The sequence below is a fragment of the Acomys minous genome (genome assembly GCF_964271855.1).
Source record: "Acomys minous genome assembly, chromosome: 18".
Classification (NCBI taxonomy): Eukaryota; Metazoa; Chordata; class Mammalia; order Rodentia; family Muridae; genus Acomys; species Acomys minous.
In genome coordinates this window covers 20,497,678-20,742,445 of record NC_140501.1, presented here as the reverse complement: position 1 = coordinate 20,742,445, position 244,768 = coordinate 20,497,678, and the positions used below count along the sequence as shown (strand labels likewise).

Below are 244,768 nucleotides of genomic sequence, written 5' to 3'. Positions count from 1 at the left end.
TCCTCCCTTATTGTCTGGCCACGGTCTGTCCAGACTCATCAGGATAGTGTGCATACTATCCCATCCCTCCGTGGGATAACAGGGCCACCCCACCAAGGGGAAGTGATTGGATCCTGGGCAACATAATGCATGTCAGAGGTTCATCAACAGTCCTCCCCGCACCCTCCTTCACCCACCCCACCCCACCCACTCCACCACCACCATCACTACCACTGTGTGTGCATAAAATTTATTCACATGACACCCAGATTATTATCCCCTCGCTCCTATCTTCCAGTTCCCACTCGCCCTCCTTCTTCTGTCCTATGCCCCTCCCCTAGACCTCTGATGATGATGATGATGATGATGATGATGATGATGATGAGGCCCTCCTCCATTGTTGTCTGGCCAAGCCTGTCAGGTCTCATTAGGATAGCCTGTCTGCATCCCCTTCCTCTGTGTGCCTACAAGGATGCCTCCCCAAGGGGAAGTGATCTGATCGTGGTGCAAGAGTGCATGTCAGAGGTGCAGCGACAGTGAACCCCCACTCCACCACCCCTGTGGAGAATTGGCCATCCTTCGGATACATCTGAACAGGGGTTCTAGGTTCTCCGCGTGCATTGTCCCCGTTTGGTGCATCAGTTTGTGCCAGCCCCCCTGTGTCCAGATACTCCAGCCTTGATGGTCTTTCTATGGGAGCTTCTGAACCCTCTGGGTCCTTCTAACCCTGCCACCCCCAGCCCCTCATTTCCCAGGGGACTCTCAGTGCTCTGCCCAGAGTCCTACTGAGAGTCCCAGTATCTGTCCCGATCTCCCAGTGGGTGGAGTCTCTCAGAGGACCTCTCAGTTGGGCTAATATCCACTTATGAATGGGTATATACCATGCATGTCTTTCTGGTTCTGGGTTACCTCACTCAGGATGATCCTCTCTAGTTCTATCCATTTGCCTGCAAAATTCAGAATTTCCTTGATTTTAATAGCTGAATCGTATATGTACCACAGTCTCTTTATCCTTTCTTAGGTTGAGGGCCATCTAGGCTGAGTCCAGATTCAAGCTATTACGAATAAACTGCTAAACATAGTTGAGCAGATGTCCTCCTTGTATGGTGGTGCATCTTTCAGGTATATGCGCAGGTGTGGTATAGCTGGGTCGTGGAGGAGTGTGCCCCTTTGTCCACACCCTCCCCAGTATGTGCTGTCACTTGAGCTTTTGACCTTAGCTATTTGGGTAAGTGTAAGGTGGAATCTCACAGTAGTTTTGACTTGCCTTTCCCTGGTGGCTAAGGATGTAGAGCATTTCTTTAAGTGTTTCTCGGCCATTCGATAGTGCTCTGTGGAGAACTCTCTGTTTAGTTCTATTAGCTTCTAATAATAGAAGGTGGTTTCTTTATTCATCTCTGAGTGTTGAGTTTGGAGTTGAGGCCAGAAGCTTGTTGAGTGTGAAAACTACCCTTGGGTGGTATTAGTGTTCTATCTGCTCATGGTCAACCTCAGATGCCGTCCCTCAGATGTCACTCACCTTGTTTCCCTAGAAACAAAGCTTTCTTACTGCCTCAGGCTCTTGTGCAGAGAGCTGGGATTACACCTTCATACCACCAACACTAGACTGTATTTAACAAAATAAAATATAATGAGATAAAACAGAGACTTCGGAATCAGAGACCTGCTCTTGCTCCCACTCAGGATTCCAAAACAAACAAACAAACAAACAACAAAAATTAAAACAGTCTCAGTGCTGTGATCTATGCAGTCACATTCCTTTCTTTTTTATTTAGCTATTATGTTTATTCACACAGCACTTGGGTCATTCACTCAAGGTGGGAGGAGCTTTGTATTTTCCCAGTGGAGAAACGCGACTCTGCATCATATCACTGACACTGGACCGTATTTAACAAAATAAAATATAATGAAATAAAACAGAGACTTGGCAATGAGACATCTGCTCATTTCCCCATTCAGGATTCTGTTAAAAAAAATACTAGGATACAATAAACCCTTCTGTAAAAACAAACAACCAAATTCTTAAGAGTCTAAGTGTTGCCAGGCATAGTTGTAGATGCCTTTATCTCAGCATTAGGGCTGCGTCAGCATTGGATCTGAGCTCTGTACCATCCTGGTCTCTAATGGAGTTCAGGGCATCAGGGCTAACCAAGGAAACCCTGTCTGGAAAAACCAAATAATATTATATATATATGTTATATGCCAGGTGTGGTGACACACACCTTTAATCCTACCACTCTGAGAGGCAGGCAGATTTCTGTGAGTTCAAGGCCAGCCTGGTCTACAAATTGAACCTCAGACAGGCAAGGCTCCACAGAGAAACACTGTATCCAAAGCGAAAACAAACAAACCATGATGGAGCCCAGAGTATTTACTTGGAACCTGGGGTCTGAAACACATCTCATCTCTGTTGTCAGCACAGCAAAATGGTTTAAGCACACAGCCACATTGCCAACCATGTCTATGTTTTTGTACAGTTAGGCAACTGTAGATATCTTATACAGAAAGATAATAAATGAATGATAAATTCCCACAGGCTAATTAACATTAATAGGTAAACATCACATTTTTTTTTTGGTAAATATAAATGTTTCGTTCATCTGAAAATCCCATTAAATGTGATATTATTGGTCATACAAAACCTGTTCCATTCTCTTTTATGGACTGTGCTTTTGAACTATGTTTATGTTTATAAGGCTCCAACTTAACAGGGTGAGAAAACAAAGTCTTAGTCTTTAAGTATTAAGATAAACTGTGATCAAAGTTTATCTATTTAAATATTAATATAGACAAACCTGTGGTCTCCTTGTCATTTTAATTAAAAGGCTGAGGATGTGTCCTGAGTCCTCCCCATATAGGAACTGGTAAAATCTTTAAAACCCAAGAGGCCTTCCAGACAGGCTCAGTTACAGCAAACTATACTCCAGGCCTTAGCCACTACTCCTGAGGAAAAATAGAGGCCCGCGGTACTACTTCCCGGTCCAGCCTGAGCTAGCTCTGCCAGGGACCTGTTTCAGATGCAGCCAAAAAGGAGACAGCTGCTGTCAGCTGCTATAGACAGAATGGGACACTGGTCCCACAGCCTAGCCTGTTGGAAATTTGGCCTATGGATGTCAGAATGCTCACACGCAGGCTTGTTCTCTGTGCCAAGCCACTGGAGGTTCAAGTAGCACAAGAGCTGTAGACATTTCCAGCCTTCAAGCTCCTTGACCTGGTGGAGTACAGATGGCTCTTAGATTCAGCAGCCTTGCCAAATCCAGGGTAATGCTACAGGTCTGTTTTAAATTCATACTCGGGTTACATAGTCACATTGCCAGCTTCTATCATGGGAGGCTTCAGGTACCTTCCCGCCCTCTTCATGTGCAGGAGACCAAACTGTAACTGTCGGGTCTAGATACGGTCTATCTTGTTACCATTCTTTTAGCTAAAGGCCAGTGACCCCTATGGCTTAAAGCGTCCAGAAAGGCATTTGATGAATGTTAGAAGGTTTAAGAATGTGTTTTCAGTTTGTAAATGCAAGTGATGAAGGTCAACGTGTCTAAAGGATGCTTTATTTCATCCTGTGGCTGTGCTCTTGTTGTATTAACTGTTTAGAGCGTTGACACTGACCAATGGAGCTGATTTATTAATCTAATTATAGAAAACATTCCACTATATGATCCTATTATGTTTCCAAGCTCAAGATTTTACATTTCCAGAGTACGTGTGAAAGTCATACCCCACTCTCCACTCAACTGTGGAGAATGTCCTGTCCATTGGCTAGATCTGGGTAGGGGTTTGAAGTTTATGGCCTGTATTGTCCTTGGCTGGTGCCTTAGTTTGAGCGGGACCCCTGGGCCCAAATCTGCCTATCATAATGTTCTTCTTGTAGGTTTCTAGGACGCTCTGGATCCTTTAACTTTCACACGTACTCTGGTGCCTCATATTTGACCACGTCCCCTGGAGGGGGAGACCTGGTGGCACTCAGAGGAAGGATAGCAGGCTACCAAGAAGAGACTTGATACCCTATGAGCATATAAAGGGGGAGGAAATCCCCCTCAGGAACAGTCATAGGGGAGGGGACTAAGGGGAAAATGGGAGGGAGGGAAGAATAGGAGGATACAAGGGATAGGATAACCATTGAGATGTAACAAGAATAAATTAATAAAAAATGTGAATATATAAAAAAAAGATTTTACATTTCCTTTGGTTTGTCTTTTTCTTAAAACGTCTCCCATTGTACTATTCCTGCTTTAACATAAAGCTCTTTTCCCAAGCCTCTACTATGCTACATGCCCATGCCTTTCCCTACAATGTGAGCATGTCTAACAATGTATGTTTCATGGCAGATTACAAACAGTAATGATGCTAAATTTATCTCTTTATGAACCTAAAAGGATTCTTGTATGGTACAAGAAATCCATCTCTCAGATCAAATGGAATCCAGATAAGGACTGTCAATCCACAGCCTAAGTTTCTCACCTATCGCCTATCTGTGAGGGTGGGATTCCTCCACCTTTTTCACTGGCTTTGGGACTCCCCCTCTCCCTAACTACCCAGTTGCCACCTTTCTGCACCCAACACCAGCTGACAACCCCGGTCTCCATGACTGGCTGTTTCTTCTTGCTAACCTACAACTAGGACTTTATTTTTACTGGGTGAAATCGTTGCTTCTGTTACTACTGTTTCTGCTTCTGCCGCCACCACCACTGCCCATGAAAAACAGTCCATTCACCATTTCTCCAGGTCCTCTGAGATGCCTTCTGAAAAATTCAAATCCCTACACCCATATTAGGGGCTTCTACACACCTCTGCAACCAAACTTGGACAGATCCAAAACTAAACTGTTTTAATTATTGTCAGCAATCGGGTAAAATGGGAGGAAGCTCCCTATGTCCAAAACTTTTTTTTTCCTCTCCCCAAATTTTCAGTATCAGCATTGTCTGAAGCATTTTCTCTTTGTTCTCCCAAGAGTTTCAAATGTATACCTAAAGGGAATTTTCTCCCTAACCTACAAACTTTGTCTTCTGCCCACATATATGTTCCAGGATCTTGCTAGACTTCTTACATCTAAGACATTATCAAAGCAGCTACCCACAAGTGCTCCTGTCCAACCTCAGAAATCATGCCAGCTCAACGTACATTGCCCTTCCCAGCTGCAGATGTTCTCAGACCCTGGACAGCAGCAAATACACCAGCCCCGTTCTTCCCGAACCTGGCCAACTTTTCAGCCTTTTAAACCCCCTACCGCTACCCTACTGTCAGCAGGAAGTAGTTAAGACGATTACTTTGCCCCTCATCCATTTGCAAAAGGCTGAAATGGTGTGCTCCAGGCATGGGACAAACAGCTCCAGGTTCCCCCAGCACTCCTCGGTCCCTATCTGCTGCAGGACATGGCTGACATAGCCTGTCGACTTTTCAGGGCAGAACTTTTCCTTCCCATTCACTATATAATGTGGACATTTTGTTGCTATTGCTTTTTTCTATCTCTTTTCTCCCTCGCCTACAGTTCTATACTTTAACTTACCTTACATAAAAACAACCCAACGTTCCTCATTTTTTAATTATAGGCATGTTAGCATTCTGCTTCAGTCCGCCTACCTGGGATGTCAAGTGCTTACCTGCCACGGGGGCGTGGCCCTGCCCAGGGCTATATAAAAAGATAGTCCTACCTTGCCCCTCCCCCTCCCCCTCCCTACCCCCTTCTCTCTCTGTCACCCCTCTGTACTCTCTATATATATACTTCCTCTACCCCCTCTCTTCTTCTTACTCTTCCTGTCTCTGTCTCTCTGAGGTACCCCCCTTCCCCCTTTCCTTCTCCTCCCATGCTCATTTAATAAACTCTACAACATAATATCTGCTGGCTGATACTTTATTATACCTTATATCTTACTGCCTTAATTATTAATCATAACACTTCCTACCTCTTCTTTTTACACTCTTTGTTTCTCTCTCTCTCTCTCTCTCCCTGGTCCCCTTCCTTCTCTCTCCATGCTCATATAATAAACTTCTCAATATGGTATCTTTTGTGTGGTGCATATTGCATACCTAATTAAAACTTAAAACAGGGTACTGGGAAGGTGTCTGCAGGAAAAAAGTGATCAGTTTAAGTTTTCCTTTCCAGCCACATTCTTGAGATGAAAACAAAAAGCTTCTTGTAATAGATGGTCTACTTATTTCGGAGTGAGGCCCACACCGGGGTTCCAAAACTACATCCAATCCCAGAAGACCTTACGGTGGGCCCTGCGCGTTTGTGACGTCACAGCTCCGAGTTGTTCCCTATCTACCTCCCTTACTGTTGAACCGTGATCACCGTTCGTTCCGGTGTGCCGTTTTTTTTTTTTTTTTTTTTTTTGGCATCACTGGTCCCACAGCGCGCGATCTCCCATCGCTCGTGGCCAGCGGAGATCCAGAGCTACACCCGATCCCGGCTTCCCCGCTAACGGAGCGCGCTTGTTTAAACACCACACGCCAGCGTCCCTCCCCCTTCCCGCGCCCACCGCTCGGCTCGACCCCCTGCTGGGGCCCGGGCGCCCCGCGTCGCCATCGCCCCGCGCCACGGCCTAGGCCCAAGCACAGACAGCATTTCCCCCCCAGTTCCCAGTTCCTGTAAACGTCGTGGCTCAGCGCCCCTCGCTGTCACTAGGATTACACGCGTCCCAGGCAGCACACACGGATAAGCACTGGACGATAGTTAACAAAATGTATGATTAAACAGACGCGGGAACCAGAAACCCGCTGGTCCCTGCACTCAGGAGTCCCTTAAAAACACCAGGCTCAACGCAGGGACGACATCCAGGCACGACCGCGGGGCTGGAGAGACGTCTTAGGGTTTAACGATGCCGGCTGCTCTGCTCTTCCAGAGGTGCGGAGTTCGGTCCCCAACAACCACAGGGTAGCGCACGGTCATCCGTAAAGGGACCTGGGCGTCCTCTGCTGGCGCGCATGTGTGCATGCACCTACATCTAATAAATAAATACAAACAGATGGGACAACCGGGAAGCCATTTCCGGTTGGATTTCTTGTTTCTTTTTTTCACAAATACGCCCCACGGATGGAACTTTCTTTGTGGAACCCCCGACTGAGAATATAAACACGACAGGTGCTAGGGAATTCGGGTCCTCAGTCATGTTTTCTCAATCACCTGCTGCTGCTCCAGTTTCTATGGATTTATTGACCAGACAGCCTGCTCATCAGTATTTGAGAAAACGTGTTTTGTAAATATAATATGGTACAATGTTATATTACAATTCATATATAATATATGTGATTGAATAATATATTTATTTTAATTTAATAATGTATTAGTTCAGTTAAATTAAATTAAATTATAAATTATAGATTATTATGGTTTATTATGATTATGTTAAATATAAATTAGAAAATATTTTAATTAATAATTTGCATTATTAATATGCAACAAGAGCCCGCGTGACCTGTATTCAGTCCAGCTCTTAACAAGCACGCCCTCTACCGACGGATGACTAAACTGCACGTGTAACTGTTTCCAGGTTAGACTATTAAAGTCGGTTTTATGCTAGAGAGTAATTGAATAGTCTTTAGATCTTATAGACAAGGAAGGCTTCACTGAAAAGCTGACTAAAGCTGAGACATGAGTGACAGAAAATTATAAAGTGTGGATGGGCAAGAACAGGAAGTAATCGTAGCAGCATCTCGAAGTTATGATAGGGCCCAATAGAGGGACCAACCAGTGACTGGCCCAATTTGAGACCCACCCCATGGGAGAGAGCCCACCCCTGCCACTACTAATGACTGCTGTGCTTGCAGACAGGAGCCTAGCATAACTGTTGTGTGAGAGGCTCCACCCAGCAGCTGATGGAAACAAATGCAGAGACCCACAGCCATACAATGAACTGAGCTTGGGGGAGTTCTGTGGAAGAGCGGGAGGGAGGATAGAAAGAGCTGGAGGGGACAAAGACACCACAAGAACCTACACAGTAAACTAACCCAGCCATATAGGGGCTCACAGAGACTGAACCAACCGACCAAAGAGCATGCATGGGCTGGACCTAGACCCCCTACACATATGTAGGAGATGTGCAGCTTGGTCATCATGTGGGTCCCCTAACTGCGGGAGTAGGGTTTATTGTCGCTGACTCTGTTGCCTGTCTTTGGATCCCTTTCCCCTAGCTGGGCTGCCTTGTCGGACCTCAGTGGGAGAGGATGCACTTAGTCTTGATGCGACTTGAGGTGCCTGGGTAGGTTGTTATCCCTGGGGAGCCTTCCCTTCCTGAGAAGAAAGGGAGGGGAAGAGGACAAGGGGCGTGAGGGTGGAACTGGGAGGAGAAGAGATAAGGGCTATAAAGTGATTAAATAAATAACTAAAAACGAAAACAAAAAGCCCTCAATGGCCATTCAGTGAGAGGTATGTGAGTGTATTGGGGGTGTGTTTTGAGCAAAGAAGTTTTTAAAGACAATTTTAAGGCTCCCAAAAGGGTGGAAGAACATGTATAGGGTTGGATTAAGGCCCAGGGTTACTGACATGGAATGTTTTAGATGGTTGTGGGGGAGGGGTCACTTGGGCATGTACATTTTTCAAAGCTCATTGAACCCCACATTTAGCAACCTATTTCACAGTATGTACATTTCATCTCAGATACAGGACAACGGAGGAAGATTTGGATTGGACTCAGCGTAACAGGAGCACAGCAAGCTTGTCCTACATGAAATTCTGGGCCAGTGATGGGCTGTAATTTAAAGATGACTTACTGTTGGGCCCTGGTGTCACATGCCTTTAATCTAGCACTCTGGGGGGTGGGGGGGAGGTGGGCAGAGGCAGGTGGATCTCTGTGAGTTCTAGGCCAACCTGGTCTACAAAGTGAGTTCCAGGACAGCCAGGGCTACAGAGAGAAACCCTCTCTTAAAAAGTCAAAATAAGGGCTTGAGAGATGGCTTAGAGGTTGAGAGCACTGAATGCTCACCCAGAGGTCCTGAGTTCAAATCCCAGCAACAACATGGTGGCTCACAACCATCTATAATGAGATCTGGTGTCCTCTTCTGGACTGCTGGCTCACATGCAGGCAAACTACTGAATAAATAATAAATCTTTAAATACATTGTGGGATAAATTAAGCTTTGTTGCAGGTGGAAGCAGTCTTGGCGGGCTTTACCCTTGGGGCACACCATGAATACCTTGTGAGAGACTGTTTGGAGCCTTCCTGGGCTTGGAATTCAGGAAGCCTACCTAGGAACCCCACCGTGGCTATTGTTTTCCTAATTGACCCTCGAAGGGAGAAGGGACCGCCCTTTGCATATGACTGGGAAGGTGGGGGAGAGAAAGAACAAGAGGTAGAAGGAGAGAAGAAGAAGGCGCGGAGAGAGAGGAAAGGACCGGACCAGCTCGTGGGACTGAGACACCTAAGGACCCGTCCTGCCGAACGGATTCCAGGAGGTTTTAATCTTCTGACCCTTTAACCTTTTTTTCCTTCTTGTATATGCTAGTTGGGTTGTATAATAAAGTTTAATTGTTAATAAACTGAGCCAACAATACATGTTTTTTTTAAAAAAGAAAAGTAGAAATAAATTAAGTAAATGAATAAATAAATAAATATGATTTACTGAATTACTGTTTATTCCTGAGGCAGTTATGTGACAAAAATACTCTTTTAGCAAAGTGTGTCATGGAGTTGGCTTGCAGAATGACAGGATCGCTATTATTAACATCTAGTTGCATTGGTGCCCAGAAGCTTATAAGTGATGACTTTCAGACTCTCTCACAACCCACATTTTAAATAAGGTCCCCAGTGACTCACATGAATATCTGGGGAATTGGCAAATTAGGAAAAAACAAGGTGTAATCAGGAAGCTACTTTGGAGGATATTTGAGTTTCCCATCATTGTAAAGAGGGCCTAAGTAAGCTGATGATAATTGGGATGAAATAATCTGAAATAAATTCTATACTGTGACTGCATACAAGCATGGTGCCTTTGTATAAGCATAATTTACATAGTTATATTATGCCCATAATAAGAGCCAAGCGTTCTGTTCTAGGAACATCATTTGTGTGTTTATGCACCTGTAATGCAGTCCAGTCTGGCCTCCCCACACTTCTTTTTAATTCTAAAGTAATGGGGCAGAATCCAGAACTGTTTTTTCTTCCGAGTTTGCTCTGAAGAACACTAGGAAAAAAACTAACTGGTTGACATGTTACTTTTCATTTGTTTGTCTAATGTATAAGGGCCAAAATAGAGGCTATTTGCTTACTGTGTTCACTCATGTTAAACAGGAACTGTCAGCTTTCTGGGAAAACTCATCTGTGTAAAAATGTATCTGCCTTTTTTGTTGTTGTTGTTTTTTGTTTGTTTGTCTGTTTTTGTTGTTGTTTGAGACAGGGTTTCTCCGTGTAGCCTTGTCTGTCTTGGAACTCACTCTGTAGACCAGGCTGGCCTCGAACTCACAGAGTTCTGCCTGTCTTTGCCTCTCAAGTGCTGGGAGTAAAGGCATGCACCACCATGCCTGGCTTTTGTTTTGATTTTTAGTTTCTGTTTGATTGTGTGAAATTTAGCATAAATGACTCGTTTTTGGCTCAGTCTGTTGGGGCTGATTGCAGGAGGAGCTTAGTCTAAACAATAAATAGCCTATAATGTTCAACAAGCCCTTATGAGCCAACTAGAAAATTTCAGTACTTGCCACATCTTCTGCTCTGTGCCCTTTAGTACTGTGTGTGTCACTTTCTCACGACTTGTGGCCTGTAGGGCAGACCAATAGTTTTCTGTAGAAATCTGAAGAGACCAAGACTGAGAGACTGTCAGCCCATTGTGGATGATGTGAATCACCATGAAAATTCTGGGAGGATCACACTGACACAGGGACCAAATATATTTGTTTGAAGGCCTTTGGGAGTTGACTAAGCATCTTTTTTTATCAATGGTAATTGTTTGCTTTTAACTCCCAACACTGCAAGAAAAAAAAATGATTTGAAGCACACAGGTGCCGTAGTAAACACCATCGTTAATCTTTTATACTTCCTATGTTTGTTTGTGCCTAAAATAGAAGTTCTACATAGTCCATGGCAAATCAAAGTTTAATCATATTTTAAAAAAACACCTGTAATTATTGATAACAATACTTGAATGAATTCATTTTCATTTCATTTTATATTTGTATACAGCATAGTAAGTAAGTCTTATCATTGGCTATGTGTAACATACAATTCACGTATTTACTGACAGTAATAAAATTTAAAGATATTTCTATCTGCTAATGCTTGTCTGCTTCCATGGCTTCCAAAACATCGGAAAGCTGTCCATTTTTCTACTGTTGTTTGTAAAAAAAATTAAAGAGAAACATATTTCTAGGACCTAAAGAAACCTTACTTGTAGAAATATATTCTAGATAAATCTTGCATAGATATGTATGCATATATGTATACTCATGTGTTTCTATATGTATGTATGCATGCATGCACACATCCTGTATAACCAGTCCCCTATATGTAAGTTTCAAAGGTATTCTCAGACCCACCAACTGTAAATTGAAGCATTTGGAACCATTACACTGTTATACAGATTTTTATCATTGCCCTTAGCTATATCTCTTATTTGTATTGCATTAGGTATTTCTGGTGATCTAAAGATTGCTTCAAGGATGCAGAGGAATGCATGTAAATGTGGGTGCCCTGGAGTTGGTGTCAGGTGGGGTTGGTATAAGGGCCAGAACCAATCCACAGATCGGATGCTTGCATGCCCTCACTTCACAGATGTTCACACCTGGAAAGGCCAATAACTTAGGTCTAAATTCCCTGTATCAATTAAATCTTTGACTGATGATCAAGAAAGCACTTGAAAAATTTGTAATCACTGTAAGATGTTTTGAGAGGCACTGTAGAGGGCTTTTTATATACACAGAGTTTGATGTTTTTATCTTTTAAGATTCTCTGGTAAGACAGTCAATCATTAGGTAGACCTGCAGAGAAGGGGAAGAAAGGGTGTAGGAGCCAGAGGGGTCAAGGACATCACAAGAAAACCCACAGAATCAACTAACTGGGCTCATAGGGTCTCACAGAGACAGAACCGCCAACCAGGGAGTCTGCGTAGGTCAGACCTAAGCACTTTGCATATATGTTATGGTTGTGTAGCTTGGTCTTATAGGACTCCTAATAGTCTGAGACTGGCTTGATGTTTACATTTCTCTTTTAGTAGTATGCAGAATACCTTCCTGTACCAGTAACTAGAACAGGGCTCTGTGTAGGCACCAGCTTGGCATCTCATGGTGGAAAGCATGGCGGGAAAACATGGTGCTGAGAAGGAGCAGAGAGTTCTACATCCAGATTGTCAGGTAGTGGTTTGTTTGTTTGTTTGGTTGGTTGGTTTTTTTTTTTTTCAAAACAGGGTTTCTCTGTGTTGCTTTGGCCGTCCTGGACCTGCTTTGCAGGCTAGGCTGGCCTCGAACTCCCAGCGATCCATCTGCCTCTGCCTCCCGAGTGCTGGGATTAAAGGCGTGCGCCATCATCGCCTGGCTGTAGAGTTATTTATTGTGTATACAGTGTTCTGCCTGCATGTACACCTGCACACCAGAAGAGGGCAGCAGATCTCATTATAGATGGTTGTGAGCCATCATGTGGTTGCTGGGAATTGAACTCTGGACCTCTGGCAGAGCAGTCAGCGCTCTTACCTTCTGAACCATCTCTCCAGCTCCTCCCCTCCACAACCCGGCCCCCCCCCCCCCCCGTAGTGGGAAGAGACACTGGGCCTATTTTGAACATTTGAAACCTCAGAAGCCCACCCCTAGTGACACCCTTCCTCCAACAAGGCCACACCTCCTAATAGTGCCACTCCCTGAGCCTATGAAGACCATTTTCATTCAAACCACCACAAAGGCTATTTAGGAATCTGTTCTTTCCTGATTTCTCTCAGGCCATTCATCATTTGTATATACTGACTTTTGGGAGTTAATTTTGCTTTACTGAAAGTGTTTATCAACTGTAGGAGTTTCTCGATGGAATTTTTAGCATCACTTATGTGTACTGTCATACCACATGCAAATAAAGATACATTGACTTTTTCCTTTTCAATTTGAATCCCTTTGATCTCCGTCAGCCGTCTTACTGGTCTAGATAAGACTTCAAGTCTTAGCTATATTAAATAGGTGTACAGAGTGCACAGCCTTGTCTAATTCCTGATTTTAGTGGAATTGCTTTGCATTTCCCTCCATCCAAGTTGGTGTGTTGTCTCTGGGCATGCTGTAAATTGCCTTTATTATGTTGAGGTATATCCCTTGTGTTCCTCATCTCGCTATTATCATGAAGAGGTCTTAAAACTTGTCAAAGGCGTTTTCTGCTTCTAATGAGATGATCATGTGTTTTTTTTCTTAACAGTTTGTTTATGTAGTAGATTGTATTTATTGATTTCCGTAGGTTGTACCCTCCCTGCATCTCTAGGATGAAGCCTTGCTTATAATGGATGACCTTTTGGATGTGTTCCTGGATTCAGTATTTGCAAGTACTTTATTGAGTAGTTTTGCATATATGTTCATAAGGGAAATTAATCTGTAATTTTCTTTCTTTGTTGGGTCTTTATGTGGTTTAGATATCAGGGTAACTATGACCTCAAAAAATGAATAGGGCTGGGGCTAGAGAGATGGCTCAGGGCTTAAGGGCACTGACTGATCTTCCAGATACCTGGGTTCAAATCCCAGCACCCACAAGGCAGCTCACAACTGTCTGTAACTCCAAGATATGATACTCTTACATAGACCTACATGCAGGCAAAACATCAATGCACATAAAATAAAGGTAAATGAATTTTTAAAAATGAATAGGGCAATGTTCTGTCTGTTTCTATATTGTGGAATAATTTGAGTCTATTAAAATTTCTTATCTCATCTTGATTTAACTTTGGTAAATGGTACATATTGGGAAAATTACCCATTTTGTTTCCATTTTGGTGGAAACTCGGTTTTTAAATCATGTCTTTATGATTATCTGTACTCTCTCCATATTGTTATGTCCCCCCTTTTCATTTCTAACTTTATTAATTTAATTATTCACTCTCTGCTTTTTTTTATTATTAATGTGGACAAAGGCTTGCCAATCATTGATTCTCAAAAAAACCAACTCTTTGTTTCATTGTATTTTTAGAACTGTTATTGCTGTTTCTGTCTTGTCTGGGTTTGGTGATTTCTTGCCATTTACCCCTCCTGGGTGTGCTTACTTCTTTTTGCTTTAGAGTTTTCTGGTGTGCTGTTGACTTGTTAGTATGAGATCTTTTCTTCTTCCTGGTTTTTTTTTTAAAATGTAGGCACTTAGTGTCATAACCTTCCTCTTAGCACAATAAAAGTATTGTGTCCAACAAGTTTATGTATGTTGTGTCTTCATTTTACATCAATTCTAGAAAGTCTTTAATTTCATTCTTAATTTCCATCAACCTATTTTTATTCAATAGTAAGGTGTTTGGTTTCCATGGATTTCTAAATTTTCTTTTGTTTCTGTTGTTGACATCCAGCTTTAATATGTGGTCGTCTGCTATAATGTGGGGAGTTAGTCCAATTTTCTGTTTCTGCTGAGACTTGCATTGTGTCTGAGTATGTGGTCAATTTTGGAGAACACTCCATGAGGTACAGAGAAGAAGGTATATTCTTTTATGTTTTGGTAAAATGTTCTATAAATATCTGTTAGGTCCATTTGGTTTATAACTTTTCCTATGACATGTCTATTGGTGATAATGAGGTATTGAAGTTTCCCACTATCTGTGTGTGAGGGTCAGTATTAGATTTAAGCTGTAATACTGTTTCAAACTTGGGTGATTTTGTGTTTGGTGCATACATGGTAAGAATTTAAATGTCATCTTGGTGGATTTTTTTTTCTCTGATAAGTATATAGTGTCCTTTCCTATCTCCTCTAATTAGTTTTGCTTTGAAATCTATTTTGTAAGATATTAAAATGGCTACACTAGCTTTTGTCTTAGACCCATTTGCTTAGAATATTTTTCAACCTTTTATCCTAAAGTGAGTCTAACCTTAATGTTGAAGTGTGGTTTTGGATACAGCAGAAGGATGGATCCTGTTTTCCCGTCCATTCTATTAGTCTGTGTCTTTTTATTGGGAATTGACACCATTGATACTGTGATACCAATGACCAGGTATCTCTGTGATACCAATGGCCCAGGCTCTCTGTCCTATCCACACACGGAAGTTGCCTGTCGGCACTTCCTTTACATAAATAGAATTTCCTTCTTGAGTCTTTGATGAGATTAAAGACTAGATAGCCACAATGTTACTAAAAGCTTTAGTGTAAAAATTAAAAACACATTTATAGATTGATAAGTAAAATTTCTAACAAAGAGACTTTAAAAAACTTTAGACAATAAAAAAAGTCTCTCTTTGACAGAAGAGTAAAATATTTTCTCCAAGGTTATCAAATACAAAATAACTGGGTTATATACCTGATGCTTCTCTATATATATATGTATATTAGCATATATAGTTCTTAATTATTTTTTAAAAGAAAAGGGGGATATGTGGGAAGGATTGTAGGCATTATCCCCAGTGAAGGCGCTTAGAAACACCACAGATACCCCACTGAGATTGACATTGTAATAAACTGAGTAGAGCCATCCTGGGCTTAGAATTCAGGAAAAAGACATGGGACTCCAGCCGGGCTATTGTGTTTCTAATCAAACATTGACAGGAGGAGGGATCCTGAGAGGAGACCACCTATTGCACATGAGACACACACACACACACACACACACACACACACACACACACACACACACAAACACATGCAGGTGGAGAGGAGAGGAAAAGGCTACAGATTTGGAACACGAATGCACCTGCATCAGAGAGACGACCCACGTAGAGGCCGGATCAGCATACAGGCCAGAGACACCTAGGGATCTGACCCATAAAAGAGATACCGAAAAGTTTACTCTTGTTTCCCCTTTAACCTTTCCCCCCCTCTTGTATAAGATAGTTGGGTTGTATAATAAAGTCTAATTGTTAAAAAACAAAGCCTACAAAATGATTCCAGGATAGCCATGTCTACGCAGAGAAACCCTGTCTGGGGGGGATGGGGTGGGGTGGGGGTGGGGAACTGCCCAGCTCAGGCCTGGCATGGGGGTGGGGTTATGACTAGACAGTGGGAACACCAGCAGGAGGCAGGGCCCAGAGGGACCACGTGGGCTCATGGCAATGCCTTTGTTCTGCCTCATGGCTGCTGTAAGCATTATAGGAGGCTACTTGAAGAACCCCAAGGACTCTGCCTCCCAGTTGACCATGACCATGCTGTGAATCTGTGGATGTGTTTTCTGAAATACCATATGTGCTTCCATATTCACTGCTGCAGCCCTGCCTATGTGCAACATAATTTCAGAGGCTCGCAGTGCTTTCCCCTTTGTCCCTTAGCATGCTGTGCTCTCCCTTTCCCTCCTACTCACTGTCAGCAATGGACACCAGAAGCTTCCAGGCAGTCCTCAAGCAGTCTAGTGTGACTTTATGACTACTTTATTTTCTTACTTTCTTTCTTCCCAAGCCAGCAGGTGTTTGGAACTGGGGGAAAACGAAATTGTCACTGACGGTCACTGTTGCAGTTAAATAAAGACCTTGACATTTTTCTTTTAAAGACAGGGTCTCTGTTTATAGTTCTGGCTAGCCTGAAACTCCCAATATGGACTTGGATGGCCTCAAACTCTGAGAGATCCATTTGTCTCTGCCTCCCGAGTGCTGTAATTAATGGTAGCTGCCACTACACATGGCTTTATCCATGCCATTTGTCTTAGTCACTGGTCTATTGCTGGGAACAGGTACCATGACCAAGGTGGCTCTCATAATAGAATTTCCTAGGGCTTGCTTACAGTTTCAGTGGCTTAGTTGATTGTGTCGTGGCACACAGGCAGACATGGTACTGGAGAAATAGCTGAGAGTTCTACATCCCGAGTTGCAGGCAGCAGGAAGAGACATACTGGGCCTGACATGGGCTTTTGAAACCTCAAAGCCCATCCCCAGAGTCACACCTCCTTCAGCAAGGCCACACCTTCTGAGCCTTCTCAAATTGTGTTACTCTTTGATGACTAAGCGATCAAACCTATGAGCCAAATAGGCCCCATTGTTTTTCTGGGACAGGGTTTCTCTGTGTAGCTTTGGCTGTCTTGGACTCACTTTGTAGGCCAGGCTGGCCTCGAACCGAGATCGACCTGCCTCAGCCTCCCAGAGTGCTGGGATTAAAAGGGTGTGCCACTACACCAGGCTTAGAATCTATTCTTATTCAACCCCCAATTCCATTTTTATATAAAAGTGATTTTCTTTTAAGAGAGTGGCATTATTTTCTACATATGCAAAATCTTTTTAATATCTCCCTTGAAGATGACAGGTATATTGTTCTATTTGATAATAAAATATATTAGAATTGGAAGTTTGGGGTGCCGTCATCACACTCTGGGAGACCCAGTTGCAGTGATCTTCAGAGTTTGGTGCTGTGCTTGACACTTAGTCACAGCCAGATCCTCCTCTCTACCTCGGACCGAGGAGGGAACAGGAGAAGATGTGTTCAGGTAGAACAGACTGAAACCTTCCAGGCACTTAACGGAGGAAGAAAGAGAAATGAAGTCAGAGCTGGGGTGATCGCCAGGGGACTTGAGGGTGTTTTAGGAAAGGGAGATTACTGAGAATCCCAGGGTGTGTGGAGCAGGATCTAGCTGAGCATTTCAAGCTTCCATGAGCACAGGAAATCCTGGATCTTGTTAAAACACACACACACACACACACACACACACACACACACACACACACACACACCAGGTAGATGCTGGAAACTGTGTGAGTTTCAGCCAGTATCCTGATGGTTCTTTTGCTGTAGGTCCTACAGCCATACTTTGGGTATTGATTTTTTTTTTCTGTAGTCCAGTTGAAAAGTTGAACCTTGAGCAGCAAGAAGAGATCTCCATAGACTTTGGAGATCCTAACTGATGGGCTTTCTAAGAAAGAAAAAGGGTTTTCCTAATACTCAGTAAGGACTATATCCCTGCTGTAGCAATCCATCTTATGGTGTCAATAACACACTGCCAGGGTATGCTTAAGCTTTAAGGAAAGGCCTTTCTTTTTGCTTCATGGGTCTGGAGTACAAGACTAAATAGTTAGTGATGGCCTTGCTGCCAGGGGCTATGGCCAGTACAGGAAATGGCATGGTGTATTAGTCAGTGTTCTCTAGAGTAGCAGAACTTATAGACTGAATCTCTTTACACACACACACACACACACACACACACACACACACATGAGCATGAAGAAGATTTATTAGAATCACTTAGAGGCTACAATCCAGCTAATGCAACAATGGTGGCCTATGAGCAGAAAGTCTAAGAATCCAGAAGCTGCTGAGTCCACAGGGCTGGGTATCTCAGCTGGGGTTCAATAGACGATGGGATGCTGAAGAAGTGGGCTCTAATGCCACAAAGGAACAGACTTGCTACCAAGGGGAGAGCAAGCAGGCAAACAGCAAAAGCCTCCTTTTTTCACGTTCTTATGTAGGCTTCTAGCAGAAGGTGTGGCCCAGATTAGAGGTGTGTCTTCCAGCCTCAGGATCTGGGTCAGCATTGTGTGTCTTCCCACCTCAAAGGTCTGGACCAGAAATGGATTCACCCAAGCAAAAATAATCCCTTACAGTTGTGCCTTCCTTTTCTTGATTGAAGTTCATTCCACATGTAGTCAAGATGACAACCAAGAACAGCCATCACATACGGCAAACAACACTGAAAGTCAATATGACAACCAACAACAGCCATCACGTACTGCAAACAACACTGAAGTCAGTGTGTCTAGTGTATCTTCTTCTCTCTCTCTTGCTTATAAAGATACCACTATGCAGTCATGGGGATGCCACCTTAACGATTTTAATTCTAGTCACCCCGTAAAGGCTGCACAGCTGGACAATATTTTCAGATCCTGCTTTACGTCTCACAATGGAGTTAAATTCCAACACAGGAAGCCTCGGGGGCTTTCAGGGCCCCAGCGCTGAGATTATATCCAAACTGTATCACCCGCTAAGTGGCTGCATTACGAGAACTGCTTCATTCTAAAACTTCTGACCTTCAGAAGCAGAATTCTAGCCCTCTCAGTGCTCGGCCAACTCGAAGCTAGGGTGCGGAATGGACTTCTGTGAGAAGAGCCTTTAGCATCCTCAGCAATGACTGGAAGTCATTGAGCTACAGTCACCCCATCACAAGCAGAACTCAAGCTTATTTTACCTTCCCCCTCCCCCCCCGCCCCTATTGCATTTATTTAATGGGATGAGGAGGCACGCATTGTCAGACAATGTGTGGGAATGTGTTGTCTTCTTCTACCACGTGGGCCCTGGGGACTTAAGGATTGGTAGGAAGGACTTTTACTCACCCAACTATCTCATGAGCCCAGGGCTCAGATTTTCAGCAAGAGACCTTGTCTCATTCGTGGCAGGGAGGAGTGTGGGTACAACCCCATACCTCACGCGGAAGCACTTCCCCACAGGTGTGCAGGAGAATTATAAATGAAGCATATAAAGGCTGGCTTTTATTGACTATTTATCATTCCTCCCCCCCCCACCACGTACAACAATAGGCTGCATTGAAGGTAGTTTTTAGAGTTTATCCCCTGAATCATCAGATTTACCTTTTAAAAGAGAATTTAATAAGGAGATGGAATGAACAGAGCACCTTTCATGCCCATGCACAAGGGCGCCCTTCACATTTCTTCTTATAAATGATTTAACTTAAAAAAAAAAACAACCCAAACAGCTGGAGCTAGCAGACATGCAATTTAGCAGAGATGATAGGAACTTTGATCTTTCTGGGAACAGTCCTATACCTAAGCACACTGCTCATTAGAAAAGCATTTTTATCTGAACCCTTCACTTTTGTGATCCAAGAATGCTAACACACACACACACACACACACACACACACACACACACACACACACGCTACATTTACAGGATTGAAATCACCCTGAGCCATTATTTTAGCATTTCAAGCTCTTGTTACCACTGATTTTCTCTTATGGGTATTTAAATTTAGGTGGATTTCCAGATGGTGTTCGAATGGCAGGACAAGGTCAAGTTAGCTAATACATGGGTGCAGGGTAAACCTATTTTAACTTTTATTATGAGTGCTTTGAAGACAAGTATACTGTAGGTTAGAATATTATTCTTCTACTGAGAGTAACATTCTGTGCCCTGGAAGTCTGGGGCCACTGTTTCTTTAGATGGTCCGTCTCTTCATAACAGGGAGGCTGAGACTAGATCTTTGCATATATTCTTGTTTTGAAAGAATGCAGGGAGTGTAGCTCCATTTGGCTTTTTTTTTTTTTTAGGAGCTCATGTAGATAGAAAAGAAGATGTTAATAGGGAAGCGAGAATTAAATTATGCAACCAAAATAAAGTCATGTCGACTCTGCAGACATCCTCAGCCTCGCTTCTGATTGTCTGTAAGCACAAGGCTGTCAAGTTTGAATGTTCTCTTATCGGTCTGTAATCACTCTTTGTCCCTGGTACTGGTAGATGACAGCATGAGGCAGACTGCGGTTTCTCTGGTGCTTTCCTGGTGGAAGGGCACGTGCTAATGTCACCCAACCCACAAAAAGCCATAGGAGCCCAGGTTTGTCTACCATAAGGATCTGGCTGGACAGCCTTTGAAAACTTTTTCTCATTTCTTCTCTAATTCTTATAATTATCTGTAAGTACACTTTAAAATTAAAATACTCCTAACTCGAGTCGTGCTTTTAAGAGCCCTGAGAAGTGTTAGCCTGGAGCTCCTTTCAAGGGATCAAGCCGGAAATGATGCTTAGGGCAGGGATCACACTGACTTACAACCGCTAACCGGGCATTAAGTCCATTCAACACAGCAATAAAGAGCTGTAAACCAAGAGAACACTGCGATCCGACTTAGAGTGATTTATCGCTGCACAAGGGCACAAGGAGAGTCTTTCCTTTCATGTCAGCTGAAGATGCTCTTAAATCTACCATCTCACAAGCTCCTTTCTAGGTACCAGAGCTTTACCGCTAGACGGTTTCTTTGGCAAATAATTTTGGTGACACCAGCTATTACTACCAATTATTTTTCTAAAAGCTGGATGTGGTGACACGGGCACAATGACTTCCCAGGAAGCCCAGATCGCACAGACATGGTCTCAGAAGACAAGTAAAAAGGCACAATGGTGATACAGTTTGGAGACTTAAAATATCATTTGAAAAATGTCATGTGAGGGACTGTGTAAGTGTGAGGCCCTGAGTTTGACCCCTAGCACTAACATCAAAGTCTGGGCACAGTGGTGCAATGCATGTAAGTGCAGTACTGGGGTGGGGGTGTCAGGTGGACACAGAGGCTCCCTAGGTTTTGTTGCTCAGTCTGTGTAATTAAATAGCCTTCCTCCAGGGTCTCAACAGTAAGGTAGAGAGGAGGAGGATGCCTGATGTTGACCTTTGGCCCTCCACATACACATACAAACAGGTACATAGGCACACTCCAACACTACCATACACACAAAACACAAAAGAAAACACAACTTATAATATGAAATTATTTCATTGTAATGTATGCAACAAATTATTGATCCTCTCCCTCCTTCCTTTCTTGCTTCCTTCCTTTATTTCTCTCTTGTTTCCCTTCCTTCTTTTCCTTCCTTCCTTCCCTCTCTCCTTCCCTACTTCCTTCCTTCCTTCCTTTGTCCCTTTCTTTCAATATCTTACATAGAGTTTAGGTTTGACTCAAACTCAGTCCTTCTTTGACCTCCCAAGGGCTGTGCTGGGGTTATGTACTGTACCACCACCCAGCCTTTGCCTAGTGACCACTGGTCTTCCTACAGCATCTCCAACCATTCAAGGGCATCTGCCTCTATTTATCTTGGTTCAGTTGTTTGCTTTCTGTTAGCTTCTCAGTTTTGGGTTCAGTCTCCCCATCTGTAACAGGCAGTCACCCTTCCCAGTGGTACTTTGTCTCATGTTAGATATTAGTCGCTCCTTAAGGAACTGCTACAGAAAAGCTAATGTGCATCCCTTACCAAAATCTTCTACAACTGGGAAGGGAGTTCATTTTGGATTTAGAATGGATTTTTACCTCATTTCTTTCCATGAGATAGTTTATAAATGTTTCAGAGGGCTTGTTTCCTTAGTTAGAAAACATTCTCCTTACTCCTTACAGGAGCTGGCTTTACTCTGGGACTCATTAGATGCGATTCGAAGGCTCTGTATAGGAGCATATACTCCAGAGTTTGAGCTGCGGTGGAAGTGGTAGAGACAGGGGATAGGCAGAGCTAAAGAGTGAAATGGTTGTTGGAATTAGAGCAAAGATTTTTTTCTGTCCAAGGTAAATGCAACAGAGCTTCAAGTTTCCCCCTTTCATTCTTCTGCTTATATTGGACATTTCCAAAAAATTATTATTCATGTTGTAAAGATCTAGCAGAAGATCACGTATGCATGTGTATGTATGTGTGCATGTGTGCTTGTGTGCGCGCACGTGTGTGTGTGTGTGTGTTTGTGACTTTGATCCATATCAAACTCTTAGAGATGGATTTCACCTCAGTTAATTGTTTCACTAACAGAAAAAAAAGCAGTAGATAGATGTCTTCTTTGTTTACAGAAAGCTGTTTTTCCATGGATTAAAAAAAAAAAACTTCAATTACAATGGACTGGACTAGTTGGCTTGACTGGCATTTTTTGTCAATAGGAACCAATGAGGTCTATAGGAAAGTCATAAATAGACCATTCCTAGTCCAAGAGTCCATGAAACACTAAATGGAGACCACACAATTTGGGTTCTGATCCTTTTGAGCATTCTAACTGATCCTTGATCTTCAGAAAAGCCCCTCCTCACCTTTCCTGGAGAGCCTTCTGACTGAGCTGGCTGTATGGCAAGCATATTCTAACTTTTGGAGAGGGGATAGATCCCTTTCCCTAGTGACAGCATTCCTCGTCATCCTGGAATGCTGAGCAAGGCCAGGAAGTCCTGCTCACAGTGTATGAAGGTTCTCACTGTGCAGAGGTGTTGGATTGCTCGATATCACTGTGATCAAATGTAAACATGGGTACAACCTGAGCCCCTTGTTTTGAGGAACAGTCATTTCTGTAGCTTAATCTTTTAGTTACATCTTTTACGTTTTTTGTTAGTTTTGATCTTTTGAACCAGGGTTTCAATATAGCTCAGGTTGACCTCAGGCCTCTAATCCTCCTGCCTCAGCCTCTTGAGCATCTGAGATTACAAGTATACACCCAACTACTTGGCAGCTTTCACAGTTCTAGAGTATAAAAATACTTAAGTCTCTCCCCATCTTTTTAGGAGAACAAATTAAGGCAATAGGAAGGTAATTTCTCCTATTGAATATAGTTAGTGGGAGATTAGGTAGAAATGCTCTGCCCAAGCAAAAAGACACAAAGAAAACCATAAATCTTGCTAGGCGTAGTAGTGTACACCTTTAATCTCAGCACTCAGGAGGCAGAGGCAGGCAGATCACTGTGAGTTCGAGGCTAGCCTGGTCTACAAAGTGAGTCCAGGACAGCCAAGGCTACACAGAGAAACCCTGTCTCAAAAAACCAAAAAAAAAAAAAAAAAAGAAGGAAAGAAAGAAAGAAAGAAAGACACACAGACAGACAGACAGAAAGAAAACCATAAATCTTTTGTAGGGAAAAGGAGACTTGGTTATTTTCAGCTTTGCTTTTTCTTACTAAAAATATCTTTCTATGGAAAATAGACTTTATTTTGTTTATCTCATTGAGCTTCAGGAAGAGAACTTCTGTAAACACATACTCATTCTTCCTTTCCCAGGAACCCCAATAGTTTTTTTAAAAGCTAATTCTAGGGTAAGTCCTTTTGATCTTATTGCTCTCACTCAGAGAATTACAATATGGTTGTCTAGTCCTGGCTGTAATGAGAGACCCTGAGAAAGGAAAAAAAAATGCCTTAAACTTCTGTTAATAATTTGATGGTGGAAAAAATTCTCCTTTATGTTAAAAAATAAAAAGAAAAAAAAAGAAGAAGAAAAGAGAAACTTAGAAACATTGCAAGCTCTTTACTGTTGGCAGAAAATAACCAACTGCTCTTTAAATTACTGGTTTGGCCCCATGTTTTGAAAGTTGCTATCTTAGTTGATCTCTTAATGACATGTCTGCACATCTAAGGGGAAGGTCGATAAGAAACAAGAGCTTCTCATCCTGTCTCTCCCGTCTTGGCCGGTTAACCATCCAACAGAATCAGAAGATAAATTTAGGAACCCAGCCCTAGTCCTCTGGGCCAAGCACTCCTCCTCTGGAGGCTGTCCTGAGAACTCCAGTCTGCTGCTGCTGGTGAGTGACACCACATGGGATGTGTCTTGCAGATTCTTCATGTGTTTCCTGGCACACTTACATCTCCCCCAATATGTTCATCTCCTAATCATTGTCTATAACATTCTGACTGTTCTCCTCTGTCTGGCTTTCATGTCCAAATACAGACTTCAGCCTTCCTGTCTGAGTACCATTATGTAAGTGGCATCCACATCATAATCCTCGCATCACCAACCCTGAAGGATGCATTTTTATGGGTCGACTTGGAATAATTAGAGATGGGATAATTATAATTATTGTTATGTATATTATAATTTTTATCTACTTTCTAGAAATGATTCTTCTTGTTAATTATGCTACTAGAAAGCACAAGAATTATTCATGTAATCCAGATGTTGGTTATCTGTGAATCCATAAAGGCAGACACTCTCATGAGCAATGACCAGGTGCAATATAAATTTGAGTGATTTTATTAGCATACTTCCCACTGTTATCTGCTGTTTTCAACTCTGCTTGGTACCAGATCCAGATCCTTCTTCTCTTTGCCCCATGATACACCATTCAGTTTCCTTCAGAGTTTTTCTATCTTATTCACCTTTCAATCATATTCAACTCATTTGCTGCACGAAACATGGGTCTAAGAGACACTTCTGATGTAGCCAAGCATTTCCTAACAGAGTCAATCTGTCTTTGAGGACCCAGAATAATAGTCCCTCAGTATGGGCAGTTTGCCTTGAAGGACATTCAGCAATGACTGTCTGAAGACTCTAGATCAGTACATCTACAGAGACAGCACTGGAAACTAGTAGGAATAGGAAACGGAAGCTACTACATAACCTACAGTATACAAGACTGACCCTCCTGTCAAAGAATTATCCAGTTCCAATCATTTTTGCTACTTCTATTGAGAACCTCTGCAATAAAGCAATTCTTGTACTGGCTGCAATAATAACTAATAGTTTTCTTTTTTCCCTTTTCCTGTTTCTTCTTATTTTTGTTTTGAGGGTCTGTGGTAGGCCAGGCTCATCTTGAACTTACTACATACCCAAATATAATCTTGGTCTGACCGACCTGCTACTACCTACTAAATGCTAGGACCACAGGCACGCACAACCATTCCTGGCTAATCAGTGACGGTTTTTGTTCTTACACTAGCAACACTTTGTTCTATATATTGAGTTATAAATCAGGAATTAACCAGACACCTGGTTCAATGAGGAAATCAACACTATGAAGCCTTGGGAAAGGGGTTTGTTTCATAAAGTAGATATAGCCAACTTAGCCATCATTTTGAAGGTTATTGTAAGGAAAGAAATGAAGAACACGCAGGAGAAAGGCAGGCAGATAAAGGGGAGATGCACAGTTCAAGAAAAGAGAAGAGCATGTTTGAATGAGAACTGTCTCTATGGACTTGTGTTTGAATACTTGGTCCCCAGTTGGCAGAACTGTTTGGGAAGGTTTAGGAGGTGTGGCCTTGTTGAAAGAGGTGTGTAAGTCAGGGACAGCTTTGATGTTTCAACAGCCTGGACCTATTCCCATTGTGCTCTCTGCCTGCTGCTCACCATTTGACATGTGAGCTCGCTGTTCCTCTCGCCATGCCTTTACCCTACCTTCATGGACTTAGTCCTCTGAAACTGTAAGCCCAATTAAATGCTTTCTTTTATAAGTTGTATTGTATTGGACAAAGCACTTTAGAAAAGTACCTAATATAGAAGTTGAAACCAGAAGTGAAGTACTGCTGTGACAGACTTTGACCATGAGTGGTTTCTCTGTCTCCGTCTCTGTCTGTCTGTCTGTCTGTCTGTCTGTCTGTCTGTCTGTCTGTCTCTGTCTGTCTCTCCCCCTCTCTCTCCCTAACACTAGATAGGAGGAAAAAGGAGATAGAGAGGAAAGGGGGTGATGATATTGTTAAACTGCTTCCCTCTGATTAGGGGCGTCGAGTTCCTTGGGGCAAGAAATGGTGAAAAAGACAGGGTCCCTCAGAAAAATAAGGAAAACAGACTCGATGAAGCTTGAATTGGGGTAGATGAAGTCCAGTCTGATTGTAAGCATTACCCTGTTTACCATCACAAGGAATAGTGAAGGGAATTCCAGCTTGTGACATGAGCTGCAAAGTCAAGTTTCGATGTAGCTTTGTGTCATACAAGTTTTCTCATTTATAAAAGTAATATATGAGAGAGAGAGAGAGAGAGAGAGAGAGAGAGAGAGAGAGAGAGAGACGGGTATAGTGGTGCACACCTTTAATCCCAGCACTTGAGAGGCAGAGGCAGATCTCTGAGTTTGAGGCCAGCATAATCTACAAAGTGAGTTCCAGGATATCCAGGGCTGCACATAAAAAAAAAAAGTTAATTTTTTTCCATTTAGTAATAACCACTGTTAAAATTTCCCAATTTGTACTATGTGGCAACTCTCATAAATTTAAAAATATTAGCTGAGTGAGCTGGGCATGATGGAACATAATTGTAACCCCACCACATGAGAAACTGAGGCAAAAATCAGGAGTTCAAGTCCGGCCTTTGCAAGTTTAAAGCTATTCTGGGCTACATGAGATAATGCCTCAAAAATGTATTCCTGTATACAATATTTTTTTCCTCCAGGAAATATATTTAGTCAATGTATGTATTTGTCCAGACTGGGCTGGAATTTTTGGGCTTGAGTAATCCTTCTGCTCCAGTCTCTCAAGTAAGTGAAACTCACTATTGTGCCGCCATGTCTGGTCCTTCGCTGTGTATCCTAAGTCCCTCCCTGTATCAATGGCTGACTACCCTTTCATGTTTTTAATGATGGCATGGTATCTCACTCCAGGGAGGAACTTCTCTTTATTCTACCTTCTCTATTAAGGGAGGTTTTGATTTCTTTGGGGTTCTGATTTTGTGACCAATCACACTGAGGGTCTCACAGTTTGCATCTTCTAGAGGATGGGGCAGTTTTTATGGTGCAGTTCAGGAACAGGGATCAGACCCCGTGAGGGGAAGAGTGATGATAAATGGATAGGGTGCATAGGGGAAGCTAAATAGAAGCATCAGTCAATACCCGGGTCCATTGGAGACCAGGTAGTTTGGTCACTCAGAAAATAGAAACAAACAGGGGAGGTTTTCTGTCTCGAGTAGTTCCGTCCCTATAGAAGACAGTTGCCCTGAAGAGGCGTGACCCCAGGTGAGGCTACATCTGCAGCAGAGGCCAAACAAGGAAGTGAGACAGCTGTGTCTGCTCACCACACTTCCCCGTAATGGGCTGCAAGCATTCCTTAAAAAGGCAGGCTCAGCTTTGACGGTTCTGCATCCGTTGCAGGTGTTCAGTCTGCATTTCCGTCTTTGCTTATATCTTTAGGATTTGTTCCCAGGAATAGAGTTGCTGGAACAGACCATAGGTGTTTTAGAATATTTGGTCTTTATTTGCAAACGAGCCTCCAGAAAGATTGTGACCCCCCCCCCCTTCCCACCAATGAAAGGAAGAGTGCATTTCATTGCTAATGCATAGGAAAAAAGAGCATCTATGTTGCTTACTTACTTATTTTTCTTTCCCCAAGACAGGGCGTTGAACTTCCTATATGCCTATATCGGCCTCCTGATGGCTGTGACTAAAGGGATGGGCCACATGCCCTCTTTGGTGTTTTCTAAATATTAAAAAGTGCCCTAACTTCTCTTGGACAGTACATTTTTTGATGCTTAATTGGAAAATTATGTGTGTTTATTTTATGTGTATGTGTGCTTGTATGTGTATACATGTTTTACACCACATGCACGAAAGTCAGAGGACAACTTGTCAGAACCTTTCCTCTCCTGCCACCATGTGAGCTTCGGGATCAAGTGCAGGTAGTTACCGAGCATCTTTATCTGCACTGGCCCTGGATGTTTAATTGTCATGAATTTTATATTGAACTCGTAAGGATCGTATCTCTCTCTATAAATCTGTATACGTCTTCCTGAGAGGTAAAATAGCCTAATATATTGAAATAGTGAAGCAGAGAATTGTGCTTATGCGTCCTGAGGTGTGAACCTGCAGCCCTAAGGAGGCTGAGCAATGGCTGGTGGCTGCACTGACTTGAAACAGTGCTCAGCATTCTCTATCCCCTGCAATATGTGGACTTGAGCACGTACCTGATGCCCTCATTGAGCAGGAAAATTCTGTATGAGAAAGACAAACACACGCAGAGGGAGAGAGCAGGTGCCCCAAAGGAAACAACGCTACCTCCTTTGTGGTAAGCATGCCCGTGGGCTTTTACATTCACCTTCATATTTAGTTATTATAAAATAATCCTTTTGAGATGCTACTGTCTTCACACTTTTCGGATGATGAAACTGAAGATCTGCTAACTGGTAACCTACAGTGTTCAGGTTCCCAGGCCTGTGGCCTTCACATCCTGGGCAGCTGGCTCTGAAGCAGGTTGCTCATGAACATGTATTAGTTACTTATTTTGTGGTGAGAAGACACCATGAGGAAGGCAACTCATGGAAGAGTTTATTTTGCCTGACAGTTCCAGGGGAGGAATGGCAGCAGGAAGCCGGAAGCTGAGAAAGCACATTTTCAAGCACACCCAGCAAACAGAGTGACGCTGTGAGCATGCAAAGCCAGCACAGTGACGCCCTTCCCCAGCAAGGCTGCACCTCCTAAAGGTTCTGGGGCCTCCCCAACAGCTGGGGACCAAGTGTTCAAATACTTGAGCCTATGAGGAGGCATTTTTCATTCAAACCATCACCACAGCAGATGCTTCAGATAGCATGAGCTCATATAATAACTTTAAGAACCTACTCTGATCTAGCCAATGGACAGTACATTCTCCACAGTTGTGTGGAGAGCGGGGGACGGACTCTGACATGAACTCTGGTGCCCTCTATTTGACCACTTCCCCTTGGTGGGGAGGCCTGGTGGCACTCAAGAGAAAGGATAAGCAGGCTACCAAGATGAGACTTGATAGGCTGTGACCATATGGTAGGGGAGGAGGTCCCCTCCTGTCACAGACCTAGGGGAGGGGAAATAGGGTCAAAGAGGGAGGGAGGGAGGGAGGAATAGGAGGATTACAAGTTAGGTGATAACAATTGAGTTGTAATCTGAACAAAAATTTTTAAATAGAACACAAACAAACAAACAAACAAAAACCAAGAAAAGGAAAGAATCCTGGCCCCACTGCAGCAGCCATATAGAACCTTTGCTGTTTCTGAGCATTTCAGTATGATGTTGAGTGTTTCTGTCAGGGTGGTCGCTCACACCTGTAATTTCAGCCCTGGAGTGGCTAAGGCAGGAGGACTTGCTTGAATTCCAGGCTACTCTAGGCTACATTAGTGAGGGCTTGTCTCAAAACAACAGCCCCTTCTGTTTCATTAAATCAAACCATTCAGCATTGTACTAAGTATTTACCTCATGTTTACTAAAGACAGAGCAGTTGCGGCATAGAGAAAAGCAGAGAAAAATCTTCCTGTTTTCTTTAATCATTCCATTCTCTTCGTGGGTTTGGCTTAATAAGTGTGTAGGCAGCAGGCAGCAGTGGTCCAGTCAGTGGTCTCCCACCGCAGCAGGAACAATCGTCCTCCCCGAAGCTTGTCAGGCAACTCTTCTAAACAGACCCACTGATTATAGCCAGTGCCAATTAAAAAAAAAAAAAAGGATTGAACAAAAATAAACCTGCGGAATAAACAGAAACCATCACCCCAATCCAGATGGTCTTCATTCAGAAGAGCAAATGGGTTCCAATTGAGCCTTTAGAACTAACTTCCAGGAGGCAGGAAATACTGAGAAAGAAAGAAGCCCTAAGACAAATCCCGAAGGCAGCCTGGTTTTTTTTCCAACATACTTCCATTCCAAAAAAGGAAGAAGGGGGGAGAAGGAGGATCTTTTAGAGTAAAAAAAACCTCTGCAACCAAGTGGAATGCAGATCCACTGATTGCCTCTTGGTCTAGGTAAGTCAGCTACAAAAGATGTTTTAGGATCAGACAGGGAAATCCGAGCCTGGGTAGGGTATGAATTAGCAATTTTATTGGCTTTTTTTTTTTTTTTTAAGTTACACGTGAAAATGGTATTACGATAATGCAGGACCGTATTCTTTAAAAGAGGTACTGTGTCTGACTTTTAATCTCACATAGTAGAGAAAACTAAGTGAGAAGTCCAGGTGCTAGCGATCATTAGGCACAAAAGCTAGGCTGTTTTGCTTAGACTAGTTTCTCTGCTATATGTTTGATTTTTTTTTTTAAATAACAAAAAATCAACAGCCAGTCAGGAAAATAAGAATGAATCGTCGTTGTTGCTTTCCGAGACAGGGTTTCTCTGTTTAGCCCTGGCTGTCCTGGAACTCATTCTGTAGACCAGGCTGGCATCAAACTCACAGCGATCCACCTGTATCTGTTTCCCTGAGTGTTGGGATTAGACAGGTGGTGGTGGTGATGGTGGTGATGGTGATGGTGGTGGTGGTGGTGGTGGTGGTGGTGGTGGTGGTGGTGGTGGTGGTGGGACGGGCTCAAATCTTGAATCCCAGCATTTGGGAGGCAGAGGCAGGCGGATCTACAAATCGACTCCAGGACAGCCAAGGCCACCACTGAGAAACCCTCTCTTGAAAAGCCAAAAGCCCCTGGGCACACTCTGAATAACCTGTCACCGGTGCCACAACCACTAAGGGTCGGTCGGAGTTTTGACTCTTCGGGTGAGGGCGGTCTAATGTCCAGAACTGGGCCAAACAGGCGGGTGAGGTGGGAGAAAAGCCAAGTTCCTTCGTTCCACCAAACCCCTGGAGGCAAAAGGAGAAATGAAGCTGCAGGTCTCTTCCACCTGCAACCCTGGCGGAACAACGCCAGCCCAAGGTAGAGGCCACTCCGCCAGTGCCCAGGTGCTCACCTGCGGCCGGAAGCCGGGGCGATCGCGGGGACCACGCAGCTCCTGGGACGAGTCGGCGGGCTCGGTGGAGCCTGAGGGCAGTGGCAGTGTGGCTAGGCGGCTCCGCGTCCCCGCGGGGGAAGTTTCTTGGCCCGGAAAGGTGTAATTGTGTGCAGCTATTCCTGGTATGTCGGGCCGCAGGCAGAAGGGGCGCCGCCTCCCGAGAGCCCCGGACAGGGAAGGCGGGCAGAGGCGGGAAGGATGCGGGCAGGGGCGCATCTTCTCCAGCCTCGCCGACAGTGCCATCTCTCCGCCCAGATAGTCTAACCAGAGCGGTGGCGGCAAGGACCCTGGCTAGGGGCAGGGACAGACGGAAGCAAGGACCGGCCTGTAGGGGATGGACCGGGGCGGGGCCACTGCAGAGGGCGGTGACTTCGCTTGCGACTTTTGAAGTTCCCAGGAGTCCTGGCTCCCGCTGCACACCGCTTCTAGTCAGCCACTTCATCTTCCTTTCCTGCTCCAGTCTCCTAGGATTTGAGGCGTTTTCAGGAGTTTCGAGAAATCAACGCCTGCAACTTCTGCTAGGTTCCTGAATTTAAACAGCACCTCGCTACGAAGGGAGGGGTCGTGTGGGAGCTCCAGGTCCCGGTGCACACCCCCTGAGCTGGTTTCTCGTTCTCTTGCTCTATCCATGGAAGGGATGGAGGACGCTGAGGCGGATTGCTCGGTTGCATTCGCAGAGGCACAGAGATGGGTGGAGGTGAGTGTCTTTTTACAACTCTGCTGATGAATTTGGGAGTCTTGGGTTCTCAGCCAATCCGAGCAGTTTGTGGTACTGTGCAATTTTTCCCTTTCCAGTTTCCTGATGGCCTAATCTTCCTAGAACTTTCTTGCAGCTCTCCTTGTGCTCGCCCACTAGGTTTGGGTAGCTCATGTCCCAGAGGCATCCAGTTTCCCCAGCTGTTGTGAGGGCACTTCCCAGAAACCGGGACATAGAGCTATGCTGGGGACCTTGGATTCCTTTCTTTAGGATGCTAATGTCTGTGGATAGCTAGTGTATTCAGTATCCAGTGTGAGTCTGGCAAGTTGGGTGCTGCCATCCATCCCTCTCCCCTCCCCCCTCTGGAGTTGAGAAACTAAAATATCCTAGGCTCGTTTACAGATGGTTTGTTATTCTTCCAGATGTGTCTCACTGACAAGATCTTCTGTTGCTTTTTCCTGTGAAGGAAAGACAGTCTCTGCATGGTTGCCTTAGGGCTAGGCTGTTTTATTCTGTTGTTGACAACCGGGGACACAGGGTACACGTTTGTGTGCTTGGCATTGGACTCAAGGCATCCCACACCTGTACTCTAGCCCTGAGTTACAACCCTTAAGTTACAACTTAACTTGTAACCCTGAGTTACAACCCTTAGGGTGACTTTTCGGAATGGGCCAAAAGAATCCTTCCAAACGAGGGGATCAGAAGAACTGCTTGTTATAAAATTGTGGCCCACGCCAGCATCGAGGTTATTTGGAGTTATTGGTGCCACATGCTGCTTTAGCCAACAGCTAGGGATTTAATTCACGCTAGAAGGGAGCAAACTACTCCTGAGTCACAGCTGCAGCCACTCAGTATAGTTAAGAATTCAAACTGGGGCTTAAAGACGCTGAGAAAAACAACAATACCAAGAATGTCAGAAACGGAAAAAAATTTTTTTAAAAGTCATTTTCTTTGAAGAAATACACGTGGGATTGGGGAGATGGCTTACTAGGTCTCATTAGCTTGAGGACCCGTGTTTGGGTCCACAGCACTCATATGAAAAAGCTACTGTAGCCCCAGGACAGGCAGGGCTGCTGAGGTGGAAGGAGCCACGTGACTAGCCCAAATGGTGGTACAAATAAATAAGGTCAAGAAGAGATTGAGGAAAAAGCCAAAGAGATTTTGACTTCTGAATATACAACCCCCCTCCGGTCCGAATCCACATCCACGCTGACTCACATACACACCTGCATACAGAAACGCCCCCCCCCCCCCCACACATTTCAAAACATCATGCCTGTATGAGGGAAAGTTAATAAATGCCAAATGTTATATTTCTACTAGTTAGTGAGAAGACATGAGATGGTAACATTGCTTTCTAGGTGGCAGGAATATCTCTGAAGTTAGCTTTTGGTGCCTTTATGGGCCAAAACTTTGAGCTGTCCCAAGGTGACTTAGAAAGATGTGAGGGAGGGCATGGGAGGCTGGGAGAAGTTATAAACACTGTTTTCAGAATTGAAATGAGGGTGGAAAAATCCCAGCAATGTAGTTAAGAGAAATAACTCCGCTCATTCATAAAGCTGGAAGAGTGAGGGCCTCACCTGTGATTTTCCATTAGTGGTGTTTGCTCTGCATAATTTCAGAAAGCAAGTTGAATGTGCCGTTCTCCTTTTCATTTGAGTATGAAGGGTGGAGGCAGGGGGAGTGGAAGGGAGGCGGCAACATTTTCATTCCTGCACGGCTTCTGTGTAGCACTGACACTTTTTGCTCACTCACAACTCCTAGGTGGTGTGGGTATTTGCAAGGCTTATACTTGCTTCAGGAACTGTGCATATAGATTGTTCGCCCCAGTGGCTACTATCTAGATCTTAGGAAAGGCACTATTATTTGTTTGTCTTAGCATCTGTGAACATTTGCATACTGTGAACTCCTGGAAAATGTTGTAAAAGACAATCATTGTGTATATTCATCTTCCCTCTCCATCTCAGTCTATGGAAAGGCTTAGCAGCAATAATTTGGCAACTTGGTATATTCCTTATTCATGAAGAGCACAGCGTTCCTAAAGCTACTGGCAGATCCCCTTAATATTGTTAGATAAATTAAAATTAATTGCTTTTTCCTCATACACCAGTTGGGCTACTGTTAAATGTTTTTAAAGATATTTGAATAATTTTGTAATCATGTTATCTATCTATCTATCTATCTATCTATCTATCTATCTATCTATCTATATTTTTTTGTGAGACAAGGTTTTATTATGTAGACCTAGATGGCCTGGAACTTGCTATGTAGGCCAGGCTGGCTTTGAACTTGTGGAGATGAGTTTTGCCTCCAGAGTGCTGGGGTTAGAGGCGTGCAACATTATGCCTGGCCTCATATTCCTATTTAAAAATTATACCAACTATTCTTTAGGAGAACTCTGGGCATTTGAAGTGATGCTAATTGGTTCTCGCAGTAGTGTTTTCTTTACAATTAAAGCACACACTTAAGGTATTCTTTTTGCCCAAAGAAGCAGAATGTCTGACTCTCTGCCACAGTCTGTTGCTCTCAAGAACCCTTAGTTTGAGGATAAAGTGTTGATTTCCAGTTATTTTCTAAAGCATTTTTGAACATGAACAAGAGAGTACCATGAAGTTCTCCTGTTTGTTAATATTCTCTTTCTCTCTTGTTCTTTCTGCCAGTATTATCTACATAAGCCTCTGATTCACTTATCTCATGTATACATGTATGTACATGTGCCATAACATGTAATATTGTATGGAATATAGCCTGCTGTCTTTATTGTCACCTAAAGTTTTATATGAAACTATACTTTCCTGCTCTGGTGGCGCTGAGGACAGGATGTGGCTGTCCCACTGGCCATGTGGGTGCTTGCCCGTTGAGCTACCAACCCCATTCCTTCAGCTGCAGTTCTGACTCTCCCAAGGTCAAGAGAGTCCAATAACCTTGTAAAAACTTTAAGTGATGACCAGACTCGATGTCAGTACATCCTTCCCTTTTCCATGTTCTATCTGTGACTACAAAAGTATAATGTGCTATTCTTATAACCCAAATTAAAGTTTAAAATTCACTTTGGGGAGACTTACAGGGCAAGTGAGATGTGAGCGTTTACGGTCATTTTTACTGATTTCTCTTTGACTTCATTTTAGATAATACTTAGGTTCTTAAGAAAAATGAGTATATTAAACAGATTTTCTCACTTGGGGCATTAATTTTGCAATGAAAACAAATATAGGACTGGTGCCCTTTAAGATAATGCAACAGAATGATATCAGATGATTATCTAGGTGGAAATGCTGTTTGGAATATTAATAATGTAGCAGGGCTAGTTTATGATTAAACATTGGTTAAAACCGAGGTAGGCAGTGGTTTGGAGGCAAAGCAACTCCTAGCAAGGTCACAGAGTAGGTGATGAAGTGGTAGAAAACACAGCCTAGACGCACTAATTTTGGTTTGCTTCTGTGGCACCTTTTAATTTCCTGTACCTAATAGTTCCTTCTGTCTGCTTAGGGACAAACCCTTAACTTAAAACAGATAAAATACTGATGAGATTAAAAACCAGAGCTGCTGTTCATAGCCTGGCGTGATCACTGGGTTCCTGTCTGTGAGTTCTTGGTGCTTGCTGTCTAAGTATGAGAATTAAACAGAGCTGTGTTTATGGCCAGCACAGAACAGGCTCACTTGACTCTCTGCTTTCCTTGTCCCCCCCCCCCACATGCCCCCCCCCCCCAGCCTTCCTGCTGTCTCCCAGTATCACTATCATCCTGTAAAAGGGCTGAAGGGTGCCAGCGTGAGTACATTGCCAAGTCTGGCACCAGAATAAGAGACCTGGGTCTGTGTTTACTTCCAATTGGTCTGGTCCTCCACCTGTCCCAAGTTTTACCCTTCAAAGATGTTCTATTACTATACTTATTTTCATTTTCCTTGGTGCTCAAGAATTTTAGAAATTTAAAGAACTCCTTGGTTTTTTTTTTTTTTTTTTTTTTTAAATGTGCTTTCTGGCTCTACCACTGGTGTAAGCAAAATTCTACCCGCTTTCTCTCTAAACTGTATCCTTTCTAACCATAGCTGCCGACCTCAGGTCTGTAAAATCCTGAATGCTCACTGCACACCATTGTTGTCTATAGGCCAATTGAAAGTCCCAGGAATGTGTACTGTTGCTTTTCAATTGCAGATAGAGTGACAGATATTCATTTAAACATGTTTCTAAATTCAGAGAAGCATATTGGTAATACATGTAACCTTCTTTTCTTGGTTCCTCCTTTTGTTGTTGTTGTTGCTTTTTTTGTTTGTTTTGATTTGTTTTGTTTTTTGAGACAGGGTTTCTCTGTATAGCCTTCGTGTCTTGGAACTCTTTTTGTAGACCAGGCTGGCCTCAAACTCACAGCTATCCACCTGCATTTGCCTCCCTGAGTTCTGGGATTAAAGGTGTGCACCACCACCGCCCTGAGGCTGCTGTTTTGCTGTCTTAGAACTCACTCTCTAGACCAGGCTGGCCTTTATCTCCCAAGTGCTGGGATTAAAGGTGTTCACTGCCACCACCCACCCAGCAATACACCCACCCCAGGTTGAATTGTAAAGTTTCTTGGTATAGTGAACTGAATGTGATACTTAAGTAGAGTGTAACCTATGCTTGTAGCAAATAGCTGCATCTTAGTCAATCAGGAGTCATGATCAAATAAGGCAAATGCCAGGTGTCCAGTGGGGCTCCAGCTGTACCTCACTTCCATTTCTTGTGTTATTTCCTTTTCACTGTCTACTACTATAACTGCCCATGGTGGTGGCCAAGGGAGGAAGGAGGGGGCCGTGGAGGGACAGAGGACACAACAATCTCTACTGTATATAGTTACTGTAAAAGCCACCTAACTGCAGCACCCCATTAGTCATTGCTCTTGCAGAGGACCTAAGTTTAGGCCCCAGATTGTATCCACCCATAACTCTAGCTCTAGGGCATCCGAAACCTTTCTTTGGCCTCTGTGGGCACCTGCGTGACAATGGATGTGACACGCATACACACATACATATATACATGTGCACACACACATATTAAAAAGAATAAAGAGTTATGTAGACAATTCTTATACTAGATGTTTTATAGAAACTTTCTCCAAGTATAAGCCTGATCTTGTTCATTCCTTATTTTTTTAGGGAATCATTTGAAAATTATTTATTTTCATTTTTATAAATGTGTTTAGTTAAAAAAAAAATTGTAATTCATTGTCCTTTGCAATCTGGTCCTGTCCTGTTTATTTATCTTATGTTTTGGTCATTTTCTTCGTAACTGCTTGTGCAGTTTTCTTCTATCAAACCCACCCCATTTATCAGTGTTTGTGCCGATAAATGAAATGTCAACTGAAAAACATTTATGCTCCATAAGAATTTCTTGTGTCTCCCTGTGCACACAGTACTGTTTTCTTTTTTTCCGTGTAGGCAGGTATGGACCACCCTGCTGATGAGGAAGTCTTTGCTTTTTCTTACTCAGGCTACCTAAATCACCCTTATGCAAAGTCTCTTCAGTTGGGCCTTCACTTGTGCCATTTCTTCATTTTTCTCAGAGAGATTGTGCCCTTTCTTACTATCTAGTACATCAGTACTTGTTTTTCCACCAGAGACAGGGAGCTGAGGGCACAAAAGTCTTCTTCTCTTGAGTATTTGGCACGCTGCCTGGCGATGCTTGCCAAGCACAGGCATACTCTTAAGGCTACAACTGTGGCAGATTTTAGGATCAGAACTCATTTCTTCTTCCAGCAGAGAGTTGTGCAGAATCTGTTGCCGTCATTTGGTGAGACCTCACTGTGGGCCTGGCCTTCATCCAAGTGTCTGTGTGGAAGCTGGGATTCATTCAGCATTTCTTCTTGGCCCCTCCTCTGCTCCTGTATCACGGTCACATTGGTGTGACCCCTGTCTTCTACTTGATAGTTCTCTCCTAGAGCCTTTCACTTAGCCATCCAAGACACATGTACTAGATGTCTACTGTATGCCAGACACTTGTCAATGTCCTTATTTCAGTTGATAAATCCCTAGGATCTTCTCTCACCTTTCTGAGAGAGGCATGCCACGTGAAGGATGGATGTGTGAGTTGATAGCACCTGCAGCTCCCTGCTGTAAAGGCCAGTTGCACAGAGATTAATGACACTGAGAGACATCCCAAGTGGGCCTACTACGTCTGTCAGGGCAGCCCTTGAGACACTAATACACTTGCTTGCCTATTGGGCTGGGGCCTGGCAGCTTTTAAACACATAAGCTTTGCATGCAATATAACTTCAAGGAGTGGCAGAATGTTCTGGGTGAACATTGTATATACAGTGAAACACACAGGATTTGAGTGCACACCTGTGGGAGCTGTATAATGAATCTGCAGCACATCAGTCAAGGAACAATATCTTACTCAAGAATGTTCCAAGTGCCATGCAATGGTGGCTACGGCCTTTAATCCCAGCACCTGGGAGGCAGAAGCAGGCAGATCTCTGTGAGTTTGAGTCCAGCTTGTTCTACAGAGCCAGTTCCAGGACAGCCATGGTTACACAGAGAAACCTTGTCTTGGGGAAAAAAACGAAAGTGGCACATGTCTATAATCCTAGCACTCAGGGAGGTAGAGGCAGGTGTATCTCTGTGAGTTCAAGGCCAGCCTGGTCTACAAAGTGAGTCCAGGACAGCCTAGACTACACAGAGAAGCCCTGTCTTGAAAAACCAGAAGAAGGAGAAGGAGAAGGAGAAGGAGAAGGAGAAGAAGAGATAAAAATAAAAAGGAGGCTCCTAGGAAAAGGGCAGTGGCAGGCCATGGAATTCCTGAAATCCACTGGGACGGAAGAGAACCAGGGAAGCAGTTACCAGAACAGCCTGACTCCAGGAAGCCTAAGCATCCAGCTCAAGGAATGTCCTGAGGAACTGGGAGGGTTCCAGCACATTTGCCCTTCTGGATTCTTCTCCTGGTGGACTAAAAACTAGAAATGGATGTGTGCATAAAGCAATGGAAAAGACAACTTACACCTTCAATGCAACAATATCCTTGAGTCGGCTAGAGAGAGGACCCCCTGGGGTCAAAGGTGGTGAGTGCCAGCTTGAAGTGAATTTGCTACCCAGAGCAGGATTCTGATAATTTGGCCAAGGTTAGAAGTCAGCGTTTGGCCTCTTTCCTCTAAGTAAGTAGTTGAGTGATGTCTTCTGCATCCTTTTCCTCAGAGTGTTGGTTATATGAACTGTAGTTTACATAGTTGCTGACTCCTTGGGTTTTCACAAGTGAGGAAGGTGAAGCTAGGATGAGGAAGGTTGCCTCATTGCAGTGACATCACAGAAGGCTAACCTGAGTCGCAGCTGATGGTGTTTCTTCAGCCATCAGTAAAGCACAGATGCCCTCGTGTCTGCTCCTAAGCCAAGTGAGGCAGCGTCCTTTGCAGTGTGTGTGACAGGGAGGGTGTGGCTCAGCTCAGTGAACTCTGGTCCTCCTTGCACACCCCTTTCTCCTGGATACCAAGAGCATGTTCAGACTCGAGATGTCAATGGTGTCGCCTCGCCTTACAAGTTCCGGATAGACAGACGTCAAATGTTTGATGAATGAATGAGTGAGTCCAGTCAGAAGGCTGGCTCATTTAAGTGTTGTTTTTAGATCTTAAGCCTGTTACCTATCAAGAGTGTGTCGGAGCCTGAGAAATGATAAAGTATGCCTAGCCGCGCTTACTCTTCAGTTTCTGAAGGTAATTATTGGGTGTGCTTCTTTAAAAGCATGTTTGATGTACCGAAGCTTAATAAGGATAATGGCAGTCGTATCTGCCCAGCACCGAGCCTGAGTTACTTAGCCAATCAGCTGCTCCTTTGCTAAAGAGATGAGGCGACTAGGAAGCCTAAGAGATGAGTCACAGCAGCCAGACCCACAGCCTTTCCAACGGTTGTCCAACGCCACAGACAGCATGCTGGAGGACTGCTTCTCATCCCTGGGCACAGGACGTTCAGCCCGGGGCTTAGGTGTCTCTGGATGCTGGTATATGGTGCCAGGACATTAGCTTCATCTCCAAGCACTGTAGGGAAGGGACGGAATGCAGAAGAGAGCTTAGGAAAGTCCTGTCTAGGATTTGTGGGCAGAAGTATGAAATCTTATTGATCACAGTGAGATAGTTTGAGTGAAATCACAGTATGCAGTGGTAATGGGTCTTGGCACGAGCACCTCCACTTACATTACAGACTAGTATGTGTTATGAATCGCAGTGTTCTTACTATGTACATGAATTTTTCTGACCGAAACATAACAGTTAATGGAAAAGAGGAGATTTTAAAAAATAACTTCCTATGGTTATTTCTCAGGACATTAAAAATATATTTTGGTTTTTGGGTTTTTGAGACAAGGTTTCTCTGTCCTGGACTCCCTTTACATACCAGGCTGGCCTCGAACTCACATTATAGGCATGCACCACTGCTCCTGGTTAAATATCAAGTTAATGTAGCTTTGAATTTAAATTGTGTTGGGATATTTGATTTCAAGAATTGCTGTTTAGATTGTGGACAACTATAACAAAAATCATTAAATGAACTTTGGCTTGTGATCAGAGCAGATTTCCAACAAGTCCTGAACTGGCCTAAAACATGCTTCTGCTATTTTGTGTGACCTGCTTATGTGGAGCAGTTTTCATAGCACTGATGATTCTAAAATCAAAATATCAGCTATTTAGCTCACATTTAATTCTTTCTATAAAGAAAAATCACACCCACCTCATTAGCGTGTCAATTTGCTTTCTGTAATAAATGACAGATCAAATGTATATCAAAGAAGTGTTTAGAAATAACTATGTATGCTTTTTTATCGGTATGCTTTTTTATCGGTATATATAACTGTATATATCTTTTAAAATATATTTTATTAATAACTGTGTATGTCTGTTTTATGTATGTGTATACACAAAGAGGCAGGATGAGAAGGCTCATGAATCTTAACTACACCAGAACACGCTGACTTAAATTGTTAGTGATGGTTTTGCCAAGAAGAGCAAATAACTAAAAATCAAAGCAGCCAGTATTTTTGAGTTTCTATGTCATACAAAATACCTGGCACATACACTACACCCACCTGCCTTTATATTGAGGAACTGCTGTTGCCCAAGCGTATTTTTCTTAGACAAGGAATGAAAGGGCGAGACCCTAGAACTAATGGTGGTAGGTGGACCTAGAACACAGGCAGTTAGAGTCACTGCTTGTCCTCTTCATGACTGGACTCTGAGAGCGTGTCACTGACCGGCTTTGATGGTGAAGAGGTGAGCAATCCAGAAGGGTGGGCTTTTGCTCATCACTGCAGTGGACACTGTAAGGTTTGCTCCTTTTTTGTTTACTCCATTTCCAGCATGTCTTCTGTCTGGTGATGGTAGTGCCCGGGAAAGCATGTGACCATCAAAAGCTCATCTTACAGAATTGACCAAAGACACTCGAGCGTTGCTGCCTTTAGTGCCACATAATCAAAAATAATATATTTACACAAACTATTTAGTGTTCAAGAAACCACAGAAAATATTACCAGCAGGAAACATTTAAAGATTGATTTTACTTTTAATTATGTGTGTGTGGATTGTGCACATGAGTGTAGAGTATAGTGGAAGGCCAGAAGAGGGCGCTAGGTCAGGAGTTACAGGAGTTGTGAGCAGACCACATGGGGGCTGGGAACTGAGCTTGGGTTTGTTGCAAGAGCAGGCCTCACTTTTAACCACTGACCCATCTCTTTAGTGTAAAGGGGAGGGGGTAATCTATCTATCTGTCCTATCTAATCTATCTATCTATCTATCTATCTTTGAATGTTTCATACATATGGATAATCCATTTTGGTCACTACCATTCCTACCCATTTAATTTTTTTTTTCTTTCATTGAAAATTTTCTTCCCAACAAGTATGCACCCATTCGATTGTCTTTTTTTTTTTAATCCTGTAATCACAGCACCTGGGAGGCAGAGGCAGGCAGAGCTCTGTATGTTTGAGGCCATGCCTGGTCTGCAAAGAGAGTTCCAGGACAGCCAGGGCTATTAACACAGAGAAACCCCGTCTTGAAAAACAAACAAATAAACAAACAGAACCTCAAACATTTGTTTATTGATTGATTGACTGATTGTGCTTGTGCGTGTGTGCACGTGTGTGCATATGTGCATGTGTCATGGTGTGCACGTGGAGTTGAGAGGGCCGCCTTCAGGAGTCACTTCTCTTCTTCAGCAGGGTGAGTTTGAGGGCTTGAGCTTGGGTTGTCAGGATTAGTGGCAGGCAGCTCTACCTGTTAGATAATCTTGTTCATCTGTGTGTGTGTGTGTGTGTGTGTGAGAGAGAGAGAGAGAGAGAGAGAGAGAGAGAGAGAGAGAGAGAGAGAAAGGGGAGGGGAGAGAGATGGGGAGAGGGAGGGAAGGAGGGGGAAAGGGAGGGAGGGAAAGGAAGAGAGGGAGAGGAAGGGGAGGGAGAGAGGGGGAGGGAGAGGGAGAGGAAGAGGGATATGAATGTACTGAGTTTAATTATGGTTTCTTGCATAGGCATGGAGGAGGATTGTTTACTAGTGCATGGGCAATTTATCAGTGGCAACACCACTGAAGACAGCGACATCTCATTTCTTGTCAACCACTAACTGTCTCAAAGGCCCCATGAACTTCTTATGAGGACCATCTTGAATCTCATGTATTCATGTGTCTCTGTGTGTGGGTTTCTGCAGATCAATCTGTGGTACCTGAGGAGGCCAGAAGAGTTTGTCAGGTATTTTTGAAATGCAGTTACAGGTGTTTTGGGGCTCCATGCTGTGGGTGCTGGGAACTGAACTTTGGCCCCCTGGAGAGCAGCAAGTAGTCTTTGTGGCTAAGCTATTCCTCCAGTCTTGGGAACATATGGTGACACTGGGTTCTCCTTTGAGTTAGAGCACAAGTCAGATTTAAGTAGTATTTTTGGTAAGACATCTCATGGAAGTGTTGGTATGTAATCTACACTTACATGTCTTATATGCCAGTTGTTGATCATGCTTCAAACAAATTGTACAGTTGTTGCCAACCTCATAGTAAACTTGATTTTGTAATTTTTTTTCCTCATGAGAGATTAAACTTTTTTTTCCATTAAAAAAAAAAAGTAAAAGGAAAAGCAAAGCAACAACAACAACAAAAAATGGCCAAGTGTGGTGGCACACAACTTTAATCCCAGCACTTGGGAGGCAGAGGCAGAGGCAGAGGCAGGCAGATCTCTGATTTCGAGGCCAGCCTGGTCGACAAAGAGAGTTCCAGGATAGCCAGGGCTACACAGAGAAACCATGTCTCAAAACAAAGCAAAACAAAAGAAAACAACAACAACAAAAACAAAGAAAACCAAGAAAAGAAAAAAAAAATAAAGCTGCCCTCTATTTTTTGACCGGTGTCTGGTTAATGGGGAGGAACTGTTGTCAATCTATGAAAAGCACCAGTCAGGCTTCGTTTATCCTGTCCTTGGTACATCCCAGCTCTAAGCTCAGACTTGAAAGCACAGCCGATATAGCTCCCCACGATCTAGTCACCTCTCCCTGTCCCATCCCTTCAGCCTCCTCCACAGTCACTTCCCACTCTTCTTGGCTTTTATTTTAGGGTCTGGTTCTTCTGGGGGACACCACCCTTTCTTGTTGAATGCTATGTCCTCACACTGTTTCTCCACTCTATGCTCTTGCATTCAGGACACTCACCATGCCTTGATGTGCACGTCATAGGCGTTTGTTTCTTAGTCTTACTAGAACATTAATGTTTAACGTGTAAGGACCCATGTTGTTTTTAAGCTCCAAATAGTGCTAGAGATTTCATGTGCACTCAATAAATATTTTCTGGGCAAGCAAATAGATTAAAGAGCTCATGTCTTTTAATGTTTAATACTTGAAATCTTTTCAGTCCGTGAAGTCAATGCCTTCCTGGCTCTGCTTCACTCACCAGGAGAAGTTAATTTTGTCATGTCGGGATTTTCCAGCTCAGGACTGAGCAAGTTCTAGACATGGCTTGTTAAAAAAGCAAGTTCAAGCCATGAGAAATTGACTCTGCTCAATCAATTCTAAACACACCCCCAAAGAAACAAGTAGTAAGGAAATCATGCAAGAAAATCTGAAGGGTGAAGGTGAGCCTCCATGGGAGACAGGACCTCACCATGAGAGTATGGAAGCCCATTTATGCAAAAAGATTTCACTGATTCCAGTCTGTGCTGCAGAAGAAAGAGTTTATTGGGGCTTACAGTTTAGAGGGTGAGTCCATGGTCAGGAGCACGGCAGCAGGCGGGCAGTCAATCCCGGTGCAGGAGCAGGAGCTGAAAGCTTACATCTTTTTCCACAAGCTGGAGGCAGAGCAGAGACAGCTGATTGGGAATGGTGTGGGCTTTTGAAACCTCAAAGCCTACCCTCAGTGACACACCTCTCCAACAACGCCACACCTCCTAATCCTTGCCAAATAGTTTCACCAGCTGTGGACCAAGTATTCAAATACATTAGCCTATGGGGACCTTTCTTATTCAAACTGCCACAGAGGAGCAGAATATATCTTTACTATGTCTAGAGGAAAAAAATAAAGAATATAATAGCCTGCCTTGGTGATACAGGCCTGTAATCCCAGTAATTGAGAAGTAGAAGCAGAAGGATTGCAAGTTCAGTGCTATCCTGGGCCATGTCTCAAGAGTTTATTTGAAAATAGAAGGAATAAAATAACGAAACATTTGACAACAGCAAACTTCCTCCCTGGCACCAGGCACCAGGCTCCTGTATTTCCATAGTGCTACACTTTGTATGCATTTGTAGAGGAATTATTCTGAAAGACTACATACAAGCAAGCATGGAAGCTTTCAAAGGAGCTTTGTTCGGGGATGAAGGGAACGGAAATCTGAATAAAGATCCTTGTCCCGAGTCTGTCTTGGTACACGCTGACTTTCTCTTGTCTCGCCTTTTTATTATTCTTCCCAACTGTCACATTAATGGGTGCTTGCTATTATTATAATTTCTTTTTAAATTGTGTGTGTGTGTGTGTGTGTGTGTGTGTGTGTGTGTGTGTGTGTGTGTGTGTGTGAGAGAGAGAGAGAGAGAGAGAGAGAGAGAGAGAGAGAGAGAGAGAGAGACAGAGACAGAGACAGAGACAGAGAGAGGGAGGGAGGGAGGGAGGGAGGGAGGGAGGGAGGGAGGCTCAGAGATGCTGAGTTTCTTTCTTTTTCTTTTTAATGGTTTTTCTAGACAGGGTTCTGTGTGTAACCTTGGCTAACCTGGACTCGCTTTGTAGACCAGGCTGGCCTCAAACTCTCAGCGATCCACCTGCCTCTGCCTCTCGAGTGCTTATGCTGAGTTTCTAACACCACACAGCCCATGCTGGCAGGACTGGTGTCTCAGCTGGTGGGAAGCGGCAGTGGACTGTAGCTTTGTGTCTCTTCCAGCCCACCTGCTGTGTGATCTCTTTGGTGGCAGCACCTGCTCTGTTGATGTGCCTACATCCTGCCACGTTATTGGCTGTTCCTATCTTGCTTCGTTTTCTTATTTTGCAACTGGAGCTAAAGTTAAAAAACTGAAAGACACCGCTTCAGTTGTGGCGGTGAAGATGGCAAATCCGCTGGGAGAACGCTGGCCTAGCACACAGGAGCCCCTGGGTTCGTTCCTCGGAGCGACATAAGCTGGGCTTGGTGGGTGTCGTGTACCTGTCATTTCAGCGCCTGCGGGGTAGAAGCAAAAGTATCGGAAGTTCCAGCTCATCCTTGGCTGTGGTGATGCTGGGCCAGTGGTGAGTTAGAGCATCATAGCAGAAAGTACGTAACAGCAAAAACAGCTCGCAAGGTGGACAGGAAGGGGGCGCCCGGAAGATACACATTTCAAGGGAACCTGCATCCCCCCCAACCTACCTCATCCAGCCAAGGCCCTAGGGTTTCCCAAACCTCTCCCAATAGTGCCTCCAGGTGGGCACCAAGCTGCCTTCAGTGAACCAATGCGACATTTCTCGACTCAGATAGTAAAGGCCCACAGTGCATAAGGACTGGGTTCTGAGCTTTGAGAAGTGCCCTCTGGCCCTCTACTGAGAAGATGGGGGAAGGGGAGCCGTGGCTACACAAGCTGGAGAGAAAAGCCCTGGCTGTGTTAGAGGGGCTATAGGGAACCCTAGCTTCGTGAAGTAGTTGTAGGACTTTCAACAGGGCTCAGGGGTCTGATCGATGCAGCAAATCAGAAACACTTTACTTGTTCTTCTATGGGAAGTGTTCAAGTACGCTACTGTAGTTTAGAGATGCCACTTTCATCTCTCTTGCTGTCCTTCCCTACACAGGAAAGACCAGCTTGCTCTCCCAGCTACTTTAGCTCAAAGTAACTTCGTGAAGAGACTGTTTAGAATCATCATGTGCAAACAGTTTTGGTTTAGTCACTCTAACAGCTTACAGTCATAATCAGGTTTAATGAAGGAGTAGAGCAACCTTTTCTAACGTACATAGAGATCCTTGGAACCGAGGGTGTATTCTTCTGGTGGTGGTGGTGGTGATGAGAACGGCAGGCTCTGGGCCACCAGGGTGGCCTCTAACTTACAGAGATCTGCTTGCCTCCAAAGGATGACAGGCATGTGACATCACACCCGGTTATGCAAATCTGAGTTGTGATTAAGAGTCTTATGCACTTGTGTGGGGTGTATGTGTGTATGTGTGTGTGTGTCTATGTGTCTATGCCTGTTTACATGTGTGCGCATGCCCATGCATAAATCTGTGCAGAGGGGCTAAGTTGATGTTGAATCTCTTCATCCCTCCCTCCCTCCCTCCCTCCCTCCCTCCCTCCCTCCCTCCCTCTCTCTCTCTCTCTCTCTCTCTCTCTCTCTCTCTCTCCCCACTTTATGAAGCTGAACCCAGAGCTAGCTCACTCAGGCTAGTTGAGCCAGCCAGCCAACCCTGTTGATCTGCCTCTCAAATGCTGGGATTATTATAGGTTGCTGCCATGCCGGCCTGACTTTGATGTGGGTTCTGGAAATATGAACTCAGAGCAAACATTTGATCTAGTGATGTCTCCTCAGCCCAGCTTTCTTAAGCTACAGTAAAATATCCATTTAGCCTTAAGTTTTGAGGTCAGAAAGGACAAACGCAGTAAAAGCGGTCATCTCGCTCACAGATGTTGCTTTCAACATCTTCCTCTTCCTCCCCTCCCTGGCTCCATGGTCACACAGTGTGCTGCTAGCTCATTCCCCTGTGTCAGTTGCTCCTCCTACTATTGTTACACTAGATGTGACAACAGCGACTTGAGGAATTGCTTGTTTTCTGGTACAGTGTGTCGCGGTGGGTGGGGAAAGCATGGTGGCAGAGATGGGAAGCCACTGGTGGCACTTCTACAACCAGGAAGTGAAGAAAGATGGAGCTGGATATGGTGGTGCATGCCTTTAATCCCAGCACTTGGGAAGCAGAGGCAGATGAATCCCTGTGAGTTTGAGGCCATTCTGGTCTATATAGTGAGCCCAGGACAGCCAGGGATACACACAGAGGAAGCCTGTTTCAAAAAAACAAAACAAAACAAAACCACAAAAAACAACAACAACAACAACAACAACAACAACAACAACAACAACAAAACCCAGAAAGAAAGAAAGATGAATGCTGGTGATCAGCTCCTGTTTTCCTTTCATAGAATCTTGAACCCCATGGAATAGTACTGCCTGCATTCAAGGCGCTGGTCCTCCTCTACTCCTCTTCCTCTTCCTCCTCCTCCTCTACCTCCTTTTTTCCAAGACAGGGTTTTTCTGGGTAGGCCTGACAGTCCTGTAGAACTCACTCTGTAGACCAGGCTGGCCTCGAACTTAGAGATCTGCCTTCGTGCCTCACCACACCTGACCTTTCTTCTTTATTTAAACCTTTCTGGATACCCTACCACATGTGTTTTCATGGTGATTTGAGTCCAGTCAAGTTGTCAGTGAAGATGATCCATAACAAGGTTGGGGAGGTGACTCAGAGGCTGGGAGCATTGGCTTCCCTTCCTGAAGACTAGGGCTTGATTTGAAGCCTAAATGGTGGCTCAGAACCACAGGAGACTCCAGTTCCAAGAGACCTCATGCCCTCTTCCAGCCTTCTTTCATACTATAGGCACATGGTGCACAGGCATACATGTAGCCAAAGTACCCATAAACACAAAATAGAAGTAAAGAATTCTGAAAAAAATTTAAAAAATGATCCGTAACACCCATTAACAGATTATAAGAAAAATGTAAGGCTAGTTAATGTATAGGAGACATTTTAACCTGAAGGAAATCAATTCCACATTCCTCTCTCTGGGAATGCTTTTATATGTTCTTATAGTCAGTGTTCCTTTCCTTTTAAGTGGCACCAAGTATGATGAACTGGGACTATAGACTCATGCATTAAGGTTTTTTTTTTTTCCAAATAAATTATTTCTAATGTCTATGTACTGGTATTTATATGTCTGCCTCAGCTCTTCTTTGCTTTTTATATGCATTTTTCTTCCTTTAAGTTACCTTTTATGTGTGTATGTGTGTTTGAGACACTTATTGTGCTAATTTACTTCATCTGCTGGTTTTAGTCTAGAAAAGACAATTGCCAGTTCTCTTCCAAGAGGGAAGCTTTATGATGTGCTCTGAAAAAAGGAGCTGGTTTGGAATTGAGACACTTTTATAGTTCATGAAAAAAAGAGAAATGCATTTTTTTTTCGGTATTGTATTCAAAGGATAAAGTTTATACAATAGCCCCCTTTAAAGTCAGTTTGCAAACATTTTTAGACTTGGAAAATCCTTGTCCGGACCCGAAAGGCACCAGCTGCCAAGGAGCTGATGCTTTTGAGATTTGGACTTAGGTCTGGTAGGAGAATGTGGCTGACAGCCGCACTGCAATTTACAGTAATCCTTTTTATGTAAGGAAATGACTCCTCTTGGCTTAATAATTTCCAGATGACTTTCTGGCTCCTTGATGATTGCTAAACCACTTAAAATTCAGGTTTCAATATCCAGTTTGCTAACGGCAGGCCTTGCTTCTTGGGATGTCCAGTGTGATGCTAGAATACTTTGTAAAACTAAGCGCTTTCTGGGGAAATTGCAACTTAGGTGGGCTGTTGGGGACACACACTTGAGATGTGGCCAGTGTCTCAGCTTTTGGTATGGCCTGTGACTAAAAGCTGTCAAGGATCTCTTGCTTGGGGCCTGTCAAGGCCTTAAAGGGCATTGACTTGAAGAACCATGAGGAAGTCTTTTCAATACCATAAAAAGTTTTCCCAGAAGCCCACGCGATTTGTGAGGGAATCAGGAGTGCTTCTTGTTGGATGCGTTATTGCTTTCCTTAAAAGGCTTCCATTGTTAGGGAACTGATGATATCAGGCAGACAATGCGCATCTCTCATGCTTATTTTCCAATGTTTTCATTATTATGATTGCCGTTCCTGCATTAGTTTCTAATGATCTTTATAACACATCCTCCCCCGCTGCCAAATGCCTGCGTTATCTGGTTTACTTCATTCTATTGCTTTAATTGTCCTTTCAACTTTTGTTTCCTTTAAGTTGCAAGCTTCTTTGAAGCTTCTGGTGATTTTTGTCGGCTGTCTTTTCTTCTAGTCCCCATGTGGCCAGCCACGCCTGTCACATGACATCACTCTAGAAGGACCCACTTGGTCTCTGCATTTGAGCCTTTTCTGGAAGCACTTGTATTCCCAGCTCCTGCAGGGTCCACTTGCATGCCCTAGCAGCCAGGCCTTCTGCTCTATCCACTGTCTACGTTCTAGAAGTTTTAGCACTATTTTCTCTCTTCTGAGTCTCTTTGTCCTTGGAGGTCAATGTCTTAAGTTCCTGTGCTGTTATTTTGATGTGGCTTGGAGGATTAATGAAGAGAAATGTGAGGTAGTTGAGAGATAATTTGAAAGCAGAAGCTGGTGTGTGCGTGTGTGTGTGTATGCATGTGTATGCCCATATGTGAACACATGTGCTGATGACTGAACTCAGCATATGCTGTCATGCTGAGCTATACCCTTAGCCCAGGCATTGGTTTTGCCAAACCGTTGGGTGTGTGTTTGTTGGGGGGGGGGAATAAAGTCTCCTTTAAGAAAAAGAACGTAATGGACATTTATTACGCATATTGAGCATTACTACGGGCTGCTTCAAACACTGTATTTTGCCACTAAGAAAACTGGCAGTCACATGGCCAAGAAACCCATCTCAGAAAGAAGCCTGGATGACAGCTGGGTTAAGGCCTGGTGCAGTTTCTGTAGCATCGTATGTGGTTTTTATGGTAACGCTCCTTAAATAAGAATGGTGTGGTCCTCCCCTTATGACCAACCAGTTCTTTTTGCCTCAAGCTTGATCAAAAGAGGAGCCAAGCCAGCCAGAGCCTTCGAGAGAGCAGATTACAGGAGCTCAGGGCTCTACAGGTCAGACTTTTACTCTTAGATTTTTCCCGAAGGGCACAAGGTTCAGTGTCTTAGATATGTTGCTTATAGATGGAAGAGATGCTGAGTAAGCGAAGGAACGCCACCTGTACAAGAGATGCAGTCAGTAAGGAATTTGACATTTTGGGGTTAAGCAGATTAACTCTATGTCTGTGTTCACAGTCCAATAATTGGTTTTTCTGTTATTCTGGTAAAATTAGACCTCAATTCTGGTACCACAACCCACAGATCAGGAATCTTAGAAGTGCTTGTATTAGTCAAAATCAACTTGGTTAAGATTCCTAATCAATGCATAAGTGATCTTAGAGTTCGAAAACACAACACACAATACATAGTGGCACACGCCTTTAGTTAGTCTGCCACTCGGGAAGAAGAGGCAGGCCTCTGTGAGTTCTAGGCCAGCCTGGTCCACAAAGAGAGTTCCAGGATAGCAAAGGAGTCAAAGTTACACAAAGAAACCCTGTCTTGAAAAACAAACAGAAAGGGATAGAGGGAGGGAGGGAGCTGGAGAGATGGCTTAGAGGTTAAGGGCACTGTCTGCTCTTCCAAAAGTCCTGAGTTCAATTCCCAGCAACCACATGGTGGCTCATAACCATCTATAATGCAGTCTGGTGCCCTTTTCTGGCAGGCAGGTATACTTGCAGGCAGAACATTGTATACATAATAAATAAATAAATCTTAAAACTAAGGAAAGAAAAGCAGAAATTAAATCACTAAATTTAATTTGTGTTTTTTTCTTTGTAGCAGTAGCAAGTTGTGTGTATGTGTATTTGTGTGTGTGTGTGTGTGTGTGTGTGTTTGTGTTTTGCTGGGGATAGAACAAATGTTTTACTGCTAAGCTACTCCTCATCCTGGAAGTTTACACTGAGCGTGCTATAATATCCTATTGTTCTGAAAACACTTGAGACCTTTTATAGGTGGGCTGTTTTGTCTGAGGACCAGAGAGATGGTTTAGCAGGTAAAGACACTTGCTGCTAAGCATGTTGACCTGAGTTCAATCCAAACCCCACATGGCAGAAGAAGATATCTCCTCCTATAAGCTGTCCTGTGACCTTCACATACGTCATGGTACATGTGCACGCAAATGAGTAAATGAAATGTAAAAAATGAAGAAATATATTATTTTACTTTTGGATGCTTTCTTTCCAACTATTAAGATGGGTAATTGCCTTCAAAATCATTTTTAAAATTAGCATATTTTTAGTATATACAGAGGGTCTTTTGTTTGTTTTAAATTTCACCATATTGGACTGTAACATTTCCTCTTGGGTGATGGCTTTGGGATGGATGCATGCCTGTCTTGTTGCTGAGGAGTTGTAGTGGTTGTGGTTTCTGAGATGCTGCATTTAGCCTGTGGTCAGTAGACTATAGAAGGTTTACAGTTAGAACTAGAGGCGAGAAATCCCAGCCAGGTTCCATTATCCTATAAAATATGAGTCCCTCAATCCTGCTGGGTATGAAAAGGTTTGTTTCAGAGACGGACACCAGCAGCTTCTGTTCCACAGCAGTGCCTGGCTTCCGGGTCCTTCATCTTCTCTCCCCTTGTAGAGTGAGTCAGCGCACCAGGAGAGAGTCCATCTCACGCTGTAATACTGTCACTTCTCTGTGTTCCTCTAAAATGATCTGTGGGACTTTTAGCTACCAATATTTCAGAATGCAAGGTTTGGAGATAGTCTTTTTTTTTTTTAAAGCAGGAATCAAGTGAAAATGAGACCTCTAGAGTGGATACTGATTGATTTCCTGATGCAGAGACTGACTTTGGTTCTAAAGATGGCCACCCAGAGAGAAGCTGGGTGTGTTGAGGTAACGAATTACGCTGGCCCATCTAGAAGCAATATTTGATAAGATTGCCGTTAACCCAGCAGAAGGCTGAAAAAAAAGGCACAAAGACTCTCCCTTTTCTTGTTTCAGAAAAGGGGAGGGGTAGAGGGAAAAGGAGGGGGGGGGAGAGAGAGAGAGAGAGAGAGAGAGAGAGAGAGAGAGAGAGAGAGAGAGAGAGAGAGAGAGAGAGAACACGCATGGTCTTGCAGACAGATGGAGTTTAGACTATTAGAGAAGGGCTACAAGTTTCAGTGGGCCTAAGCCACGCCCTTGTGCTGTTAGAACAGCCCTAGACTGCTAGCTAGTCACCCGTATTATCTGATCCGATTCTTTCCCTCGCTGATCCTGTGGGTCTCAAATAGTTTGTGCATGTGTGTGCAATGCGTATTCTCGTATGTTTGGGTGACACCAAGCACTTGATTTAGTGATTTGGCAAAGGAACACTTAAAGTGCTGGGTGCTCTAAAATCCCTATGGCTTTGAACCACAGCAACTGGGATTTTGTGGTCCATATCCCTGCCAGGCAGAAGACAGAAAGAGTACCAACCCACAGAGTGAGTCAGAGGCCTCCTAGGAGTCACGTAGCCTCTCCCTAACATGCTTCTTCAACAGGCACTTTTTTCCTAATTAAAGATGACGTTGAGATCTCTTTATGTACCTCTTTGTGTTTCTCCGTCCTCAAATCCTTTTCCCGCTGGCTACTAGATTTCTTTCATAGCATATAGTTGTCTAATGATTTATTTAACGTATGCAAGGGTTTTGCCTGTGTGTGTATGTGCAACGCACATATGAATGTTGCCAGAGGAGACCAAAAGGCAGGCTCAGATTCTCTGATACTGGAGTTAAGGATGGCTGTGGGTAGCCATGTGGATGCTGGAAGTCAACTCTGAGACTGCTGCAAAAGGATGCAGTGCTCTCAGCTGCTAGCCCGTATCTCAGTCCCTTCTGTAGTATACTTTTTGATACAATCTTTTGTTATATTTAGATGTTTTAAATATCTTCTGAAGACCTTCTATTTAGTTTATTTTTTTCATCCGTGATCCTTTACTCTGTCATATTCATCTGATCTTTGATGGTTACTAATGTCATGGTTCTTTAAACCATAAAGACATCTTTCCTTTTGATACCTTTATATTTAATATTCATATTAGCATGATGAAACTACATTTTAAGTTTGCATGTGATACAAAAGTCAGGTTAGTTCACTGGTTTCTCCAGTTTTCCTGGCCCCATTCACCAAATCTATCCTTTTCTTCTTTGCTACTTCCAAACCGTATATCCTGGTCCCTGTGTACATAGCGCTGCTTTTGTCTCTCTGTCGCTCACTTTCAGGCATATCAAATATTAGATACTATGAATATCTTAAGTTTTCAAAATGGATTTAGCTATTTTGCAAGTATGTTTTTTTTTTAAAACTTGCTTGTTTTAGTCTGTATGCCTTTTTAAAAAATACCATACTGCATTCTGAAATATGGGAAATTAAAAAGAAATATATTTAAGTTGGGTGGTGATGGTGCTGCATTCCTTTTAGCCCAGCACTTGGGAGGCAGAGGCAGAGGGGATTTTTGTGACTCTGAGGCCAGCTTGGTCTACAGAGTAAGTTCCAGGACAGTGAAGACTATACAGAGAAACCCTGCCTTGAAAAACCAAAACACACACACACACACACACACACACACACACAATTTTCATGTATGAGCATCTCGCCTGCATGTAAGTAAATGTGCACCTAACCCTAACCACTGAGCAATCTCTCTAGCACCATCTAGTAGGAATTTTTTAAATTAAATCTTGTTTAGGTTGTCATATAAAGTATTGAATTTCATTATGGGATTTTTCTTTTTTTTTTCTTTTTCTCTTTTCTTTTCGTTCTTTCTGCCTCCCTCCCTTCCTTCCTTTTTTGTTTTTTTGAGACAGGGTTTCTCTTGTAGTCCTGGCTGTCTTGGACTCCTTTTGTAGACCAGGCCAGCATTGAACTCACAGAGATTAAAGGCATGTGCCACCATGCTCGGCTTTTTAATACATGCTAGCATGCCATAATCCAGGCCCTGTTTTTTATTTTAACATTATATATATATTGCTCTGCCTGCATGTACACCCGCAGGGCAGAAGAGGGCACTAGATTATATTATAGATGGTTGTGAGTCACCATGTAGTTTCTGGGAATTGAACTCAGGACCTCTGGAAGTACAGTCAGTGCTCTTAACCTCTGAGCCATCTTTCCAGCCCCAGTCAGTCCTGTCAGTCTTAACTGTTGAGCCATGTCTCCAGCCTCTCTGAGGATGTCTTGTGATTCCACTTTAGAAATTAGCATTAGCTGGGCAGGAGAGATGGCTCAGTGTTTACAAGTTCTTCCTGCTCTTCCAGAGGACTGGAGTATGGTTCCCAGCAACCACATCTCATAGCTCACAACCGGTGGTAATTTCCAGGCACTCTGACACCCTCTTTGGCCTCTGTGTGCACCTACATGTACCTACATGTTCTCACATACAGATACACATACACACATAAATAAAAATAGCATATACAATAAATGTAAAGCCTTCCCTAACTCTGCATGGTACATTTGAGGCCAGTAAGGAGGGAATTCTAGCTTAGACAGCTTCTGATGCTCCAAGGGATACTTCTTGCACTTACAAGGCAGTAGCAATCTTGCTTAGGCTCCTATTCATATTTCAGCTTATCGTCTATTTGAAAAGTTTGTGCATTCTACTTGAGGTTGGCAGTGATAGAAATATTATTTTTAATTATAAAAAGAATGTATATCTTTGCCTTTAGTAATACAGTTGCCACTGATGCACATCTGAAGGTGATTTAATTCTCTAGTAGACACCTGTGAGCAGAAGCCCATCTGTTTCTGTTTTGAGGATAGCTTATCGATTGTGTGCTCTTGACCTTCCATCTGCTAGGCATGCCCTTGTTTGTATTTCGTCCTTTTGTCAATATTCTTTTTCTTTCTTTCTTTCTTTCTTTCTTTCTTTCTTTCTTTTTTTCTTTATTAATTTCCTTTGGATTGTGAGACAGGGCCTTATAGGATAGCCCAGGTTAGCCCAGAACTTGCTATGTAGCCCTGGCAGGCCCTGGGCTCACCATCCTCCTGCCTCAGCCTTATTAGCACTGGGCTTACAAGCGGATACAGGATTCCGTTGTCAATGGTGCCTTTTGTGATGTTTTCTCTGGGCCTTTCAGTGGTATGTCAAAGTTTCCTTAAAAATACTTTAAGTCTGTAATTGAAGCTTTAGGATAAAGGAAAGTCAAATTAAGAAGTAGGTGAAAAAATTGAGTAGCTTTTTAAATCTAAAAAGGTGCCAAAATTTAATTTTTTTTTTTATTCAGATGGGCTTAGGGAATCTTGTTCTGCGGTCTTTGAAAGGAAACCTCTGTGGAGAGCTAACCAAGCACCTGTAAGAGCTCTCTTAACCACCCTTCCAGAACAGCAGCCCAACGGCCATTCGCTTTCTATGATGGCTCTCTTCTTAAAGGGCCACTTTACTTCTGCCTCATGGCTGTAGGGAGAATCATATTTCCCAACACATGCAGCCTTAAATAATAACCAAAGTATATTATTAAGGCTTTCTACTCACGATTGGACTTCAGTTTTACCTCAAAATGTTTGACTGTTTTATGAAGATGTAGATTGTGTATCTTTTGACCTCTTCCCTTCCTTCTACGGAGTCTACCTAGTCTTTTAAAAGGAAGGTGCAGAGGGTGGGCAGCAATCCCTTAGCCTGAGGTTGCTGACTCCTCTGCAGAGAGAGAGAGAGAGAGAGAGAGAGGGGGGAGGGGGTGGGCTCCTGTGAAGAAGGGTTCATCCCGTGTTTGTTCACTAGGTACCTAAAGAGGCTTGTAGTCTACAAACGATTAGACATACAAAAAGTATCAATGGGTGGTTGAAAGACAATTTGAACCTGCAAATGAAGATTTCACTGCTGGCTGATCTGGGTGTTTGTGTGCGGAGGTGGAAGACGAAACGGAGTCCACTGAGGAGTAAATTGGAGATGCAGAGGTGAGGATAGGCAGGGTAGAGTTCTCTTTCTGGAAGTCTGGGTGATAAGGAGAAGGAGATTGCTTGATAGAAGGGAGTAAGATTAAGAGGAGCAAGGCAAAGCCCCACCTGGCCTCACCTGTGGCAGCCACTGCCATCCTATCCCCTTTGTGCTTAGGTACTTAGCTCTGCAGTCCATGAAAGCTGCTCTGTTGAAAAGCACTCTAGGGGCTTCCTGTGTGGGCCAGCAAACCTCCATCCAGGGGTTTTAATTGCAAAGTCGGTATGAGCGCGCGCCCTAAGAATGGGGCTTACTTTTCAGTGCATATTTGGTCTTCTCTCTTTGCGGCACTTTTTCACTGGCGCTGTCCTTTTGTAAAAAAAAAAAAAAAAAAAAAAAAAAAAGCTCGCTGCTGCGGCTCACTGGCACCAGCTGCAGGATACAGGATAGGACAGGATCTGGTTGGTGGAAACAGTGGTCCTGGTGCCAAGGGTGAGAACGTCTCTCTCTCGGGGCTCCAGGTTTCTCTTTCAGCTCAGCCTGAGCCGTTGGGTATCCCTGAGGGTTGGCAGTGGGATTGCAGCTTGTGTGCGCTGCAGGTTTGGCTTGCCCATCCTTGGCCCTTCCTACAGAGATAGGCCTTAAAGCCTTTGTTCAAGTGTAGCATGGAAGTATAAATTCCTCCTTCCCTTCTTTTCTTTTTTAAAAATATATTTTATTAATTTATTCATATTACATCTCAGTTGTCATCCCATCCCTTGTATCCTCCCATTCCTCCCTCCCTCCCATTTTCCCCTTATTCCCCTCCCCTATGACTGTGACTAAGAGGGACCTCCTCCCCCTGTATATGCTCATAGGGTATCAAGTCTCTTCTTGGTACCTCCTTCCCTTTTGGGACTTTCTTGTTAGGAAAGTGGTTTTATTAGATCATTTATCGCTCTATTGCTGTAACTGAATACTGTTGACTGAGAAACTTATAAAGAATGAAGGTTAATTCATTTTATTGTTCTAGAAGCTGGGGGTGGGGTCGGGGGCAAAGTTGAGAGGCTCATGGGTTTGGCTAGGATGGATGGCTAGCCAGTTCTGCTTCCCCAGGCCTGAGATTACTCTACTAACTGAACTACCCTCCAGTCTGCCCCTCATGCTTTTCAGCCTGGAGAGAGCATGTAAAACAAACAAACAAAACCAAAGCAAACAAATAAAAGTCCTGACTCCACAGCTAGTTGTGTTGGTGAGAAAGCTACTTTGGGTGTCTTCGCTAAAGGCCAAATAAGTAGTAAGGTCCCTTGCAGCCTGCTGTAGTGTGGCTCACCATGCCTGGCCTTGGTGTGATCTTTTATGCTTTGAAGTCAGAGATCTGCTTTACATTAGGTAGCAGGAGTGATCTAACTTCATCTCCCCCATATGGCTACCTAGCTTGGCACATGATTTACCTACGGCAGACGGCATGCAGTATTCATCCAATGCTGTGCTGGCGAAGAGGGACAGAATGCTGGCTTCCCCTTTGCTGTTACTCCACCTTTTAGAAATATTGACTGAGAACATAAGGGGGCAGATGTCCAGGGGCCACCTTATTATTCTGAGATACACAGTCAGGTGCTCACAGTCTCAAAGGCTGATGTGCTAAAGGTATCTGAGGCCCTTAGGGCATCTGGGGTTGTTTACAGCTGTGAAAGTCTAGCTCCTTGGAACAAAATAAATTGAGGTCTTTTAAGCTACATCTATTTCTCTTTTTCTTATTTCCCTATGTGTTTTATACATGATTTTATTATATACTAAGCTCTGTATAAGGTGTAATTTTGTTTTGTTGTTTCTCTGTGTAGCATTGGTTGTCCTGGACTTGCTTTGTAGACCAAGCTGGCCCTAGACTCACAGAGATTCACCTGCCTCTGCCTCCTGGTACTGGGATTAAAGGCATGTGTTGCCATCACCCATCTAAACTTTAATTTCGAAGACAATATTTTTATGATTAAATTATAAAGGAAATACATGTCCCTAGATCAAAACAGAAAATATTGAAAATGAAAATAAAAACCCATAATTACTCATACTTTTGTGACTTATAACACAATAGTGTAGTATATTTCTATTGATAAAATTTGAGACAGGGAGCTGGGCACAGTGGTGCATGGGTGTAGCCCCAGCACTCAGAGGCAGAGGCATGTGGATCTCTGTGTGTTCGAGGACAGCCTTGTCTACAAAGTTAGCTCAGGACAGCCAAGTCTACACAGAGAAACCTTGTCTCAAAACAAACAAACAAACAAACAAACAAATTTAAGACAGGGTTTTATGTGTCCCAGGTTAGCCTCAAACTCAGTATATATCTGAATATAACTGAGAATGACCTTCAACATGCTATCCTTCTGCCTCTTCCTCCCAAGTTTTAGGACCCTGGGGTACAGCACAAGCTTCAGTGTGAGTAGTGCTGGGGTTGAACCTGAACTCCATGCATGCTGGGTAAGCACTCTGTCAACTGAGCCTCAGCCACAACTTGTATGTGACTCTTAGTTTTAAAATTATTATTATTGTTATTGTTATTATTATTATTATTAGTGTATATATTTATAATGATGTATGTGTGCATGTGAGTGCACATACCAGGGCACATATGAAGCTAGAAGTTCTGTGGATCCAGCTAAAGTCAGGTGAACATTTTCAGGCAGCAGGCAAGCTCCTTTACCTACGCAGCCATCTTGCCAACCCATATGCGCCTTTTAATACTTGAATATCTATTTGACATTTGAGCTAACCAGTTTCTTAAATTCATTGTAAGTCAAAAGAAGCTCGGGAATCAGTTGTTTCCTCTTTGAGTTTTAATGGCTTTTAAACTTTGAGCTTGAATCAGAGACAGAGTTCCCTGTAAAATGCCCCTTCAGTCTCAAATGACAGTTTTCTAAATTTGAATGCATGACTTCCTTGTGTTTTTGCTTTATGAAATACTATTTAGAAAACTTTAATAAACAACAACAATAATAATACAAAAATAAACAATAGAAGGAAGTAGCCTTAACAAAAGTCACATTGTTATTTGTAACCATTAAAGTCTGAAATTAAGAATGCCTTGGGGGTAATGTAGGGTGTGTGTGTGTGTGTGTGTGTGTGTGTGTGTGTGTGTGTGTTTCTGTGTGTGCCTGTGTGTGTGTATTTCTGACTCCAACAATATGCTGACTGCTCTCATCCTGTAAAATACCTGCCAATCAACAGCATTAGGGACTTGCTTTGCCTTCATAATTTGCAAAACCGTTAGAAAGATTATCATCAAACCAGCATGGAGCACTGAAATCATATCCTAGAGTTTTGGGGCTGGTAGGAAACTGTGAATTACAGAGCCATGGGCACTACCATGAATGCTGTGCATTTTACTGGGGAATATAATTGAAGTCAAAACGAGAAAAGTTCCACTTTCTAGCAGCAGAGGTCAGAGTGCGTCTGTGTAGATGTTTGCTGGTAAAGTCCAAGCAGAAAATAAAATACACTAGAAGCATGCAACTGAAGGCAAGGGCTGAGTTTTTAGTGTGTTGGCCTTTTCCAAATTGCCTCAAGGGCTGGGGTAGCCACAAAATGACCTTGAAATGTGATGGCAACTTCCTGGTTTTTAAAAGGGCGAGCGAACTTTTAAGGAAATGGAACATAGTCCTGTGAACAATATTATGATCAAAGTTATTGAATAGTAGCATCCAACCTTTAAGTAATGAGACTGTTTTATATAGAAAATATGGGTGATCACTTACTGCAATGGTTGGGTCGAGTCTATGAGCAAAAGCAAGTAGTTTACAATGAGCATCTTAGTGTAGAATCCATTTAACTCCCTGTCCTGGTGGCTTATGTTTTTATCTTCATCTTAAATTATAATAGAAAAATATTCAATAGTTATATTCTATATTTTTATGAAGCTATAAAATCTTTTGTCATGCAAAGTATTATTATAAAAACAAATGTTTTCATGAAAAATATCCAAATAAACTTGCTTGGGAGACTGATCTTGTTTTTTAAAATAGGTACTGCCCCGCCCCTAATCTTTGTGCTGTGTTTTTAGTTTCAAAAGGAAATAAGACACACTGTTAGGGGGTGGGTATTCTCTCTCCAACAGTACTGGAAGAATTCTGAACCACAAAAGGAAACCTTAAGTTATCTTGTTGCTATAGACAAGCTCTGAGGTGGTGGATGACCTTTCCATGAAAGGGTCCTGTATTTAAATGTTGACAAGATTTTAGACAAAGAACACCATTACTTACTAAGTCAGGTGAAGAAGTCGGTCCATGAGGCATAGCACTTGTAGACATGAAGTTGAAGAACAGCTTGTGAAGTTGACATACTAAAGCTGGGCACCATGGTGCATGCCCGTAACCCCAGCAGGGAGGTGGATCTCTGAGTTCGAGGCCAGCCTGGTCTATGAAGTGAGTTCAGGACAGCCAGGGCTACACAGAGAAACCCTGTCTCGAGAAAGAACATAAAAGCAAAAACAACAACAAAAATCCGACATACTACTTGTAAATTTATCTCCCTCCAGATTAATTTAGAAGAAACCGAAAATAATTAAGACGTGTGGGGAAAATTTATGTTTCCACAGACTACGCACAACTGAAGAAGACTTTCTACAAAATCAAGTCACAAGCACAGTTATATTTGTGTATATGTGGGAGATCTAGATACCACTGTATTCCTCCTGAAGATGCCCTCAGCATCTTGCCTGGACCACAGTGGACACTGAGTAAATTCTCTCTACTGGCTCCTTTGCATGAATACGAATACTCTCTAACCATCTTCCTCTGCAGGGGAAGGCTCCTCTCTAAACAGAGTACCAGGTAACGTAACACCCCGCTGGGAGTCAGAGTTTTCTTAGGTGTTGATTCTCCCTTGAATTCTGTGAATGTCTGTCTCTTTGTATCAGTCCACACCTGAAGATTAGGGTTGTTCAGCTTCGGATAAAACATTCCTTACTTAATGCATTCCACAGCAGCTACCACTGAATGTGAGTGTGAAATCCAAGCTGCCTTTCACTGGCTAACAAAGATGAGAAGGCATTGCATTATTAACAGAGCTTTTAGCCACTAAGAGGGGTGCTAGGTAAATACGTTGAGAATAGCCTCCCACATTCCTTCTTTACACTGCTCCCCCCTTTAAAAAAAAAAAAAAGAAAAGAAAACCTTTTGTAATAAGAGGGTGATACTTTGATGCTTGTAAGCTGCCTTATGGGGCTTTTAACCTATCAAATGCTAGGGACTGTGACTCGGGAGTACAGCTCTAGGTCGGTCCTGGAAGCTTTTAATGTGAGTTGGGAAGCTTTGCTTTAGATCAGATACTGGTGCTGCAATGCCCGCTGCACCTGAGCGAAGAACAACTTGCCCATTCTTTTTAAAGAAAGGGCTTTGGAGACCTTACCTATGGTATGGCATGAGCCCGTCTGGTCATTTATTCCTCACCACTTTCTTTAGTTTAGAAAAGACGTGGCTCATTGTACTGACATGAAGCACTAATAAAACCCAGCAGATTTGGAGAGATGACATAGTTGTTTGCTGGAGACATGGACTGTGGACAGTCTTCTATGAAAATCTAACACTTTTAATTGTTTCCATCTATTTAATATTCTTTTAAAATTATAATTATTTTCTGGCAAACTTGGCCTTTGCCATTCAATTTGGCCAGAATTTGTAATTATATTTCATTCGCTCAATAAATACATGAGTTTATATTATGTGCTAGTGATTTTTCTGTGTGTTTGGATATGTTAGTGTAAAAAATCAGACACACATGCAGAATGACTAACGAGTGTTAAGATAATTTTGAGGGGATAAGGGAATATTGGAGTGTCTTTGAGAACAACTGAGCAGCTCTTGGAAGAGCTAAGGTCCTGGAGACTCGATGGCCACCAAAGCCTAGTACTACTACTACATTTAATTCTTTGTTTTATGTTATGCGTGTACCTCAGTGTTTGTATGTGCATCATGTGTGTGCCAATGTCTGCAGACGCCAGAAGAGGGAGCTCTCTGATGTGAGTACAGAGAACTAAACCCAGGTTCTTTGCTAGAACAACAGTGGTTTTTCTTAATGGCTTAATCTCTCTTGCTAAGCTTTTGGGGTTTCATCTAAAAATTTTGAATGATGAAATTCATGCACTATAGAGGGTGAGTTTCAGAAGACAGTTTATTATAGATGATTCATAGGTGGGAAAGAGAAGAGATGGTGTATGAGGGGGAGGGCATCAGGGGGAGAGGGGGAGAGAGAGCACGCGAGCCCTTACAAAGCTTCTGTATAGAAGAAGTGGTCCTAGGAAACTACTAAGTCTGGGGGCCTAATAAAGGTTTTATGATAGAATCTGAGGTGCATTATGAGGAAGGGATGATTGGTCAGTCCATTGGCCCAACCCAGATGTGCCCAAGTGCCTCTTAGCCTCAGTTCTGTAGTCATATCCTCTAGGCTGAGGCGTACATTTAAGGTGATAACAAGAAATGTGGACAGGAAGTCCCTCTGGTGCTTCTGGTCTCTTAGGAGGACATTCTTGGAACTGCTGCTTTGGGTCCCTGCTCTATTTAATCAGTGTCTATCTCTTCTTCTTCTATTATTATTATTATTGTTATTATTTTAGTTTTTCAAGACAGGGTTTCTCTGTGTAGCTTTGGCTGTCCTGGACTCACTTTGTAGACCAGGCTGGCGTTGAACTCACAGACATCTGCCTGCCTCTGCCTCCCGAGTGCTGGGATTATAGCCAAGTTGACTGAGGAGCTGAAAATCTTACAGGAGACTTGAGATAGATTTAATCTTGAAAGCTGTATGTTTATTCTTACAATGTTTCCCCTACAATTTAAGGATAGTTATCTTCATTATTTTTTTTAACTATATATATGCATCTGCATGTGTATGAGCACATAAGGCAGATGCCCACAGCAGCCGGGGGTATGGGATGCCTCTGGAGGTGGCGTTACAGGTGTTTGGCTGTGAACTGCCTGATGAGGGTGTAATATATATGCTTAGCTGAGCCATCACTCAAGCCCTGTAATGTAAGTTTTAAAAATGTAGAGACACTTCTCTAAAAAATATTTGTTTATTTGTTTGCTCATCTGTCTGTCTGTTTATCTATCTATCTATCTATCTATCTATCTATCTATCTATCTATTTATTTGAGACAGGATTTCTCTGTGTATAGCCAGGGCTGTCCTGGAACTTGCTCTGTCGACCACACTGGTCTTAAACTCACAGAGATCCACTTGACTCTGCCTCCTGAGTGTTGGATTAAAGATGTGTTCCCCCTCCCATCCCCATAATGTTATTCTTGAGACAGGGTTTCAGATGGAGTTGTATAGACTAGAGGTTTTCCTTGGGTATTGCTGGGAGATGGGGTAGGAAATGGTTTTTGTAGGATGCTAAGAACCTTATGCCTGTTTTCCCCTCTGTTCATCTGTAGTTAATTCATCTCTCCTTTCATTGTGAATTTGCCCGATCTCTCTCTCTTTCCCTTCCTTTCTTTCTTTTCTCTTCTTTCTTTCTCTTTCTTTCTTTCTTTCTTTCTTTCTTTTTTTTTTTTGAGACAAGGTCTTACCATGAGGTACCTGATGGCTGTCCTGGAATTCTCAAATATCTTCCCACCTCCCCCTGTTGCTGGGACTAAAGTTATGTGGCATCATGTTTGGCTTGCTGTAATAGTTCTTTAAAACCAAGTATGCTATTGGCCTGTTGCAGCGGATCAGCTAGTAAAGGCATTTCCCTCCAAGCCTGAGGACCTGAGTTCAATTCCTGGGACCCACATAGCAAAGGAAAGAACAGACTCCTGAACGTTGTCCTCTGAACTCCACATTGGAGCTTTTGCAGTTGCATGGGTACACACACACACACACACACACACACACACACACACACACACACAAACACACATAGAGATATGCACACAGACATATGCACATACATGCACACACACACATACACAGAGACATGCACACAGACACATGCACATGCGTGCGTGCACACAAACACACACACAGAGAGAGACATATGCACACAGACACATGCTCACACATGCATGCACACATACACACCCTGAATAATTAAACAAATATAATAAAAAGTTAAACCTGCTAAAGTAGGCTCTAAGTCGACTGATGGTCACTATTAGTCAGAACCTTGGAAGTTACTTTTTTTTTCCTGTTGGAAATTTGTTTTAAATTGTTTCAGTGTTCCATAATTTACCATTTGTTTTTAGGCTGATTTGTGTTTACCTGTTAATTTTTTGTTTGTTTGTTTTTTTTGAGACAGGGTCTCTTTGTGTAGCCTTGGCTGCCCTGGACTTACTTTGTAGACCAGGCTGGCCTTGAACTCACAGCGATCCTCCTGCCTCTGCCTCCCAAGTGCTGGGATTAAAGGCGTGCGCCACCACGCCCGGCATGTTAATTTATTTTTTATCTGTCTATCTTTGTAAAATTTTTTTCACAGCATGAAGCATGGTTATCTGAAATCTATAACTCTTAGAATTGAAAGCGTGGCTCGGCCATCTGATATTTTACCATGTTCCCTGTGAAGAGCCCCTTGGCTGAGAGCTCCATTACCCTCAGGCCCAGGACTGTGTGTCTCCAGGAACCAATATCCCTTGGGTTTGCCTTTTTTTTTTTTAAATCCCCTATCTTTTGGTAACAAACTACACATGAAATTTCACTCTGAAAGTATTCACAATGCTCCTTTTATATGAAGCATTGTTATAATAGAGAGAGGAAGAGAGATGTGATCCACCAAGCATCTTGTGCTGCACAGGAAAGAAGATAGAGTAGATTTGTGGTGCCCAATTAATTTTACAACCATGTCCATTTGTAAGTTTCTACAATACTGGTGTATTGTAGGTGCTTTGCTAGGACGATGGCCCCCAAGCTGACATGTTCCCTGTATCTCACTCACCCAGAGACATCAGGGTGAGTTCCAAAAATACACATACTACAGTACATATGCCTAGAGCCGCTAGCCATTGGGAAGGACTGGGAGAGATGGGTGCATGCTGGAGGATGTTTTCATCAGCGTTGCCATAGCAGCACTCAGAATGACCTCAGAGAACAGTCATTAAAGGTTCTGCACAGAGCCATCCACCAATTAAGCCACAGATCCCCAGCAACCTGGATTCCCTGAAAGAAGCCGAGATGGGGCACCATAAGTGTTTAAAGATAGTTCAGGTGCTGGGGTGTAGCTCAGCGGTCTATCTGGAGGCCGCCAGCACAGAATCCTCAAGAACAAGCTCTCTGCTGATTGGTGATGCTCAGGGATGCTGGAGCTGAAACTATGCTGAGCTTCTGAAAATGAGAAAGAAGTTGGGCCCTGGAGTGTGACAGAGGCGTTTTTACCTCAGGCGAACATAACTCTGAGGCTAGGGTCTTGAACAACTGCGGTCAGCCACTCAAAAAACTCTGGCTGGAAGATTCCAGGCCCTCTAAGAGTGAGTTTTAGGAGGGAGTTTTATTATTAAAGAATGCCTAAAAACAAGCAAGCAAGCAAGCAAGCAGGCAGAACTCCTATATGGCAGGTGTGGCTCCTAAGAAATGCTTCCCGCTTCCAGTATTTGTGTAGAATTTGTAACTTCCCAGGGTTGAGGCACGCTGTGTGGGTGGGTATGTCCATTTGGCTCAGCCATGAGGTGATCCTGCCTGTGCCTCCCCATCCTGATGATTAGACCAGGGCTGCTATATACACCTTTAAATGCCAAGGACGTATCTGGTTGCACTCGGCTTCCAGGCACCTGTGCTCATGAGGTTGCTATGGGAAAGCAGACGTGAGATAAAAGGGACCAGCTTTGAGCCAGCATGCCTAAGCATTTTTGGTTTTTCTTTGCTTCGGTCCAGCCAGAACCAAGCACATTAACAGCGTCTACCTACAGCAGGACTGCCTGTCAGGGGCCAGAGGCAGACACGCTTGTTTAGGAAGCTCCTGCTGCCATCGCTCGCTTTCATCAATTTTTCAAAGCTGCATTAGTGTGTGGTAGTAACAGTGGGTGGCGTTAACCTACATTTTCTTAATGATTGTTTGTTTTGAGCACCTTGCATTCTCTGCCGGACTCTAAGTAATAGCCCTTTCCTGTAGGAGGATGCAAGTTGGGACAAATGGCCAATAGGTCCTTATAGCTATGAAATAATGTTTACTGCATAGTAAATAGCAAAGAATTTACCCAGAGGGTTCAGCTTTTGCCTGAAATAAGAATGTGAAAAGCACAGGGTTGTTCAGGGTTTATTATCAGGTGAAGCTGACCACCTGAATTTGGTCCCTGGGAACTTCATGGTGGAGTGAGGAAAGCAACTCCTGAAAGTTGACCTCTGACCTCCGTACAGGCCTGGCGCCTGCTCTCCTTCCCTCCCCAAAAAGACTTGATGGCAGTCACTTTTCTGAGACAACTTAACTGGCCTTATATGCCCATCTTTTAAATTGGATTGCTTTTGAGAATTTTATGTTTGGATCAGTTCTTCATCAGATGTGTTTTTCAAATATTTCTCCCAGTGGTTCACTTTGCAATTTTTTCTTGATTTCTTTCAAAAAGAAATTTTCACCTGGAAAAAAATATGCATTTTTCTCTTTTCTGTATTGTGGCTTTAATACATATCTAATAATTTTTCTATAACAAAACCCCATAAAGATCTTTAGTGCTTAAAGAAAAATCTTTTGGCTCTTTGAAACAGTGTCCCCTGTACCCTACACTGTACTCAGATTTGCTCCATAGCTCAGATTTGCTCAGACTTCATCCATCTGTCCCCGCCCTTCCAGCGCTGGAATGAAAGGTGTGTACCACCATGCTCGGCTTCCCTAATGCTTCCTTTTGGAAGTTTCATAGATTCAAATTTAACAATGACGTTAAAGATTCCCTTGGCCTTGTGCTTGTGCAAGGTGCAAGTAGGGATTCATGTTTACATCTGTCTATTTTTCATACAGATGTCCACTTGTGTCCCCAAAACAATTATTGCTATTCTTTGTTATTTATTTTTTGAGACATGGTCTTGCTATATAGTCCTGGCCGGCTCGGTACATGCTATGTATCCAAGGCTGGCCCTGAATTCATGGTAATCCTTGTGTCATAGTCTCTATGTACTAAGATTACAGGCATGGGTCACTACACCCTGTATTACTATTCTTATTTAATAAAAGCTCATTTTTAAAAATATATTTTTCTCTTCCTCCTATTCCTTTTTTTTCCCTTCTGCTCTTCTCTTCTCTTCTTCTCTTCACTTTATACTGTTTAACTATGCAAGGTAGAAAGTCTTACTACAGAGGAAGAGGAATTGGTCAGCCTTGTTGTGAAAGTCAATGAGATAACAAGATGCTTAGCCTTTCTTTATGTAGCTGGCAAGGGGCAGAGCTAGGCCTGGAAAGCTGGAGTAAGCTGTGAGCTGTGACTTGAGCTGGAGTACGTTTTGAGTTACCTTAGATTGCTCACTGCTGTCCATCGCCTTCTGCCTCTGTAGTTGATGGGGCTTCCTGGTCTGTTGTTTTATAATGACTTACCCATTGTGAGGAGCTTTGCCTATCAGCAGTTAGATAATCTTAGAGGCCCATTCAAGGTTTATTCTTGGTTGACACTGGGAATTGTTGGGTTACTGTGGAGTGCCACTGACTTTGAGTAATTTGCTAAGTTACTGTGTGGAAGTAGTTATTCTGGACATTTAAACCATTTTCCTTAACTCATTGATCATGCCAGCGTGCCTGGGATTTCCCCAGAATTTGTTAGGTAACAAGGAAAAAAAAAAAAACTTTGCCTCTCAGTATCCTCTGATCTATATTTTTGTGGAATTTGCCTTTATTTAATTTTTGCTTCAAGATGACTCAGTAAACATCCTGTCAGCCACAGATGTGAACTTGCAGGAATGCAGATTGCAGTTTCTGTGTACCCTGCTGGCCTCGGGGAAGCAGGCTGCTAAGCCACAGGCTTGAGCAGTTCTCCCCTTCCAGCTAGAGTTGACTCAGGCTTGTGTACAGCGACACAAAAGTGAAGCCTCATCCCCTACTAGTGTCTTCCAGAAGAGTACAGCGGAAAGAGACCAATTAGAAGATGAAGACCTGGGAAAAGGCACTTTAATCTTCTCATCTGCCTGGCCCAGCAGCCTTCAGGCATCGTCAATAAGAGTTAGTAAAGCCCATGGCATATTTACTTGGATTTCCTCATAGATGCCTGGCCCGTATTCTTCTTGTCTTTGTTTCTATTAAAATTGAAACCTTGTTTTGGGAATTAATCTTGAACACATAGCTTGCAGAGGTTAGTTAGAGGTGTGGATCTCAGTAGAGGGGGGCACCTGCTGAGACTTCATAGTCGTATGTTCTGGAACAAGGAAATGGAGCAAGAACGTAAGAATGGCAGTAGAAATGGAAGCGGTTTATTAAGAAAGAGAAATGCACTACAGAGAATTAGAAACTGGTACAGGCCAAAGACTCAAAGGCCCCAGGACCCAGCAGCACGACTCTAGGTCGCAGGCTTAGCACCTATTTTTCTTGCACATTTGGATATCTTGGGCATGCTTAGTTTGTTATCGATAGTCCTGGGTGGGAGGGGTTTCTGGTCTTAATGACAGTTGTCTTCTGTCATGTGTTAATCTTTTGATAATTAAAGAATTTAGTGTGTGTGTGTGTGTGTGTGTGTGTGTGTGTGTGTGTTGTGTGTGTGTGTGTGTACCTTTGAAAGCCAGAAAAGGGCACCAATTCCTTGGAGCTGGAGTTGCTGGCATTGGGAGTTGTTCCATGTGGGCACTAGGAAACAAACTTGGCCTCTCTGCAAGAGCTGCAAGTACTTCACAAGTGCTTAGCCACTTCTCCAGCCCTGCATGTGCTAATCTGGATGCCTACTACTCTAATGCACAATGGCTGACAGACAGAAGAACAGAGAAAGCGGAAATGGTTTTCACATGCTGAGTATTGGGCTGGGTTGTGGTGGTTAGGGTGTTGCCTAGCCAGCACAAAGCCCTAATCAACCCCCATCACCCCAAACAAACAAACAAACAAACAACAGCTTCGAAGTATGGTGGAGGGGAGAACAGTTTTCTGCCTTCTGAAGAGTTCATCACTGAGTATGAAATAAACTGACAGCAAGTAGAAAGAGTAACAAGAGGCAATACACGCAGGGAAGTATCATGTAAAGGAAAAGTGGGTAATAAATACCCAGTGAGATCTGGATGACTGTATACATCCTAAGAGGACTGTAGGGTTGAAGGCAACTCAAGGGGCAGTACATGTCCTTTTGAAAAGATGAATGGGTCCTTATAGAATAAGGGAAAGCCTGTCACTTCTGTCTGCATATAGTATTGCTCTCACACACATGCCTTTCCTCCTATATAAATCTTCTGTAGTTGGTATCTAAGGGAAGGGACTTGTGTTAGCTCTCTGTTTTTGATACAGGATTCCTGGAGGACTTAGTAGGAGGACAGGCTTATTTTGGTTCCATCCATTGGAAGTTGGTTTGTAGCTTTGGAGGCTCTCGATTAATACTGAAAAAGTGGAGGATCACTTGGGGTGACAAGTGTTTCTCTCTGACCTCTAATGAGCTTAACACAGAGCACCAGGGTCTTAGATAAACCATAGCCACCAGGACAACCGCAAGCCAGGGGCTTCCAGGTGCATTGTCTTTCAAACTGGAAGAATGAATTTTATGGAAAATGGAGAGGGTGAATTTTAGAAAGGAATTTATCCTAGTGATGAGAACAGATGACAGAAACTGGCCAGAAAAGCAGTGACCCCAAAGCAGGATGTCCTTGCTGGAGGCCGGAAATGCTAGAAGAAGCTCAGGTTCACATTTCTTTGTTATCTCTTAAGGCATCACTTTTTGCCTGAAGGCAGAGACTGTGGCTTCAGATACCAACACAGACTGAAACAGAGAGGTGGCACATGGACATCTCATGGTTGGTCCAGATGGGACGGCCATCTTGTACCCCTCTACCAAACTCACTCCAGTTTCTTCCATATGTTATTTAAGAAGCCCCAGACTAACAACTTGACACCACCCTACCTTCTGGGACTCCCTCTGCTCTCTAGGAGCTTTGCGAGCCGTCCCCTAAGCTCCCACCTACACATCTACAATAAACTTGTCTAAAGCTGACTATCTGTATTCCATGAGTTTCACTCTTTACATTTTTTTTTTTTGAGACAAGAACTTGGAAGCTACTGGTTTTGGGGAGGTTCTGATGGCCAGCAGTTTTCAGGACCCAAACTCCCCAGAGCCAAGTTCACATTGATAAAGGCTCCATTGTTCTCAAAGACACTCCATATTCCCAGTATCAGAAGATTCATAGGTGAAAGCTTAGGGCTTGTAAGAAGGATGAGTTCTTATTTAGGAAGGGTGGGTCCTCCAAAGTGGGGTTCCATTAAGTTGGTAACCTAGGGACTTTTTATAGGTCTCATGGCAGAAAATGATGGGGTGTGGCACGAGGAGGTGAGTTGGTCAGCCTGGCTGATCTACCCATGAGGTGTCCAGATGCCTCTCAGTTTTGGAAATGTCCTTTTACATTCTTCATTCTGGCAGTGTTGCTTGTTTAAGGTGGTGCAAAAGAGGAAGAAAGGTATCAAGACTCCTGAGCAAGAACCAGAGCCCCCCCCCCCTTTTTTTTGGTCAAGGGCAAGACTCACAACTGCTACTTTCTAGGTTCCTGCCTTATATTGTATGGCCTCTCTCTCTCTCTCTCTCTCTCTCTCTCTCTCTCTCTCTCTCTCTCCCCATCTCTCTTTCTTTTTCATTTTAAGAATTATTTATTCATTTATTATGAATATGGTGTTTTGCCTGCATGTACACACCTGCACCCCAGAAGAGGGCATCAGATGGCATTAGGTCACGTTATAGATGGTTGTGAGCTGTGATGTAGTTGTTGAGAATTGAACTTAGGATCTCTGGGAGGGCAGTCAGTCAGTGCCCCTAACCTCTGAGCCATCTCTCCACCTCCGTGTGGTCACTTTCTATCTCATGAGCAACAGAGGAGCCCTCAGCTCAGGGCACAGAGAACCTGATGCCCATAATCCCCATGAAGCCAGTTCCCTGTCACCTAAGACTACCAAATAGGCCCCATCTTAGTGGTCAGCCAAAGACCATGGAGGACTTTAACATACTGCTGTAAAATATCCTTTATTTCCCTTAAGAAATTGTTGTCTTGGATGCTTATTGCCTCTGTCTGATAACCCAGGCCTAGCCCTGGAAGCTGCTTGCATCCATCCAATCTTATCTAGGCCTAGAATGTTTTCAGCCTCTGAGACTTACCATTTCTAGTTTTTTTTTTTTCTGAACTCTGGCTGGCTGGTTCAACTTAGCCGTTCTGGCTCAAACTCCTCTCCAAGCTGACTGATTCAAACTGGCTCCTCTCAGTTTCTCACTCAATTGCTCTGCTCTAATCTTCTGGCTCCTTCTCATTCTCTGGCTTGTTCTGTCTTCACTTGTGCCTAGCTTGTTTTCTCACAAAGCTCTCTCTGTCTCCCTGGAAAAACTCCCTCTGAATTCCGTGAACTGAACTGCCAGGAACTCAACTCCACTGCAGGGCCTCTCAACTCCCTGACTCAACTGAACTGCCTGAACAGAACTGACTAGGACTCAGAGATCTGAATGCCTCTGTCTCTTGAGTGCTGGATTAAAGGAGTGTACCACCACATGTAGACCTAAGCTTTTCTTTATCAGAAACTTGCTCTATACCAGGTTGGTCTTGAACTCAGAGGTCTGCTTGCCTGTGTCTCCTGAGGTTAAAGACTTATCTGTATTCCAGCTGTATCACATTTAGCAGATGTTCTAAATTCCTCTACATATTGGCCTTTTGAGGTTATCTAGATCCAAACTATGACAACTGAATTCCTCTTTGGAGTATCTCTCCTCAGGTCACTGGGAGAACTTCTCTTCATTTCTTTGTTATTAAATTCTTTGATGTATTTATTTTCTTTTATGTGTGTGAGTGATTGGCCATGTGCATGTGTGTGCCCCAGGTGCATGCCTGGTGTCCCTGGAGGTCAGAAGATGTAGTTACAGATGGTTGTGTGCCTATGTGGGTGCTGAGCTCTAAATTCAGGTACTCTACAAGATCATCAAATTCCTTAAAAAAGATTTATTCATTTATTATTTATACAGTATACTGCCTGCATGTGTGCCTGCACACCAAAAGAGGGCACCAAGTCTCATTATAGATGGTTGTAAGTCACCATACAGTTGCTGGGAATTGAACTCAGGACTTTTGGAGGAACAGACAGTGCTCTTAACCTCAGAGCCATCTCTCCAGCCCAAGCATCAAACTCTTAACCTTTGTTTCAGCCCCTATCTCTCTCCTTGTTATGGGAAAAGAGGGCAAGGCATAGAAGCTATTTCTGAACCCTTATTTTTAGTTTGGAGTACTCAGTCTACCTTGGTGTGTGCTTTTCTGAGCTCCAACATTAACACTCACCATCAGTTGTAATTATGTATATAAAACAAAGGGAGAACATATACATAAAACCCAGAAGAAGAATCATTGCTCCCTTATACCACCTCACTGGAAATAAAGGTTGGCGGGCCCAAATCTTTCCATTCTACCCTTAATATCTCCTAAAAGTGGCAAAATATGTTGAAATTCCAATTGAGGGAGTATATTCATAGCCTGTGCATGACAGCTTAAGGACATGGATACAGAGGGGTATAGGCAATACTTTGAGGATGACAGAAAGTCAGTCCTTGTAGTGAAAGAACTGGAGGAACTGGGGCAAAGGCATGCAAATTCCAAGCTCTTGTTTTAGTCAGCTGCGGCTGCTAAAACAGAGTGCCAGAGATTTGGATGTTTTAAACTAATTATTATTATTATTATTATTATTATTATTATTATTATTATTATTATTATTATATTATTGTTGTTGTTATAATACTAATTATTATTATTATTATTATTATTATTATTATTATTATTATTATTATTATTATTATTGTAGTTTGAAGGTTGGGAAGTCCAAGAGTAAGATACTGGAAGAGTTATTGTCTGGAAGAGTTAAGGGTCAGACCTGATTCACACGTGGTACCTTTTTGCTGTGTCCTTACATGGCAGACAGAAGGCAGAAGAGACTAGAGTGCATGAATGGTTTTTATTTTGCTTTGAATTAAGCATATTTAAAAGGATCAGGTGGCACTCAGAGGAAGGACAGCAGGCTACCAAGAAGAGACTTGATACCCTATGAGCATATACAGGGGGAGGAAATCCCCCTCAGGCACAGTCATAGGGGAGGGGAGTAAGGGGAAAATGGGAGGGAGGGAGGAATGGGAGGATACAAGGGATGGGATAACCACTGAGATGTAACAAGAATAAATTAATAAAAAAATTAAAAAAATAAAAGGATCACCCAATATATCTATAGTATTGTTAAGTTTCAGTATAATGTTTTGGAACACAATTTATTTTTATTGATTCTCCTCTTCCTCTTTTTTCCCATGCCTTGGTCCCACCCGTTCTCCTTACCCAGGAGTGAGTTTTGAAGGAAAAGAGTTGGGGAAAGTTATGGATGGTTTGGGAGAAGGCTCTGGGGGAGCAGACTTTCCCCACCTTCAGAGGGCAGTACTCATTCAGTTCTGTTCACTGTATTCTTTTGAAGAGTACCAATGAGTTTCGTGGGAAAGAAGAGCCACTTCCAGGGTCAAGAGGACGTTGCAAAGGATTTATGATCTTCCTTGTCCCCTGTTCTCCATTTGGTTAACTTTAGCAAAATGTGGTGTGTGTGTGTGTGTGTGTGTGTGTGTGTGTGTGTGTGTGTGTGTGTATGTGTGTGGTGTGGTATGTACGGTCTGTGAGTGTTTGGGGTATGTATGTGTGTGTATGTAGTGTGTGTGGGTATGTATTGTGTATATGTTGTGTGTTGTTTGTATGTTGTATTGTATATGTGTGTGGGGTGTAGTGTGTTGTGTGTGTGTGTGTCTACATGCATGTGTATTTTATTTTTTTCTCTCAATCCTATTCTCTTTAGCCAAGGAGAGTTGTAGAATCCAGTACATATCTCCTTACAACACTTGATATGTTTTATTTTTTGATTGAAACATTGTATTTGAAGGTATATAAAGAGTAATCAATGGCTTTCATGTTGTGTCTGCAGAATATAGACTCGACTGCTTCCCAGTAAAGATTTAGTAATTACTTTTATAACATTTGGTATAGTTGTTTGTAAAGAAAATATCATATGAGGGTCTGTTATCCATTTTAAGAGGAATCTAAAAACAAAAAACTCAGATACCATTCAACTAAGTTAAATTATGAAGTATGTGGCTGCCAATGATGAAAAATAGGAATTTTATACTTAGCGTTATATCACTTAAATACCCTGTCACTCCCTCATTTGTGTGTTTAGAAATCTTGCATAAATAGCAGAGAGTACTATTTATTTCATTCTCTTTACTAGGATAAGTTTCAAACTGAAAAGGTTGACGAAGCTCCAAGTTCTATGCTTTCTTTTTCTTACTTTTGCCAATCTTCTGACATATTTCACAAAAGCAGGAAAAAAAATTCAGTAAACTAAGCTTTTGGAAGCCACAGTTGTTGCTGAAGAATGCAGACCACGAGGAATGTAGTCCGTGTTTTGTTGTAGCTGTTGGATTTTTGGCTATTTTTTGCTTCAACCCCCCTTGAAATACTTCTTTTCTTTTTTCTTTTTCTTTTTTTTTTTGAGACTGAGTTTCTCTGTGTAGTCTTGACTATCCTAGACTTTCTTATAGAGCAGGCTCCCAACCAACCCCCCACCTCCCTGCCCCTGCCGCCACACACTTGTCTCTGCCTCCCAAGTGCTGGGATTAAAGGCTTGTACCACCAGTGCCCTTTGCATTTTCAGCTTTTTTCTGTCTGTGCAATGGAGAATCACATTGGAGCTTTTACCAGCTTTCTGGGAGCTAGCTGATGGCTCAGCACACTGCTTTGCCCTTGTTCATAGCCTGGTCTACAGTCTCAGCATCAATGTCTGACCTATCGTTTCCATTTTCCTCAGCCTGTCACTGGCTTCAGGAATTTGGATAAAGCTCTTTGTTCCAGGCATTGTATTCAGATATTTCTCCAGGAACTACCTCTTTATTCTTTAATGTATGCTTTCTTTCCCCAAAAGCTTGAGGTTGGAATTTTATTTTGGAATTTTTGTTTGTTTATTTTTCACTTCTTAAAATTCCCTCCATTCGTAGGGAAAATCATAAAGGAAAATTGGGTTAGTCACTTTTCATTGCTATGACAAAAGGCCTGAGTTAACATTGGTGGACAGTTTCGGAAGCTCCACTCTGAGTTCCTGGTTCCATTGTTTCTGTCCTGGTGGGAAGGCGGAGAAATCACAGTGGAAGGATGTGGGCAAAGGATGCTATTGCCTTCATGGTTGCTAAGAGAGCAACCATGCTTAGCAGAGAACAGTGAAGGGGAAGGGACCAGGACAGGGTATACCTTCAAAAATATCCTTTAGTGCCTAAGTTTGCCCAGCTAGGCTCAATTTCCTAGTAGCCCAGTCAGCCAAGAATTCCCAGTAGATTAAACTATGAGTGAGTTAAGCATCTTTAAGCTCCAATCACTTCTTAATGTCCCCACCACCTAGAGGTGAAGACTTGGATATGAGTTCTTAGCATTCTTTATATACATACATAGGCACTGGCTGCTGTTTCAGCTTTTGGTCCATTTGTAGAGAGATTTGAGATGATTAGATTTCTAATTAGTCAGCCTTTACCTTCCTATAAATAGCAGCTCCATTTTTTTTTCTTTTTTTCTTTTGGTTTTTCAAGGCAGGGTTTCTCTGTGTAGCCAAGGCTACACAGATCTGTAGAGCAGGCTTCCTTCAAACTTGCAGCCATCCACCTGCCTCTGCCTCCCAGAGAGCTGGGCTTACAGGTGTGTGCCATGGCGCCTGGCTAGCGACTCCATTTGTTCTATATAATATCGTTTCATTAGGCCAGGGGCAGCAGCAGAGGACATTTGTTAAGGTTCAAGAGGGCATTCTTAGGACGGTCCCCTTCACCTGGGGGCTCAGGCAGAGCTTCAGGACAGCTCTATTTTGTGAAGAAAGACCTCAGGGCACAGACCTAACCCCTCAGGTCTGGGTAGGTTCTGACTTACTGGCATTTCTGTGATGGACCATCCCTTGGCAGGAGGGCCTGCGCTGTGTAAGGAAGTCAGCTGAGCTTGGGCCCAGGAGCAGTACTGCGAGGTGAAATAAACCCTTCCCTCCCCAGGTTGCTCTGGGCTCTGATGTTTATTACAGCAACAGGGAAGCAAATTAGAACAGTGAGAAATGATTTATGCAATTTTATCGTATTTTATCGTATGACAGGTTCCTTCCATGGTGCTGCTGCCTTGACACACACCAAAGAATTGGGGCCCATTGGTCCTGAACTAGAGTCTTTAAAAATGAAAGCCAAAATGAACCTTTCTTCATTATAGGTTAACTTAGTATTTATACAGCATTCTGTCTGCACTCCAGAAGAGGGCACGGGGTCTAACTATGAGCCACCATGTGGTTGCAGGGAATTGAACTCGGGACCTTTGGAGGAGCAGCCAGTGATCTTAACCACTAAGCCATCTCTCCATCCCACTGTTACAGATTAATTTACATGGAGTATTTCACTATAGTGATGGAACACTGATGAACACGGGTCTTGTTTGGCTTATGCAGGTTACAGTCTCCAGGACCCTGCGTATGTTCTTGTACAAAGCAGTCATCAGCTTGTTATGTTGTTGTAACAGTGCTGGCTAATTCTTCACTTCCTGATGTCAAGCATTCGATGACTGTAGTTATAATCATGGATCAAGTGCATGGATAGCTTTATTGTCTTTGCTTTGTCTTTTTCGTAATGGAAATAATACAGTGTCCCAGAGTATCACCTTAGGGTCCGACAACATAATATTCATGTTCATTAAAGTATTATGATTCTCATCTCTTACAGATCTTTACTCAATAGCATTTCAGACTTGCCCATATTGTGCAAATACAGATGAGTAAATAATGAAGGGCCCTTTTAAGCCTTTTTGAAGTCCTGACATTTGTTCTATTTTTAGGCTATTTCTGGACGATGGGCTTTCATCATGTAGCTATTAGGGAATTCATCAAACTTTCATACTGCCTGTATGGGGCTCCATTGTCTGTGGCTGCCAGCTGCTCCACTTGGGGCAGGAGTGATGACTATTTCATGTTGCTCTCACATGCCTCTTGGCCTCGCGGACTCTGCTCTGTGGAGTCTCCAGCGTTTACATCTTTTGCCTCTGTTCCTAAGTGTAGGATAATTGTCATTGTTTTCTGAGGAGGAGCAAAACTTTAGTGACCTGTTGCTGTAGTCTCTGCTTCTGCTCAGGTCTTTTCCAGCTTTTGCCTTCCTGCTGGGAGCTCCCAGGGTGCTTTGCTTGTGTCCAGGGTAGGCAGCTCCCAGGGTGTTTTTGTCCAGGGTAGGCACTGTTTGACCAAAGCAGGACCCTTGTTCTGATGTATGGCCAGGTTCTCACTCTCAGTCTGCTTTTCTTTCCATGGCTTCTTTCTTCCTGTGGCGGGCAGGGAGCTTCATCCTCTGCCTCCGACGCCCTGAGCACCCCACGCACATGATTAAGGCTAAAATCCTTTTCTCGAATTATATTTTTGGTTTTGAAAAAATCAAAGCCTGGTTCCCTCAAGGACTGATTTTTCTCTGTCTCTGTCTGCCTGCCTGTCTAGCTCTGAAATGTGTCTGCCTGTGCCAAATTTTAAAAACCTTAAGATTTAAAAACGAATAGCAACTACTTGTTGCACATGTTCTGCACAGGGCAGGGTGATCACGTGACATCTGTTTGGTGATTCCTGGCTTCAGTAAATGTTTGGTCTAGGACAGAAAAGAATGGTCTCAAGTAATGGTGACTTAAAGCTGAATGGTATAATTGCTGACTTGGTGGTTTAGAAACACAGCATCACAGAAGGTGTTGGGGAGGAAGGAGTGACTCTGAGCACCAGGGTTTGGGAAAAGCAGTGGAGAGATGCCATCTGACTTGTGGAAACAGATGCAGGAATGCACTGGGTGTACTTAATTCTGGGCTTGGGTGGAACTGAGTCTTCCTGTGTGGGAATTGAGTGGTGCAAAGTCTGAGGGGAGGTCAGATTGTGTGGGTGGAAGAGACTTGGAAGGCTAAAGGAAGACGGCTGTTTTTAGGGAATACAAGGTAGATTTTTGAAATGTATCCCAGAGACAAAGGAGAAGAAGGCATATCCATCCACCCATCCATCCATCCATCCATCCATCCATCCACCCATCCATCCATCCATCCACCCATCCATCCATCCATCCACCCATCCATCCATCCATCCATCCACCCATCCGTCCATCCATCCATCCATCCACCCATCCGTCCATCCATCCATCCATCCACCCATCCATCCATCAGAGAAGACTGAGCTCATATCTGTGACAGGTGCAGCCTAACACCTGGGTGGGGAGGGTTATAAGGATTTGGAGGGATAAGGGAGGACTCCTCTGAGGCTTGAGTTTGGCCAGTGCAGACAATGTAAATTTCAGGATTTCAACAGCACCATGAGGTGTGCTTTGCTCCTTGAGGGCTGTTTACTCTGCTGGCTTGGAGGTGAAGGGTAAGGACAGATTGCCCCAGATGACATGGCTCAGCTGGGAGAGGAAAGATGGCCCCCAAGCAAGGACCAGAGCTGAGAGCCTAATGCTGCCTCCTGCAGTTTGTCCCTGTAGCAATCTTTGTAAGGCCAGAGGAAGGGCGCTGGCAGGCAAGTGTAAAGCAGGGTGAAGAACACCATCCTGCTGGAGCCTGCCGGATTAACCCATGCCTTCCCTCCCTCCCCCCACTTCCCACCTACCTAGCTGCTCCCTGCAACAGGCCCTGCCCAGTCTAGATACAGAGTCAAGCAAGGATCTGTACTGGGGAGGGCTGGTGGCCTGCCACATGGACTTCCTTCTGTAGTCCCTGTAGACCCCTGTGTCAGTCATGCTCAGGAGCCCAAGGAAAGCCACCTTCTGGAAGAGAGAAGTCATTAGGAGGACTGGGAAGCCTCTCAGGTGTCTTATGATGGAGTGTATGTTTGGCATCTGAACATTGTCTTTTTGTTTGTTTGTTTTTTGAGACAGGTGAAGCCTTGGCTATCCTGGACTCATTTTGTAGACCAGGCTGGCCTCGAAGTCACAGCGATCTGCCTGCCTCTGCCTCCCGAGTGCTGGGATTAAAGGCTGCGCCACCATGCCTGGCTCATCTGAACACTTCTTATGTCAGGATTTCTTTCTTTTCTTTTCTTTTTTTTTTCCTGTAAAAATGGACATCCATTTGTAGTGTTGAGAACTGAACCCGGGCCTTCCCCCGTGCTAGGCTAATGCTGTAGTGCTGAGCTGTGTCCAGCTCACTATTGAAGCTGTTCCATGGAGGCTCCCAAATCTACAATTAAAAAGACTATATACTTTAACATACAAACTTTACACATAGTGTCAAAATCTGTCCGACAGTGGTCCTGTGGGGACACGTTAGAAGCGCTCATATATTTAATAAAGGCTACAATTTTGTGGCATTATAAAAATATTTTCCACTTTGACCAAATGTAACCTTATGCTGTGTTTTAACAAAATGAGGTGTTTCGTTGAAAGACTTTTTGATATGACTGGATCTCCGCATTCGCAGTTTAGGCTCCTGCAGTACGAAAGATAGGTCAGAAGGTGGCAGCAGAGAACAGAAACGTATTTCGGACTCTGCCTCCTAAGGAAGAACCTGTGAGGCCAAGGTTTGGTGCACTTTTGTTTTCTCATAAGGAAGCCCCAGGTACCTGTTCAAAATCAAACACATACTGGCTGGATCCGGCTTTCACAGTCCTTCCCACCCAAACAGTTCTTCGCAGAGGCAGATCTCAGTCAGATCTGAGTCGGAGAGTTCTAGGTCAGCCCAAGTCTTCTGAATCAGCATCTTCCAGAGAAAGGCCTAGGAACTGGATTATATTCCATCAGCCCCACGCTTGACTAGTCCGTACTCTCAGCTTAGAGTTGACAGTGAGGCCTGTCCATGGATTGAGCATCCTGAGGCTGTGAGGGGGTGTGCGCAAGCCAGGCAAGGGGACAAAGGGGCCGTGAGAGCATCCTTCCACACTGTTGCTCATTACTCAGGACCAGTCCTCTTGGTTGGGGGATAATGCTGTCAGGCTATTGTTTTCTTTGCTCAAAGAGAAGTTGTATTTCTCAACATACTGCCAAACAAAACGTGGCTACGGGTTGGAGTCATCAGTAGCCTGCGCTATCTCTCTTAGCAGCCAGCATATATCTGTTGGGAGGGCATGTTTTTCCATGTAGTGAGAGAACAAGTCACGGGCAGACATGAGGAGAAGGTGAAAGGGGACATTGGTGACATTGGGACAAGGGGACAGAGGGACATCAGCACTCCTGACGGAGGCCATTGGGCTCTGAGAAGGGCTGCTCCTAAGGCCATGAGTATTTGGGAGAGGAAACCTAATTCATCAATTTCTTTGTGTTTATATGCGTATGGTGTGTTGTATGTCTTAAGCTCCAGAATGATGTTTAAAAAACGATTCATTAACTTTTAAATAAGTCACGCCAGTAAGTACAAGTAAAATTAGTTCTTGGTTAAGGATATTTTAAGCTAGTAAGTTAAACTTTGGAGGTGAGCTAGAAACATTATTGGGATCTCTTGAGGCCACAGGAAGAGTCTGAGGAAGCATACTGATCACACAAGTTGCTTGAGAAAGGGATTTCTTCATAGTTCTGTTATTGGGAGTGAGGCTAACTCCCAGGAAACAGCTAAGGGGAGTCTGTATACCCTTGAGCTGTGGCCCCATTTGTTAGACTTTTAGGTGTGTTTTCACACTGAAGACATATGAAGTAAGTTGTGAAAAAAAGATACTAAATGGAAGAGATCTTAATTCTGTGGCGTTGGTACACATTTGCAAAGCAGACTCACTGTGACCTTCTTTGGGTTGGTTTCTTTCCTCCTGGGCCTCTTTCCAAGAATCACCCATGTTGTATCATGTATCATTTCTTCATTTGAAAACCACTGAATGCTAATTCACTATGTGGTTTTAATTGTAGTCAATTTATTCATCCATCAGTTGATACACTTGGGTAATGCCCACATCTTTTGGTTAGGAGTAATGCAAAATGGATATGGACATTTGTGTCTGGGATCTCATGCGGAGAAAAGGTTGTCACTTTCCTTGGGTACCCATCCTTTCTCTTCCTAGGAACGCATTGTTGAGTTGATTAATGGAAGGTTGACAAATGGATTCCTTAAGAGCTGCATCATTGTTGATTAGCGCCACAGAAAAACTTAGGAATAGAAATCCATGAGGAATCTGGGGAGAATTTCTACGGAACAGACACATGAGCTTTGTCTCTCAGTGCTAACCTTACACCGAATAGTAAACTACATCATGGTGACCAAAAGGTAGGAGTCTCAACTTGAAGTTCATATAGAAATAAGTAGTGGCTCTCACCCATAACTGGAATGTAGACACACGATTTCTCAAAATGAATGTTTCCCACAGTGATGACTCTCACGGGAATTCACGGGGAGGTGAGCAGGTCGTTGTTGAGACTTGCTCATGTGCATGAGACATTTCTGCACGAAACAACAGCATCTTTGGACTCTTGAAAACCCATGATTATATTAAGCATTATAACTATACTTAAAAATATCCTGATAATGGCTGTTCGCATCACTTATGATTTGTATACCAGCTATTTAAAAACTCGTTGATCTGGAAAAAGTAATTCGTGCACTAGGTAAGGCTCCGAGGAGACTTTTTCTTTACTTTGAATATTTTCTCTACCACTTACAACAATTTAATTTCAGAGTGGGGAACCTGTATTTAGAGACACAGTTTATTCTCTAGAAGTAGTAGGTGCTAGCAAAATAGACCTGTAAAGAGCACATTTTGGGGGTTTGGTGTCTTCAGAGACCTTAACTGGTGGCTAAGAGGTCCCACGTGCTCTTGGAGTTTCATGTCACAAGAACATGTGTGCTGTTGTCAGCACTGGAAGAGCTCCTCCTTTCTTCTCTTAGTTTTACTTTGTGTTATTATTATTATTTAAAGATTTATTTATTTATTTTACATATGAGTTCTCTATCTGCATGTAGACCGGAAGCGAGGGCATCAGATCACATTAAGGATGGTTGGGAGCCACCATGTGATTGTGGGGAATTGAACTCAGGACCTCTGGAAGAGCAGACAGTGCTCTTAACCGCTGAGCCATCTCTCCAGCTCCTTTACTTTGTTGTAAACTCGTGTTTATCTTTCGGCTCCATTGCTAGGGTCACTTAGAGAGATTATTGTGTACTATAAGATTAAAGTGGACGACGGTGCTTGGGCTGTAGCTTTGCTCGCATCAGAAAGGATTATACTTCTTTTCTTTGCCCACGGAGTACAAGCCTTGCTGGCATTTGGCTTCATAATGACTGAAAGAGAACCTTAAGTGTTTGGACTCTTTATTTTTGAATTTTGCCATCTTTTCCCCTCTTCCCACTTGGCCGTGTGGAGACCTGTGGGCCTGAAGTGGTTGCACTGGGAGGTGTAATTACGCCACCCACTCTTAGATGAAGGTCTGGAAGAGGGCAGTAACCTAGGAAAGTTTTTTAGGCTTTGTGACCACCATGAAACTTCAGAGTCTGTTTAGAATTTGGTGATCTGTGCAATTCTGTTGACCACAAGTTTGGACGACTTGTGAGCTGGCTTTGGTCTTGCTATCAAATGATGTTAGTATTGGCAAAAATAGTTCTGGTGTATTCCAGAATATTATGTAGTACAATGCCAAAGCTTAATAAAGGCTAGTGATTGGGGAATTTTGTCCCTCAAAGCCATATTATTTGCTGAGTATACAATATCAGTTCACCAAGAACATGCTGCAATTCAGATTTAACCACACTTCAGAGAGATGCCTCGCCTTAAAAATTTCATTTGACCACACATTTCAAAACAGCCTTAGACTCTTAAAGGGGAAACGAAGACAGATAGTTTATTTTTTATTAACTTTTCAGTAAATGGGCAAGATAATTTGTTTATTTGGAAAACAGTTTAACTGGAAGGTAAATTCTCGTCTGAGCCCAGAAAAACTTTTAAATAGCAGGCCTACCAAGTGACAAGCTCTCATTTAAAGGTGGGTTCCCATCCATAGGGCTGTATCACTAGTGCATCCTAGCTCGGGTTTCTACAGCTGTGGTGACACACCATGGCCAAAAGCAAGTTATGGGGGAATGAATTTATTTTGCTTACACCTCAGGGTAAGTCCACCACTGAGAGAAGTCAGGGCAGGTGCTGAAACAGGAGAGGATTTGGAGGCAGGGACTGATGCAGAGGCCATGGAGGAGTGCTGTTCACAGACTTGCTCCCATGTCTTGCTCAGCCTGCTTTATTTCTCTCTGTCTCTGTCTCTGTCTCTGTCTCTGTCTCTGTCTCTGTCTCTGTCTCTCTGTTTCTCTGTCTCTCTGTCTCTCTGTCTCTCTCTCTCTCTCTCTGTCTCTTCCTCCCTTCCTTCCTCCCACTCCCAGTCCCTCCCCCACCTCTCTCTCTTTTCTTTTTTAAAAATATATTGTATTAATTTATTCATATTACATCTCAATTGTTATGCCATCCCTTGTATCCTCCCATTCCTCCCTCCCTCCCATTTTCCACTTACTCCCCTCCCTTATGCCTCTTTTCTTTTTCTTTTTTGAGACAAGGTTTCTCTCTGTAGCCCTGGCTGTCCTGTACTCACTCTGTAGACCAGGCTGGCCTGGAACTCACAGTGATCCTCCTGCCTCTGCCTCCCTAGAGCTGCCATTAAAGGTGTGCGCCACCACGCCTGGCTCTTATTTCTTATTTACTTATCTATCTATTTGTTTATTCGTTTATTTATTCACTTTACATCCCAATCATAGCCTCCTCCTCTCCTCCAGATCCTACCCTCTCTTCCCCCATTCCCATCCCCAATCTTCAGAAAAGGGGAGCCGCCCCCTACCAACCCACCCCAGCATATCAAGTCACATCGGGACTGAGCTCATCCTCTTCCACTGTGGCCAGGCAAGGCAGTCCAGCTAGGAGGAAGTGATATAAAAGCAGGCAACAGAGTCCATGGCAGAGACAGCCCCTGCTTCCCTTACTAGAGAAACCCACATGAAGAACAAGCTGCCCATTGGCTATTTATGTATAGGGAGCCACAGCCTGTTTTCTTATAGAACTCAAGACAGCCAGCCCAAGGGTGTCCCCACCTAGAATGGGCTGGATCCTCCCACATTGATTTAAAAAAAAGTTACCTAGGTTTGCCTACCTATTGCCTGATCTTCTGGAGGCATTTTTTTTTTTTTCCAGTTGAGGTCCCTTTCTCTCAGATGACTTTAGCTTGGGTCGAGTTGACCTAAAACTATACAGGGCACTAGACTTTTGTTTTCATTCTTGAGCAAATGGCAGAGCTAGGATTTGTTTCACACCTGTTTAGCAGGTGGCTGTGAGGAAATCGACTATAGAAATCAAGACTGTGTCTTTCTCCGAAATGCAAGTCACCTTCTTGCTCCTGGAGATGCACTTAATGTACCCCAAAAGCTTTATCTTCTCACTCGTATGTGTTCCCAGGAGGAGTAGCTGGAGCTCATGTGAGCAGTGAACATGCATGGGCCAGCTGCGCGTTAGCCGGTGACACAGAGCGTGGGGTTAGGGACTGAGATGCCTGAGGCAGAATGCAGAATAGAGAATTACTGTATTATAAACAATGATAGGCTTGATTCGTGGAATGAGATCATTCAGCGGTTGCGAGAGAGAGAGAGAGAGAGAGAGAGAGAGAGAGAGAGAGAGAGAGAGAGAGAGAGAAGAAGCTGGGCTCCCTTTGTGCCTAGCAGCCTGCAGCTTCTGCCTGTGGAAGGGCTCATCTCCTCAGGCAGCCATTCATCACATGCAGACGTTCAGTTATCACCCAGATAGAAAAGGAAGGCAGGCCCATTCCTCTGCCGACGTTTCACCCATGCAGGTCCTGTGTCTTCCACTGTCAAATGCTCTAAGGTATTGTGAGTACCTTAATCCAGTAGCTGCTAAGTCAATTGCGAGGTGACAATTTGGAATCAGCTGTTCAACTGAAACCTATAGCCTAGTGTTGGTCAGCAATGGACTCCCTCCTTCCCCTTTTTAAACAACTGCGCACACACCCTGTATTCTGTAACCTTGACTTGCACAAAAATATGATAGAGACAGTCTTTGGGATATTCTCTCTCTCTCTCTCTCTCTCTCTCTCTCTCTCTCTCTCTCTCTCTCTCTCAAGATTGATTATTTAAATAGTGTTCTGCCTCCATTTAACACCTACAGGCCAGAAGACGGCTCCAGATCTCATTATAGATGGTTGTGAACCATCATGTGGTTGCTGGGAATTGAACTCAGGACCTCTGGAAGAACAGCCAGTGCTCTTAACCTCTCAGCCATCTCTCCAGCCCCGTAGCCACCTTTCAATGGCTGCCTAAGATGATGTGAAAGGTTTTAAGATCAGAGCTTGATGATTGGCATTTAGTGGGTGTTTTGCTGATAACCAGACAGACATGAAATGGTCTTTGAGAAGTTTCTAGAACGTTTGGGTTTAAGTTATGTGGGTCATATGGTCTGATTGTAACTTAGCTATGGTGCTTTGGGGAAAGTTGTTGCTTGTATTGGTGGGAAATCTTATCCAGTGAAAGGATTAGACTAAAACCATTAGCCAAGCAAGGGAGGGTGAAAAGGGCACTTCCTGTTTATTTACTGAATTCAGACATTTCATAGAGAAAGAAATGGTGTTTTTGAATACGTGTGAACTTGACAGTTGCTGCCTGTGTCTTAGCTAATGTTTTCTTCCATGAGATCTGCCCTTTAAAAACTCCCTGTTAATGGCTTTGGAGGCCACAGGTAGCTAGACAGGTTTGGCAGCAGTGCTGTGTCGAGTGTGTCCTGGCGCCAGCCCTGTCCCTCCTCTCCTCCTATCCTCCAGGAGCTTAATTATGGCTTCCAGCAGGTATCTCACCCTGGAACCCCAGCTTGGGCCTGTCACTTCGTGGGCCAAGTGGTTTTCAAATGTCTGTTGTGTACTGTGAAGCAGAGAGGGCAAATATTTCTTTCCTTTTGACAATCGGGGGCTCCATTCTGTGACTCACTCAGGATGAGTGAGGAGAAAGGTCTGAGTTTAAATTCTATCTTTAATGAATATAGCCTCAAATTATTTAAGGTGATGTTCATTTTATTTAACTGGACCAAATGGGAAGAGGAGAGGTGGGGGGGGGAGGGCAGACAGAGACAGAGAGCTTGTGCAGAAAGGAAGGTGTGGCTGACTACAAACTGATCACGCCTGTTTGTTTTGACTTTTGATAACTTAAGTGGAAAGCCTGTGGTCTCTAATTACTTAATCCCGTGAGTCACAGCTTCATTACGTAAAAGTGTATCACACCTTAAATAGCTTTACTAACGAGTAAGGTTTACAATCGTTGAAGTCCCAAATGACTAAACTGCCAGACATACATTTTTTTTTCAAATCTGTGTAATTTCTTTCGGAACACTGATTTCTTTCAAATATTTACTCTTTCTAATGTAAGGATAGGATTTCAGTTTAAGGTATAATTTAGAATTTAAAAACAAACTGCCTTTACCATGTTATGAGGTGTTTTACAGGTTGTTATAATTTTTTTTACCTGGCTTTCAGACACAATTGACTTAGTAGCTTTTTATTATCTGGAGTTAGTTTCTTCAAGTGAAGAATATCATATCATGTTAACACATTGCAAATTAGACACCCATTTTCTATGACAAAGCCTTTTCTCTGCCGTGGAAGAGTGTCTGGCTGGAGAGTAGCAGCTGTACTAGCTATCTGGGACTGCCTGACCCAGGTCAGGGGGCCTCCTGTGTTGCAATTCTTACTGCAAATTCCATGCTTTCCTTTGTCTTAAGACTCTCATAGTTTTGTATCATTTTGCTTTAGTTCTTTAGGCAGAGTTATAGCTAACTTTTACTTTTATATGGAGGCAGAAATTTCTGCTTAAAAATTAACCAGTTTTTAGCTAGGTGTGGTGGCGCACATCTTTAATCCCAGCACTCAGGGAGGCGAGGCAAGTGGGTCTCTGTGGATTTGAGACCCGCCTGGTCTACAAAGCAAGTCCCGGACAGCCAAGGCTACACAGAGAAACCCTGTCTCAAAAAACCACACACACACACACACACACACACACACACACACACACACACACACACACACACCACTTTTTGGGTAACTGAAATGGGGTATCTGAGACATATAGTATGCATATGTCCTTTTCCTTCCTTAATTCTTCCTTCTTTCCTCTCCTTTTTTTCCCCTTATTTTTTGTTTTTTGAGACAGGTTTTCTCAGCAGACCAGGCTGTTTTGGAATTCTGCAGGCCAGGCTGGCCTTGAACTCAGAGATCCGATCCCCCTGCCTCTTCCTCCGGAGTACTGAGGTTAAAGACGTGTGCTACTGTTGCCCAGTTGCATGTTTTCTAATAGTCATAAAACATGTAGAGAAGCTTAAAGTATCCAAAAAGAATAAAATATTAGAGTGTCAAAGTTTTATTTTCACTCTTCTCTCTCACACACATGAACACATGTACATGCACACACACATACACACACACACACACACACACACACACTTAATTTGTCTTAGGCAATGTATCTCACTCAAGTCAGACAATTAAAGACAATGAATTTTTAAAAAATCTGGGTTGTTATTTATACTCTCAACACTTCAGAATTAATTTTTTTGTTAGTGTGTTTTTGGTTTTTCGAGACAGGGCTTCTCTGTTTTAGCCTTGGCTGTCCTGGACTCACTCTGTAGACCAGGCTGGCCTCGAACTCACAGAGATCCACCTGCCTCTGCCTCCCAAGTGCTGGGATTAAAGGCGTGTGGCACCACCGCCTGGCTCTTTAAGACTTAATTTTGAAGGTATAATGGTGAATTACATTAATTTAGATGTCTAAAATCTAAGTAGGTTGAACACGATGAACTTATTTACATGTTTCCCACCGCCTCACCATCTGATGTCACTGTCATCCTCTTACTAGGTGCCCGTGAGCTGCTGTTGGGTTTTAAAAAAAATATTTTATTAATTTATTCATATTACATCTAAATGGTTATCCCATCCCTTGTAACCTCCCATTTCTTCCTCCCTCCCATTTTCCCCTTACTCCTCTCCCCTATGACTGTGACTGAGGGGGACCTCCTCCCCCTGTATATGCTCATAGGGTATCAAGTCTCTTCTTGGTAGCCTGCTATCCTTCCTCTGTGCTGTTGGATTTTAAAGTCTGCTGTGTGGGATGATTTTCTGGAAAGTTCAGCTTCTGCACTTCGTGTTTCCTAGCAATGAAATAGAAATAATAACACGAACTGAGTGTAATGCTGTGTGAGCTGCAGGGATGATGAGAAAGTATCTAGCGTAACAACTGGTGCCTTCCTCTCTCTTCTTCTCTGTTACGTGTGGGAAACACAGGAATCTGCCTACGCCTGATGGAGTGTGGTTTCTTTTGACTATTGCTCTTGCAAAACCAGCCAGTACGTTGCACAAACACCTGTGATTGTTAAAGCACATAAAACCGAAAATAGTTCTACTTTGTATTTTGTATGATGCTTTGTTATAGAATTATAGAAAAACATTGTAAGGATTGTTTACAAGGATAAATCTACTTTCATTGTATGAGTTGAAATTTTGTGTGCTTTTCCAGGTGGATCATGTTCTAGCCAATTTCCTACTGCTGGGCAAAGTAAGGTGTTTAAAACTGTGATTTACTCTATGATGCTGTACAACTAATTTTGTATGTCCCTGTGTGGTTGTCTTGTCTTAGCGTAAATTCCTAGGTCTGCACATTCTGGCCTGAGGCTGTACAGACTTTAGAATTCTTTGTGTGTGTGTGTGTGTTTGTCTGTGTGTGTGTGTGTGTGTGTCTGTGTGTGTGTGTGTGTTTGTGTGTGTGTATTTATGTGTGTGTGTGTGTTTGTGTGTGTGTTTGTGTGTTTGTGTGTGTGTTTGTGTGTGTGTGTTTGTGTGTGTGTGTGTGTTGTGTGTGTGTGTTTGTGTGTGTTTGCGTGTGTGTGTGTGTGTGTGTGTGTGTGTGTGTGAGTGTGTGTGTGTTGCATATATACTATACCACAGCCTGCATGTAAAAGTTAGAAGACAGCTGTGGGAATAGTTTCTCTCTTTCTACCATGTCGGTTCTGGGCATCAAACTCAAGTCATCAAGCTTGGCCGCAATCACCTTTACCCACTGAGCTATCTGTCTGGTGCCACACTTAAGACTTCTGATAGATAGAAAAGATGGCTTTGGGGATGCTGGTCTTCTTTAGTTACTATAGTTACCGAGCCTGCCAGATTTTCATGTCCACAACATATAGAGCTTTATTAAAAATCTTTGTCTATAGGGGTTCAGGCAGGCTTACCAGTTGAGAGCCAAGTTATATTTACAGCACCCACATCAGTCAGCTCATAATTTCCTGAAATTCCAACTGTAGAGGATCTGACACACTCTTCAGGCCTGAGTGGGCAGGCAAACACACACACACAAACACACACACAGTTAAGTTTGTATACTCAATCTATATTTTTTATAAGTACAGTATAAATAAAATATGGTTTAATCATTATTTGAATTTAGGGATGACTGAGTACATTAGTATTTTGACATAGGAAAGGGGTCTGAAATCATGTTAGAATTTTACCTTTTTTGCTGGCTGTGGTGGCACACGCCTTTAATCTTATCACTCAGGAGGCAGAGGCAGGCAGATTGCTGCAAGTTTGACGCCAGCCTGGTCTACAAAGTGAGCTCAGGACAGCCAAGCTTATACAGAGAAACTCTGCCTTGAAAGACTCCTCCCTCCCCCCCTAAAAAGAAAGAAATTTTACCTTTTTGTAATTTTTTAATATTCATTAAAATTATGCATGCACGTTCATCCATCTTGTGTATACAGTGCCTGAAGAGGCCAGAAGATGGTACTGGACTCTCTGGGACTTGAGTTACAGATGTTTCTGAGGCACTATGCGGGTGGTGGGAATCGAACCCAGGTCCTCAGGAAGAACAGGCAGTGTTCTTAACCACTGAGCCAATTCTCTAGCTCCCTTTCTGTACTCTTTTAAAAATAAGCTCTTGTGGGTAGTTGGAGTTTCTGAACAGCTCTAACTCAGTATCTCTCGACTTCATTAAATAGTATTCTAGGTATAATTCAGCCTAGTTATGTCTTAAACTATGAGAATATTGACAAATAAATTCAGCATAGATTCAAGTCCTGGACTAGGTGCACACTCTCTGGCTACTCTCACTCAGTACTGTAAAATATGTCAGCCTTTACACGTGGCTGAGCATGTGGTTATTTTCCCTGTCTTAGATGAAAAGACTTGGGTGAGAAGTGATTTCCTGTTCAAGATGGCGTAGCTCTTAGGTAGGGAAAGTTGGGTTGAGTTGAGCTTTGTGTGACTCAAGCCCCTTCCTTCCTGTCATTGGCTACACTCTGCTCTCTGGACTGGCCCATGCATCATACTGACTGGCGCTTTTCATTGCTCTTTCCTTATATTTGCAAATCACAGCCTTTCTTTTCTTTTTTTAAAATGAGATCAAAGCATGTTAAATAAATACATCTACCAAAGAAAATTTTAGATGCGTGCAGAGAGAAGTGTTTTTAATATTGAATTACATGAAAGCATAAAATGATACATATTAATGGGGTATACTGTATGAACTTTACATATATATATTTGTATAAATCATATGAAAACACAAATAACCCTAAATAACCAAAGCAATCTGGGAAAAAGAAAAACTAGAAGTTGTAATACCTGAGTTCAAAGGCGGAGTGGTGAAACATAATGACATTGGCACAAAGAGGCACGCAGAGCAGTGACATAGTGCCGAATACCCTGAACTCACCCCACTCATGTGCAATCAACTGGCTTTCCTTTTTAAAATTTTCATTTATTATAATTTATTCAGATTACATCCCAATCGTATCCCTTTGCTTGTATCTTTCAGTTCCCACCCTTCCTCCCTCTCCACCCTATTCCCTTTCCCCTGCTCTCTGACAGAAGGGGACTTCCTCCCCACCATATGGCCACAGCCCATCGGGTCTCATCTGGATAGCCTGCTTCCCCTTCCTCTGTGTGCCCGCCAGCTCCCCACCAAGGGGGAAGTGCAGACCACAGGGTTTCTTTCTGCTAGACCACCGCTTTTCATTCATTGGATTGAGAATGTCATGGCCATCCTATACCAGTGCTTCTGAGGGCTTTGCTTGGAGTATAGGTAATGGCTTTGACTGTATTGGGCCTTTGTGGCCCTCACTCTTTGACTATGGGTAGGAGATTCCTGAAGAATGAGTTGTTGAGCAGTTTTCCATACTTGGGCCCACCCTCACTTTGAGAACGCTTCTGATCTATTTGTGGGGGAATTCTGGAATCGGGTGCACAGGTTATCTGAGCCATTCCTTGGGTGGCCACTCAAGGTAATTCCCAAAGGAGTACATCACTCTGTCTAGACAGACTGCTGCGCTTTTAAGTATTGCCTTTACATAGGTGACTGAGCTACTTGTTTTTTATTATTAATCTTTAGCCTAGTGTTTCCGGCAGGGACAGAAACTCGGGCTCATGCTTAATTTATGCAGCTGTGTGGTTCTACTATGGGTGATTGTTGTAGATAGGCAAGGAGCCTCTCCTTCCTGGGTTTAAGGATATCACAGCCTGGCAAGACTCTTATAAAACCAACTTATGAGAAACTAAGTCTCCTCTGTTTCTGTCTCTGTCTTTCTCTCTCTCTGTCTCTGTCTCTTTCTTATGGAATATAGGCACACAACCATGCTTTGCTCTGCTAACTTCAAGCAGAAAAGTGGCTATAATTTTGTTACCTGACAGACAGGCCTACTATCTGGCTGTTACAGTCTTGGGCATTAAGGAACAGCACAGGATTAAAAGTCCTAGGTAAATTGCAAAGACTTCAGCTGTGAGTGGGTGAGGTGGACTTTGGTGAACATTCTTGCATCCTGTGCCTGACCCATTTAGCTAACCTGGGATATAAAGTCATCACTTTCAAATTCATGCTTCCAAACAATTGCAATTTTCTCCCAGAGTGGCAGATAGGACAAGGATTCCTGCAGTCATGGAATACTTACCTGGCGTGTAGCTGCTATTTAGCTTTGTAATGAAAGGAAGAACTTAAAGGTAGGATTGAAATATATGAGGCACATATGTAAATGCTATTTCAAGTTTATATCTTAAATTGTGTGTATTTACTTTTAGTGGATCATCCATAGTTGCACTTTAAAAAAATACATTGGAAATTTAGTATAGTTTTTTTAAAAATTATTTTTTATATTTTTTGAGATCATGATGTAATTATATAATTTCTCCCTTCCTTTTCATCCCTTCAAATCCTCTTGTATACCCTTGCTCTTTTTCGGATTCACGGCCTCTGTAACTTTTGTTTATCATCCAGTAAAATGATTACACTACAGGAAACACTTGTTGAATTGTGTCTGGGTGTTTGTTTACACTAAACTGGTTGTGACACAGTTTATGAAGAATGGCTTTTGGTGATGCATGCAAATCACTCAGGTTGAATAGTAAATGCTTACTACTTAATAAAATTATGAAGTTACCTTGCTTCTTAGCTCTTTTTAATTAATACCCAAATCTGTCTTTCAGGCTGTAACTGAGAAGAATTTTGAAACAAAGGATTTCCGAGCCTCTCTAGAAAATGGTGTTCTGCTGTGTGAGTAAGTATTTAAGGCATGTCCCTTCTTGTCATAGGCTTGTGTCCTTGGTCCAAAGTGAGCTTTGATCCCTGCAAGCTAACACCTCCACGGTATGAACCAGTAGGGAAGAAGTTATATAGGCCTATGTATCTAAAGATAGTAAATTCATATTATTTTTAATTAGTAAATAAGCAAGAGTCTGTTATTAGTTTATGGGCAGAGAAGAGAGGAGGAAGCTGATTATCTGACTGGAACTTACACTGTGTGTAACTGCCTCGTTATAAAAGGTCCTTTTCATCAGTGAGAGTGATGATTGTAGTAGCAAATTCTTCTTTAAGGTTTAAGTGGAGTCATTACATTACCTAAATCAATTTGAATCGCTGACTATTTATTCAGTTAATAGATGCCATTGTGAGCAACATTCCGGGCTGTGATTACCGGCTGTTAAGCAGGCTGGTGCCCTGATTGATGGCGTAAGGTCTACGTTGTTGGCTTTGTGCAGTGTTTGGTTCTTTAGTGGCTGTATAGTACAGCTAACCAGCTATGTGACCTCTGTGGGTAAGGGGCAGGCCTGGGAGGGAGGAACTGAAATCCGGGAGGAAAGTATGGGTTGCAGGAGTGAGCAAATACATTATAAGAATGCACTTGAGCACCCACCCACATTTTTTGAAAGCACTTGATAATTCCAATCAAGACTCTTATCACGTAGATATTTATGGAATCTGTCCAGATGCCGACTCTGGGAGTGGACCACTGGAACCTAGATATTTCCCTTCTTTTTGGGGACAGGGTCCTTCTAGCCCATTATGTACCATGATGCTGGCCCACAAGCTGCCCTTAGAGACTTTTGACTCTCCCTTTGAAGGCTGCTCTTGCAATAAAGACTCCCAAGTGCAAGGGGTAGATATCTTTTCCCAATGCTTTTGTACGTTCACATGAGTAACATAACTTTGTTTACGTTTACAAGTGGTTTTCATGCTTGAGCCTTCTGTGAAGTGGAGATTATGGCCTTTGATCTGCCTGATTCCTGGAGCTGCTGTGCTCAGTGGTCTAGTTTAGGTCTGCATAAACTCCGGCACCTTGGCATAGGTACGAGTGGTCAGGAAGGTGGGCAAGGAAACCGTCCAGGTTTCCTCTGTTTGAGAATATCAGTAATTCGTTAATTCTCTCCATAAGACGTCACTGGCATTGAGCCAGTTGTGCTTCATAGAAATGTCAGCTTGATGTGGCTTCACCAAATGGACACCAGGACAAGCACCCACAGGGCCCCAGGCCCCTTTCAGCCCTGTGCTCACAGTCCTTGCTGAGCTGTATTTAAATTCAACTTGGTTGGGCTGTATGATCTTCTCAGTGGTTGGTAGAGGGGACATCATCTTGATTTGAAAACTGATGTGAGTGTTTTCTCATGTGTTCAGGAGATGCAGGAGAGCAAACGCCTTTATTGAGAAGCATGTGACCTGAAAACTGCCTTTGTTCTGAGTCTGTCTGCTTCAGGGTTTTCAGGATGGTAGCAGTCCATGGATGCCACGCTCCGGGGTCGTGGTCTTGCGAGGAATTAGATGGCATTGTGCAGAATATGGGGTTTTGCTTGGACTTATGAGAGCACATAGCCTAAGTAGATGCTCAATTTAAAGGAGTCTCGTGGGGTACGTACTTCTAATTCTGAGCTCAGAATAACTTAGGGATCTGCCTTGTGGAATAGCGCCTCCCTCAACATGTGACTAACCATGTTTAAGGGTGTCACCACTTAATTAAAAAAATTGTTTGAGGGTTTTCTACATGCATATGTGTTTTGATCAGTCTGCTCCCCCCATCTCTGACTCCTTTTCTTCTATTCTCACTATACTCTGCCAATTTCATGTTTGTTTGTTTTGGCTTTTGAATCCAGTTGTCTTTTAGTGCTGCCTGTAAGTGCATGCATGTATATAGGATTACAGGAGCATGGGTAACTTCTCAGGTCTTGTATCCCTGAAGAAAACTGACTCTGACTTTCTTTTTCATTAAAAAAAAAAAAGATTTATATTTATTATGTACATAGCATTCTGCACATATATACAGCAGCATGCCAGAAGAGGGCACCAGATCTCATTACAGATGGCTGTGAGCCACCACATGGTTTCTGGGAATTGAACTCATGACCTCTGGAAGAGCAGTCAGTGCTTTTAACGTCTCAGCCATCTCTCCAACCTGACTCTGCCTTTCTTAGTAGATTGCCAATAGGTCCTCAGCTAGGAGTGGGACTTCATGCCACCTCCCCACGGCATGCTGGGATTTGGTCTGGCTTGAGTTTGCACAGCATTTATGCGTGCTGTCATGGCTGCTGTAAGTTCACAGCTCTGTAGTATCCCCATTTCTGACTCTGGCAATGTATTTGCCTCTTCTTCTTTGATTCTCCCTGAGCCCTCGAGGGAGGAGCTATGAGGCAGAAGTGCCTTCAGGGCTAAGATTCGGTTGCAGTCCAGCTCCGGGTCTAAATGATTTGAAATGTTCAGGCTAAGAGATGACCATATTATTACAAGGAAGAAAATCCAGAATTAATTAAAAACACTGTTTTGACACAAATTAGAACAAATTAGAATAGAAATAATTTCTGAGTTGATCCAAATTAATATAAATTAAAAGTAAATGTAATTTCTACCCTAATAGTGACAACAAACATTTAACTACATATATATACATATATATACACATATATATATTATAGCTATAATCTGTTAATAAAAATATACCTATATTAATATATAGTCTATCTATCTATAATATAATATATAATCTATCAATCATCTAATTGCTGTTTTTAGCATCCTCATTAATTTATTTTTTACCATTAGTGAGTTTCTTACTGTTTTATATAATAATTTCATCAGCTTTTATCCTTCAATACCAATTTTCTTTTTTTTTTTTTAACTCGCATTCTGAAATATCCAAGTAAGAAGTTGAAGGAGTTTTTCAGCTTTTATTCAACTGATAATAGACTGGCATTTCAGACTCTAAATTAAAATCCACCTCTGCACTGAAGTTTCAGACAGGATGCACATCTGAGTCACAAGCCCCACCCTGTGCACTTATCGGCAGGCTGATGGACTATTGGAGTGAGCATGTTTGTGGTAATAATTTTGGTTCTAGCAAGTTTGACATTGGAATCTAGTGAGTTGAAAGTTATAGATTACTCCTGTGTGTGCGCGCGTGCAGCAAGTGCCAGCACACGCTTGTTTACGTGCATGTAGAAGAAGCCATGAACACTGGGTACCCTCTTCATGGCTCTCTGGTTTGTTTGAGATGGGATGTGGCACTGAATCTGGACTTGGTCCAGTTGGTGAGGCTGGTTGGATGATGGGATCTAGGAGTCCGTTGTCTTCTACTTCCCAGCGTGGGGATGATGATGCTGTCGTGCCTGGCTTTGTGCGCGCTGCTGAGGATCTGATCTCAGAGCCCTAGGCTTGCATGTAAGCAGGTGTCTTACCAACTGAACCAGCTCCTTGCTTGTGCTTATACTGTTCATTTTAGGCACACATGGCTTTATTAGTAGTGAGATGGGAACAAAACCACTCCACCACCCCCCCCCCCTTAAAATTATTTTTCCTGAATTAATGAAAAGATTGACGAGACTTTTTTTTTTTAGGTGATTCTAGCTCTCTGAGATTTATCGATGCTATCTTATGACTTGCCTCATTTCTTTAATGTTGGCTATTATTCATAAGGACTGCTGTACAACAGGTTTAAAAAAATGTAGAATAGTTGCATTACATATATATCCACAGCCCTGCTTTGCCATGGCTCTGGCACAATTCCTTCTGTGTTCTGAACATTCCGTCTAGCTACTGATATCAGTTAGCAATCTCCCAGTTACTCATCTTCTGATGGCAGTCTTGGAAGGCTTCTTATGAAAACATTCTTTATTCCTCTGTGAAGCAGGAAGGTTTGTTTGGAGATCGTCTCACTGGGCGTGTCCCTGCTTACTCACTCTGTATTTCCTCTCTCTGGAATGCTCCCAAGTTTCTGCTCTTGTCCCGGTTGTCGTCAGCCGTGCACAGAAACGTCTGAGTTTATGCCTTGGTGACCCCATCGTTCACTTCACCGAGACGCTTCTCACAGTGTTACCAGGTCAGCCCTCCACCCCCACTTTTGCTTGCTGCTTGGAAAACTGGAGCAAAATGTCCACCTGTTGCTGTGAGAATGCCCATTTGTATTCATATTTCCTTTGTGACTAGCTTACTGCCTGAAAGGTCCGGTCTTGAAAGAAAGACTCATTTAATAGAATAAGAAGAGAACAGGCAGTTATACAAATACGACTCTTTTCAGTAGGAGTGTCAAGGGATTTCTAATACAGTGGACAACATAGGGAACAGTGCTGCTTGCTCTTAATAACTAGAGAGTGCCATTGTTTTGTTAGAGTTGAGAACTTCTATAGAAAGGCCAGGCACTGGAGAATCCCTGAAACTTCTTTGCAGTGGGCCACAGGATTTAGTGGGTTGGGAAAGGTGGTTTCTTGCAGTTATTTCTGGTCTTGAGTTTCCTTTCTTTTCTTCTCTTTTTTCTTTCTTTTCCTTTTCTTTTCTTTCTTACTTTCTTTCTTTCTTTTTTTTTTTTTTAGTTTTTGTTGGTTTTTTTGAGACAGAGTTTCTTTGTGTAGCCTTGGCTGTCCTTGAACTAGCTCTGTACACCAGGTTGGCCTCGAACTCACAGAGATCCATTTGCCTCTGCCTCCAAAGTGCTGGGACTACAGGTGTGCGCCACCACTGCCTGGCAGTCTTGAATTTCTGGAGGAGGAAGATGGCTGACCTGTGACTCCACAGGCCAACACTACCTACTTTGAGGAACAACTTTCTATAGAGGCCAATATACTTCAATACATTTGTAGTTTTCAGCTTTTCATTGTTGTGACAGGGCCCCCGAGAAAAGCAACTGAAAAGGAAGACTGAGCTATTTTGGCTCACTGCTTCTGGGGTTTCTATCCGTGGCTGACTTGCTGGCCTGGGATAAGTTACAGTGTCATAGTTGTAAAAGGGAAGAGCTACTCCATTCATGGTGGTGGCCACAGTGCTACAGAGTAAAAGGAGCAGAGAACAAGATAACATAAGGCATATCACCTTGCATTAGACCACACATCCTATTCTTCATCACTTCCTGATAATGCCATCATGTTATGAGTCCTTTGAGAGATTAATTCATCGATCAAATCAAGCATTCAGGTTTGGAATTATTGGACTATATAGCTCATTACCAGGGCAGCAAGCCCAAAGGGAATACGTGTAGGAAAATAATTTCCGAGGCAAACTGTAACACTTTTAGAGAATCTAACCACACTTTTCCAAAACTTGTAATTACTTTAGCACTCACATAGAATAGTAAACAGGCAATAATAGGAAAATTCTATTAATAAAATTTACTGAAATTGCCTGTCCTAATGTTAGAACACATGACAAAACTGACAAATGCAATGTTTTAAAAGTGTGGCTTGCTTAAAAAAATATGCAGAGTAGATGAATAAAATACAACAAAACTTCAGCAATATATTTTCATGTGTAAGAATTTATTTTAAGAGCTGGGAGAAAATGAAGAAGAGATGAACTGTCAATTTGTAATATTTGGGTAAATAGTTGGCTGTGAACCATTTAAAAAGCTTACTGTATATTAGGATGCAGTCTGTAGCAAAATGATAAGAAAAAGCTAAAAAGAGGCTTTTGAGTAAAAAAGCCTCTTTTCCAGTAGTTTAAAACTTTAAACTTTGAAAGGAAAAACAAAAACAAAAACAAAAAGCATGTCAAAGATTATGTGCTGCTATAACTCTGGAATCAACTACACAGTTTAAAAATTTCAATAAACAAATGAGCCAAAAGAATCTGACCAAATTCATGACAATTGGGAAAATGTTATTTATAAGCAATAAAATCTCCACCTTCATTAGTAAGAATTAGAGTGCCATGTGACTTTGTTGTTGTTGTTGTTGTTGAAAGTAGTAAATAGGGCTGGAGAGATGTCTCAGAGGTTAAGAGCACTGGCTGTTCTTAAGGTCCTGAGTTCAATTCCCAGCAATCACATGGGGCTCACAACCATCTATAATGAGATTTGGTGCCTCTTCTTGCACACAGGTATACATGCAGGCAGAACATTCTGGTGCCTCTTCTCGCACATGCAGGCAGAACATTGTATACATAGTAAAAAAATAGATATTTAAAAAAGGAAGAAAGAAAGTAGTAAATAATATAAAATCTTTTTAGACCAGTTGGGTGTGGTGCCATTCAGGGAGGCAGAGGCAAGTGGATCTCTGTGAGTTTGAGGCCTGCCTGGTCCACGAAGTGAGCCTAGGACAGCCAAGGCTATACCGAGGAACCCTGTCTCAAACAAAACAAAACAGAACAAAACAAAAACATCTTTTCAGAATGATGTGTCTTGGAGGCACATCCCAGTGGTAAATTATGTGCTTAAATTTGAGTACACAGGCCATGGATCCAAGACCTAGCATCCAAGAGCAAGAAGATGTCTATATTGTGGCATCAAACTCTGAATCTGAAAATGTATACTTGACTATAAACTGACGCAAGTTTCAGAGAAAAAACTTTGCAACACTTGTCAAATAACCGTGTGTTATTTTATTAACACAATAAATACATTTATCACTTAGATAATATTGCCTAGTAACCCTTCTTTTGGGAGTGTGACTATAGGTAGAGGAAGAGAGACATTTTAAAGGCTTAGCATCATGGAAAATACTAAAAACAAACACTTGAAACATAAAATCGGTAAAAACTATTCTTATTTTTTCTTTTCAAATCAGGCCACCTTGAACTTGCTATGTGGCTGAGAATGACCCTCAGCTTCTGACTCTCCTGCCCTCTCTCTCCTCTGTGGCACTGGGATGACAGGCACGGGCCACCATATGTAGACAGTGCAATGGCTAGGATGGGACCCAGGGCATCCCACACGCAAGGCAAGCACGCTGTCAGCTGTCAGCGAGCCACATCCCTGGGCTCATTAATCTTTTTAATCTCCTGAAATGTTGAGGCACTGTGGAAGATTACACAATCCGTATCTGACATGCAAAGGCAGGATGCGTCCCTGCTGTTGAAAGTGCCAGGGAACTGAGAGGTAGGTACAGGGATGCTGCTGGCGACGTGAGCTGATGGGTGTTGCTAAATCCCTTTCCTGATATATATTAGCGTTTTACACTAATGCTTTCATTTTCTAAAGTACAAGGAGGTAAAAGGGGACTAGACGAATATGAATCACACCATGCTTATGGTGGCAAAAACGAGGGAGCACCTAATCACATGAGTGGGAGAACGGCACTATCGTATCATGGCGAGGAGTTTCAATGCCTTAAAAATCCTGTTCTCCGCCTTATCAGCCTTCTCTCCCCATACCCGGCAACCATAGATACCTTCTCCTAGTTCCACCTTTTCATGCCTGTTATATAATGCATTCTATTTCTATAATATAATATTTCTGTAATGCATCATATAACTAATACATTTTGTTATTATGTGGAAACATAATAATACAACAGATACTTTTTAGACTGACTTCTTTCAGTTAATAATATAAATTTAAATTGCTTCCATATCTCTACATTGCTTGGTAACTTAATTTGCTTTTGTACCAAATGATATCCCATTTTTTTGAGTGAGCCATTATTTACCCAATTTACCTAATGTGAGAGGCCATCATGATGGTTTTAAGTTGTTGCAATTATGAATAAGACTTCTCTTCAAGGCCATCCTGGACTACAGAGTGAGTTTCAGGACAGCAAGGGCTGTAGAGAGAAAACTTGTCTCAAACAACAACAACAACAACAACAACAACAACAACAACAACAAAGCTGTAAACATCCATGTGTAAGTGCTTGTGTGGCCATACATTTTTCAACTTATTTGATCAACACTGAGGAGTGTTACTGATGGCTCATGTGTTAAGAATATGTTTGGTTCTATTGGTATATGACACATTGTCTTCCAAAGTGTTACGTGGCTTCCTGCTACTCTCACCAGCCATGAATGGGCATTCCTGTGGCTCCATGTCCTTGCCAACATTTGGTATTGTCAAAGTTATTGATTTTTGCTTTTATTATAGGTTAATAAGTTTGTGGTGGTAATGAATTTTTTCTTCCAGCTTTCATTTCCCTGATGACATTATCATGAGGAGTTCTTTTTTCTTTTTTTTCCTTTTCTTTTCTCATATCTTATTTTCTCATCTGTGTATCTTATTTGGTGGAGCAAGTGTTAAGGTCTTTGTTTCCATTTTAAGACAGTGTTTTGTTTTCTTTAAACTTGATGAGTTTGAGAATTCTTTATTAATTTTGGCTAACAGTCAATCAGGTATGCCTCTTGAACATATTTTTTTCTCATTCTGTGGCTTGTTTTTCACTCTTGTCAGCATCTTTTGGAGAACAAACATTTTGAATTTTTATCATGAATTGTGCCTGTTGGTGTCATATCTAAAAGGTTGCCACTGGGCCCAAGGTTACCTAGACTTTTTTTTTTTCTGTGTTGTCTCTGATGAGTAAAAGTTCTGTGATCTATGAGTTTTAGTTGAAGTTATTATTTTTTTAATAAAACAATGTTTGTTTCTCTTAGCTTATTTCTTAACCTGGCTATCATAAATAATTGAGACTCTTTTGTAATACAAGGCTTCACAACACAGTCTTGAGCAGCTTAAGTCTGTTCTTATGCCTCTTTGCTATTGCTATTTTCTCTTATTTCCAGCAAATATCCTAAACTTGCATTGGTAGCTTTCCTTGGTTCCAGCTCCTTCCTCCTGAACTTCCTTTGACTTCTGTCAGTGGCTGAATCCCCTCCTATCTCCTTTAACTCCTCCCCTCCTCCTTCCCCATTTCCCCCCTCCCCGCCTCATCCGTCCCACCCTCCACCCCCCCTCAACTGGCAGGAAGGCCAGCCCCGTTCTCTCCCGTGTTCATTGACTGGCTGTAAGCTGCTTTATTGACATGCCAGGAAACAATTTACACCATCTAGACAGGAAATCAGATTTTAAACTACATAATAGCCTTATGCCTACAACTTTTCTCTATGAAGTGTGTGTCTAAATGCCATTTGTTCTGATCTGGTCATGGAAATTTCCTGGAGTTCAGTCCATTAGTTTGTAATTATTGAGATTAATCAGGATGGGGAGAGTCTGCTGCTAGGTCCGCAAGCTTTGCTGTATGCACTTTAAAAGCCTTGAAGTAGTATTACATCATTTCCTCCTTTTCCCTCTCCAGCCTCTCCCAGTTACTCCTTCTTGCTTGCTCTCTCTTAAATTCATGGCTTCTTTCTATTTAATTGTTGTTATATATACTCTTTACTATTCTTAAATAGATAAATATAACTTACTAGAGGAACAGGAAGTCTGCTGTGAGATTGCGTCTCCTGGAAATGTCAGGAAAGCTACACCCAGGAAGTCTCAACAACATGCCTGCTTAACCAAGATATAGACAAGGATGACACAAGAGACAGGCTAACATGGAAAGGGAAATCTCATAGGGCCTTGACCACAGACAAGCAACTACAGGCAATTAGGAAATCTGAGAGCATGAGAAACAGTCTTCTCTCCTCCACATTGGTTATCCCATACCAAATGATGAGCCCTGAAAACATACAAGTGTGTTTTGCACTTTAATGTGTCTCAAGCACACTGATGAGACTCAGTAAACGTGCCGTCATAGGAAACTGACAACAACTGCACTGGCTTTGACTTCCTGCTCTTCCACCTAGCTGCCCGCTTCAGCGTTTACTGTTAACTTTTATTTTTGTTAATAAATTGAATATGTCAATTTTTACCATTTATGCTTGAAAATACTAATGCAGTCACACGTTTTCATACCAAATGCTTTTGTACTTCAAAATTTTAGATGACAAATGCTGGTTATCTTACCCATGAAAATGTGGTAACTGTCTACTTCATGTGTTTTTATTTTAAAATATGATTGTAGACAGAAGCCACTGACTTAAAATATTGACACCTCCCAAAGATAGCCAGTCCAGATGACTGTGTCTGACAGCACTCTCTGGATAGGCTTTGACAATCAGGAGGGAACAATATAATTTGGTGTATCAGGAATGGAAAATATACAGAAGCAGTATTGCTAGTTAAAAAAAAAAAGTCATGGCATTTCACTGAAGCAAAGCAATTTTTATTTTTTTTTCTAAATTACTTCTTTAAAGAAGATAGAGATTTTGAAACGTTTACATGAACCAAAAATCAGGATGGATTTCATGGCTTCGCTTCAAGCACTTGTAATTACCTACTTGCTCTGTGGTGGGGCCCTGTGCAGGGCTGTCCTCAGTGAGCATTCAAAAGTCCAATGAGCAAAATTTCTGTTTAGAGTAAAAGTAAATGAATAAATTAATACCCTATAGTAAATGAATAAATTAATACCCTATAGGTGATAAACAAGCAATAAAAAGACATTAGTGTCTTCAATTTGCTAGGAAGATGTGATACTTTGTGTTTTTAAAACTCTATGGGATGGGGATGTAGCTCAATGGATAGAGGGCTCATCTTTTGTGCATGGACTTTTGAGTTCGGTCCCCTGCATGGAATAATCCAGGTGGGTTGACAAGTCAGGGGATAGACAGTGCAAGGTCACCCTTGGGTGCTGATAGTAAATTTGAGGCCAGTCTGAGTTACATGGAACCTTGTCTCAAAATAAACACAAAAATAAAAAAATAAAATGAATCATAAAATATTGACAATATGAAAGCTACACACTTGCAAAGTGTAACAGCTAACATTAGAAATGTACCTGAGCGGATGACTATAGGATAATCCACAGGCTACCAAATTCTCTCAGTGTGTCAGTACATTCTTCCATGTTTGTCTTTTGGGCACGGGAAGGAAAAAGTATCCTTGAATTTTGTACTTTTGCTGAAGAGCTTTCTGGTCAAGGGGAAATGTGAAGTTTGGCAGTTAGAACTATTTTTTTTTCCCGATTATCCAACAGTAGAATGTCAAATTCAAGTTCCTAAAACGTTTCCCGCCTGAGCCATGTAGAGCTTTTTAGATAGGTGGCTTCCCCTGAGTTGGGAAGTCAGGATATATCCAATGCTAGAAGGGTCTGTGAGTGGAGCCAATGTTCTGGCACACATCCACTCAACCCTTGTGTAGAGAATAGACAATGTCTTTGCGGGTGAGGAAGGAAGAAGGAAAAAGTAGACACCTTGAGATAGAGCATGGTTCACTTGGGCCACCATAACAACTACCGGAAAATGGATAGCTTGTCTACAGCGGGAAGTCATTTCTCACATGCTGGGGCCTAGGAAGTCAAAGATAAAGATGACTGCAGGTTGGGTGTCTTCCTACTTCCTTCATAAGTTCACACCTTCTCAGTACAAGTTTCTCACCACAACTGCCACAGTGGAAGGGCAAGGCCTATTGACTGAGGTCACTAATCTTACCCAGAAGATGCATGTCATGATCTTGGCATCTCCCAAAGGGCCCTGCCCTCTAATGACATAGCAGGGGAGGTTAGCACTTGAATATAGGAGTTTTAGGAAGGTCACAAACAGTCATACCATAGCAGTGGAGAAGCCAAGGAGGAGGTTACTGGGGTCACCGTGAGAGTACCCCAGGCTTTGTGTTCTAGTTTTAATCGCACCAAAACAGCAAACCTCTGCTGTGGTAAGCAAACAGCAACTAGGTTTGTTCCCTCACAGAAGGAAAGGCTTGAGAGAGATAAACGTATAACTCTACTTGGGGTGGAGGGAACAGAGGGTCGCAGGCCAAGAACACAGGGCAGGGGAACATCTGCAAGTTTATCCTGTAATCTGATTCTTGCTTCAGAGCCAACGACCCGAAGTCCGTGTCCCTTCGGAAAGTCCACATGCGAAATTCAAGAACACTTACTATGCAAAGCATTTGCTTTAAAAGAGAGTGTTTCCATACATGGTATTTCAACCTCCTTTATCTTGAGATTCTGTCTGTATTCCATTAAGTGTGCTTAAATTTCATCTAATTATTTTTAGATCTCATAAAACTTTAAAAAAAAAATCCTTGCAAGAAAGGATTCTTACTTGAGAATCACAATTCATAACTCATCAAGTGATTTGCATCCTCAGTGTTTGCCAAAACTATATGGTCATTTCCTCCTCAGCCCAGTGCTTATAGCTACAAGCCTTGTGATAGATTAAATAAAACAATTTTCTTCCAGTGACTCAGAGTTTTCGAGGGTGAGTTGTATACTCTCCAGAGGGTTGGTTTTTTTTTTTTTCCCTTGTGGTTACTTCCGTGTTTGCACACGTACGATGAGGTTGAGGAGCGGAAAGGGAGGGCTAATACAAAGTGTCTATGTTGCTTTGAAGTAATCTCTTAGGCCAAATGTGTCGATGAGGGAGGAGGTGGTTAACTCACCAGATGGTATCTGTCTGTCTGTCTGTGCTGTTTCCTTCCTCTGCCCCTTCTATTGACAGTAACCTGTTTTATTATTCACTGACTATAACATGCTCTTGAAATTACTGACACTATATGACAAAAGTGATAAGTCATGTCAACAGGTAAACGGAGTGACCCGGTCAGAGTCTCCAGTGAGTGACTCAGAGGGTGAGGCGGGAGTTTATGACCCTTTCCTCCCAAAGGACAACTATAATCGGACCTTTCGGGTTACTATGTTACTTCTGCTCATATCAGCTTCTAAGTTATGTCACTGAAAGGTTATATTCTAAGAAACATTACTTAAAAAAAAATACCACTGCCAAGACAGTGGCGAATAGCAGTGAATGAATTTTTGAAATACTATGTCAGAATTATGCTATTAAGCAATGCCTCATGTGTTAGTTCTCCTATGCAGAAAAACCAGAGTTATCGAAGCATTTAGTCAAAGGGGAAAAATAGAAGGAGGAATGTACAGTGGCCATTTGTTATTAATCTGCTTAATTATTTTCTAGATGCTCAGCTGTTGATTGAAAGAAAACAATGTGGAAAAGGGTTTCTTAAATGATTTGCAATGTACACATCAGAAATTAGGATTTGTGGAGTCACCAACTGAGGAGAAAACTTAAGGCTGAGGGGTTGGGGGTGCAGCTGCCCATCCTCCAAACCAAGGAAGGGGATGGGTCTGTTGTCTGCAATTGACTTGTCTAAAGATCTTTGTGTGAGCAAGCTCTGAAAACAAAAAAGCAACTTTTGTTTGCCAGGCTAAGCCTTCATAAGCTGCTGTTTTGTAATTTTGAACCCTGTTGAACAGCATTCTGAAGGCTATTACATTGAGACTTTTTGTCTTTTTTTTTTTTCTTAGCATACTCAAATGTATATAGAAATCTCTGGAATGAGGAAGAAGTGACATTCCATAGGACACCCCCCTCCCCTCCCATAGCAGGCGCCCATTGTAAGGGATAGACAAGTGAGTCAGGTGACTTTGTTTCTTCTTCCTTCTCAGCTTTCCTGCTGGACCTCATTACAGAGTCAAGAACCGCTCAATTGAGGGATGAATTTGTTAAATAGAAGAAAATTCCACTGTTTCAAGATACTGCTTTGTGACAGTGATTAATGATTAATTACCCAAACTCACATCAATGGGAAAGCATTGTAGAATTAAATTACTACAAGGTCTGAACACTGTAACAACCGATGGAAAGAAAGAATACATGCAGATCGAGGTTTTAGAAGCAGAATTGTTCTTTAAGTGTGGTCGTCAAAGATGAATTCATTCTCTAGTGCTTTGCTGGATAGAGACATAGATATCTTTGCGTTATGTGTCATATTAGCTGAAATGGGATCAGTGCTAGATTCCAGGGTAATTTGGAGGGGTTCTGGTACATTTAATTTTCAGCTCATCATCCCACTCTGGTAACAAAGCAATCAGTCATGGGCGTGAATGAGTTACAAGTAAGAAAGTCAATGATTTGGCTGAGTTCCTCTGCAGCCTTTGCATGGGAAACAATGTGGGTTGGAGGCTATCTTTCAAAACAAGGACCCAGATGAGAAAACAAAAAAAATCCCATTGAGAATAATTAATAGGGAAAAGTATTCTTGGGGCCAAGTGGAGGAAACTGATGAGACTATGTTAATGTGTGTTGAAATGGAACCAAAGTGTGCTTCTCTTTAACACATGTGCAACTACTTGTAAATATATGGGCTGTGGATCCGGGGAGGACCCTTCCACCCTTCTGTGCAGAGAAGTTCTTTGTTGTGTGTTTGTTTATTTATTTATTTTAATTGTTTGTGTTCTGGTAGGACTCTGGCTCAGAACAGCCCATCTGGGGCCAGAGCTATGCTACTCAGAGTCTCTGAGACTATTTCAATGAGCACTAAAATCACACTGACACTTCTGTAATTGCATGTGTTATTTGTTTATTTACTTTCAGTTTGATTAATAAGCTCAAACCTGGCATCGTTAAGAAGATCAATAGACTATCTACACCAATAGCAGGTTTGGTAAGTAATAAATTACCTTCAAAACTAGTTTTCTTCTTCTTTTTCATTTTTTAATCAACAAATAACAGTTGCACATATTTCTTGGTGTAATGCTGTGTCGCTCTGGTATTATCATGTAGTATGATGTGTTACATGTTTTCAACATCCAGAAGAGAGAACTTGGAGGGCTTTCTCTTTAAAACTATAGTTCTGTCTTTGAAATGTAAGGAAGTGGCCACAATTACTGCCACTTTAAAAAGAAAAGTGACAACCTTCGTTCTAATTGCCTCCCCACACTCCCTTCTTTGTTTAGAAGCCTCCGTTTTAACTTGCTTGGCTTTGTTTTGATTTTGAGGCTTCAAAGTCTGGGTACCCGTCTTTTGGCCTTCTTTCTCCCGCAAGTTGCACATGAGTTGCTTCCATTCTTTCTGCAGCTCTGCCCTGCGTGCACTGTTTCCCATTGGACTGCAGCAGTTCCCCCAGGGTATCGGCCATTCCCTGGTTGCTGTGCTTCTGCCCTTTCAGGCTCATGTACTGTGCTCACTTAGCACACAGATCATATGTATATCTGCAGAATAACCGGGGCCCATTAGCACTCATGGCGTGTCACACTTCCTGTTGATGTACTGTCCTGTTGATGTCTGCCTTCTTCTGGGTCATCCTGTAAGCACTGGCTATTCTTGGGTGCCTCTACTTTTACTACTACTGCTGCTGCTGCTGCTGCTGCTGCTGCTGCTGCTGCTGCCTTATGCTTTCTAGGCAAGGGCTCTGACATTGAGCTACATTCACAGCCCTCCTATATTTAAGTTGAAGAGTTTTTTTTTTTTTGGTTTTTCTTTTTAAGTATTAAGAAATACTACTACACACTTTCATTATGTGGTTATTTAGATCTTTTATTTTATTTATTTATTTATTTATTTAGAGACAGGGTTTCTCTGTTTAGCCCTGGCTGTCCTGGAATTCTCTCTGTAGACCAGGCTGGCTTGAACTCACAGAGATCCTCCTGCCTCTGCCTCCTGAGTGCTGGGATTAAAGCCGCTGTGGACACCAATGCTAATACAAAGCAATACTTCTGGACAAAATATAATGAAATCAAATTGAAGACTTTTCCAGAAGATTCAATAATAAGCTTTATCAACCAATACTGGTGGCATGGAGAGATGCCCCAGCAATTAAAGGCACAGGGTTGCTAAGGGTTAAGGGTTAATAGTCCTTTGTTCAGTTCCCAGTGCCCATATCAGGTGGTTCACGATCACCCCTAACTCCAGCTCTAAGGGATCTGAACCCTCATCTGGACCCAAAGAACACTTGTATTCCTGTACACCAACCCCTACCACTTAGTTAAATTAGAAGTCATAAAACTAAATCTTAAAAAAAAAAAAATCTATACTAGCCGGGCATGGTGGTGCATGCCCTTAATCCCAGCACTCAGGAGGCAGAGGCAGGTGGATCTCTGTGAGTTCAAGGCCAGCTTGATCTACAAAGCAAATCCAGGACAGCCAAAGCCACACAGAGAAACCCTGTCTCAAAAAAAAAAAAAAAAAAAGCAGAAAACAGCAACAACAACAACAACAAAATCTATACTGATGAAAGAAGTCAGTTAAAACGATTTCATAAAGCAATGCATAATTAATAATTGGGATGTAAAACCCAACTAATTTTCTGTGAGTTATTTAATGCTTTTATAATAATCTACTTAAAAGATTTCTTTTTGGCCTCTCATGAATTCTCAGCTGTGGCTAATGGTGTGAGTAATGACAGACTGCCACACCACGGTTCCTGGGTTTGTAGGAGGTATAAAAAGTTCATTAAAACTTCAACAGGGCTAAGTTTGGCCAAGTATTTATTATTGGAAAATGTCTTTCTGGGAGAGAAGGAATGAAGTTTTGAGGTTTCTTTGAAATTTAGAATGCATACACAGTTCTCAGAGCTCCTGGTTCCAGGCCTAAGCCTTTTCTTCTAATCAATTCGCCTCTATCCTAGATCTGTCATGAATAGGTAGCTGACCTGTAATTTGTACTGGTCTTAAATTTGGGTGGATAAAAATTCTACCATGTACATATGTTATATATAACATATAGTTACATATATTGTATAATTTCATTATCTATATTTCATATTTTTCTAGTTATTCAAAGAATAACATTAAAGGAATGCATTCCTGAAGTCTTTCCAGGAGGAAACATTCTGTTTAGTTAAAAAAAAAAAAAAAGAACAAGTTTTATATGAAAATGACTTATAAAGCAACTTCTACAAAAATGAATGTTTGAATTGTATTGAATTACACTATCTTTCCCAGTGGCCTGAGTTATTCTTAGGTAGTTTAATTTTTTGATTTTGAACTTTCATTTCTTGGATCAAATACCTGCATTTTAAATGAAATTAGCCTTTGATCTCCAACACACCCTAAGAATCTGGAATGCTTGAATTGTGGTGTTTGTTGCTGTTGGCTACTGTTGAGTTTATTCAACTTTATGATTGTATGATTAGATGCAAGCACAAATGCATTTTATTTTTAAGCCCCAAACCCTTTCCAACTATTTCTATTTCAAGCATCAGAAATTTTCTCCAGTTTAGATTTTATCTTTAGAAGCTGAAATGAAATGTATTTCCGGTATATTAAATAGAATGATTTCCTAAGTGCAAGGCAGTGAGCGTTTTCATTGGGGTGTGGGTGTGCAAGCAGGAGAGAGAGCTAAGGCCAATTGGTTTGAAGTGAGCATCGTGCCGCATCTGACTGCTGAGACTTGCCATAACGGCTGTAGCAAAACATGTGAGCTAGAGCCCCGCATTCACCTGGAAAGGCATTGGCACGAGGACCAAAAGAGACAACCGAGAGTTTGATAAGCAAATCTTCAATGCATGGGTGCTCTTTCCTCTAACAAATGATTGGGGGCCTGTTGGGTTGAGGCCTTTTCTAGCATGGAGGGCTACAAGGGCAAAAGGAGTGTGGGCTTTGACTTCAATGTCAGGGAGGAAGGACCACACACATCAATTAGCAAGTGGGCAGCTACAGAGCAAGTGGGCACCACAGAGCAAATGTACTACAGAGTGCTAAATTACATTGACATCCCAACAGAGTATGCCAGGACTGTGAAGACTGAGCGTCCTTCAGGAGTAGGGGAGAACCCTGAGTTTTTGACACTTGTCTAAGAATACTGAATAATTTAGGCCAGATGTTTCATAGCACTAACATTTATGTTCGCAGCACTCAACACAGTCACCGATGCATACAGGAGATAAAAGAGTTGTTAAGCAAGCAATGAACCAGGTTTTCATTGTCGGATTTCCTAAGTTCTAGAATTTAGCCCTTGGTGGAATAAACCTATAGGTTGAAAGGGTGTTCCCCTTTTCCGAAGACGTATGGAGGTTCTAATCCCCAGTACCTCAGAATGTATCTTTATTTTAGAATTCGATTTTTACAGACATGATTGGTTCAGATGAGAGGGTCCTGAGGGTAGAGTGGGTCCCTAATCTGAGTAGTGTCCCCCCCCCCCACACACACATAAAAAAGAGACTGTGAGAAGACATATATAGAGGTAGCATCATATGAAGGTGAGATTGAGGTGGAGAAGCCAGAAGCCAAAGGCCACCAAAGATCGCTAATGAAGCTGCAACATCTGGCAGGAGTCCAGGATGATTCCCATAGGCTTTACAGGAAGCATGGCCCTGCTAACACACCCATCGTGGATTCCTGCAGCAGAACCGGGAGACGATAAATAAACCAATCTCTGCTGGCTTAAGCCCGAGGCATTCTCAGGTTGTTACAGTAGCCCTGGGGAACTCACGCACATAGGTAAACGGTTTTAGTTAATAATTGTTTCTTAACTTCACTATACTTTGAAATAAATATAGGTTTACGGAAGGAATAAAGAGGCCCTCTGTATTAGCCTCCTAATTTTCCTCATTGAGCCACCTTACACACAATGTCTAGACTAGGAAACTGACGTTGATACAGTCCAAAAGCTTTATTTAGACTTTGCCTGGTTTGTGTGTGTGTCTGCATGTGTGTGTGTGAGTGTGTGTGTGTGTGTGTGTGTGTGTGTGTGAGAGAGAGAGAGAGAGAGAGAGAGAGAGAGAGAGAGAGAGAGAGAGACAGAGACAGACACAGACACAGACACAGACACAGACACAGACACAGAGACAGAGAGACACAGAGAGACAGAGACAGAGAGACAGAGAGACAGAGACAGAGAGTGGCAGAGACACACAGAGAGGGAGACAGAGACAGAGAGACACACAGAGAGGTCACCCTCAGGTGTCTTCTTCTGTAGCTTTTACCTGAATTTCATCAGCTGTCTACACAATGCTTCCCTGAGTATCAAAGCCTAGAGATGTTTTCAAGCCAAATCAGGTGAAGATAGTTTTATTTTATTTTATTTATTCTTTATTTTTTGGTTTTTCAAGACAGGGTTTTTCTGTGTAGCTTTGGTTATCCTGGAACTCACTCTGTAGAACAGGCTCACCTTGAACTCAGAGATCCACCTGCCTTTGCCTCCTGAGTGCTGGGATTAAAGGTGCGTGCCACCACTGCCCAGCTGAAGATAGTTTATTTTGAAGCTATATCAGATACCTCTTGTGGTAAGTCAGTGTTTAACTATAAACATGCCAGCTCACTATACTCATTCCCGTGCCATTCCCCACAAGAATCTTTTTCTGGCATCTTTTATTTTAGGTTGGAAAGAGGATTCTGAATGGATGAGCCTCCCCCATCCCCCCTATTCTACCCTCCTTCTGCCCCCCCCCCCCCCCCACCGCCCTTTTCCAGGCATCAGCAAGCCTTAGAATGAGTTCCTTGGAGAGGTAGTTGTTTGGGTGGATGGGCTTGCTCAGGAGCATTGCTCCTGTTGGCTCATTTACAGGGTTTGTAGGTCAGAGTTGTGACGGGGTAGATGCACCAAGTTGTCAAATCTGAGAGGACTTCTGTGTGAGACTGTGGGCTGAGTGGCTATGGTATTTCATGTCCTTGCCTCCACGGCTCCTTCCTAGGACTTTTCAGCTTTTAGTTTTTAAACCAAAAGCAATGGATTTTACCTTGTAGATGGGCCTGCGAGGAAATCACAGAGTACATTCTGAGGAGTGGAAGGTGGCAAGAGGGATTTCTATTACATTTTCTCTAGATGGTCAGAGAATTTGTTCTCAGTTGTCTCTCTTGTCAAAGTTTTAAATGTTTTTTACTTTAATTTTTTTGGTGTGTGTGTATATGTGTGTTAGGTATGTACACTCCATGATTTGAGTGTGCCCTTCAAAGGGAAACTTGTACTAGTTGCTTCTTTCCCACCATGTAGGTCTCTGGGATCAAACTCAGGTCACTAGTTTTGGGGGCGAATGCAATTCCCTACCGAGTCATCTTAGTGACCCTTAGTTGATCAAGTCTTATTTAGTTATTAAGTATATTCCTCCTGCTTCTTCTAGGCTTGCTATTCGTCACAAAACTGTCTTAAAAAAGAAAAACAAACTAACCCACGAAACCAGGAGTTAGTTTATATCTTCCAAAATATTATCTGGTGCTAAATGTGGGTACGTTCGCCAGACCGAAACTCAAAACTAACAACGTGGCAATAAAAAAATGTCCAACAACAAAGTAAAACCCCAAGGAACAGCAAGCTATCCTGCTGGTGAAAAGAGCTGTTGAGGCAAAATAATGTTCACCATCGGACACCTTAGCCTACATGAAATACAATATGTGTAGAACAGCAAGGAAGTTATTAACCATAACAACTTCAGCCATCTTGGACACCTAACAATGTATTTGCCTATATATCAAGTTGTAAGTAAATCAAGCTTTCTCACCCTCATCACCACTGACACCAGGGGCAGATAATTCTTTACTGAGATGTCTGCCCTGGGCATTGTAGATCCTGTAGTGGCAACTTCAGCCTCAGAGCCTCACTAGAGGACAAAAGCACGTCCCTGTCCCTGTCCCTGTCCTATCATTTGTGATCACTAAACATGTCCTCTGCTGCTGCCACTGACCACTGTGGGATAGGACCATCCCCGAAGGAGAGCCACTTAGCTGAATAAGCGAGGCAGTAAGCCCCAGGCCTTTCTGTAAGCATCCTTAGGCCCATGGCCTGTAGACTTCATCCCCTCCTGTCTTCCATTTCAGTTGTGAGTTCCCTTTGGAAAGCAGTGGTGTTTCATTAAATGTAAAGGAGCTGAGTTGGACATGTTTGATGTCAAGAATTATTTTGTCCTCATGACTGGCATGGGGGTGCATATGCACAATCTCAGTACTCAGGAAGTGAGGCAGGAGGATCATAAGTTCAGCCGGGGCCTGCTTAGGTTCCGCAGTGAGTTTGAGGCTAGCCTCAGCTATCCAGTGTCTGCAGAAAAAAAAAAGTTAGCTCTTAGTGGTAGAATGGGAGAGGTGGAGCCCAGAGGCTCATTGGAGGAAGTGGGCAGAGATCCTAAGCTTACACTGTTGGGTATGCTCATTTCTCTTGCCTCTGTGATGGCTGCTCCAGGAATGAAGTGTGCCCCGGTCCTTTCTGACTGCTGTTTTCCAGGTGGGTTAGTCTGTGCTTGTGTGATGCTGTCCACTCTTTTTTTCTTTTTTAACCATTTATTTATTTTTTTTTTTACTTTTTATTTTTTTATTTTATTAATTTATTCTTGTTACATCTCAATGGTTATCCCATCCCTTGTATCCTCCCATTCTTCCCTCCCTCCCATCAGGAACAGTCATAGGGGAGGGGACGCTGTCCACTCTTTAACCTTCACTCTCCTCTGCACTGGGCATTGTCATCACAGGATGGTGCAACCAAGTGGAGTCTTGTTCTACTTCTGCTTGTTCCTTCCCAGAAGCTGTGGAAACTTGAGCTGGGAAACTGCTGTCCAGTGGACAAAGCTACCTTGCTGTTGTTATGCATGGATTGACTCTATGTGCCACTGCTTCGCCTCTTCTTCTTCTCCTCTTCCTCCTCCTCCTTCTTTTTTTACCTTTCAGAGAAGAGTGAAAATTTGTAGGCAATGGTGCTTTTGTTCTGTTACCACAAATACATTGAAACTCTGTGTGTGTGTGTGTGTGTGTGTGTGTGTGTGTGTGAGAGAGAGAGAGAGAGAGAGAGAGAGAGAGAGAGAGAGAGAGAGAAGGGGAGAAGGAGAGAGAGAGAGAAGGGGAGGGGGGAGAGGGAGAGGAGAGAGAGAGAGACAGAGAGAGAGAGAGAGAGAGAGAGAGAGAGACAGAGACAGAGACAGAGACAGAGACAGAGAGACAGAGAGACACAGACAGAGACAGAGAGACAGAGAGACACAGACAGAGAGAGACAGACAGAGAGAGACAGAGAGAGACAAAGAGACAGAGAGACAGAGACAGAGAATGAGAATTTTTTAGGGAAAAAAACAGCCATTTTTTTCTTCTTTTCTTCTTTTATTGTCTTCTAGAATGAGACAATTTAAGAAGTATAGATGTAATGAGCCAAAGGAAACTAGTGCCCACCACCATGGCCCACTCACCCAGACAACCGTCGTCTTAAGGAACTGCTGCCTGGCTCACCACTGACCTGTGTGGCTCTCAGAGGGGTTATCTCCTTAGCTATAATGAACACATGCATTTATGGACATAGTAGGGCGGGGAAGAATAGAAAACACTGAAATGGGAAGTGTAAGAATGTTTCCCTGGCATACCTACTTTACTTTGTTTACTTTGTGCCTCAGAACATCCAAGGGGGACAAACAGAATGCCGAAAACAAACGGGGGGGGGTGCCCCTGGAGCCTCTGCAGCAGGATGAAAGAGCTGTGTGTGTTAGAGGGACCTGTCCTGCCTTTTGGCAGGGGTTTTATTTTTGTGTTTCTGCTGATCTTCTTTGAGGAGTTCTCAATACTATCTTAGAACAGCTGGAAATGCTTCCAATTGTGCATCCTTGCCTGTTTGGTTGCTGTCAGTACAACTAGCTGATTCTGACAGCTGTATTCCCCATCTCCAGAGGGGTGGAAATCAACCTTCATAAGCTAGGGAAGGTGTGGACTGGGAGACAGCAAGCCCCTCCCATGACGAGCTATCTACTCAAGCTCAATCCTCCTTCCATTGTCAGGTGTTTTATTTCACCCCACTTGATGATTAGTGACAGATCTATGCTTTCATGAGTTTTCATGCTCTTTAGGTTTTCTTTTTCTCAAATCACCACCTTAGATCAATTTGTATACCTACTGTATCAGACCTTGATGTTCCATTGAGGTAAAAAGATGACTTTCTCTATTTCTACTCCCAATTCCAAATATAGATGATGAATTAGAAGATATTAATACACTTGATAAAAATTACTTAAATTTGCTTCATCCGCCTCCTCTTCTTCCTCATCCTCATCCTTATCATCAATGCTATTTTGGTTTTTCAAGACAGAATTTCCTGGCTGTCCTAGAACTTGCTCTGCAGACTAGGGTGGCCTTGAACTCATAGCTCTGCCTGCCTCTGCCTCCCAAGTGCTGGATTTAAAGGTTTGGGCCACCGCTGCCTGTTAAATTGCACCAGCATTAAATTACATCGAAGCAGTGTTTCTTAATGGAGAAATCATATTTACAAGTTGTATAACGTTGACTTAAATGCTAAAAAGTTTCTGTTGTCAGTCTCATTAAAAAAAGATATTATTTATTTATTTATTATTTATTTTCTTTTCAGATAGTATCATATTGTAGCCAAGTCTGGTCTCAGATTCCCAATCATTAGCCTCTCATATACTGAGAGTTATTGTTTCTTCATAAACCAAGCAGCCCTAACAGAAGCTCTGAGTACTACATCTTCTAAGTAAAGAATAGACAATCAGTATTATAGTATTACTATTATCCCATTGCTTACTTATATAAGAAACTCATCGTAAAAGCTAAGCATCTACTGAAAATAAGACTATATTATGAATCAAAAAGCTTTTCCATGGTTTTATGTTAACTCGCTTATTAATTTTGGTACTGTATGTTCCTCTGGGATTGCTGTGGATCACCATCTATGCTTCGAAATAGTCCCAGGATTATCCAGCATCAGATCTGTTGACCAGACCAGGGATGTGTGGGGGACATCTTGTTGGTAAGAAGTGTTAGATACAAACGCCAGAGAGCCTAAGCCCTTCCCTATAAGTGAAGTGGCATACAGAGAAGGCAATGATGGGTGAGCTATTCAAAAGCACCTCGAGGAGACATCAAGCCTTCTTACCCACTTGCTTCTCTTTCCTTTCAATATGAAACTAAGTGCCATCAAGACTTGGAATTTAAAACGTATAGACAACCCCAAGTTGTTTAAATTTTACATGTGTGTGTGTGTGATGTGTGCATGTGTGGGTACACATGTTGGGACACATGTATGGAGGTCAAAAGACAGACAACTGTGGAGTTGGCTGTCTCCTTCCACTTCTATGTGGGCTCTGGGCATTGAAGTTGGTTTGCCAGGCTTGCAGGGCCATCACCTTTACCCTCTGAGTCATCTCACTGGTCCCTTGAGTTGTTGTTGATACCCAGTGATGATGCAGTGTAGCAAAGCAGGAAACTCCTGTTTTATTTCTAGCCACAACCTCTTGATCACTGTGCTGGCACAGGTTCAGGAGTGCCTCCCTACAGTTCCCAAACCTGCTTGTTTTTAAGTCTGAGATCAACATTTATATGCCAAGTTTCTGCCTTGGGGGCAGCTTCTTCTTTTTCTTTTATAACATTAGTGAATTAGAATTGCTAAAGCATTACTTTAACTTGTAGAGTTAAAATATAATTAATCCAAAACATTTGATTCTGTATTTGAGTAGGATTATCTCATAGTTTCATTCAAGTAAACTTGGAACAGCTCCTTCTAAGGTAATTTTTGTTAATGTAGAAATTGCCAATTGGGGACCAAATGAGGTTGATAAGAAACAGAATGGAAGGTTTGAAACTGATGTGAGGCACTGGTCCCTTGATAAGTCTCAGGAAGGCCCTCCCTTTCCTGGAAACATGTATTGAACGCCTACTATGAGGTCACACCACTTTCTCACACTTGGGACAAGGCTACAGAGAAGGCAGAGAAGCTCCTCTCTCTGGAGCTGACATTCCCTTCAGTGAGGTGAGAGCATGGCCGGGGTCCTGTAAATGAACATTGCTTTGCTAGGTGCCAGTGACTCCAGTGAAGAAGATACAATACTGCCTTAGTTGGCCAACAATTATATGGGGGAAGGAATGTGAGTGGATACGGATTCTGATGAGGGGCCTGATCTTCGGAAGGTGGGAGCCAGTGGGGGTTTTCCAGACTCAAGGAAGGGGGTGGTGGTTTATAAAAGACGAGGTCTGATTGGGACGAGGAGAGGTGGGTAAGCCAGATTGCAGGAAGCCTAGTTAGCTTTGGTGTGCAAAGCATAGTTAGGAGTCTCAGGGGGGATATTCTGAGAGCAATGTAATTTGTTGTGTTAAGTTAGTGGACCCTGTGGTTGTGGGAGCACATTATCTGTTGAGTACAGAGAAGAAGCAGTGTAGTGTGTATTTTAAGTGGGTGGATTATATGGCGTGTGTGTTATGTCTGAATAAAACTACATTGCTAAAAGCATGATCAGTGTTGCTACCTGAAGAGTCTACTGCAAGAAACCAGGAAGAGGAAATATTTTTCTCCCTCCCTCCCCTCCTTCCTTCCTTCCTTCTTCCTTCTTTCCTTCTCTTTCTTTCAAGACAGGGCTTCTAGACTGTGCAGCCTTGGGTGCCCTGGACTCACTTTTGTAGACCAGGCTGGCCTTGAACTCTGCCTGCCTCTGCCTCCTTGAGTGCTGGGATTACCGGTGTGCACTACTGTCTTAGTCACTGTTCTATACCTGTGAAGAGACACCATGACCAAGGCAACTCTTATGAAAGAAAGCGTTTAATTGAAGGATTGTTCACAGTATTAGATGCTTATTTCATGATCACCATGGCAGGAAGGAGACCGACGTCCCTTGGGTAGACATAAAGCACTCAGACTCCAGCATATTCAAGCGCATAGTATTCTTGCTAAGCACAGGGAAAGATCTGGTTCTATAACTAGACAGTGAAATGCGGGAGGTGGCAGGAACGCAACGGGCCAAAGAACTCGAGCACTGTGACTTAGGGTTCATCACCTGAATATCCAGACCTCCATTGTAAATTGCAGCCTGAGGTGCTTGGCCACATCTGGAAACTATCTCATGGGGACAGAGCTATGTGTGACAACTAGACCTGGAACAACCCAAGTTAGAGCAACCAGCAGCACAGCAAACATTCCCAGGATCCCTCAGGTGTGGATGGCACAGTCTTGGATCAACATGGCCAAGAAAGTCTATTCCATCACTAGGGTGTAAGGACTTTCTGCAGCTCATATGCAGCTCTCTGCCTGTGATTTTGGGGGCAGCCCTGGCTAGTTTTGTCCTAACTTGACACGAACTAGAGTCATTCCCCTCTGAAAGGAGGGAATCTCAATCAAGAAAGTGCCTCCTTGAAATCCAGCTGTAAGGCAGTTTCTCAATTAGTGATCAATGCAGGAGGGCCCAGCCTGTGGTGGGTGAGGCCATCTCTGGGCTGGTGGTCTTGGATTCTTTAAGAAAGCCATGGAAACAAGCCATGGAAGAGGTCTCTCCATGACCTCTGCCTCAGCCTCTAGGATCCTTCCCTGTTTGAGTTCCTGTCCTAACTTCCTTCAGTGATGGACAGTGCTGTGGAAGTGTAAGCCCAATAAGCCCATTCCTCTCCGAGTTTCTTTGGTCATGGTGTTTCATCACAGCAATAGAAACCTTAACTAGCTGGGTGTGGTGGCGCACGGCTGTAATCCCAACACTCTGGGAGGCAGAGGCAGGGGGACCTCTGTGAGTTCAAGGCCAGCCTGGTCTACAAAGTGAGTTCCAGGACAGCCAAGGCTACACAGAGAAAATCTGCCTCAAAAATCCAAAAACCAAAAACCAAAATCAAAACAAATAAAAAGAAGAAACCCCTAACTAAGACAGACCATCTTGGAAGGCAATTAGCATTTTTGTGCTCTGATGACTTAGTGTTTTACAACGCCATGAACAATTCATCATGGGGAAGAAAGGTTTGCCTTACAATTCCATAGTGCTGCTCATCATCAAAGAAGTCAGGACAGAAACCTGGAGGCAGGAGCTGAGGCCATGGAGGGGTGCTATTTATTGGCTATCTGCCCATTGCTTACTCAGCCTGCTTTCTTTTTCCTTTATAATATAAATAAATAAATAAATAAATTAATTAATTTATTCACTTTACATCCCAGTTGTAGTCTCTTTCCTCATCTCCTCCCACTCCTACCCTCTCTCCCTGTTTCTGACCCCCTCCCAGAGTTCTTAGAAGGCGGGGAGCCCTCCTCCCCTATCATCTGACCTCAGCCTGCTTTCTTATAGAGCACAGGATAACTAGCCTTGGGGTGGCTCCACCCACAATGGACTGGGTCCTTCCTCATCAATCACTAAGAAAATACCCTACAGGCTTGCCTACGGCCTGATCTTACGGAGGCATTTTCTCAGTCGTGGTTTCCTCTTAGATGACGATTGCTTGCGTCATATTGACATAAAACTAGCCAGCACACGCAAGTCCGCAACTACCACGAAGCCTGAAGGTGTGGCCAGGGGTCCGTTATGGATTTATGTATGTGTGAGCTTTGGCTGAGTCCCTCCCTCCCTCCCTCCCTCCCTCCCTCCCTCCTTCCCTTCTTCCCTCCCTCCCTCCCTCCCTCCCTCCCTCCCTCTGTTTCTCCTTTCTTCCATCTTGTTATGCTGTTTTGTATAATGATGTGTCTTTGCCTAGTGTCCTGGTTTGCACTGGGTTTCAGCAGCCTTGTTTTCTATAGCCAGGATGTCTCTGGCTGTAGGTAAGTGGATGTCATAGTGGTTTGATATCTTGAGGCTGTAGATTCTACCTTAAGAATTGGAGGTAAAAAACACAAAGATATATGATAAAGATTGTTCTTGTCTGAAATTGGAGACTCTACCTATTAAGGGTCAACTATTTGGATGAGACGTTAAGTTATAAAGTGCTTCATCAGTGATGGTTTCCATGCCTTTGCCCTGTCAACTACTATGACCCTTAGTTTTTCATCAATTTCTGGAAAAAATGTTTTATATTTGGCTGAATCATGATAACCTAGTTTGCTTAAGTACAGCTTAAATGCAAATTAATAAAATAAAGATTTACAAAAATAATCTAGATGGGCCCAACTCCAAAAGGACATGTATCTGGAATAGATGCCAACTATATTTTAGTTGGAAAAAAGGTCATGGGAACGGAGAATGATTTTATGTGGTCTATGAGCTTAATTTATATTTTAACTCTTTATCTATGACAATGTCAGATTTATAATTTAGATTTTTTCCTATATCCACTTTATTTTTGTTCTAAATTTAACCAGCTGTATTTTACATATCTTCCTGTGAAATATGAATGAGGTACACTTGGGTATTGCTAGAGCTTATGTATCAACTGGCTGGGTAATTTCAGTGCCTACAAGAAAAAATACCAAGCCTGTAGCGGGTGATGTTCAGTGACATCCTCCACTCACTGCCCACTTATCATGTGCCACAGATTATAGAACACATTCTAACCTCTCCCTTGCAGCTCTCACTAACAGCCCACCACCCTCCTTTTATGAGGTAAGCATTATTAATAAGTCTTTGGCAGTGATTTAGTGTCGTGAATTCCAGCTTTGGGTTATAGAGGCTTTTCACTACAAGGCAGGACCTTAGCACATAGGGCTTGCTTTAAAGGAGGCTTGGACATCACTGTAGGTTGAAATGGCTTGCGTTAGAAACCATGGAAACTGGGAACATTTCACGAGCCAAGTTAGCATGGGAGTGAGGTTGCTGATGTACTGATTTAAGATTGGTGGTCCAGGTGGGCCCAATGCAGTCACTAGCCTGTGTATGTGGAGACGGGGGTTGAGAAAACACTGATGGACTGAACCTGAAGCAACTCGCTTTGAAGATGGAATGACAGGAGAGTGAGTCAAGGTGTCCATTAGAAGGTGGGAAAGTAAAGTTTCTCTTTAAATGCAAGGATTTAACTGGCGGACACCTAGATTTCAGCCCAGTGATTGAACTGAGTCATGACCCTTCTCTTGGGTTGAATGATGCTTTCACAGGGGTCACTTAAGACTATCAGAAAACATAAGTATTTACATTATGGTTCATAGCAGTAACACTGTTACAGTTATGAAGGAACAATGGAAATAATTTTATGGTTAGGGGTCACCACAACTTGAAGAACTCTGTATTAAGGGGTCACAGCGATAGGAAGGTTGAGAGCTCCTGATTTGGATGGGTGACTTCTAGACCTCTGAGATAATAAAGTACGGTGTGTTGTAGGAACCTTATTGCAGTATTAGGAAACTAACACACTTGGGTGTCCATCTGAGTTACACTGTCTTACTTGGGTACCAGCCTCACAGGATAATGTACGGCTTTGGATGGGACTGATGATCATGGATGCTTACTTATCCTGTGTATAAAATATAGACAATGACATTTTTTTTGTTTTTGTTTTTTGAGGCAGTGTTCCTCTGTATAACAAATCCTTGCTGTCATGGACTTGCTTTGTAGACCAGGCTGGCCTCGAACTCACAGACATCTGCCTGCTTTGGCTTTTTCCTGAGTGCTGAGATTAAAGGCGTGTACTACCACGACTGGCTGTGTAGTTTTTTTTTTTTTTTAATGAGCATTTGAATAAGATAATATGTGTAAAGTGCTTCAATATGCACCTGACAAAAAATAAAACTCAGTACTAGGAAAAAGTGTCCAGTGGAAGACCAGTTAGATAATAAAAGAACTGAAAATGGCCATGCAGGCAGGGGACAGGGGACATTTAAAGAGATAATGCGACCTTGGGAGAGCCTGTGGGGTCTTGTGGGGAGGGTGGGTTGCTGTTCAGTTAGCTAATGCTTACGTTGGGGGTGGGAGGAGTCACAGAGCACTAAGTGCATGGCTTTTGGAGGACTGGTTTACCATTACCAGGACCGAGATTGTAGCATGACTGAAGTGAGTCAGCTCAGGGAAACAGCAAGTCCCGGGGCTGGAGACATTTGAATTCAGGGCTGCAGATCTCACACACATGAGTGTGCTGGATGGAGGTGGGCAGTGGCCTTGCTGAAGAAATGCTCACTCCCAATTGGCTCTCAAGTGCTGCCAGGTAATCTCCCCTCCTTAAGTTTAATGCACACAAGCTCTTTTTTTTGCTTCGTTGAGATGTCCTTTTAAAAGCAGCTGCATGCTCCACTCTGGGTCACAGAACCCCTTTAGCAAGCGTTTCAGCGTTAAAAGAAAAAGCAGGTGAGTTTTAGAATGACTTGACTTTTGATGTAAAGTACGGTTTAAATCTGTAAAACTCTCTTCTAGTTCATGCTGCCATTGGGCAACCTGTTACCGCTTCTGTGCAGGCCGCTGTATCCCAGGTTAATTAAGCATGTGGGCTAACAGCCTTTGCCAGAGCACCCGGCCCTTTCTCCCTTGGCTTGCTGCTCCTGCCCTGCCTTGTCAGCTCTCTGCTCTGCCTCACTCACTGTGGTGGCTTTTGCTCTTGCTCCACCAACCAGTGCTGGCAGAAAATCAGTTGCCACGCTGCTGGCATCACAGGCGTGGATAATCTCCTGGCCCCGCCGCGTCTCTTGGCAGTTCCTCTGCTTTCTTGTTGGTTCCTATTCCCGTTCTCGTGTGTTACAAGGCTTAACCGCTGCCCTTGGCCTCAGCTCCGAGGCAGGAGAATCTTGAATTTGAGGCCTGGCTGTCTGGCCTATATAGTGAGATTCTGTTTCCAACATATCAGCAGAAAAAGGACAAGACTACCTGCTTTCTTTCCTCAGAAATAAAAATGTAAAATTGGATTTCTGATGAATGTCTACATATATGTAGATTATTATATATTATCTCTTATTATGTGAGCAACTGAAGGTTATAAGATTTAGGATAGTTGTACAATAAGTTAAAAGTTGAGGATGAGCTGAATATGGTTCAATTACAAGGCTGAGGCAGGAGAATTGAGTTCAAGGCCAGTCTGAACTATCTCGTAATCCTCTCTCAAAACACCTTAGCACGCAGCAGGACTAGCTGATCAAACTGTGAACTACCGCCTTTGTTAGTGGGAACTTTACAGTTAAAATGCAAATTTAGACACATTTTTGTCACCCTGATATATGCTGCTTTTTGTAAAAAGATTTTTGGATCACTGTTTATATATCATGAAAGTTGAATTCAAGTTACCTCTGGGGATGGAATATGTGCTCTCCTGCATCTCTCTCTAGGGATTTCACTGCACAGTGAAGAACATTGAGTTCTATTTGATAACGTGTTTACCCATTCACCTCTCAAGACTCAGGCTTTTTGGCTTTTTCTCTAACATGGGCTGTGCTTGAGAAGGTCTCAGATGCAACTGGGTTTCCAGGTTTCTATTCGGCTCCTAGGCATGGGCAGTGACACCATTTTGTGACCTTGCTTTATGAGAGGCTGCTAGGTTCCTCTGTGTATCATGGTCACCTGCATGGCTCCTCTGTGTTCGCCTGGCAGTGACTGGCGACTGGTGTCTGCAAACCATTGGTCAACAGATGGATCAGCTGGGTGCCTCTGCCGCCAAGGATGCCCACCTCTGCCTCACTGATGGATACCTCTGAGCATGTTGAGATTCAATGCTGCTTCAAAATTGGAAAAGAGTCAGGGTTTCCAGGTCTCTCTGGGCCTAAGGTGATGTACATCATATACTCCTGTGTATTTGAAAAGTTTGGTTTCCAGTAGGTTTGCCCCCCTTCTGCTACTTCCGAAGCCACAGGGAGACTCTTGGGTTGACTGCATAGTAGGACTACCAGGAGGGATCCTCTGTGAGCTTTGGATTAATCTTTGCTGGGCTCTCAAAGAAGATCCCCAAGTACCGCTCCACTCTCATAACTGCTTAGGACTTCGAGTTTGGTCATCTGTGATGAACCTCTGTATGAGCCTTGCCTCTATAAAACTCTTATTTCAGACAGACATTTCTTGACTGTGTCTACTCAGGAAGTACTGGCAGAAAGAGGTCCAGCTGGCTGAATATAACGACGGGACATTAGGAACTGTGACGTGGTTGGTGTATAGGCTCTGCCCTTTGGAAGTCAGCATGCTTACGGAAGTCACTGAAGATTTTTCTTGTTGTTGTTTATTTTTGATCCCTTAGGATAAGAGCCTAAATAGCGTAGTTTTCTTTAATTAGGATATAAATTTTTTGTTATGAGCAATTTGATGTGTAACAGAAAACAAATCTGGAACATAGTATCATTTGAGTAAATTAGTTGATTCACAACTTTTAAAATGTGTAAACAGTTTGCATGCATGTGCACACATGCATGTGCATGTCGGAGGTCAATTGTGACTGTTCTGCAGGATCCACTCACCTTTAAAACACTATTATTAGTTGTACGTGTAGGGTGTGTGCTTGTGGTCATGCACAAGCCATGGCATGCATGAGGAGGTCAGTTCTCTCCTACTTTCTTAAGTGGGTTCCAGGGATCGAACTCCGGCCACCAGGCTTGCATGGCAAGTGCTCGTATCCACCAAAGCAGCTCACAGCCTCCATCCACCTTGTTTTAAGAGACAGGCCTTCTCATTGGCTTCTCTTCACTGATTGTGTAAGTAGGTCAGTTATCAAGGTCCGTACTCTGTAGTGGTGGGTGGGGGTGGGGGTCATGGTGATGGATGACTACAAGTTGCAGCACCAAGTCCACCTTTTTAAAGTGGGCTCTTGGGATCAGACTCTGGTCCCCTACTTGCATGGTGAACACATTCTCAGTGGAGTACTCTCCCCCAGACACAGAACACTTTAAAAGAACATTACATTTTAAAGTGCATTGGAGAGGAAACCTCTTAGAAACAATTTGTCATGAAGAAGTTCTCATAACGCCAGTTTCAAAGTTAATCATTTTTAGTGGCGTTTATAGCAACATGATCACTGCGCATGTGAGGACTCTAAAGTTAAACTTCTTGATCGTCAAGTAGTTTCTCCCTGTTTTTTGACTTCCTCCAGCCCCTGGCAACCATCAGGCTGCCTTGTGTTTCTAGGGGCATCCATTTTGACTGTTTCGTTCAAATGGCGCATGTGACCTTTGAAGGCTGGCCTCTTTCACTTAGCACAGTGCTTTGGGTATTCGCCTAACCTGTAGAACGTGTTCATATTTTGTGGGTTTTTATGAGTGAACATCAATCTTGAGTGCTGACATTGCAGCTTGTGCAACTGTTGGTCTGTTAATGGACATGTGGCTTGTCTCTGTGTCTGTGTGCTGTGAATAGTGTGGCTATCAGTGTGTGTGTGTATGGGACCTTGGCTGAGCATCTCTGATTCTTTGGGATGTACTCCAAACAGAAAGGCATAGAAGTGAGTGTGGGATTGGCCTAAGAAAGAATATAGTAAAATCACAAAACAGTAAACATGACAGACTGATAGATAGCTTAGTGAAACGGGTATGACTGTTTAACATTCAGATCCCAACAGTCTCTATCCCTGGGAAAAGAACAGTAAAATGTTTTAAAGTAACAAGAGTAACTGGCTAAGTGCTTCTGGAAGGCAACTGACTTGAAAGGCTCAAAAGGAGAGATCTAGCTGGTCATGCACATGCCTTTAATCCTAGCACTCAGGGAGGCAGAGGCAGGTGGATCACTGTGAGTTCGAGGTCACTCTGGTCTACAAAGCAAGTTCAGGATATTTGAGGCTACACAGAGAAAATCATGTCTCAAAAAACCAAACCAACAAAAACAACAACCCCACCCCCCCAAAAAAAACCCACCCCCAAACCAGACCAAACCAACCAACCAAATAAACAAAGTGAGAGACCTTATCGAAGACCTGCCTTACCTCTGGCCTAGGCTTTGGATGCTTGCCAGCTTCATGTTGTCCTCACACCCTGTTTTCATGATTTATTATGAAGACAGGACCCAGACAGTTGAGATATATACTTGTGCTTCTTAAAAGCTGGACAGTAATGGGACAAGAGGTGACAGCTTATATTTGGGACTAGCTGGATGTGAGAGTTATCTCTTGCCCACCTCCCAACCCTCCCCCCTAGATAGAGAGCACCCTATGTGTACAGCAGTAACTCCAGGAGGAGGGGCAGTTGGGTTGACCAGTCAGCTGTCTGTCAGTGGGATTGAAAGGTCTTCTGGATTTGGAAAATCTTTGCCAGGTGCCAGTTTCTTTGTCATTTATTTACTTCTTAGTCCCCTGGACTTTCTGGTCACCAAAGGCGCGGCATATCATTGTCAAATTCTTTGAGTAGTTTTCATTCCTCATGATTGCAGCTCATTGTAGCCTCCCACACTCTCTTTTGGAAACTTCTTCTCTTTCCTCATGTTTAATAATACTTTCTTTTAGTCTTATTTTTCAGAGTGTTAGATTGTCTTTCTTGCTTCTTTTAAACAGCACTTTACTTCCTGTAGCTGATTGGGAATCCGCCCTACCCCATGTCTGTCTGTCTTCTGGAAATCCAACCCAGAGCCTTGTGCTGCTAGTTAAGTGCTCTACTACTGAGATAGACCCTAGTGTTTTCTTTTCTTTCCCTCCTCTCGCATTTTTCTTTTGGGGACAGGGCATCACTATGTAGCCCTCAGGAACCAAACCGAGGTCCTCTCAAAGATCAGCCAGGACTCTTTACCTCTGAGCCATCCCTTCAGCTCTTCTTAAGTTACATTTTAAGATCAGATATTTCTCATGGGCTCTGAAATTGAATTATTGCCAGCTGGATACCCTGACCAGGGCATCTGAATTTCAGTATCTCTATACATTTTAGTGTTCCAAGTTCATGATATTCTATGTTCCTTATGTACAATTATCATGATAGCCAGCTTCCAAGGTGTTTCTCCCCTTCTGATAGGTCACTTCTGTGTGCCTTGGAATTGTATATACCCAGTAAACTAGGTGGCCTACTACAGAGTTTTCACTTTTATAGTGAGAATTCCAGAATGCTAAAGTCCAGTCTACATTTTGCTTTTTGACTATAGCAAAACCCCAGGAGAGAGAGAGAGAGAGAAACGGAATGAATAACATGAGGCATATTGGCATCACTGGTATTGACAACTATCCAGAATTTTGAGCCAGTAAATGTTGCTAGAATTGAGAAATAGTTTTCAGGCCTAGATTAAATTCAGAACATTGGCAGGAAAGCAAGGTTGATGATGAAGTTCAGGGTGTGGTTATAAAATCCTGTGTTCCTAGAAAGATGTAAGGTAGTGCCTAGCACTGTCCAAGCAGCAGTGGTGTTTCTAAGATGTTGCACAGTGTTGTCCCTCAGTCTTCCTGGAAGCCCAGAGTAGAGAGGGTTTCTCTTGAGGCTCATGGGCATAGCTTTTTGAGAGGACAGTAGAGCCCAGACATATATATTTGCAAGGGAACTGTCATTCCTTTTAAAGGACAGGAGCAGTGGAAGCTCCTGCCAGCCTATGCCAGGAGTCCCAGAATCTTTAGTTGCCCCAAATGTCCATAGGCAAGATATCAAGCCAAGTGACAAGGCTGCTCACACAGGCTACTTTGCAAGGCAAAAGGGCGATGACGTTTAAGGTGAAATGAAGATCCTTGGCCTTGGGTCCTAATGGAGAAACTTCCAGCATTTCTAGGGACAGGTGGCTCCTGTATGCCTTTTGTTTCTCCACACCTTGACCTGGTGTGAGGAGAGTCTCATAGCTCATGTGTTCCCGCACTGACTCAAGCCTCCTCCTACTGTTGTGTTTGTCTTCGTTTATCTCCATAGCAACACCATAAACAAAAAGGAGCTATTTAGATGTCATTATGTTTCATAATGTTTACTTTTTTTTTTTTCCAGTATGTTTTTGAGATGTTACCTTTGGCCCTGAAAGTGTAGGCATTACACACATTTAAAGCAGGCTGTCAGACAAGAGGAGAGATAGCTTCTTTTTCATTCATAGGCAGTCGGGGTTGAGAGGCGCTATACTCAACAGCTCTACTCCAGGCTCCACACCTGCAACTACCTCTTTCACATTCGGAGCTGACTTTGATAATATTCTAGATTTTAATCTCACCTTGATAAGAGATGAGAATTTGGAGGTTATGCTCCCGTGAGATGACTCACTGGGTGTGCTGGCTAGTTTTATGTTAACTAGATACAAGCCAAAGTCATCGGAGAGAGGAAGGAATCTCAATTAAGAAAATGCTTTCTTAAGATTGGGTTGTAGGCAAGCCTGTAAAAGGCATTTTCTTAGTGACTGATGATGGTGGTGCTAGGACAGCCCACTGTAGGTGGGGCCATCCCTGGGCTGGTGGTCATGGGTTCAATAAGAAAGCAGGATGAGAAAGCTATGAGGAGCCATGCAGGAAGCAGTACCCTTCCATGGCCTCTGCTTCTAATGTTGCCTTCAGTTTCCCACCCTGTTTGAGTTCCTGTCCTGACTTCCTTCAGCGATGGACTGCACATGTGGAGGCACAAGCCAAATAAAGGATTTCCTCCCCAACTTGGTTTTGCACATGGTGTTTCATCATGGCAGTAGTAAGACAGTGGGTAAAGGCACTGGCCACACAGGGCAGGAGACCCGAGCTCGATCCTAGAATCCGTGTTGGAAAGAGAACTGACTCCTGCAAGGTGTTCTCTGGCCTCTGCCTGTGTACTACAGCAGCCATGTATCAATACTAGCATAGACACACATCACACACATACACACCAACACACATACACACACATACACACCAACACACATACACACCAACACACATACACACCAACACACATACACACCAACACACACACACACACACACCAAATACACATATGAAACAAAGACGCTAATAAATCAAATTTCAGAGGCTTTGGAAGAGAGTGTGAATTTTTTATATGATGTGTGACTCACTGCTGTACAGACAATGAAATATGGGAGCCAATCCCAGGGTGGCCTGAGTAGTTCTCACTGAACTGGACTGGTCTCTGTAACGGTAGAGTTCCACAGTAATGATGAACCGAGATTTTAAATGCCAGGAAGTACGGCGTTCCCTGTGTTCTTAGGTCACTGGCTCTCTGAGGTAGCCCTACGGAAACATCCCTTTGTCCTGATTTGCCAGCCGCATGAGTGAGTCACCTCGGGAACAGCCACAAACCAGGAAAGCCTTTTGGTGACTGCAGGCTGGGCTGGTGTCACAGTGATAGCTGGACAAGGGAGTCCTCCAAGTCAGAACCACCTAGTCAAGGCCATCCCCAAATTCCAAACCTCCAGAATTACTGGAAACCATTGTCTCTTGTCTTATGCAGTTATTTCGGGGTCATTTGTTTTGAAGTAATAATACAGGTCCAGCAGAGCCAGTAGTAGCTGGAGACTTTTCGTAGATCTTTCTGGCATTTTCATCCTATTCTCTTAGTAAGCATGACTATTACTGATGACTGATCAGGGATCAAGAGGAGGATGGAGAAAGCATGAAAATCTCAAGTCTTCTACTTCTTCTGTAGTGTTTCCCTTTCTTCATCCCCATGGGAACAGAGTAAATGGGAAGGGGCTATATAGGTACCTTCGAGTTGTTTATCATCATCATCATCATCTTCGTCATCATCATCATCATCATCATTATTATTATTGCAAAGTTCCCTTTGGTAGTGAATGTGTAGGGATCATGTGTGTTTAAAGCATGCTATTTTTGACAGGAAGTCTTTTATGAAGATTGGACCATAGAATATCTGTGTGACGGACTTGGGGTTCGGGCACCCCTCTCCTTGCAGAAAGAACTGCTTGCCCTTTGTAGTGGGCTACAGATCTGAATGCCCCTCACTGCATGGATAAGGAAATGGGCCCAGAAAGCATAACTAATTATTCTAAAGCTAGTCCTGGCTCCCAGACCAATTAGATGAGGCTGATTCTCATTTGAGCTTTTCTGTTGTTGTTGTTATTTTATTTTATTATTTTATTTTATTATTTTTTTTTTGTAGTTTCAAGTGGAAATGTTTCCACCCAGTCAGGACTAAATGCTTTCTTTTTATTATGATGAGCTGGGTGTGGCTGCTTGATGCTGGAACAGACATGAAAATTTTATTTTGTAATTTCGTATATCCCCTGAGGCAGTGTTCTGTTTGGATCCTTTGAAATCGCAGGAAATAAATTCCCAGTGGGCTTCCGTCCAGGGTACACGAGACGGAGGCTGCGATTCTGACTGGAGTGGGAACCCATTCCCAGTGCACAGTTCATGGTTGAGTTTATATAGGACGCTTCTCTGCTTTAGAACTGAGGACCACTCAGCTGTTAAAACAACGTCCTGCTTTGTGGCTGATAAAAAGGCTTTGCCTAAGACTAAGATGTCATCACGTCACTTGTGTTTTTCCTCGAACTTTGTTCCCGATGGAGCACAATCACTTTCCATGTGAAGTGGCTTCTCTCTAAATACTTTGATGGGCTTTGTGGAATGTGCGGCTTTTCCCTTATCGACTTGTACATTTTGTTCACCAGGTGAGTGCTATGATGTTTTTGTAAAATATGTGAGTTGTTTATGCTCTCATTTTTTATCTTATTTTATTTTTTTTTCCAAGACAGTTTTTCTCTGTGTAGCCTAGGGGGGCCCTGGACTTGCTTTGTAGCCTTGTTCACAGTGAGCCACTTGCCTCTGCCTCCAGAGTGCTGGGATTACAGGCCCAGCTTACTCTTACTTTCTTAAGATTAGTCCACATTTGATTTTGTTTTATTTATTTGTTTGTTTATTGCTTGAGGCTGTGTGCTTGCTAGGCAAGCATTCTTTCACTGTGCTGTGTTCTCACCTGATAACTTCATATGACTTTATGCATTCAGAGCCGCATTAGACAGATATGAAAATGCTTAATAGTTAATTTTCCCTTTTAATATCAGATTTGCTTTCTGTCATCTATGGGATATTGGCCCAGTGAAACATTTTTGTTGTCTGTTCTTCTGAGAGTGGGCATTAAAATTGTTAATTTGTGTTTTTCAAATAATTACAGGCAATATAGTATTTAGTAATGGTAAACTTAGCAGTGAGGCTACCATTGTGTTTCTACTGGAATTTTGCCAATAAATTACCTCTACCCTCCTCCCCCGTGTGTGTGTGTGTGTGTGTGTGCGCGCGCGCGCGCATGTTCATTTTTCATGGATGTGTATTCAGGTCAGGGGTCAGTTTTGCGTGTCTTCCTCAGTCTCTGTCTACTCTGTTTATCCTCCCGCCTCTTGTACATAAAGTCAATTTAAAATTAAATGATCCTACTTAGGCTGCTCAGCTTTTTGCTTAGAAAATTCTGTCATCTTTGGGGCCACCTTACTTAAAATGATCCCAGCGTTTCCGTTCCTAGCTGGGCACTTCCCATGTCTTTTGCTGAGAGCATCCCGGAACGACCTCCCACTCCCACCAGTAGCTGTTGTCCTTGCTGACTTTCCGTTTCCCCATGTCCCTGGCTCCTGTGGCAATCTGTGTTGCTTTTCTCCGGTCTCGCTTTCTCTTGCGTTTCCCTCAAGGCCCCTTACACTGGGAGGAAGCTAAGCTGCCAAGTTGGTCTCTTCCACTCTGTTCTTTCTGGTAGTCCCTCTTTGCTTGCGTGCCTTCCTGGCTTTGCTGCCTGTGCATAGAAAGTACTGCCTCCTCCAAGTCGTCTGGTCTGCGGAGGACGGGACCTCAGCTTGGGCGGGAGGGGAGGTGGGGGCGTGCCTCTAGGGAGGCCCACACCGCAGAGGCTGTGTTGCCAGCCAACCTAAGTGGACAAGCGTGTGCTAGCATGCAAGCAAGACATTCCCCTACCCAGAACCCCAGCAAAGCAAAAGAGTCCACGTGGAGTCAACCAGGAACTCAGCCACATAAAGCGCTTTGCTTTTTCAAGAGAGCTGTGAGGGGTGATGCCAAAGCTAATCCTGGTAACCGTGTGTGTGGTTGTAACGCAGCACGCTGAAAATAGAATGCATCGTGGTCTCTTGAAACAGCTTAACACAATGGCAAGCATTGGTTTGTGAAGGGAGGATTGGGGTTTGGAAATTAGATAGGAGGTCAGGATTGGAAGTGGGGGATAGGTTTTCAGGGTTTTGGAGGCAGCTCTTCAGACAGGTGCAGGAAAATGAGTAATATGCCACGCCCTGATTGTACGGCTGAGCCAATAGGCGCCAGGCTTCTCCTTGGTTCCATGGCATGGTCTCTGTGCCTGTCACGAGAGGGATCAGCAACCAAACCCAGATTCCAGGTGTGGTATTCCACAGCCGTTCTGTAATTTGTAATCATAGAAACAGAATGTTCCTCCTCTTATTTCTCCCCTGCCAACAGTTTCTGGGTGGGTGAATGTCAGTAGCCGGAGTTATTTTTAAAAGAGGTGAAGCTTGTCGTGCGAAGCTGGGAAGAGGGCGTTTGTTTGCAGAGCGGAGCTGACATCAAAGTGTAGATGACTGCTCACTGGCTGGGCGCTTGTCCTATAACAGGTAATGTTTAACGTGCCAGTCACAAAGATCACAGAAACAGTGTATGCAGAGCATACGACAGCTACCACCTTTTACGCTCTGGACGACTGAAAGGCTATACGTGCCCACGGACTTTTTTTTTTCTTTCCTTCCCTTCTGCTTTAAAATACACTTATGCGTTGTTCTTGCCACCGCCTCTTTTGCTGACTATAATTGGACTTTGAAGCGGGGAAGTTGTATCATAAAAATTGGTAACCTTTGCCTGAGAGCCAGCTCAGCTAAGCAGTCACTTTCCAATTCTCTTCACAGGATAATATAAACGTTTTTTTGAAAGCTTGTGAACAGATTGGATTGAAAGAAGCCCAGCTTTTTCATCCCGGGGATCTACAGGATTTATCAAATCGAGTTACTGTCAAGTAAGTTTTCACTGGTGTATTTTTTTTTACATGTATAGTAAAAATGCCGTATAGAAATGTAATAAATAGGTATGTACTTTTAAACTGAAGGCTTACAGCTTAAGTGAAAATAATGGCTGTGATTACGGAACGAGCTTCCCTTTCTGTGTCTTATGTCTCATTCCAAAATAGACTCTGTAAAAAAAAAAAATGGCTTGGGGACTGAGAATGTGAAGCCATCTGTAACTGATGCCTTGTCACGGTCTTGTTGTAAATCTCTATAGTGACCAGAGTGGTGGCTTATGTTTTAATGTTGTCCAGCATGGTAGTGTTTGCTTACTAATGGTGAGGATATTCAATATAGCTATGAAGTGAATTTAGAGGCTTTTACTATAAATTTAAAGGTAAAACTAATCAGTTTAAAGTAGCTTTTAGGTAGTTGGAAGTAGAAAATGGGAGGGAACAACTGGCCAAAGCCACTGCATTTCTATCTGGAGAGACCATCTGCCTAGGTCCAACAACCTTGTCTGTTGGCGTTTAGGTGGCCAGCACTGTTCACGTGTGAGCGCATGGCTTCAGGAAAATGCTCTTGAGCTGCCGTGAGCGTTCTCTTTCTACACATGTAATCTGCACCCAGGAAATCAGTAATAAAATTGTGTTGCCAGGTAAATGTGACATGGAAGTTATATAATTTTGAAATAATGCTTACCTCCTTATCTGGGCTCTTGAACCTAATTAACATGGTTCCAAGTGAGGAGACGTGCTTTGTTCTACTTGTGGGAGTAGTGAAAATGGGAAACCCTGTCTGTGCCTTAGATAAAGCTTTGTGGACTTAACGTCCCCACAGTGTGGCTTCAGTCATTTTTTAAAACCAACTAGCTGATATTAAACAGGGTCATTGTTTCATGAAGAAAGATAAAGGCACAAATATTTTTGATAGTCTTTACTGTCTCCTAACAGTCTAACCTAGAAGTCTCAGGCAGCACTAGTCGCTTTAAAATCTAACAGTAAGTATTTCAAGTGAACAGTCAGTCCCACTTTTGGTGATCTGTTTCCCCAACTCCACACAGTGGTATGTGCCTGGAAGAGGAGTCTGCCCGCGTTTCTGATAAATTCACATTTTTGATAAGTTCAAACCTGAAGTTTTGTTGCTGAAAATACTTCTGCCATATGCAAAGTCCTTTTAACTTTCATTAAAAATGAAAAGCTAAGTACACTTGCTTAGTGTTTTTCCTACTCAGCATGTCCTTGCCTAAGACTCATCTGGGCAAAGATACTTTAGCCCTTAGAATATTCTTTGCCTTTTAACCTGGTGATGTGTATTAAGGCTGAGCGTTACCCTCTGCAATCATCGCTTTGAACCTCAGCAGCCTATACTTGCGGAGGCTTATAGACTAGGCGAAACATGTTTGTTGGCCCCTAATTTCAAAGGTGTTGCATATAGGGCTTGCCTGGGGCCGCTTTCAGGAGTGGTTGGGTCTACAATGTTGACAAGAAATCAGGTTCTGGGCTTAGCCTTCAGTGAAATTAAATTACTGACAAAGTGAAACCGGGATTGTGCGAAGCCGGCAGAACAACTTGTTTGAGTAGAAACCACAAGCCTGTCACAGCAAGGTGTGCCTCAGTCACGGTGAACGGTGAGCCTGAGGAAGAAGCTCTCAGTCGGCTTGAGAACTTTTGATACTTGCATCTTGCTGGACCATAAAGGGTGAGCTCTGGGTCTACTGTGGGGAAAGGCTCCGTGCCTCTCAGAGAAGATGGAAGATCATTGGCAAATGACTTCCCTTGTGTTTTGAGGAAGCACTTTTCATTAAAAAGAAATAGGTTTAAAGGAAGGCAAATAATTATTTAGTAGAGAGAAGTGTGGTTGTTAGTTTTAGCTTAGGTCGTTATGTAATATGCAGACTCCTGTAGGTCAAGTCTTGTTCTATCATTGTAGATTAAAGGACTGAGTTAGCATTCTCTTGTGGGAGGTAGGTTTGTCTGTTTGTTTTTTCTCCCTGCGGACATTTGGCAATGTACGGAGATTTTTTTTTTTCCATTGTCATGGTTGGTGTGGGGTGCCTACCAAGTGGGTCAGGGTGACACTAAGTACCCTATAGCCCCTAGGATAGACTTCTACAAGGGAGGATTTTCCTATTCTAGGTGAGAATAATGCTAGGTTTCAGAAATGCCAATGTAGACATAGAAGTCCCTCTTTGCCAGCAAAATAGCCACGGGGCGATGTGACTCTGACTGGACAGACTGTGACACTGCTATGATGTCACTTCACGCTGTCATCTAATAACTACATTTCTGTCTTCGTGTGCTTATCTCAATGGTGGGCTCGTTGTGATTTGTCTGAGAGAGTGAAGGCATACAGTCCTCCAAGATAGTTTTATTCATCTATAAACATTCAATTTGGCAAAGATGTAGTAAGCCATTTGATTATTTTAAGTGTGCCCATCTCAGCGCACATAGACCCATGCTGGCCTTGTTGCACATGCAAGGCAGCCATGGTGTACCAAGAGAAAACAGCAGTAGTTAATACATGCCGTGTTGGGGAACAGAAGGTGTTTTTGTCGGTGGGGGGCGGGGGAGACATGCATGGGTACACTGAGTGATTATAGGAATCCTGTTTCTAGTACATTGTTTTAGTAGTTTGTGACTTAAAATTTAATTTGCAATGAATTTCCACCAGTGAAACAGACCGAGAATACTCCTATGCTTCTGTGTTTGTATACACTCATATAGGGTCTAGTTTCCTAAGGTATTTTGCTTTGCTGAAAGTAGTAGTTTGAAGTTTTTCAAGTACATTTGATTGATTCTATGCATTTTGGTATTGGGTCTTATTCATTGGATCCATTTATATTTATTTTTTTGTCCCAATGGGTTACTAAATAAACTTAGGGTTCGGTCTCCATGAATGGCAGACGGAGAGTTAACCCGATGTGTGGCCATGAAACTTACCTTGCATGATTATAACCATTTTACTGAATATCCACACTGAATTGAACACACATAATCCACGGGGAATGAGTGACAAGGCACCCCCTCCCCAGTGACCACAGAGGCATGCCACAGCACACCAGGGGCACCCCACGGTGAGTGTTATGGCCTTTGTGATGGTATCTGGTCAGAGAGAGAGAGGTATAGAGTGACTGACTATTGTAGAAACTTAGTGGAGAAGCCCTAGATCCTGTCTCACAGGACTTGGAGTTGGTGGCAAGGTCAGGCTCCACATTAAAGGTTTTACCTTTGTATGTTTAATAACTTTTGATTTAGAAACTAAAATTTACTTTAAAAACATTGCTTTAAAACAATTTCTTTTTCTGTGTGTGTGTGTGTGTGTGTGTGTGTGTGTGTGTGTGTGTAGTATATGCCTGTGTGTGTATGTGTGTGTGTGTAGTATATGCCTCTGTGTGTGTGTGTGTGTGTGTGTGTGTGTGTGTGTGTGTGTGTGTGCGAGCACATGTGGCGCCCAGAGGTTGGTGTTGCTATCTTCTATCAGTTTCCACTTGAGTTGTTGAGACAGGGTCTCTTTCTGTCCTGAAAGTTGCCCAGTAGTCAAGTCTGGATGGCCAGCGAGGTCCCAGCAGCTGCCTGCCTCTACCCTCAGTGCTTGGGGTTACAGATTTGCCGCCCTGTGCCTGCCTTCTATGTCCTCACACTTTGCCCAGGAAGTGCTTTGCCTACCAGTGAGCTGTCTCCCCAGCTCCTCAAAACAATCCCTATCAAGCATTTTAAGTTGTAGATTTGAACAGACTGTAAGCATGTTTGTTCTCTCCTCCCCCTCAGCATTCCAGCTGAGATTTTAGCACTTCTTCAGATGCATTCTGTTCATAACATAATTACAGACTGGCAGTGCTTTTCAACACAGTATTTCAGCAATGAAAAGAAATTATTTTCTAGTATGGGCTTACTGCTGCATTTATTTAGGTTAGGAAAACTTTTAAGTATAAAATGTAACTTTAAACAGTGCTGCTTTCTGGGTTTTTCTTCTTATGTATTACCTTAAAGGAACAGAAATCAAGATTTCCGCCCCCCGCTGGTCTTAAACACCTGCTAGTTGCCAAGGGAACAGTGATTAGAAGTGACACTAGTGTTAATATCATTCCATCATGAAAATTATGGAAATCCCAAAATGACATTTCAGGGGTTCAAGTCTCTGTGGCTTCAGAAGCCAGCTTGACTTCTGTCACAGCCCTGTGAAGTCATTCACGTGCCCAGACAGCACTCTGGAGCCCCAGTGTGTGTGTGTGTGTGTGTGTGTGTGTGTGTGTGTGTGTGTGTGTGTGTGTGTGTGTGTGTGTGTGTGTGTCTGTGTGTGTGTGTGTGTGTTTGTAGTTTTTTTCAGGTAGATAAAAATAATTTATTTGAGTACTTTCTGTATTGTGAATCTTATTATGTTTTTGTAAGTGTATGTGTGTGTAAGTGTCCCTGTGACTATTTGCCATGTGTGTGGGTGCTCTCCTGGGTTAGAAGAGGGTGTTGGATCCCCGGGATCTGGAGTTACAGACAGCTGCTTGTGAGCCCCCTCATGTGAGCGCTGGGTGCTCTCAATGGTGAAACCACCTCCCCACCCCCCATCAATTTTTAAAATTTAAGCCTGGTCCTAGATTTTTTTTTTTGTTGCAAGTTTATCTTTTAAGTGAGTCTTTCACCATCTCCATCTTTATTTATTTAAAGCTAGCTTAGTAGTACCCACAGTTGGATCTGTCACTTGAGCATGGTGACTTCCACCTGTCGCTGTCTGCTGCTATTTTAAGTGGTCCCCTTCAGATCAGCTCTCAGAAGAGACTGCAGAGAGGACGCGCACTGTGCTGTGTACAGCTGCACCTCCTTGCACCATCCTCGTGGGGGAGGGGCAGCAACTTACCTGGTGGGGGACAGTAACTCCTCTGAGAGGTCTGAGGCCCTGTTCTTCAGATAAAGTTCTTCATATGCAAAGTTGGAGCTCCTAAGAGCTTGCCTCTGAAAACGGTTAGGGACTATGAGGCAGGTCTGATGTTCAGTCTGAGCTGAATGGAGCTTTTATTTATCTCCGTGTTTTTGCTGTTTTGTTTTTGTTTTTATTTTTATTTTATTTTATTTTATTTTATTATTATTATTTTTTTGACATTTCTAGTCTTAATCTATTTCTCAGAATCAAAATCTTCTAGGTGGTGGTTCTTCCTTCACTTTCTCCACTTAAAATCTAAAAGAATAAAATAAAATAAAAATAAAAATAAAAAATGCCATTGGGCCTGACTGTGCTTGGCCTGCTGGCCTCGGCTTCACATGCTGGTCTGGCCAGGGTCTTTATCTTCCCAGGCAACCTCACCTGTATCCATGCTTTCTCTCAGTCTCACTCTGTGGCTGATCTCATTAGCAGCTGACATAAGTCAGCACATGGGAGTTTGACAGTTCATCGCTTCCCCATCAGATAGCATTTGCTTCATAACAAAGCCCAAGGAGACGGGCACTTTTCTAAAGACGTTCATCTGTCTTTTAAATCATTGTCTGCCGGGCCACCTGTGCTCAATGAGTCCTGCTTTAAAAATTAACATGCCCAGGCACATCTGTAAGTCTCCCCAGCTGCTTTTTTATTTATTCATTTCTTTTAGATTTACGTTATGTGAATGAATGTTTTCTTTGCGTGTATATCTGTGACTCACGTTGCTGGTATCCATGGAGTTCAGAAGAGGGGGTACTGGATCCCCTGAAACTGGAATTATAGGTGCCTGTGAATTTATCATGTGAGTGCTGGCAGCTGAGCCCAGGTTATCTGCAAAAGCAACAAGTGCTGAGCCTTCTCTCCAGCTCCTCCCAGCTGGTGGGAGCTACCAGCATCAAGTGTTGTTTTTCTGAGTTTCTAATCTGTGCTTTGTTTCTTGCTATGTTCTGGCCTGTTTCAACTGACCATCTGTGTAGAGGGCAAAAATATGTATGCCTGAACTTATCTCAGGGTAAAAAGGACACTTCACTGAGGAGGAGGAGATTTTGTTTTAGAGAGGGAATTAACTTGTTTATCACATTGAAACATTGATACAGAATTTTCCGACAGGTACCTACAACCCACAAACAAGATGCTTGACAATTTGACAGACAGTCCTAAGAGTTCATGACTGGAATATAGTGTGTCAAGATAAACCCACAGGCGGTTGGGGGTGCGAGCCACTGGGTAGAGCGTGCATTCAGCATGCATTAAATTCTAGGTTCACAGCCCCATCAGCTGGGCATGGTGATGTATATCTATAACCCCAGAGAGGTGAAGACAGGAGATGTGCCAGTGTATGGCTGCAATCCCAATATGAGGAAAGTGGAGATAGAAGGATCAGAAACACAAGACCATCGTCAGCTACACACTGAGAGGGATAGCCTGAGCTACACAGTGAGAAGAAAGATAGCCTGAACTACATGGTGAGAAGAAGAATAGCCTGAGCTACCTGAGGCCCTTTCCTCCTGACATCCAGCAAAGGGAGGCAAGATAAGCACACTGTGTTCTTTGATAAAATAAAACTATGCAATCATTTGGAATTTTTAATAAAAGAACTCTTCTAGATGGAGGGGCACAGATTTTTCCATTTGGGCTTTCTAAGTTCTTATTCACCTAAGGTAAACTTTCCCCAAATCACAGAACTATTTAAAAACAAGGAGCGTATATTATTCCTTTTATTTTCTGGTACCTAGTGTTGATCTGAAAATTGGATTTTAATTTTAGTCACTTCTGGGGTACTTCAAGATGACACCCCAAAGGTGGGGAGACGCTGACTCTTCCATTGTCTAGTCTTCCTCTGTTCCAATCATCAGACTCAAAGCTGACCCGGCAAAGCAGTTATTGAACTTCTAGTTTCGATTGCCTTTGACTTATCATCACAGAATAATGATATGGCATCTTACAACATATTCTGAAACCTGCACAGCATCCAAAAGAGGCAAGCTTATCACTCACTCACAGCAACGTGGGGACTTTGAACTATGATGAGTCTTTCAAAGTAGTTGGTGGAGGTAAAATGCTTGATATTTGTATAAATGATACATGTTTACATCTGGTGTGTATATAATTACATATTTACATGTGTGTATTTACATGAAGTATTAGAAACATTTCTATGTGCTTATATTATGATTATGTGCCCTTCTCTATCTTGTGAAATAGAAAAGATACATTTAAGATTTTCAGGGTGGAAAATAGGGTGCCTATGTAGGGTGTGAAATTTTCTGTAAAACTTAAGGTCAAGGCATAGTTTTGGAAGTAATTGCTTATGATAAGCCACTACTGTTACTTTAATAAGACATCTTACCAACAACTACAGTAAAGATTTCTCTCGAAGCTGGTAGCACACTGGTAAACTTCCTCTCTGGGTCCACCAACCAGCACGCAGCATTTAAGAGCAGGGTGCTCCCCTCCCAACCATATTGACTGTGATATAATTAATAGCCATTTGGAAGCTGTATAGACTAAGAAAGTAGGCCATTCTCTAATGGTTTGCTGGAACTGTTTCCATGAAACCTCAGGTTGAGTTTCCACCACTTTTCTCTGGGATCCAGCAAGAAAAATCAAGTGAGGATGCTGTAGACAAAAGCATCTTTCATGATTTTGCTCTCTTCTGAGTTGAGTTAACTTGTTTGTTTGTTTGTTGTTTTTGGTTTTTGTGTTTGGAGACAGGGTTTCTCCTGTATAGCCTTGGCTGTCCTGGACTTACTTTGTAGACCAGGCTGGCCTCGATCTCACAGCAATTCAGCTGCCCCCCCCCCATCTTCCCGAGTGCTGGGATTACAGGTGTGTGCCACCTCCCTCATCTTTGAGCTAACTCTTGCTCTTGGCCTTTCTGGCGGCAAATGGCCTTAGCCAGGTAACTTCTCCTTGTGGTGGATCCGCTTCTGTAAGCTTAACATCATCACAAATGGTGATTCCTTGCTTGCTCTGCATCATGCTGTGTGCTACACTCTGTAACTAGATCACTGGAAATGACAGAGGTAATTGCTGTTTGCCTGAAATCTAGAAGGTGCTACAGCTAAGGTAGCACTCTACCACCTGAGAGTATTGGATTGGGTAAAGTGTCTAGTGCCCAGCATATAGCAAGTGTCCAATAAATGCTAATGTGTTGTTGAGAACATTTGCATAATCTAGCTGCCTTTTTTGACTCTGTGAAAATGCATGTGCTTTAGAGGGAGAAAGTCACCTTCGGCTATTAAAATTGTCATGATCAGTTATAGGTTTTTATCTTTCTGAATTTAGGCTATCTGTGACTCATACTTTTTTTTTTTTTAAACTGGGAATAGATGCTTGGCTAGATGGGGTTTAAAAATATTCTATGTTTAATTCTGAGTATCAGTGTAGGTATGTACACATGAGTGTGGGTACCCGTGGAAGCCAGAAGGGATGCTGAGAACCAGGTTCTGATGCATTACAAGAACAGTGAATATTCTCCTTAGCCCCTTCAGATAAATGTTTATGTTCAATCACCTTGATATAATGAGTTTTGTTAAGAAAGCTAGAGTGAGAGGACTGCTGTCTGCTTCTGCCATCTTACATGTGGGACCAAGTGATTGTTTTAGTCAACTTTCTAAAAATTCATTTTTTCACTGTGATTCTTGCAAATGTCAAGATTTTAATTCGATTTCTCTAAACAGCTTAACTTCCCTATTTTAAGAAAGAGCAAACCAGAAATACTGCACAAATTCAGATGATGCCATTCATAGCACATTCACACACACCCTTTTGCATTATTTATTGACTTAATTTTAATGTTGCCCTCTTTTTCTCCCACTTCTGTGAAGTGTCATTTTGATCACAGAGAGGTGATTTAGATGGAGGAGATGTCATAAGAAAGGATTCAGGAGGATCCTGACTAAGCTCAAATGTGCTTTGCAAGCCACATTGTCCACTGAGAACAGACGTAACTGCTCCTCTGGGTTATGCCACCTCTTCCATCAAAGGGCTAAAAAGCCATGATTATATGATTGGAAGTGGTTTATTCATATGCGTAATAATTTAAGTTGTAATAGGGTTAAAGGTGAACAAGTGTGGACACTTTCCACTTTTACTTACATACAGTGAGAAAGTAAAAAAAAAGATAGGGAGTGTGTGTGTGTGTGTGTGTGTGTGTGTGTGTGTTTATTGATGTGTTTTAAAATGCATTACATTGGATAGGTTTTTTTATTTTTTAAAAGAAAAAGTATTAAGTAGAACAGACGTAGTTGTTGTTTATTGGCTATTGTGTGTTTGCTTCTCAAGAGTTTAGATTAAGCATTAGAGTAAGCATTCAGGGGAAATTTCCTAGTTTAATCTCTGATAGTCTGAGCCCAAATTCTGAGGGAGATTGGTGGTTGAAGGCTTTTTCCTTCATCTTCACACTTCTCCTAAACTGGGTGGAAGATATATCAGTCATTGCTTTATCTTCCAAGAAGCTTAGTGTTGTTGCCTCAGAAACCGCCGAGCGAACGTGCACAGCACCGCGTGCAAATAGAGCCAGTGTTCCTGGAGACACTGTGGGTATGAAGAAAAAAGTCAACTTGCCATATAAATCTAAGTGACACGAGCTAATGTTGTCAAATGTGATCAGTATGATTTTTATAATGTTATCATCCAAAACGCAGATTAAAAACATACTTTGACTAACACAGCTCAGAGTAGCTTTTTCTTGATTTAAGCTTTAAAGGAAAGAAAGTAGGACTTAGTGAGCCTGAGAGAAGCACCCTCTTTGAATTAAGCGCTATTTGGGTGAACACCTCTTAAGTGGTTAGTTTACCTGGAGTTTGCTCTGTGGGCTCAGGACAGTTTGAGGGCACATCCCTAAACAAACTGTGAAAGATCAGACTCCCTGCTGTTCCTTCATTACAACAGTATCAACAGTTGCCTGCCTCAGTTCCCAGAGATGTGGAAATTGTTCTGTGAGGACTGCTGTTTCATGAATGTGGTTAAGCAGTTTGCCTGACCTGCTGCTAGACTTCTTTTGCTTTGTGTTGGAGAGAAAATTGCTAAAAAAGTGTCTTTACCTCTAAAATGCTGCCAAATAGCTCACAGCACAGGAGAGGAGCCTTCTATACTGCTGGTGAATTTACTTTTCCAAGGGGGCGTGGTCTGTGTCTGGGAGGAGACACCATGACTACGGCAACTCTTAATAGAAGAAAGCCTTTAATTGGGGGCTGGCTTACTGGTTCAGAAGTTTATTCCATTATCCGCTTGGAGGGGAGCATGAAGGGGGAAGTAGCTGAGAGTTCTAAACCCAGATCTGTAGGCCGCAGGACGTCACTGGACCTGGTTGGGTTTCTGTAAACCTTAAAGCCAGTCTCCAGTGACTCCCTTCCTTCCAACATGACCACACCTCCTAGTCCTTTCAGATAGTGCCACACTCTGGTGACCAAGCATTCAAGTAGGTGACCTTATGGTGGCCATTCTCACTGAAGCCGCCACAGACAGTGTGAGTGACATCATCGTTTCCTGTAGGCAGCCATAGCATGCGGTATCCCAGATTGCTGAGAAATAAATTCAATGTCCTCTCCTCGTTGTGTGTGTGTGTGTGTGTGTGTGTGTGTGTGTGTGTGTGTGTGTGTGTGTGTGTGAGAGAGAGAGAGAGAGAGAGAGAGAGAGAGAGAGAGAGAGAGAGAGAGAGAGAGAGACTAACAGGAAATGGTGGCGAGGCATATGTTTTATTGAAGACTCTGACACCATTGGTTTAAGCTGTAGGCCGTCGGGTTTGGATGTGACTTTTTCCAGTGTAGACAGAAGTAGTGGCTTGGCTGGGCTGCTGGGCCAGGGTGCTGCTGTGGTACTAAGGCATAGGTGGGGGTACTCACTGAGCCTTCCTCACCTGTGGACCTTTTCTCTGGCACCTTTTAAACAGCTTCCAATGAATACTTAACATTCTTCACATGATGACTCCTAACCTATGGGTAGAAAAGAGAACCAGCTTAGCTTTTAACTTGAGCAAAGGAGAGGAAAAGTTAAATTAAGTTTTGGTTTGGGGTGTTAGGGAGCATTGTGATGACCCGTAGTTGTTGACTCTAAGGAAACGCCGGATTGGAATGAGGTGTAGCAGCGAGATTAGGAAATCACTGTGGTAGAGGGTCCAGAGTGCCTCAGAAGCATTCCTGTCACCCAGTGAAGTTTAGGTTATCAGACTCTGTCAAGTGTCTTACTGCCTACTTCTAAATTAGAAACAGCCCGGCCAGGCATTTCCCCCTTAGCTTCAGATGCCTGAAGTGAAATGAAGCAGAGAGAAGGCAAACTTCCTTAGCGCCCTGACCTTGGGCAAATAAGCAAAGCTCAGGCTTTTCCGTCAAGGGCCGTCTCCTTTCGGCCTGTTGCCTAAACAGACTTCACTGGCTTTGGAAATTGGACTTCTGTGTCTTGTGCTGTGTGCCTAACATTGTCAAGCGTCTATTTCTAACCACTCTAGCTTTACCCGACTAGAAATTGATCTACATGACTTACTCTACCACTGTTGATGCCTGCCAGATACCTGTGTGCTCTGAGCTTTATATTCTCTTCCCGTTTTGACCTTACTTCGAGTGGCTATGTTAAAATATGCCGTCAAATCCAAGGTCATCGCTCTTTATGATTTTCTAGTTGTACAAATGCTAAATGACAACTGGGTGACATATACTCGAGGGGGGAAAAATGAGCATTTGAGTTTTATTGATAGATGTGTATGAATGCCTTTATAGGTTTATGGATTTTAAGCAGCTATTTATGGTTGTTCAATCATGTTTGTCATGATAATGGAGCAGACCTGCTAAAAGGTAAGGGCTATAAAACTTTACTAATCAAAATTGCTAGGGATCGTACTGTCACACTTTGACCTTCGTAGACTGGCATGGAACTTGTCTAAAAATAGATACTAATAAATGCCTCCTATTTAGCTAGTTCCCTGTTTATCAGTTTCTCACACTCTATTTTGCTTAGTTTTGAAAAAAAAAAAAAAAAAGAAACCAAACAACAACTTGCAATTGCTTTTATCATTAGCTTCAGGCTAAGTGGTCTCTAAGTAAAGAAATATAAAACAATATATTATTTTTTGGCATCACCTTATGAAATTTTATACAAAGCTTTAATGATTACTAAATTGAAACTACTCTAAAGCCCACATCCCAAGGAAAAGATGTTAATTATATTACCTAGTTTACTGGATTAAAGAAGAAAAAAACTGCTACAATATGCTGCCTCCAAGCCCCGCTAACCCTGGAGCCACTAGAGTTTGAAACAGGTGGTCAGCACAGAGCATCAAGTGGAACAATAAATAGCACAGTCTAATTCCAGTAATATGAAACTCTTCTGTGGTTGCAAGGGGTGGCATGGGGGATCGGGGTGAAGGGAGGGTAGGGTAGTGCAGGGGTGAGGGGGGGATGGGAGTAGGGCGGAGGTGGGATCAGGCAGTGACTCAAAGAGCAAAGTCCAAGGAGTGAGTCAAGTTCTGACTTCCTTGCAGGGAGCTCCCGTTTACTCACAAGCCCCTAGAAACTATTTCTAAGCTCTCTGTGAATGACACCCACTAACAGGAAGAAACCTTTATGGAACTTTTCCTTTTGTCAGTGTCATATTTTAAATTACTAAAGTCACACAAAGCTAATAGTTGCCCAAGGTAAGAATATAGCAGGAAAATAAAAATAAAAATAGTTCTTTCAATAACTACTTGGATGGGTGGGACTTGATAATAAAATTATCTGAGCTTTATGGATATTATACTGATACATATAATATAGGTAGTATGTTAATACATATAAGAAGGAAGGAAAAATCCTGTGCGCGGGTGCGGTGGCTGGAAATAGTGACACTTTGCTTTATGATGTGTGTGACCTCAGACCTGATTGGTTGCTTGAGTTGACAGATAGGACACTGCTGAGGGGACAATATAAGGTGCTAAAGGCCACATGCTTGGTAAATGGTACAGCTGGAAGCTCTCACACTGACTGCACACGCAGGGGCACTTTGTGTTATAAAATTCTGCTTCTCCAAGTGTTCACATGAGGATGACTGGATGAAGGAAATTTCTAGCCTGTTAATGTGTGTGTGTGTGTGTGTGTGTGTGTGTGTGTGTGTGTGTGTGTGATGAGCTCCCAGAAGCTGGTTGGGTGGAGTGACTGTTCTGGAGATAATGGAGGCATTTGTATGTTTTGGTAGCTACAGATAAGAAATTATGGACCTAACTTTACCTAGAGGTCAGTCCTTTGAGCAAGCTCTGCCCAGACTTCAATGTGTGTATGTGGGATGGGAGGGTGTTACAGTGCAGGCCGTGGTAGGATAGGTGGGGCCTGAAACTGTATTTATAGTAGGACCCTGCAATGGCAACCAGACTCTCAGTAGAAAGGATGGACCACACACTAAAGTGAGGCTTAAGAAAGGTGTTGGGGAGACACACTCCTTCACTCCTGTTAGACAAGGGCCTCCATGTAATATTTTCTTTTTATGCCTAGACTTTCTTGTTTGTTCAAATGCAGCCTATAACTTCAAAGCCAAGCTGTAGCTCTGGGCTGTGTTCTTTTCCAGGAGGCTCTTCTTAGTCATCATCTCATGTCTGAATTTTCCAGTTTTATTGTGGTATGATTTACTTATAATGAAATTCATCTAGTTTGTATATACAGTGTTAACTTTGGAAATTGAATACGATTGTATTATAATGACCGTGATCCAGATGTAAGATCCTGAGGAATTATCACATGCCTCTTAGTGGTTGGATCCAGCCCTTGATGAATGGTGGCCATGCTTTTGACCGTAGTGGATGACCTTAGTACCTCATACTCATAGTACATAGGTCATAGGTCATAGAAGCTCACTATATAGCCATGGTTGGTCTAGAATGCACTCTGTAGACCAAGCTGACCCAAACTCACAGAGATCTGCTTGTCTCTGGCTCCTTAACCCTAGGATTAAAAGAGTGTGCCACTCTGCACAGAAGGGTATACTTATTTTGCCTTTCTTTGGGGGTGTACTGTTGAAATGTGAGTGTAAGTTGGCTTCATCCCTTCTCCTTCCTTCAAAACATAGGAATTCACTGCTCAGAATGTTTTCTAGAAATAGTCTGATATCCTATCTTAGGAATTATTTTACTCTGGAACAATTGGCCGTAGGAACATTACCCTTCCGAGGACAATGCATGCCTTGCTTTCTTTCTGGATCCAGTTGCATAACAAAGGCAGTTAGGAGAATATAATGCTACTGCATGTTGTAGCCTTGGGAAGTTTGCATTATGACTGCAACTGTTTGTGTGACATCTAAGATTTCCTCATGCCTTAGGGAAAGGTACAAGTCAGATGGGAGGAGTGGACAGCCATTTGGGATTCACCTTCACTTGGCCTCACTCACAAAGTATCTAGCAGAGGAAGCCATATACCGGTCATGAGTTCTGCCTCATTCACAAAGCTGGCAGAGGAAGCCATATACCAGTCATGGGTCCAGCTCAGCCATTATCACATGTGGAGTCTAGGAGCTTCTTTCCACCAGTGATGGCTGTTCTTGGATTTCAATCTGACTACCTTTGGAATTAACTAGAACCCCCAAAATGGAGGGCACCCCTGTGAAGGTATTTTGCTTAACTTGAAGTGGGAACATCTACTGCTAATCTAGATCTTTGAGGTAGGAAGGCATACCATTAACCCAGATTATTTGAGCTGGGAAAACTCACCTCTAATCTGGACTATATCTACTCCTGGAAGCCTATAGAAGGAGATGAAGGAAGGAAGGTTTTTTTCTCTTTGCCTGCTTGTCCTCGCTTTGCTAGCAGGTCCATTCTTTTACTGGCATTAGAGCTCACTTCTTCAGAATTCATCATCCACGGAAGGCCTGTGGAAGCATCCAGTGACGTGCACTGAACAAAGACTGGATTCTTGGATTTTCTGTTCATAGCCATCCATTGTTGGATTAGCTGGACCATAGCGTGTAAGTCATTCTAATAATAATATGTATACATATATTATGTATGCATGTATGTACATATACACACACACACACACTCATTCTACAGGTTTTGATCCTATAGACAACTATGACTGACATAACACCTGTCTATCCTCATTCTTATAAAACACACCAAAGGAAACACTGGACCCTCTTCTAGAGGGACCACTGTGAAGATTAAATGAGTTACTACGAGCAAAGAGCCTCAGTGTTAGACAAGACACAAACATTGAGAAGATACCAGGGGTTTTACAAATAGGTTTTATAAAAGTTTCTTCTGTTCTCTTCCCAGAACTCCAGCAGTATGTACAACCTGCATGGCAGTTTTCTAGGAAGAAAAACTAATGGCTTTGTGGGTGGCAATGTGGTGCTCTTAAGAGGATTGAAGGAGGGCACATCACTTAGATGATGGTTTAATTTTCTCCTTGGAGAGGAGTAGTTCTGAGGGAAAGGAAGGAGCTGTCACTAGGGGATAATGTTTCTGGGGAGAGTGTGGAGGAAGGAGACAAGGCAGCCATTGGACTCAACTTGGACACACTCTTTGTCAGGGAAGATGGCAAAACCAGGTGACCAGCCTATAGCGTCTACCTGTCAAATAGAGAAGACTGTGAAGGACATCTGAATACTGTCAGGAGAGTTTTCTTTCTCCTTATTTGCTAACAAAAATCCTGTACCAATAAATCTACTCTACAAGAAAAAAATCACATTTTCTCCTTAACCTTTGGCTACTTTGATACTATAAGCAATTGTAAGCATTTTCATTTATTCTATAGGAAGCAGTATTTAACAATCTTCTTAGGATGGAATGTGAAAGTGAAATGATTTCATTTCTTCATGCTAAATCCACCCCCAAATAAAATTAATAGTAAAGTAAAATGGTAGAACACTTGCTTAGGATGCTTGACGTCCTGGGTTCTGTCTCTAGTGGCATAAAATTAGAAAGAAGATAAAATTATAGAATAGAACATAACAATTCTCACTTAGCTCATTATTTTGGGATGACTGCTTTTACTATTTCCTCAAAGACTTGTTTACATGTGGGTGATGTGCTCTCTAATTTTAGATAATAAACATAGAAAGGGTATTATTAAGAAGTTAGAAGTAAGTAATTATGGCTAAACGTTAATTCCTTTTGAAATAAGTTCAAGAGGGGTGGAGATGACAGAAGCAGCAAGGCCTTTCTTATGTATGTAGGGTTGGTTCCCCCTGGTCTTTCCTTTGTTGCAGGGGCCGAGTTCAGGGTCTTGTGAATACAAGGTGAGAGCTCTTCTACTGAGCTCTGTCTATTGCCTTGGCAAACTTTAAGTTCTATTTTTAAAATTAAAATTTTAAGAGGTTTCAATATACATGTACTATATTTACATTATTTTTTCCTCCTGTTTTTTCCCTCCAAACCTTCTAACCCCCTCAAATTTATGATCTTTTTGTCTTTAATTAGTAATGTTACACAACACACACACACACACACACACACACACACACACACACACACACACACACAGCCTTCTGTGTTGCTCATATGTCCATGTTTTTAGGGATGACTGCTTGATCATTCCTGGGGAAGAGTAATTCTCCATCTTTGCAGCTTTTTACAGTCCCTGTAGCTCCTTCATCTAGGGTTTGGACCTCATGAGAGTTCTCCAGTCCATGTTGGTATACCAACTGGAATTGTCATTTTTCATATCTTTTTAAGAAACCATATGTTGAGTTTCATGGGCACAATATATATATGCACATACACTATATATTACATATACTGTATATATAGTATACTACATATAGAGTATATATAGTATGTATATATTTTATATACACACACACATAATATATATGTATATATGATACATAGTATACATACATATATAGTATATACTATATATACTATGTATATACACATACATGCATATATGACAAAACCTTGTAGCAGATGTCCTGATCCTCTGGATCTTACAACCTTTCCTCAACCTCTTCTGAGATGTTCCTTGAGCCTTAGGTACAGGGATGTGATGTAGATGTTTCCATTGGAAATAGGCACCTCATAGTCTGTCTCTATGTTCTACCACTTGTGGCTTTCTGTAGTAGTTTCTGTCTGCTCTAAACAGAAGCTTCTCTGATGAAGAGTGAGAGCTACCCTTATTTGTAGGTTTAAATAGGATGCAATAGGACTACAGTGGTTTAGACACACGCCACGGGTAGGTTTTTCTCTAAGGTCCATGGCCTCACTAGCCCTGGGTAGTTGGTTATGGTTACAGTTGTCTTCATCACTGTTCTATTGCTGTGAAGAGATACTATAACCAAGGCAACTCTTATTAAAGAAAACATTTAATTGGAGCTTGCTTACATGGGGGCAGTATGTGGCATGCAGGCGGGTGCTGCAGCGGTAGCTGAGAGCTACCTTCTGTTCTGCAGGCTGAGAGAAAAAGCGAACCTGGGCGTTGTGTGGGCTTTTGACACCTCAAAGCCTATCCCCCAGTGACACACTTCAACCAACAAGGCCACACCCACTCCAATAAGGCCACACCTCTAATCCTTTCATACAGCTCCAATCTCTGGTGAGTAAACACTAAAATGTATGATCCTGTGGGCCCATTTTCATTCAAGCCAGCACAAGAGTATTAGGTATGATTTCCCTTCTGGTGAGTGGCTAATTAGACAGATACTGACTAGCATCAAGTTGTAAGTGCCACTATTGTAGCTTTAGGAGTGTCTTGCCATAGTGGTATAAGTATTATACTATTTGTAGTACTTCCTACCCACTCTGAAATAATCTCACAATCTGAAATTTTGTTCCTTTCTTATGATCTGTTGGAAGATTAAGGGTAAATTTGGGATCATATTATTTAAAAGTTTACTTACATTATTTATTTTTATTTTATGTGTATGGTTGCTTTTGTCTGCATGTGTGTTTATACTGTGTGTGTGTGTGTGTGTGTGTGGTGCTTGTAGAGGCAAGAAGATGGTATTGGATCCCTTCGAACTAGAGATGCAGATAGTTGTGAGCCACCATTTTGGTGCCAGGGACTGAACTCTGGTCCTCTGTAAGAGTACTTAGTGCTCTTAGCCTTTGAGCCATCATTCTAGCTACCCTGAAAGCTTACTTAAAAAAATATATATTAGAATTACTGTTAAGGAATAACTTATTAATCACTTATTAGTTTTATGCTATCAGTGACGATAACATTGGTTATAATTTGAAAACAATTTAAAAACAATTGTTTTGTTTTCAATTATGTGTGTATATGTGTGTCTTGTGTAGGTTTCTGCATGTGAATTTAGTGCTCATGGCCTCCAGGGTGGGGTGTCATTAGCCATCTGATGTGAGTCCTGGCCACTAAATTTGAGTCCTCGAGCAAAGCAATATGTGCTCCTAACCTCTGAGCTATCTCGCCAGCCCCTAAATGCATTTTAATTTATGACTTCTTAAGGTTGACTTTCTCTCCTCTGCCTCTCTCTTCTTTGGAGATATTTGGAGGTATTCAAATCTCTCCATCTTGCTTACATTTAGGAAAAGATACAGAATTTTTAATATAAAGAACACATATCTACCCTTCCATGATGGAACTTTAATTCTCTGTGCAGCCACTGTACGTTTCTTTATTAATTTTTTGTTTTGGTTTTTTCTTTTTTTCTTTTTTTTGAGACAGGGTTTCTCTGTGTAGCCTTGGCTGTCCTGGACTCGCTTTGTAGACCAGGCTGGCCTCGAACTCACAGCGATCCGCCTGCCTCTGCCTCCCGAGTGCTGGGATTAAAGGCATGCGCCACCACGCCGGGCTTCTTTATTAATTTTTAAATGTTTGTTTTTATTTCTGTTGTGTGCCTTCTGACTCCATTTATAAGTAATAATGTTTATGCAAAGCATGTGGCTATTGTAATTGTGCAGAATTTCCAGCAAAGCGGCCTCGTGTTTGTGCTTATTTTATTTGTCATCACGTTAGAGGTATTATTCTGGCATTTAGTCCAGAGTCTTGTAAATGAAGTTTAGCGGACGGAGAAGCTCTGTCTAGTGCTTCTCACTGGTCTTCAGGGATGTACCGTAGGAGCGCAAGGCGCTGGAAGTTAGGACGCGTCACTGCCGTGTCTTATCCTGAGCAGCGCTGTTAAAGCTGGCGTGGACTGGAAGTTAGGACATGTCACTGCAGCGTCTTATCTTTCTGAGCAGCGCTGTTAAATCTGGTGTGCACTGGTGTTTCGGAAGTCTTATGGTGGAAATTTCCTTAGTGCTGCTTGAAGCATTTTGTTCTGTGGAATTGAAGACAGGCTTTTCTTCTTTTTCTGCTTAGGTGTTCTCCCCTAGAAACCATGGGGTACTGCTGATTATGGAGTGTTAAATAATCAACTCAGTGACCTTCCTTGACTTTCATATCCCTGGTCCAGAGCACCCCAAGAGCCAGCTCTCTGTGTAGTGCTTTCTGAGGCATGCCTAAACACACTGAACCCTTCTGAGTGTTCTTTTATTTCTTAGTCAACACTTGAAAATCCTTGGCAGTAGCTCCAGGCTTTGCACTACCTTTGAGGTTCTTTGTGCTTTTTCTTGTTTATTTTTAAACTGGGATTGGGTAAGGCTAGATGAGCCATGTTTCAGTTTAATTTTCTTTTTTGGAAAAGTAGCCAAATTTGGTGAAGCTGCTGTTTGAGTTTAGGTGGAACTTTCACTGTGTTTCAAGGGTGGTAGCTTTCAGTGTTTTACAATACTCATTATTAAGTGTGTATATGATGTGTGTGTGTGTGTGTGTGTGTGTGTGTGTGTGTGTGTGTGTGTGTGTGCGCCAGCCCATTGCGGCACGTGGATGGAGCTCAGAAGACAGAGAACTTCATGGAGTTGGTTTTCTCCTTCCATTTTTACACAGGTTCTGGGCTATCAAGCTTTTGTAGCAAGCAGCTTTAGCTAGCCACTGAGCCATGTTGTCAGCCCAGCTGTCAATGTTTCCATCTTTCTAGCCTGCATCAAAATTAACCCAGACAACTCATCAAATTATGTTGCTGGGCCCTCTAATCCCTGAGAGGATTGGCTTAGAAAGGACCTTGGGGTCAGGGGAGGCCGTCTAGGCAGACATTGTGTTGCATCCGTGAAAGAGCATCGGTAGTCATGAGATATTTAGGAGTTAGAATGGACGAGCATCTGTGCTGGGGATTTGAAGTGGAAAGAAACCGAGTTGTTTGTATTGGGCCCTGCCTTTTGGCTCTGATGCTAGAATCGGGGCTCCTCAGCAGCTGAAGGTGCTGAAGATGAAGACTCTTGGGGAGTAGATGATGCAGGCCACGTAAGAATTTAAGTTCTAAATTGCAGGCAGGGATAATGGCGGCGAGGCTATAAAGTAAAACCCAGAAAACCCTCTTGGGAAGCACTAGTAGAATTGGATCACAACAGAAGTGAGAGGGCGGGGGAAGTAATTTTATTCATCATCCTGGTTGGAAAAGTTATTCATAAATACTGTGAGAGTTGGTGCAATCCCAGCACCTCAAGTTGTTAATGCATAAGACTCATGTAAAAAACAAACAAAGCCAACAGCCCCTAAACCCAAACCACAAGAATAGAGAAAGTCAAAATTTATTACAGAAAACATAAGTCAATGCAAAAGGCATCTAACTCAATTCATATTGAATTTGAAAGCTGATTGACCTGCAGGGTTATATTAACCTGCACTGAAAGCCAGTTATGGTATTAAAACCAAGCATATTCAGTCATTTTCAGTGGCATACATAGGAGAATATTCTCTGAATATTCTGAAATTCCTAATGTTAGATGAAAACGCAGTAGGAAATAGAAGGTTCATGCTTGCACACATGCAAAGTTAAAGGTGGTATGTACTTAAGTTATCATATTGGTATTTAAAGAAAATTGCTTTATAAGACTTATCAGAAACAAAGTAATAAATTAAAATATTATGGTATTTTTTTCTTGGACAGCTACTTAATTACTTCACATCATTTATTTCTATTTCTGAGACAGGTTAGATTTGGGAAATTTAAAGTTATCTTTATGAAAGATACATTTCTCATTCCCTTTTCCAAAGTATTATATATGTTTGGAAAGTATACACACACAATTTGCTATGGGAAATATTGTCTTCAATTAAGGAAATTCTTAATCTAGTTATGATAATTTTAGGTGAAAGTGTAGTAACAATATATAGTTTTGAGTTGAGTTTCACTGGAATAAATACAGATGTTGCTGCTGGCCGTGGTTGGCTTTGGATGAGAGTGAAAAAGGAGAATGAGGAGAGAGTGTCTCCATTTTCCACTGTTCCCATATGCTGTGAGGTAGTGTCTAATAGTCTAATTTGCCCACTAACTTAACCTTTTTAAACAAAGGTATAATGAAAAAGGTGAGTTTATATTATTATTATTATTATTATTATTATTATTATTATTATTATTATTATTGTTATTATTATTATTATTATTAATTAATTAATTTATTTTTTTCAAAACAGGGTGTTTCTCTTGTCCTGGCTGTCCTGGACTTGCATTTATAGACCAGATCCGCCTGCCTCTGCCTCCCAAGTGCTGAGATTAAAGGTGTGCACCACCATGCCCAGCACAGAAGGTGAATTTACACCCAGTGAAAACAGTCCCTGTGCAAGTACTAGTATCTCAAAAATTATCAAATGAAAGCAGTAACAGTTGTTCACTACTTCCATCTTACCAGTCTCCACTTTACTCAGCAAATGACCCTGCCAGCTGAGCCATCTCCCACACCTCAGGTCTTGTTTTGTTTTGTTTTGTTTGTTGACAATAGCTCCCTCTAGCCCAGGCTGCCTCAGCTTTCTGCTTCGCTGCTATTATGCTCATGAGCTCACCAAGACTGGCTTCAGTCTCTGTTTTAAAGGTGGAGATAGAGCTCAGTATAAGACCCAGCACTGAAAAAGAGATTCAGTATTTGTAATGAAGGAAAGGTGAAAAGTGGGTTGTCTCTGCATATTTGAAGAGTATACTTGATTATATCACTTTTTTTCCTGGCCTATTCTGTTTGTTTTGAACTGCCTGTTTCCCTAGTGCAGGGAACTAGGTCAGATAAGTTTTTCCTATGTGAGACAGTGCTACAGAACTCTATTCCTGAGAGTGAGAGCTGTCATCTTTACTAGGACAGCTGTGACCATTTGAAAGAGACCCCTTGAGATCAGGCATGCTGATTGTTGCTTTTCCCACAGAAGGAGGCGTGGGGAGGGCTGTCGGCCCCTCACTTGAAGTTCCATTCCCGCTCTCTTTCCTGCACTTTCCAGACATTTGTATACAACTCTATCCTAATTCTTCACGCACCTCATGGTTTTAGGAGCTGCTTAAGTATACAGACTGTGAAGGGTTAAGTGTGTTGGGGAGGTCCCCATCAGTGCCAGGGTGAGATAAGGTGACTGCAGCATTTGGTTATCCCACCTGTGCTTTGTAAGTGAGCCTCATAAACTCACTGGTTAAGTTGGACTTTGGTGGAATGGGTAGAGATTTATTTAAGTTTCCCGTGGGGAAAGGGTTCTTATGACACTTGGCAAGAGATGACAAAGCCATTGATGAGCTTAGGGAGAACAGTGACATTGTTCCTGTTATGCGTAATGAGTCTCAAAGGGGAAGCTGAGCTGAGGCTGTAGTGTCTGGACAGGGGCTCCTGACATGACTGTCTTTCTCTCTCTGTGTGTGTGAAATGTTAAGCCTCCTCACTGCAGAAGCATATACGGTGTCCCTGCCTTGTGCAATACAACATGAAATGAAGAAGAGATGCTTTCCCATCTGGAGCTTGCTTGTGTTGAGGAGGAGTGTCAGAGGAAAGGGCATGTAGATATTCCTGTGATTAGGAAAGGAAATGGTGTTTGTGTGACTGGGGGTGGGGCAGCAGTGGGCTGGGATGGAGATGGGGGCTTGTTGCTGTTTATAGTCAGTGCGCAAGAGGGCGAGTCAAAAACAAATCAGAACATAAGAGCTTGCTTAGTCCATGGGAAGCACTGATAATAAACTGGGAGAGGTTCCGTTACTTACTCAAACACCTTACTCTACCAGTTATCAAATTTTTAATTGAGGACGAGGAACAAATAGTTATAATGGAGTCTCTTCCTCAAGAAGGAACTATCTGTGGTGATGTGGTATGGATTATTCAGATGTAGTATATATTTTACATACAGTCATTTGACAGTAAATATACAACCATCGTGGAGCACATGCAAAATAGGATCTAGGATATGTGTATCAGGGACTAATTGGAAGTGTATGTAGGTTGGTTAGACTTTGTTTTTCTAGGAATGTATCACCCTATCACTGTAATTGAGAAATGGAAGACCAAATACTAATTTTCCTATGCCTTTAAATGTGAGTCAAGAAAGCTTTAATGAAGTTTCCAGTGTCGAGTGCCCAGCTCTCCTGACCTATAATTCAGCTTTAGTGCATAATATATTTAGGAGTATCTGTTGAGATCTAGGCACAAAACTGGTTCTTATATCTATCCCCTTAAAAATTTATTTCCGTTTATATGTGTGTATGTGAGCATGGTTGAGTTTATGTGCACCACATGCATGCAGGTGTCTACAGAAGCCAGAAGAAGCCATTGGAACCCAAGAATGGAGGATAGTGAGCTGCTCAGTATGGGTGTTGGGAACTGAACCCTGGTCCTCCTGCCAGAATAGTAAGCGCTCGTAACCACTGTGCCATCTCTCTCGCCCCTGGGTCTTGTCCTTCGATCTGACAGCATGTTTTCCATTAAGGTGTCTCATGTATATTCCTACCCGGCTATTTGCCTTGCTCATGCATTTAATATTTTTCAAGTTTCAGTAATTAAATGAGCCTTTAGTTAACTTCAGTCCCTAGGAAGCCCCACCCCTATGCCTAGGATATTGTTTTTGATTAGAGAAATTAGTTGAGTTCTTCAATTCTGTAAATCAAAAATCCACAGATAACTTTGCCCCCAGGGAACTTTTGATACCGTCTGGACATATTTCTGATGGTCTAGAAATGAGGGACGTTTAGCTAAGGGATGGAGGTAAGAATGATGCTTCATATCCTACATAGCACAGGATATTTTCTGTATCATAAAGAATCATGAGATTCATAATATTGGTACCACTGAGGCTGTGAAACCCGCATTGGTCTAAAATAATTATGCTGATTAATCTGAAGCACAAGTAAAATCGTGGGAAATATAGTTTCTGCTAATTCCTGTAGGCACTAAAAAGAAGCTTGCAAACAATAGGCACATAGCACAGAGGTGACTTATTACATAAAACTTCAAGACTGGTGATATTTTAAGGGAGGCTTGCAATTTTTGTTTATATATTTGTTGGGGTCAGAGGTCAGTTCTTGCCCCCCAACTGTGTCGTGTCTGGGGCTTCTATTCTACAGCTGTGCTGTGCACTCTAGGCTGGATGCTGGCAAGCTTCTGTCCAGGCCTCCTGATACACAACAGCAGTGTAGAAACTATAGATGAATGCCACTGCATTCTGCTTTTTTTTTTTTTGCGGGGAGGGGACAGGGCCCAGGTCATCAGTCTTGCATGGCAAGCACATTGGCCTACTGAGCCATCTCCTTGGCTGAGATGCCAAACTTTTCAAACAAGTCTTGCTTGTAGGCAAGGAAGACTAGTTTATTGAATAATAAAAACAGTTAAGAACATGTTACAGGAATGGTTTGGGATGTGTTATTTTGATTATACAAGGTTTATGTCCCATAGAACATAGTCAACACATATAAAATTACAACTAAGGAATTGGTGTAATGGTATAATAGCTTATAGAAAATGATTTATATCATCTTAATGCTTTATAGAGAGCTTTTGTGTACATCAGCTAGGAAATCCTCATTCATACAGCAAACACTTCAAATAACTGTTTACTTTTCACAACCTAAATGTATTAGCTTCTCTCCCTCTCTCCTTTTTTTCCCTCCTCTGGCCCTGTGTGTGTCTCTCCTTCCTTCCTTCCTTCCTTCCTTCCTTCCTTCCTTCCTTCCTTCCTTTCTTCCCTCCCTCTCTTCTTCTTTTTCCACCTAAGCTCTTCCTCATGATAACAATTGCTCCCTACCATTTCTTCAGACTGAAAAGAAGTATCTTTTTTTGTTAAAGATTACATATTATACTATATATAATATACCACATATATATTAGTTATATATTAAAATTTTATAAAATATAAAATTAAAATTATCTTTAAGAAGCTAAGTGGTGTCTCCATGTACCCATGTACACTTTTATAACCGTTCTTATTCTCTGTGATGCTGAGGATGGATTGCCGCATACCTACTAGCCAAGCACTTTTGCATAGAGCTACATCCCAATTTCTCTTTCCTTTTTACAGTTGTCCACTCTCCTCCTGAGAGTCCGCACTTAGGGCCTGGCAGCACTAAGAGGCAGGAAATGCTTCAAAGTTACATTTTCTCTTGGATGATTATTAATCATGCTATTTTATTTACTTAAGAGTCTTGAGAAGACCTTTGGGAACTTTCCATCAGTGGAAACTTCAGCTAGCATAATGGAAAGTGTCTTTTAGGGGGCTTCTATCTTTTATGGTTTTTTTTTAATTTTTTAAATAATTTATTCAGATTACATCCCACTTGATATCCCCTCACATGTATCTTCCTGTTCCCCCCTCCTTCCCTCTTTCACTCTATTCCACTCCCCTAGTCTTGTGACAGAACGGGACCTCCTCCCCTACCATATAATCACAGTCTATCAGGTCTCATCTGGTAGCCTGCTTCCCCTTCCTCTGAGTGCCACCAAATCTCCCTACAAAGGGGAAGTGGTCAAACAGGGGGCACAAGAGTTCATGTCAGAGTCAATGTCCACTCTCCACTCAACTGTGGAGAATGCACTCTCCTTTGGCTAGATCTGAATAGCGGGTCTAGGTTTACTGCCTGCATTGTCCTGGGTTACAGTAGTTTGTGCAGGTCCCTCTGGGTCCAGATCCTCCAGCATTGATGGTCTTCTTGGAGGGTGCCTGGACCCTCTGGGTCCTTCTATTTCCCCATTCTCCCATACCACTCTCACCTGGAGTCCCAATAGCAAGTCTTAGCATCCGTCCTGATCCCCTGCTGAGGGAAGACTATCAGAGGCCATCCATGTTGGGCTAGTGTCCAATTATCTGTTTTGAAGATAGATTCAGGAAGGAAATTGTTGTTGACCTCAATGGGCTCTGAACACATTATTTTGATAAAGTATAGATAGCAATATTTTAGTATATGGTAAAGAGAGTTACCCCCCCCCACCCCAGGATTAAGAAGTAAATGCTTTTTATTATTATTTTAAAAGGCTACAGTTAACGGCATTTGCAACAACCGAGGGAGGGTCTTGAGGCTGTCTGGGATTCTCATCACGATTTAATAGTTGTTCAAACTTGGAAAAGTTTCTTTAACTTTTAGAGTCTGGGTGTTAATTTCTAAATCATCAGCTTGAAGTAGGTTAAATGAGATAGTAATACGGAACAATATAAAAATGCTTAGTAAGGATGTGGTTCCAATTCCGTGTCAAAAGATCATAGCTGGAAAATGGCTCAGTAATAGCAACAGCCTTAAAGATGCCAAAAAGTTTAAACAGTGAAAAATTCAAACTATAAGGGAAATACCTCACTTGGTTCATAGTTTCTTAAAATTTTAATTTTGTACATACTCATGAAGACAACAAAGTACATAGTACATTTCTAATTTCCTTTTTTTCCTTTCCTTTTTTTTCTTTTTTGCCCTGAAGTCTTGTTATGATGATGCTAGTTACTTTTTCCATGACACAATCATTGAGCGAAAGTGTGTCAGTTGGCACATGACTGCTGTCCAATTAGCATAAGCCTCCCGATTAGACGACTTGTATTGGTTGTATTATGGTAGACTTCCAACCATATTCTAGATTTGGCTTTGAGCATGGGTTCAAGTCTAGAGAGATGCACACCCTACAGAGCTGTGGTCCAGCATTCTAGCACGATGCATTTTGTAACAATGAATGGTTTGATAAGGTTTCCATTGCTGTGAGTATTTGGCCCCTGACATTTCCCTTGGCTGGGGAAGTGCTATTGGGGATTTAGTAACTGTTTGGGAGCTGTGGGTAAGATACGATGGATGGATACGAATGCACCCAGTTACTACTCAGGCCTCTCATCTAGCTCTCTCAGGAACATCATGGAGAGAGTCTGTAACTCCTTGTTAGCTTTTGCTGCAGGAACCACCACTCACTCTGGGTAGTCATTCCTAGGTTACCTGGCCTGTTTTCCCGCTTCTTAACCCTTAGTTAGTCCTTGGTTCTCTCCTCTGCGAATACTTGTTTTTCAGGTGATGCCATTCAGTCATAGAACTTACTATTTTGCTCTATTCTGGCAACTGTATGAAGCCCCCACTGTAGAGCTCTCTCTTTTAGTATCTTACTCAACTGTTACCTGTGTTTTGGCTTTACCTTACAAATGCCGTGACCATCACATCTAACCGCAAACCCTCTCTCTCTCTCTGCTGCTGTAGCTACCTTGCATTGTTGGGTACAGGAGAAAAGATGGTGGGTGGGTGAGTTTCTTTGGGTGACAGCCCTTCTGTTTTCTCTGAGCCGTTTATACAATTGAGTGTCCTAACTGTGTTTAATAAACAGATCATACACAATTGTTCTCAGTCTCTGCTCAGTAGTTATACTGCCTTCTACTGCTGTTTGTCATTTGATGGTATTCAGTCTCAACTGTGAACATGGCTTTATATCGTCAAAAGCTTATAATGTAGAAAAATTAACCTGATCTTTGGTTCAGAGAATTTGGACCAAACCCACCTCTTAGCTCCTGAAATGGCATTCTTCATTTGTGTTAAGTGACACTGTGTGTTAGGGTCCTTTGAATGCTTGCTTTTTTTTTCCTTCCCCTTTAAATAGAACTGTTTTATACGATGTGGGAGGGATGTGAAATTTAATAAGCTATTTTAAAATGAAGGTACTTAGTCACCCATGATTGGAATTAGCATTATGTTGCTAGGGCAAAAACTGTTGAATTTCCAAGAGTTTTCCCCCCTCACATAGGTGAGTGTAGATATTAGGCTATGTATTCATGCTCGCTGATTTTCTCCAGGGGTGGGGGTATGTTCCTGGTGTTGCTCCTGTGGTTCCACACTAAGCAGATAGAGCTGTGTTCTGTGGAGATGGCAGAACTAAGCCCCTGAGTCCCAGACCTCCCGCATCACTGGAAGCTGTCAGCGGGGAGGCAGCTTCATTTATAGCTGGAAGGTGGGAGGGAAGAAAGGAGGTTCGAGCTGCTTTCCTGCAGTGCTGTTTTGAGAGAGGGAAAGAAGGAGTGGAGTGTTCTAAGAATTCATCTCCATCGTCTTTTGTTCTCACTTCCATTTGACGCAGGGGAAGGTGCCAGTGTTTGTTCTATTTTAAATGATGGGATGGATGGATGGGCTTCCATTAGTAGAGCTTCTATTAATAGAAATGGAGCTGCAAACCCATAGATTCCTAGGTGCCTGATTGGGTTCTGGCATTTGGAATGGAAAGGGCCCCTTTCTTTGGAGACAGTAGTGTTGGGGATTTTCTTACCACTGTTTCTTAGTCCTTTAGTGTTCCAGCATTGATCAGAACCCCTAGGTTTCCCTCCCCTGTGTAGACAGGCTGCCTTGTGGCAGATGCAGCACTGATGTTGGGAAGGGGATATTGATCACGTGGTGTCCAAGCGTGAGGATCTGAGTGTGAAGCTCTAGCACCCAGGTGAAAAGCTAGGCATGGCTGCACATTCTCTAACCCAAATAGTGAGGGGCAGAGACAAGCCGATCCTGGAAGAAAAGCTCAGCTTTGGGCAGTGAGAGACCTTATCTCACGGTAGTAAGGCAGAGCTATTGAAGAAGGCACTTAGCGTCTTGCTCTGGACTCTACATGTTCCTGCACTTATAAGCATGTACCATTTACACATACCATGCACATGCATACATAAAACATATACATGTTCATGCAAGCATACATTTTAATACACACATACAACCCATATATATATATATATATAGTACATATAACATACACAGCCCACATAAGCATACATGTATACACAAAATATATATACAAACACATATATAGCATAGATATATTGCACTCATATAAACAAAAGCAATACATATATAATGAGTACACACATATGCACATACATGCATACACACATACACACATTTATATACATGTTATGTAAATCCACTTGTGTGTGTATGACACCCCCATATATTACACACATACATATGTGTATATACACATAGATAGACACATATATCGTGTCTCTCATACTACACAAATACACATACACACCACTCATACATGTGCACATTCACACACACAACACATACACTTATACACTTACACACACACACACACACACACACACACACACACACAGAGCAAAAATGATGTTATTTACCATGGTTTGAATGTGTCCCCCCCAAATGTTAGAACGTATCCTCAGTGCAGTAGTTTTGGGGGTAGGATGCTTAAGGTGACACGGCCTCACTCTGCTGAATGACTGGGTTAATGCAGTCACTGATGGGTGGGTGAGAAAAGTGGTTCCCAATGGAAGAATTTGTTTGGTCCTTTTCTTTTTCTCTACCCTTTCTTCCTTACTTTCTGTATCCAGATGTGGATCTCCTTACCTTGGACTTCCAAGCCTCCAGAACTGTGAGACATGTACTTATAAATGAGTGAGTCTGGGTTGGGTCCTATCAACAGCAGATGAAGGCACAGCTGTCCTTCCATTAGAAGGACATCTGCTTTGTGTTGTCCCTGCTGTCTCCCCACCCCCACTTTCCTCCACTCTCACGCCACATATATCTAGCAGACTTAAATCAGATACTGTCCGTACCCTTTTTCTTCTTTTGGCCTCACATGAAAATCAGCATTCAGGACCTCATTTCTGGTTTCCTTTTTACTAATTTCTTTTTTTTTAAAAGAGTTGTGAACAGGTGTCCACTGGTGGAAGCAACAGTTGGAAAGTAAAGATTGTTTGGTGGTTTGGAGAAGGACCAAGCATCTAGGGAGGTCTGTTTCTCTGATATCAGCATAGTTTCCCAAAAGGCAACGCCCAGGTCAGCTGGTGGCACCCAGGGCAGGGCCAGGCTGGGCTGGGTCTCCAGGAAGCTTCCTGGCTTTGCTGTGGGAAGTACCCTGGGGACATAGTCATTTGATCTGCTCCAGTTGTCCTGTGAGCAGAGGGAGCCAAGGAAACTTATTCTGGTAGCAGGGAGGAGACTGACCCGGTGTGTGACTGTGCTTGAATTCCTAGGGGAATTTCAAGAATTCAGAGGTACTTTGTGTTTTCACAGAGGAGGCCTGGATTTGAGGTGGGGCCAGAATTCTAAAAATTATCCTCTCTCTCTCTCTCTCTCTCTCTCTCTCTCTCTCTCTCTCTCTGTGTTTCTCTCTGTCTCTCTCTCTTTCTGTTTCTCTCTCATCTATCTGTCTATCATCTATCTATCTATCTATCTATCTATCTATCATCTTCCATCTATTTATTAGGTGGGGAAGGGCCTTTGTATACCATATTGAAGTTACGGAGGTTGGAAGAAAACTGATGGGAGCTGGTCCTCTTCTTCCACCATGTGGGCTCCAGGGATGGAAGTCAGTATGGGCAATAAGTCCGCCTACCTGCTGAGCTGTCTTATTGGCCCTAGGCCAGACTTTTCATTGTGTTAAGCTTCTGCGTTGGGATACCTGAGGTGAATTTTTCCAGCATGATTCTTTGGCTGCAAATTTTCCTCTGGAATGGTACAGTCCGAGCTACATTTGGTTGTAACTGAGATTGGCTTTGATAACGGAGGATGAGAACTTGGGGAGAAGAGATGGTATTGGAGGATGGAAGAGTCATGTCTTAGGGAGTTATGATGTTGGGTCAAAACAAGGGGAGATCAGGGACTGGGTAGTGTCTGGAGGGAAAACTGAGTTCTGAGTCATGGAGGAAATCAGAACAAGTGGGAAGTGCTGTGCGGCCTGACTAGTGAGGAAAATTCCCTCCAGTCTCTTGGCCCTTGATCAGCTGGGCTGGCTCTGTGAGCGGAGGTAACACACACACACACACACACACACACACACACACACACACACACACACACACACACACACACGATGCCTTTGCCAGCCCTGTGAGTAATTCTCTGTTAAACCACGTGCTGGTGTGGCTCCAGTTTTCCCCAGTCCCTGAAGCGAGCAGGTGAGGCGAGGTGGTGGGTGCAGCGAGTGGGCCCAGAGTTAACTCCTTGATTTTCAGAGCCTCATTGGATGGAGCAGCGGAGCGCTACTGGCTGACACACACTGGCAAATCACCGTCCCTGCCTTTAACATTTTCTTCCCAAACTGCTATCAGCTATGATGAAAGTGGTTTGTTTTTTGGTTGTGTTTTGGCTGTATAGACATTTCCACCACCCAATGATGAGGATATTAGAAAATTTAAAGGACATTTGGCCCTGACAGGCTCTGGTAGTCCAAGGATGAGTGGAGAGGGCTGCCTTGGTACCAGTGACTACATGTGGATGATGACTATACTGGGTGCCTCAGCTTTGTTCTGACCTTCTTCTACAAGTAATTTCTGATCTCACTTGAAGTTATCCATATTAAGAGGTCAGAAAAAGTATAATGTGAAAGCGTAATGTGAAAGAGTGTTGGAAGTTATGTTTCATTCAAATGTTTCTGCTCATGGGACAGAGAGAGGAGAACATTTATGTAAGGGAAAATGGTGACTAGCTTCTAGCTACTACCCCTAGCTCAATAGTTGAGTTGATTAGATAAAGATAATGATAATTAGGGACCATCACGAAGAGTTTCATTTCCTTGCTTGGCCTGGGTTAAACAGTTTTAATCTCACTGACACCCAGGGAGGCTAGGCTCTTGTTTTACAGGCCAGGATTTGAGGCAGTGAGTTCATAAGACCAATTTCTTGCAGATGATTAAGGGGAAGTCAAGACATACACAGACTGGACCCAAGAAGTGTCTTATGGGCCAAGCTGGCTCCTCATGGAAGGACCCCACGTCACAGTTGTCCAGCAGAGTTAGAGATCTGGGGGAACTTTTACTTTCCTGGTTCTCTGATTAAAATCTACTTTGTGATTAAGACCAGTGCTTTAAAAATTTTTTTTAAATAGTAAAGAAAGGACCAAGTTTTATAGTTCCCAAGTTCTGCATATACTACAGAGCTGTTAGGGTCTGCTGATGACCACACTGTAAGCCCACAGATGGCACAGTTTGAAGGTTTGCAATGGGCCTAATTCTTTGTCAGGCAGCAAAGGAATTGCCAGAGCTATTAAATTAACACAATGGATTAGTTAGCTCTACTTGCTATTTTGTGAATATTAAATGTGGTATCTAAAGTTAGGGCATGGTCTACAGGCTATCCATATACTCAAGATAGCCATTTTTATATATTATCTGAATATAATCACTTTATCCTATTTGCAGTACATTTGGTTTTTTGTTTTGTTTTGGTTGTTGTTGTTGTTTTACATAAGTATGAAGTCTTTGAGTTGTTTTTGTTTTGTTTTGTTTTCAAATACCACCATGCATAAGTTGGCCTGTTTTTATCTGTCTCTTTTTTGACCCATGGTTTTACAAATTTGTATTTTACTGTAGTGTTAGAGAAAATCTGGAGGTTGGGGATATGGTTTAGGTTGCTCTGTTGAGAACAGGGAGCCAAGTTTGAAATCCCTGCACCCAAGAGAAAGGCTGAGCATGGCTGCTTGTGCCTGTAACCCCAGCATTGGAGTAGGGAGGTGTGGCCCAACAGTGAGATTTTGTTCAGTTAGAGACCCAGTCTCCAGACGAGGAGGTGGAGAATCATAGAGAAAGACACCCAATGTCCTCCTGTGGCCTCAGAATTGGTATATGTACCCCCAATTCCTAACTGTGAGTAGCTGTGGAATTTGAGTCAAATTGGATAGATGTTAAAAGTAAGCTAATGTAATTTAATTCTTTTTCAACAGCATATGAATATTAAGAGTCTTCGAGGTGTTTGTTTTAGGTCTCTTCTTGCCAACTTGCCTTTTCAAAGTCAGATAAATGCATTAATAAATGAGAGCATTTGTGTATCTTGCATTATGCTGATCATATAAAATATTTTAATGCACTTCCAAAGTAAGCAGACCCTTTATTTGTGTACTCGAGACAGCAGTGAGCAACAGTACCTAGAACTATTCATATACTTAGGGCAGGGCTAGAGGATGGAGCTCACTGGTAGAGTACTTGCCTACCATGAAGCTCTCGGTTTGGTTCTCAGCACCACAAAAACAAACAAATCCAGGCTGAAGATCTATAAGACATGATTGTAAATACAAGATAAGTATAAGATATACATCATAAATATAAGATAAGGAGGGGCCAAGATGAAGCTAGGGAGTGTTGTGTTAAGCTACTTGTAACGTAAATGTCAGAGTCCAACACACAACTTCACTAGGAGACTTTCATGGGAAAAGTAGAGTGAAGAAGGCCTTCCCTCCCTGGGCCCCAGTTTGAGGACTGGCCCTCTGATCAACGTAGAGTTCATATTTTGCATATTTGCTCTCATCTGTTAAAATAGGGGACATTGTCTCTAGTTTATCAATAGAAAAACCCTGAAAGTAAATGGTCCAAATAAACAGAGCCCACAGGACCCCACGTCCATTTCTAAAATGCTCCCTCTCTCAACGTGGCATCACGCCATGTTAACTTTGGACACACTTGCCTGGTGGTGGAGTCCCTCATCTCAAGCCAACTTTACTTTCAGTTCTGGCTTGTGTGGTCACTCGGCTTGGTAGCCTGAACTTCCTCCCTCCACTTGTTCATTTAAAAGGTCTTAGGGGTGTGCCTTGTGGCCACCCAAGCCCAGGAGCTGTCTGCTTCCTGACTTCACACACTGGGGTGTGTGTGTTCAGCGTGAACTCTACTCCAGCAATCTTTGGCCATGTGAATTCCTGGCATTACGTGTGTCGGTGATAGGAAACTAATTTGGCTGGCCTGTGTGTCTTTGTGTTCCGGAGCGCGTTGTAAATGCTCATACTTAGAAAGGAATGTAAAGTGAAGGGCAAACATGCGAGGTCACTGCTGTTGGATCTGTCCCAGAATAGCCTTGCCTTGTATTTCCAAAGATTACTTATCGTTATAAAAAGTCCGAGGCAGATGGACTGGAAATCTTTATTGCAAGCTATTGAAAGGAGGCAGGGCTTCAAGAGGCCTCTATGATTCCTGGTGCTCAAGTTTGCTTATGATAAAGTGGGGTAACTTTGAGACCCATACATCTGTGAGACCAATCATTTATGGACTTTTGGACTTTGCATAATTTACTACTTGAAGCAGTATGCTGGTCATCATTAAAACAATGAGCTGTGAGTTCACAACAGCTTCTAATGATATTCCCCACTTACAATTTCCAAAACAGAATTCTATTCATTTTTATAGGACAGTTTTCTCTTAATCTAAGAGATACGTTGTAATATGGGCACTGCAGCTGTGAAATTTCTCCATATTAGTTTTCTGAAGTATAGTACACAAACAGAAAGATATATGTATTGCATAACTCAAAGACCAACTCCCAAGGGCTCACTTGACACAGTGCTTGCCCTGCAAGCATGGGAACTTGATCCCAGAACCCACGTTAAAAAGAAAAAAAGAAAGACCCATAAAGTGGTTAATTTGCAGGTCAAAGATTCCTTGGAAAGTAAACACAGTTAGGTAGACAGTTTCTGGATCAAAATTCAAACTCTCAGCATTGAAGAAGCCTTGCTCTCTGCCACTGTCTCTCTCATTCTCTGTTCCAAGGGTACCAATCATGGTCTTCAGTCTGGAAGCAGATGTTTTTTTTTTTTTTTTGCATGTTTGACTACCATTATATTAACATATCCATACTATCTGTACTCTTCTTCTTCCATTGCTTGTGAGACTGATCCATACCATAGAATAAAGTTGCAGGCTGTTCAATCGCATTGGCATCTAGGGCTTCACCGTGTACGTATTCCATAAGGACACTAGACAGTCTGCTGTGTATGATGTCTGCAAAACAGATTGAAAATACTGTTCTTAAGCATACACCTGGAAATGGAGTTACTGGGTTGTGGACTCTGGGTATATATAGTTTGTGTATACGCAACCAAGCAGGATCAGAGTGTAACTGTACCAAATGTTTCTACCAGCATGTGAGGGCTGGCGGATTTTCCTATTAATGTTTTTTCTTGGTTGGAGCTGCATATTTAGTTCGTGTTGTGTTGTGTTTGCTCCGTGCAAAGGAATAGTTGTAGGGACTTGCAAAGCTGAATTCACCCCTCATCTCTGTATTCACTCTCACCTCAGTTTTCTTTTTCTCTGTATGAATTAGTGCTTGCTACAGACAGAGCCTGCTCGATAAATGGGATATATTCCATGTACATGTTGACAGCAAATGCATGTGCATATATTTTTTTTCTGTGCTGATAGGCTATGTTAGATGCATCCTAGCTCAGGCCTCTGCAGAGTGGTTCTCCCTGATGTCCTGTGTTGTTAATGATGGAAAATATGTACTTTGGTACTTGAGGGAGCCCCCCCCATTTCTGTTATACATCATTAAGTCTATTCAACACAGATGTGGTATCTGTTTTCTTTTGGCTTTCTCATAAACATCACAATCTTTAACAGGCCAACAAAAATGTCCTGCATCCCTCTAATAGAATTCCGACTGTTCAGGTCACAGTTCATGGCTTTTTTTTTTTTTTTTTTTTTTTTTTTTTTTTTTTTGAGACAGGGTATCACTAGATAGTCTTGGCCAGAACTCGTTAGACCTGCAGCTCTGCCTCTCTGATGATGGTGTTAAAAGCATCAGATTCCACACCTGGTTCACGGCCCATTTTAAAAAACTGGAATATGGAGGCCCAGGATTTTAGCTACTTTGCTGAAGATTTTCTTGGGTGATGAACCTATGGACAGTGGAGGCAAACCTTGATACAAAGCTGATTGCTTGGATTTCACCCTTGGTTGTATGGGTCTCCCAGTTTTCCTGTTACACGCACATGTTGATTTCTGCTTTAAAGCCCTCAGATTGCGTTTAAACACTATTTAATGAAAATTGAATAACTCCACAGACTGTCATGGATAAGACAAGAAAAAGAGCAAATGATTTCTTTTCATAGGAAATTTACTGTAATATTTAAATAAATGTCTGTGGGAAAATTTTTGTGCTATGTGCTCTAAGATTTCTGAACAGACAAGGTGATTCTAACACTGCTTGAACTTTATAATGGAAGTGAATTTTAGTTATAGTTAATAATTTAAGGTTCATGGATAGTATTTAATCGGTATGTTCTTTTTCTTTACAGACAAGAAGAGACTGACAGGAGACTGAAAAATGTAAGCTGTATTTAATGGGGTGCTATAAATAGCTTTTTCTTTATGTTCTGTAAAATCATAATGGATCTAAGATTACACAGTGCCATCTTTTCTAATTAAATTTTCCCTAGAATCCAACTAGTTCTAGTCTAAGTGTTTGTAGTATAATGCATCGTTAGACTTTGCACAGAGCTGACACTGGCATAAGAGGGAAGATTAGGTTTCAGGGGCTAGTTGTTATATTCTAACCTGGCAACACCAAACTCAGTTCAAAAGTTTTAGGAGAGCAAGCCAGAGATGATCAAATTACCCATTAAAGGAAGATACTGTTGTAAATGTACCATAGTTTCTTTATCCATTCTTCAACTGAGGCACATCTAGGTTGTTTCTAGATTCTGGCTATTACAAATAAGGCTGCTATGAACATAGTTGAGCAAATGTTCTTGTTGTGTGATGGAGCATCTTTCAGGTATATGCCAAGGAGTGGAATAGCTGGGTCTTGAGGCAGTAAACCTAGACCCCCCTATTCAGATCTAGTCAATGGACAGTTGTCGGGGAGAGCAGGGACTGGCTCTGACATTAACTCTGGTGCCCCCTATTGGACCAGTTCCCCGTGGTTGGGAGGCCTGATGGCACTCAGAGGAAGGGGAAGCAGGCTGTCAGGATGGGACCTGATAGGCTGTGATCATATCGTGAGGGAGGAGGTCCCCTTCTGTCACAGGTCTGGGGAGCGGGGAATAGAGTCAAAAAGGGAGGAGGGGGAAGGGAAGATACAAATGAGGGGATAACAATCGTGATGTAATCTGAAAAAATTATAAGAAAAAAAAACCACTGACTGCTTAAGAACTCTATGTAAGTATTCAGTATAGGCTGGCACCATGCCCTTAATATTCTATAATTATAGAATATCCTAATATTCTATAATTATAATATCTTAAAGCAATGACTTTATTTAAAAATACGCTCATCAATTACTGACTTTAGGTGTTCATTTAGGTGTAGTTTTATTGAAAAAATATTGACATAAACAGTTTCAGTTGTGAGCCAGGAAGGTGTCTCAGTGGGTATAAGAGTTTGTTGTGCAAGCCTGGTAGCCTGAGTTTGGATCGCAGAACCTGTGTAAAAAAGATGGATACAGTGGTGTGCAAATATTCATAGTACTCATAAGGTGAGACGGGAGTCAGAGACAGGAGAATCACCCAGAAACTCATGTTCGGACAGGGAGTGGAGCAGCAAGCTACCAGAAAGGCCCTGCCTCAAAACAAAAACGTCTGCAAGTTCTCCTGTATTTTTTTCACATCTGTGAGCATGTGTTCTCTCTGTATTTCTGTTTTGTCTGTCTGTCTTGTTTGCCTGTCTGTCTGTCTATATGTCCGTCCGTCTGTCTGTCCATCCATCCGTCCATCTCTGTCTCTGTCTCTGTGTCTCTTTTTCTCTGTCTCTCTCTGTCTCTGTCTCTCTGTCTCTTTCTCTCTGTCTCTTTCTGTCTCTCTGTCTCTCTCTCTCTCTCTGTTTCTGTCTGTGTCCCCCCCCCCGCACCGCCCGTCCCCCAAATACCCTGCCTCACCACTCCACAGTTTTACTTGTAGGTTATGCTGCCCTGTCTTTTTGAGACAGCTTCTCATGGTGTCCACTCTGTTCTCATAGTTTCCCATGTACACATATGACCTTTGACCTTCTGATCCCCTTGCCTCCATCTTCTAAGTGAATGGGGGTGGGGCGGGGGTACGGATGTGCACCACCAGGCCCAGTTACATGCAATGCTGGGGACGAAACCTGGGGCTCCATGCATGCTGAGAAAGCCCTCCCCTGATTGAGTTCCACCCTTGTACTTTCCTCTTCCCACTTTCCTCCTCTTCAAAGGTAGAGCACATGATTGCCTCTTAACTGAGAACCCATCTTGGAATAATAAAACATATCAAGAAGTATTATATTTCTAATGCCCACATTCCTTGCCATGCATTTAAGAGCCTTCTTTTCAACTGTAAAGCACTATGATCTGCAATTTATCTACCTGCATTTGACCCGGCACCTGGGTACCAATCCACTGATCTTGTTCTTTCCATTTAGGTTTTGATAACTTTGTACTGGCTGGGAAGAAAAGCACAAAATAGCCCCTACTATAATGGTCCGTACCTCAATCTGAAAGCCTTTGAGACTCTTTTAGGCCAAGCTTTGACTAAGGTAAGAAGACAAACTCCATTTGGCTGAAATAACTAGTTACTTTATCCTGCTCTTCCCGTCTGCTTGGCATCCTCCTCTGCAGCAGACGTGGCCGATTTGTCTGTCCTCCTTTCTTGACAGGGCTAGGTAGGCAGTGTGGTTGCTTGCTTTCTGGCTTCATGTGCTTCCTCCAAGAACTGAGTTATCTATTCCAGAGCAGGTTCCGAGGTACAGAGCTTTATGTCGTTAATTTTAGGTAATCTGATGACACATGCATTCTTTTTTATACACTATATAACCTAACTGTTTCTATACTCATTATGAACCCAACCTGCAGTAAGAAGGCATTTTTAGGGCTGTTAACATTTATGGGAGTTACTCAGTTAGTTACTTTATATTAATCTGTTCTTGTGGTGGGTAATTACCTCTAGGGACTACATTGCAATATCACGGTGCTGCCAGTGTTCACTGAGGAGGAATGCATATTAAGAGAAACTTGATAAAGTTTTGCTTGTTTTAAGGCACAATCTCAAGTAGTCTATGCTATCCCAAAGTTGCCATGTCACCAAGGATGATCTCGAGCTCCTGATATCTCTGCCTCTCCCTCCCAACTGTCTGGATTGTAGGCATGCTTATGATTGACTACTGAGAAGGTTTTAAAGTTAGAATCCTTGTTTTTATTTTTATTTGTGTATGTGTGTATAAATAAACATATGTACAAATACACACACATATTTATCTGTTTGTTTATTTGTGGGATGGATACAGGTGAGAATGGGAGAGTGCTGGTGTCCTTGTTGAGCAGACGAGAGCATCAGATACTCTGGATGTTGGAGACCAAAATATACTGATTTATTATTCAAAAATCTTTGTTTATAGTGCCCTAGCTGAAAACAAATTCTCTGTAGAACTATTAATTGAGGGCATTTATAAGAACTGGAAGAAAATGCATGCTCAAAATGATATAATATCATCTACTTAACACTTGCTTCATGAGATTTTTCTGATGATTAAACAAAAAGATAACTAGTATTTGTTTCTTACACATTGTAAGAATGAAATGAATGTTACTGATGTTTGGAACAGAGTAATATTTGGTTCTGATGGAGACAATTGCCTTCCCCATGACCATTATTTTTTAAAAATGGAATTATAATGGTTTGTTGTTGGTTTTGTTTATTTGTTGTTAAATTGTAAGATATTGATAGCCCCTTAGGTTTGGGGCGATAGCTCAGTTGGTAAAATGCTTGTTATGCAAACATGAGGAGAGGAGCCTAATCCTTTGAATTCATGCCATAATGTGGAGTGTGCTGACGCACACTCATCATCCCAACCCTGGGTAGGCTAAGACAGTAGGATTCCTTGGGCTTTCTGGCCAGCCTGTATAACCTGCTGGGCAAACTCCAGACTCATAAGACACCCTGTTTAGATCTCAAGAACTATAAACCAACAAAACAAACACAAGGTAGATGTCTCTTGAAAAACAAGACTGGAGATTGACCTCTGGCCTCTGTACACATATCCCTACATGGGCATGAAAACTCACACATACATGGACATCTCCACATGTGCAGTGTATGTGTACATGAACGCTCAGAGGACAGTTAGGAGTTCTGTATTCGCACATTTTGGATGAGATAGTAGTTGAGCTTGTGCCACATATACATATCGTGTTAGATGTTGGAGAGTGACTCGCCTACCAGAGAGCATAATTGCCTGAGAATGGAATGCAGATCAGTCCCTGCTGTGGAAGAAGGCAAGGCTCTGGTGAGGGCAATTGTGGGGAGTTTTGGGTACAGGGACACCTGGGCTTCACAGTCCTTGGAACTAAGGGGGTATGCAGTTAGAAGCTACAGGGGACATGGGCCTGTGGGCTAGTGCTCTTTATAGCCATTCTAGGTTTTTATGGTAATGAGTTCAGGATGAGTAATCTCAGGGCAGAGTTTGCATGAGGATTGCCTCTTTAAAGGGTGTTTGCACTCATCAATGTCAGAGTCAGGGTGCTCAAAAGACTTTTTTTTTTTTGTAGCTGAGACTGTGGTTGTGGTCCTATTATTCCACCACTTGGTAAGAATAGACACGAGACACATACGAATATGTCATTTATTTCTTACCAGTTCTTTTAAAATGGAAGGCATTGTGTCCAGTGTGCTTTCCCAGGGCACCGACAATGCCAATTAGAAACAGCAACGAAGCAATACTCAGTGGAAGCTGTGGTAGTACAGTCAGATTATAAGTTGGGGATGACTCACTTTGGGGGACTTGTCAGGGTGAGGTCCTCAGGCTGCAGGGCTAGACTTGGGTTATTTATAACAGACCACGTGGTTCCTTGTCAGTCACTTTAACATTTATGATATCAGAAGTCATGCTGTGTTAACTCTGAGGTTTCAGAAACTATGAAGGCGTGTGTTCAAGAAACCTGATGGAGCTAAAGATTTACTTAACCATGTTCATCTCCTGTCTTGAGACATAGCCTCTTGGCACTAAGCTTGGCTTCCCCAGCTGCTTGGAAATGGCAGGTGAAAGGCGGATCCTGGCGTATTCACGCCCAGATGTCAAGTTTAATGCCAGCATGAAATCTCTGTACTAGCCATTTTTAGCATTTCAAACACTTGTCAGACAATTGACTCATGAACTGATGATCTGACTTAGGCAGAAATCTGCTTGGAACAGCTGTTAATGATTTGTTCCCAGCTCTTGCCAGCCTTTCTTCCTGTGTTGAAAGTATTCATGATAAACGTTAACACAAAAATACTTGCAAACCTCACATCATTGTTATCCGACACAGTGTTTCCATTTTGGCTTTATCTAATGGTGACTGTGCATCTATCTAGGTTTTTACTTAACCATCTGAAGATGGATTCAGATATCATACCTCACTCCATCCCATATTCACAGAGTCCATCTCTTAAGAGCAAGAATAATATACACTTTTAAAAAATCTCAGTAGTCATCATCATTAAGTATTGAGTCTATTTCCTTATGGTCTCTAAGGCATGATTTAATCAAAGTTTGCATGTTATATGTTGTTATTAATTCTTATGTTCTTTCTCTTGTCACCTGAGTTTAACCTCGCTGATTTTATGTCCTAAGTTTTAAAGGGCCAGTCAGGCCTTTGCCATTAAGTTTCATAGATGTGTTAGTTAAAAAGGCTTATGTTGGGAAAGTTCTATATAAGTTCTAAACCTAGATGTATTATCTTTGACCTATTCCCATGTATCTGTTCATATAAGAGCCAAATAACTACTTTATTTCTATGCGAGGATATGTCCTACATACCAGAAACCATGTGTGCTCACTTTGACTCAGTAAGAAAGGAGGTTGGGCTGACAGCATTGCACAATGGGTTGTGTAATTAATGAAAGTAAACAAATTCCATGATGGGCATACTGACTGCTCTTTAAAATAATAGTTTTTTTTTTTTTTGAGGGTAGGTAGGGTAATAGAACATCACCCTGGTCTGATGTTTAACATAAGCTACCTAGATATTTCCTGGAGAGAGAACAAGACATTGTAAAAATGTGCCTCCCTTTTAGGTGTCAAAGTTAAGATTTTTTTTTCTTTTATATCTTTCATCTTTTCTACCAGAGAAAAATATAAATCATTGACCAGCACTTCAAGGCTACTCTAATTTTGAACTTAGCATTTTCATCTTATGTATTGATCATATAACTTTATTAAATAATTTCAGGAATCTTATTGTGATGTGGAATTTTGAATTCCTCTCTATCATACAATTTGCTGCTTTTAGCAGTCTTTTCTTCTTTTGTTGAACAGAGAAGCCCTGGCAACTCACCTGCCTAATTATTCAGAGCCTTTGCCCCTCTGCAAGTTCTTGTTCGCTCACTGATCTTTGAACAACGTTTCCCTCAGGCCCTTGAAGACTCTAGCTGCCTGAAGAGAAGTGGCCGTGACAGTGGCTACGGTGACATCTGGTGTCCTGACAGAGGAGAGTTTCCTGCTCCTCCAGGGAACCATAGGAGGGAAGACTCCTTTGAAAGCTTGGACTCCTTAGGGTCTAGATCACTGACCAGCTGGTCCTCCGATCTCACTCTTAGAGGTGGGAAGGAAGGTGAGTTGTGTCTTTGGCTGTAGGTTTATTTTTATTTTTTGTACATGAAGGAAGAGAGAAGGCAGAGAATGAAAATTATTCAAAGATTCTACCAATATATAGATTTTAATAAAAACCATGTTGTTATCTATTTGGTTTTTCCTTTTTCCACACTCATAGTGGTGTCAGCCCCCAGACCCTGCCCCCTCTGTTTTTTTCCCTTTTTTTATGTGTATTTGGACAGGACTTAGGAGGAGATGACTCACTGGCTTTCATGACTAGATTTTGTCAGTGAAAATCTCTTGAGATAGAGGCTTACCAACACGTATCTAATAAGGCCTGTTAACCCAACATATAAGTACAAAGTGCATAAGAATCTGTAAGGCATCTGTTCTAGTTCCCAAATATTTTTCTTTCCTGTCTTAATTTTACCGGAAAGACTTAAGAAATACTAAAGAGAAGCAGGATGTGGTGGCACAGACACACACCTTTAATCCCAGCACTTGGAGGTAGGGGCAGGTGGATCTCTTTGAGTTCGAGGCCAGCCTAGTGGCAAAGTGAGTCCAAAACAGGTAAGGCTACACAGAGGCACCCTCTCTTGAAGACAAAAAACAGAACAACAATAACAACAACAACAACAACAACAACAACAACAACAACAACAACAAAGCAAGCAAGCAAGAAAGAAAAGAAATAGTAAAGAGGAATAGTATTTAGTAGTTCTTTCTAAGCTCCGATTGCGTGAGTAACATGGAGGGCGGGAGGAAGCATCTTCCAGCAGCGGTCTATGCTAATTCAGGACAGAACAGGTGAGCGAGGATGAGTTCATGCCATCCCTGTTGTGGAAAAAAAATTATTTCTTTCAAACATGAAAGCTTGGGATCAAAACCATTATTGAAATGCATGTCTTCAAGGCTTGCAAGATGGTGCAGTGGCTAGAGGTGCCTGCTGCCATGCTGAGTTCCTTCTGTGGGACCCACAGAGTGGGCAGAGGGAAACGATCAATCCCGGCAAGCTGTCCTCTTACTTTATATGCGCACTGTGGCCAAGAACGAGCACACACTTTCAAAAAGGAATGCATGCCTTAATTCTATGCCTATTGGGCAGAATGAAGAGCTTCTGGCTAAATATCTAGGTTGTCTGAGTTTAGTCTAAGTAGAAACCACAGATAATAGTTCGTCAAATACTGAGGCTATTTGATAGTCTCAGTGATGGAGCATGTGGCCAACATCCAGGAGACTTGAGTTTAAGCCCCAGCACTTCCAAGACCAACGGTTTTTTTCTTTTGAAGTATTTCTGTGCTTCAAGCATCATCATTATCAGAAAAGAAATGGGAGTTCTGATTGAGAAGTTTCGGTTTCTTTATTATAGATATCAATATTTTACCCAAGACTTTTATGATGCAAAGTCTCAAAGTTCACAAATAATACGTTTGTTTTTCTAAAAGTTAGTAAGGCATGAAGATGAGCCTAATGCTTTTACATTTAGGCTAGTGAGAGTTGACTGTGGAAGGCCTAGTGTTAGCCTTTGTAACTGCCACTGCTTTTGAGGTGTGAGTTTGTCCAAGCTCAGATGTAAATGATCATAGCTAAGGAAATAAAGGAAATACTTCTAAGTTTATAATTCATCTGAGTAATTAAACTTGTAAACTAAGACGGAAAATTTCACTCTACTCTGTTACTTTGTCCTGACTGCCTGAGGAACCTATGGCACAATGCACTTGAATTTATATCTGCCTGTCAAAGAATAACAGCGGGCAAGGTTGTGGGTTTGTGGCATGTGCAGATTTGTCCTCAAAACAGAGATTCTGTGCTGCAAGAGCTGAGCCTCCTTAATAGGGGGGCCCATGCCTGGTGTGTGTGATGCAAAGCAGAGGGCCCCACAGTCACATTGCAAAGGAACCCTGTTTATGGACTGTTGAGGTTGGCATTTATAAGTATGGTAGTTGGAGGGAGGGAGGATCCAGGAGAATGAAGATTTTTCTGTGATTGCTGTATTAAAATTCTGCTACCCACACATTACAGTGGGTGGTAACCACAGTTAGGATACTATTTTTAGGATTAGAAAATTGTGCATTTAATGAGTTTTGCATGAAAACATATCAGGAGTGATATTTGTACAAATAAAAGTTCCATATTGGCTTATTATTATCATTATCATTATTATTATTATTATTATTATTATTATTATTATTATTATTATTAATTTTAAATTTAAAACTTAAGAGCCAAATAGTCGGTGATTCCAAATTTCATGGTTTTGGTAAGGAAAGGGTCTTAAATTTTTTTCTTTTTAAAAGAAAGTGCTAAAAACAAAACAAAACAAAAAAAGCAAGAAAAAAAAAAAGAAAAGAAAAAAAAAACTCCAATAAAACAAAATCCACTAGCTTAATGATTCTGGTTTTCCTGGTCACGGCGACCTAGCTAGCCCCCTTTCCTCCCAGACCCCCCTTTCACTGTGCTCTTGTGACATAGCTGTGTCAGTCCACTTCCCTCAAACCAGAACCATGTTGGCATTGTTCACTGTACATTCCTGCGTGGCAGAGGCAAGCTGCCTTTAGGTCAAGGTAACCTAGTAGGTGTCCTGAGAGTCCGTGGCTGTGAGGGGATGTGCCTTCTGAGGAAGTACACAGCACTTAGCAACTACCCATGTGTTACAAAGGCAGCAAAGAAAGGCAGGAAAGAGGTCACTTCATTTGAACTTGTACGGTTACTCTCTCTTGTCTTACTGTGCTTTTAAAAGCAGCTGCTTTTTTTGTTTTGGGTTTTTTTTTTTTTTCCTATTAGAAACCATATTATTATTATTTGTTTCTGTCTGATATTGGGATCTATCAAAAAGGATTTTTTCCTTCTATTTTCTTCCCTTTTCCCTCTTCTTGTCATCATTATCTTCATCTGTTTTTTGTTGTTTGTTTTTTGTTCTTTCAAGACATGGTTTCTCTGTGTAGCCTTGGCTTTCCTGGAACTCATTCTGCTGGCCTCGAACTCAGAGATTAACCTGCCTTTGCCTCCCAAGCACTAGGAGTAAAGGCCTGTGCCACCATACCCGGCTCCTTCTTCATCTGTTAAATCTGCTTTTAAGTGACATTTTTTTTTGGTGGTGGTGGGCAGTTCAGGACAGGGTTTCTCTATAATAGCCTTAGGTGTCCTGGACTTGCTTTGCAGGGCAGGCTGGTCTCGAGCTCATAGCAATCCACCTGCCTGTACCTCCTCAGTGATGGGATTACAGCCGTGCACCACTGTGCCTAGCTTTTTAAGTAAGCTTTTAACTACACTTCCTATTTTCCTTTATAGTTCCTGTGCTTATCAGAGGGAGCTTTAGTTCTGTGATATCACACAGGCATAAACTTTAATTTGTCAGGGATTCGGATGCTACTTGTTGGCCTTCTCTGGACTAGGATCCTTGTCCATATGAGTGGCCTTAACAGAGGTCTGTCTGTCACTGTTGAATCTTGTACAGTCTTCCTTGGGTTCCCATGCTTGCTTGTCAATTCCTGGAAATCTGGTTACTCCCTGCCTTTTCTTGCGTTACTGAGCTCTTATAGAGTTGCGCTATCTCACTTGATTTGCTAGATTTTTATCACATGGGTTATACCTCAGCGAAGGTGTGAAGCATCCTGGTGCAAAGACGGTTGGGAAGGGGAAGGAGCTGTGCAGGGGGCTGGAGATTTACCTGCTGATCATTCACAGCAGCAGAAGAATGCACTACGCGAGCCTCCAGTATGGAAAGCAGGTCCCTCCTCATGGGTCTTATCACAACTGCTTGACAAAGTTCTAAAAATACCAATGCCTCTCAGCAGCAGCAGTGCTGGGTTTCCAGGGGAGAGGAGAGAGTGTGCTGGTGGGGGGGGCGGGGGCTCGGCGGGGTTAGCCGGAGAGTAAAGGAAGTTCTTATGCCTCTACAGGTTGCGAAAGTGACACAGACTGGGAATTTACATTCAAGATGCAGGACTGTAACAAAGATGATATGTCCTACCGAAGGATTTCAGCGATTGAGCCCAAGTCGGCTCTACCGTTCAATCGATTCTTGCCTAACAAAAGTAAACAGCCATCCTATGTGCCGGCGCCTTTGAGGAAGAAAAGGCCAGACAAACATGAGGATAACAGGAGAAGCTGGGCAAGCCCTGTCTACACAGAAGCAGATGGAACATTCTCAAGGTAATGTCATGGCACGTGGCATGGAGTTCTGTATGCTTTCTGAATTGGTGGGACTAGTTTAACGAGGTTAAGCAACTGGCTGTTAAAGTGTAGTTACCACATGCCATTAATGAGTGTTTCTTTTCCTTCCTCTCTTCTCAGTTGTAAGCTGAAGACAGCTGTTCTGTTTCAGAATGCCGGCATCTGATGATCAGGCCTTCTTTTTGATGCATGCCCTCAGTTTATTGGTCTGTTTTCAGCATACTGGATGGCTAATGTGGTCCATCACAAGCCTTTCCATTGTTTTTCTTTTTCTGTTAATAGCAGTGGACATGAAAAGAAACTCTTAATGTCCCATCAAATTACCAGAGCAAAGGATGGTTTTTCCAATCCTGCTTTCCGTGTGGAGATGTGTGGGTCTGAAAGCGGTTCTGATGATGAGTGAAGGTTGCCTAGTGGGATTTTGGAGGACTTAGCCAAACATAGATTCCATGTGAAAAGAGCCCTGGGGGTTTTATCTCACAAACCACCGCTTGGCCTCAAGTATTTTCTCCTGATATGGAAGCCCCTGGGCTCCACACACCGATGAGGTCAGAAATATATTTGTCACTGGTCTGGGTACTTATGGCGCTGCTAATTGAATTAAAAAAGCAACACCCAGTCTGCTTGGAATTTGTCTTTCTCTTAACACCCTGTGTATCTGGCTTTTCTCTAAGTAAAGTGAGGGTGCTGCTGTCCTGTCTTACTTTGGTCCTAGGCGCTGTGGTGTTGAGACACGGAGTTAATTTACTTTGTTCACAGGGATGCAATGTGAGGCAGAATGCATGCCTTTCAGGCCCTGTGCCGTAAGCTGCTCACATAGTGTCTCCTTAACCTGGTTGGATATTTTGAACAGTAACCAGAGGAGAACCTGGGGTCCCAAGATGGAGAAGTGGCACACAGTCCAAGGAACTTCCACCTCCTCTTGGTATTTAGAAGAGGAAGAAGAAAAAATAACGCGCATGCCCAACATTGTGAAGGATGACCTGTACGTGCGGAAGCTAAGTCCAGTCATGCCGAGCCCAGGGAGTTCTTTCGATCAGTTTCTTCCCAAATGTTGGACCCCAGAAGATCTGAACTGGAAAAAAGTAAAAAGAGAGACTTATAAGCCATGGTATAAGGAATTTCAGGGCTTCAGGTTTGTCTTTGTGCATGCCCCTGGTCCCCAGTGTTTGTACTCTACCCTAGTCTGGTGCATTTGACGTCTTTTTTTTTTTTTTTTTCAGTTAGGGAGAGAGAAAGGCTTATTTGCCCTATAGCATCTGTTGAACTTTTAATAATTACACAAACAATGTTTACATTTAAACCTGAGCCTAGACATGGGGCCACGTGCCTCGGATCATCCTGGCACTCTGGAGGCTAGCTTGAAAGAAGCCTAGGCTTTCAAAATGGGACGCTGTCTCTAAAACCAACAACAAGAAGAGTCTTTTTTACCTACCTTCTAAGATGCTCCCTTCTACCTCTGAGGGCACTCTGCCCCCCAATGCCCGATAATAAACTGTCCATGGCCCATGTTTCTATTACTAAAACAACAATAACAACGGCATGGTAAAACCTTCAGATTGTAGATGTAAAAGGCCCCCTTTTGTATCTAGCTCAGTGTTGACTCTGGAACTTACGTTCTTCTCCATTTCTCTGTCTGCTTCTCTTCCCTCCCTTTGCCCTATGTCACTTCACGGCAGCTGGAATTCTGACCCTGAGGATGAGGACTCAGGCTCTCTCAGGAGCTCTACCATTTTCAGTAGACTAGATATGGCAGAGCATAGGTTAGCCAGCAACTACCAAAGACCTTCCCTCTTGCTGGAGCTAGCTACCCAGTATGCCATGAGGTCACAGGACAGCCATGCAGCCAAGAGGAGCAGCGGTGCTTTGGAGGAGTCCAGGTGCACCTGTCTGCATGAGCTTCCTGCTTGTGGCTGACCACAGACGCCTCATTTCACGGCTTCCGCTGCTACCTTAACCTAAGGCACTGAATACTGAGTCATGGGAACTTAATGACCCAGGGTAAACGCACAGTGCGTAACGCATTGCCTTCTGCATGAATGATGGCACGAGGGCTATAGAAATCAACGTGCTATTAATACAATAATGTGCACAGTACTTACTATGCAAGAAATCTTTTGGGAAGCCATCCCCAAAGTGCTTTTTAAAATACTATCCAAAATTTACTGTTGTGCTGTGTATGGAGATGTGGAAAAAAGAAATAGTTTTAGAAAGACACTGGGAAGGCCGAGTCTAGAGAATATAAGCCAAGCCCCCGCCCCCCCTCGGTCTTTTATAAGACTATAAATCACTTTATTATTTCTACTTACTAGGATGTACACAATGGCATAAAGAATTTGATGGCCAACTCTTTGCATGTTCTAAGATCACACACATCCTTCTCTAGGGGAGGGGATGAGGCCACTGTGGAAAACAGAATTAGGAAGTTGGTACAAGGAATGGTACCCAGTATGCCAGGCAGGTACACTTGACCTGAGTTTGTACATCTTGATAATATTTACGTTCCCTGGCAAGTATAGCCTGTTGTCTCTGCAGATGCCACCCAGGAAAGTCACAGAGAACAGCAATGAGCATTTGTCTCATTTGTAATGCTCCCTCCTGTGGCTCCTAAAATCATTCCCTCCTGATAAACCCTGCTTGGTCTGCTGCCTAATTACCATTCTCCTCATACTTAAATGATTCTTCCTTCTTCTTTTCTGTGCTTCAGTCAGTTTTTATTGCTTCAGGCCCTCCAAACATACTCTGATGACATCTTGTCTTCGGAAACAAATGTCAAAATTGATCCCACCTCTGGCCCAAGGCTCATAACTCGCAGAAAGAATCTCTCTCAGGCACCAGGCTATGGAGCCCACGACCTTGAGCTGCCAGCCCTGGATCCTGACTTAGAAAATGATGATTTCTTTGTCAGAAAAACAGGGGCTTTCCACGCAAATCCATGTGTTCTTCGAGCCTTTGAAGACTTGAGAAGGTTCTCTGAGCCGGACGATGCTGTTGAACGTGATATAATTTTGCAATGTCGGGAAGGTGAACTTGTCCTTCCAGATTTAGAAAAGGATGATATGATTGTTCGCCGGATCCCAGCACAGAAGAAAGAAGTGCCCCTGTCTGGTGCCCCAGATAGATACCAGCCTGTCCCTTTCCCTGAACCCTGGACCCTGCCTCCGGAAATCCAAGCAAAATTTCTCTGTGCGCTCGAAAGGACGTGCCCACCCAAAGAGAAAAGCAGTAGCTGTAGAGTGTTAGTTCCGTCCTATCGACAGAAGAAGGATGACATGTTGACTCGCAAGATCCAGTCTTGGAAGCTGGGCACGGCTATGCCTCCCCTCAGCTTCAAGCCCGGCCCCTGCAGCGAGGCCGACCTGCAGAAGTGGAGGGCCATCCGGGAGGCCAGCAGACTTAGGCACAGGAAGCGGCTGATGGTTGAGAGGTCAGAGCGTGTTTCTGCAAGGATTTGCCTTGTGATGGATGGTCTTGTGTAACTTTCCTTTTTGGAATAGTGAAAAAGCCGCATCAGTTTTCAGCTCTGCATGTTGTGTGCTGTTTTGAAGCATCTTGTAAAAAAAAAAATGATTTGGCTTTGAGAAACTTTTAGTCATTTCATGGAAGAAGTGCAGTTCAGTATTTATACGTCTTAGGATGATTTGAGAAGGTGTATGCAAAGCTTGCCTTTGGCCTGGAAGTGTCCACCATTATATTCCAATGTGAAATTGGATAAATATATTTTCTAATTGTGCTTGTGGGCTTTTCTCCTTGTGTCTATCATTTTTGTAATAGTCTAGCTGTGTCTTTTTTATTGAGTTAAATATTTTCCTAGAAATCCGTCATTGCTGACTGCATTTTACCTGATTTTTTGCTGTCAACCTGGGTATCTTGAACGATCAGTTTGTAGCAGTTTTATTTACAAGGTTCAATGCAAATTCCATTAAAATGCATGAGTCTGTCAAACTCCTTGTGTTTGTGGTTGTGGCCATTTCTGTAACATGAGCCATGCAACTTCCTGACAGCTGTTCAGTTCACTTTAGGTTGGAAATGGGCAAACTTAACCAGGCTGAATACTGCGAGCGGCCCTAAGTCTAACTTACTTCCTGGCAAGGGGAGGCCTTTTCTTATGAATTTCTTGGCTCTGACTAAATTGAGAAAATGTTGACATTATTTTACCTGAGTTCCTTGACATAAGAGACTGACTCTAACTGGAAATATTATGAGGCCGCTAAGGGGCAGCCTGTTCAGATTTGCCTATTTCCAGTGTGACTCAAGTGACAGACTCTGGGTTCCTAGAAAGTAGCACAACTGGAGAGAGACCCTTTTTTAACTCTTGGTTTTTTGGTTTCTTAGACTCTTTCAAAAGATTTATGGTGAGAATGGGTAAGTTTTTTATGGTTCCCATTAAAAGTAAATTCACATGTGTGTTTGTCTTCTCTGTAACGTATTGCACCTCTTTCTGTCCTGGCATGTTACTAAATGGGGTGCTGTGTCCACTGCATGGGATTTTTACTTACTTTTTATTAACATTGCAACCTCATAGCAATATTTTTGTATCTAAATGGCCAATGCATGAACTGTTGTGTAAAGCAACAGTCTTTGCTGTATTACACTTTAACTCAATCCTTTTTTCTTTTTTCTTTTAATTTAATGATTGAAAGTAACGAACGTATTGACTTAAGACGATGTTCATTTTTGTCTTTAAATCTTAAATTACACTAAGCTTCTAATTTCTGGTTGTTGTAGGTCTTCTCCACAAACTGTGTTTTAGAAAGCCTGTGATAGGGAAAGACAATACTGCTTGGTTTACGTGAGAACTCACGTAGCTGGCATAATTCACATCCTTAGCTCCTGAGGAGCTTTATTGGTGAGGATGGTTAATAGTTTTGAAAAACATTTTCAAGATTCTTGATCAGGGTAGAAATGATTGTAACATGGTTCCCTATAAGGAACAAACTAGACTTTCCATAATTGTAAGAAAATAATCTTGATATTTTAAGCTATTACTCCTTCTCAGTGCGTTATTACCAGGCTTTCTAGAGCTGGAACCAGCTGGTTCTGAGGAAGAGAGTTGAAGGGCGCTCAGTATCCTCGTCAGCCTCAGGAGTTGAGTGTCTTCCTCTTACTACGGCGCATCTCACCTCTCAGAATCTCTGATTTTGATAGTTCTTTTAGTAACTTTGCTAGCTTAGAAATTTAAGAAGCTACTAAGATCACGGCAAAATTCACTCTAACAACTCTAGACATTGGAGACATGATTGAGTGATGAGCCATGAGTGCAACTAGTCTTTCCAGTGTGGCCCGTGAAAACACACTGTCCTTGTCCGCAGCCTTGTGCACTCACAAGGGTTCTCACGTGTGAGGGTGAAGAAGTTAGTCTTGGGCATAGCACTTCAATATCTGTTTTAACTGGATTTAAAATCCTCTCAACTCTTCAAACATTCTGAATAACCCTCATGAAAGATTTTCATTTATAGCCACATTTGACTTTGTAGCATAAGCACAGCTCTGTTTCTGGAACAGTTTTCCTAAAGGGGGCACAAGTACCGAGAGAGTCTAAGTACTTGGGGCATGAAAACTGCCTCTCTGACTTGACTCTACCTGTTTTTCCTTAGTGCAGGATTGTTATGTGACTTGAATAACCCAGGGCAAGAATAGACTCGATGGGAGAATTCATGCCTAGCTTGCCTGTGGCTGTGGCTTCAATCCCCAGAACTGTGCACCCATCCTTACCACAAATACTCATAAAAAGGAAAACTTAAATATTCACCCTCAAAATGCAGATGGTTTTTTTTTTCAGAAGCATAACAGTCAGCAGCAAGTGGTACCAGCAGGCAATTCCAAGTAGTTGTTTGGTTATATCCCTCGTACAAACTACGTGCTATGGTTTTACGAAGTTTGGGTTCTGTCCTGTGTGATGATAGAAGCTTGGTCCTGACAACAGTTTACAAATGTTTCCTTTACAAGGCTATTTAAAGAATCCTCATGGCGTGCAGTGCTAAGGTAACTACACGAATACAGCAAGATCATCTGTTAATTGAGACTAATGAATAATACATGACTTGTCAGATAATGGGACCTACTGTGTCTTAGAAAATACAGCTCTGTTTAGGAGCAGTTGTAGGTTTATTTGATTTTCCTCCTATGCTTTTAAAATAATTTCCTTCCTTTAATTTTATGCAGTGGAAGTAAAATATAAATTAAAATTTAGGTACCTGTAGGAGTTTAAGTATTACCCATTTCACATTTATGCTGGGTGAACATTCTCTAAATACAATATAGTGGAAAAGCAGTACTTTTTCATACCTTGTAATTAAAAACTAACTGCCTGCTACCGGAATACTTTCTCTGTGGTACAGACCAATTCAAAGAGAAATGTATAGTATTTTTTTTTTGAGCCCTTTGCCTATTAAACACTAGCTTGCATTCCATGTAGTTTTTGCCGCTTGTGCATGCTATGTAAGTGTCTTTCTAACCTTTGGTCGGCATGCAACATGTTACATTTATTAAGATGATTTGCCTGTTAGTTCTCATGTATATGTCTTCATGTTGCATGAATTTACATCTGTGTGGTTTTATGAAGTTTGGGATATGGTCGTATATGGCAACGGTACTGACGATGGTTTATAAGAATCTGTATAAACAATCTTATAATCTGATAACCACCAAATCTGCTATTAGTATCACAAGGAAATAGATACCAATTGCATGTGAGTTGGCAGCCAGAGACAACTAAGGCAGGTATATTTTTCTTACAGAGGTTGGCCAAATGACTTTGCAGGATTATCAAGGCCTATCAATCAGGGCATATCATCAAAGCAGGCCGAAAGGGAGGGAAGCAAGTTGACCTGGGTTATTTTTTCTGGGGACTTTCTTTTCTACTCCAGGTGAAATCTAGTTATATCAAGAAATATTTCTCATATTACAGCCAAGTGTGTGAGTGCAAATTACATTTAGTACTTGGTGTATGTTCTATAATATTTGGGGTAGCTCTCTACAGCAAATGATTTTCTGACTGGAAAGCCAATAGTATTGGTGCTGAGAAACCCAAATAAGTTGATAAATCTATAAATGAAAATTTCTTCTTGTGCTCTTTTATTCTACTTGATGGTAATTTCCATGTTTCACACAAGTTTGAACTCTGATTAGTCTTCACAAAATCCTATAGTGTCTCATAAAAAATATATCTACAGATAGATAAATTAGCATACTTATATTGCTTTCAAAGCTAGAGATCTCCAACTTGCTGTTTTTTGAATTTCTATTTGCCACCTAAGGCTATGAGTAAATTTATGTCTATGAAAAAGTATCTTATATTAGCTCTTTTGGACTCTTTATTCTATAGACATTCATCTGTAAGTTTACTGAAGTTGGATTTTAGGATAAAATTCTTTATTTCCAGCAGAAAGTGTGAGGAGCATAATAGAAAAGCAGAGGAGAACAAGGAATATATATATTTGTGATTTATAAGAGACACCTTAAACATCTTCCTGTCCTCCCTAATACTATTCAATTAATTGGAAAGGCAAGATGCTGTGATACCTGCATTTTCAGGGGGGCAAATAAAAATGAAGTTGTAAATTGGAGCCTTATTAGGGGAAGAAGGAAATACAACCAATTGTAGCAGGTAATCCTGAGAGAAGTACGTGACTTACCTGTGCATTGTCTATGCTGGGCATGTCCTTCACAGTTTCTCTGATGCTTTCTTCAGTGCTTATCTCGGTTCTGGGCGGCAGACAGGGAGGTATTACCCGCATTCCACAGACAGGGAGAAAGAGACAGAGAGTGCAGCTTTCCCAAGGATGGAGGCTCTCAAGTGGTAGAACCGGCCCAGGGCTGTGCCTCATGAGGTAACTCAGGGAGACTGCTTGGCAGTGCTGTTGACACTCAAGGAACTCCTGGGACTTTGATGTCATGTGGTTAATGCTGATAAAGAAAGAAAGCCTTCATCATCTTTGTACTCAAAGAAGTTCTAGATTTTTATCTCCGGGGTCTGGGGCAACCTCTCTGACTTGAAGCAGTTTACCATGCTGGTATCTACAAGGTTACATTCAGTCATTATCTGCCTTAATAAGAATTAGTACACAGCACCAGATTTTAAGGACGTATGCCAGCACAGCCTTACCTAGTTATCCTAACTTAGTGGATGAGGAGCTAAGGTTCTGAGAAGGGAACTGATGTGTGTGTAGGGCGTGCAAGGCCATCTGGTGGCTGGGCCTGGAGCCCTCCCTTTTTGTCTCTCTCTGGAGCCTACGCAGACTGTTGTGGCATGTGCTCCTGCTTTAATGGGGCTAACTTTATACACCCCAGGAAGGAAATGTGCTCACATGCTTGCCTACACAAAGACTTGTCTACTGTAGCTCACGCTGGCTGCGTGCCTCTGGGCTGCTAGGCTTAGCTCAGTGCTCAGGCACTCAGGGGACAGAGGCAGTCTTACCTTTGACTGGAACACTGCATGGGAAAGTGTACAGCAGTGCTTCCCAGGCTGGGAGGAGGAAAGCAAGGAAAGATGCCTTGGAAGGTTCTGGATTAGGACAAGTGACTCAACTTTCTCCCCACAAAGATTAGTGGCATATCCATTAGTATTTTACTTTTCTTTTGCAGCTTACACAGTGCCATGTGTTGTATGTCCAGTCCTTTCTCATGCTGTGGACCTGCCCATTCCCTTCCCATTTCTTACTGACTATTTTTGTTTTAACCCAAAAAGCCTCTTTCCATGTGGGCACAACTTCAGTGAGTTTATAGTCTCAAATTAACACAATCCACCTTGGTATGTAGTTATGCCTAGTGAGAGGTATATTATACGTGCATACGTTCATATATTTTTGAATACTTATATTCTATATGTTATGGATTCCCTACTAAATTCATATAATGTTATCAAATTTTGGAGAGAAGTTATGCTTTCCCACAGAGTCAGTTTGGATTTTCCATGCTTGACTAACTACGATCTGACTTATTTAATTCTTAGCACAGATACTAAATGTATCTGCATACATGGTACTGTGCTGATGTTTTCTTTCCAAGTAGCATATGGCTTGTGAGGGAGATGCTCTAGGCATGCTTGTGCATGCTATATAAGATGAAGCCAATAATTAGTAAACATGAAAAACTACTATAGCTAAAGAACTAGAGCAGGCATGAGAAGGGGCAGTCCACTCTTCACAAGGAAGAGTCACGCAGGCTGTACGTTTGCATGGTAGAACACTCTAGATTGTTGATCGGATATGTTTATGGAATACATACTATGGGTTGGCCTTTGGTTTTAAGCCTAGTGATATATCATCAAACAGTCAGATGTAATTCTTGATAACCTTACAGGACTTAGCAGGTATTAGAGAATGTGCTTTAGGAGAGAGGGCTGGGGTCCAGGCAGTCCAGAGAGACATTTACAGACTCTTGGACCATGGGAAGAGAAGGAAATACTGAATAACACTGAAGCAGATACTAGGAAGTGAAGAGAAGTCATGCGGTTGTCTGGCCAGATTGAAGAGTAAGGGGAGAAGCAAGAGGTGTGAGCAGGAGTAAGAAAGCCACTTGGCAGGAGGAGAGTGAGAGAGGAGACTACGACAGAGGGTTAGAAATGAGTGTGGAGAGGCAGGAAGGGACCAGATCATTTAAGACCACACAGGTCTGTGAAGAATCTACTTAGCCCTTCGATGGGAAGAAGCTTAAGTCTGGGATTGGGTGCCCCATGACCTGACTGTGACTTAGCTCTAGCTGCTGTGTTGGGCTGGATGATGGTGGAAGCAGAGAGATCTTTGGGATCCTTCAAGTGGAGGATGTGATGGAGCAGATCACTAGGATGATGGGAAGGAGGTTAGATGTCATTGGATTCCAGGACAAGAAAGCAGAGGACTTACGAATGAAATGAGCGTTATGAGAGATGAGAGTTAAAGAGGAACCTGGGTGACCCCAGCACTTTTGACTCTTAACTGGGGAAGGATGGACTTGACCTTCACTGCCGACAGTGAGGCACGTGAGGAAGGCAGACAGTGGGCACGTGACTGTGGAGAGAGCCTAGCTGTGACTTTGAGTGGTATTTTGAAAGAGGCACCAGTAAAGGGCTTTTGAGTTGGAGGGGGCATTTGAGGAAAGCCTCCTCTGATGATAATTTAAGCAGTTCTTTTGGAAATCCAGGGGAGGGTTGCTTGTGCCTTGACCTGCACTGCTGGCAATCGAAATGGAAAGAAAGCGCCATTAAAGGAGAAGATAACTAATTGAAAGTAAGGAGAAGAGGGAAACAAAAGTGAAAAGTGGTTCTTCGGTTTCAAATGTAGATGATTGAGGGCGGGTACCACTTTAACTACCACAGAGGAAAAGCAGGATTGAGATTGGCTGCACCAACAATAGCAACGTGTTTAGTGAGGTGCAGTTAAAAAGAAATCCTTTCCAGATAGCATTTCAGCAGGTCCCTTTACAGTTGAGGTACCTAAATGCCTATTCACAAGTAATTGGAAAAGAGTCAAAGGGGGCAGATCCTAGGCTGTAGCCTCCAGAGTTATTTGCATAGGAGTTCCAAGTGCATTCCTGAACCAACTAAGAGTGATGAAAAATATGTGGTAGCAGAACTTGGGAGAATACAAAACTATGGTGCCCCAAGATGTACTAATATAATGAAACACATGGTTAATTACAACATAATTAGCTCAGAAGTAGAAAAGGAATGAGCATTTTGGCTACCCACCTCTAAAATGCTCTGTCTGCTCTCACTGCTGACCTGGGGGTGGGGGAGAGTCTTTTTCATGTGTGCAGTCTGCATAGGAGTAGTAAACATATTCTCCAACGCAGTCAGTAACCCAGGTGAACAAGTCTCTTTACTGGTAGGAAGCAATTTTACGCTCTCTGAGGGTTCGAAACGTGTTAGAAGATAGTTTTTTTTACAATGGCCTTTAGAATATGTAACAGTAATGGGGAGAAAGGCTTTGAAACCCCCCATTCTGGCATTATTTTCTGATTGTACATATCCATATACAGGGGCTGCAGGCTAAGTTGTGTGCTCTGCCCTCCTGAAGGAGAAGGGTAACCAAGGTGATTGGGAAAGGCTGTGGGAGACTACCTGTGGGCTTCTGAGAACGGGTTCAGCCGCACAGTGGTGCAGTAGGTCTTAGAGGATTGTTGAGAAGACACAGCACATCTTTTCATGGTGTTGAACTTGAGGAGAAAATATCAGGTAGTCACTAAATTATTTAGCAAGTCTAGCAAAAACAGCCAAACTTTTTTTTTTTTTTAACTAGATTATCTTTGAGGGAACATAGACAAACTCACGCAGGGTAATGTTAGTGACTGGTATTTATTCCCCCCAAGATAATCTTAGAGTTGACTCCTCTAAATATAACCCCTGGATTACTGTTTTTACAACTGTTTAAGATTATTTTGACCATTTTGTGGAAAAGAAAGAAAGCATCTCACACCTGAGTTGAACACCAGGCTCTCATTTCTGCGCTTTGGAAAAACACCATTTATCAGTGTTGTGCTATTTCAGGGACGCTATCACTAAAGCATCTGGGTAGGGCAGGAGACATTTAGGTGGAATTTCTCAATAGAAGCCCAGTCTTCATGTGAACCCTCGGGCCAGCCACAAGAACCGCTGTGACTGTGGGTGTTTTTTTTTGTGACAGGAGCAAGTCTATGAGCGATGTAAGTGCAGAGGATGTGCAGAACGTGCGTCAGCTGCGGTACGAGGAAATGCAGAAAATGAAATCCCAGTTGAGAGAACAAGATCAGAAATGGCAGGATGTGAGTACTCTAGAACTGGGGGTGCGGGTATAGGGAGGGCACGGGATGCCTCTTGCTTCTCTTAAAAGAAAGTCAATGTGCTTAAGAGATAATTTCTTTACTATTATAGCTTCCAGCACTACAGAAAATATGACCAAAGTAGTGTTATGCATCTTGAAGACCATTGGAAAAAATATAGATGTGTTTATCTTCTAAGAGATTGTGAGTTCTCAATGTCTTCATAGGAGGACAGTGAAGTGTTTATTTGGGGGAGTGGCTGAGTTGGGGTACGGCTGCTAGTTATACCTCTGCTAGAAAAAGAGCACTGACAAGATTGGGGCTGAGGAGGAACAGGTTGTAGCCCAGATCTTGGCATTGGTTGGGAGACATGAAGAGTTCTCAAAGTCACTTGGAGAGTAATGTTTTGGTTGAAGTCAGTATCTAAGTCACAATGGGCTGTGTCAGCAGTGCTGGCATGTACAAGTGTTTGTCTGGATATAGCCTTAAACTTTAATCTTGACTTTTAAAGAAGAAAGCATAACCCTTTCATTTAGATATAGTAGTTATTGTAAGATGTAGGAAATAAGGAACTATAGTGGGTAAGCCATACCCCCAAGCCCAGATAAGACAGTGGTAAGCCGGTGAAGGGACAGGATGAACGAAAGCAAGAGAGCAAGTCAACCTTAACATACAAAACGTACTACTTTGCTAAACTTTAGTGCCCTCTTGTTTGAAAGTTGACTTAGTGAACAAAAAAAACAGCACACAAGGGAGGGAGGGAGGAATGGGAGAATGCATGGGATGGGATAGCAAATGAGATGTAATATGAATTATTTTATTTTTCAATTAAAAAATGTGGAGAAAAAAAAACAGCACACAGGACCCAGGCTGTAGCTTGAGGTAGACTACTTTCCTACTGTGCGTGCTGCTATAATTCAGGGCCTGTACAACCCAGCAAAGAATTAAGTATCATTTTGCCAAAACATGCAGTGAAATTTTGATAAAACAATTATCAAGGTGGGCTATAGATTAGGTGAGGGCAGATGAATATTTGGGTTACTTCACTTCTTTTGGGAAGACAGTTCACTTCGATGTCAGGTTGTTGCAAAGCAGGGGTGGCCCTGTGCGTTCCCAAAGTTTAGTAGGTAAACTTGTTTTCCAAGGCCTGGGGGTGGGGTCTGGTTTGGTCTGAGACCTTGAATATACTTTCCTTTGGACTGGAATTCCTCTTGGAATCCTTGGTATTGTTATTTCTCTGATTTGGAAATGAAGAAATATTTGTAGTATTCAAAATGCCTCAATCCCCTTGTGTCACAATTGGCTTATGTAACTAGGGATAATTGAAAACCTGCCCTGGGTACGTGGCCCTGGCTGCTTTAGAACACGTTTCTAGAGATGTGGGAAGCAAGTGTGGGCTTGTACCTAAATGATGTTCCCAGTTGTTCCCTCCCAGGTGGACTTTCACCTCTGAATTAATGGGCAGTCCAGTGTACTCTCCGATTTCTCCTTCTATGGGTGCAACTGGCCTCTTCCTGTAGGGCCCCTGTTCTCTTTGGTAGACCCAGCATACTAGGCATTTCCCTTTATAGATAGTTTACCTTGTTGAGGGGAGCTATGTCTTCGGCATCTGTGCACTTCTGTGTATTGAAGTAGATATTTCAGCTAGACTGTTACGGGGGATGTTTCTGTCCCTGATCAATGTCATTTAGTATGTAATTACAAACATTCAGCATTCTTTGATAACTAGACATTAATGTAAACACTTTCTCGGATAACAAAAGTGGGATCCATCTTACTAGGTCAGGTTTTTCCAGCGGATACATGAGATAAAGGCTTCGTACAGAAACCCCAGCTATAAAAAGCAAAATTAGGGCACCTTGGCCCAAGTGGGAGTGGACGGTTTCAGCGTTGTAACAGGATACTCCAGTAGATTCTTGCTGCAAGGAAAAGGTGTGTAGAAATTCAGGTATGACCGGGCTGATGTGATTTCTTGTCAGGACCTTGCAAAATGGAAAGATCGTCGGAAGAGTTACACCTCAGATCTGCAGAAAAAAAAGGAAGAGAGGGAAGAAATTGAAAAGCAGGCTCTTGAGAAGTCCGACCGAAGCTCCAAGACCTTTAGGGAAATGCTTCAGGACAGGTAAAAGGCTGGGCACCCCTTGTGTTGGGAGAGTGTCAGAAATGGAGGCTTTGCATGTGGTGGGGCATCTGGTCACCACATGGGTGGGGCTGGGTATCACAGCATCCCAGATTTTGGTCTTCAGCATTAAAGTAATATTACTGAACTTGTGACCTAAGCTAACAAAAGAAAATACCACTTAGCCTCAATGAGGACAATTCTTTGTCTCACACTCTTGTATAGAAGGAGGTATTGGCTGTATTTGATGTCACAAAAACAGCCCACTGGATTTTCTGTTTTTAATGTGACTTTAAGGATGGGATAGTCAAATAAAACAAACTTTTCCTTCTAAGCGAATCTTATGAAGTGTAGCAATACTTTGCTGGGTTTCAGTGGTAGAGGGCAAGTTTCATTTTTAAGGAAATGGGCATAAGCGTGGTTGTGTAGGTTTGTTTATTTTCCGAGTAGGAATAGCAGGATAAAAATGAAGTTCAAACATTCACATGAGTGCTTCACTGTGTGGATCTGGAGGAAATTGGTAGACCAGAGGGAAAGCAAATAATGCTTTAAAAATAATATCACAAAGGAAATATGCCGGCAGGTGAAATTAAACAAAGCTCCTTTGTTTCTGAAATGCCAACGATCAGGAGCTTCATACGGTTAAGTAGCAGTTAGTCTGGGAGGCAGCGACTCCCTGCCAGCTGCAGGCTGAAGCTGTCTCATCAGGTCTATAAGTATGGGTAATAACCTGGAATCTGTTCTAACTGCCCATGAGGATTCTGCCAAGCTCCATGAACTGGCCTGATCTCCATGAAAGCCCGAGTCTTTCATGCTATTATCTTTATCAATACATTATAAATTTTACGTGGCAAAACTTGGCAGATTCCGATTGGCTGCCAGCCATTTAAAGCACTTGATTTTGGAAGCCATAAATTTGTAGGCAAAAACCTGTGAGGAATCAAGTGTTAAACCTTCCCTATTTTGTTATTAAAATCATTTATGATTACGAGTGTCCACTTGAGACCCCCCTCCTTAATAAACAGTCAGGTCAATCTCTGAGCTGATCCTTAAAAGTTATGCATAATCACATGCTAGTGTTGTGCTGGTCATTGAGCTTGCTGAACCACCACTTACATATTAGTTATTTTCTTGCCCCATCTGGGCCAAAGTCATGGTTATGTCATAATGGTGCATCTCTCCTTTCTAAGGGAATCTCAGAATCAGAGTTCTACAATCACATCTCGGAGGAGGATCTATTCCTCCGATGACGTCCTGGATGGTGACGTGCTCCCTCCTACAGTGACTCTGTCAGAAACCCGTTACCAGATTGAGAGGTTGGAAGACCCAGCAACAGCTTATCCTGCCGAGATGCCCAAGGAAGATTCTACAACATTTGCAAATAGACAGGACAGTGTGGCAGCTGAGATTCAGCTCCTTTCTTCTGTTCCTCAAGAGCAGTGGCTGGACCCTTCGACTTCTGCAGAAGTGCCCCAGGCTTCTTTGCCTTCTGTAGAAGCGCCCCAGGCCACTTTGCCTTCTGCAGAACTGCCCCAGGCCACTTTGCCTTCTGCAGAACTGCCCCAGGCCACTTTGCCTTCTGCAGAACTGCCCCAGGCCACTTTGCCTTCTGCAGAACTGCCCCAGGCCACTTTGCCTTCTGCAGAACCGCCCCAGGTGTCTTTGCCTTCTGCACAACTATCCCAGGCCTCTTTATCTTCTGCAGCCCAGCGCCCAGCCTCTCTTTCTTTTCAGCCGTCGCTGAGCACGAGAGTAGAGGCGACTCGGATTTCAGCCTCTCTCCCTAGAAGTTACCAGAAAACCGATACAGCCAGGTTAACATCTGTGGTCACAGCGAGACCATTTGGCTCATCGTCAAGGGGAATCTCATCACTGCCCAGATCCTACACGGTAAAAACGCCCCAGGTTCATTTCATCTGTTCCCAAGGGCAGTGAGTTGGGGGAGCTTGAGTAGAGGCTGAACTGGACACAGATACTGGGTGCATGAAGTGTAGATGACGTGTACAAATGATTTTTATGACAGTATAGATCTAGTAGAAACAGGGGCAATCAGACTTTAAAGAACAGATAAGGTTGATCTCGAGGCAGAACGTTTGTATTTTCTTGTCATATTCTTTTGCCTGTAGCTCTTCTGAAGTATTAGGTAGAATGCTCTGACGTTGCCAGCACTCAGCTCTATTTGACCTACAGTACAGATGTTATACATGGATTGCCTCACATGATTTTAGAATTGTGTATGTCAGGTTTTGCCTTTTCTTTCCTTCCGACCTTAGAACTTGGTGCTTGAGTATGCTTTTGTTTAAATTTGTCCATTTGTGTCTCTAATGGGATTCGGCACAGGTGGGAACATGTTAGAGTGAATTACGCAGATGAAACAATGTGGTCTGAATATTAAAGTTCATGTTCTGGTTGCTTCTGTCCATCTAGACATAAGGTCTTAAAATCTCGACATAAAGATGAGAATTATGGCTTCAAAAATTAGTGTAGATAAAGGGGTGGCAACACTAAAATGTAAAGCATTTCTATAATTTGATAAGATTGATAAGCACTAGGAATGAGTGTAGAAAATGAGCTGGACAATGCAATGCAAAGGAATCCAGTGAAGCAAAGGCAGCAGGTTTGGCCTCTTGTGTAACATGAACATGATGTAAATAGGGTTTTTTTTTTCTCATCAGATGTACGAATATTTTAAATGTTGAAACTATTTAGTGTGGAGGAGGCTGAAATGCAAGTGTCCTACTCACGGCTCCAGTGCTTCTGTTTTCCCTTGTAGAAATGACAGACAGACAGTACACATATAAAAGTTTTGACCCAGTGAGTTTTGGGGACATCTGGGCTATAAAGTAAAAGCTCCATTTAAAAAAGGATGCTCTGATTGGTTGCAGTGTCTTGGGGAGTGATGGATAGCTTGGGCCAATAAATGTGTACACACACACACACACACACACACACACACACACACACACACACACACACATATATATCAAATGAGTAAATGACTGATATCCACACTCTGAGATTTCCAACAATTGAAAAACTTAGTTTGGAGTTGTATCTGTTGACCTGGAGTGAGATGAACAAATAAAACACATTTTAGAAATCTGTATATAATAATGCCTTTATTAGAACTTAGTGTTTCTATGCTGGTGCATATTTGGTAGTGTGAAGAAGTATACCCCCAAGCTTTTGACAATAGTTACTTTGCCATGGCAGGGATATGTTACTTTAGCGGCTTTCAAATATGGATGTTTGTAAAACTGACCCCAAGGCTAGCAGAACGTTGAGCTTAAAGTGATGTGTCCTATTTAGATGGATGCTGGCTGGAAGCCTAACGGAGATGTTGATGTCGTCAAGAGAGAGCAGCACAATTTGGTCAGAGCCGCTGGCCCGAAGCTTGAGTCCAGCCACTCTGTTTTGGGCTCGTCCAGTGAAAAGGATGTAGCCACAGGAGAAGATGTGGCCAGCGTGTCCTCGCCCACACTCCCTTCCTCATCTCTCTCCCAAGACCAGGCGGCCTCTTCGAAAGCCATCTTCTCCTCCATGTCTGGCCTGGATTCAGTATCTGACTCTGGAGAAGGGAGCCGCTCACCGCTGAGGGAGGTGTCAAGGTCTCAGGTAAGTTTAGGAGGGTTTTTAATTATATGGCTCAGATATTTCAAGATTTCAATCTAGAAACAGTTGGCCTAGCCTCTAAATGGGTTGCTATTTATCTTACACAAAACTATATCATGGTCTGTTTTTAACAGATTGTGGAGGACGTAGGACTTTCCAACTCTTAGATTGTAGATGCCTGCCACCCGTCTTGAGCTGGGGCTCTAGAGATGTGGTTGACCAGTCCCCTGGAGGGTTTGCTACATTCTTTATTATCCCACGTTTCCCTAGTGTCTGCTGTAGATCTGACGTGAGTAAGCAAAGCCTTTCTTGTGAAAATTCACCAGCCGCAAAGAGAAGTTGTCCCATTTGGTGAATGTTCATCTCTAGGGTTACAGCATTTTGTTATGTCTTCATCATGTTGTGGCTTCTCGTACTAATTGGTACTTCAGAATGGCCACATGTGCTGTTTGTCCTTGTCCCTTACTGGGAACCATGAGGCTTAGTTACAGTTTGACAGCTGTGATTCTTAACACGTGGACTCCAAATAAAATACACCAGCAGATTAAAAATGAATGGGATGTTTGCAATTTTTCCTGTCTAAAACCCAACAGATAGCTTTCAATAGAATTACTAGGTGATACGTGTTTTCTTTTTCAGTCTACATGAAAAGCCCACTAAAAGTTGTTGTCAAGCAAACAAAGCTTAACAAAACAAACCAAACCAAACAAACAAACAATCCCCCCAAAACTAACAACACTTTTGTGAGTCAGCTTGCTAGTTGTATAAACCCCTTCACATGCAGGCAATTTTAGTCTTTAGCTTGGCCAGTAAATCTTGTTGACTTACTAGAGCATAGTTTGTTTTTCAAGGCCAAAGACAAAATGTCACTTGAATATGTGAATAAAATAGACTTATGTGAAATAGTCTGACAGCATATTTAGGTTTATTAGATTTTTAATTGTATAGAAATTAAAAAAAAAACCTAACTTCACTTCCCCCAGCTCTGCTTCTGGGCTATAATAGACTTTGTATCTAGTTCTTGTTGTTTCGTTGGTTTTGAAATGGTTTTTCTGTACATATTTACAAATTTATCTCTAAAACAATTTTTCTGGCTTGCAAAAATAATGAGTTATAAATTATTGATACATTTTTAAAGAATTAGGAGTACATGGTCAGCGTTAAAGGTCTCAGTGGATACGAACAGTGCCTCTGTGTGCTATTTTGGGGGATCATAAGGCATCAGTAGGCGAATAATAAAAGCAGAGGCAATGTGTCTTCTGTTCTGTGGATTTGTATGTTGCCTTTTGGCTTTCAAAGAGCAAATTCAACAAAAGAGCTTGATGAATGTGCTGCCTGCTAGATGAGGGGACCTCCTTCAGGGTGGCAGCTGGCAAACTGCAGCCATGGATTAAGAAAAAGAGGCCGTGTGTGGAGCGTGGGTGCGTCCTGTACTCTGGAAATTGCAAGAAGCCCAAATTAACCTGGCTTTGTTTCAGGTTTCATCATAGTGGATTTATGCTGTTTTCATCAGGTTTGAAGCGGCATTCTGCCACAAAATACTTGCCTGCATTTAGCCATTGGAGCTAGTGGAAGTCTTGAGCGCTTTTGTATTTCACATGGTGACTTGCCTGTCTCTATTTGGACTATCCATTTCTATGCTATTAGGAGAGCATCTTATGGAGCTGACTGACTCCATTCACAGAGAGGCTCTCAATGCATAAGAGCTGATGAGTGAGACACACAGGGTCCTTGTACGTTACACTTTCAAATTTGTGCTCAAACTCTAGATGTCCATAGGAAACAAACAGTGAGTGGCTGAACATCTTGATGCTTCTGTGGCTTTGTAGAAGGATGCTCTCTGGTCCTTCTCTTTACTTCCCTGTGCTTTTGCTGCTAATAGCATTACATTTGTTCCTTCAGGGTCTCTCATACTGTTAGCATCTTTAATCTCAGTTGTCCCTATGAGAATCCAGGTCATTTTCTTGCCAATGCAGTTGGCTATGAACAGCCTCAGGTGTGTTTGTTGTATAGAAGACTTATTAATGTCTCTGTTCTAGAGTATCTTGAAGCATTTTGTCCTCTGAGTGGAGTTCAAGACACTCTGTGGAGTGCTGGTATTCCTTAGGAATGAGCTCAGATACCCTTTACCATTCCTCACATGTTGAATGACTGCATGCCATGGGATAGACAAACTTCCGAGGAGTCTATATGAGAAAACATTTACCTCAGCCCTGTGATGTCACCACAGCCCTGTGATGTCACCACAGCCTTGTGATGTCACCACAGCCTTGTGATGTCACCATAGCCCTGTGATGTCATAGCCCTGTGGTGTCATCATCATTGTTTTTATTCTTACACACAGAAAACTGAAAACATCGATGACCACACTACTTTTCCAAGACCACCCAGGGCACTAAGTGGTAGACTTCGGATCGAATTTCAGGAAATTTTACACAGGATTTTGCCTCTTCCTACATCAAGGGAAAGAAGTGTACCTGAGCTTACTAAGAAAGCTGGTTTTATTTGGTCACATTACATACGTTAGCCATTATTACTTTCCCATTTGAAGATGTTTACTCTGCTTATCTCCCTGCATAATGCCTTTCAAGTCCTTCAAAGCCAGGCAAAACTACCTCTTTCATGATCCATGTATTTTATCTTCCTGGTTGGAATTGACCCAACCACCCCGGAAGTTACACTCACTAACTTCTTCCTTATTGCAAATATCCGTGTCTTCCTCTTTCATTGATATTCTTTGTACCTTTCAGTCAACATGCAGTTGTCAACTAATGTTGACTTGACCTACATCAATGCTAGTTGAGCTGCATTCAAGGCCTTGTTTACCAGCCTTAAGGTTGACTCTGATCTGGGAGGCAATTTCAAATTCTTTTTGGTTCTTGAGTGCGAGAACTTTAAGGTTGAAGTGTGGTTTTGGGATGCAATGCGATGTTACATAGAAGTATTTTAAGAAAGTGAGTCAGCCAACAGAGGATAGGAGCCCATCTCAGAACTATGCTAACAGGGTGGCTTGTGTCATAGGCAGGGAACCCACAGGAAAGGAAAGAAATTAACATGAATGTATTCACCTGTTCCCCCCTCCCCACCGGGAGCTTCCTGTTCCTCCCCATTGCTGAACAGGTGGTTTCTCACCACCTTTCCTTCCTCTCCCTCTTCTCTCAGGGATTTCACCATTTTCCCTGCCTCCCTGGTCAACTTAGGTTGCCAGGAGACCAAAGAAAATAGAAAGAGATTAGACTCAGAGGCCATCTCACTCTTCAGTTGCCTTGCAGTGCAGAAATGGCGTTCAAGCTTTCCCGTCCAAGCTTGTTTTACATACAAGTTTCTGTTTCTTACCCTTTCCTAGCTTCCTGTTCTCAAATGCCACACAAATCTATGTCCCAGAATCTCTGCTCTAGCCTTTAAAAACAATTCACAGAAGGCGAATAATAATACATTGAAAGCAGGGAACTTTTTAACATAACTTTGATTCTGTTCCTGAACAGGAGATGCCTCAGTCATAGAGCACTTGTTTATTATAAAGTTCTAAGTTCAGTTCCCCAGTGCTGACAAAGAACACCTTTAATTATGTGGGGTGCTCCTTATTCTAGTTCAATAGCATGCCTTTTAGGTTATATCTTTGACTAGAGCCAGCTCACTGTGCAGGGAGGAAGCGAATGTGACCCTGCCCCATTGGCTTCCAAAATAAGTTTTTGAGTTAAATATGGTTTTATTGAATTCATCTGGAAAGTGCTTAATCAGCATGTATATCATGTTTAATGTGTTTCCAAGGGAAACAAAGTAAGTCTTCAGCATCAGCCATGGGCATTGGCACCTTTTAAATGTTTCATTAAATCTGCTCAGTAACCTTCAGAGCAGATGCTAATATGTTCAGTTTTTCTGGTGAAACACTTGAACGTTCTCTTGTATGACTTGCCCAAGGATGGTGAAATACATGGACCTCACTCCATCTTCTCATGCCCTGAGCACTAATCCTGATCAATTGCTCCTCCTTTTCTTACTCCTCCCCCTCTTCTTCCTTCTCCTCCAACAGGCATATTCAACATCAAGGATTGACTTATATAATTAGGACAGTGGTGTTGACTTTAAAAAAATTATTTGTGTGCACATGTCTGTCTTTGTGTGCACATGTGTCTTTATGTGTGCATGCCATATGTGTACAGGTGTCCACAGAGGCCAGAAGTGGGTGTTGGATCCATCAGAGCTGAGTTATAGGTGCTTGTGAAATCCCTGATATAGGTGCTGGGAACTGAACTTGGGTCGCCTAGAACAGTAGGCGCTCTTTACCCCTGAACAATCTCAGCCACTGTTGACTTATTTTTACCATTACTGTGCTTTTAGAATTTTATAACTAATAAAGATCGAAGTATTTCCTCTATCTCCTGGCCTGTACAGATAAATGTATCTCAAAATGACCTCAAACTCAACTCTCTTACCGCAGCCTCCTAGGCATTGGAGTTACAACATCACCCCTAGGCCTGACAATGAAATTATTCCTAACGTCATGGTGAGAAAAGGCGGCATATATTTACTGAACCTCACCCAAACAGAACTTATTTCAGAAATGTAGAATTTTCATTTTACTAAGCTGGTACTGGGGAGCTACTGGGAATGTAAAAATGGGGTGTGACATAATCAGTATGTTCTATAAGTAGAGTCTGGCAGCTGTGGGGAAGGAGGGCCAGAGATACAAGACACACAGGAGGTGATAAGGGGAGAGAAGAAGAATATGCCTCTAAAGTATTATGAGGACTTGTAGAAGGATGGAGATGATGGGTTCATTCAAGGTCATAGTCTGTGAACTTGAGAGAGAACATTATTAAAAGTGTAAGTAGGGCAGCAGAAGGAGTAAGGTTGGGAACAGAAGGGAAAGAAAGCAGAGAGAGGCATTTCTAACTCTCACAGTAGTTGGATGGTGGAGGAAGTAGGGCATGTCTTGGAGAAGACGCTTTAATTATGAAACTGTTGGACCTAGTAGGTGAAAGCATGTTGGCGAGAGCAAGTTACTTAGGGAAGTTATGGTCAGGAAGGTTGGAAATGACAAGATGGAGTAGAAAGGGAAGAAGACACTGATCAGACGATGATGGGACTAGAGAGACTTGGGAGATGGGGATGGTGGAGGGGACAATAGGTGACTTAGAAGAGTGTTTCCCAGTTTGGGGAATCATTGGTAGTGCCTGGAAGGATCCATGTACTCTTGTTGGATTTTGTAGATAGATGAGAGGTTTGGAAAGCTTGTATAAGGCAGCAGGGGTAGGAAGGGTATCTGCTTCCCTTGAGTGGTAAAGCAACCGAGGGTGGACAAAGATTTAGGTATATCTTTAGTGAGGAAAGAAGGCTCCAGTGTTAGAGCAGGGCTGGGATTGGAAGGCCACTTCCTTGCTATTCTCATTTCAAGGAGAACCTGGAATGCACTAAGGAGCCACAGGGACAGAACTGAAGGATTATTTCCATCCTTATTCTGGATTATATCACCCAAACCTGCATTGAGTGTTTTTTTTTTTGTTTTGTTTTGTTTTGTTTTTTTGTTTTAATCAAATGAGTAAGCTTTTCTTAAGTCAATGCGTTTATCTAGTTGGAAACACTGGAAGATAATAATTTTCTTAGTGCATATGATTGACTCTAGTTTTCATTAACTCCCGTTAATGGTGACATGGAAATTATAATTCAGCAATTCTATGAGAAATAATTCACACTCTTGAGATTCCAGGTCACCTTTGTCTGTTTTTAGACAATTAGTCTGCTTCTGGCTGATCAGTCAGACAGCATGTGGAACAATCTCACTTTCAGTGGGTCCTTCTGATCAAATTGCAGCCAATCTGAGGGAGATGCTTTTAGCTGTAATGCTGACTTGTTGATGGATAACTACTATTTTCTCTTTTCTGCCACAGACAATGGAAACTACTTGGGTCATTCATTTCTTAGTCATCAGAAAAAAAAATCTAGGTTTCCCTTGATAAGTTATATTTTTGTTCCATCTAGTTCAAAAATGTAATTCCTCAATTTTATTCTGTAGCTCGGGTCCTTTGTACCATACTCACTTGGACTAATTTTGTAGAGAAAGTTAAGAAATTAGAGATTCTCCCTGAAATCCTTGTTGAGTAGCTCACACACGTTTATATGTAACAAATTGTAAAGGTGATTTCTATTCACCTGATTTAATTGTTGTCTCTGAGGCTTTCTGCCCCCAACTGCTAACCTAGGCCTAGTCTAGGAAGCTTCTAGCCTCCAAACAATCTTATCTATGCCTAGAATTCTTTCAGCCTCTAAGACTTACTGATGAATAAACACACCCTTTTCTAGCTCATTCTGAACTCTTGATGCTTGGTTCAACTCTACTGTTCTGGCTCAAACTCCTCTCCCCTTAGCTGACTGATTCAATCTGGCTTCTCTGTCAGCCTCTGACTGAATTGCTTTGCTTGACTTCATTTAACTTTGGCAATCTGTTTTAATCTTCTGGTTCTTTCTCATTTTCTGGCTTGTTCTGTCTTCACCTGTGTCTGGCTTTTTCTCTCTTCAACCCGTCTCTGTAAAACTGCCTCTGAATTCCACAAACTGAACTGGCACAAACTTAACTTCAGTGCACTGCCTCTCAGCTCCCTGACTCAACTGAATTGCCTGAATGGAACTGACTAGAATTCAGAGATCAGCATGCTTCTGTCTCCTGAGTGCTGGGATGAAAGGCATATGCCACCATGCCTGGACCTAAGCTTTTCTTAACCTGAAACTTGTTCTATACCAGGCTGGCCTTGAACTCAGGTATCTGTTGCCTCTGTCTCCTGGGATGAAAGGCGTGTCTGTATTTCAGCCAGAGAAGCCATGTTGCTGGGTTAAAATTCCTTTATAAGAAGTCTTAGGCATAATTGAGTAATTCAGGAACCCAACACTCCACAGCAATGTCCTAAAAATGGGATCCTGTGACCTACAATCTTTATCCTCAAACCATCACCTACTTTAATATTGTGTTTGTGTGTGTGTGCGTGTGTGTGTGTACGCGTGCGTGCGCATGTGGGCACACTCACCATGTATACATATATATAGGTTTTGGGAAGGATGCTGTACACATAAGATTGTCATTTGAAAGTAGGGCTTCAACCCTGAAAAACTTGAAAACTAATGTCAGAGAGAGAAAGCTCTGTTACACTCAATGCCATGCACAAGATAACATGGGTACCCACAGAGATTCACCTGTAATTATCCTTGCATTGCCCTTTTTCTTGTCTGTGTGTTGTCCTGAGTATGGACATGACAGTCTGCCAGCATGTAGCCACAGCGAAGCCATCTTCCCTGTTAGCAAATTCTGAGAGGTGGGTATCTGGTCTTTTATTTACCATGCTCAGAGTTGTCTTCATTTTCAAGCTGAGGACAGCCTTTTGTCGACCATTTTTCTGCTTCACTGTAACCGAGAAGCTCTTCTCTCTGTGGCTAAAGCTCATTCTCCCTCATCCTTTATTTGGGAGAAAAAGACAATGCTCAATTGCAGTCTCCCAGAGAGCACTTTTAAAATGTAGTTTGAGACCATTTACTAAAACACCATCTCATCTTTTCTTCAACTAATCTTCAACTAATAAAACCCCAACAAGGGGACTGACTGTGTAACCCAGTATTTGTCTCTCTGTCTTTGAAAGACAATAAATTTTGTGCTGCTATTAGCTTTCAGTCAGACCTTTGTGTGTATGGTAAAGATGACCACTTATTTCCACTGAGTCCCCTCTAATTTAAGTGTGTGGTGATCTTGGCTCAGGAGTAGAACCAAGCTGTACCTTTCTCCTGTCTATTCTCAGCCAAGTTTTATCACCTTCAGATTGATGTTCAGCAAGCTCATTAATAAGGCCTGTCACAACAACATCTGGATGCTTCTATTCAGGCTGTCTTTCAAAAGGCTTCCTGGTGGAAACTTCATGCTATTAGCTACATTTTTTTTTCTTGTTTTAGAAATCTCCATAGCCACTTTTGAAAGGTTACAGTTATTAAAAACAGGAATCTAGCCTCATTCATCTTTGTTCTCAGTATCACGCCTTCCGCCGAGGCCGTGCCCAAGGAGTGTATGCTGCACAGTGAATAACTGAGCCATACTATGGTGCTTCCATGTGTTTATAAGGCTTAGCACGTGCGTATATCTGCCTTCCTTCCCTTTCTTGTAATTCTTATACATTATACAGCTTTTCTCAGAGTTTTGCCACTTGAATCTTAAATTTATTTTATGGCTCGAAAAAAAAGGCAGGAAGCTTACTACTACTTTGGTTAGCCCTAGGTTTGAGTTTAATTGCCAGATTAAAATGAAGAATTGGCAGTCTGTGGTCTGGAAAGTAAAGTAGCTTTGGGAGTTTTTTTTTTTTTTTTAAATATATGTGAGCTTAAGTTGCTTATGTATAGAAAGCAAAGAACTAAGACACTAATTCGATAAATACATTGTGGTTTATATCTGTTGTTTACCACAAATAAGGTATATGTTAAAAAAGATGTCAAAAATTTTGAGTGTGTGTGTGTGTGTGTCTCACAGCATGCATATGGGGGGCAGAGGGCACCTTGCAAGAGTTGGTTCTCTTCTATCGTATGAGGCCTGGTGACTGACCTCAGGTCCTCAGGCTGACTGGTAAGTGCTTTTACGTGCTGAGCCATCTTGCTGGTTAATGAAAGGTGATTTAACAATGGTAGCTTACTGTGAAACTGAAATTTGGTTTAGAAGGTAATTTAAGAAAGTCTTGGGGGCTGGAAAGATGGTGCAGCAGTTAAGAGCACTGCCTGCTCTTTCAGAGGACCCAGGTTCAGTTCCCAGAAGCCGTATAGTGGCTCAGAGCTGTCTCTAACTCTGCACCCATGAGGCGCACACACATACATGAAGATAAAACATCCATCCACATACAATAAAAATAAAAATATCTAGAGAAAGAAAGAAGGGGAGAGGAGAGGAGAGGAGAAAGAAAAGAAATATATTCTGGGCAGTTTAGGATTTGTTTTTATGTAGTATAGTAAGGGGCATGGAAGTAGAGTTCTACTTTCCCAAGATGCTATTGTTCTTGGGCTCTGGTGGGTACTAATGATGCTTCAAAGGAGCCATGATCTAGATGTGTTTGTGTGCAATTTCTCTAAGATGAGAGGGAAGAGTTTTGTATTTTGTAGCATGGGCATCAGCAATGACTTTGCCTCTGTATCCCATTAAACCAGTTGAGCCAAAAAATATGCCCAGTGCGCCAGGCCTGGTCAATTCCAGGTGGATTACTCCTACTGACCGCTGAGGCTGCATCTATGGGGCATTTGCCTGCTTCAGCTACAAATGCTTACTAGTGGAGGCGGATTGTGTTCAGCATACTGTCTGTCATTTTAAAAGCAGATAATTTACCCTTTTTTTTGTTCTTGGTGGTGAATAAGTGGTTTGCAAATTAGACACTTGCTTTTATGGTGAAAAAAAAAAAGGCCTAGACTTTATTAATGGCCAACCTGTTTGTAGGATTATATTAAAATGAAAGAAAACATTGGTTGATGAAAGATTTGCCCTTACCTCATTTTAACATAAAAGACTACTCCATGATATACATATAAATGAAACTTTTATCAAACCCAAGGAAGAAGGTGGGAAGCTGCTGTTTTGTAATGAACTAACGCAGGTGTGCCTTGGTGCAGCGTCCCGTCTCTCATGGATAGGTTTTCCTCCATGTGCGTGCCAGGGACACCTGATACGAGCGTTTCATGTTTTACTTTCAGGATCAGTTCAGCGATATGAGAATCAGCATAAACCAGACGCCTGGGAGCAAACCTGTCTTTGGGTTTACAGTAAAATTTGATTTTTCTGGGATCTTCGTAGCGTCAGTGGAAAAAGGTAAACCATAGACCTGACTATATTGCCCCGCCTTCTCTGCTCTGTGTATGGGAAACGAGAAAGAACTTGATTTGGAATGTAGGGGGAGGGGGCATGTGGGAAAGATACATTTCAGCAGAGGCAACAGGTGATGTTTCTTTCCTGAGGCTAGCAGTTGCTATCACAAATTACATATTGTTTATTTTTCTTTCCTATCTCGTTTTAGTTTTGAAGAGTGTCCGTTTTATAACCCTAGAGAATTTTTTTTAATTCAATTTCTAGAAAATCTAACAAGTAATACTTATCTGAAGACTTAGTGTAAAATTTCCATAAGTAACTGTAGTTTTTTTGATAAATATAAACAGGCATATAAAAACCAAAATGGGGTTTGTTTATGTTGTTGTTTGTAGTGGCTTGACCCAAACATGTCACACATGGTAGGTCCTCTGTCCGTGGTCACCTCCAGCCAAGAACGATGTTTTCTAAGTACTGTTTATATTTTATTTGTCACCTTTTATATGTTCAGGATGTTTTGGGATTCTTCTGGGCGATTGCTTCCCCCGTAGACAGGGTTATGCCAAGGGAAACCCAGAAACATCTAAATATGCCCTCAAGGTTGAAAATTACAGTGAGATCTATTCTATTTGAGAGGAGGTCGCTGTTTACATATTTTTATTTTTTAGAACTGTGTGTTGACATTGGCTCTTTATTTTAAATTTCAAGATTGTTGTAGTCATGGTACTTTAGTTTTAGGGACTAAATGTAGTTTGAAGGAACTCTTTTTTCTTTTACTCCCTACCCCCAGAGTGCTAAATGATGCTCAATTGAAGTACATTTCACATTTTAGATTTAAAAATATTTGCATTCTTTACTTTTCCCTTGGGGAGTTTTTTTTTTTTAATTGGCTGAACTTACCACTTTTCCTTTTAATGTAAATTAAAATACAGAGTATGAAGTAAATAGCGTCCTTGGTATGGCATGTGGTGTAGAGACTCAGAGATTAGATACATTACAAGCATTGGTGTTTGCTTCTCTACTGGAAGCAGTAAGAACTAGTTTATATGAAAAAGCCATTCTCTTTAGTTTAAGAAACAACAGAGAGGAGATTGTGTGTGTTTCTTTTCATTTGATTATTTCCTTTACTTTACATTGTTTAGGTAGCCCAGCAGAGTTTTCTCAGCTGCAGGTAGATGATGAAATTCTCGCCATCAATAACACCAAGTTTTCATATAAGGATACAAAAAAGTGGGAGGAAGCCATGGCAGATGCCCAAGAAACTGGAAACTTGGTGATGGATGTCAGGCGCCATGGAAAGTCAGGTGAGTTTGTGTCCCCACTGTGCCTGGCTTTCTAAATAGGGCCACCCGACACTGGCAATGCTTATAACAATTGGCTTTACTAATCCTCTCCCCATTCCCTTTTACTTAGCTTTGTGCTTATAATTGTTTTGTCATTGTGTTGGGACAAATCATGAACAGTAGCTCTGAATAGTCTTTCTAAAAATGCATCACTAGCAAATCTGCTGAATTCTATACCATTTGACTGCTTATGTAACTGATTTCGCTGAATACAAATGTCAACCAAAAGCCAGTGTACATGTAGCTGGGAGCCACAAAGCTGAGCATTAAGAATGGCACTGTGAGGTGGGTAGTGGTGGTGCATGCCTTTAATCCCAGCACTTAGGAGGCAGAGGCAGGAGGATCTCTGAGTTTGAGGCCACTTGGTCTGTAGAGTGAGTTCCAGGACAGCTGGGGATATACAGAAAAACCTTGTTTCAAAAACAAGAACAAAACAAAAAACAAAAACAAAAACAAAACAAAAACAAAAACAAAACAAAACAAAACAAAAAGCCTAACCAACGAACCAACTAACCAAAAAAATAAACCTAACCAAAACAAAAATCAATTAAAAGAAAGGCAGTTCCAATATAATGTTCTCTGCGGTAGTTCATTGTCCGGCTGTCATCGAGCTCACAGCAGGACATGTTCCTGTTGATTCTTATAGCATTGGAATCTGCTTTTTCCATCGTCGTGTTTGTGTGCCATAGGTGATGGTTAGGAGGGAAGGGGCAGCAAGTCTCTCAAGACCCACCACGTTTTGGTTTTGGCATATAACATGTATTCCCAGTTTAAGAAAAGAATCAGCACATTTGCTAGTTTTCTCATTACTACCATGATTTTTTTTTTTAACCTTTGCACTTTGGGAAGGTGGTCTGCTGGTTAAAGCCCTAAAGTCTCCATGTCATTTACACACTACTTGATTCATCTGTCTGACTGTACATCTGTCTGTGTATGTTTTTTATCTGTACATTCAGTAACTTTATTCTTTCTACTTCACTGTCTATGTGTATTCATTACTTGATCTTCATGTGCCAATCAGACTGGGGCAAAGACCAACCTTCCTTGCCATTTATACGGCATAAAACCCTCAATCTTACCAGTGTGGCTACCAAAATTATAGGTTCACCAGAAACAAAGTGGACTGATACAACTTCAGGAATTTACAACACAGACAAGTCTTCAAGTCTATCGGTAACAACTGATTTCTCTGAAAGCCTTCAGAGCCCTGTAAGTAGAACAAAGTAACAATAGATGCTGTATATGGAAAATGCAATGATTTTATGAGATAGTTTTGATACTATATAAAATGTAAATTAGGTTATACTTAATAAAGTGTAGTATTACAAATGTACAACATTTTTATTAGTAGCCTAATTATTGAGTTATATAATGGCAGCATCTCTCCATAAGGTTGCTCTACAGGTATTTCTCACCAATCTTTCATCATTATAAGTACCTCTCAGATCTGTGTGAATGAGAAATAGCAATTGTGGAAAATTATGTTCTATAAATTATCTATGTGTTCTGTAGTCTACTGGCATAGTGTGCACAATGAAGCCTCATGAAGCATTTTAATTCTTATGTGGGTGAATCTGATAGGTTGGACTGCATGCTTGATTAAGGCCTATAAATTCCATGAATTGGTTCAAGAGCTCAATACAGAAAATTTCAAAATGTTAAAGCAATGTTTTTCCGTACAGTTTTTGAAAAACAGTTTCTATTTCTAATTAGAATTGTTCATTTTAATTGGTAGTTTAAGCTTTGAACTGAATAGACTTATTAATGACTGATTAAACTTATGGTCATTCTTCCCTTTAGCTAGTCATTGATCCTTTTGTAAGTATTGGAAAGTAATGAAGTTTTTACTACACATAAGAAGCTGTGAAGAATGAATCAATATCTTGAGAAACCCCATCTTGTTTAAAGATATTTTTCCCTAATGAGAGATGTATTATTTAAGCCCAAAGTCCAATTGGAGAGAATGTTAATTAGCGTTTTCCCCCTTTCCAGTATACTGAATCCAAAGCAATCAATGGAATTCATGAGGAAAGCAACACCTTTGATTCAAAAGGTAAAGGCCACTCTTAAATCGCTTCTGTTTGTCCCACAGGATAAGTCATAGCTCTGAAAATCTACTATAATAATTAATGTCTATAAGCGAGAGAAAACGGGATGCACAGGAAGTTGAAACCGAGATTAGCAAGTCAATGTGATTGCAGCCACTGCCAGTGCGGGATGATTTGGGAGCTACAAATGCAGACTTGGCAGCAAGCACAAATGTAGAGCTCTGGGTACCTGAGTGCCCAAGCCAAATAAGAAGAAGAGGTTTTCCCAGAGCCAGCAGCTTCCTGGCTGTGGAGTGTTGGCAGAAAGATCTTCATTAAACACAAAATGATGAGGTTTCTTTTCCCTCCATCATTGGTCATTGTTCTGAAAAGGACAAATATGCAGGGAGCTGTTGCTGACAGAGTCACCAATGGGAGCAACAGTGCTAAAGTCTTGGTAAAGAAGCCAGAGGGTCCAGGGCAGTGTTTCAACTTTCTCTCCTTCTGCCTTGACCATTCAGAGACAATTTAGCTCCTGAATACTGTGTGTTACTCCCTAGGCATATCAGAAAGAGCTTTCAGGTCCACATAGGCAGCAAAGAAACCAGAATAGGCTGAAGCTGCAGGTCTTACAGCATGAGGCCAGGCCTCCTGCCGTGGGGCTGTATTTGCTTTGGTGACTTTAAAGACTGTTGGGCAGTTTGCAAATATGTTGCACAAAGCTGACCAACAGTTATGAATTTGCCTTTCCTCAATGATTATTATTGTCCCTTCAATTCTAATAATTAGACTGTGGGACTGTTGTTTCCTTTATCAACAGAGCTTTAAAATAAACACTGCTGATTTTCCTCTGTGATACTGAAATCTACAGAACTCCAGTTCTGTTCTGCCAGTGACCCAGGCAGTACAGCCAACTCATAAGACACCTATGTGGTGACCGAGGGACCCTATGCAGGGCATGGCTACTTGAGGGTTATTTTAGATAACTGAGCATCACCCACAATCAGGTGATGTTTACTATTCGTCCCACAGTCCTGGGACTGATCTGTAGGAGAAGTCAGATTATGTTTTCTTTTTTTTCCCCAGCTAACCTACATTAAAAAGAAAATAAGACTTAAACTAGCATTTTTAAGTCCTTAAATATCACAAACTATTTTAATCGAACATACTTTAATTTTAGCATTTGTTTTCACTTGGTCATTCCTTGTGTTGTATTACTTTTGTTATCTTCTTCTCCAGATACTTTTTGATTTTTCCTTCATCGTGCTGTGAAAATGCCTTGGTAGAGATAACTTTAGCTTGATTGACCTGAGCAAAAAGTGTTAGTTTTTGTTTTTTCGAAGCCTTGAGCGCTAAGCTGTTGGTATGGCTCTCCTTGCTGTGAAAGTACAGTGCTATCTACTAAAAATAGTTAATAAAAGTGTGTTTGTTTCACTAATTTGAATGTAGTATAAGCTACTAAATATGTATGCCTTGCCTTGAAATGGTGTCTCTCTTCAGTGGCTACGTATTTTGTTATTTAAAAAACAACATTGCTACAGATTAGAAAGGCGTATGAGGTGTCACGGAATTTATCGGCGGTAAGAAATTAAAATGAATGACATGGTATCTGTTTTCTTATTTCTCAACTAGCCTCAGAATCCATTTCTTTGAGAAATTTAAAAAGGCGATCACAATTTTTTGAGCAAGGTAATAAACCGTAAAGCCAAACTATTCCTGGGCTCTCATGACTTCGTCTCACTTGTAACTTCCTCACGGTCTGTGCTTCTGCGCACCAGTCTCCTTCCATCTTGCTGTTGTTATGATCAAGCAACATAACCCATCTCCGTTCTTTCCCCAGGATCACCAGGCTTTTCTTACAGCTCATGGGTCTACCTCTGTGGTAATGGGTCTTTGCGTGTCCTTTGTCTAGCTCTCAAGGTGTTTCTCTCTTTTAACCTTGTGAAAAAAAAAATCAAAACAGAACCACCAGAGCACTGAGCTGCTGTTAGACACACGTGCTTTCCCACTGGGTGTAACAGTAAGGAATGAGGAATTTCACTGTCAACTTACTGCTTCTTGTCATTTGCACAGCGTTAGCTTACACCAACATATGTTCAGGCGGACAAAAATCAAACAACAAACAACAACAAACCCTCCAAACCAACCTCTTTTGGTCACCGGAAACACTGTTGTTGAAGGGCTGATAACAGTAACTCTGTTGATGTCAGAGGACATTGAAAATAAAGAAAATCCGGTTGCATCTGAGTCGTGGAGCATTGAGAAGTCACCTATGTTGGTGTAGCTGCGCAGGCTGCCTCGTGGGCGGTGCATGCGGCTTTCTTCATCTTCACACTTGTCTGACGCTCTCTCTTCTGAACCTGGTTCCCACTGTGTTGCGCTCTGGAGAACTTAAAAGCAATGTCTAACATTTTAGCTGCGACATCACAGGAGATTTTCCGTTGCCATCTAAAATGTTACTGTTTCATTACTATTAATGAATTGTGGCAGAATTTGCTTTATGATACCCACTGGGTTTGTGTCTGTTGTGTTTATTATGTAATGTTCTTAAATTAGATTAAGTTTCCTCTCAGACGCTAAAATAGAGTTTATCAGCTGTCCTTGGTGCTTTTGATTAATATATATATATTAATAAAATATATATATATATATATATTTTTTAACTAAGATCACTGTTTTCTATGGCTATTCAATTGAAGTGATAATACTCACCTAACTCAATCAGGTTAAGACAAAATAATTCCTTGTCTTTATTCTAGATTTACTCTCACTTTTCTTCAGTGAGATATTTTCGGGAAGAACATTTTCCCAAGTCCTAAAACAATGTTCTTTAAATAGTTATATAAAATTCAAGGCAAGCCTGGGCTAAATTAGTGTCTCAAAATAGTAATAAATTAGCCAGGAAGGGTGGTCTGCACCTGTAATCTGTGCCCGTGGAAGATAGAGGCAGGTGGGGTCAAAGTTCAGTCAGTGTTTTCTACCTCAGTGAGCCCGAGGTCAGCCTGGGCTTCATGAGTCCCTGCTAGAAAATAACAACAAAATATAATAATAATAATAATAATAATAATAATAATAATAATAATAATAATAATGCAATAATAATAATAATAATAATAATAATAATAATAATAATACAGTGCCTGCTTGCTTCCACACCAAGCTTGAGTACTGGCTTTCAAATATCAGAAGAGGAAAAGGTATCTTGAACTTGCTTTTTGCCATTTGTATCAATTAGAAAGCCGCTTGTAAACAAGGAGACTTGGAAAATGGCTGATGTCATGTTTTGGTGACTATTCGCAGAAACTGGGTTCAGGAGGCATTCTTGTTTGTGTCCTTTCGCTCTGTTAAGCAGAACTCATGGACACTGTTCAGTTCAGATCAGTGTCGGCGTTCTTTCCTAGAGTCCGAGGCACCAGCGGTTTCCTCTGGTGCTAAACTTGAGTTTGGAGGATGAGTACAGATGGAGCTGGAGGAAAAGGATTCATAGATAGCTGTGTTACCCAGAAAGCTGATGTCACTCAGGATCCTGGTAGGGATAGCTAGAGAGAGAATCCCCTGAAGAGAATTTGTAGAGACAGAGACTCACGGTGTGGTTTTCTTTCTTCCTTGCCCACGCGCTGCAATGCAGGAAGCCCGGATTCCGTGGTTCCCGATGTGAGTATTAGACTTTCGTAGCTGGGGACACGGAGGGAAGTTTGGTGGGGCTAGGTTACAACTCAGCGATGTTTCTCGTATTGCTTTTAAGATGCGTAAATGTTGGTCAGGTTGTAATATTCCAAGCTGGGAAGACTGACATTGAAATGGGAGACCATGTCTTCTCCGTTACCGTTTAAAGCCAGCGTGAGATGAATAATTGATGAGCGTGGAAGTGTTTCAGTAGATGACTTAAGGATTTTATGTTGTTCCGTTGTTTACGTTCTCTTGTTGCCACAAACTGGTTAGCTTCCCGTTCCAACCCTCAATGCCCCGAGTCGCTGGGCATGGGATCAAGAGGAGGAGAGGAGACGGCAGGAACGGTGGCAGAAGGAACAGGACCGTCTGCTGCAGGTAGTACCACATCGCCTGGGTGAACAGAAGGCTTAACTTTCATCGCTCTCTTCCGGCTAGTGCCGACCTGTGTTAAGAAACAAGCTTGGGGGGAAAAAAAGCAGAGCTAGGGCATCAAACTCTTTTGCATATTGCGTGCGCATTTTGACCTTCCCATTTGATGATTAAAAAATGTTATGTCTTATGGACACTTTGGAGACTGGAGGGGCACAGTCAGGAGTGTGGCTCAGAGGGTGAGCACTTGTCCCTGTCAGCTGTAGATGAGGTCTGTTTTGCTATCAGTCCCCTTATCCTAGCCAGAGGCCTTGAGGAGTTACATTGACAGTAAAGCTTGGGCACATGGTATCGTTCCGTGTGCCTACTCTTTCCTGACAGCTGCATTTTAGCTTAATGCGAGACCTTCCTCCCCACCCCCCACCCCTTTCAGGGACTAAATCCTGACCGGTCACATGAAAGACTGACATGGAGGTTTAGCGATAACAAAGTTGTTAACTGAAAGTATTCTTTTTCCCATGAGGAGGCGACGTTGACTAATTTTTATGCCTTATTTGCCCACAGGAAAAATACCAACGTGAGCAGGAGAAGCTGAGGGAAGAGTGGCAGAGGGCTCAGCAGGAGGCTGAGAGAGAGAATTCCAAGTACTTGGATGAGGTAACATGAGTGAAGAAGCCTTGTACCCTTCCTGCTCCGTACCTTGTTGGAGCACCACAGCCCATTTCCCTAGACACACCCCAATTCCCAGGTACACAATCACTCCTGTAGCTCTTTGGAAAAATATATTGAACTCTAGTATGTTAGAGATTTGCTACGCTAGTTGAACTTTTCTCCTGGTTTTTCTGATGTAGCATCAAGGAATTATTCCATAAAGCTGGAGTGGTCTTTCTGCTCTGCCTTAGACCCCATTTATTCACATCGTGTGTGTGTGTTTTAGTGCTGTAGCTATCTTCTTGGAATTCTGGGCCGCTTGCCATTAATCACACCTACAGTTGAGTCTGTGTAAGATGTCAGAGACACAGATAGCGACGTGTGTTTCTTTTACTGGCTGCTTAGGAGCTGATGGTCCTAAACTCCAACAGCATCTCTCTGACCTCCCGGGAGCCTGTGGCCGCCACCTGGGAACCCACCTGGAGTGAGGGGTCCAAGTCTTCGGACAGGGAAGGCACCCGAGCAGGGGAAGAGGACAGGGAGCACCGGGAAGACGATGATGCTGGTGAGGACCAAAGTCAAAAGCTGCAGGAACAGCGCATGCTTGAGCAGGAGAAGAAACGGAAGGAACAAGAGGCTCAGGAAGAGGAGGAGCTCCGGAAGCGGCAAGAAGCTGAGGCCCACGCCCGAGCCCAGGAGGAGGCGGAAGCCAAGGCCCGGGCAGAGGCCCAGGCCCGAGCTGAGGCTGAGGCGCAAAAACGAGCTGAAGCACAGAAGCTCCAGGCAGAGAGGGAGCGAGAAACTTCCGTCAAAATATACCAGTACCGGAGGTCTGTCCCCATAGCTGAAGAGCACCAAGGAGTTTCGTGGCTGTGGCTTTGTTTTGTCTGCCCTGTATGTCTTCCCTCTTCTGCCTTCCTTGCTTTGCACAAGTGAATCCAGCAGTTCAAAGGGGCCTTTAAACCATAAGCACTATAGTGTCACTTGGATTCTCTCGGCTCTTGCATTGCTTCCTGACATATTATAACACCATCAAAACTCCTTGTGATCTCTCTCTTGGTCTCCTTTAGGCCTTAGCGTTCAGGCTGTACCCTGCTTTACTGCCTCCCTTGTTTACCTGTCTTCTGTGTTTTCCTCCTGTGAGAATTCCAGCACCTCTGCCTTGGACTGCAGTATTTTCTGTTACCTCAGGAAACGACTTCCCTCCCATGTGTGGGGCCCACTGCTTTGATGTAAACTACCCTGACATCACCATCTTAGCCTTTCCAGAATACCCAGTTCTGCCTCCCTACCATTTCTTTCTATGCCGCACTAACCTACATTATTTTCCTGTCTACGCCAAAAAGATGTAACAAAGCAGCAACTCTTTAAAAAAAAAATCTGTAGCCCTAACCATTAACAGAATACAGAGCTCTCTCCCACCCCAGTGTACACTTACACAGTGAGTGAGTGAGTGGACGTGTGATTAGCGAATGCATAGAGGCACGTTTTCAATAGCAACTGATTGAAAGGCTTGCTAGCTCTTAAGCCATAGAAACCTCACATAGAGATCACAATATTCCTAAGGTCAGGGAATGTCTTAAAGTTTGGTATTTTAGTAATACATTTTCCTTATTTTTTAGGCCTATTGATTCCTACGATCTACCAAAGAGAGAGGAAGACTCTTCAGGGTGGCTTCCTGCTGACAGGTGTGTGGACTATGTCCTTTCACTTGGGTGATCTTACTTGGCATTGGATGACTGTTCTTCATTTCAACTAGATGAGTTGTAGAGGCTGCTGTAGCCCTTCATCTTGTGGAAAACAAAGAAAACCTGAAGATTGTTCTTTGTATCAGTCAGTCTTGGCTGTGTAACAATTTCCTTTAAATTGAGCTTTATGACTTTGTAGGCCAGCATTCTGTGGTTGCTTGGGCTTGGTTACACATCTGCTTTTAGTGAATGGTAGAGCTAGCTCAGCTTTGGGGAGGTGGTGGAAGTATTTGGGGAAGTGCAAGTGACTGTCTTTGATGTCCTGTACATCAGTGGCATCTTAATGTATGGAGGATGGGCAAAGAAGAAGTAGAAAGTGAGAAAGATAGTCTCCAAAACACCAGAGATCCAAGTTATTGATCAAACTAAAGTTGAAGGCTGCTTCCAGCTAGAGAGATGTTCAGGTGATTTGTGTTTGTAATCTCAGCACTCAGGACTCTGAGATAGAAGGACTGATGTGAGTTCAAGACTAACCTGAACATACAGTGAGCTCAAAGTTAGCCTGGACTACAAAGCAAAACCTTGCCTCAAAAACAAAACAGAAAAAAAAACCCAACAAAAATAGAGAAACAAAAATCTGTATTACACTCCTCTTTTGGTCACTCAGTACAGTGTTTTAAATTAAATCCTTGAGATAGACTTTCAGGAGGTACCCCAGGCTTGCCTGGAGCTCACTATGTAGCCCTGGCTAGCATTCTTTCTTCCACAAATTTCCCAAATGTTGGGACTACAGATGTTTGTACCACCTTATCCAGGAGACCATTTGATTTAAAAAGGGCATGAAAATTGGCTCAAGCTTACCTAAAAATGATTATGTTTTTAGGACATCTGATAAGAATTGTGACCTTTCTCATAGACAGTATGATGAGAATCACTGGTCACGTAGGAGGGAAAAATAGGATTCCAGCTATTAGAAAAGTATAGTTTCCTAAGCCTTAATATTTTCAAGTAATTAAAATAATGCAGCTTTGAAATCACTAGTGACTTTTGAATAGCCCTTCTATAAATAGCCATTCTGTAGGATTATTAGCCTCTGCTTGCCGAGTTGAAATGCTTCCTGTAGGATGGGTGTTTTTTGTTTGTTTGTTTGTTTGTTTACTGGCAACCAGGGTGAGTGACAGGGCTCAGAAAAGATAGGAGGAGGAGCATGAGCAGGAATAACTAGGTGAGGATTGCACTTACAATACCTAGAGAATTCAAGGCCAGCCTGGCCTACAAAGCAAGTCCAGGAGAGCCTTGGCTATACAGAGAAACCCTGTCTCAAAAATACAAAAACAAAAACAAACAAACAAACAAAAAACAATACCCAGAGAAAAGCCTCCTGATTGTGCTGAGCCCCCGAGAGAAACTAGAGATCACCAAAATGTCCCCTTCCCTCTCGTATCACTTTATTCACTTTGCATAATTTCTCAGTACATTTAGTCCCATTTTTTATTTGTGACAAAACAGAAGCTTACATAACAGTTATCTAAGAGCCCCAAGATGAGAAAGGCTAGGATTCACCCTACCTTATCAACTTTCAGACTTGAGATCTTCAGGCATTGCCCATCTGCCTAGTGCAAAGGTAGTGAAAAGCTAATTAAGAGAGAAACCAAAGCAACAGAAACCAAAGGTCAGAATTATGATTCTAGCATTTGGGAGGCAGAGCAGAGGTGATCTCTCTCTCTCTCTCTCTCTCTCTCTCTCTCTCTCTATATATATATATATATATATATATATATATATGTGTGTGTGTGTGTGTGTGTGTGTGTGTGTGTGTGTATGAATTTATATATATATGTTAGTACTACATATAATACATAAGATATATATATTTTGTAGGCATCAGGGAGTACAGCCTAACATCTGGTGACAAGTGTTTTCTTTGTATTTACAGATATGACTATTGACAGATATAGCTGTCTGCCAGTTGTGGCCCATTATCTTGCATTATAGGTTACTTCATAGGATGCAGATATACATTGTATGTACATATGTGCATCTACATATGTTATTATTTCTGAAGTTCAGCTAGTTTAGTAGAATGAGGGGACGACCCTGTGTGCTAATATAGATCTGAAAATGGCATTTTCAGAGTAGCCTGCATAATAAGTATGCCTTATTACCTGTTTTGAATGCCAGGATAACATTTGGCAAATGGATAAATGATCTCTGGCTTCCTAATGCCGTTGGCATCCACATCTTGATACTGGGCAGTGTGGAGGAAGCCGCACAGACTGACTCTGAGTGGTCTGGTGCCTGGTGCTTTGTAAACCTAGCAAAACTGAAATCTGGCTGGAGCCAGCGTGGGCAGAGCTACTGGGCAGTCTCCATCCTCTCAGGAGGGAGAGAAGTTCCCAGCATGTTTATTTTTTTTCCAGCATGTCTTCTGTGTTCTGTTAGTTTGCACAATTTTGAACCTATTCCTTTATTTGAGAAGAAACACAGATTCCAAAAGATATAGGAAATAAATCTTCTGCTTTAAAAAAAATATTTGCCAGTGTTTTGGCTCACGCCTTTAATCCCAGCACTCAGGAGGCAGAGGCAGGAGGATCTCTGAGTTTGAGACCATCCTGGTTTACAAAGGCCTACACCTATATCCATGGGCCTACACAGTTAAATCCTGTCTAACACACACACACACACACACACACACACACACACACACACACACACAAACACACACCAAAACAAAACCATCTTTTCTGAAATAAAATTAAAAAGTTCTTAATAAGACATATTTATATATTCTGTTTTAGGAATAAATCAAGATCTACTACAGAACTAAATGATCCCTCTATAGAGAAAAATGGTAAGTGTGATTTTTATATTTAAACTTTCTTTTTTAAAGCACAGTTGCTTATTTGTGTGGTCATATACTATGACTGGTGTTTTTAAGTGCAGGACACTTTAGATTCATTAGTATTAGATGGTTAACACGCTATTTTGAGTATCTATAATAAAACGACTATGCGCTTATTTTGGCTTTCTTTGTAATAGAAAGAATCCTGCACTGGGGCATTTGAATAACTAAGGAAATATGTGGGAAATTTGCAAAGAAAAATGTTGACACAGCTTTGCACGGTAGACTTTATTTTGCAGCTAGTGAATGAGGACAGAAAATAGAGCAGAGGACGTAAAGATTGCCATACCTGTAAATGGCAAAAGTCTTAAAGTCCAAAGTGATAGCGGTTTGTTTTCATTTCATGAAAATCATTTGGAGCTTGGAGCTTGATATAAAATATGGTTCTGGTTACCCAACATAACTGAAATTACATGAGTAAGGAAAAAGCCCTAAGCAATAGCATCATTTGCACAGGGTTTGCATAAGCAAATTATTGGTCAGGTTTTGTACATGAAGAAGGTAGCAGGTGGGGGTTGAGGCAGTCAGACAGGCTTTGGCTCCAGCTTTTCACTGACAAGCCTCTAAAGCCAGCTATTTCTGTTTTTAAAACGAATAACTAATAATAATAATAATCTGTATTTATTGTGTTATCTTTAAATTCCTGAGAAGGAGTTTTTTTTATAGGAAAAGCCTCCCTTTCTTTTTGGCCTGGTGGTCTGGTGGCAGCTGGTTCATATCTCTGGTGAAAGCTCATAGAATTAGTTTCCATTAGGATAGGTGGCAGTATTCTCACTCCTAAGCAGGTTCTCCTGTGATCTAGTCCCTATTTAACTTGCCAACATTTCCGACCCACCTTCCCTTTAGGAAACACAGCTCTAAATATTCATTCTTTTATGTCTTCACTCAGCAGATAATGTGGTCTAATGTGTCGTCCCCACCCCCACCCCCATCCTCCACCCTGGTCTTTGGATCTTTCCTATTTGAATTTCCTAGCTCTTCTGCCTTGAACTTGACCCTAGCTCTTGTTAAAAGTATAGATTAAATACAGTTGTCTTATCATAATGTTCTACTTGTAGGCTTCTAGGACTAAGGCGCCAGCCAAGGACAATACAGGCGGTAAACCTTAAGCCCCTACCCAGATCTAGCCAATGGACAGAACACTCCCCACAGTAGAGTGGAGAGTGGGATATGACTTTCTCACATACTCTGGTGCCTCACCTTTGACCATGTCCCCTGGAGGGGGAGGCCTGATGGCAATCAGAGGAAGAAGAGACTTGATACCCTATGAGCATATAGAGGGGGAGGTAATCCCCCTCAGGAACAGTCATAGGGGAGGGGAATAAGGGGAAATTGGGAGGGAGGGAAGAATGGGAGGATACAAGGGATGGGATAACCATTGAGATGTAACAAGAATAAATTAATAAAGGAGGAAAAAAAAATCCAAAAAAAAAAATACAGTTGTCTTATGTGACATGCCTGTAGCCTGTGCTGTTTACACTCTGCTCTGAGTGAAACCTGGTTGCCAGTACAGTGCCTGTGACCTCCTGTAACAGCTGCTCATTCTTCTGTTTTGTGTCTCCCCTGGATAGTCATTAGTATGAGCTTTCTTCTTTTTAGTAGCCCCAAGTTCTTGAATGAGCAGACATTAGACTTTATTACATATTTGATGGGATGACTTGGCTATACCATTAAAGTACTTTTAAAAATGAAAAATGTTTTACTTAAACCGTGAGCACATCGATGTTGTTATTAATATATTAGGTGTAGGTATGTATAAAAATGGTTTTTTTTGTGTGTGGCCCTGCTCATTGCTCACTTAGAAGAAGTATCTAGGTAAGCTAAATATTCTGAAAGTGTGGTAATAACATGAATTTAGGGGAGAAAAAAAATCCTTAGTTAAAATTTCTTATCTAGACTGAAGCAAGGATGACATCTCCAGGCTGTATGTGTTTTACATAAACAAGACATTAGTCAGCAAACCCTGGAGATGGAAACTGACATCATCATCATTAGTCAGCTCGGAGTTATAGTAGAGTTCTGTAAGTTTCCTAAAACGCAAACAAATGTGATAATACTATGGTCAATCATTTTTTCTTGTTCACCAGGGCCATTTCAGTGACTGAACAGTCCTACAGTGTGGTCATGACTTATTCTGCAAGTTATCCCATGAACACTTATCCCGTGTCAATTAGAGATCTATGAATTTGTGTTGTTTCTTCCCACAGAGAATGTACATAAAGGAAAATTCCATTTCCCTGCAGACTTTTCCTATGAGTGCACTTGTTTGAAAGAAGGAAGAACTTGATGGATATTTCGTAACTGAGCATTTCTGGGATCTGTAGGGGGGGTTTTTGCTCTTGCAGGCAGCCATGATGGTCTTCCTTCATGTGGAACTGGAATTTGTAGGAATAGGAGGCAGCTCGTTACTGTCTGTCCTGCAGGCATCTCCCTGGGATGGACAGTGTCAATCCATACGGACAGCATTGGATGAACTTGCGCTGTCATTGGAGGCTGGTCCACTATCATTTCTTGTGTACTTACACTGAACCGCTTGGTATGTTCTTAATCTAGGAAGCAGCAAATACTCAGACCGAATTGGGACCACTAGCTTTTCACAGAGGAGCACCAAGAAGGATCAAGCCCCCTCAGGAGCGGAATTAGAGAGACAGCAAATCCTTCAGGAAATGAGAAAGAGGACATCTCTCCACAATGACAACAGTTGGATCCGACAGCGCAGTGCCAGTGTAAACAAAGAGCCCATCTGCCTTCCTGGGGTCATGAGAAGGTATGGTGGGACAGGCCATGCTCACTCCGTGTGTGCTGTGAGGTGGACGTCTCATCTCTAGGCCTTCCTTCCTTCCTTCCTTCCTTCCTTCCTTCCTTCCTTCCTTCCTTCCTTCTCTTTTGAGAGAAAAGAAAGGAAGAAAAGTCACTGAGTGCTGTTTCTTGTCAGACACATTCAGTTGTGTCTGAACCATCTCATTTAAACTGGGGGAGGGGCAGAGAATGTTTTGACGTAGGCACAGTCACTCTGTTTTTCTATATGTAGAAACTGGTTGAGGTGGGGAAGCCGGCTGGAGAAGATCACATCAGGAATAGCTTCTAATTCTGGATGTGGAATTCTGAAATGGGATTCAGATAATTGATACACCTTCACTCTTTGCTGTGCATTGAACTTGAAGAGGGCGAACCTACTTATGTTAATAACAAGATTAATGGCGAGATTCAAATCATGAAAATTGTGTTCACACACACACACACAATAGTGAAAACCTACTTTTGTGACTTCTTATCTGGTAAATATGTAGACACAAATGGGAGTGAGTAGACAGGCATTTAAAGAGGCCTGTCTTGGCAATCGATATGGCAGCTGCTCTGTTGGGTGTTCTCTCGGATAGCTAGGCTATGGAGACTTATTTGCAACATGTTTCAGATAAAGAACTAATGGTTTCAATATACAAATAGCTGCCTTAAAACCCACAAATAAATGCCAGAACTTCATCTGTGTGTATCTATGTCTCTACATATCTGTGTCTGTGTCGAAACTAGACATAGTGTGAGCAGATAGTTCATAGGACACAGAAACAGAATCAGTAAACATAAAAATCAATACCACTCTTCAAATGACAATGAAATGTCCTTTTGCTTATGAAATTTGCACAGCATTAAGATGTTGATTTAACCCAGTACTGGCAATGCATAAGAAAAATAAGAATTCTCTTTTCTAACAGTTTTAATCATCTGCACATAGTAAAATAGACAAAAGTGTATATTTCCTTACCAGCGCGCTAGCTTCTGGAGTTTTAAAAATAATCATACAAAGATAAATATAAGGGTGCATACTACTGGCAATTGTGAAAAACAAATAAAACCAAAATAATCCACACCACCCCTTCCCCCAACTTCCACTCTTATGAGTGCTCCTAGTTAGGTCAATGGTGCTACAGCACTGAGAATGCTATACAAGTATTAAAAAGTGTGAGATGCACTGTGTACCACCACCTCAAAAGTTAAGGAGCGCAGTTCTCTTATACTTAATGCATGGAGCAAATTTTGTGTGTTCTTTCTCCATTTAAACACGCACACTTAATTTAAAAGCATAACTCCTTTCCCAGCTGTGATGGTTGCTGGTTTGTTCTTTGCCTGCAGCTGGCTTTGACATTTGAGCAGCCATAGATCTGGAGTCAGCAATTTTTTTTTTCTTTTAAATAAAGGAGGGTAGTAATGGTTTAGTAGCCCCCGCAGGTCTCTGTCACATATTCGTTGCTTCCTTGATGACTCTGACCATGTACAGTGCTCATGGGCCCCGTATGTATGTCTTACCGGTAGTCTGCACTTTTGATGCCCCTTCCCAGGAGATCCCCCCTTGGGGCCCAGGCAGAGCTCTTGGTCTGTAGTTCCTTCCCACAGAGTGCTGCAGCTCACACTCATGGGGCATCTTTCAGAAGATAGCTCCCAACATGAAAACACATTATCACGCTCTGTGAATAGCACGTGTGCCGATGCCCTGCTCTTTCAAGTAGCCGCACAGTCAAACGCAGAGTCAGTGGAAGGGGACTAGAGAGGAGAGTAGATACAAATGGTTCTGTGGGAACCATTGACATGCAGTCTGTCACACGAAGAGACAAGAATGTGATTTAAGATAATATATATTAGGTGGTAATTAAGTTATTTTATTTTTTAACTTTCTTAAAAATTTTTTATGAAATATTTTTTATTCTTTACATATACATTTATATTATTACATATATATATAAAATTATTTTAAATTCTTTTAAAAAATAAAAGCCATATTGTTCCCATTTTGGAATAATGTTACATAGTACCTCTATTTATAAACGTGTATTAAGATACACATGCATGTGTAAGTATTTTCTTGCATAGCTGAGAAAAATCTATAAGAACTCACAATTAAAGGTTGTTACTTTTGGGGATTATGGGAGGTGCAGGAAGAAAGTAGAAAGTGCAGGAAGGAGGAATCCTTGTCCATCCATCCTCAGAATTACCTTCTGTGTTTCTTGACTTACTATCTGTGTTGTTTATCTCTCGTATTGGAATGATACATTACTTACAATATCAGGCTGAAAAAAAAATCCTCTATTGTTTGAGCTTCTGGCAGGAGGAAACTTTTAAAAGCTACTACCAAAATCAAGAGCTAGGAAGCCATGCACACTTCCGAGCTAGCTTCTGTTAAAAAGCTAAATCCTGTTTTCAGGGTGTCCACAGCCCAGGGAAAGAGGTTGTGGACTGTTTCTGTAATGTGGACATTGAGCAGTTGCTGACACATAGGACGTGGGGTGGTGAATAGGAGTGGGAGGCAGGCCTGGGTTGCAGTGGAGTCATGTGGGCTTTGGTTTAGAACCAGGGCCTCACCCACACACTCCTGGTTTGGTCAAAGTAACTTCTAGGAGATGAAAAACAGCTTTTGTCTAGTGGTTTGCAGATTAAGCTAAATACATCTGTGAAAATGTACTTATTTTGTGCTTAAAATGTATTTCCTGGTTGAATTTTAAAAGACTGAGCTTTATAAGTCTAAACTGCTGAAGATTTAAGGAATGAGTGAGTCCTAGTATCAGCTTGTGCTTAAAATAGTATTTTTTCCCACTTTGATACTTGGTGTTTTGTCCCGAGGACCATGCCAAAGATGGTTATTGAAATAGGAACCGTCACAGTGCCCCCGGTGTAGAACAATTTTATTGCTGAAGGTAATCGTGTATGTAGCTGGACTCAGATTAATTGCAGCCTAGGAAACATGTAAGGTGGGTCTTATATTGACCCCACTGATGCGTCCCATGGATGTAGTCCAATAGAATGACTCCTGATTCTCCTGTGACGCCTGCCTGTGTTTCAGAGGGGAGTCTCTGGACAATCTGGACTCTCAGAGGCCTGGCTCTTGGAGGCAGTCCCCTTGGCACAGCCAGCCTGCGGGAGTCTATGCCTCCTCCTCTGTCCAAGACTTCAGTCGCCCGCCGCCACAGCTGTTGTCGACATCAAACCGTGCCTACATGCGGAACCCATCGTCTGCTGTGCCGCCTCCAGCTGGCTCTGTGAAGACCATCATCCCAGGCCCTGCCACCCCAGGGTCTGCCTCCCCACGCAGCCATTCCCCTTCGATGTCACAGCCAGGCTCGCTGCTACGTAACAGGTGAGGCTCCTTGTGTCACCTGTCCCCTTGTCTTCGTTTCAAGGACGCTCCTTCCTCAAAACCTCCCCCAAATCGTCCAGTAAAGAAGAAAAACAAGTCCTCCTGAGTGCATGAAATTTGGTGTTCTTGTATCAAAGCAGTTGAGAAGGGTTTCTCCTGCCTCTGTCTGCTGCCTGCCTAGTGTTTTTACAGATGTCTGGTAAAGGCTCTGGAGATCTTCAACATGTCTGCATGTGGCTAGGTTCTCTGTTGCCTGTGATTTTGGTCAGTGTCTCAGCTGGCAGATTTCTCTGAATAGATCACCATGTGGCATCACCAAATGATACATGGCTCATGAATGCTTTTCATATTTATGAGTGAGAGCAGTATTATGAAGTGTTGGGCTTTTAATGGCACTTTAATAGAAACTCATTGGAATGAAGTATGAAGAAAGAAAAAAAAAAGCATGATAAAAGGGCTGCATAGCTTGGCCAGTTCTAAAAAAACTGGATATAAAAAGAAAAAGAAAAAGAAAAAGAAAAAGAAATCATCCTGTCGGTTTGATCTTGTGTTTGGAGGCTTGAGTTCTTTTTTCTGTTACCTAATCTGCCACCAGGTCCCATCAAGATAGTTCAAGGTATAATGAAGGCATGCTTGATTTAGCTGGCTGCCGAAAGCTTTTCTCCCACAGACGTGCAGAGCCTTTCTTAAGGTATTATCATTGCTGCCAATGCCGAGTGTGACTTTAAATGCCAACCTTGCACAAGCACAGGTGAAAGCCTCCATTCCGTTCTTGTTCCACATCTAGGTCAGTGAGTGGGAAGCGTGTGTGCTCCTACTGTAATAACATTCTGGGCAAAGGAGCTGCCATGATCATCGAGACCCTGGGTCTTTGTTATCATTTACATTGTTTTAAGGTGAGCCTGAGCCAAAGAGCTTGCCCGGCCCATGATGCTTTGCTTGGAGAGCGCATGGCTTCTGTGAGCCGCTGGGTTGTGGATGTGCCACTAACAAGCTTGGTGCTGCTATCTGTCAGTCCGTGCTATGCGAGAGTCACAAAGTGCTTGCTACTGCTTGGTTCTGAAACCTGGAACCTTCTTGTAAAAAAGGATGCGCTATGCTTGTTGTAGCTCTAATCTGCTAGGATTCTATAAATAAAATTTACGGTGCATAGTGTGTTCTCGAGCATGCTGCCACGGGTAGACTGAAAATTTAATTTCCCAGTGTTATTAGCAGCACAGAGGCATGCAGTTATCAGTGTCTGAAGGCCAGCTTTTAATGGTGTCTAGAAGGAAAACCACTGTAAATATTTTTTAAATTGCACAGCCTATTATAACTGATAGTTGTGGTGGTGGTAGTGTTTTCTTTCTTTCTTTCTTTCTTTCTTTCTTTCTTTCTTTCTTTCTTTCTTTCTTTCTTTTTTAATTTATAGGAAAGGGTTTGGGATGTAACTCTTTGTTTTACAGTATCTGCCTCTAGACACACTTCAGGCTTAATTCTTGAGCTTTCACTGGGCCAGAAGAAAGTCTTTCCATTTTTGATCCTGGAATTCCAAAGTTAGCAGCTTGCTTAAGCATATGAATTCATACTGTATCCATGTAGGGTAGAATGAAAAAATAGTGCTTGAACACACACATACACACACACACACACATGCACACACACACACACACACACACATGCACACACACATCCATCCATACACAGGCAAAGGGGGAGAGAGAGACAGAGATGAGACAGGGATGGAGAGAGAGAGACAGAGAATACTGAAGTCCCTACACTTGACATAAGGCACCCTGTGGAATACTTACTCAGCTAGTGCTGTGGGGATCCTGGGAGTGGTCCACTCCAGGCTAGAATGCCAAAACCCCAAATTGTATTTTTTCCCTATTTATTCATGTGAATTAGCTTTCATGTCCTTGGAGCAATGAAGGCTAAATTTCTTTAAGCAAGTCATCAAATTGTTTTTGTATTTCTTTACACTCAATATATTAAAATGATCATCTTGGCTCTTAAAATTTGCTTTATGAATTCTTCGTGTCTAATCTACCAAGCTTGATTTAAATACACTAATTGCCTTTTGGCCTTCCCCATCCCTTCTATTTGCTGTAATATACCCAAGAGTTTACGAGCTGCTCCCCTCCCCCACTTCTGCCTATCTGCTCACCACAAGCACCTCTCACCTTTCAAGTGTGCTCCAGGCCTCCTAGAGTCACCTAATTACGTGTGTTCTTTTGTCTGTCAGTGTGTCTCCTGCGAGTGTGACCTCGGAGGCTCCTCCTCAGGAGCAGAAGTCAGAATCCGAAACCACCAACTGTACTGCAATGACTGCTATCTCCGATTCAAATGTAAGAGAGCAAATCAGAGAGAAAATTTCTTGTCTTTTGAGGAGACCACGGGTTCCTATGCCTTTCCCTGAGCCTGCAGCTGCCTCCTCCCCCCCAGGTTCCCTGCCATAGGATCCTGGGTTTTAGGGGTCATAGCCTGTCCCCTTCAAAGAGGCTATGCAATGAATCCCAGCTGCCTAGGAGTGTGTTCTAGGGTTGAGGAACTGGAGGGGCTTATACCCAGAAATCGGGACGTTGACTGTGGTTTGCAAGGATTCTGGAAAAACCTTCTAGTGACTCACAGGCACACAAGAGAGGCTTAAGACAAGTCCTCTGAGCAGACTTTGATCTGCTTCCCGATCAAGGCTCTGGCTCTTATCATCAGCTTATTTCCCTTATCTAATGATGAGATTATAATATATGGTTTATAACGTAATCAACTTCAAAAACCGTTGAACACAAGTGTCAGTTTCTGCTTAGGCTAATATGATTACGCATCCATACATATATTTTTGAAAAAGACAGCCTTAATTCTGTTTATATGGTGTTTTGGTGTTACTGGACTTTGAAAAATTTTAAGTGCTACTTTCTTTGTAAGCATGTGTTTGATTATGACAGAGTGTCAGGTAGCACAACTCGGCCATGCCCTGCGTGTGGCCTCAGCAAGACAAGAGTTATTGCTCTATATGTTGTTTTGAACCTTGATGCTGGTAACGTGTCTCTTCCTTGTTGTGTCTCCACACCTACTTCCTTTGAACTCAGAGGTATTTATATGCCCCCCCCCCTTATGTGCAGAGTGTTTGGAAGTGATTTGAACCCGTCAACTCTCTTTTATCTGTCAGCGGCTTCGGCACCGCGCTTCTCTCCTGGTTGTCCAGGCCTTTCTGGGGGTACTGACCCTGAAACTGGGAAACCCACAAGGCTGGGCATGGGGTCTTGCGGGCGTGTGTATGTGTGTGTACTTTTCTCTCTTCAATCCAAAGCCAAATGTAATTGATTTTTGGAATTATTGCCCACGCCTTTTCTCTCCTTCAGTACAAATAACAGAGAGTTGAAGTTTTGGGTTTTTTTTTTTCCACCCTCCTTGATTCAGCAATTACTTTTTACTCTGTTTTACAAATAAAGAATTCTAGACCCCAGAGCTGCAACTGCTTACCTTTATCCTAAGACTGAGCGGCAGGTAACTCTTCCTACCTCAGTGGGCCACTCAGCAATGACTGCTGTGTATCCCCGCGGGCTGGTATTGACGATTCTGAACCTGAGCATTTTTTCTCTCTTCTCTCCTTGCCTGATCAGCTGGACGGCCAACCGCCATGTGATGTAAGCCTCCATTCGAAAGCACTGATGCAGATAGAAGAAGAGGCGGTGGCCATTGATGCACAACCATAAATACACATTGTATGTTCTTTCCCTCCTTAAAAAAAATAACCTTTGCCTCATTAGATGACAGGAACATTGTAATGTTGGTAGGACCTGTACTTTTGTTGTTTATTTATAAGAAGGCAATTTTGTTGGGGAGGGGTGCGGGGGAGAGTGCAGTATTTTCATTCTGAATTCAGCATCCTAAAAAGCACAAGTGGAGAAAAAGAAAACCCACCGAAGATCTTAAAGTACTTTTGAGGCCGAAGATGATCTAGTGTGACTCTTTAGTGGTGTTTCAAAGAGGGTATTTTTTTTTTAAGTTCTTAAACATTATTTGAAAGTTAATATAATATGTAATTGTGTTTACTGTTTATTATGATGTATTCTAAGTTAATGTGGAACCATATGAAAAATTTCACTTAAATCCACCCATAAATTTGCTTTTTGTGGTTTTCTTTACACAGAAATAATCCAATAGAAAAGTGATTTTGCTTATGTAATATTTTATTTGCTTGCGGAGGGTGCTCTATTTTCTTCACAAGGACTGTTGTTGCTAAGCAAATCCCCATAGAAAGCTGTTTATTTTCAATAATGAAAAATAATCATGGTTTGTATACCAGGAATTTTCTCCAGAAACTAGTGAGCTTTTCTGTTCAGTTGCCTTTGTAAATAAAATTGGTGATGCATTTAAGGAATGTTTTTTGAAAATTATTTACTGTTATTAATTATTTAATGTTTGTGATTCTTGTAGTCCTTTTTAAAAAGAAAATAAGCGTATGTGATGTGCGTGCATGCGTGCGTGCGTGCGTGCGTGCGTGTGTGTGTGTGTGTGTGTGTGTGTGTGTTTATCACATGTATATGGGTGCCTGTGGAGGCCAGGTGAGGGTACTGGATTCCCGGAAGCTGGTGCAGGTGAGATGTCTGTCTTGCATGGCTCCTGGGAGCTGAATTCAGGTCCTGAAAGAGTAACAAGTGCTGGTACCCGCTATGATGCTTCTTCAGTTCTCCATTCATACCTTTTCATTATATATCAGCATGATATTATATTTATATACCCTTACTAAGGGGCAATTGAGACATATAACCAGCTGCATATATTTGTATTTAGTGTCTATAGCTTGGCACATTTTGGCATGTGACTTTCTCTTCAACTGTTACCACAACCATGATGATCCTGCAAAAAAGTTTAATTTTATCTCAGATAATGTTTTGATTTTGTATACATTTTTATGGTAATGTAAGTGGCAAACTGTTAGGTCAGATTTTAAAAATCTATTTTGTCTCTAGGGAGTTGAGAAAAATATATCTAGAGCAAAAATAGTACTTTAAAAAGATTTGGATCAAAAGTAAGTAATACAAAACTTGAGTGGGTTCTGAATAAAAGTATAAGGACAGTGGGATCCTTTGTAAAAATATAAATAATGTGAGAACTTTATTAGAAGAGGCTTAAAATATGTAGGTAAGTGTTAAATGTGGGAGAAAAATAAAAATTGATTGCAGGGTTTTTGTTGCTGAGCAATTAATTTTATTTTTAGATATTAAAGTAAAATGTACTTATTCAGGAAAATTCGCCAAGTTCCCCATAGTATTTATAATTTAGCTTGCAGCCCCAAACTCCAATGAAAACAGCAGTTCTTATACTTATTTTGCATATAGATGTTTATCCCTCATTCTTAGCTAAAACTGGGGGAGTTTTCCATGTTCTTAAATTATTTCCCCTCTCCTCTCTTTTTCTTCATGCATGCTACTCAAGTATTCTACCGCTCAGCTACAGCCATAGGCCCCTTTTCTTTATATATATTTTTATTAATGTTTATTTATTATACATAGTCATGCATTTCATGAGGACATTTTTATTCAAGAGCATCACATACTTGCTGTTCACCCTCCAGTATCCCCTCTTTTCCCTGACAGGAGAGCCTTTACGTTCAAGCCATATTTAAAATTATTTTCTTTGTATATAAAATGTAGCACCGACAAATAAGAGAAAACAAGTGATGTTTGTGTAGAGTTGCTTTACTTTAATAGGATGGTTTCCATTTGCAGCTGTTTTCTTTTACATGTATTGTGTGAGTGTGCACATGGATGTGAATGTGAGAGTGCAGTGCTACTGTGTATACACGTATGTGTGTGTGAGAGAGAGAGACAGAGACAGAGAGACAGTGTATGTGTGGTCTAAGGACAACTTGCAGCATCTGGCTCTCTTTTTCTAACATCTAGGTTCCAGGAACCAAAGTCAGAACATCAGATGTGGCAGCAAACATCTTTACTGTCTGAGTGACCAATAGCCCCTGTGTTCATTTTCTTACAGTGATATTATGTTATTTTTCTTTATAGCCAAACAAAACTCCATTTTGCATATATATCACATTTTCTTTATCCACTCATCTGTTTGTAGACACCTAGGCTAACCCTATAACTTGGCCATTATGAACAGAGTTGCAGTAAAATTTGACATGCAAGTATTTCCTTAGAACGTCTTTTGGGTATAAACCCAGGAGTGGTCCTATGCTAGTTCTATTTTCAGTTATCTGAGGATCCTTCAGACTGATTTTCATAGCCACTGACAGTACATATGTATATACATGATGGTCCCCCTTCTTCCCTCCCTCCCTCCCTCCCTCCCTCCCTCCCTCCCTCCCTCTCTCTCTCTCTCTCTCTTTCTGGTGTGTGTGTGTGTGTGTGTGTGTGTGTGTGTGTGTGTGTGTGTGTGCGCGCGTGCACGCAGGGCATATGTGAGTGGCATTTTCTAACACTCGGGCTGTTCTGAAGAAACTATCATTACGACGTGTCCCTCCAACAGCAGAAGCTGGTGAGAAGCGTTTGAAGGGCTGACTTCTTGGTCAAGACTATAAGAAAGTGCTTCCAACTGGGAGGGTGCATGAACATAGTAAATCATAAAAGAAGCTTTTATTTCATACGTATGTTAAAATGTGAGCCTCCTTTGGTACTAGATTAAGGAAGAAAAGTAGCATGAAAACTAAATTTATTTTATTTATGAACTTAATCTTAGTACTTTGCTTGAAATATTAATATCAGAGTGAATTTTAATCCCCCAAACCAAAGCTGGAATGTCTGAATTTCAGTGACTGGCAGCCTAAGTATGTCTTGATGGTTCCAGTTGAGAGACAAGCTAGTAGGTGTGTTAGTGTTGGGGCTTATTGATGTTATAAATGATACATTTACATCTTTCCCTGCAAACTGGAAAAGGAATTAAAAGGCATGCTCACACAATACCAAGTTCATGCCAACGAGTATAGCATCAAAAACTAATTTGGGCACAAACGTATGTGTAGAGGCAAGAAAGCAGCTTCCAGATTTTAAAAAAATGTCTAAAGCACATATGCACACTCATTGCAGTCAGTGATAAAGGAGACCTGGGCTGGAAGATAAACATTGCATGTGAAATTCTGAGCCATGGTCACTTTCTCAGTAGAGTCTTTGTGTTGGAGTTGTTCAGAGCAGGTATGGCTCTAACAGGTCAAGCATTTGGGAAAAAAAAAATCAATGTTATTTCTGAGTTGAGTGCACATGCCATGGATTGCTCTCTTTTTTATCCTGACCAAAACCTTACATGGTTTGTCCTGTGCTACAGAAGAATGAACATATCTGTTGCTCTGCTCTGTGTGATAGTGTGTTCAGGAAGTGACAACTATTTGGCATTGGGGAGGAGGGAGAGGGAAGGAGGGAGAGGGAGGGAGGGGAGGGAGGGAGGGGAGGGAAGGCGGGCGAACAATTACAGTATTTCCAGTATTCTCTTGGACAGTAGGATACTATAGTTTAGAACAAGTTAGTACATATTTCATAGAGAACAGAAAAAGAGGAGTTTGAAGGGCCTGAACACCAAGGAGTGATATTTTAAGGAGATGAAAATATCAGAGTCACTTGTTTGCTGTGAATTATAGATATGTATTGACTTGTCACCTGAGTCCCATAAATCTGTACAGTATTATATGCTGACTAAAAATGTGCTTATGGGCCTATAATTACCACATGGAAAATGTTATGGGCCAGCGTGATTTCCAGAAGTACTTTCCAGGAAAACAGACAACGAGTTTATCTTCATTTTAGGCTTTTTGGCAGATGTTATCTCAGAAGATTTTGGTGGCCAGCTGGAGTCATTCTCAGAGGTTATATGACTTTAGGGTAGTTTTCAGCCTATAATTACTTTGTATTTTTTTCTAATTTACTATTTTTTTTTGGAACTTAGAACAATACAAGTTTTGTGGGGGCACTGGATGGTCTGGTTTTGGTTGAATCATCAGTATTTAGATTAATGACACAGCCAAGCAGTGGTGACACATGCCAGCCCTCGGGAGGCAGAAGCAGGCAGATCTCTGAGTTTGAGGCCAGCCTGGTCTGCAGGGTGAGTTCCAGAACATACCGAGCTACACAGAGAAACTCTGTCTCAAACAGTTTAATAACGTGAGAAGAACTTCTAGTTCATCTCAGGCTATGCGACCATCCACAGTGTTGGCCGATCCTAAGATGAATTAATTGATACTATGGATGCTGACAAGCTTTGACTTCCTTGCCTATAAACAAAGAGACTGATTTTCTATTTTTCCCACTGTGTAGGAGAACATACCAGAAGACTTCATCAAATACTGCAGTTAGGGAAAGAGCTGGAGTTCTTTGCTAATTTCAAGCCAAGAGTGATGTATTTTCATGTCCATCAGTCCTCCTTCCCTCAGCTTGTCAGAACAGCTTGCAGCCTTGTTAGTCTTAATCCAGGAGGTGACGATGGAATGAATGAATGTTGGCGAGTCCACCACAGTGTTTATTATAGTTAGCACTTACAACTTTCCCAGAATACATTATCTTGATTTCAGGGAGCTTCTTTAGGATGGATATAGAGAGAAGGGAGATAGCACAGAGGTTCTGTATGGAGGTGTCAGTCACAAACGGTATGTGTTTTAGCAAATTGAAAAGAATGGCTTACGGTGATGGTGAGCCTGAGTACTTTGCATGTATTGGTCTAAAGTGTGCCAAAGGCCATTTCATCTTCAGGACAGCAAAGCATGGACTGAGGGTTCTTCTCTTACTAAATTCATAAGTTTTAGTAGTATATTTAGGTGGCTTGTAAGTCTTATTCTGCTTTGTAACTCCATGAAGCTCTTTGATACTTACATAATAAAGATACTTAAAGTACTTTAGAGATAGATAAATTTATTTTTCACAACTTATTTCTGCCGTGGATTATCCCAAGTAGATTAGAGTAGAAATAAAATTTGTTGAAAATTCCACAGTAGAGGCCTGTTAAGATCATAAAATGATATACTGTGGTGTGCTATTGCATTTTTATTTTATTTTCCTTCTTTTCTATTAAGATCATAAAAATGATATGTTGTTGTGTGCTATTGCATTTCTTTTTCTTTTTCTTTTTAATTAATTCATGTATATGTTCACTTTACATTCTGATTGTAGCCCCCTCCCTCTTCTCCTCCTGGTTCCACCCTCCCTCTCTCTTTCCCCATCCTCCTTCCTCTATTCCTCAGAAAAGGGGAGCCACCTCCTACCCCCTCCCCACTCCAGCTAATCAAGTCACATCAGGACTGAGCATGTCCTCTTCCCCTGTGGCCAATGAGGCAACATTGCCAAAGGGGAGTGATCAAAACACAGGAAACCAAGTCCATGTCAGACATAGCCCCTGCTCCTTTTACAATGGGACCCACATGAAGCCTGCTGCCCATTGGCTACATTTGTGTAGGGGCCTAGGGCCCATCTATTCATGGTCCTTGATTGGTCCTTCAGTGTTAGCAGGCCCCTCTGGGCCCTGGTTTGTTGGGTCTGTTGGCCTCCTTGTGGAGCTCCTATCACCTCTTGGTCCTTCTATCCTTCCCCCTACTTTTCCCTAAGGCTCCCTATGCTTTGCCCGATGCTTAGCTGTGAGTTTCAGCATCTCTTTGGATCTGCTGCTGGGTGGAGTGTCTCAGAGGACAACTATGCTAGGCTCTTGCCTGTGAGCATAGCAGAATATCATGAATAGTGTCAGGAATTGACTCTCTCCCATGGGATGGGTTTCTGATTTGGCCAGTTATTGGTTGGACGTTCCCTCAATCTCTGCTCTATCTTTATCCCTGCACATATTGTAGGCAGGGTAAACTTGGGTCAAAGTTTTTGTGGGTGGGTTGGTGTTCTCTCCCTCCACTAGGAGTCCTGTTCTAGTTAAAGGGTGTCCTCTTCAGTCTTCATGACCCCTGTTACTAAGGGTCTCAGCTGGAGTCGCCCCTATATCCTCCCAGAAGCCTACCCTGTCTCAGGTCTCCAGCATTTCTTTAAATGGCAAAGTTCTTTATTAACTCCAAAAGACTTCGGCATTACAGGCTTGCCTGTGAGACACTGATTGATCTGCCTGTCTGCATTGCAAACAGAGTTACGCTTACATTTGTTCCGAGCTCATTTGCCTCTCCCACCTACTGTACAGCAGTCAGGAAAAGTCCATCAGAATTGGTCTGAGGGATTTCAAGTTTAAGTCGTTGAGTCCCAGAAAGCTCTTCTTACTTCCGATCCAATTCAGGATGCTCTAGCTGTGAAACACCCTGAGTTTGAGGCTGTCTGGAATTCAGGTTAGTGGCATGGTTTAGAATGCCCACAAAGCTTGAGTCCTTGTCTCAGGAATGTCAATGAAAGGCCCATAGAGCTCACATCAGGGAGCATGGAGCACCTTCTAAATGCCAAGACTGTGTGCATGTGATAGTGCCTGGCATTTTCACATATTAAGTACAGATGTGAACATTTAACTCCTCTCCCTTCCTCCCCAGCCATGGTTAAACTTGCTACCTCTTTGAATCTCTATTTTCTCTGAGGGAGAGTCTTTCAAATATAATTTTGTCTGGAACTTTTTTAGATTAAAAGCACTCACATAAGGGTTTTTCCTCTTCTTCACGGGTAGCCACTGACCACTGGTGTGTTCACAAGCTCCTACAGTGAGCCATGTAGGCCCCGTCTTTGTTCCATTGGCTTCCGGGATGGTGCTCATAGCAGCTCCTGCTGTCCTACTGGTCTTTATACCCGATGATGGCCTCCATTAGGAGCATGGGTGGCAGGAGTGTGCCACACAGCCTAGCCAGTGTCATCAGCTTCCACGTCCTTGGTTCTAGCCTACACAACAGTCCTACTCAGTAATCCAGAGCCCATATCTCTGCCTAGATCCTTAGACTACCTGAAAAGTCCCTTGACTATGTGAAGCAGCTTATTTTATAGATTCTACAGCTTAGGAGGAGAACATCTTTGGGGATATTATTCAGCGTACTGAAACTACTTTGATATTTGCCAGCTAAAACCATGAATTGTTATGTTTCCTTCGTGGCTCTGTTTCTTTCTTTAAGGGGAATACATTAATGTGCATCCAACTACAAATGCTAGTGTTTATAAAGTCATATTAATAAATACATGTCCAAAAGATAATAAAGACGCCTGTGATCTCAGTAGACTTAATTTTCATTTGACATGGTGCTTTCCATGACCCCTGTGATGCCTGTTTGGCTGGACTTTTAAGTCCCCTGCTCCGGTACCAGAGTACAAAATGAGGTGAGAGGAGTTCTGTATTTAGGAAGACTACAATAAAACTTGTTTAATTATTAAAGCACTGATATACATGCACTTTAATGTTTGAAAAGAAAATTTCAGATTTCCCAATATCTCATAGAGGGGTGACTGACATAATGCCTGTTCTTACGGTCCCATTTGTCACCTACGTACAGACAACACTCAGCATCTCAGGTCCTGAGTGGGAATGAATGCCGGCGTGCAAGGTCAGCAGCGATGCCTTCACTTGATCTCTAGCTTTGAGCACGTTGCCATGTCTTGCAATCTGCTTGTTGCCTCACCTTACAGGCAAGACACTGAAGCAGGTGAGGAAAATGAGGAAACATTCATCTTCCCAGTGCGGTTCGAGGTCAGCAATGTAATCCTCTCATGATGGGATGTAATGTAGTAAGTTTCGTAGCAGCCTTCTCTGAGGCGTCATCATATAACAGCAAATGATAGGCAAGCATCCTTGATATCCCTCTGAAGATGTAAGTGGCTGCAGTTATATATTGAGAAGACATGACATGGCAAATCCTTTGTCAGCAAATATTACTGGAAGAAGCACAGAAAATTTTGCTGAAGAAACAAACACGAAAACTAGTAATTCAGTGTGGGAGGTTTGCTTTATAGCACAGATGTCTCCAGCAACGTCTGAGTTTGTGGAATTTGCCAAATTATGTTCCAGGTATGAATTTTAAAAATGACTTCCTTATGAGCCAGTCAAAAAGAAAACATTCTAGAAGGCCAGATACACACAGTTGATTACTTTCCTATTAGAAACAATTTACAATAAAGCCGTGTGAGCCTCCGTTGAGGGAATCAGGATTTGGGGATTGGATGTTGCCGGAATAAAGGTACCATTGTCCTAGCTTTATTTACTGCAGGTTTTATCATCAATGAAATTTAAGCCAGAAATCCCAAAGGCGGTTAGTTAATGAAAGCCAGACCCTACTAGAATAGAAACACTTCGTTTGATGGCAATGTTGTCATGAGTTCCTTCGGCAATACTGAACTTGCTGTGCATTTTTTTTCTTTTACAAAAAGCATTTAAAATCTATTGTTCCAGCTCCTTTCTTTTTAAGGAAACAAACTGTTTCACAGGTAACAATTCTCATCCGCAATAATATTTTTGAAAATATCTTTAAAGGCTAGCAGGGTGTAAAATATGGACTTTCACTTGTGGTGCAGGCAGTGAGGCCTGACTTTGATCCCTGGAGCTGGAGAAAGAGCTGCAGATGCTAGCTGCTCTCTCTATAATCTTAGCCCTCTGTGGTGAGCTGAGAAGCAGAGGTCAGGGAGTTTGTGTGCTGTGGAGCCTGGCATATGCCTTGCCAACACAAGAGACCCTGTTTCAAACAAAGTGTGCAGTGTCACATGCATATCTGCTATAACAACACACACACACACATACACACACACACGTGTGTGTGGAAGATTTAGAAAATTGCTTAAGTTCTCTTTTATCTTTAGCATATTTTAATGATATATCCATACATATAAAATGTTCATGAGAATCAATATGTCAAATTGCACATTGGAAGCTATGTGCTTTAAAAAAAACTGAAATGCATTATTAAAAATGGGAGTTACAAGTGCTTCCAGGAAAACAAAAACAATAAAATGAACTGGGAAAGTCTTCTCAGATACCTTACATATTTTATGCCTTTTTGTGGCCTTCCCGTCTTCCATTGCTGTTCAGATTGTCTGGTCAGCTTCTCTTTCCTAAGCCAGTACTAATTTCCTAATTCCTAGTACCAGAATTACAGGCATGCAGCTGGCATCATTTTAATGTAAGCCCATCCTTTGACGGCTCTGCTTGGGAAGGCACTGTAAGACATTTGCCTCTTTGGGGAATTGGACTGTTAGCTGGTCTGGACTTAACTTAGTTATGCCAACACCCAAAGTTCCTGGCAAACAAACAAAATAGGCTTGCTACAGTTTTACTATTTGCCCCACAAGGAATTCTCTCTGTCTTGCAAATACTTGGTGCACATTTCCATAGGAAATCACAGGCAGAGTGATGTCAGGATGTCTGGGAGGTAAGGGTAAGATCTTGAGTTGCCTCATATAAGATTTAGGGGGTGGTTCCTCTGACTTAGTGTTTTTCCGAGAATCTCACTGTTTTAAACTTGGAAAAGCAAATTAAATAATAAATGAAAATGGCAGTAGTGCCTGTATCCTGAACCGCTTGTTGCAGGAGGGCGGTGAGTTCATTGCTGAGAGTAGTCTATGGCAGACAGAGACATATGCTTTGATACTTTGCTGAACGATGATCGCAGTAGTGAAAGAAAAAAAAAAGCTCTTCTATTTTGTAAAATATTCAGCTGTTTGAGAAAAGAGAGAAGGGGTAGAAATTTCAAAAGTCAGTAGCAAAGAGCACTTCTGAGACAGATTTTCTAAGCCCCTTATTTGGGAGTAGCTCCTGTTTGCAGGTCCTTTCTGCGTTTTGAACACCAGGTGGCAGTGTGGACACAGGAAGGAGACCTGCAGTTCTCCTTCCGTGGCTTCTCTTTCAAGAGCCTGTAACTTTAAAGTCAGATTTTGCACAGCCAGCTCGTCCATATTAAAAGTCCAGGCACTCCAGAGCCGAGTCCTACAAGACACTGGTCGAGAGATTAACAGGACACTTAAATGAGTATGAGGAGGGCAGCAAGTATGAGGAGGGCAGTAATATCTTCCTCCAGCTGTGAGCATTGAGCTTCAGGGCTGTGCTCTGAGACCCGGGTTCCGGCTTAGCAAGCAGGGCTGGCCAAGTGTCTCAATGCACTTTAGCTAATGAGCTAAAAGCTTGGCCTTTGTGAGTGGGATATGGCTGCGGTCATTTCTTATTTTCTTTGTGGGAGAGGCAATACTCCAGGACAGTGGCTTTAAAATACTGCCCACTTTGTTGTTGTTGTTAAAAATCTTTTTTTGAATCCTCCCATGAAGAAAAAAACCCTAGTGCATCTTGAAGGAAGAAAGTGTAAATTGATGAAAATACCTGTGATAAAAATGAAAAACAAAGAAAAAGGAAAAAGCAAAACAAAACAAAAACCACAACCTGTACTCGCCCCCCCCCTGCCCGCCCCCCCCTCCGCCCCCCCTCCGCCCAAACACAACAGTCAAGCCAGTGGGCAAAGGCATTTCAAATACAGGAGTGTGATTGCTGGGCTCTCCCTTTGTTTTGGATTCCCGGGTCTGAGTACAGACATTTCCTCTCAGGTAGATGTTCGTTTGTGCATAAATGGCAATCTAGATATATAGATAGTTCCATATAGCTCCATGTGGGTGTGCATTTGCACATGTGAATGGTACACAATGGGCTTTCTCTGGGTATCTAAGTGCAGGTCTGAAATAACAAACAGCCCTTTACCCTGCCTCTGGGCCCCATGTGAATCAGACAGCTGCCTGATTACCAAGATTACTGCATATAGTGTGGATGTGCAACTCACATCCTGTAGATCAAAGGCATGGCTCAGAGACTGGATCGATGGAGCAGAGCCTTGGGAGACTCCATCATGCCCCCTCGGAACTATTTAAATGTGGGGATTGTTGATGTCTTGAAATTTCTGTTTAATATTTTAGAACCATTACTGACTATGGGTAGGGAAACCAGGCAAAGCAAAACCCCGGTTATAGAGTAATTACCTTATCATTTAATCTATGAGTATTGAAGACCCACTATATGCTGGGTTTTGTTTTCCATGATGCAAGCAAACACGTGTCTTCATGGAGCATGGGTTCTGATGAAGGAGAGCCGTTACGGATGTCAGATTAGTGCTGCAAAGGACAGCGGACAAACTGAAGCAGAACGAATGAGGTTCTAGTCCACAGAGAGATTTTCTTGGAAGGATTCCTGAGCGCTGTGATGTCTAAGAAGATATCTGCATGTGATGAAGATGCAAAGACTGGGGGAGGAGATGGAAGCATGTCCTTGCTTTGGTGAAGAAAACACAAATGGATGAGTGGACACAAAGGCTTGCTTATGCTTATGGAAATTCACTGGTCTCTTAAAAAGAGAATGCAAACTTAGATAAGAAGATAGTATTTCTTCAAATAAAACCCCAAGGAACCACACGGTTAAAAATGCTGTTGAATTGTGTGAGCGCCGAGCACTGAGAACATTCCTGGTGCGTCTTATGGAATACTTGTCCCTATGCTTTGACTTCAAACCCTCCACTCATTGGCGCAGCTCTGGTGCTGCAGTGCATTTCAAGAGACAACAAGTAATGAAGTTTTTCCTTTTTGCATGCCTGAACAAAACACTGATGGCTTGTGTTTCTTTCAACTCCTTGTGTTTGGGTCATGCCCTATAGATGTTTAAGAAATGCAACATCAGGCCCCACCACCCCCCTAAAACTTGTTTTGCTTAACTCAGAGACTGGGAGAATTTCCCTACTGTCTTGCTTCTGCTGTTTTACATGTTGAGTCTTTGTTTTCTCCTATAGCTAAACTCTTTCTAATCCTGGGAACCACAATCCCTTTTCATTAGGCTCTGCCCTCATCTTTTTTGCAAGATGATATTGTGGGTATAGCAGCTTGGAGGAGGAGAGGCATTTCCCAGAAGCTGTATCTGTACAAAGAAAGCCAACAGTCTGCAGAATTCACTACAAAGCTGCCCGACATTTCACAGAGAAAAATTTAAAATAAACCTACCACTGGCCAGGTTCTCCACATGCCCATAGTCACTGTGTTGTGAAAGGTCTAGCTGACTATGATTATAATACTTTTCTTTTGGAAATTACAAAATCGTGTATGGGTGTTTTGCCTGCTTGTCTGTATTTGTGCATCATGTGCATGCAGTGCCCAAGGAGGCCAGAAGAGGGCATAAGAGCCCTGGCAACTGAAGTTACTGATGGTTGTCAGCTTCCATGTGAGTGCTGGGACTAAAACCTTGTCTCTGCAAGAGAAGCAACTGCTCTTAACTGCTGAGCTTTGCCTTTAATCTGATGGAAGTTACAAAAATCTTAATGACCACATCATTATTGCTGTTTGAGAAAGGGCCATGAACCTAAAGCTTCATGAAACACACAATTCTCCTATGCTGTGACAAAAAAGTATCCTTGCCCCACTCTGAGGCCATCAAACAAACTAAGTCCAAGGCATGGATTTTTTTTACACTAATATAACCGAGTATACTACTATACTAACATAATAGTATATTAATATAGTAACCGGATAGTATATTAATATAATAACATAGTAATACAATATGCACAGCCAGCACAGCAGACAAATTTCCTATTTCAAAGTTGTGTTTCACCAGTGTGGACCATGGGACCATGCTGTGGACACACTTGTTCAAAGATGGTGATTTCACTGAAAATAAAAATAAAATGAAGGGCACATGAAGCTTAGAAATTAATAGTCTTGGGAGATCCAAGATGGTGGTGCTGTTCTCACACTGTGTTGGATCAGCAGCACAGCAGTGGATGCTGGGTTACCAACAGACTGAACTGTGGGCACCAAAACACCAGAGAGTGTGTTTCTCAGGTAAGAGGAAAGCCTGTGGTGAGTGAAATTAGTGGGTCCAACCTCAAGTCACCTGGCTAATCCCCAGAAAAGATCCTGGGTTCCCTTGGGAATGAGTCTCAGCATTTAGCTACCTGCCTGTGCACTGGTATCACCATCCTGTGAATACCTTCTGGATAACAGAGGCATACAGCTCCAACCTTGGGCCTCCTAAAGCCTGGAAGCCATGGGAACAGATCTAGAGGCCCCAAAGCTCAACCTATATCCCTAGGGAGACTAACCAGACCTAGCAGGTTCTACAAAATGACTGTGTCAGGAGGCACAGTGTCTTGGTAGTGCCAGCTCATTAAACTCAGAGCAGGAAAAGCAGTGGAGGGGTGGCTATTTCCAGAACTTGCCCTGGTGAGAGGAGAGCCCTGGGGCTTCTGAAGAAAGCAACACCACTCCAAAGCTTAACCTGTATCCCTAGGGAGACCGACCAAACCTCTGAACTCACAGGCTCTCCAAGAAGGCTGCAAGCAGCAAGCACAGTGTCTGGGCAGCTGCAGCTCATTAACCTCAGAGAAAGAAAGCTAGTGGTGGGAAAGTTGTCTTAAGGACTGCCCCTGGGCTCCTGAGAAGTCCAGTTAGCCCACAGGATCATAAATCTGAGAAGAACCATGCACAATTTCCTGAGAACCACCCTCCAATCTGTGGAGGGCTCCTGCAGGAACATCCAGCTTCCTGCCCAGGGCTCTTCTCAGCAACCCCTATCAGACAACAGGAACTACTAGTCAATGCCAAAGAAAACCAGATGGCTAAAGGCCAATGTAAAAACACAATCAATAAAATCCAGAGCAATATGGTACCTCTAGAACCCAGTTATCTGAAGGTAAGCAGTCCTGAATACTCTAACATAACTGAAATACAAGAAAATGGCATTAAATCTATGGTTATGAAGATGATAGTAGAGGCAACAAATAAAATTCTTAAATACAGAAAGATACAGTCAAACAGATTGAGGCCTGTAGAGAGGAAATGTATAACTCACTCAAAGAAGTACAGGAAAACACAAAGGAATTGAACAAATAATTTAAAGAAATGCAGGAAAACAAACAGGTGAAAAAAATCAGTAAAACAGTTCAAGATCTGAAGATGGAAATAGAAACAATAAAGAAAGCACAAACTGAGGTAAATCATGGAGATTGAGAACTTGGAAGAAACAGGAACTACAGAGGTAAGCATCATCAACAAAATACAAGAGATGGAGGAAAGAATCTCAGGTGAGAAGATACAATGGAAGAAACTGATGTGTCCATCAAAGAGAATATTAAATCTAAAAAATTTCTAACACACAACATCCAAGAAATCAAAGACACCATGAAAAGATGAAACCTTAAAATAATAGGAATAGAAGAAAGAGAAGATTCCTGGCTCCAAAGGCCAGAAAATATTTTCAACAAAATCACAGAAGAAAATTCCCCCAATCTAAAGAAAGAGATGAATATAATCATACAAGAAGCCTACAGAACACCAAATAGATTAGACCAGGAAAGAAAATCCTCCCACCACACAATAATCAGAACACTAAATATTCAGAACAAAGGGGAAAAAAGCTGCAAGGTAAAAAGGCCAAGTAATGTATAATGGCAAACCTATCAGAATAACACCTGACTTCTCAGAAGAGGCCATAAAAGTCAGAATGGCCTGGGCAGATGTCTTGCAAACCCTAAAAGACTACAGATGCCAGTCAAGAATATTATACCCAGCAAAACTTTTAATCACCATAGATGGAGAAAACAAGGTATTCCACAAAAGAACCAAATTTAAACAATATCAATGCACAAACCCAGCCCTATGGAAAATAATAGAATGAAAATTCTCACCCCAAAACACAAGATATAAATAATGTCACTACTGCAAAACCAAAAGTAGACAAGCACACACAAACACACTCCACAACCAATATCAAAATAAAAGGAACTAACAGTTACTGTTCATTAATCTCAACATCAATGAACTCAATTCTCCAATAAAAAGACACAGACTAACAGAATGGATGCATAAACAGGGCCCATCATTCTGCTGCATACAAGAAATATGCCTCAGCCACAAAGATAGACATTACCTAAGAGTAAAGGGCTGAAAAAAGGTTTTCCAAGCAAATGGACCCATGAAGCAAGCTGAGGTAGCCATTCTAACATTGAACAAAATAGACTTTCAACCAAAATTAATCAAAAGATGAAGGACACATTATACTCATCAAAGGACAATTCCACCAAGATGACATCTCAATTCTGAACATCTATACAACAAATGCAAGGGCACCCATTGTAAAAGATTAATAAAGCTTAAACCACACATTGATCCCCACACATTAATAGTGAGAAACTCCAAAACCCCACTCTCACCAAAGGACAGCTCAATGAAACAAACTAAACAAAGAAATAATGACACTAACAGATGTTATGAATGAAACAGACCTAACAGACATCTACAGTACTTTTTACCCCTCCCCCGAAAGAGCATATACCTTTATCTTAGTACCTCATGGAATCTTCCCCAAAATTGACCATGCAGTCAGTCACAAAGCCTCAACAGATACAAGAAGATTGAAATATCCCTTATGTCTTATCAGAACACCATAGATTAAAGCTATGCCTTGACATCAACAGAAAATTTAAAAAAGCCTAAACATGCATGGGAAATGAACAACTCTCTACTCAATGACAACTGGGTCATGGAAGAAATAAATTTAAAACTTCATACAATTTAATGAAAATGAAGGCACAACATACCCAAACTTATGGGACACAATCAAAGCAGTGCTAAAGCAAAATCCATAGCACTAGGTCCCTTAATAAAGAATGGAAAGCATCTCATACAAGCAACTTAACAGCACTCCTGAAAGCCCTAGTGAAAAGGAAGAAGACACACCCAAGAGGAGAAGATGGCTGGAAATAATCAAACTCAGGGTTGAAATCAATACATTAGAAACAAAGAGAACAATTTAAATAATCAACTAAACCAAGAGCTGTTTTTTCTTTGAGAAAATCAATAAGATAGACTAACCATTAGTCAAACTAACTAAAAGGCAGAGAGACACTATACAAATCAACAAAATCAGAAATGAAAAGGGAGACATAAGAGACAGGGAGGAAATCCAAAA

The 244,768-nt window shown here is 42.3% G+C and overlaps 2 protein-coding genes across 18 annotated transcripts; one reads left to right on the top strand and one right to left on the bottom strand.

Annotated features, from left to right (window-relative positions):
• Positions 1-29,257: 29,257 nt before the first annotated feature.
• On the bottom strand, positions 29,258-31,436 carry LOC311589611 (uncharacterized protein). Of its 2 annotated transcripts, none has more exons than XM_084768134.1 (2): positions 31,026-31,327; positions 29,258-29,767 (listed from the first exon to the last, which is right to left on the bottom strand). In XM_084768134.1, the coding sequence occupies exons 1-2, from the start codon at positions 31,308-31,310 to the stop codon at positions 29,657-29,659; spliced, it is 396 nt and encodes a 131-aa protein (XP_084624260.1). In that variant the 5' UTR covers positions 31,311-31,327; the 3' UTR covers positions 29,258-29,656. The 2 variants fall into 2 exon arrangements, with proteins under 2 accessions (XP_084624260.1, XP_084624259.1); XM_084768133.1 differs by lacking the exon at positions 29,258-29,767 and adding an exon at positions 30,605-30,918 and having other exon boundaries at positions 31,026-31,436.
• Positions 31,437-31,495: 59 nt separating this feature from the next.
• LMO7 (LIM domain 7) lies at positions 31,496-229,327 on the top strand. 16 transcript variants are annotated; one of them, XM_084768125.1, is made up of 33 exons: positions 31,496-31,764; positions 92,398-92,468; positions 106,742-106,811; positions 132,372-132,478; positions 168,525-168,555; positions 170,605-170,718; positions 174,571-174,769; positions 178,653-178,905; positions 179,780-180,061; positions 180,606-180,806; positions 181,634-182,353; positions 183,262-183,291; positions 190,530-190,647; positions 192,624-192,766; positions 193,954-194,419; positions 194,450-194,653; positions 196,073-196,378; positions 206,081-206,195; positions 207,332-207,493; positions 208,554-208,741; positions 209,525-209,585; positions 211,192-211,248; positions 213,188-213,213; positions 213,502-213,606; positions 214,165-214,257; positions 214,657-215,081; positions 215,874-215,939; positions 218,738-218,790; positions 221,395-221,608; positions 224,675-224,968; positions 225,756-225,864; positions 227,193-227,295; positions 228,571-229,327. In XM_084768125.1, exons 1-33 carry the CDS (start codon positions 31,696-31,698, stop codon positions 228,591-228,593), a joined length of 5,478 nt encoding a protein of 1,825 aa, XP_084624251.1. In that variant the 5' UTR covers positions 31,496-31,695; the 3' UTR covers positions 228,594-229,327. The 16 variants fall into 16 exon arrangements, with proteins under 16 accessions (XP_084624251.1, XP_084624243.1, XP_084624253.1 ...); XM_084768117.1 differs by having other exon boundaries at positions 193,954-194,653; XM_084768128.1 differs by having other exon boundaries at positions 31,497-31,764; positions 193,954-194,653; positions 208,635-208,741.
• Positions 229,328-244,768: the final 15,441 nt, after the last annotated feature.

Coding starts and splice junctions, on each gene's coding strand:
- LMO7 (XM_084768117.1), top strand. CDS start 31,696: ATGGAAGGGATGGAGGACGCTGAGGCGGATTGCTCGGTTGCATTCGCA. Junction 170,719..174,570: donor TAGGCCAAGCTTTGACTAAG/GTAAGAAGACAA, acceptor CGTTTCCCTCAG/GCCCTTGAAGACTCTAGCTG. Junction 180,062..180,605: donor AAGGAATTTCAGGGCTTCAG/GTTTGTCTTTGT, acceptor ACTTCACGGCAG/CTGGAATTCTGACCCTGAGG.
- LOC311589611 (XM_084768133.1), bottom strand. CDS start 31,310: ATGGCACTGTCGGCGAGGCTGGAGAAGATGCGCCCCTGCCCGCATCCT. Junction 30,919..31,025: donor GCCCCGGCTTCCGGCCGCAG/GTGAGCACCTGG, acceptor TTTTGCCTCCAG/GGGTTTGGTGGAACGAAGGA.